A 267,902-nucleotide genomic window follows, 5' to 3' on the forward strand; every position below is an offset into this window, starting at 1 on the left:
TAAACCTTGGGAACCGAGCAGTATCTAGCTAAGAGGGAATTAGGAGGGGCTTATATTAGGATTAGGACTTCTGTTAGATAATATGGGGGATGGTTCAGTAGAGGGAAGATTGCTCTGGATTTGGTGCTGTCAGAAAGTGGGGGTTCTTTGGTGATTGAGTATCTTGATTTTTATCGAGGAGGTGGCAGGGGTCGGATCAGGCTAACATTGTCTCGTTGATAAAGAAGTAGCAGTTGCATATATTGGCCAGGAGAGGGAGCAGCTTAGTCGTTTCTGAGGTTCACACCAGGATCTTGCTTTTGTGCCAAAGGCATGATTACCGAGCGTGCTCTTTTTTGTCTCAATTCATGGCAGTCACAGAGGGACCTTACTAGACAGGCTGCTGTACGAAATGGTTTGGGTTTGCTAAGTGTTAAACCAGTTCCCACCTGTTAATGCCAGTCCAGTTCCCAACTTACTGGGACTCGTTTATCTTTTCACATGCTTCCTATCCACAGATAGGAAGGCGCAAGCACCAGAAGGAGCTGCGGCCTGGAGCTATCCCTGAGGAAAGCCCAAGGCATGGGGGCTAAATTCCAAGCGGTAGCCTTGGACGGACCGGACTGTGTCCCAGCTCTGCCACTCACTGGCTGTGTAAGCTTGAGTAGGTTATTTAACAGTTCTCTGCCTGTTTCCACTTTTGTAAAGCTGAACTAAAAATAATACCTAGCTCTTACGGAATTTGGGAGAATTAAATGAGATAATACATATAAGCACTTAAAACAGTGCTCAGTACATGACAAGCATTTAACTTATTTACCCTTTCCATCATTTGCCAGAGTCACCTTCTCTTGGTAAGCCGCAGTCGTGCTGGAAATCCATTCAGGGGGCGAAAGAATCAAAGAATATTCGGTTTCTATAAACTTCTATAGATAGAAGGAGCTCAGAAAAGGAGCTGATGGGTTGTCTTCCATTTCTGATTTGACAAAAAAAAAAAAAAGTCCAGACTTAGTAGAGACTTGTATTTAAAACGATTATTCCAAGAGGGGAGGGGAGCAGGGACTATTGCAGTAAGAGAATTCTATGGCCTTAAGGTCTGCAAGGAGTATAAGGGTCAGGTAAAAGGAGTTTTTCTGTTACAGAGAAGAGTGAACAAGTCTAGAAAGATGGGGACAGGGGATGAAACAGTGGCGAGGAAAGGGGATGAAAGAGACTGGATAGGTCAGAGAACTTTGAGCCTGAGGCCTGCCCACTCTCACCAGGGGCTACAAGCCGGCCTCAAGGGTGGGCCAAAGTTCAAAGACTTGGAGGTAGAGAAGTTTAAGCAAAATTTGGTTAACAGCATTTTGTTGCAATCGGGTCGATGGGGACCAGCAGTTCAGCTAATCATTTATGAAGCAAACAAAGGGAATTTTGAGTTTGTGTCCAGCCTGGACACAGGTAAACAAGGGGACATAAGTTAGTCTTATGTAAATCCTTTGGGGAAGGGTGGTTCTTTGCCGTAAGCCCTTTTCCAGAACACAAAGCATTCAGAATTTCTTAATCCCTGTTACTCTTTTCCAGGAACTCAGCGCTCAGATCAAATTCAACATGTTTTCAGTTTCTCTAATTGTTCTATTTCAGATAAAGGACAAAATTGGGGCTTTCGTATGACCTGAGAGAATCTAGATCCTTCCCCAGAGGCACAGGTCCCTACGGGAGAGGGTTGGGGAGAGGGCCTGATAATTTGTAATGCCCTTGGCAAACCAACTGTTCAGAACATTCTCATTTGCAGCACAGTTTGTGTGGCTCTTGAATGTCTTCTGATCAAGAGGATGAATGAGAAATAAAACTTAAAATGAGGCAACATCCTCAAATGCTGAAACTGCACTTTAGTTCAACCCATACTGAAGGAACAGCTCTCTCTCCGGGCGCTTTGGCCGGGCTCTGCCTTCAGCTCAGCATTGACAAGAGGCTCACCGGCCTGGTGGCTCACTTACCCTGCAGAGCTCCCCCTGCCTCTGATGGCTGAAGCGTCCCTGTGCCGCCTACTTCGCTTCCCTTGGAGGAAGGCAAACATTTCACTTTACAACATCTCCCCTCTCCTTCCCTTTTCATGGGCTTTTGTTTGCCGTGAGGTGGCTTGAGGGCTGATCTTCCGTTCCACTGAGGAGCTGGGCCATCTTACAATTTCTACAACTTGCTGTGTGTTTGGGGAAGCCCGCCTGGACAGGAAGGAGCCCCTGAGAGATGGCTGGGGACCCTCAAGCCCGCCCCCAGCCCCAATAAACATCTTTATTAAGTGTTCCTGCCAGGTTCTGAGCAGTCAAGCCCTGATTTACTTTAAGAGCCAAGGGAATAAAGCTGCTAAGCACCAGCTGACGATGTGAACTAATTTCGAGGGTTTGTGGAAATGCTCCCAGTCCATGCAGGAGCGAGGAGCAGCAGCCTGACACCGACAACGGGAAGGGGGCAGTGGGGGCGGAGGGCAGTGTGCCTCTCTGCCTCCACTCACCCTTCTCTTCCTGCCCCTCCCATCTTTGCTGAAGACACTCCCTCCACCCCACCAGCGAGCTTCAGGAGCCAATGCCCTCTTCTCCTTCTTAAAAAGTGCCTCAACTGCCTGTTCTGGAAGAAAGGCCTGAATCATAGACTCCTATACTGAGAAGGAACTAACTCCGGGGAGAGGTCTAACCCAACTCCATCCTTTTGTATAAACACTTGTCACTCCACATTCGGAAAGCTAGCTCCACTCTCTTCCCTCACATCTTGGAAAATTCTAATTATGCATTTTCCTAGGAGCAGAAGGAAAGAAGTAGCCTTTCATCTGCTGGCTTCTTTCCTTCCCCGGAGGCTGCTTCTCCTAAGAAAGAAGGGTATTTTGTAGCACCTCAAAGGAGAAATGACTAAACGTTCAGAAATATCCTTGCATCCAGTGCACTAAAACAAAGCTGAGGCGGAGAGAACCGCGGGTGCAGAGATGACACTCCTAGAAAGGGGCACTGATTAAATAGGGGGGAGGGGGGAGCCCCAAATTTAGTCAAACACGGTTGTGAACTACTACTCTCCGTGACACCATGCCGGCTGCAGAAAATTCCTGCATGGGAGTGGAGACAGCCGGATGTTCGCAGCGGTATCTGGGACAGCATCTGCCTACTCCCCTCTCCCCGGCTCTCAGGACCTAGGCTCTGGAAGAGGCGGACTCAGCGCCAGGATGGAACACAGGGTCCAGCCTCAGCCAATTGGTGCATCCTCCCCTCCCCCCCCCACCTGCCCCAGGCCATTGTGGCTGCTTCAGGAAGGGGCACGAGGTCTGAGATGTTACAATCCTTGAATGCCAAGGCTTGTGCCCAGCACCACGGAAGAATCTCTCTCTTTCATTGAACTGGAACCCGAGAGGCTGTGAGCCTGGCGCTGCTGCTTCCAACTACTCAGAGCCTGAGAAAAGAGCCAGCAAGCCGAGGGGAGCAGAGTCAGCCAAGAAACGGTGAAATCCCTTCCTGCTTCATATTGTTTGAGCCCTGGGCAGGCTTCACCTGAAACCCATCCCCAATTCCACGTGCCAGTGAATTCCCTTTCCCCCAATCTGATTTCAGTGAGTTTCTACCACTAGATACTCAGAGTCCTACCTAAGAGAATCCATATGCTTAACACATAGTAGGGGCTCCAGAAGGTTTTGGAATGAATTTGTGAATCAAGCCTATGTTTATCTTTACCAGACAGGTAGCCACACACACTTCAGCCCTTCTTAGTTCCTTTTGTGGAGGAATTTCACATTGCTTCATATGTTTTAGTTCAAAGCAAGTGAATGGCAGGTATTATTTTTGTTTGAGGATGACCAGAACTTAAAATTGCTGGTGGGGGGGGGGGGGGACCAGAAGGAAGAAAGACATAAACCAGAGATGGTGAGGGTGAGAAAAGTGGAGGACTTCCCAAGTGAGAACAGAATCAAAGCAAAATTGAAATCCCCTCCAAAGAGCTGGATGCTGTTGCTCTCCCTTAAATGAAGTAATTCAGAAACAGTACAGACAACAAAATCCTTCTAAACCTTGTACCTCGAAAAGCATAGACTTTTAAAGGCACTGCAAGTTGTACAAACTGGTCCAGTCGTGTTAGAAATGCTTTGCCAGCATTTGAGAAAAAAATTTTTAATCTTTTGACCCATGTCAGAAAGAATTTCCTCTGCCCTTCAGGGCCCTTCTAGCTGGACTAAGAATTAAATTGATGTGAAACAGGGGAGCCTGGGTGGCTCAGTTGTTTGAGTCTGCCTTTGGCCAAGTCCTACATTGGGCTCTGGGGCTCCCGCCACTCATGCGGAACTGCTCTCTCTCTCTCTCTCAAATAAATAAATAAAATCTTTTTTAAAAATTGACATGAGACAGATTAATGGGGAAAAAAATAAAATTTCATTTCATGTGTAGGAGGAATCCACCCAGAAGACAGGCAAAATTAGGTCAGCAAGTCATTCTGAACTAAGGACAAGTGGGTAGCAGTCTGGGACTGCAAAGGGAAGGAATACAATTCAAGGGAAAGTAGAAACAGAGTAAATGTTTGGCAAACAAATATTTACTGGCCCCAAAAGACACAGTGGGATATAAGGGGCTTTGATCAAACTGGCCTTGCTAGGTTCCTCCCAGTCTACCATACCTAGGTCCTCTCAAAATGTAGTTATCTATGGTGATAGCTCTCTTCCTAGACCGGGTTGCCTCTCTCAATTCTTTTAAGGAAATTGAAGGGAAGGTAAAGAGTTCTCCTGATTCTGCTGGATTTCGATTGCTTTTTAACTCAAAATAATCACACCAAAGTGGTCCGTCTTAGGACAGCCTGCCTTTGGTCCCTACACTCATGTCTCAAATACCTATGACTAGGTAGCCATCACCAAACTTAGTGGCTTAATACAACCGTTTATTTTGCATGCAGTTCTGTTGGAAGGGCTCTGCTGGGCAGTTTCTCTGCCTGGCTTCATATCAGATTGCAAGGTCTAGATGATATGTTTCCAAGGTGGTGTCTTTGTTCACATTTCCTATATCTCGCTGCCGCTGTGCCTTTCTTGTTGTCCACTTGGCATCTCAGACCCCAGGGCTTCTTCATGGGGCTTGGGCCTCTCACATGGTGGTAATCTCAGGATAGCTGCACTTTCTAAAAGCAGGAAACAGATGTTATCAGGCCAATTAAGAGCTACACTTGAAACAAGTGTAGTGTCCCTATTGCCACTTTCTGTAGGTCAAAACAGTCACAGAGCTCACCCAGGTTCAAGGGGGAGTATCAAGGTCACACTGCAGAAGAGCGGTGGGTTTGGGAGGTATTATTGTGGCCATCATTAGAACATACACTCTGCCACAACTCATAATCTTAGGAATTTATCACATGGAAATTATTCCAAAGAGGTTATAAAAACAGAGATGTTCATTACGACTTTTGTAGCCAAAGAAAAGAAAAAATGGAAACAACCTTCATGTCTACTAAAAGACAAATGACTAGTTACCACACACCAACTGATAGGAATATGAAGCTATAATAATTAAGAGGATTATGAAACACCATGAACGAATATTGTTTGTGATTTTTTAAAGCTTTTATTTATTATTTATTTATTTATTTATTTAATAGCGAGAGAGCACAAGCAGGGGAGCAGCAAGCAAAGAGAGAAGCAGGCTCCCACTGAGCAGAGAGACCAGGACCCTGGGATCGTGACCTGAGCTGAATGGGCTGGAGGCAGACGCTTACCACCCAAGAGCTCCTAAACAACATGAATAAAATGTTGCTATAAAAGGTGAAAAGTGAAATTGAAAAGCATGTGCACTGTGATGCTAATTATATAAAAACCTGCATACATCTGGACAAAGTCTGGAAGAAAATATGTAGGAATGAAGATAATTGCATTGAGGTGGTAAGATTATACATGCCTTCCATTTTCCCCCTTTATTGTTATTAGTGGCACAAAAAAATGAAATTAGAAGAAGAGAGAAGGAAAGCTTTGTTAGTGCTCAGTATTTGGCAGGTACATGTATAGAAGAGGGACAGAGAAGACAATGGGAACCCACTGACTCCCTATAATTCATTCAGATTCAGACAAACTGCCAGTCCAGAGGATCCACACATATTCTTATTTATAATTAACCTTCCGTACTGACTGCCCCCCTCATCTTTGGAATGTTGATTGTCATGCAAGCAATAATTATTATATTAATCTTGTTATGTTTCTGAAGCTGTTCATGATATAAGACTGAAAACACCTAAGGGACACCTGGGTGGCTTGGTCAGTTGAGTGACTGACTCTTGATTTCAGCTCAGGTTGTGATCCTCCAGTGGTGAGATAGAGCCTGGGGTGGGGCTTCCTCTTCAGAGCAGAGTCCGCTAGAGGTTCTCCCTCTCCCCCTGCCCCTCCCCTTGCCTTTTCTCTCTCTTCCTCAAATAAAGAAATAAATCTTAAAAAAAAAAAAAAGGGGGGGTGGCGCCTGTGTGGCTCAGTGGGTTAAAGCCTCTGCCTTCAGCTCAGGTCATGATCCCAGGGTCTGGGATCGAGCCCTGCATCAGGCTCTCTGCTCAGCAGGGAGCCTGCTTCTCTCCCGGCCTCTCTGCCTGCTTGTGATCTCTGTCTGTCAAATAAATAAATAAAATCTTTAAAAAAAAAAAAAAAAGACAAAACCCTTTAAAAAGCCACTATGACACACAAACATAGGTGATATTTCATTTTCTTCACAAGGAATCCATCTTACCCAGGTTTTCTAAAATTGTCAGTGGCAACTTGGCCTGCAAATTTACCCTGGAATGCCCCGGGGAGAACTAGATTAACTCTAGTCCCTCTTTTTACAGCTTTTGTTTACCTGGGGACTCCAAGTTTTGTAGAGGAAGAGGCTTCAGGAGTCTGGAGTAGTCTAGTGCTAATGAAGCTGTGAGAGAACTTCCTGGAGTGGTGGTGAGTTCACCTGCGTCTCAGAGACCAGGGACCAGCCCTCTGGGGACTATGACACTCACAGCTGTGAGTGACCTCCAACCCTTCACCGTCAAACCCAACCTTTGAACAAGAATTGCTTTCTAATATTACTTTAACTTGCCAGTCATTATTGTGTCTTTTTTTGAAGGCTTTTCAAGGGAGCTATTAAGAAAGGTGAAAGAAAATGCAATAAAGGTCAAAGTCTTAAAGTCAGATGAAGTAATTGCAAAAACACATTTTAAAAAACCCTATCTGATTAGCTGGCATGACCACTAGTTGTGTTTGTATAGTTAATGATTGGAGAAAACTTGGAGGATGGGGTGCCTGGGTGGCTCAGTTGTTAAGCATCTGCCTTTGGCTCAGGTCATGGGATTGAGTCCTGCACTGGGCTCCCTGCTCAGTGGGGAGCCTGCTTCTCCCTCTCCCACTCCCCTTGCTGGTGTTGCCTCTCTCACTGTCTCTCTCTGTCAAATAAATAAATAAAATCTTAAAAAAAAAAACAACAACAACTTGGAGGAGGGTAGGGTTTAGATTACATCCTGGTAAATTATTTTGATTTGGTTCAATTAACTTTTTGCAAGTTTAAAAAAAAAAGGGGTTACCTACTGTTTGAGAAATGTAACTACTGACGTTGTTTGAATTAATGTTTCAGTATTTTTTCCTGAAATTTGTGCTTCATTTAACAAATGTTTACATACCAGTCACTATGTGGCATTATCCTGTACTTGATAGATACTAACCAAGTTAATTCTCAAAAACCCACAATGTAGTTACCATTATTGCCCTTCTCATTTTACAGATGAGGAGACTGAAGTATGAAGAGGTTAAGCAACTCATACAAGATCACCAGCTAGTAAGCTGTCTAACCAGGACTCAAACCCAGGCCATCAGGCTCCAGAGTCCTGTGCTGTAACTATTATGCTATGCTGCCTGGGTAAGGTTTCCATCAGAATTTCATTTTAACAAATGTAGCTATAGAAATTCTCTAATAAAACATGCCCATCTCCAGGCATATGCTTTCTGATCAAGTTGCACTAAAGACTCCTATACTCAATCAGATTTCTCTTATTCTTGCTCGTACAGCTCTGCATTAAGAAAGAGGCTCCAATGTGCAGTACAGCTGCTCTTTGAGGAATTTCCTTCTCCAGCTACCAGATAATTTTAATAACAATGAGTAACATATACCAAGCCTTTGCATGGCGTGCTTGCCAATTTCATTGGTTACCACTCCCCCCACCCCCACCACCCCACCCTACCCCCCACCCCCGGCGCCTAACCATCCCTATGACACACTCCTGGTACTCATGTCCCTGTGGAGTCCCTTGAATCTTGGCCGGCCTTGTTGACTCTGTTAACCAACAGACGATGGCAGAAAGGATGCTGTGATAGTTTCAGGCTTAAGTCTTAAAAGGACCGCAGTTTCCACCTTTTCCCTCTTGGGAACCCTGAACTCCTGTGTAAGAAATCCAACTACCTTGCTGTAGAGATCATACGCAGAGGCCATGTGGTGAGGAAGGGGTAAGTCCCACGGAGGCCAGCCTCCATCACAAGGGACACCTGGCAAGACCAACAGAAAAATCACCCACCTGAGCCTTGCCTAAACCGTTGTTGCAAATCACTATGTTTGGGGATAGTTTGTAGTGCAGTGATCACCCTGTGCCTTTTATTGCACTCATACCAAAATATTTATTGAATCTCTAGGAACTTGATGTAATGGCGGAAATTAACATAATGGCGGACATTAACAGTTAAGCAGATAAGTAAAAAAGCAAGTACTCAATAAAATAGAGTCAGATAAAGGGATAAAGGGTGATTGGTGTGGATTGTTATTTTAGATGGGGAGGCCAAGGAAGGCTGTTCTGAGGACGTTACTTTCAAGTAGAGATCTGAATGTAAATTAGAAGGGCCAAGGGCACAAAGATTAGTAGGAAGCAAGTTCCAGATGAAGGGGATAAATTAAAAGGCACTGCGGTGGGAGAGGCTTGGCGTGTTTGAAAAGCAGAAGTCCTGGGACTGGCCCACAGTGAGTGAGGGTGGAGTGGTGAGGATAGGTAGTCAAAGAGGTAAGGAGGGACTCGATCATGTTCGAACCCTGGTGGAGTTTGGATTTTATTCTATGTGTGATGGAAGGCCATTGGAGACTTTTACACAGTAAGGTGATGTGCTCTAATGTGAATTCTTAGAAAAATGGCAGTGGTAGTTGTATAGAATGAAAGCTTCAAGGGCACCAGGGTGGAACCAGGGAAGTCAGTTAGGTAAGTCTTGCAATAGGAGAGTGGCTTAGACTAGGGAAGTGGTTCTCAAAATGTGCTCTCTCCATTTTGGTAGTTCCTCAAAGTTAGGTGTCCAGTTGCGATATGACCTAGCAGCTCTGCCCCTCAGTACGTACCCAAGAGAATTGAAAACCTGTCCACGCAAACAGTTGTACACCGGCGTTCATAGTGACATTACTGAGGATAGCCAAAAAGCAGAAGCTATCCAAGTGTCCATTAACTGATGAATAATTAAAATGTGATCCATCCACAGAATGGAATATTACTCAGCCTCAAAAAGAAATGAAGTATGATACATACTACAACATGAACGAGATTTGAAAATATTATGCTAAGTAAAAGAAGCCAGAAAGAAAAGATCGCATAGTATATGGATTCACAACTTTCATGAAGTGTCTAGAATTAGCAAATTCAGAGGAAAAGAAAGATTAGTGAAGTACATATAAAAATCCACACTTTTTTTTTAAGCCAGACATTAAAGAGATTGGCAAAAAACCTAAATCAATGCCATTCTTCTCACTAACTTTTTTTGGAACATATAGGTACTTTAAATATACATACGTATATGTGTATATGTGTGGATATATGTATATATATTTTTTATACTAATATGGTATGGACTTAATTTTTTTGGACTTAATATTTTTTAATGAATACATATTTTACACTTATTTCAGGCTTGAGTTCTAATAAAGATGACAAATATTAATATAACCCATATAAATAAAGGCTTTCGGAGTCCACAATAGTTTCCAAGAGTTGAAAGGGATTCTGAGACAGAAAAGTTTGAGGATTACTGAAGTTAGGATGATAGCAATGTAGGTCATACAAAATGCTCAGATTTAAGATATATTTGAAGGTACACCCCAATACTGTGAGGATGTTAGTGGTGAGGGAAAAAAAGAATTGAGAACGGCTTCAGGTTTGGGGCCTAAGCAAATGTGGATGGTGGTGTCATGAGCTGAAGTGGGACAAACTCTCTGAGGAGCTTTGGTAGAAAAATAAAGTTGTGTATCGGAAATTTACACGTTCGGACCTTGAAGGATGATCTTACTTAATCCTACCACCAATCTGATGAGTTAGATATTATTATTATCTCCATTTTGTAGATGCGAACATTGTGACTCAGAGTTTGCCTAGAACACAGGTGATGGATTCTGATCTGAAGCAGGTCTGACTCAGAAATCCACACCAATCTCAGTTGCCCTAATTAAATTCATCTAAACTCCCAAACAAGAGAAAATAATAAAGGGATTTAGATAAAAGTGATACTTCAGATATGTAATAACCAGCGTGATACCCTGAAGTTTGAAACAGAAGGTTTACCTGTGAGATGGAAGGTTGGCAAACCAGGGTGGATGGGACCAAATGGGCACCAAAGATGGCCTGCTCAAGTCACTCTCCAGAGCCCAGACCTGCTCTAGCTCCAAGCCAGAAAACCAGGGGTTGAATAGGAGAGAGAAGGAGGGTGAAAGTGGGTAGTAGTACCCACTTTTTCAGAGGAATTTTCGTGTTGTAAAACTGAGTGCAACGCAGTAGTGTAAACAAGCTGAAAGTTAGCTATAGCATGAAAGAGGATATCTGAGTGGCTCAGTTGGTTAAGCGTCTGCTTTAGGCCCTGGTCAAGATCCCAGGGTGCAGGGATCAAGCTCTGCATCTGCCTCTTTGCTCAGCAGGGAGCCTGCTTCTCCCTCTCCTCCCTCTCCTTCTCCCTCGGCTGCTCCCCCTGCTTGTGCTCTCTCTGTCTGTCAAATAAAGAAGACCTTTCAAAAAAATAATGATCAACTTGCTCCATGTCTAGTCCTTAGATAAAATAAATCAACCAAATGACCTATTAAATATAGGAATGTGATTTGTAAGATGAATTCATTTTAACATAATTTCAACACAACAAAACAGTACAAGTATTGCATAAAAATACTTTAACTCAAAAATTCAGATTCCTGTAAAGTTTAATCTGAAAAAAAATGTATCACTACTAAATATTATCTAAACTAGATGGCTATAAGTAGGACTTTTAATGTTACTGACTGTATATGATTTATATTAGGTGTTCATTTTTTTAAGTTTGAAAGTGGCCTCATGACTATACTTAAAAAAAAGTCTTAATCTCCTAGATATACAGACCACAGTATTTTCTGGTGAAACAATACGATATCTGACAGTTTGTTTCATTTTATTGTTGAGGGTTTTTTAAATTCATTTTTTATTTAAATTCAATTAATTAACATATAGTATATTAATTAACAGAGGTAGAGTTCAGTGATTCATCAGTCTGATATAACACCTCATTTCATCGTGTACCCTCTTTAATGCCTGTCACCCAGTTATCCCATCCTCTTACCCCCAGAGAGTTTTGTTTTTTTTTTAATTGAAATATAGTTGGCACACAATGTTACATTAACTTCAGGTCTGACAGCTTGTTTTAGATGATCTAGTATGGTTGGGGTCAGGAGACAGTAAGGTTGTAAACAAGACTGGTCATATGTTGGTAAATGTTGAATGCAGGTAATAGATACATGAGGACTCATTATTCTATTCTTTCTACTCTGTGTATGTTTGGAAATTTCCATAACAAAAAGTTTAAGAAAAGAGTTCAATATTTATCCAATGTTTGGAGACTATGGCTGCTGTTCAAAAAAACACACAGGATCCAAGACTGTAAATTGTTCTATATTTTACTCACTTTAGGTTTTTTTTCTTGAAAGGATTTTGTGCAATTGTACATTTCAAGATGAATATAAAAAGTAGTATGTATTTATCCATAACCTCCTTTATAGTAGCTTCTGGGTACCTCCTATACACTTCCAATCATAGCAATGAGAGTAAATAATTCCCCCTAATTTGGTCTTAACGTTCAACTGCTGTCACATTAATTGCTACTTTTGTGTAGCTACTGCCTGCCTGTAGCCAGTGATAACATTTTAAAATACATCACTAGACAAGACAGACATTTTACTGTCTAAATTCAGATGTTAACTTTGCAAGCTTTCCATTTTTCAGTAATTTTTTTTAGGTTAGAATTTTTAATTTGTCCTTGACTTATTTATTATAATCCAACCATAATTTTGCCTTAGAGGAGTCTCCAAACTCACTTTTTACCTAACAATGCTGAAAAGGTCATCCAAAATATTTTTTTTTAATTTTTTTATTTTAATAAACATATAATGTATTTTTATCCCCAGGGGTACAGGTCTGTGAATCGTCTGGTTTACACATTTCACAGCACTCATCATAGCACATACCCTCCCCAATGTCCATTTCCCCACCACCCTCTCCCATCCCCCTTCCCCCCCGCAACCCTCAGTCTGTTTCTTGAGATTGAGTCTTTTATGGTTTGTCTCCCTCCCAATCCCATCTTTTCATTTTTTCTTTTCCTACCTCCCCCCAAACCCCCCCACCTTGCATCTCCACTTCCTCATATCAAAGAGATCATATGATAGTTATATTTCTCCGATTGACTTATTTCGCTAAGCATGATACCCTCTAGTTCCATCCACGTCGTCGCAAATGGCAAGATTTCATGTCTTTTGATGGCTGCATAGTATTCCATTGTGTATATATACCACATCTTCTTTATCCATTCATCTGTTGATGGACATCTAGGCGCTTTCCACAGTTTGGCTATTGTGGACATTGCTGCTATAAACATTCGGGTGCACGTGCCCCTTCGGAGCACCACGTTTGTATCTTTAGGATATATACCCAGGAGTGCAATTGCTGGGTCGTAGGGTAGCTCTATTTTCAGTTTTTTGAGGAACCTCCACACTGTTTTCCAGAGTGGTTGCACCAGCTTGCATTCCCACCAACAGTGTAGGAGGGTTCCCCTCTCTCCGCATCCTCGCCAGCATCTGTCATTTCTTGACTTGTTAATTTTAGCCATTCTGACTGGTGTGAGGTGGTATCTCATTGTGGTTTTGATTTGTATTTCCCTGATGCCGAGTGATGTGGAGCATTTTTTCATGTGTCTGTTGGCCATCTGGATGTCTTCCTTGCAGAAATGTCTGTTCATGTCCTCTGCCCATTTCTTGACTGGATTATTTGTTCTTTGGGTATTGAGTTTGATAAGCTCTTTATAGATTTTGGATACGAGCCCTTTATCTGATATGTCGTTTGCAAATATCTTCTCCCATTCTGTCAGTTGTCTTTTGGTTTTGTTAACTGTTTCCTTTGCTGTGCAAAAGCTTTTGATCTTGATGAAATCCCAATAGTTCATTTTTGCCCTTGCTTCTGTTGCCTTTGGCGATGTTCCTAGGAAGAAGTTGCTGCGGTGGAGGTCAAAGAGGTTGCTGCCTGCATTCTCCTCAAGGATTTTGATAGATTCCTTTCGCACATTGAGGTCCTTCATCCACTTTGAGTCTATTTTCGTGTGTGGTGTAAGGAAATAGTCCAATTTCATTTTTCTGCATGTGGCTGTCCAATTTTCCCAGCACCATTTGTTGAAGAGGCTGTCTTTTTTCCATTGGATATTCTTTCCTGCTTTGTCGAAGATTAGTTGACCATAGAGTTGAGGGTCTATTTCTGGGCTCTCTATTCTGTTCCATTGGTCTATATGTCTGTTTTTGTGCCAGTACCATACTGTCTTGATGATGACAGCTTTGTAATAGAGCTTGAAGTCTGGAATTGTGATACCACCGACTTTGGCTTTCTTTTTCAATATTCCTTTGGCTATTCGAGGTCTTTTCTGGTTCCATATAAATTTTAGGATTATTTGTTCTATTTCTTTAAAAAAAATGGATGGGATTTTGATAGGGATTGCATTAAATGTGTAGATTGCTTTAGGTAAAATAGACATTTTCACAATATTTGTTCTTCCAATCCATGAGCATGGAATATTTTTCCATTTCTTTGTGTCTTCCTCAATTTCTTTCATGAGTACTTTATAGTTTTCTGAGTATAGATTCTTTGCCTCTTTGGTTAGATTTATTCCTAGGTATCTTATGGTTTTGGGTACGATTGTAAATGGGACTGACTCCTCAATTTCTCTTTCTTCTGTCTTGTTGTTAGTGTAAAGAAATGCGACTGATTTCTGTGCATTGACTTTATATCCTGACACTTTACTGAATTCCTGTATAAGTTCTAGCAGTTTTGGAGTGGAGCCTTTTGGGTTTTCCACATATAGTATCATATCATCTGCAAAGAGTGATAGTTTGACTTCTTCTTTGCCGATTTGGATGCCTTTAATTTCTTTTTGTTGTCTGATTGCTGAGGCTAGGACTTCTAGTACTATGTTGAACAGCAGTGGTGATAACGGACATCCCTGCCGTGTTCCTGACCTTAGCGGAAAAGCTTTCAGTTTTTCTCCATTGAGAATGATATTTGCGGTGGGTTTTTCATAGATGGCTTTGATAATATTGAGGTATGTGCCTTCTATCCCTACACTTTGAAGAGTTTTAATCAGGAAGGGATGCTGCACTTTGTCAAATGCTTTTTCAGCATCTATTGAGAGTATCATATGGTTCTTACTCTTTCTTTTATTAATGTATTGTATCACATTGATGGATTTGCGGATGTTGAACCAACCTTGCAGCCCTGGAATAAATCCCACTTGGTCGTGGTGAATAATCCTTTTAATGTACTGTTGGATCCTATTGGCCAGTATTTTGGTGAGAATTTTCGCATCTGTGTTCATCAAGGATATTGGTCTGTAATTCTCTTTTTTGGTGGGATCCTTGTCTGGTTTTGGGATCAAGGTGATGCTGGCCTCATAGAATGAGTTTGGAAGTTTTCCTTCCATTTCTATTTTTTGGAACAGTTTCAGGAGAATAGGAATTAATTCTTCTTTAAATGTTTGGTAGAATTCCCCTGGGAAGCCGTCTGGTCCTGGACTTTTGTTTGTTTGGAGATTTTTGATGACTGTTTCAATCTCCTTACTGGTTATGGGTCTGTTCAGGTTATCTATTTCTTCCTGGTTCAGTTGTGGTAGTTTATACATCTCTAGAAATGTATCCATTTCTTCCAGGTTGTCAAATTTGTTGCCATAGAGTTGCTCGTAGTATGTTCTTATAATTGTTTGTATTTCTTTGGTGTTGGTTGTGATCTCTCCTCTTTCATTCATGATTTTATTTATTTGCGTCCTTTCTCTTTTCTTTTTGATAAGTCTGGCCAGGGGCTTATCAATCTTATTAATTCTTTCAAAGAACCAGCTCCTAGTTTTGTTGATTTGTTCTATTGTTTTTTTAGTTTCTATTTCATTGATTTCTGCTCTGATCTTTATGATTTCTCTTCTCCTGCTGGGTTTAGGCTTTCTTTGTTGTTCTCTCTCCAGCTCCTTTAGGTGTAGGGTTAGGTTGTGTATTTGAGACCTTTCTTGTTTCTTGGTCATCCAAAATATTTTAACATTTCTAGCTATAAACTATATAATATTCACAGATATCAGTCACTAAATAAGGTATTCTGAACCCTTTTCACTGCTTCTCCAACTACTTTTGAGGACATACTGCAAAGATGGCTACCTATACACCCGGAAGAGGGCTCTTTCCAGACATCCAATCTGCTGGCGTTAATCTTAGGGCTCCCAGACTTCAGAACTGTGAGAAATAAATTTCTATTGTGTAAGCTACCCCGTCTATGGTAATTTGTTGTAGCAGCCTGAGCTAAAACAAAGAGTTTGTGTTCTGATAATCTTGATAGTCAACAGTTTTGTGTAGTGATAAAGGGGTGAGCAAACTGAACCAAATTTAAGGATAGACCAGCTAAATACCAGGAGTTGAAGTTATTTAATTCGACTCAAACCTTGAAGAAATGAGAATATAAGTTTTCAAAGGTTGTTTCAAACTCCTGGCTCTTCACTACTAAATAATGCTCTTTCCTACTCTTAGTTAATAACATGCATGTCTAAAATTAAGTCTCTTGTGTTGCCTTGGATTCTGTTACTTTAAATAGTCACCCACCAGATTATAATTTTTACTCATTTGGAGATTGTGGGAGTCTAATATTAATTTTTTTCCTGCCAAAAAAAAAATCACAATGGGCAAGCTGGAAGTCAGAAACAATTATTCAGGCTAGAACAATTAAATTGGCTTTTCTCCCAGCATCTTTCTTGCTACCTTTAATTATTGTTTGAGTCTGCAGTTCAAGGAAATCGTCATAGCAGAAGAATTCTTTAAAAAAAAAAAGAGAGAGAGAAAGAGAGAGTCCATAGTCTTCCTAAAACAAGATAGGTAATTTCCACAGTGTGTTCCAAAAACTATTATGTAAACTAAAATTGCTCCCTAGAAATGATGCCTAACAAGGGGGCTATAAGTTTGAGGGATAATAGTTGCTTAGGAGCAAGCTAAAGTGAATAAACATCCTGAAATTTGTCTCTATGATCTGAAGCCTAATTCAATGATGGGATTAGGTCTAAATTGCTAAGCTTAAAATAATTACCTCATGAATAGTCATATTGATTATGACTGAAAACCACAGAGGATCTGCCTTCTATTTTTAGTTTAAATGTACGTTCTTTGTTGAGGAAGCTGAAGGATGCATTTAGTCAATCAAATTTCTGAAAGCATAAACTGTGATGTATGATTGTGATGAAAGAGAAAACAGTTCCTGACCTCCAGAAGCTCTCAGCTGCAAAAGTTGAAAAGAAAAGATTTATATATTTGAATTAATTAATATTGCAATACTCAGGGCACCTGGGTGGCTCAGTCAGTTAAGTATCTGACTCTTGATCTCAGCTCATGTGTCAATTTCAGGGTTGTGATTTCAAGCCCCAAGTTGGGCTCCATGCTGGGCATATGAGCCTACTTAAAAAAAAGAAAAAGAAAAAGAAATTGTATGTCAAGTCTGGAACTGAGAACTAAAGTTTAAATTCTGGCATATGGTAAGGGTCTAAAGATGTTGCACCCAAAATATACTTATTGGGCTATCCAGTTCAGGGCTTTCAACTGTGAAGTTTATAAATGAAATTGGGAAAGGTTACCAATTTATAACACGAAGTCCAGTTCATCACTGATTAACCAAATTAAATGTTTTTGATGATTGAAAATTATACATATACAAACATATGTATTTTTTGCTTCATGATAATATTCACTTCATTCTTAGTGTCTGACTCTTGATTTCTGCTCAGATCATGATCTCAGGGTCATAAGATGGAGCCCTGCACTGGGCTCTGCACTGGGCATGGAGCCTACTAAAGATTCTCTCTCTCCCTCTCCCTCTGCCCAAGCCCCCTACCGCAACCTGCTCCCACATTCTCGCACTCTCTCTCTCTCAAAAAAAAAAAATTTACTTACATTCTTGAGACTATTTTGGATCTATATATGTGCAGTACACTATATCTCTAGGACTTTTACTCATTGACATATCCCTAGAACACTGCCTGATTAATAATAAGCACACAATAAGAATTGTTGAATAATGAATAATCATGTGTATATATGCATACATTAATATATGTACAGTCATTTGAATTAGTCTCAATAAGTCAATAAAATAGTTACAAATTTATTTACATAATCTTAACCATGCCATGAGTCACAATGTTGATAATCTTTTCTCACAGAAAGATACATATCCACACTTAAAAAAGAAAGGTTTTAAATTACAAAAGCAATAGATGCCTATTGTTCTATTTTTAACATTATAGAAATATGAAAAATAAAAGATAGAAGCCTTTCATTTTTTTTAAGCACAAACATGTATAGAGTTTATGTTGGACACAATATGAGCATACCATATATTTTTATTTCTTGATTTTTCCATCCAATTATATGTTAGATAATTGTTTCTTACGAGTGCAACCTCATTCTTCGCATTGCATTGTATAGCTATACCAGAATTTATACAATCATTTCCTCCTGGGGGAAATAAGATTGCCTCCCCTTTTTAATATCATGAATAATGTTTCAGGGAACATCATTGCACATATATCCTTTGCTTGTGTGTTTTTTTTTAATACAATTTTTTTAAAGATTTTATTTGACAGACAGAGATCACAAGTAGGCAGAGAAGCAGGCAGAGAGAGAGAAGGAAGCAGGCTCCCTGCTGAGCAGAGAGCCCCATGTGGAGCTCGATCCCAGGATCCTGAGATCATGACCTGAGCCGAAGGCAGAGGCTTTAACCCACTGAGCCACCCAGGCGCCCCTGCTTGTGTGTTTTTATAGAAGAGATTCTGAGAAGCAGAACTGAATCAAAGGGTATGAGTGTTCTAAATTTTGTTAGAAAGTACACATTTTAATTAATATTCTTGTATTCTCGACCTTGGTTTGGTAAGAAGGAACCCAGCCAACCAAGGAAAATGTTTTCTATAGAATATCTTACTTATCCTGTGGGTCCTTAGCTGCCTGAGGCTTTAGTGACATAATATTGTCACCTCCTTAAGAAGAGATGGCCCATGGGGCGCCTGGGTGGCTCAGTGGGTTAAGCCTCTGCGTTTGGCTCAGGTCATGATCTCAGGAGTCCTGGGATCAAGCCCCACGTTGGGCTTTCTGTTTAGCAGGAAGCCTGCTTCCCCCTCTCTCTCTCTGCCTGCCTCTGCTTACTTGTGATCTCTGTCAAATAAATCAATAAAATTTAAAAAAAAATTTTTAATTTAAAAAAAAAGAAGAAGAAATGGCCCTGGGATTTTTTTCCCCAGAATATGGAATTATATATTTCTTTCCTATAAAATTTAGGATATAATTTTTTTAAATGAAAGGGAACTTAAAGATCAACCCCTTTATTTTGGGTGGGGAGGGGCATACTTTTTTTTTTTTTTAAAGATTTTTATTTATTTGCCAGAGAGAGAGAGAGTACACACAAGCAGGCAGAGAGGCAGGCAGAAGCAGTGAGAGAAGCAGGCTCCCCGCTCAGGAAGGAGCCCGATGCGGGACTCAATCCCAGGACCCAAGGATCATGACCTGAGCCAAAGGCAGCGGCTCAACCAACTGAGCCACCCAGGTGTCCCGGAAGGGGTATACTTTTACTTCCAAGTAAAAGAACCAAGTCCTACTGGCTGAAATGATAGAAGGAATGTATTGGCTTACATTAACTGACAAATGATAGATATTGGGCAGGCTTCCTGTGTGATTTGATCCAGAGTTCATGATATACTCTGCTATGTGTTGATTTGTTTATTTATGATTTTGTTTATTTATTGGAGAGAGAGAGCATGCACGGGGAGGGGGCTACGCAGAGGGAGAAGCAGGCTCCCCACTGAGTAGGAAGCTGGATGCAGGGCCTGGAGATCATGACCTGAGCTGAAGGCAGCCGCTTATCTGACTGAGCCACCCAGGTGCACCATATACTCTGCTTTTTAGAGTTTCTCTTGGCTCTGCCCTGTTCTGTATGTTGGCTTCATCCTTGGCCTGGCTTTCCTTATAGGGCTACGGGCAATTCTAGGGACTGAATACTTCCTTTTTATATCCAAGGCGAAAAGAGGGTGTTCCTTCCTCCAGCTATCAAACAGAAGTCTGGAACCTCATACTAATTAGACCAACCTAGGATAATTGTCCATTCCTGAATCAATTCCTCTTATAAGTGACATAAGTTCACAAAGTATCAGCCTAGAGCTAAGAATAAGGCCAATCCCAACCAAACAATATGAATGCTACACAGTGAGGGAGATGGGGAATGGATTCTGATTAAACAACCACCTCTTAGAGAGGAACTTCCTTTCTCTGGCCTCCTGTTTCCATAGGGAGGGACTTCTAAAGAAGTAACCCCCTACTTCCTCCTCTCCTGACTGGTGGATTCCAAACTCTGACATTCATGCTCATTTCTCCACTGGATGGAGCTAATCTAATTAAAGGTTGCAAGCCCTGGAAATTTCGCTATTTTCTTTCTGCCTGGAGATTAAATGGAACAGCAAAACTAGGATAAATATAGATATTCTGTAGGTTCAAATATTCCCTATTGTGTGCCGTGCAAGGGTCTGGCCTAAGGGAAGAGGAGGTTGGAGGGACAAGGAGTAATACAACAAGTATTTCTTTTTTAAAAATTTTATTTATTTGAGAAAGCGAGAGCAAAGCAGCGGTAGGGAAGGAGGAGAGAGAGAGAGAAGCAGACTCCACACTGGGCAGGGAGCCAATGCAGGGCTGCATCTCAGACCCTGGGATCATGACCTGAGCTGAAGGCAGACACCAACTGACTGAGACACGCAGGCTCATTTTCATTAGAATTTGTCCCTGCATTTTCTATTTCGAATTTGTTATTGTGCTTATGTTATTAGAATTAGACTCCTATCTTACATGCAAAGTCAGTCTCCCTTGATGAGCCCCCAGTCGGATGTAGCTTGCATCCAACTTTGGTAACCTAGGTCCCCAGTTCCTTTTTCAGACTCGGCCTTTGCCAGTTTCCTTCTGTGTTGATTTCCTAGGGCTGCTGCAACAAGTTACCACAAACTTGGGGGCCTGAAAAAACAGAAATAGATGTCCTCAGTTCTGGAGGCCAGAAGATCAAAATTAAGGTACTGGCAGTGTTGGTTCCTTCTGGAGACTGTGAGGGGGAATTCGTTCCATGGCTCTCTCTCCTAGCTTCAGGGGTCTCCAGGCAAAACTCTGCATTCTTTGGCTGGTGGCAACATCACTTCAACTTCTGCCTTTGTCTTCACATAGCCTCCCCCTTTATGTGTCTCTATGTCCTACATCTTCCTTTCTCTTCTAAGGACATCAGAATTCAGTTAAGGACCCACCTTAAATCCAGAGGTCCTCATCCTGAGATCTTTAACTTAATTGTACCAGCAGTGACCCTATCTCCAAATAAGGTTGCATTCACAAGTAATAGGGATCAAGACTTGGACATATCTTTGGGGAAGACACAGTTCAACCCATATACACTCTTCACTTCTTGCTTAGTCCAACTGTAGATACTGTGACTCATATGACTTCTTGAGGCTCACTGCTTGCCCAGACTTTGGAATGCTACCTGCATTGGAGCCTCCCTTCTGTCCCCCTTTTCAACACCTAAATCTTATGACCCCTTTTGTTTATTGTCTAGACACCATCTAGATGTGTGGCCCACCTTGGATCCCAAGTTTGCTGTTATCTGAGCAGGGACTCAGGGTCCTCCAAGTGTCCTTGCTCTCCATTGTTCATTGGACATCACTGAGTGAGGCCAGGTCTAGGGTCTGATGTCCCCACTGGCTGTGTGTGACTACAATTGGTCATGCCCTGCTATATTCTGGGGTGCCACCTAAGAACCACTGGACCACCTAGGATTTTCATTAAGAATTTCAAATATTTAGGGGCACCTGGGTGGCTCAGGGGGTTAAAGCCTCTGCCTTCGGCTCAGGTCATGATCCCAGGGTCCTGGGATCGAGCCCCGCATCAGGCTCTCTGCTCAGCAGGGAGCCTGCTTCCTCCTCTCTCTCTGCCTGCCTCTCTGCGTACTTGTGATCTCTGTCAAATAAATAAATAAAATCTTAAAAAAAAAAAAAGAATTTCAAATATTTATGGGCGCCTGGGTGGTTCAGTCAGTTAAGTGTCTGACTCTTGATTTTGGCTCAGGTCATTATCTCAGGGTTATGAGATGGAGCCTATGTTGGGCTCCAGGCTGGGGGTGTGGAACCTGCTTAAGATTTTCCCTCTGACTCTCAATCGGAGAAAGACAACTATCATATGATCTCTTTGATATGAGGAAGTGGAGATGCAAGGCGGGGGTGGGGGGTTGGGGGGAGGTAGGAAAAGAAAAAATGAAAAGATGGGATTGGGAGGGAGACAAACCATAAAAGACTCAATCTCAAGAAACAGACTGAGGGTTGCTGGGGGGAAGGGGGACGGGAGAGGGTGGTGGGGAAATGGACATTGGGGAGGGTATGTGCTATGATGAGTGCTGTGAAATGTGTAAACCTGGCGATTCACAGACCTGTACCCCTGGGGATAAAAATACATTATATGTTTATTAAAATAAAAAAATTAAAAAAAAAAGATTTTCCCTCTGACTCTTAATCTCACAAAACAAACTGAGGGTTGCGGGGGGTGGGGGGGGTAGGAAGAGTGTGGTGGGGTTATGGACATTGGGGAAGGTATGTGCTATGGTGAGTGCTGTGAAGTGTGTAAAACTGGCGATTCACAGACCTGTACCCCTGGGGCTAATAATACATTATATGTTAATTAAAAAATTAAAAAAAAATTTTTTAAAGCCATTTGCTGCCCCCCCCAAAAAAGATTCTCCCTCTGCCTCTCTCTCTGCCTCTCTCTCTCCACCCCTTCCCCTTTTTAAAAAAGAAAAAGAAAGAAAGAAAGAAAGAACAGATTTTCAAATATTGGGGCACCTGGGTGACTCAGTGGGTTAAGCTTCTGCCTTCAGCTCAGGTCATGGTCTTGGGATCCTGGGATTGAGCCCCGCATTGGGCTCTCTGCTCAGCCGGAGCCTGCTTCCCCCTCTCTCTCTGCCTGCCTCTCTGCCTACTTGTGATCTCTTTCTGTCAAATAAAGAAATAAAAATTAAAAAAAAAAAAAGAATTTCAAATATTTACAATAATATCCAAACACTGGTTTTCTGATGCCATAACTCCTGTTTTATTTTTTTCATAACTCCTGTTAACAGTCAAATAATGAGATATTGTATGTTAAAATATTTACCTCAATGCCTGGCATATAGAAACAATATGTTCCATGTACTTTATACTTTCTGTGTACCAGGAACTAGACTAAGCACTCTATATATATTACCTCCTTTGGACTTTATACCAACCCTGTGTTGTTGTTTTTTAAGATTTTATTTATTTATTTGACAGAGAGAGAGAGATCACAAGTAGGCAGGACCCTGGGTTCATGACCTGAGCTGAAGGCAGATGCCCAATGATAGAGCCACCCAGGCACCCCTATACCAACCCTGTTTTGATCCCTATTGTACAAATAAGGAAATTAAAGCTTAATAACCTTAAACAATTTGTCTTATAGGTAAGGAAGAAGTGAGATCTAAGCACAGGCAGTGTGCCTCTGGAGGCCATCCCCTTCACCAGCATACCTAACTACCTAAAAAAATGCTAGCTGGACATGAAAATTGAACAAGACTTTTGTAAGAATTTAAATCAGTTCTTGTCAATCAACTAAAATAATTGAAACTTTGGAACTGCAAAGTTTTGAAATATAGAATGCAATTAAAAATCACCACACATCTTTTGGCTTTTTTTTTCTTTTTAAATAGATTTTATTGAAGTATAATTTATATATATTAAAATGCATCCATTTTGAGAGGACAATTCAATGGGTTTTGACAAATGTATGTACCTGTGACATGACCACCATAATCAAGATATCAGATTTTTTTTCATACTCCAGAAACTTCCCTTGTGCTCTTTTGTGGTCAGTTCCCTATCCCACCCAACCCCTGGCCCCAGGCTGCCATTGATCTGCTTTCTGCCATTTTAGAACATCATGTAAATGCACTAATACACCATGGACTCTTCTGCCTGTGGCGCATTTTGTTCAGCATATTTCTGACAGTCATCACCTGGTTGCATAGGTCAGTAGTTCATTCCTCTTTACTACTAATGAGTAGTAGCTCGTGGAATAAGTATACCAATCCACTTATGCAGTCATCTGATGATGGCCATCTGGGTTGTACCTCTGTCAAAAGACAGGAACCCGGGGCACCTGGGAGGCTCCGTCGTTAAGCGTCTGCCTTCCGCTCAGGTCATGATCTCAGGGTCCCCTGATCAGAGTCCCACGTCAGGCTCCCTGCTCAGCGGGGAGCCTGCTTCTCCCTCTGCCTCTGCCTGCCACTCCCCCTGCTTGTGCTCTCTCTCTCTCTTTCTGCCAAATAAGTAAATAAAATCTTTAAAAGAAAACAAAGGACAGAAACCACTCATTTGAACAGGAGAATTTAATATAATTGTTAACTAGTAAAAGGTTGTTAATGACTTAAAGGGGTACAAGAGGAACTAGAAATAGTAAGCAGGGTGAAGGGGAGCAAACTCAGGAGGAAAGAAGGACTTAGAAAAGGATTCCTTGCCCCCCACAAGGCTTTGATGCTGACCTCTTTTTTTTTCCTTTTTAAGATTTTATTTATTAGAGAGAGAGGGAGCACAAGCAGGGGGAGTGGCAGGCAGAGGGAGAAGCAGGCTCCCCACTGAGCAAGAAGCCTGATGTGGGACTGGATCCCGGGACCCTGGGATCATAACCTGAGCTGAACGCAGACACTTAACTGACTGAGCCACCCAGGTATCCCTGATTCTGACCTCTTTGAAAAGAGTGTGGCCATCATAGGAATGGACAGCCTGCTTGTCAGTTGTGAAGAAACTTGCCAAGGGACATGGGCTGGAGCTGCCCTCCTCGGTGGGCTGCAGATACAAGATGGCACAGGTGGCCAGCAGCGGGTCTGTAATAGCAGTCTGAGAAGGCAAAGAACAGGACCTGAGATTGTGGCTAGAAATAGGACTCAGAGGTGAGTGCTACCAAGCATTAGCACCTATTCTAAGTAAAAATATGGAAAAAAAGGAACCACAAACCAGAAGTTAAGTGCCTTCCTGCAGATATATTTCTTGTGGAGTCCCTCCAGTGCCCTCAATTTGACAAAGGCTGCCAGCTGGCAGAGGACAAATGCTTATAAGTTCCTGCTCTAATATCACAAAGCAGGGTGAAGAAAGATGGATTCAACCCTGAGAGACAATAAATTGATAGTTAGCATAGTTTTTTTTTTTTTTTTCTAGTTTGGGACTAATATGAATAACGCTGCCATGGACATTTGTAAGAACCAACCTTTGTGATCATATGTTTTCATTTCTTTTGGGAAGTCCATAGGAATGAATTTTTCCTGGACATATGCTAACTGTTTGCTTAACTTGATAAGAAGTGTTTGTTTAACTTGATAAGAAGCTACCACATGACAGCATTTTGCACACCCACTAACAATACCCACATCTTTCCCAGCACTTGGTATTGTCAGTCTTTTAAATTTTAGCCATTCTAGTGCATATGAAGGGGTATCTTTTTGTGGTTTTGTCATCCCTGATGTAACCGAGTCATTCTTTTCATCTCTACATGTTGAAATAGGGATGTTGGGCCTTCTCTCCCTGTGCTTATGGGTCATTTGCATATTTTCTGTTGTGAAATGTTTGTTCAAATATTTTGCCAGCTTGAAGAATGGCCTTTTCTTACTTTTGAGTTGTAAGAATGCTTTAAACATTCTGAATAGAAGTTCTTTGTCAGATAAATGCACTGCAAACATTGTAATATTGAGATTTTTGGTCACAAAATATGATGTACCAAAAAGAGGAAAAAATAAGCTTATAGTATTTTTTTTTTTTAAGATTATTTATTTGACAGACAGAGATCACAAGTAGGCAGAGAGGCAGGCAGAGAGAGAGGAGAAAGCAGGCTCTCCACAGAGTAGAGAGCCCGATGCGGGGCTCGATCCCAGGACCCTGGGATCATGACCTGAGCCGAAGGCAGAGGCTTTAACCCACTGAGCCACCCAGGCGCCCCAAGCTTATAGTATTTTTAACATAAGTTTGCTATCATTTCAATAAATAGATAAGGTACCATTAGTTTTTATAAGTTTATGTACTTAAATTCATAGAAAGACCTTGAAAACATAGTACAGTAATTACAGCTTCTCTTTAAGTTTTTTGAATTTGGGTGGGGTGAATGTTTAGAGTGGTCTTATACATTTTAACAGGGGGTAGCCTGAAGGTTTTGCCTGATTCTTCCAATTGATAACGTTCAAATCACACTTACATATGTGCTCTTTTGGCTGCAAGTGCCAGAATTCCAATTTAAATTGGCTTAGGCAAAAAAGTTAAATTCATGATCACAGTACAGGATGCTTGCTCTGTTTGTCTCTCTGTTCTGACCATCAGCCTCATTCTTCCCTCTCACTCTTTCTCTGTATATTAGAAGTGTGACTACTGATACCTCCTAAGCTTTTCAGCTTGCATCGTTGGCTACCTGCAGAGAGACCATCTCAACTCTTGAGCCCTAAGTCCAAGACCAATGGGAAAGGGCTCATTGGCTCAGCCTGGGTCATAAGCCTTCTTCTAGATCAGTCAACTGAATAGAGAGGAGGGAGAAATAGGTGTGAAGTTGTATCATATCATTGTAGCTCCTGAGAGAACAATTTAGATGGAATGAAGGAAAGGGGTTCTCCGAAGAAGGAGGGAGTCCTGAGAAAAGAATGGAATCTACGATAGTATTATTGGGGGAAAAAATATGAGACTAGGACTAGATGATGAATGAAGACTAATGCTTGACGTTTTATGTGAAGTAAAGAGAGAAAAGGAGGTCTAGGGATTTCATTGAGAAAGTAAGGAGACATTCAGATGAAACTTCAGATAAACAGGCATAATCAAAATGTCAACAAATATTATGCCTCACTTTCAAATACTTCAGTAAAAAAACAAATAGATGAAACAAAAATGGCACAATGTAAAATATTAAAACTAGGTAATGGGTATATAGAGGTTCAGTATTCTAGTCTTTAATTTGAAAACTTTTCATCATAAAATGAAAAAATAATAATCAAATTCCAGAGTGGATTACTAAAAAGAAGTAAGCAGCATATAGGAGAAAGATTGGTCAACTCAGATAAAGAGATTTCATAGACTTACAGATATTAGAAATGAAAAGGCCTTTAATATTGATCTGACAACGCTCCTTCCCCCTTACCTCTGCCTACTTGTGATCTCTCTCTGTCAACTAAATAAATAAAATCTTAAAAAAAAAAAGATCCTACAATGCTCACTACAATGCAATCTTTTAAACTTTGCTCCTGGTTCTGCCACTAAACAATGTGTATTTGGGTAAATCACCAAAATTCTGTGAAACTTAGATATTTTTATGCGTAAAATGAGAAGACTGGTTTAGCTGATCTCAAATATTTTGTGTCAAACTTATTCAAAGCTAGCATTCAGGCATCAAATCCCTCAAGTGAGAAAGAGTATAAAAAGATGAGTCAGCCCTACTTGCCTGCCATTCAAGACTCTTTCTGCTCTGGCTCCAACGGAATTACTGTCCTCTACACACTTTTTTTTATCTCCCTCTACACACTTTTCACCCCAGTCACTTCTTCTGTGCCTGGAATACCTCTCCTCCCATCTCTAACTCATGAAATCCTATTGCACTTGTAAAGGTCCATTCCCAAAAGTTATCACTTTCATACTATCTTACTGAATTCCATAGGAAGATTTGACATCTCTCCTCACTAAATCCTATATTGCTTTTTTAACTTGTTATTATCTCTTTTTGGTCTTTTAATTATCTTTGAAAAATATTTGCCTTTCTACTAGGCTATAAACTCCTGAAGAGATGGGATCATGTCTTTTTAAATTTCATATTCTCAAGGCATTAGCACAATAACTTACATAAAGGAGAGTCTTAATAATATTGGATTCATTGTCAAAGGTAGGAACAAGTTTAGGCAAAACTGTGAGTCAGCTATTTTGCTACCAAATTCTTACTGGCATAAATTAACCTTTCTTCCTGAAACTATGATGAGAGAATATGATAATCAATTCTCCAAATAAACTTTTGTTGTGATAAGATTTTTCCCAGAAAGCTAAAACCCTGGCAGAAGAGAATGTCCCTCAGGATTTCCTTTTGTTGGAATTGTGATTATTTGGCATGTTTTGTGATGTTTAGAAGTTAAAGTTAGGATTAGTGCCTTCTCTGCAGGTTCTCAATTCAGGCAGCAAACATACGAGGAACAATAGCAGAATGGAAGGCAATGCTCTAAGTATCTGAGCAGTGATTTGCTACCTCTGAAGGACTCTGGTCAGTCCTCAAATGGAGGGCATGATTTAAGCTTGGAGTAGCTGAGCCTCTCTAGGGTCTGCTGTCTGAGGGAAGCTGAAGAATGAGTCCTTGACTGAGCAATGCTCACCTAATGGCATATAGTGATCTGACTGTTAGTGAAGTGTGGTCCAATGAATGTCTGGGAATCCGAAGTTACTTTAGCAATTCCTTCGCTCTGGGTTTTGTGTATGTGTGGGTGGCCTGGTGGAGGTGAAGAATGGTATTGACAAGGGTTTGTCTTAGCATGGGAAGAGGCATATGATCTCTCTCCTCCTTGACACAATTTAAATATTTTGGACAATTTATTTCAAGTTATTTTTTGTTTGCTTAGCTAAATTATTTCTATGTCATTATTTTAGAGGGAAACATTTATGCGATGTTATATAGTTAATTCTTGATTATCCTTTTATTTCACTGCAATTTAATGCAGAATATACCTATACAGCATCATTCTGAAGTGATCATTAGGAATGTACCCAGGTATTTTCAAGTTAAGTTTAATTTTATAATGTGTAACTATTCTCTTGGAAGCTTTAGGAAAGATTTTGGAGCTTTTCTCTATTTTGACGAGATTTATACTCATAATTGAATGTATTCTGTTTGGGTTTCTTTCAATTTTTTCAGCTTAACATTAATATAGGGGTTACAAACTTATAAATCAGTTGTTTTCTTTTTTTTTTTTTAAGATTTTATTCATTTATTTAAGGGGGGGGCAAGACCACAAGCAGGGGCAGAGGTGGAGGGAAAAGCAAACTCCCCACTGAGCACGGAAGCCTGACTTGGGGCTCAATCCCAGAACCCTGAGTTCATGATCTGAGCTATAGGCAGACTGAGCCAACTAGGCACCCCTCAGTTGCTTTTCAAGTGAACAAGTGAACAAAAAAATGACGTCTCATGGTTAGTTCAGAGGTAAATTCATTTTCCTTTGTTTGTTAGTCTAGAATCTAACAAACATTTTGTAAGAAGCAATCACCAAAAATAGGAGAAACACATACTCATCCCAGTCACTCCCTCTCCTCCTTATCAGTGAAATTGTGGTATGTATTTCAGTACCCTCTACAGGAGGAAAAACAATACTTGTACAACACCAAGTTAGCATATGTTCATGTTCATTAATACAGATATTAAAGTTTGTATATTTCCTAGAAGCATCAACAACTTTTTACTACCTGGATAACCTTTCCTTCATTCAATAAAAATAAATTGAAGGGCTCAGTGGGACCAGGGTTCTGCTAGATACTAGAAATGAGACACAGAGCATGACTTCTGCTCTGTGGAGCTTACAATCCAGCTAAGACAAACAGAAAAAGTCATTACAAGTGCTTTGAAGAAAGAGGGCGGGGTGCAGTAGGAGCAAAAGGTCAATTACCCAGGCTGTCCTTCACCCTGATTTCTTGATTCTTCTTACATTTCAAAATTGAGGAAAGAGAGAAAGGATAGAAGGTACAGTAAATGATGGTATGCACGCATACCTATCTTCCAGGAGGAACATTATTCAGTCAGAATAATAATTTATTTCTCAGTCCACATGCCTGGGAGGTTTGTGTGACTACCGGTGGTATTTGTGACGCCCCCCACCTACCCATCCACCCACATTGTACCCAAATCCAAAATGAGTAGGGAGTGGTGCTGAAGGCATGACAATGTGGAAATTGATCTATTCGGTTTTTCACCTTTCAAAGAAATAAAACCTGGTTGGTGAACTCCTGTAGAATGGAATTTCAGAGGGAAGAGCAGGGTAAGAAAGCCATGGCTTTGTGAGGAGCAGAGTTCAGGGTTTAATTCCTGTTGCCTTATCAGCCTCCAATTGTACCTGTAGGGAGAGCTGATAATATCAACTGAGTACAGAGCTGGGGAACTGGAGTGCCTTGGCTACTTTACACTGACCTGAAAAGTGTCAGGATAAATTACAGAAAGGGGCGGGGGCCAGGGGGTAGGCAATTGTCCTTTTAGAAGTCTCAACCCTTTGTGGTCATTGAGTTGACACGAATTCACTGAGTAAGAATGGCTCGTAGATGGGGGTGAGGGCTGAGGGAAAGATTCAAGGACTAAGATCTTAAAACGAGACAGGCATTTGCACATGTCACGGTTCATAAGATGTTGATGGTCCAGGCCGTGATGGTAAACGATCTCAGACTTCTCCAAAGATGCATTTTTTTTTTTTTAAAATGAGGATAGGTACCATCTCCTTTGGAAGCCAGAATCCTGCGTTGCGGCTAACCGTCTCGGCTGGCAGAGGCCAGCAGGCGTGTGTGCGACCGCCCCCTGCGCCGCGGCCCCGGCTGGCGAGCACTAATCCTGCCCGCGCTAGGCGCTCCCTCGCAGCCGGCGGGGCGCGCGCGCGCACACGCCCGGAGAGCGCGCTCCCGCCCCTCGCGAGCGCGCCCTCCTTTCCGCCCCCTCCCACCCCACGCGCTGGTCCTCAGCGCCCCCGCCCTCCCAGAGCTCCCACAGCCCGAGCGCCGCTCAGCTGACCGGCGGGCGCCAGACGCCGCGGCTTCCAGTTCGCGAGCGCAGCTGCGGCGGCGCGAGTCTCTCACGCCGACACTCCCCCTGCGCGCCCCTCCCCCACCCCGGGACCGGGATTGGGACCGACTGGGCGCGAGCTCGCGGCCGCTTCTCCGGCGCCGAGCGGGGAGCGAGGCTGCGGTGACGAGCGGCGGCTGCGCGGCCATGGGCGCGCCGGTGTCGCCCTAGGACAGGCGCGCGGGGACCGCAGGCGTAGCGGCGAGCCTTCCCGAGAGGCGGCGGCGGCAGGAGCAGCGCGGCCGGGATGAGCGGGAGCGGCGCGGCGCCCGGCCCGGGCTCGGGCTCCTCCCCGGCCGCCTGCCGCTTCGCGCACTACTTCGTGCTGTGCGGGATCGACGCAGACAGCGGGCTGGAGCCCGACGAGCTGGCGGGTAAGGCCGGGCCCCGGCGGTGCGGGGGGTCCCTTCAGGGACGCGAGGGACGCTGCGGGGACGCGCGGGAGGCGGGTTCTAGACAAAGTCGGCTCCCGGTGGCGCCCGCTCTCCATCCGGACCGGCGCCCGGGCGGCGATTTAATGACATTGTTATTTATTCCGCGTGCAGGGTGCGCTGCTGAGCCCGCGGGCGTCGCGCCGCTGAGGGCGCCCGCCTCAGGCTTTTGCCTCCCAGGCGCGGGGTTATTAATAACGGGGACGGGGGCGGCCTCGAGGGCACGGCCTGCACACGGCATGCTGGCCTTCTCGCCCGCAGCTGCACGCGGAGGCGTCCGGTGAGTCACCGGGCGCGCTAACTCCCCGGCCTTGCCGCGATCCCGTGCATCCCACCCCCCGCTCCCCGCCCGACTGCGAAGTTTCAGCCCTGGCACGTGACTCGGCGCTCTGGCCCCCTCGGGCGAGGCGGCGACAGACCCCGCTGGGCGGCAGGGGTGGCGTCCACCGCGGCGGTGACCGCCTGCAGGGCGAGTGAAGGCGGGAGGCTGGTCGGACTTCATCCTTGACTGTTCCGGGTCTGCACGGCTTCCCGCCTCGCGTTCGGCGATGACGGTCGTCACCTTTTGAAATCCTGTCTATTTGGCGGTGTCACGGGACTGGGGAGGACCTTTGATCGCTTGGGACTCGGCACGACGCTTTATTGGCACTACCTACACTGTTTCTGAGTTTAATTGTTGGACGTTCTCCCCTCACTTGGGTGCACCGTGTGTTACTGCCGGGCTTTTCCTGGAGGGGCACCGGTCCCTCCTCTTCACCGATTTGATGGCGCACTGCAGGGCCGAGCCGGGAACCGATGCTGGCAAAACGGGCGGTTGAAGGATGATGCGGGGGGGGGGGGCGGTACTGAGTGCGCAGCGCCGGGAGGAGGCCGGAGAGAAACGACCGATTTCATTTATTCACGCCTCTTTCTTTCTGCTTACCTTCTCGGGATCTGAATCTTTATTTTTGTTGTTGTTGTTAATGGGTGAGACAAGTGACATCTATCGCCTGAACTTTATCTGTGTCAGTGTTGAACACTTAGGTCATAGCTTTCCAGAACAGCTTGCTTTGGACATAGCATGCCTGATTGCTTGCACCAATGTGTATTTTTGTTTTCTCTTTTACTCTTTTGGGGGGTAATAGAGGGGGCTCGGAACGATGTATTAAATAATAAACAATAGGAAAAAAATGTGTTCGACTGTAAGATACAGTACTGATCCACCCGTGTCTTAGCTAAGCATCTTTTTAAGCCAGGTTCACAGCAGAACATTTTCAACAAAAACTGTAAGTCTAGTTTTAGTTAAAGGTTTTTAGAAAAGAAGGATGAGTACCAGATTTTTCTGTATGTGTAGTTATATAGCCATGTTATTTCTTCAGTTAAGATTTCCTGTACATACTAAGAATCGCTTTGTTGGGGCGCCTGGGTGGCTCAGTGGGTTAAGCCTTCGGCTCAGGTCATGATCTCCGGGTCCTGGGATGGAGCCCCATGTCCGGCTGTGTGCTTGGCAGGGAGCCTGCTTCTCCCTCTCACTCTGCCTGCCTCTTTGCCTACTTGTGGTCTCTCTCTCTCTCAAAGAAATAAATAAAATCTTAAAAAAAAAAAAAAAAGAATTGCTTTGTTAAGGGATATGAAGTTAGAAAACATGTCTGCGGAGAGATCTGGAGAGATTCCTCTTTGGGGATTGAAGGGATTATTTTTATTTTTCTAGAGTCCTTTCTCCCCTGAACATCCTAATCATTTGTAGTAAGGGGTCACTTTGAGGCCTTTTGTCAGTAGTGACTGATGAAAGAAAAAAGCCTGTATTTTTTTCCATCTGAAGTCTGTATGCTTAGTAAAACTAAAACAACACCGGTAGGTGTGGCCTGGGACTCTTAAGGCAAGTGCAGATGGCTTTAACAAAAGTAAGCAGTAAAAAATTAATTTCTAATTCATTTTTTAAACACTAACTGGCTTCTCCTTTTGGAACACTATGCATGAGTGTGGATGTTTGGGAGTTCTGCTTATAATTGGTGTTTTGAAGTGATATTTTTGTCTGATGATATTTAAGTATCAGTGAATCATTCAACGAATAGTTTTGAAAACCTTAAGGTGTAGATTATGTTCCAGGCACTGGGGACAGCTGTGAACAAAGCAGTCAAAAATCCCTGCCATCATAGTGCTTACATTTTAGAGTGAACAAAATGAAAACACATAGTTTGTTACATGTCAGTAAGCGCTATGAAGGAAAATAAAGCAGGGAAATGAGACTGCGGTAGTGCTGGAAGAATGGTGGGATGGTGGGGTTGCAGATTTTAAATGAGATGGCTAGGGAAGGCTTCACAGAAAAGGAGACCTTAGACTAGAACCTTGATGGAGGTGAGGAAGCAAGCCACGTGGATTGCCTTGGGGAACATCATTGCAGGCAGGGGAGACAGTGCACAGGGAGACTGAGTTTGAAGAGTGCCTAGTTTGTGCAGGTAACAGTAAGGAGGCCAAGGTAGTTGGAGCTGAGGGAGGAAGAAAGTAGTAGATATGAGCATAGAGAAAGGGGAGGGAAGATTGTGTAGGGCCTGATAGATAATTGTTGAGCTTTTACTCTAAAGTGGGAAGCTGCTGTAAAGTTTTGAGCAGCGCAATGAGACTTGATGTACTCTCTAAAAGGATTGCTGGGCTGCCTTGTTGATTAGACTGTGTTAGGGGCAAGGTTGGAAGCAGACCAGTTAAGAGGAGGTTCTTTTTGGTATGTGAGGTGGGAGGTGTTTGTGGCTTAGACCAAAGCAGTAGCAGTGAAGTGGTGAGAAGCTGGATTATTTTGGCGGTAGAGCCAGCAGGACTTGCTGATAAGTTGGATATGGCATTCATATTCAAAGAAAGTGATCAAAGATAACTGTAAGATTTTTGGCCTAAACAATTATAAGCACCTCTATTTACTGAAATAAGACTGAGAGAAGCAGGTGGGAAAGATGAGTTCAGTTTTGGACATGTTAAGTTTGAGATATCCATTAGACATTCAGATGGAGATGTCATGTAGGCAAGGCATCTCTCAGGGATCAAAATTTTTATATAGACATAAGTTGAAAGCCATGAAATTGGATGACAATACCTAGGGAGTGAATATAGATAGAAAAGAGAAGAGGCTCAAGGGTTGAATCCTAGAGACAGTCCAACATTCGAGGTGAGGAGGATGAAGAGGAAACAACTGAAGAGATTAAGAAGTATGGCCAGTTAAGATCAGAGGAAAACAAGAGAATGTAGCATTACGTTACCAACTAACCAACCATCTTCTTGACTGGTTTCCACAGAGCTTCATTGGAGAGGAGGAAACAAGGCCAGTGAGTTAGGCAAATTAGTCAGGAGGTTGTTTCTGTTTTGCTGCATTAATTTCAAAGTTAAATATAGTTAAGTTTCTATTTTACTTTTATGGAACTGATCTATTTTTATCGCACTGTTTCTTAGCAAGTTGTCACCCTGCCTGTAGAAGGTCTAAGTTCACTTCTGTTAAATATAAGTTCTACTGATTGCTTTATAGACTTTTTCTTAGCATAGGCATCCTCCTGGAATTCACACTTCACAGGTGGTGAGGCATTGAAATAAAATTAAGGACACAAGACTTATGATGAAGTAACAGTTAAATAGACTAAAACCTTATAATAAAGTTATCAGGACTGTAGATTGTTTTTTAGACATTCCTCCTAGTAAAGCCTAGTTTTACCAACAGTGGAAAAAACTTTTTTGGTGTGTGTATATATATATATATGTATATGTGTGTGTATATATATATATATACACACATACACACACCCCTTGATATACTGATATTTCCTATTATCCTTTCTTTAGTTCATCTTAACTGTTGTGCTTCTCCTACTCACTGTATATTTTTAAAATGCACTTTATCCATAAATAATGTTCCTTTAGATATTAAAGTAGAAACATTTACATTTTCTCTAAGTGTTAAATATATGAAAAAGTTTTTAAATTGATTATTGCATAAAGAAGAAAGGAAGTATAAATAGAAGTTGTTGGAATTAGTTGACATGTAGGAAGGTAGTCATCATATGAAATTTTCTTTTATGCTTCTCATTTCCTCCAGGACCTAGCTGTAGGAATTTACATGGTTTGGTTTACAGCACAAATCTTCTAGACAATAGAGAAATTAAGGACCTTTATTTAAGTAATATAAATGTGCAAGTCCCCATAGTACCTTATACTTATTGTTTAATCAATGAATGAGTATGAGTATAGGAGTCCACAAATTGTGTGGTGGCCAGAATATTCTTAAAGCATTGCAGTGGTAGTTTGGATTTAGTTCTGCTGAAGAGTGCTAAAGTATGATGGGTGCAATCCCCACAACAGGCCTTTTTGAAATCTCTTCCTTGGTGCCTCTATTTATTTTTAGCTTTGGTTTTCTTGGGTGTGGTTTCCAGAAGAGCTTTGGGGCAGTGAAGACCATGGTCTAAATTCAAATACAGTTAACCCTTGAACAGAGATGGAGGTTAGGAGTGCTGACCTGTCCAATACAGTTGAAAATCTGCATATAACTTTGGCTCCCCCAAAACTTTAACTACTAGCCTACTGTTGACTAGAAGCCTTACCGATAACATAAACAGTCAAATAATACATGTAGTATATGTTATGTATATGCTGTATTCTTAAAATAAGCTAAAAGAAACTTTTTTTTTGAAGATTTATTTATTAGAGAGGGAGTGCGGGCAAGTGGGGGGGGGGGCAGAAAGGAGGCAAGCAGACTCCTCCACTAAGCAGGAGCCTGACTTGAGGCTCGATTCCAGGACCCCGAGATCATGACCTGAGCCAAAATGAGAAGTCTGATGCTTAACTGACTGAGCCACCCAGGTGTCCCAGAAAAAAATATTTTCTTTAAAGATTTATTTATTTATTTTAGAGAGAGAGGCATGCGCACGTGTCTTTGGGGCAGAGGAAGAGAATCTGAAGCAGACTTCCCCACTAAGCAGGGAGACTGACCTCTCACCACTGTGAAATCATGACCTGAGTGGAAAGGAAGAGTCAAGAGGCTTAACTGACTGAGCCACCCAGGCACCCTGAAAAGAAAGCGTCATTAAGAAAACCATAAGGAAGAGAAAGTACATTTACAGAACTGTACTGTATTTAGTTTTTAAAATCTGTATGTAAGGGGACCTGTGTAGGTTTGAACTATGTTGTTCAAAGGTTACCTGTACAAAATTTGGTTGACACTGACAGTATCATGCCATAATAGTTCTGAAAGGGACCTTAGACATCATTTACAATGAAGAGACCAAGGCTGAGAGATTAAGGATCCTCTCAGAGAACACATATGACAAGCAGCAGACAGCAGACTAGTTGTTCCAGTATACTATGCTCTGTAGTTATTTTATTTAAACTTAGAATTGAGATGAGTTTGACTTGAGTTTAACAAGCATTTCGGGCTTGTCTTTATTCCAGACTGCATGTCCTAGTTAAGACTGCTAAAGTATGCCTTTTAAAAACTGGCCTGCTGGGGCACTTGGGTGGCTCAGTGGGTTAAAGCCTCTGCCTTCGGCTCAGGTCGTGATCCCAGGATTTTGGGATCGAGCCCCAGATCGGGCTCTCTGCTCAGCGGGGAGCCTGCTTCCCTTCCTCACTCTCTGCCTGCCTCTCTGCCTACTTGTGATCTCTGTCAAATAAATAAAATCTTTAAAGGAAAAATAAAGTATTAAAAAAAAACAAACTGGCCGGCTGTACAGGCTTCATGGGTTAGAGCTGCCCTGATCTGACCACCATTGATAGTATCTTAGTTGTTAGTTATCTTGTCATCATTAATCTTAAAAATAAAACTGCCATGTTATTTTACCAGGAAAAGTGGATTTATTCAAGAATAGCAAAGAATTGCGATTCAGGACATGCAAACTACAGCAAAATCATAGGCAAGTCTGGAGAAGAAAGTAGAGTACCCCTCTTTTGTAGAGGAAAGAGGAGAGTCAGGAGGGGCTCTTATAAACAAAAAGTCCATTGGGGTAAACTGGGAGTTCAAAATGTAGTGGCTTTTCAGTGTCACTGAGTTGTGACAGTCTCTTATTGGCTGGACTATTGCCAGGTTAGGAGAAAATCTTTATTTCTCCTGCTGAGGTGGTAGTTGGATTTGCAAGGTCTTTCTCTGTTGGTTCTGCAAATGAAGGCATTGGTGGGGTATGAGAGCTCCCTCTCCTGGCCTTTGGCCTCCAATTTAGTGAGGTTTCCCTTCATACATTTCACACCGCTGTTGGTCAACAGTGGATTATGTTTGGGAGTTTAAAATGTTTGGCTTGGTACCTAGAAGGCTGGGGAAGGAGAGGTACAAGGATCAGCCTCCATTCTAATGAGACCAAAGAAGATTCAAGGTCTAGTTATTATGATACGATATGGTGCTAACTTGGTTTTAAAAATCCGCTGGAAAGAAAACTGTTTATCATGAAATTGGGCCAGTAGTGAATGCAGCTAAACTTTCAGTAATAACCCAGGGGCTCAGGCTTCTGTCCCATTGGTTAATGCAGGACCAGCCATCGTAGGGAGCTCAGAATATGAGATGATGAGATGGGAAGAGAAAGGGGATGAGAGGAGGATGTAAGTATCTTTGGAGAAGAATAAAATAGTAAGAGAAAGGGAAAGAAAAGGGATTGGGAGAGACAGAAGAGTCTGGAGGAGTACTAGTAATATCTGCTGAGGTGTTAAGACAGACTTTTCTAAAAGTTCCTAAGTATATCCTTTTGCTTGTACTAATTCCACTGCTGGTCACAGATACGTTTGGAGTAATAAAAGTGTCTAGAATACAGTGCATTATTAGTCATAATTTTCACGAGACTTCTTAGAGAAGAAAACATTTTCTTCTGAAATTCATTGGAGGGTAGAGACAGTTTTCCTGTGTAAGATATTTTAGGAAACAAGTGCCGTTATATCCAAACCCATTTCTAATGGTTATATCCAAACCCATTTCTGATCCATCCATTTCTGATGGATAACATAAATTTTGTTTTTAGGAAAGCCATAACTAGCCAGTACACTTTGGATTAATCATTCAGTGTTAGTTGTTTACAGTGTCAGGTTGTATGTAGGTGACAGTCACCATTTTGTAAGAATCTACAATGAAATAGCAATGATAACTAATATTTACTGCCTGCTTTCCACTTGGCAAGCACTGATAAATGCTTCATAGTTGTTGCTTCATTTAATCCTGACAGCCACCTTAGGAGGTGGCATTATTTTCTGTTTTACAGGTGAGGAAATGGAAACTAGGGAGTTGAAGTGCTTCACCCAGGTTCATATATTAAGTGATTATATGGGAGGAGGGATGGACATAAGTGTCTTCTTCTCATATTCTGAGCTTCTGTGCTGGTGTGTCCTGTATTATTATAACTGTGGGTTATAAAATCTACCAGTGTAGGGACCACATGGATAACCTTATAATCAAATGAGATTATCTTTTTTTTAAGATTTTATTTATTTATTTGACAGAGAGAGATCACAAGTAGGCAGAGAGGCAGGCAGAGAGAGTGAAAGGGAAGCAGGCTCCCTGCCAAGCAGAGAGCCTGATGCGGGACTCGATCCCAGCACCCTGAGATCATGACCTGAGCTGAAGGCAGCGGCTTAAACCACTGAGCCACCCAGGCGCCCCGAGATTATCTTTTTTATAGGGAAGTTATTAAGAAGGAGACTAGTGGTCTTTATGACTTTATGAACTGACCTACATTGTCTCTTGTGGTGAGCACTGATAATGTCTCTTGCATGAATGAATTCCTTTATTCATTCATCAGAAAATTAGAAGAGTATATATATGATGTTACTTTTGTTTTTATTAATGAATATATATATATAAAGTAAGATTTTACCATATAAATACAAGGCATTTACTACATAAATAAATCTTTAATCTTTTTAAAAATCTCTTTGCTCTTTTTACTGGGATTTATCATCCGTCTTTTCTTAGCATAAATTGTTATTTGTCCTTAGATGAATTTATAGTTTTTAAAAGGAATGAGTGATTGCTTGTGAAACCATAATTAGAGCTGGATGCACATTTAGAAGCCAGGAGTCCAATCCTGGCATGTGACTTAGGTCTGTGGGCTCAGTGTTTTCATCCCTTTGGAAGGGATTAAGTGAAGCGACTGATTTCTGAAAATACTACTCCTCTCTTCCGTGAGTCTGAACTTGTTTTTGAGTGAAAAAACGAAATGTATCAATTTTTTAAAAAATTAATCCTAAATGACATAGTGTATAAGGACTGATACATATCACATATGCCACATGAGGATTAGTTGAGTAATTATAATTTCAGCCACAAGGAAAGGAAAAAAAAATCAATTAGTCTTTGCAGTTCCCTTTGCAGAAAAGGTGCAGTTTTTAATAAGCTTTTTGAAATATTAATATCAATTCACGGACTCTGATTATTATCTACATTGGCCCTTAGGGAACCAGGGACCCCTCTTTGGAATCACTGTATTAGCTAATCTTTTGAAGTCTATACTAGCAGTATGAATGATATGGCCAACTATCCACAAATGGGATAGGTGGTGGGAACTTAGAATAATTTTTTCCACATAAAATTTTTTAGTAGCTTCCCTTGTATTTGGATTAAGATTCAACCTCTTTACCCTGTATCTTAGTTTGTTCAGGCTATTATAATAGAATACCGTAGACTGGGTGGCTTATAAATAACAGAAATTTATTTCTCACAGTTCTAGAGGCTGGAAGTCAAGTTCAAGGTGCAAGCAGATGCCATGTCTAGGGAGGGCCCTCTTCCTGCCTGGTTCATAGATGGCCCTCTTGTGTGGAAGGGGTGAGGGAGCGCTCTAGGATCTTTTTTAACCCCACTGAGCCACCCAGGCGCCCTATCTAGGATCTCTTTTATAAGGGCATGAATCCCATTCATGAGGGCTCTACACTTCCCAAGGGGCCCACCTCCAAATACCATCACATTGGAGATTAAACTTCAACATAATGAATTTTGAGAGGGACACGTATTTAGTTTATAGCCCCCTGGTTTGCAGAGTTGTTCATGATCCGGTCTTTGCCTACTTTTCCAGCCTTTTGTGATTGGATCACTCTTTCCTGCTATGTTGATTTTCTTAAAGGTCCTTAAAAACAGGAAGCTGTTTCTTGTCTCTGGTGTGTTCATCTTCTCTTCTCTCCCTGGAATCCTCTTTCTAGACCAGCATTGTCCGTTATAAATATAATATGAGACACATACTTGGTTTTTAATTTTCTAGTAGCCACATTCAAAAAGATAAAAAGAAATAGGTGATACTAATTTTAATGATACATTTTATTTATGTATCTAGGATATTATTTCAGCATATAATCTACATGAAAATTATTAATGAGATATATATATATATTTTTAAAGATTTTATTTATTTATTTGACAGAGATCACAGGTAGGCAGAGAGGCAGTCAGAGAGAGGAAGGGAAGCAGACTCCCTGCTGAGCAGAGAGCCTGATGCAGCTCGATCCTAGGACCCTGGAATCATGACCTGAGCCGAAGGCAGAGGCCTTAACCCATTGAGCCACCCAGGTGCCCCATATTAATGAGATATTTAACACTCTTTTTTCTTACTAAATCTTCAAAGTCTAGTGTGTCTTTTACACTTACCTCACATCTCGTTTTGGACTAGCCACGTTTCAAGTGTTTAATAGCCACATGTGACTAGTGGCTGCCCTCTTAGATAGCACAGCCCCACATCTTTGCAAGATTGGCCTCTTCTCATCATTTAGATCTCTGCACAAGTGTTATCTCCTCAGATTGGCCTGTTTAAAATGGTATTCTTTCTCCCCTTGCCTGCCCCACTCTTGCCAGTAATCCTACTTTATTTTCCTTATAGCACTTCAGGGCACCTGACGGTATACTATATAAATGCACTTGTTTACTTTTACTTTTTAATGTCAGTCTTCCCTATTAGATTGTTGGTTTCTAAAGGGCAAGACCTTTGTCCTTCTTGTTTATCATTGTATACACAGTGACCAAAACAGTGGACTCAAATAGATTGTTTGAATAAATGAATGAGATAATTTTGAGATAATTTGAGATGGACAAAAAAAAAACTTTTCATTGCTGACAATAAAAGTCAGTATATTTGATTTATGTGTGTGTGTGTGTGTTTAAGATTTTTATTTATTTATTTGACAGACAGAGATCACAATTACACAGAGAGGCAGGCAGAGAGAGAGGGGAAGCAGGCTCCCTGCTGAGCAGAGAGCCCACCAGCCCTCTGTGGGGCTGGATCCCAGGACCCTGAGATCATGACCTGAGCCGCAGGCAGAGGCTTAACTTAACCACTGAGCCACCCAGGTGCCCCAGATTTATGTGTGTTTTTTAACCTCTAAAATGGAAACTAGAGGGTTTTTTTTTTTTTTAATGAGAAACTGGAGATCGATGAAAAAGCAAGAGAGTAGTAGATGAATGATAAATTTTTTTGAAAGGTATAGATCAGCTTTCTAATGAGCTACTATAATTTGTTATTAGCCTATTCCCTCTTGAAAGAAACTATGACAAATTAATCTTTTTTTAAAAAAAAACTTCATGCAAGCACGTATGCAGGTAACAGCAAGGTTTTATTTGTTTTTTGTTTTTTGGTTTTTTTTAAAGATTTTATTTATTTTTTGACAGACAGAGATCACAAGTAGGCAGAGAGGCAGGCAGAGAGGAGGGGGGAAGCAGGCTCCCTGCTGAGCAGAAAGCCTGATGCGGGGCTTGATCCCAGGGCTTGATCCCAGGACCCTGGGATCCTGACCTGAGCCGAAGGCAGAGGCTTTAACCCACTGAGCCACCCAGGAGCCCCTGTTTTTGTTTTTTAAGCATGTAACATACTTATTTATAAAGTAATGCTAGGTGATAGCACATAAATGATGGCTAGTGTGTATAAAACTTCAGAAAATGTTGTACTAAAGATTCCCTGTAGCTTCTGTTGTGATTTTAGAGGAATATCTTAGGAAACTGCATTCATAGTTTCCTTCTTCATGGGCATCCCTCATCAGCTTTGGACTTGGTCAGCCAGGACAGTTCCTCTATTATTTTTTTCCATGCATATTTTGTCTTTATTGTACCTTGTATAATATTGTGTTCTGCCTCAGGCTTGTCTAATTAAAATGGTACCATGTAGAGGTTACTGGGTGGCTCAGTTGGGCAAATGTTGGACTCTTGATTTCTGCTCAGGTGGTGATCTCAGGGCTGTGAGATTGAGCTCCACATCAGGCTCTGTGCTAGGGATGGAGTCTGATTGATTCTGTCTCTGTTTCCCTCTATCTCCCTCCCCTTGCCCCCTGCTCCTACTCTTCCTCTCAAAAAATAGTAAAATAAAACACCACTATCTAATGACCTTTTAGCTGGAGATTCCAAAAATTTTTAATATGAAATTATCTTTTTCACATTACTTTTCAAACAACAAGTTTAAGAAGCTAAGAAGTGAGAATTCTAGAAAAAAAGTGGAGGTATTTTGTATGCTGCTGAGATAGTACATCATGATGATAACTTGCTTTCTCAGATCCCTGCACCTTTTCCAAGAATCTGTGACTTATACTAATTTTATTCTAAATTAAATATTATAACTTTTAACTAACATGAACTTTTTGAATTAATACCTTTCATTTTTCTTTTGTAAACTTGTGTACATCACTGGTACAAAGTTATTTTTGACTTAATGCTTTCTTTTTTTTTTTTTTTAAAGATTTTATTTATTTATTTGACAGAGAGAGAGATCACAAGTAGGCAAAGAGGCATGCAGAGAGAGAGGGGGAAGCAGGCTCCCTGCTGAGCAGAGAGCCCGATGTGGGGCTCGATCCCAGGACCTGAGATCATGACCCGAGCTGAAGGCAGAGGCTTTAACCCACTGAGCCACCCAGGCGCCCGACTTAATGCTTTCTTTAGGTGACTTTCAAGGATAACTACTAGCACTGTTAAGTCCGAAGTAGCTCTAGAAGTCACCTTTATACAATGAAGCTATGAAAATAGCTAACATTTATGGAGTCATGAATTGTGGTTGGTGATTTATAAACATTATTTTTAGTCTTCACAATAACTTGGAGGTGTTATTTTCCTCATTTTATGTGAGGTGTTCCCCAAACTCGCAGTTATTAAAAGCTGGGATTACCTCCTAGGCTCTCTGGCTCCAACATCGTCCTCATCACTGCGCCTCGCTGCCCCTCCAGATCCTCTAGACCAGCTGTCCTCAACTCGTGGGTGGTGACACATTAGTGGGCCAGCTGCTTCCGAGCTGACTCAGAGTAATTATTAACAATAGTTGAAATACTAGGTTGTAAATGATATAAGTTTTAAAATAAGTGGAATGGAATCAAGGTCTTTCCTCTGTGATGCTGTTCTCACTCAGTTCCATTCTCATGTGCTTTTATTGGGTATAAGAGAAAGAGGCAACATTATATGTACCACTGTAGTAATTGTGGACAGCTGATACATAATGGGAAATTTATCTAGTTAATGCTACTGCTAAGCGACTGTTGCAGATGAGCTGTGAATGGTTTTCACATATCCATACTCTCAGGAATGCCACTGCAAAAGTAGTCCATTTGCTTCTCTTCCGTGGTTTTTCTTTTTTTTAAATTTGTTCATAATCTGAGGACACACAGGGAGTATGTTTTTTCAATGCTTATGCTGATCTAGACAACTAGATACTTTTCTAGATACTTTTCTCAATTATAAAATATGGCAGTGTCTTGGAATGAACTTTAAAGTATGGAGTGTAATAAAAATAGTTGAAAGTACAATTTTAGAGTTGTAGAATCTTTCACCTGCAACCCTGCTGTGAGGACAGGCATGTTGAATGCTTAGATATAGGTTCTAAACTTTGAAACCCAGTTTAAAGATTTTTTTTTTTTTTTTTTTTTTTAAATCACAGGTAGGCAGAGAGGCAGGCAGAGAGAGCGAGAGGAGGAAGCAGGCTCCCTGCCAAGCAGAGAGCCCGATGCGGGACTTGATCCCAGGACTCCGAGATCATGACCTGAGCCGAAGGCAGAGGCTTAACCCACTGAGCCACCCAGGCGCCCCTAAAGATATTTTTAAGTAGTCTGTTTTCTAGATCCCAAAGGCCTTTCGATGTAAATCCACCTGTTTTACATAATTTTCTCCTGCCCAAGCCTGGAGAATCTAGGTTTCTGCTTTGAATGAAGACCATGTTTCCTTGCCCTTTCTTCTTGTCCTCTTTTCCAGCCTAGCACTTTCTTACAGTCATTTATTTAACACAGGGACTTACTCTCTAGTTTGAGGAAACAGTATAGAAGTGATACATAAATTAAGATTTTAATGATCTTTTTTTTAAAGATTTTATTTGACAGAGAGAGTGTGTACGTGCACATGCGTGCAGTGGGGAGGGGCAGAGGGAAAGGGAGAAGCCGGCTCCCTGCTGAGCAGGGAGCTGGATGCCAGGCTTAACCGACTGAGCCACCCAGGCACCCACTTTTTGACAGTCTTAATTCTTCTGTGCAGTTTGGCACAAATTCGCTCAGACCAGGCTTTTTGAACATTTTTTTACCCCAATCCTTTCTTCAAGGATCATCTTTACGTTTACCTTAGTCCTCATGAAGCCACTTCCTATTGCCCTGTCAGTTGTCTCTTTATTCTATAAAGAAGAAATACTCTTTTTATAAAAATTTCCAGTGTCATAGGTAGTGAAGAGTTTTTAATGTCTAACTGACTCCTCCAGTTACCTTCCTCCCCAGCAGAAACTGGGCAGAGTTTCTTACTTTCCATGACTTTTCAGGTTTAATACTTTGTGTTTCTAGTATACTTTCAGGTTTTTTTCTTTTCTTGTAGTTGTTTGAGAAAACAGGGACAATTTGCTAGATCAACAATATTCTTTCTATGTAATAAATTTACATTCTTTTTTTTTTTCTTTTTGCTATAGATTGGGATTAAAATAGCAAGGAAGAATTGTTTCCTTCTAGGTAGATGAGACAGGGATTGTTTTGAAGGGGAGTGACCATCTCGGACTCTTTTATGATTCCCTGATTATAAGAATCGGCATCAGCATATCAGATGGAATTCCATGAGTATCCGCTACAGACTTGCATAGTAATAGTTTGAGCAACAGAAATTTAGGGCTGATAATAGGTTTAAAGATTACGGATGATTCACTTCCAGGACCACAGTGTTTTGTTTTATTTTCTAGGTTAATTTCTCTTCACTTCAACTTTAACCCTAACCTTTAAGGAAATTTAAATGGTTGGGGTAACAAGATAACAGATTGTTTAAGAATGTTTTCTATCTCTTGTGTCAAGTGTGTTCTTTTTTCTTAATAAATAAACTTTTGTTTGGATTTCAGAATATTCTGGCTCAGCTCCAGGGAAATGAACTTTCCAGCTTGACTTCATTTGCTTTGTGCCATTGTTCATGAGAACAATGACTGTGATTTCACAGTTTATTAAAACACAAGCATTGGTACCACTGAGGTGATTATGCCAAAATAAGGTTATTTTGTTTAGTTGTTCTCACTCCTGTCTGGCAGTGCTTATTTTTCCATTGGCAGCCCTAGCTACCATTTTAAATAAATATGTGAAAGCTGTGTGTGCTTAAATGTAAAATTTTGTGTATTCCTTGCAGTGAAGAATGGACAGACCTTGTTACTATGAACCATGTGTAACCTGTCTTATTCCTGGTGGAAGGGGCCAGTGGGGAGAGTGTAAAATATGGGTGTATGGAGGGTGGAAGGCAGTAGAAAGTGACACATCTTGTTCCAAAAATCCTCTTTTCCTGATCTTACTAATCTTTCTCTCACCCTCTCTTCTACTTGGAATACAGATTTTACGGTTAGAGTGTGAGAAGTTGTACAGAAATGTACAGACGAGTGTCCAAGACCCTAGAGGTGGAGGAGTCGTTATAAAGTCTCCCGCACAAATGTTGCACCTACTAAGGTTTAACAAAATCACATTCATTCTTCCCTAGAATGAAATTTCCTCTTAGCAGGAGTAAAAATTTAGCTTTTTCTGAATGTGGCCAAGAAGTAGACCTACTTTGTTGAATCATTAGGGGGCAAAGGCCTTGATGTGAAATGTCTGTTGACATGTATGCACATTAGGTATTTATTTCTCTGCCCCATTGAACTCTGTTGAATAGATCAGGTGACAGCTTTTATCTATCTGAAGGTCAGTCTTGGAGGGACAGCTGAAGCATTGGTGTATGTGTGAGAGAGATTGGTGTGTTTTTTTTAAATGTAAGAGAAATAGCTTCTTACATTCCTTGCTTTTAAAAATGAGAAACTCTTATATAAAATTCAGATTTTCTTTGGGACTTAAAGGAGAGTGTAAATGGTTTTATTACTTCAGTAAATACAACTGAGTAGTTTTTGAGTGTCCTCTGAAATGAGATCTAGTTTCCTCTCAAGTGTGGGAACTGTTTTATTCCCTGTTCCCCTGTTTCCTGACCTCTGCCTTTTGACCCTGCTGCTTTGTGATGAGATTATGGGCCTTCGAGCTTTTCCCCAATGTACCCAAGGTTTCCTTACACAGCAGCATAAAACTTTGTGCTTCCTTAAATGATATTCTTAGAATTAACGAAAACATTCGGATTTAAATGTGGAAATACATTTTATAAATATTTTTTTTCTTTAAGAAGTCTATTTTTTCTTAACACTTTCCGGAGTATCTGTGTATTTTCTAATAGGAACTTTAAAGTTCTGTGGGTATTTGTATGACTAAATATGTTTTTTCTTTGGAGTACAACTTTGTAATGTTGCTTATTTAGGGAGAGACTAAAAATTAGAGCTTTCCGAGATAAGGGAACCCAAGTGAGACGCAACTGTTTACTCCCCATTGTTGTCTATTAGGTATGAAAATTTAAAATTTGGATTTAGAGGGTGACATGTAAGAGCAATGAATTGAATATTTTCAGAGGAAGTCAGTGCATTAAGTGCTTGTTTTATAACAAATGCTTTTTATACACCTTATTAGATTCTTAAAATAGAATAGGAAGAGAATCAGGGACAAACAAAAGGCGATGAGCCCATTTGGTTTTGCTGCTTGTTGGTAGTGCATGCTTATAAGAGGTTTTTTTGTGGGTTTTTTTCCCCCAGACATTTTAGTAGGACTTTCTGAGGAATGTCTGTTTTACACACTGAAATATTCCACCAGGAGTGAGGTAAATAAAATAATTGGTTTGAAATAATAAAAGGCAGTAAGTACTTTTTAAAAAATTGTGGCTTTTAAATTATAAAAGTAATGTATGCTCATTTTGAAAACTGGAGAATACAGGATTGCATTAAAGAAAACAATGATCAGGACGCCTGGGTGGCTCAGTTGGTTAAGCAGCTGCCTTCGGCTCAGGTCATGATCCTAGCATCCTGGGATCGAGCCCCACATCGGGCTCCTTGCTCAGCGGGGAGCCTGCTTCTCCCTCTGCCTCTGTCTGCCAGTGCTCACTCTCTCTCTCTCTCTCTCTCTCTCTCTCTCTGACAAATAAATAAATAAATAAATCTTAAAAAAAAAAAACAATGATCACCTGTTATCCCAGAGGGGTAGAATTTAAAATAAAAATAGAAGTTCTGATTTCTAGTCACTAATTAGAAGCCAGAGTGACCATTTTACTGAAGTTGTGTGGTTAAATGAGCTGAGCAGTAATCTGAGAAACACAGTAGCATTTTTTTATGCCGAAGTCATTGCCTCTGATTTAGTATATGACATCTTTAAAGATTTCTGTAAATAATTATTGATTGAAAGACTGAATAAATAAATGAAATGGAGTTGTCCACCTCAAGTGTTTAATTTGAGGAATAAAAAATAAATTCTTAGTACTTGCAACAACTTTTTTTTTAACCCAAAATCCTTTATACTACCAGTAATTAAGGTGAAATGGGAAAAGAAAGAATAGCTTTGAAACTGAGGAGTTTAATGCTAAAATAATCTATTACAATTTTTTTTCCCATTATGGAAAAGAAGGGAAAGCACTGGTGACAAATGAGATGGGCAGACAGAGGAAAGAAGCTAGTAAGCAAAAGAGGCATTTCAGTGACAAGATAAACTCTTGATCTCTGTCTTAGTGAGAATCTGATTTATTTGTAGTCACATAGCAGAGTGGAAATTTATTTAGATGTTGGTATAAAATACCTCTGATGGCAAATCCGATTGTCTCTCTTCAGGTTGCTGGAAGCGGATAATATTTTAGGAAGGCTGAATCTAAAAGCAGCAGTAGATTTGACACTTGTCCCTTACAGCTCCTTTCCTGTCTCCCATTGTAGGGCGCTATGTAAACATTTCATGGTCAGTGCTGGCAGTAACTGTAAAGAACATAGAGAAGGTCTGCAGTTTTTCTTTTCGTGTAATGGAGTAATAAGAACAAGTACAGTTTTTTATTGTCTTGCAATCTTTTGGCTGTTTGTTGGTGCTTTTAGATCCTTTCTGTAAATGACTTTACTCCTAAAACATACTTATCATGAGTTTCATATGTTTAAACCAAATGAAGACTTTAATTTGTCGTAGTAATTGGAAAAACTTATACAAGGGAGATGTGCTTATCTCATTTTCTTTAAATCTGTCAGTTTATTGACATGAATAGGACTTTTGTTAGTAATGACAGTGCTTTCTAAAAATTTTTTGAGTAAATGAAACCTTCCAAAAAAGAAAAAAGTACTTAAAGCACAAAAAGAAGGAGTGAGAGACAGAACCTAGTTAGTTTTTATCTGGAGAGATATTATTTGCATTTTTGTTTCTATTATTTTTTAGGCTGGGCTGAATTAAGGTGAACTTTAGTTGCTCTAAGTACTGTGACTGGCATTAGTTCTTAAAGCATTTTTTGGAGCGTATAATGCAATAAAGAAGATAGAGGAGCAAACTGTGGGGAAGAGGGGGCTTGTTTTTTCCCACATCTATGCTCACATTTTTTTTCTAGAACCAAGTGTATAACACACTTAAAAGATATGTAGACTAGCTTGCTTTAAGTATTGCATGGAATGGGAGATGAATTGGGAAGAGAAATTGAATCTAGCTTTTGGAATATTTTTCTGTCACAATGCTTGTGATTATAGGTTAGAAAGGACCTAAGAAATAAAGGAATTTGACTGGTTCACATAAGTTTTTTTAGGGGTAGGATGTTCAGGTATAATTGGAGCAGAGCTCTAACTCTGTTTCATTACAGTTCTTTATGCTCTGTTTGTCCTTGGTGTTGACTTCCTTTTCAATGTGGCTTCCTTCCTTCAAGGTAATAAAATGATGGCCTTATTAAGGCTTCACATTTGCATATCACACCTTCCCTAGAAGAGATTTAACTTTCCTCCTCTATTCCCTATTCATATCACGAAACACAAATCTGGGTCTTTGCTGTGATCAGACCACTTAAGGTCACACTTCCCAAAGGACCATCTTTAATACATCAGTCTATCAAGGAAGATGGGATTAATTTAGAGACCAGACCCCCGGGTGGCTCCTTTGGTTGAAGGTCTGACTCTTGATTTTCAGCTCTGGTTCTGATCTTGGAGTTGTGTGATTGAACCCTGCATGAGGCTCCGTGTCCAGTGCAGAGTCTTCTTGTCTGTGTCCCTCTGCCCCTCCCCCTACTTGTGCTCTCTCTCTCTCTTAAATAAATGAATAAAATATTTTTTTAAAGATTTTATTTATTTATTTATAGACAGATCACAAGTAGGCAGAGAGGCAGGCGGGGGCGGGGGGAAGCAGGCTCCCCGCTGAGCACAGAGCCCGATGCGGGATTTGATCCCAGGACCCCGAGATCATGACCTGAGCCGAAAGCAGAGGCTTTCCACTGAGCCACCCAGGCACCCCTAAAATTTTTTTCTTTTTTAAGATTTACTTATTTATTTGACAGTGCACAAGCAGGGGGAGTGGGAGAGGGAGAAGCAGGCTCCCCACAGAGCATGGATGCGGGGCTGCATCCCAGGACCCTGGGATCATGATCCAAGCCAATGGCAGATGTTTAAGTGACTGAGCCACCCAGGTGTCCTGAAATAAAATCTTTAAAAAAAAAACAAATAGACTGACTAGAGACAGTTTGGGATGAAACTAGGGCAGCTGCACAATGGAAGGGGAAAGGAAATGGCTGTTGGAAAGCAACCTAACTGAATGCCAGACTACGATGAAGGCCCTTTGAGAGGCAGAAAAGAGCCCCTCAAAAGTTTTGAACAAGAGAATGTCATGTTCAAAGCTATGCTTTAGGAGTATTACTCTGGATGAGGGGTGTAGAACAGAATTATACTGGGAAGGAACTAAAAGTGGCAAAACCAATTAGGAAACCATTATTCTGCAACTTTACTGAATTCATTTAGCCTAATAGTTTTTTGTTGGACTCTTTAGGATTTTCTGTGTATAATATCATGCCTTCTGCAAATATTGACAGTTTAACTTCTTCCTTACTGATTTGGATGCTTTTTATTTCTTTTTCTTGTCTAATTGCTGTGGCTAGGACTTTCAGTATTGTGCCAAATAAAAGTGGGAGAGTCGGCATCCTTGTTTTGTTCCTGATCCTAGAGGAAAAGCTCTTTTGTTTTTCACTGTTAAGTGTGATACTGGCTGTGAGTTCTCCATTTATGGTAGGCTTTAATTATGTTGAGGAATGTTTCCTCTGAATGCAGTTGTTTAGTTTCTATCATGAACAGATGCAGAATTTTGTCAAATATAGAAAACTCTTCTATAAAACAAACTAGAGGGGAAAGGCCTGAATTAGGATGGTGGCAGTGGGAGTAAAGAAGAGAGGATGGATATGAGAGATAGGACAGACATTAGATGAATTGATTTGACAGCTTTATTGTACATGACACATTGGACTGAGATTTTGGGCCCAGGCAACAGGGATATGGTAGTGTCATTCATAGAAGAAAGAAACACAGGAGGAAATAAGTTTTAGAGGATGTTTAGGTTAATTTTCAATTTGCGGTAGTGACAGTGCTGGTGTAACTTTATTTTCCTTTACAGCAAGGAGGATTAAAACTACTTTCATCAGATCTTACTATTATGGAACTGTTTATGTTAAAGGGTGTGTATACAAATAAGTGGTGGAACTAGAACTTGAATTCAAGTCTTCAGACCCGGAGTTCTGTGTTTTTTCCATAATGTCACACTTACCTCTGTTTGACTCATGAATTCTTTCCCTCCTTCCTTCCTTCCCTCCTTTCCTTCCTTCCTTCGATTGAGGAACCAAGAATAGGTGCATGTTAATTTGAATCTGTGTTTTTAAACACAAAGTATAAAAATTCTATAATTAAGGAAAAGACAGAACCAGCCAGATACACACTGAGACTTATTTTTGAATTAGGATAGTTTGCTGGGCATGAATCAGTAAAAAATTTACCTTTTTTTTGCAATGCTTCAGTTTGTAGCTAAAATACAGTTGTTTTTGTGACAGGCTTTAGTAGTGCATTTAGAATTCATCTGTATTCCTCAGCTATGAGGCAGGCAGTGAACCATATGCCTGCCCTTTGATGTTTTGGACTTTGTATAGCAAAAAACTGTCTAACCAGTTTGAATGTCTGCAGGTGCTTGCAGTAGGTTCTAGGCATTCCCATCTAAAATGTTCAGGCCATCTGGTACTACTCTAGAATTATGTGTACCAGTTGCTGATAATGCATATATGGTGCTTACTTTAGAGCCTGGCAGGATGTAACTGCTTGGTAGACTTTAGCTATTATTGTCATTAACATAATTGATTGGAGTAGCTTCAGACACTTTGATGAGATTTAAGGTGTTGATGGAACTCTCCTTCAATTCCAAGGCAATCCTTGAGGTTGTGTCCTTTTCTCCCCGCGAGGGGATAATTTTATCTGTTAAAAAAAATAGATAATATGTTCATATTGTATCATTTTTCAGAAGATAGAAAAAATTATGTCTGACTCATCCTTTTCTCTAGCTTTCCAGTTCCTTTCCCCAGACATGATCATGTTACCACTTTCTTGTGTATGCTTCTAGAGGTATTCTCTGCATTACATGAGATGTGTTTTAATTAATCTTAGATTATACTCTTACCTTTGGACTTTTATATATTTCTCTAGCCCATGTTATTGCCTTTTTACCTCACTTTATTTGATAACAATGATAAAGGTATTGCTCAAATTCTGTTTTCTATTGTTTCAATCAGGTGAGATACAGTCCCTAGTTTGCAGTTGGCATTCGTGTTAGAATGTTAAATGAATTGCCTAAGTTTACATTGCTAGTGGCAGAATTAGAACCAGAGGGAAGGTTCTTCTGAGTCCAGATCCAGGCTCCTTTCATTACAGAGGAACTTAGCCATTCTCTTTGGCTCTTTGGGCTCTTTGACATTCTCTTGTGTCAAAGAGCCCACCTCCCTAATTTTATGGAGAGCAATGCACTTACACCTAAAAAGATAGTGCCTGTCAACTAATTATCGCCTGATCACCAGTATTATTTCATCTTTACCCTCCTACCCTCTTCTGCCCACCTGAGTGGCTACAACATTATTCTGTAACAAATTCCAGGTTTTATGTCATTTCATCCATAATATTTTAGAATGTGTCTCTAAAGATAAGGACTCTCTTATATCCGCCTTAATAAAACAAATTTTGATTTTCTATTTAATCTTCAGATCTCAGTTACAATTCATGTATTGAGTAAGTACTATGAAATGCCTTAGTCTTATTACCCAAATGCAATAATTAAATCAAGAAGTAAATTTTATGTGTGTTTTTTAACATTTTAAAGTAATATTGGCAGAGGTGTTGAGGAAGTAACTACTAAAAGTTATTCTAGCTCAGAAATGTTAGGAATCTTAAAAAGGCTCTTTTAACACCATTGTTATAAATATGGCTGTTTTGTTATATTAGTTAACTATTGTTGAGAGACAAGATTATCCTAAAATACAGTGCTCAAAACATGTTTATTATCTTGCATACTTTCTGAGGATCAGGAATCCAGGAGCAGCTTTGCTGGGTGCTGCTGGCTCAGTTTTTCTTAAAAGGTTGCAGTCAAGCTGTTGGCAGGAGCTGTAGTCATCTCAGGGCCTGGTCCAACTGTGCCTCAAGAAGCCACTTCTAAACTCCCTGTGTGATTGTTAGAGGCCTCTCCGTTCCTCTCACTTGGGCCTCCATAGGCTGCCTGTGTGTCCTCATGATGTGGCTGCTGGTTTCCTTCAGAACAAGTGGTGACAGAGGGAGAGAGACTGTGATAGAAGTTGAAAATTTTTACAGCCTGCTTTCAGAGGCGATGTACCATCATTTTTGCCCTATGCTTTTGGTCACACAGACTAACCCTGTGTGATACACTGTGAGAGGGCATTCCATAAGGCTGTGAGTGCTGGAGGCAGGGTCATTGAGAGCCATCTTGGAGGCTAGGTACCACACTGACTTGAGCAGTGTTAAAGCTTTTAAACCTCTGATTTAGGACTTACAGACTTCTAGAACAGTTTTACATAGAGTATACCAAAGGGGTAGTAGTGTGCAGGATTTTAAAGTAGTCTGTATTTGAAAGAAATAATACAGATCTACTGTTTTAGAGAAGCAATGTTGTAGAGTTTGAGCATGGGCCAGGAAGCTGGACTGCTTTGGGCAAGTTACTTTAATTCTCTTTACCTAATAGTAATAGTACTCTTAAGTCCTCTTGGGATGTGTTCGTCAAATGCATAGGAGGTACTCAAATGTTATTATTTTTATTGTTGAAAGAACTTGAGAATACAAGTGAACTCAACTGCTTCTGTATCTGGAATATCCAGTAGAATGTTGAAAGTTGAGTCTGGAGAGAGATGGACAGGACAGTGTTCTCTGGGAAAGATGAGCCTTCACCTCTGATGGCTATGCAGAGTTGATTAGTATTTGTGCTGTTGCTAACCCTTAGCAATTAGTGTTTATTTTAAACTACTTTCTTTAAAAAAAGAGTGGTTAGCTTTTGGAGCACTTCTTTGTCCGTTTTTGCTTTTTGCTTCTGTGGTAACACCTGCATTTATGCTTCAGACTCAGCAGTACATGGCACACAGGTGTTCTTTTCTCTTCTTAAACTTTTATGTAATAGTCCTAATTTGAAAGGGAAGTAATGGTGGTATTGCTTTTTAAAAACAGAAAAGAAAAAAAGAATGAATAGGGTTGTACTGGAGGGGAACTGAAAAGTGCTTGATAAATTATGTAAGGAAGCATTTGGCTTTGGTCAGAAATTTAGTTGTTAGCCAGCTGCAAGCAGACCCATCTGGCACACTTTTTCATTATTCTTCTGAAATATTCATGGACTCCAACAGCCCCTGCCTTGTTTCCATTAGATCCTCACATACTCTCATCTTCCGGTGGCCAATCTGGAGTTGCAGTGAGTTGTTTTGTTTCCTTAGTGCTGTGGATGTAATCAATAAAGAATAGACACTCAAAGAAAAGTTTGTATATACTCAGATCTCTTAAAAAATAAACTGTGGGACAAATGAAATAATGTAGGATTGAGAATAGACTGGCTAAAGTAATCACTACAGTTTATTGTGCTTAAACATCTCTGAATTATGAATCTCTTCTGATTATTAAGCAGTGGCCTTCATTTTTATTAAAGAAATTTTATTTTGATTTAGAGAGCATGTGATTAGTAAACTTAAATTTTTTTTATTTATAAAAGACATTTGCATGTTTCTTTTTAATATCCTGGAGATCTCTTGGAATCATATAGGATGCAGATCATGGGAGATCATAAATAATTCTTTTATATTTTAAAATTTACTTATTTTACTTCAGATCATTTATAATAAGAATTATTATTTAGCATTCAAAAGTTCTGAAAATTGGTCTTATAAATCCCTCTCAAAGCTCATGAGACTGCTTTTTTACTCAATAGTAACTTACATGAGATTCACCTGGTTATTTCTGCTTCTTTTTTTAAGAAAAAACTTTGCCACTATTTAGGAATGTCTTCGATGTACAAATATGATTTTTTGCTGTTAGCTCCCTGTTTTACATGGGAAGAGAGCCCTCTTTTTTTTTTTTCTTTAAAGGAGAGTTGGCAGTTTCTGTTCATACCATCTGCTGAGATTTTACCTAGTTGACTGATAAATTAAGATTTTGAAAACAGAGTGGGGTCAGTCTTCATTTTTGTAGGTTAACATTGTGACAGCAGTGTTGAAAAATAGGGGCTGTTTGTGTCAAATTTGCACAGCATGGATTTTAATGTTTAAATCTACTCTTACTTTGGTTTCTCTTTTTGTTTTGGCTCTTTTGTCTGCTCTGGCTTTGCAAGATGAAGAAACATAATGTCTTTATTGGGGTCAGGGCTTCCCAGAAACCTGGCTGACTTTAATGGTCAATAGGACCCATTTGCCACCTTTTAAACAAAAGGATGTGAAGGCCTTGCAGGCTGCCCATCTGTCTTGGGAAGCTTTGTGCAGCCAGTGTGCAAAAAGTAGTTTTACTTGGCAGAAGGAAGTCTTTTCTACATAAGTACATAGAATCCATAAGAAACAGTTTCTGGTGTATACTTAAAAGTGTATTTGGTTTTGTGCTGTATTACAAGTCATCTGATTTTGTCCCAGTGTTTATTAGAAAGAGACGATTTGGGCAGAATTAGAATTTTTACCACTGAAGTAATTGAAGCTATTATGCAGCAGTTTTTGAGTAGAAAGAAGCTGAAAATTAGTTGCTTTTATCACCTATTATTTAATTTATTTTATTTTTCTTGTAAAACTGTCATTTCCCAGATCATATACAACTACAAGCCATTTATTTACTAAAAATTTAATTTGTTCTGGGGCGCCTGGGTGGCTCAGTTGGTTAAGCGTCTGCCTTCAGCTCAGGTCATGATCTCAGGGTCCTGGGATCAAGCCTCGAATCCGGCTCCCTTGCTCGGTGGAGAACCTGCTTCCCTTCTCTGGCTCTCCCTGCTTGTGCTCTCTCTTTCAAGTAAATAAATAAAATCTTTTTAAAAAAAATAATATTAAATGTGTTCTTTGGGGAGTAATTCTGTAGTATAAAATGTGTTTACTCTTTACCCATGAGTACTTAATTTGCTATTTTTGTTAGGAAGACTTTGGGCACTAATGAGGTAGAGCTGGTTAGGTTTATTAATATTATTTCTAAGCATATCTTTCTGCCCTCTAGACTTGAAGCTACTTGAGGGAAACAGGTTAGCATGGTAGTTAAGAGCATGGGTTCTAGAGTTTAAAGGACCTGAGATTGAATCTCAGTTCAGCTACTTGCTTGTTTTGCCTCTTAAGCTTTCTAGACTTAGGGCACCTGGGTGGCTCAGTGGGTTAAGCCTCTGCCCTTGGCTCAGGTCATGATCTCAGGGTCCTGGGATCCAGCCCTGCATGGGCTCTCTGCTCAGCAGGGAGTCTGCTTCCCCCAACCCTTCTGCCTGCCTCTCTGCCTGCTTGTGATCTCTCTCTCTCTGTCAAATAAATAAATAAAATCTTAAAAAAAAAACTTTCTAGAACTTATAGTTTATTATTTCTAAAACAGGTATGTATTTAACTCATAAAGTTGGTGGGTTGATTAGTAAGGTAGTGCACTGTGTGTGGGATACACAGGAAACAATAAATATAACCTATTATTCATCTTTATAACCTCTTAGCATCTAGTACAGTGCCATGCACATAATAGGGGTGTTCACTACATTTGTTGAAATGGAAAACTTCCAGAATATGTAGCCAACATAAATATATTTGATAAATTTATTGAAAAGGGAAAAAATGCTGATGTGTTTGGTATTTATACCTCATTTCCACTGTAGTCGCTGGGCTTGATGCCGCATCAGCTCCTATCAAAGGCCTAACATTAGGTGCTCAGTATGTGTTTGAATAAATTATTGACTTTGCATTTCCCCATTGAAATGCATTTTTTTCTGTCACTTTATTTTAAGCTAAGCTGGAGTTTCAGGTATGTTTTTTGAAAACCAAAACTATGAATTCAGGAAGTTAGATGCTGGCTAATCAGATTTAAATGATGAAATTCTTGGGGCGCCTGGGTGGCTCAGTGGGTTAAAGCCTCTGCCTTCGGCTCAGGTCATGATTCCAGGGTCCTGGGATTGGGTCCTGCATCCGGCTCTCTGCTTGGCGGGGAGTCTGCTTCCCTTCCTCTCTCTCTCTGGGAGCCTACTTCCCTTCCTCTCTCTCTCTGCTTGCCTCCCTGCCTATTTGTGATTTCTGTCAAATAAATAAATAAAATCTTTTTAAAAAAATTTGATGAAATTCTTTTTTCTTTTTTCATTTTCTTTTCCTTTTCCTTTTTTTTTTTTTTTTTTAAGAAATAAGCCTCTTAGGGACAAGTTGTTATGGTTATATGAAGCAGAAATTATTATTTATTTGCATATGCCTGGAATTGGAGTATATTTTCTTGTTGTTTCTGTATCCCATGTGTGGGTAAGGAAATGCTTTGCTGTGTGCTTAATTGTGTTTTGTTTTTTCCCCGTGACGCTATTAACGTTAGTGTGTAGCAGCTGTATGTTTATGACTCAGATAGGGCCTCTGAATATATACGGATTCTTTTTTGGTAACTGACCTTTTTTCTTCATCCTTTGTATTGTGGAGTTATCTTTTCAAGTCCCTAAACATGAGTGCAATCTTGACAAAAAGCTCTGGCTAATCCCTTACTCCATTTTCTCATGCAAATACTTTTGTAATTCTAGTATTATTTCTGTAGTCTTTGCTAGGTGAGATGAGTTCACTAAGGCTAAATCACCCCCAACACACACACTTTTTTTGTTGTTGGGAGGGAACTGGTTGCAACAGCGTGGACAGGGTAAGCCTCACTGAGAAGTGGTCTTTGAACAAATACTTGAGGGAAGTAAGGGAGTTAGCCAAGTGGATATTTGAGATAAATCCCTTTCAGGCTGAGGTAACAGGAAGAGCAGAGACCTTCAAAGGGGCCATGATGATTGTGGTCTGGTGACTTCAAGGAATCTTTAGGAGGCTGGGAGAATGAACAAGAGAGGTAGAATAACAGGGCAGAGGGTTGCAGGAGGCCAGAAAGGCCTTGTATTACTGAAAGGGCATTGCTTTTAACTCTAAGGGCGATCTGGAGCCATTACAGGATTTGAACACAGTAGAGACCCCTGACTTAGTTTTAAAAAGATAAATCTGACAGTTGTATAAAGACTAAATTTAGGGGTATAGGGAGATGTGTTAGGAAGCTTGCAGTAATGTAGATAAGATATTATGGCAGCTCAGAACAGATGGTGGGATATGATCAGTTTCTGGATATATTTGGAAGATTAAAGCAATAGGATTTCATTACCAAGTGGGTATGAGAGAAGGGGAGCAATCAAGGGCGGCTCCAAAGATTTTGACTTGACCAACTTGAGAAATGGAGCTGCCATCAACTTAAATGGGGAAGACTGGGTTGCTCGGGTTAGAAAAGGAAGGGGTGGTACAAATTAGGGATTCAGTTTTAAACATGCTGAGTTTGAGATGCCTGTTAGATATGTTGGTCTAGTATGCAGTAAGATGTGTAAGTTTGGAGTTAGAAAAGACCGAGCTGGAATTGTAAATTACGCATGTATTTAAATGCTTGAGATTAGGTAAGATCACAAAGGGAGACACTTTAGATAAGAGGAGAAGGGCCAAAGACAGTTCTTGGACAATCTAATATTAAGACTGTATTAGTAAGCGCACTTAAAGCATTTAGGTACAAAATTAAGAGTATTTTTTAATGGATAGTAAAGAAGATGGCAGCAGCCCTCAGAGTATCTTTTTTCTTCCCCCTTTTCCCTCTCTTACAAATTTCTTAAATTTTTATTTAGTAGTAAGCTCAAGGTCACAGTAAACACACAGCCGACTCTTCTTGATAGATTAACATCGTTTGATTTTGTTCCTTTCACTCTTGATATTCTTAAATTTTTTAAATTAAACTTCAAGTATTTAATTGCTAAACAGATATAAATAAATGCTGTCAGATTCTTATATTTCCGTTACACTTTCATTAAAGCTGGACAATGAAACAAAATACAGGCAGAGTATCCTTACTGCTAATAATTTATTCATCTATAAATTCTGAAAATGACCAGCTATTGGACATAGTAGGTTTAAATTTTTTTTCCTTGTTTTTACTTCTTGTCAGATAATTCCAAAATATTTTGGAATTATGTTTTGGCAACTTTATGTGCTAAGCAGTGCATCATAATGAATGATAGAAGGTAGCTGATCTAGCTGATGGAAAATTCTTGCTGATACTTTCAATTAGATTAATGGAGCAGATTCTGAACTATAATATTGCTTAGGAGAACGTGTCCTCCTTCTCTCTTCTTCTTTTGTTCTTAAGTTGTCTTTGAATTTGAGTTGTTAAGGAAAAGTACCTTAATGGAGAGTAGCTTGATTTGCCATTTCCTCTACTAATGGAAGGGTTCAAGTAAAATCGGTTGGAGAACTGATTATTTTCGATTTCCTTGGTAATAAGGATTACCTGTCAATACTAGGAAGGTAGAAAGTTTGCTTTTTGTTTTTCGCCTGTGATTAAAATGTTTGTTCCAAATGATGTATGTACCATTGAATTAAAGTGTGTTTGGTGATTGATATTGGAAGAGACAAGTTTATACTTTTTTCCCCCTCCATATAAATAATGCTTGAACAATGCTGAATAAGTGGCAGTCAAAAAACTTAAATCAGTCCTAGTGAGGGATGAAATGGTGTTAGTTGCATTTGTTAATAAAAATCAGTATCAGACTATATTCATGAGGTTTCTAGTTTGAAGAACCATGGAGTTTCAAATACTAAAGTAAACTTTCAATTGCTAAATGGACACATAATCAATTCTTATTCATTAGATTGATTTGTGTCTGGGTTTTACTCTGTAATTAAGCCAGTCCTTTTTAAGAGGGAAGTAAATGGGAGTTGATTTAGAGCATTGTGCAAAATGTTTTTATCTTCAGTTTGGGTATTTTTCTTGTTTTGTTCATGGAGTATGGGTTCAGAGAACTGTTAATACAATACCCAGTTTTATTTACAGGGTCAAAATAAACCTTGCAAATAAAAGTTTGTGACTCCTGGGTACTAAAAGACTAGGAGTCAAGTTATTTGGATCTTGCATCTAAATTTTAGGAGTTGCAAGAAAAAACTTTTAAACCCAGGAGGTCTACAAGTTTCCATAGATCAAAGAACTGTGGTTCACTTTTTTGCCATTCTTTTGCCATTCTTTTGGTTTCACTGGAATAATCTTTGATGGGAGAACTGAGAACTCATGTCAGTGTGAAGTGTCACCAGTGCAATTGCCGTTTCCTCCCAGACCCAGAAAAAGAGAAAAAAGAGGAGCAGTAAAGCTCTGATCTGTATTGGTACATCACAAAGAAGGAAATGTAGAATTACTCTATGAGGAATTACTGAGAAGAACAGTGAAACTCTGTGGTGTGTGATGTACTTCCATGTTACTTTACACAGGGCTCACTGAGAATAGTTAGAGCTAAGTGATCATGATAGTGAGCTCCAAAACTAGAGTCTATGGTTGGTTTTGGGGATGGTAGACTTAAGTGCAGCTTTTCCTTGCACTGTTCTTGATGTGGCAAAAGTGGTGAGCATCTCTGGTTTTAACAGGTTGCCCGTTGTTCCCACCCTTTCATCTTTTTCTTATTTCTGCCTTTTCCCTACTCCAAAAAACCTGAAGTGGTAGTAGTCAGGTGGGTAAGGTTTTTGCTTTTGTTTTTTTCCATTGCTAAACTTCCTTATTCACCCCAAGCCTTGAATGTGTACATCTACTTTCAGTTTTTTTCTTTTTAAAGAATATAATTTTAATTTTAAAACTGATTGTAAATATACACCATTTTGTAGAAAATTCAAGCTAACTATGACATTATATGGAAAGTAAGAATGAGTGGCAACCCAGCTGTCTCTATGGAGAGATAACTGATGGTATGTTTTAGTGGACATCGTAGTTCTACCTACTCTATACATGAATATACATTTATTTACATTTGTTTAATATGTAATAGTAATATATAATACATGATTTAAGTATTTTTATTTAATATATTTTAATAATATTTAATAATGATATAATTTCACAGTATACAAACACTGTCTTAACTCTTTACCTTTTAAAATTCAGTGATATGGGGCGCCTGGGTGGCTCAGTGGGTTAAGCTGCTGCCTTCAGCTCAGGTCATGATCTCAGGGTCCTGGGATTGAGTCCCGCATTGGGCTCTCTGCTCAGCAGGGAGCCTGCTTCCCTTCCTCTCTCTCTGCCTGCCTCTCTGTCTACTCGTCATCTCTTTCTGTCAAATAAATAAATAAAATCTTTAAAAAAAAAATTCAGTGATATGTTTTGGAGGTGATTTCATTTTATTTTATTTTTATCTTTAAAAACTTATTTATTATTTTAGAGAGAGTATGCAGTGTGTGTGTGTGGGGGGGGGTGTTGGCAGAGGGGAAGAAGGAAAGGGAGAGTCTCCAGCAGACTCCCTGCCAAGCATGGAGCCTGACATGGGGGCTAGATTTCAGCCCCACGTCATAAACTGAGCCAAAATCAAGTTTTGGACACTTAACTGACTAAGCCACCCAGAGGCAGGAAGATGATTCCATTTCAGATCTACATTATCCTTTTTTTTTTTTTTTAAGATTTTATTTATTTATTTGACAGAGAGAGGGATCATAAGTAGGCAGAGCAGCAGGCAGAGAGAGAGAGGGAAAAGCAGGCTCTCTGCTGAGCAGAGGGCCCCATGCGGGGCTCTATCTTAGTACTCTGAGATCATGAACCAAGCTGAAGGCAGAGGCTTAACGCACTGAGCCACCCAGGAGCCCCTACATTATCCTTTTAATGGTAAAACACCATATACTTTATAATGCACTTTTATTTATATATTACTTTCCTGTAGGTTCTTAGCTCGTTTCACATTTCTTAAAAAAGATTTATTTATTTGTGAGAGAGAGAGTGAGAGAGAGTCCGAGCACGAGCAGGGAGAGGGGCACAGGGAGCAGAAGGCTCCCCACTGAGCAGGGAGCCTGATGTGGGGCTCAGAGCTTGATCACCCAGGACCCCCAGGATCATGACCTGAGCTGAAGGCAGACACTTAACTGGATAAACCACGCAGGCACCCCTCACATTTTTTTTTATTATACTCAGTATTGCACAGACCCTCCAGTAGGAAGATCTTTGCACACAGTTTTAATTATTTCTTTAGGTCACATTTCTGAGGGAAACTAGAGTCAAGTGGTGTGCATAATTTATTTTTTTAATGCATATTACCAAACTGTGCTCTGTAAAGGCTGTATCAATTGACTCTTCTTCCAGTATTTTTGAAGGAATAGTACTGGTTTTGACAATTTTTTACCCTCCAGTGTTTATTTTGTTAAGAAAACACACCCCACTGAAAGATTCAGGAGCTCTTTATTTTATAAACAATAGGCATTTTAATATTGTTCTACAGAAACCTCTGGAATTCCTAAGTGTCATAAAATTCTCTTCTGATAATTAGTAACACCTCTTATGAAAGCCTGTATGGCTTTTAAATAATACATAGATACCATAATTAATATCTGCTTTTAAAATAATTTTAATCTGAGGCCTTATTCATAGTCTTCCTTGATAAAATCATAACTTCTTAGCATTAAGGAAAAAAGGCAATGCCTTTTCAGTGTAACAAGATGACTTGGTTATCATTGCTATGGGGGTAGATGGTAACATTTTAATGCATTTCTGAACTTTCCTACTGAAGCCACATTTAGAAAATGAGCCTAGGTTTCAGTATTGTGTTTATTGATCGTATGCTAAAAGACCCAAGTCTTCAGCTACACTTGATAATATATTCTCTGCATAAGGAAACTATAGTACTGACCTTTGAAAAAATACATAGCCATTAATTAATTAAATTGGTCTTCTCGAAGGCACTCTTGCTGAAAAGATCTGTCCTTTTACCCAAAGAAGGAAGAAGTTTGATTAATTTACAGATTCTGCTCCTGTATATAATACAGTATTTGGGAAAATGTCAGGTTCTCATGAATTTTAAAAAATATATGGGAAATTCACTTGTTAATTGAATTCATTTCCAGAAAGATGTGGTGGAAATCAGGCTTGTTCAGCGACAGTATGTCATGTAAGGAAAAAACCCAAACACACACCTGGTGTCAGAATCAGATATTCAGCTCTTGTTGGGAGAGTCACTTATCCTCTCTAGGCCTCTGTTTTCTCAAATGAGTGCAGTAGATTCAGCTGCCCTTCAAAAAGTTTAATGAGCATGCCACTCCTAAAGATCTTGTTAAAATGCAGAGTCTGGTTAAGTAGGTCTGGGCCCCGGCCCGAGGTCCTGCATGCCTAAAATCTCATGGGTATGCCAGTCCTATTGGCTCGAGTATCACAATTTGAAGAGCAAAAAATTATATGATTTCTAGGTTTCCTTCTAGTTCTAAAGTCTGTTTCTAACTTAAGCTGTTGTAGGCATTAAGTTTAGTATCTTAACATTTTAGATATTTTTAATATGGTCAGGTTTAAGTGAAGACAATTTTTACAACTTCTAAGTTTGCTAGGAAGAATTTTTTTCTGGTCATGTCCAAGATTTGTTTTAAAATGCTTCAGCACTCACTTCTCCCCTTAAGTTGGGAGAGGAATAGATAAAACAAAAATAACAAAAATACTAATATTGTCGAAGCTGGGTGACAAGTACATGGGGTTTCATTATACTTTTCCTTGTTCTCTGTCCCTAGGTATGTTTGACAATGTATTTAACAAAAAAGAAAAAGTAAAATACAAAAAAATAAATAAATAAATGTGAATCTACCAGGATTATAGAGTGAGGTATGTATATGTATATATATATACACACGTATATACATACACACCCATGTGTATGTGTAGCTTCGGGCACCCAGTACTGTCTTGTGTAATAGGAAGCAACATGGCAATGACCTGAGAGAAACTTTTTTTTTTTTTTTTACATTTGAAAATGTAGCTTTTCTTTTCTTTTTTTTTTTAATTTTTTTATTTTAATAAACATATAATGTATTTTTATCCCCAGGGGTACAGGTCTGTGAATCGTCAGGTTTACACATTTCACAGCACTCATCATAGCCCATACCCTCCCCAATGTCCATTTCCCCACCACCCTCTCCCGTCCCCCCTCCCCCCTCCCCCCCAACCCTCAGTCTGTTTCTTGAGATTGAGTCTTTTATGGTTTGTCTCCCTCCCAATCCCATCTTTTCATTTTTTCTTTTCCTACCTCCCCCCAACCCCCCCCCCCCCGCCTTGCATGAGAGAAACTTTTTGAAGGAAAAAAATATAATGGCTAATGAAGCACATTTGCTGCAAACAGAGAAAGTCAGAACTGCTCTTCTCCATGTGCGTGTCTTAGACTGTTTTGTTTCTGTTAAACATTGCAAATGTGTCTATGCCAACTAAATTTGAATCTGTTAGGGTGATATTTTTGGAAATTCACTTTGAAAACTGTAAACTCAACATAGATTTTGGTTGCTGTTGTTGAATATCAATCAAATATTACTGTATTTTTATAGGACGGAGATCCTTAAAATAGGATACAGGAAGTGCACATTAAGCAAATGTTTTCTACTATTCAGAGGGTCTCTCAGATGTAGGGTTATAATGTTGCTTTTAAATCCAGAGTAAGTTTACACTCTGCCATAAAATGTTGATTGCTACTAAATAGGTATTTTTGAGGGAGGAGTTGAAAACAAGTAAAATGGAGACAGAATGCAAGTTGAGATTTTTAAACATTTAGGGGAATGATGAGAAAATGGTTATATAGAATGACAGCTCTTTAGGAAATAACATTTTGATATGAGATAAACAGGTATTTAATATAAAGCTAACTTATCTTGGTTAGTTATTATAGGTCATATATATAGTTTATGATTTGAAATTAATATTTAAAAAACATGAATTATGCAGGCTATTAAAGAGAACTAGAAAATAAAGTAAAAATTTTAGAAATGTAAACCCCAGCTATAACCATTGTTAATGTTCTACTGTATTTCCTTTCATTTTCTAATGTGATCTTTTGTAGTTTTTCTTCTACCTTATATATCCTTTTACCATATTTTTTCATTGAACATTATAAAATATGCACTTTTCATTATTCATTCTTCTGTAAACATTACATGAGTGAATAATTTATCTGTCAAGTCTGGGTGAAGACCTTCATGGCCCCAAGTGGGAAGTCTAGAAATATCTTTTTTTTTTTTTTAAGATTTTTTTTTATTTATTTGACACAGAGAGAGAGAGAGAGAGATCACAACCAGGCAGAGAGGCAGGCAGAGAGAGAGAGAGAGGGAAGCAGGCTCCCTGCCAAGCAGAGAGCCCGATGCGGGACTCCATCCCAGGACCCTGAGATCATGACCTGAGCCGAAGGCAGAGGCTTTAACCCACTGAGCCACCCAGGCGCCCCTAGAAATATCTTTCTACTTTGACTTATTTTAGGCTAGTACAGGTTGTCTATTATGGTTGAGTAGAATGGATATAGGAAGTCATTTTCTGCTGAAGAGATCAAGGTAGTTGCATGGTCCACCTGATACTTGAGTGACTTTTGAACTGAATAAGATGCTTCTGTGCGTTCTGAAAAGGAATATAGTCCCTGGTTGAACAGAGCCACAATAGGACCTTTAGTCTAGACCTGTGATAGCTCTGATGCTGGGATTCAGGACTTCAAAGACTCTTAAGAAAATCATACTTCTGAATCAAACCCCGAAGTGAACCTTCTGGAATAATTGGGATTTTATACTGGTAATTCTTATCAGTCCAGGGAATTTCTCAGCAAAAATCAGGTTGCCATTGGCCTTCAGGACAAAACAAAACAAATATGTTCATACATACACATGTGGATTAAGTGAGCTAATACAAATAAAGTGCTAAGAACAGTTCTTACCACATAATAAGAATATAAATGTTTGGTATTGTATATAGAACTGAAGAGACTTTAAGTCAGCTTTTATGTATAATGTTAAATGTATGAGGAGCTTTTTGATTCAGGAAAGTGTGAATTTCTTTCAATACTGAGTAAATTGAACCAGTTTGAAAGTAATGATTAAACTTGTTTCTGCCTCTCCTTCCCTTTCATGTTTTACGCATTTAACCAAGGACCTTTCTCAGTTTTATCCATTTCTCTAATTTAAGGGCCTTTTTTCAGATGCCTGGAGTAAAATAGCAGATGAATGGCGACTAATTATAAGAAGCAGGAAGAACTAGTTAATAACCTCATTGGTGACAGACAGCAACAACTTGAATTTAAGGTCCTAGGTTTGTGTTCTCTAAGGTTTAAAGCTTTCAGAAGTATAAATGTGCTGCTTCTTTTAAGGAAATTCTTTGGAGCTTGTTCTCAGAGAATTTTCATCATGTCTGAATGTAGCTTGAATTTGACAAATTTCTATTCTTATATAATCAGTGTAATTAATTTTGTTTTTGATTGATTGATTTATTTTAAATATTTGTGTGTGAGAGACAGGTAGAGACAGGGAGCACAAGCAGAGGGAGCGGCAGGCAGAGGGAGAAGCAGGCTCCCTATTGACCTAGCCTGAAGTAGGACTCGATTCCAGGACCCTGGGATCATGACCTGAGTGGAAGGCAGAGGCTTTGACTGGCTGAGCCACCCAGCCACCCCTCTAAGTTTATTTTTTGATGGGTCAAGTGACACTCTCCTCTGCTTATCTTAAGTTGGCATTGCTCAAATTTCAAGGATATTCTTTATTTTGTAAATGTCAGAAAGTGTTTTAGTAGTTCATTGGATTGATTCATTCAACCCTAAATAAAGAATTATTGAGAGTCTGCTTCATTGCAAGTGTTCTAAGCCCCCGAAGGGAGGAGGGGTAAATCAGTGAAAATAGACAAGGTTCTTGGTTTTCGTGGAGCTTCTTTTCGAGTGGGGATGATTTTGTACCAATAAAAAACTCTTCTTAGAGTCTGCCTTTATCCCAGCATTTCAGGGTTTGGTAGACAAATCCAGGTCTGCTTTGTTCATGCTGTTGCAGATTTTGTTTAACTTGGGTCCCAGCTTCTTTCAGCTTTCATCTTTTCAGACTTAGGTTTTAATCTTTAACCACCCTTTACACGGCAGCATCCTGAAATCCCTTTTAGCATCCTTGTTTCTTTTTTGGGGACTGTTGCAGCCCAAGTCCTTTTTTTCTACTGTAATTGGTACCAATTAATCAAAAAGTCTGATAAACTATAAAGAAAAGTTGCATGCATATTTTAAACCTTTTCTCTTAAAACCTGCATATGTATGTTTCATCAATCTGTTTTAGGACCAAGGCTTTTCCTTTGAAGAAGGATCTTCTGACTATAATTTTTTGATGATATTTCTTATATAAACCCCACATATAATGAATCATGGATGATTCTTAGTTTCTTTAAAGGGGAATGAGAATTTAAAGCCATTTCAAAAAAATCTGAGTGCAAAATCCTTCTAAAGTTTTATGACTTTCTGCCCTAATCTTTGGTCTTCCTAATCTAATTAGACAGCAGTTTTGTGTTTAGCAACTTGGCTAAATGTCTATTCAGCATCAGAATCTTGTTTCATAGGTTTGCAAATAATCAAATTTTGAATTCACTATCATGTTATACCAGTATAAAGAGGTTGGAAGCGGGTGTGGTGAGCAAATTCAAGTAGAGGAAGCACAAGTGCTACTGGCCATGAGCATTTTTGGTCTTCTGGGGAAACAACCAGTTCAGTCCAGGTTATTAGTTAGGAAAGCTTCTACAGTATATTACGTACTCTTCCACTTTGTTCTCCTAGCCCTCTGTAGATACCCCTTATAATACTTATCTCACTGCTCTATAGCTTTCTACTTGTTTGTCTTCCTTATGGGATATCATATTCTTTGAAGGCAGGAGTATACTCTTATTATATTCATAGTTCCTAGTATATACTTGGCATATAATTATATACTTATTTTTTAAAAAAGATTTTATCTATTTGGGAGAGAGTGTGTGTGTGTATGAGCAGGGGGTTGGCAGAGGGAGAAGCAGACTCCCTGCTGACCAGGGAGCCTAACGCAGAACTCAGTCCCACAATCCCAGAATTATGTGAGCTGAAGGCAGGTGCTTGAAACTGCCTGAGCCACCCAGGCACTCCTGTGTATTCATTTTAAAAAAATGAATTGACTATAGACTCAGTATAACTCAACAAAATGACTATAAAAGTAAGTTTAATGTGACTTCTCAGTTGCATTTTTTTTTTTAAAGATTTTATTTATTTATTTGACAGACAGAGATCACAGCAGGCAGAGAGGCAGGCAGGAGAGAGAGGAGGAAGCGGGCTCCCTGCTGAGCAGAGAGCCCGATGCGGGGCTCGATCCCAGGACCCTGGGATCACGGCCTGAGCCGAAGGCAGAGGCTTCAACCCACTGAGCCACCCAGGCGCCCCTCAGTTGCATTATTATATTATTAATGTTTAGAATAATTCCTCATACTGTGTTAATAGTAGATTTCAAGATACACATTGATTAACTGGAGCATATGCCCTAAAATGTTAATTTTATGACATTAGGACTATGTGTTAGTCATTGCCATATCTCTAGTACCTACAATATGGAATATTAATGCCTGTCAGACAATATGTGCTCAGTGCATTAAAAAGAAAAATTACAGAACCCACAGGTAATAGAGAATAGGATGGGGAAGTTTCTTTACTATTTGTTCAGAAATGGTAAAATGAATACAGGGTGTGCTTCATTAGAAGAGGAAATTAATGAATGTGTCAGTCAGTTTTGAAAATTGAGTCCTGGTCATATAGAGGAAAATGTAGACCTCATTAGGTCTGGAGAGCCAAACTGGGACTGGAAAGTTATAGGACAGTAGATTGCATCTTAAATTTTTTTTTCTGATTTATTAAGACTTTTAAAAAAAATAGGATATATTACTTCATGAGTTCATTTGAACAGAAGTTTAATGACTTACATCAGGGATGTAAAAAAAAATAAAGTTTTGTATGAGATGTCGGATTGGTCTAGATAAACTCTAAGTTCATCTTTTAGGCTCTGTGAATAGTAATATCTTGCTTCAGTCTTCTGTTATGTTAATATTCTTTATCAGAATATTATATTTGTTACATAAGTTATATAGGTCTTATAGCATTAAGAAGAAATAATGATTCCTTATCTACATTTAATTTTTCTTTTTTTAATTTAAAAAACTTTTTAAAGATTTTATTTATTCATTTGTTAGAGGGAGAGAGAGCAGAAGCAGGGTCAACAGCAGGCAGAGAAAGAAACAGGCTCCCCGCTGAGCAAGGAGCCCAATGTGGGACTTGATCCCAGGACCCTGGGATTATGACTTAAGCCAAAGGGAGATGTTTAACCAACTGAGCCACCCAGGCATCCCATCTGTTTAATTCTTTTTGGTGGAAAGCAGATATTGTATAATATTACAGAACAAAACAGTTTTTAATGGCATTCTTATGGTTCAGAAATCTTGATGAATTGGCATTTGATGAATTAGATAGATTTTGAAAAATCCCAGTAGTCTGCTTCATTCGTTAGTTGTACAGATGATTGTATATATTAATCTGGCATCAGATTGCTGATAGTACAGTTAACATTTGTTGAATTTGCTGAGTGTAGTAGTCATTATATTCCTGCAAATGATATATAATGAATCTGAATATTATAATGAATAAGTTCTGTTCTATAATAAGTCTCCTATTACTAGGAGATAGTACTGTAGAATTCTGGATCTTTATATCTTTGCTGCCTCCTATTTCTCACAGCACATTGCATGTCTTATTCATATAAGTATCCTATTCATATAAGCTATTCAGTAGCTTCAAAGGTGGAAAAATCTCTTGAGTCTTTAAAAAAACCAGTCACCCTTATGAGGAATTATTTTTTGTTACACAAAAAGTTGATAAACCAGAAGTGCTTTGGTTCAGATATCGAGGTTATTAAATTACCTTGTTAATTTACTGTTGTTGTATGAGTAAAGCTTATTTAATGACGTTTTATTCATTTACCCCAAACTTTTTTTGAGAGAGAGAGAGAGTGTGCATGCATGCAGGGTGGGGAGGGAAGAGCACAGGGAGATGGGGAGAGAGAATCTTAAGCAAGTTCTATGCTCATTGTGGAGCCCTCATGAGGCTGGAACTCAGGTCCCTGAGATCATGACCTTAGCTAAAATGAAGAGTTGGTTGCTTAATGGACTGAACCCTCCAGGCGCCCCCACCCCAAACTTTAATGATACATAACTATAAAAATAATTTTCCTCTTTGCATAACTGCCAAAAAACTTACTTGCTTATGTGCTTCCTTTGCTTTCTTCAGATCAACTTTTTCCAGTTTTGACATGTTAACATTTGTGGGGCATTTCTTTTTGAATAGTGCCCATTCCCTTCATATCTACAATATTACCATTCTTGTAGACTCATGTGTATGTCACCAAAAGAACAATTCTGTGTTTTCTAAAAGGACTAGAGGACATATAGCTGGTACCTTTCTTGTTTCCCTTTGTGTTGATCATTTTGACTTGGATGGGGCTTCCAGCTGATAGGATCATGTATTAGTTCTTAAATGTCATAGGGAATCTTTTGTCTGGCTTCTTCCACTCAACAAAATGTCACTAAGATTCATCCACATTATTGCATGCACTAGTAGTTTATCCTTTTTATTACTGACTTAATAAATTGACATTCAATTGACATTGAATGAATATATTACAATTGGTATATCTGTTTGCTTGTTGGTGAGCATTTGAGTTCACTTTCTAGTTCTTTTGCATTATGAGTAAAGTTGCCGTTTTTTACACAGCGTCTTGTGGGTATATGTTTTCCTAGTAGAACTGTAGGCAAATAGATAGGGCATATGTTCAATTTTATAAGATAAATTGCCCAGCAGTTTTTTTTTTTTTAAGATTTTATTTATCTATTTGAGAGAGAGAGTGTGTGAGAGAGAATGAGCATGAGAAGTGGGAGGGTCAGAGGGAGAAGCAGACTCCTTGCCGAACAGGGAGCCCGATATGGGACTCGATCCCAGAACTCCAGGATCATGACTGGAGACGAAGGCAGTCGGTTAACCCACTGAGCCACCCAGGCGTCCCTGTCTAGCAGTTTTCTAACATGGTTTTATCATTTTTATTTTATTTAAAAATTTTTAAAAAGTTTTTTTTCTGGGGCGCCTGGGTGGCTCAGTGGGTTAAGCCTCTGCCTTCGGCTCAGGTCATGATCCCAGGGTCCTGGGATCAAGCCCCGCATCGGGCTCTCTGCTCAGCCCCGCCTCTCTCTCTCTGCCTGACTCTCTGCCTACTTGCGATCTCTGTCTGTCAAATAAATAAAATCTTTAAAAAAATAATAAAATAAAAAAAATAATTTTTTTTCTAATTATTGTGGGAAATCTCTCAAGGGCTGGAATTTTTCTTGGCCATTTTTTGGTGACATTTTACCACAGGGGAATAGATGCTTAGAATTTACTAATAAAAAATAATTTCATTTAATATATGATAATTTATGTTATTCCTATGCTTACTGCTAAGTGTCCTTCCAATTCTTTTTTTATTCCATGCATTTGTTTATCAGAGCTCACTGAGCTATTACAGATGTTAATTAGGATTCATTTCCTTTAATATGCTAGAAAGAATGTTATGATTCCACTTTACTGATGAACAAAATGAGCTTAATCACATCCTAAGAGCTAAGTATTCTGACATTATAATCTCTTCTCTTAGAGCAGCACATCACAGCAGTCTTGGGATTCAAGATCTATTTCCGGACAACACTATAGAACCCAGTGTGTTGTGTATACATATTGAAGGAATTTGTGAAAGCTCTGGTAGTCCTGCACTATTCTTTTTTTTTTTTTTTTAAAGATTTTATTTATTTATTTGACAGACAGAGATCACAAGTAGGCAGAGAGGCAGGCAGAGAGAGAGGAGAAAGCAGGCTCTCCACAGAGCAGAGAGCCCGATGCGGGGCTCGATCCCAGGACGCTGGGATCATGACCCGAGCCGAAGGCAGAGGCTTTAACCCACTGAGCCACCCGGGCGTCCAATCCTGCACTATTCTTTTCATCATATACTTTTCATTTTTAAAAGTTGATGTAAAAATTTGCATAACATAAAGTTAACCATTGATCATTTTAAAGTACATAATTTAGTGGCATGTAGTACATTTACAGTGTTGTACAATTCTTCATATACTTTTTAAAGGAAGAGTTTAGGGACAGCCGACTGGCTCAGTTGGTAGAGCATGCGACTCTTGATCTCAGGGTCATGAGTTCCAGCCCCATGTTGGGTGTGCAATATACTTTAAAAAATAAAAAAATAAGAGGCACCCAGGGGTGCCTGGGTGGCTCAGTGGGTTAAGCCTCTGCCTTCAGCTCAGGTCATGATCTCAGGGTCCTGGGATTGAGCCCTACATCAGGCTCTCTGCCTGCCTCTCTGCCTACCCGTGATCTCTCTCTCTCTCTCTGTCAAATAAATAAATAAAATTCTAAAAAAGAAAAAGAAAAAAAAAAAAAAGAGGCACCTGCCTGGCTCAGTCATTTGGGCATCTGATGGGATGATTCTAGGTTACGTCATGATCTAGTGAGTCATGATCTCATGGGTCAATCTCCTGGGTGGTGGAATTGAGCCCCACATTGAGCTCTGCACTCAGCTGGGAGTCTTCTTCTCCCTCTCCTCCTCTTCCCCTTTCTCATCTGTGCTTTCTCTTTCTCTCTCTCTCATAAATAAATAAATAGAGGTTATGATAATAAAATAAAGGAAGAGTTTATTTTCAGGGAAATAAAACCAATAAAATTATGGCAAAATTTGCAACAACATGGATGGAGCTAGAGTGTATTATGCTAAGTGAAGTATGTCAATCAGAAAGACAATTACCATATGATCTCTCTGATATGAGGAGTTTGAGAGGCAGGGTGGGGGATGTGGGGGGTTGGGAGGAAAAAAAAGAAACAAGATGGGACTGGGGAGAGAGACAAACCATAAGAGACTTTTTTTTTAATGTCTTTTTTTTTTTAAGATTTTATTTATTAATTTGACTGACAGAGATCACAAGTAGGCAGAGAGGCAGGCAGAGAGAGAGGGGGAAGCAGGCTCCCTGCTGAGCAGAGAGCCCAATGGGGGGCTCGATCCCAGGACTCTGGGATCATGACCTGTGCTAAAGGCAGAGGCTTTAACCCACTGAGCCACCCAGGCGCCCCAAGGTAACAGACTCTTAATTGCGGGAAACAAACTGAGGGTTGCTGGGGGGTGGGGCGGGGGAGGGGACGGGGTGGCTGGGTGATGGACATTGGGGAGGGTATGTGCTATGGTGAATGATGTGAATTGTGTAAGACTGATGAATCACAGACCTGTACCCCTGAAACAAATAATATATTATGTGTTAATAAAAAAAATATGGCAAAACAGACTAATATGTCCAAACATCAACTCAAAAATAATGTTTCTTTGGTGGAATGCTGTAAGAGATATGCCAACTTACACTGGGGCCACCACATTCCCACTTAAGTGCCAGTGTCTGGTCAGGAACCAGGATGGCCTAAGCAATCAGTCCTCTTCTTTCCTGGTGCCAGCCTTCTGAATTCTCCCAAATTGCAAGAATAGATCAGTTTTATCTTAACTTCCCTCTTCTTTTAGGGATGATAAGCATGCTCAGGGAATCCACCAAACTGGCCAGCTGTACCCTAAGGCTTTGGGAGTTTCACAAAGACAGTCCAGACCTGGGAAAAGCCCTTTCCCCGGGAGTAGGGAATTCGTGCATTCCTTAACTTCTCCTGTAGAATGACACACAACTTGTCCTGAGGGCTAAAGCCATGTCCAGTCAAGTGAAATTTCAGGGTGCCTATTAGCCCTGCTCCCTCCCTCCTAAAAATGGAGAAGTATTTAGTTATTTTTGTCATTGATGATTTACTGGGATCAGGTAAGAAGTTATGAGAGATTTAAAATTTTTTTTTTTTTAATTTTGCTGTAGTCTTCCTACACCGTCTTTCTTGACCTAAAAAGGAATGAAGGAATAGGAGGAGGGAGACATCTGTGGGAAAAAAAATACTCTGCCCAGAAAAAATGATCATTTCAACATCCATCTTAATGATAAGAATGAGAAAGAATAAAAGCAAGAAGTTGAAACTGAAAAATAACCTCCTTAGATAGTAGTATCCCAGTGATTTTTTTTTTTTAAAGCAAGTTTTGGAAGAGCAGTGCTGATGATTATGGGTATACTAAAGATAATGTTAGCAACCTTACTATTTGAACCATCGTACCAGCAATAAGCTCTTTGATACTTCCTTATCTGTGGAGTAGAGATCTGCCCCATTCCCAGAGGAGGGTGCATTTAGGACTGCAGAATATAGCAAATTTCAGTTCCTACTATGGCCATGCTTTCCTAAGAAATTTCTAAAGGTAATTTGACTCTGATTTTAGCTTTCCAGGATCCTATTAGAGTGAGAACCTTATAAAATCTGACTCCAGTGCACATTGTGACAGATGCTGTAAAAGGGAGTTTAGAGCATTACATCTTTAACTTTCCCTAGTGGCTAAAGGGGGGAGATTTTCACTGAGAATGTAACACTGAACTAGGAGCAGATGTTTGTTAAATGTGCAAGGATTGAGGTGAGGATGTCTTAAATTTAGGGAGAACATTTAAAGGCATGAAGGAGAATATGACAGCAAGAAATTTACTATAGCCAACATGGGAGAGAAGAAGAGTGGTAGTAAGTAGAACTGGAAAGGTAGTCAGGGCCAAAATAAGTTCTATATTACAAGCTAAGGAATTTAGATTTTTATCCAGCCATAAAGAACAACTGAAGGATTTTATGCAGGGCATTGTAATGATAGACTATCATATTAACATATTAAGAAGATCATTTTTGGCAGCAGTATAGAGGCTAGATTGACAAAGAGAGCTATTAGGAGTCTACTGGAATAATTTAGGCAAGAGATGATGAGTACTTAAGCTAAGGCAATCCCTTTCAGTGAATTCAAACAATAATTTCTACTATAAACCACTGAGTTGTGTGTCTTTTTTTCAAGAGGTTAGTAAATCATTTATTTTACACATGATAATGGATGATACACAAGCTTTAATCCCATCTTTAATTTTATCTGATACCATAATTCAATTTAGATATATTGCATAAGATGTGGCAATAGTCCTCTTAATAATCAAATAAACTGCATGATTTTGCTTGTGTGACCCTTTTAATGGTGAACTCTAGGTCACAACACGTTAACTGTCAGTTCATCTACATCAAGACAGTGATTTCTTTGCCCTACGCGTTGCAGATAAATTTCAAATGGAATCTGACATCCCCCTGAAGGAATTCTAACTTCACACTGTTGGGGTAGTTCACTGAGATGGCTTCAGAGTAGACTAACTTTAAACAGCACATTTTTAAAAAGACACATTTTTTTCACTGCCGTGATCATGCTATTACACTTAGCAGTTAAGAGCATGAGTGCAAAAAAATCTGCATTAAAACCCTTTGTTGGAATGCTTTACACTTTCCATAGAACGGAAACTAAAATAACCTGTTACACAATTAGTCGCAAATACAGTCCTCGAGTTTTTTGCCCTGCATCTGAGTATAGTCCCTGCCTCCAGTGTGCTTGGCTGAGTTCACAAATCTGTTGTAACCTATAGCTTGCCTGTCACTTCTCTGGCTCTCCTCTCCTGCTAAGCTCTCTTTCCTGGCAGTAATTAAAACCTTCTGCCACTGTCGTAGCTACTGCTGCTGCTGGAACCACCATAGGGACCTTGGTTTCATGGTTTGGCAAAGTATTGGCATCTACCGCCATAGGGGTCAGAGCTCTGCCTCCAAAATTTCCTCCTTTCATGGATCCAAAATTTAAAGATTGGTTGTTGGGACACCTGCGTGGCTCAGTGGGTTAAAAACCTCTCCCTTTGGCTCAGGTCATGATCTCAGGGTCCTGGGATTGAACCTGGCATCACCCTCTCTGCTCAGCAGGGAACCTGCTTACCCCTCTCTCTTTGCCTGCCTCTCTACCTAGTTGTGATCTCTTTCTCTCTGTCAAATAAATAAATAAAATCTTTTAAAAAACTAAAAAAAAAATAAAGATTGTTGTAATTTCCAAAATCATCATAGCTCTACTTCCTCCAGAATGGCTTCCATCATTACCAAATCCATTATAACCATCCTCACTGCCACCATATCCACCACCATCTCGACTGCCACTAAAGCCACCTCACCCACTGAAGTTCCCTCCATGACCAAAGTTGTCATTCCCACCAAAACCATCTCCACGACCACCACCAGTTTCCAGAACCACTTGGACCTCATTGGCTGGATGAAGCCCTAGCCATCTCTTGCTTCAGTGGGACTTCCCTTATTTCACAGAATGGTATTTTTGAATGACAATCTTGTCGTGGTCCTGAGATGTTAATAAAAAGCAAGGCCTCTCTTTCTGTCACTGCCTGGATAAGTCAGTCATGGTTTCAATCACTTTAATGTTCCCTTAATGTTCAAAATAATCTCTTAGATGATATTCTTCAGTATGTTATTTAATGCCAGCAACAAAAAACTTTTTAAGTTACGTGAGCATCAGGTCTTTGAAAATCTTCTCCTGAGAGTTGGTTCCATAACTCTTCCATCCACCCTGTGTGGCCTTGCATTCATGGCAGCATCTCCTCCTCCACAGTGGGATATGTGACAAACCTAAAGCCTCTGGAACACTTGGTGTTTGGATTTCTCATTACCACACAGTCTGTGAGCATTCTCCATTGCTCAGAATGGATCCTTAGACTCTTAACGGGTTTCAAAGCTCAAACCTCCAATGACGAGCTTCTGCTGATGTTCAGACTCTTTGGGAGACTCTGTCTTAGACATGGTAGTGGCAGGAGGGAAGTCTTTAACAATAATTACTCAGTGACATCCATGGGCAGAAAAGGTGAATTGTGTACTTCAAGAGGGTGAATGTTAGGGTATATGAAATCTATTTCAGTAAAGCTATTTTAAAAAAAAACTCTTACAGTTACTGACTTACCGGCCGTTTAAGGAGAATTTTATGAGGAGAGAAGCAAAAAGCAATCTAAAAATGGTCTACGCTTTTTTGGCTTCTTACCAGCCCCACAGAGTTGGTGGTAAATATTTAGGAAAGCCCAGTGGCCTATTAAATATGTGTGTAGATAACAGGATTGAAAGGCTGACTGAGTATACTTCATTCTCATTTAAATTCTAGTACAAAATGAATCTGGTTCTCTGAATCCCACAAGTGAGTTGAAAAAATACTCCCAATATTTGATCATTTGATGTTGATGTATTTATTCCTTAACAAATTTTTTTAGTCAGATTTAGATTTGTGTCTACTCTGAATCTTATTAGGTATATCCCCTAATACAAACCTATTTTTCTTGCACGTCAGGTTCATCCTGTAGAAAACCACTTACTAGATACCCAAACTTACTAGATACCCAAAGAAAAGCAATGCAGTGTTTTCAACTAAGAGTGACAAAAGATGCATTTCTTTCTTTTCCTTTTGCTACCATCTGAAGTAAGGAACATTTCCTGGCTAGCTACCGAGCACCCATCATCCCAGAAAGCTAGCAAGCAAGCAAGCAAATTTGGTGGATCTCTCTTCTCCTCGTATTCTCTTTCTATGTCATTTCCACGTCATTTCCACATCATTTCCGCAGAAACATGGAAAGGAAGTTGGGTCCCAATTTTACTGTCATGACCAAAACTCTCCACATAGATTTTTCCACAGTTGCTGCATTTGTCCTCATCCCTTTCCTGAACAGTCTTATTACTGCCGCCTTGCTCTAGGGCTTCTTTCAGTAACCTTTCTGACACAGGTTTAATGTTGATTAGTCCCCAAAAAATTCTAGGGCAAGGCTCCCTGCCAGGATAAAGACTGAACAAAATTGGTTTGCACACAGGCCAGCTGCAGTTGGTGCAGCTAGAGCCTGTCAAATGCGGACCATTTTCTTGTTTACCAAGATGAGGTTAAATTAGCACAGCATGAAGCAAAGGGATTTAAAAAAAAAAACAAAATGAGCTATGCTAGTTAAATATGATGCAGTGAGTATGGAATTGAGGTGATTTTAAATGTGTTTGAGAAGAGAAGGTAATATACAGCACTAAGAGTTTCATTAAAAGCTGCTTGGGGGAAAAAAAAAAAAAGCTGCTTGGAAGATTTGCTTGCTCCAAATGGGGGAGAGGGTAGATGGACTGCATAATCTCTTAGATTATTCGAGTCTGGCATGCTATGAATTATTCATTTATGCACTATTATTTTCTAAAATATTTAAATTAGCATGTATATGTTTATAGAGCCATCTTTGGTAGAGAGACTTCCAGTCTGTACGGGGAGGTAAGATGAACCATGGAAGGAGAGAGACCAAACCCAAGAGGTTTCTGACTTTCAAGCTTCAGTTTACCAGGCTCTCTTTCCCTGCCGTCCATCTCTCTGTACTGCTCTCATTGCAGAGCCTGCCAACTGGGAACCTAGGCTTCTTGCAAGGCTGAGTTGTGGAACGAAGCACCCCCTTGGAGCCTGCCAGGGCAGAGCAAATAGCAGAGGTTAAAGAAGATGAGGTATAGGAAGGGGGAAAGGCAAAGAAAAGGCAAATACAGAGGAGAAAAGAGTGAAACAGGTGCTGTGAAGGATGAAGTCCATGTGATGATGTTCTGCAGTTTGCTCAGATTCCCAGGGCCTCTGTGCTTCACCTCCTAGCCCTTCCACAGCCGTGCATTCAAGAACTTCCCGGACTCTTACCTGTGCCCCGCTCTCCCTCTGACCCTCCCAGATCCCTGTCCTGGGTTCTTAGAAGTACCCCTGTTTTAGGGCTAGGGAGATAGACTTAATCACATTGACCACTTATAACACTTACAACAATGTTCCTGTGGGGAATGAATTCTCTTATAGACCAACCTCTACTACAACTATCAGTGAAACTAAGGGTATTAACTTAAACTGCAGTTTGGATAGTTAGAGAGGGATCCTTCTTTTTTTTCACTGTGCACTTTTCATTCAGTGTGGTGCTGTACTTTTCACTGCCCTTCACCTTAGCTGAGATGGTTTTTACCTTATGTCTCAAGACCAAGGCAGTAAAAACAGAACCGAATCAGGACACAGAGAGTGTAGTTAGGGTGTAAATTAACTCACAGGCCTACTAGAGAAAAAAATAAAGACCTACCTATATTAGATATAAAGTGGTTGGGGTTTAGAGAAAAGAGGAGTCACTGTGGCAATGGTGGGATAGTTTATACAAGTAGGATAAAAGCTCTGAAAGATAGGATGGACAGAGATGAGGACAGGCTGGTGTTCTGAGCGCCAAGCCTAAAGGATTCATTGAAGGGTACAAAGAGAATTTTTATTATATCTCTAAAGTTTTATTTCTGTTTTAAAAAATTGTAAAGCAAATATAGCATATTAACATAACATGCAAATATAGCATGTTAACATAAATTGAATTTGGGTGGAAGATACTTATATTCATTATTTCTGTTCTACTTTTCTGTATGATTGAAATTTTTTTTTAAGATTTTATTTATTTATTTGAGACAGAGAGCACTCAGGAGCAGGGGGAGGGGCAGAAGGAGGAGCAGGCTCCACGGTGAGCAGGGAACCAGATGCGGAACTCTGTCCCAGGACTCTGGAGTCATGACCTAAGCCAAAGGCAGACTCCTAAACTGACTGAGCCACCCAGACACCCCTATTTTAAAAAGATATTTTTTAAATTACAAACAGGGAAAATGGCCTTAAAGCTGAGCAGCACAAGAGAAAAAGGAGAGAATTTAAATAATATACAAATTGATAGCCAGCCCTTAAGTCGACAAATGATAATGGTAGTCACTTATTTTAATCAGGGTCTTGAAGGAACACAAAAATAGTATATTTTTATGCAATGAAAGAACTGAAAAGTGACTAAGATCATACATAGTGAACGAATAAATTAATGGGAGAAGTGTAAAAAATAAGTAACAGGACAAAACTTCCTCTTGGGTTGGGGTTAACCTCTTTTAGGTGTGAGATGTACTAATACAGAAAACAGGTTGTACATCACTAGAAAAATTTTAATGTAAATAAATGACTTATTTTAGTCATTAACACCAAAAGGAGCAAGTTCAGGAATATTGCATAAGAAATAAGGGTAATCTGTACACCTAGTTTTCACACCCTGTATCTACATGAAAAATGTAAACACTTTTCTGAAAGAGTGGCTTTAATGCATATATTTAAGTTTTTATAAAATATACTATTACAGTCTCTCTTTTGATGTAATTGTGTTCACCAGCTTGAATTATTGCCTTCCCAAGAATTTCTTCTTATAAGCATTGAGGGAAGAACCATTGTTAATAATTTTTTATATTCCTAGAATGCTTGGTTAACCTTATAGCAAGAACTGAATATATTTGTTGATTGGCAGTATAGAATTTTGAACAGACTGTTCACATCCAGTAAAATTGTGTTCCTAGTGAATAAATTTAATCTCAGTGCAAAAAGTATTTCTATATGACATAGTTTTTATAAACCACAGCCATTAATTATTTATATGTAATTGAAGTTCAGGTTTGTTGAGTTCTTTCATTCATTCATACAAAATAGAAAGGCCTTTAAAACTCATCCTATGGGGCGCCTGGGTGGCTCAGTGGGTTAAAACCTCTGCCTTCGGCTTGGGTCATGGTCCCGGGGTCCTGGGATCGAGCCCTGCATCAGGCTCTCTGCTCAGCCAGGAGCCTGCTTCCTCCTCTCTGCCTGTCATCTCTGTCTGTCAAATAAATAAATAAAATCTTAAAAAAAAAAAAAAACTTATCCTAAAAGAATTTAACTTACTATATTCGCTCACAGAAGTATAATTTAACAGACTTATGGCAGTAACATTATCTACCATGTAAGTGTATTTGCAGAATTGTAAGTATCTAGAATGGTCTTACAGGGGCACAAAGTCCATAATGCAGCTTTCCTGTTATTTCTCAGCTCTTTTTACATCATTTGTTTAAAAAAAAACCCATATTTTTACAATAATAGTAGTGATAATTTTAAAAAATTTATTTATAGTGTTATATTAGTTTTAGGTATACAGTATAGTGATTCAGCAGATCTATATTACTCAGTTATTACTCAGTGCTCATCATGGTAAGTGTACTTTTAACCCCCTTCACTTCTTTCACCCATTCCCCCTCCTCTCCTCTGATAACCATCACTTTGTTCTCTGCTGTGTTGTTGTTGTTCTCCATATTTAAGAGTGTGTTTTTTAGGGGCGCCTGGGTGGCTCAGTGGGTTAAGCCGCTGCCTTCGGCTCAGGTCATGATCTCAGGGTCCTGGGATCGAGTCCCGCATCAGGCTCTCTGCTCAGCAGGGAGCCTGCTTCCCTCTCTCTCTCTCTGCCTGCCTCTCTGCCTACTTGTGATCTCTCTCTGTCAAATAAATAAATAAAATCTTTAAAAAAAAAAAAAAAAGTGTGTTTTTTGGTTTGTCTTTTTTCCTCTCCCCATTGTTTGTTTGTTTTCTTTATTAAATTCCATATTATCAGTGAAATCATATGGTATATTTCTTCTTTGATGCATTTTACTTAGCATTATACTGTCTGGCTCCATCCATGTTGTTGCAAATGGCAGGATTTCATTCTTTTTTATTGAATAATCCAGTGTGTGTGTGTGTGTGTGTGTGCACGCACGCGCGCGTTTGCATGTGTGTGTGTATTTCATCTTCTTTACCCATTCATCTGTTGGTAGACACTTGGGTTGCTTCCATAATTTAGCTGTTGTAAATACTGCTGCAGTAGACATAGGGGTGTGTATATCCTTTTGAATTAGTGTTTTTGTATTCTTTGAGTAAATATCCAGTAGTGCAAACAGTGCATCATAGGTTAGTTCTGTTTTTAATATTTTGAGGAACCTCCTGTTTTCCACAGTGGCTGCACCATTTTGCATTCCTACCAATATTGTATGAGGGTTCCTTTTTCTTCACATCCTTGTCAACACTTGTTTCTTTTGTGTTTGATTTTAGCCATTCTGACAGGTGTAGGTTGGTATCTCATTGTAGTTTTGATTGGCATTTCCCTGATGATGAGTGATACTGAGCATCTGTCCATTTGTCTGTTGGACATCTGTCTGTTGTCTTCAGAGAAATGTCTGTTCATGTCTTGTACCCTTTTTAAATAGGATTTTTTTTGGTGGTGAGTTGTATAAGTTCTTTATATATTTTGGAGTCTAGCCCCTTAGCAGATATGTCATTTGCAAGTATCTTTTCCCATTCAGTAGGTTGTCTTGTAGTTTTGGTGATTATTTCTTTTGTTGTGCAGAAACTTTTTATTTTGATCTAATCCCAAGAGTTTATTTTTGCTTTTGTTTCCCTTGCCTTAAGAGACATTTCTAGAAAAATACTGTTATGGGTGATGTCAAGAGAAATTACTGCCTGTGCTCTGTTCTAGGATTTTTATGGTTTCACGCCTCACATTTAGGTCCTTAATCCATTCTGAGTTAATTTTTATGTTTGGTGTAAGGAAGTGGTCCAGTTTCATTCTTTTGCATGTGGCTGTCCAGTTTTCCCTACATCATTTGTTGAAGAGACAGTCTTCTCCCATTGCATATTTTTTGCCTCATTTGTCAAAGACTAATTGACCATATAATCTTGGCTTTGTTTTTGGGCTTTCTGTCCTGTTCCATTGATCTATGTGTCAGTTATATGCTGGTACCATACCATTGTAATTACTACAGCTTTGTAGTATAACTTGAAATAGGAATTGTGATTTCTTCACCTTTATTTTTCAAGATGGATTTGGCTGCATGGGGCCTTTCGTGGTTCCCTACAAATCTCAGGATTATTTGTTCTAGTTCTCTGAGAAATGCTGTTGGTATTTTGATAGGGATTACATTAAATTACTAGATTGCTTTGATTAATATGGACATTTTAAACAGTATTTGTTCTTCCAATCCATGAGGATATCTTTCTGTTTGTTTATGTCATCTTTTTCATCAAAGTTTTATACTTTTCAGAGTACAGGTCTTTCAGCTCCTCAGTTAAGTTTACTTCTAGGTTTTTTATTATTTTTGGTACAATTATAAATGGGATTGTTTTCTTAGCTTCTCTTTCTGCTGTTTCATTGTTAGTGTATAGAAATGCAGTGGATATCTGTACATTGGTTTTGTATCCTGCAACCTTACTAAATTCATTTATCAGTTCTAGTAGTTTTTTGGTGATGTCTTTTGACTTTTCTATGTATAGTATCATGTTATCTGCAAACAGTGAAAGTTTTACTTCTTAACAATTTGGATGCCTTTTATTCCTTTTTCTTGTCTAATAGCTCTGGCTAAGACTTCCAGTACTGTGTTGAATAAAAGTGGTGAAAGTGGACATCCTTGTCTTGTTCCTGACCTTAGGGGAAAAGCTCTCAGTTTTTCACCATTGAATATCATGTTAGCTGTGGGTTTTTCATATATGGCCTTTATTGTGTGGAGGTATATCCTTCTAAACCTACTTTGTTGAGGGTTTTTATCATGAGTGGATGTTGCACTTTGTCACATGCTTTTTCTGCATTTATTGAAATGACCATTTGGTTTTTAATCCTCTTATTGATGCCATGTATCACATTGATTTGTGCATATTGAACCACTCTTGCATCTTGAGAATAAATTCCACTTGATCATGATTAATCATTTTCTTAAATGTATTTTGGATTCAGTTTGCTAATACTATATTGAGGACTGTTGCATTTGTGTTCCTCAGAGATACTGGCCTTTGTTCTCTCTTTTTTTTTTAGTGTCTTTATCTAATTTTGCTATTTGCATAATCCTGGTCATATAGGCTGAATTTGAAAGTTTTCCTCCCTCTTTTGTTTTTTTCGAATAGTTTAAGAAGAATAGTTTGAGAAGAACATTCTTTAAATGTTTGGTAGAATTTGCCTGTAAAGCCATTTGGTCGTGGACATTTTTGTTGGGACTTTGATTACTGATTCAATTTCATTGCTGGTAATGTGTCTGTTCAAATTTCCAATTTCTTCCTGCTTCAGTTTTGGTTGGTTATATGTTTCTAAGAATTCACCCATTCCTTCTAAGTTGTCCAGTTTTTTGGCATGTAGTTTTTCATAATATATTTCTATATTTATATTCCTTTGGTGTTTATTGTTATTACCCCTTTCATTTTTAATTTTTAGTCCTCTCTCTCTCTCTTTCTTTTTCTCTCTCTCTCTCTCTCTCTTTTTTTTTTTTTTTTTTTGGTCTGGCTAAAGGTTTATCAATTTATCAATTTTGTTGACATTTTCAAACAACCAGCTCCTGTTCTGTTGTTTTTTAAGTTTCTATTTCATTTTTTTTCCTGCTCTAATCTTTCTTTATTTCCTTCCCTCTACTGGTTTTGCATTTTGTTTGTTCTTTTTACTAGCTCCTTTAGGTATAAGGTTAGATTGTTTATTTAAGATTTTTCTTTTTTGAAGTAAGCCTATATTGCTATAAACTTATGTTTTAGAACAGCCTTTGCTACGTCTCAAAGATTTTGGACTGTTGTGTTTTCATTTTCATTTATCTCCATATAAATTTTGACTTCCCCTTTGATTTTCTAGTTGACCCATTTATTGTTTAGTAGCATGTCATTTAACTTCCATGTATTTGTGCTCTGTCCAGAGTTCTTGTGGTTGATTTCTGGTTTCATGACGTTGTAGTCAGAAAAGATGCATGGTATCACTTCAGTCATTTTGAATTTGTTGAGACTTGTTTTGTGTCCTAATATTTGATATCTTGTGGAGAATGCTCCATGTGCACTTGAAAAGAATGTGTAGTCTGCTGTTTTAGGGTGGAATGTTCTGATTATATATGTTAAATCCATCTGGTCCAGTGTGTCATTCAAAGCCTTTGTTTCCTTGTTGATTTTCTGTTTGGATGATTTGTCCATTGATGTATGTAGGGTGTTAAAGTCCCCTACTATTATTATATTACTCTTTATATTACTTCCTTTATGTTTGTTATTAACTGTTTTATGTATTTGGGTACTCCCATGTTGGGGTGTAAATATTTACGATTATTATATCTTCTTGTTGGATTGTTCCATTTATGATTGTATAGTGTCCTTCTTTGTCTCTTGCTACAGTTTTGTTTTAAAGTCTATTTTGTCTAAAGTAAGTATTGCTACCCAGCTTTCTTTTCACTTCCATTTTCATAAGTGCTTCTACATCCATTCACTTTTAGTCTCTGTGTGTCTTTAGGTCTGAAATGAGTTTCTTGTAGGCAGCATATAAATGGCTCTCGTTTTTTTTGTTTGGTTGGTTTTTTTAAAACACTCTGTCACTCTGTGTCTTTGGTTGGAGCATTTAGACCATTATGTTCAAAGTAGTTACTGGTAGGTATATATTTATTGACATTCTGTTACTTGTTTTATGGTTGTTTTTGTAGTTCTTCCCTGTTCCTGTCTTCCCTTATTCTCTTCTTTCATGATTATTTGGCTCTCTATAGTGATATACTTGGATTCCTTTCTCTTTATTTTTTGCTTTATTTTTCTCTTCATTTTTTTGTATATTTATTAATGGTCTTTGATTTATGTTTAGCATTAGGTTTGTGTATGACATCTTTTTTTTTCTTTTTATTAACATGTAATGTATTATTTGTTTCAGGGGTACAGGTCTGTGAATCATCAGTCTTACACAATTCACAGCACATGCAAATGACATCTTCTGCATAAAGCAGTCCATACTAAGTTAATGGCCACTTCAGTTTGAACCTATTCTTTACTCTTCTCCCACATTTTTGGTACATAGGTATATTTTACATCCTTTATTTTGTGAGTCCCTTGACTGATTTTTAGATTTTTACTGCTTTTTGCTTCCTCCTTGTTTTACTCTTACTTTTGGTCTTCCCTTTCCACTCAGAGTCCCCTTTAACATTTCTCACCATGTCCTCCACTCTTTCCTCAAGTCCAGTGAGTATCTTTATGATCATTACTTTAAATTCTCTGTCAGTCATATTATATCTTTCTGTTTGCTTAGGTCTCTTGCTGTGATTTTATTGTGTTATTTCATTTGGGATATGTCCCTCTGTGTCTTCATTTTTTCTACCTCTGTGTCTGTTTCTGTGTGTTAGGAAAGTCAGCTGTGCCCCTGCTCCTGAAAGTATGGCCTTATGAAGCAGAGGTCCTGTAGCCCTGCAGTGCAGTATTCCCTGTTTACCAGAACCTGGTGCTTAAGGAGTGTCTCCTATGTGTGTTGTGTGAGTGCTGTTACTGTAGCTGAGCCACTTTTTCCTTCAGTCCAGTTGTCTGCAGTGGTTCTCTTTGCCTGTTATAGGCAGTGTTTGGTCTCTGTGCTGCTAGTGGGCAAGTCCGGGACTGCCGTGGCTTGAGTTGAATTTGTCGAGATGACAGTAGCACCAGCTGCAGGACACTTTCCCTGTCTTGTCCCCTGAGAAACTTGTGTTGGTGGGTGGAGCCTACAGTCAGACTAGATGTCTGCCTCCCGTCCACTGCTAGAGCTGTAGTCTGACTGTTCATAGTTACCTTTTTCTCTCAACTGGGGCAGGAGTCACTTTGGAGTGTGGCTGGCCCCTGTCTGGCCTGCTGCACACTGCCAGGCCTGTGGTGTGGCCCTGTATGGGCTCCGTCCAAGAGCATATTAGGGGAGAGGGGAAGGATCCACAAGGTGCAGTGGGGGAGGGTGGTGATTGGTATAAGCAAGTTAGGTAGGAAGTGGCACTGAGCTGGTTCCTATAGGTGGCCATATGTTTATATTGGGGAGTGTGGGCAGGAAATGGCACCTGCCAGCTCCTCTGTTCCTGAAGGAATCTCTCAAGGATCTCTGCCCCTTCAGGACACCTGTGAGATGAGTAAACTACTCTTCCTCCTGTATGCCTCAGGGATTTTTCAAACTGCTGCTTCTGTGCTATATCCTCAGGGGCTGTTGTGCTATGTCCTTAAGTCTGGGACTCAATATCCTTTCACCCTCCAGGCTCTCCCAGAGCTGAACCTGCCAATTTTTTCTAAAATTCCAGGTTTTAAGTCCCACTGGTTATAAGAACCCAACATTCAGCCCCTCTGATTTTCAAATCCTTATGGGGTTTATTTTCCCCATACAGGATCCCCTATATGCGGGTCTGTTTTTGTCCCCTCTCCATGCCCTAAGCTCCCTCCCTACCACGACTAGCCCTGCAGGTCCCATTAGCTCCCAACTGACTGTTTCCACCCTACCTACCCTCTTAAGTGTGGCCTCTTCTCTGCATTTAGTTATGGAATCTCTTAGGCAGTGTTCAGGTCATTTTCTGGGTTATTTACGCTGATATGAATGTTATCTAGTTGTATCTGTACGATGGGGTGAACTTAGGGTCATCGTGCTCCACCATCTTCTGGTAATAATAATTTGAATTTATAATTTCAGTACGATTATAATGACAAATCTTCAATTCTTACTAAATGAACTTTATTCTACGATAAAACTATTCTTCTAGAATTTGTGCAAACAAGATAAAAATCTTCACACAAAGTCAGTAGCACAGTATCCTCCCACGTTCACTCAACTAGCACATATTCTTAATTATTCATTTACTTAGCAAATGGTCCTTGGATTTGTATCACATAGACACTGTGTAGGCCCTAAGTAGTGAACAGGATACAGCTCTTATACTCAAAGATAGAGGTAAAGGCTTTTCCAGAAGCAGTGCCTATAAGCTTAGAACTGAAGGGAGACCAAGAATTGATGGAGTGCAGGGGTGGGTTGATGGGGGCAATACTGGAGGAAATACTTGTGTCGGAACAACATAAGTCAAAGTTAGCTAATTTGAGAGAATACTGTGCATATGGTGAGCAGCTAGTAACTTCTGCATGGTTGGAATGCAGAATACAAAGGATATAGAAAATCCTGTGGGAAGGGTTAAGACATAAGCAGTCAGGTTGCGAAAGAGTTTGAAGCTATGTTAAGGAATTTGAGATTTTGAAAAATTTTGAAGGAGAACAACATCACATTTGTATTTAGAAAGATTTCTTGGCAGCATTATGGAGTAAGAGTTGGTAGGAAGTAAGCTTGGGGGCAGTTAGAACAGTGATGACGTGTAATAATTCAGATGAAAGATGAAATTGGATCAGACTACAGCAGTGGCAGTGGGGGTAGAAAGGGATAGATTTAAGAAAAATAGGAGGTTAAATCGGTAGGATGAAGTATTGGATTAGATGTGAAGAATAAGAGGGAAAGAGGAGTCAAGGATAATCAGCTGTCTGGCTTGAGCCATGGGGTCAGTGGTTATTACTCATTGAGCTGGAGAAGTTTCTAGGTAGGGTTTTGGAAGTGATTCCCTCTTTGGTCTATAAAAACTCTTATTAGACCATTTTTACTGCCATTTACTTAAAAGTGGAAAGAAAGTAAACATGTCATTCCCAAGATGTCCATATCCCTGGCTACTCAGAGACATCAAAATAATAGTTAAGATTCATTGTTAGAGTTCACTGGTTTATATGTTAGAGAGAATCCTGTTTTCTCTAGGCAGTGTATACTTTTGTCTAGTTACATATGTAATTTCATTATATGTAATCCTTTATAGTCAATATAGTCTTGTGTTAAATGACTCACAAAGTAGCTATAATGATGACAGAGCTGTTGTTGTCCAGGCAGACAACATAAATATAATATCTAATCAAATTAATACATGTTAAAAGAAAACACTTAATTTATTGCCAGTGGGAACACAAAATGGTACAACCACTTTGGAAAACAGTTTGACAGCTGCTTACAGAAGTAAACACACTTAACCATAGGATACAGAAATCGTACTCCTTGATATTTACCCAAAGGAGTTGAAAACCTGTACTACATAAAAACCTCACATTTATAGCTCTGTTCATAATGGCCCAAACTTGAAAGCCTGAAAGGGTTGCTTCCAAGATACCCTTTAGTAAGTGAATGGATAAGTAGACTTTAGTAGGTGAATGGATAAATAGATACGGTATATCCATACAGTGGACTACTAGTCAGTGCAAAGAGAAATGAGCTACCAAGACATGAAAAGACATGGAGTAACCTTAAATGTGTATTACTAAGTGAAAAAAGCCAATCTGGAAAGGCTATATATATATATTATATGATTCCAACTATATGACTTTATGGAAAAGGCAGAAGGATGGAGACAGCAGAAAGTAGGTGGTTGTCTCAGGCTGCGGGGAGAAAGGCAGAGCGCAGAGGATTTTTAGGACAGAGAAACTCTTCTGTACAATACTATAAAGATAGATACCTGTCATTGCAAGTTTGTTAAAACCCTGAGAATGTATATCACCAAGAGTGAACCCTAGTATAAATGGTGGACTTTAGATAATGATGTGTGGATCTTCCTTTATTCAGGGTTACCTTTTATTCAGAAACACACAGACACACATACATAAAATTTTTTCTTGGCTTTTACAATATTTGTTGGAAATGCTGCTTACATCATTTTACATTAGTAACTGTAGGGTATTTCTTCCAACTAGAAATCAGTACTTAATAATAGATTCATTTTATTGAAGGGTTTGGGTGGTTGGTTTTTTTTTGTTTGTTTGTTTTGTTTTGTTTTGTTTTTTTTAAATGAAAAACTGATGCAAGCAAATGGAGAACTAACTCTGTGAGTCTAAAATGCTGTTAGGCATGCTGCTGTTATGCTTACTTTTCCTAATATTTGAAAGAGGATTTTGGAAATAGCCTTGATGATTGGTACAGCCACTGTAAAAAAAAAACCAGTATGGAAAAAAAAAAAAAACCCGTATGGAGTTTCCTCAAAAATAGAAACACCATTTGTTTGGGTTATTTTTTTTTTAATTTTATTATTTTTGTGAGAGAGCATGAGCATGAGTTGGGGGTGGGGCGGCAGAGGGAGAAGCAGGCTCCCCCCTGAGCAGAGAACTGATACAGAACTCAATTCCAGGACCTTGGATCATGACCTGAGCCGAAGGTGGACACTTAACCAACTGAGCCACCCAAGTGCCCTAGGTATTTACCTAAGGAAAACAAAAACACTAATTCAAAAAAAATATATGTATCCCTATGTTTATTACAGCATTACTTAAAGAAGCCAAGATAATGGAAGCAACCTAGGTATCTGTCAATAGACAAATGGATAAGGAAGATGTGGGGTGTCTATATGATGGAGTATTACACAACCATAAAAAAGAATGAGAATATGCCATTTGCAACAATATGGATGGACCTATGGGTATTATGTTAGATGAAATAAGTCAGAGAAAGAGAAACGCCATAGGATTTTACTCATGTGGAATCTAAAAAACAAATGAATAAACCAACAAAAGGTAGAATCAGACCTATAAATATAAAGAACAGAGTTATGGTTTCCAGAGTGAGAGGATATGGGAATGAAGGGTATTGGGAGACGCAACCTTCCAATTATGGAATGAATAAGTCACAGGAATAAAAGGCACATAGGGAATACAGTCAATGATACTGTAATAGTGTTACATGGTGATGATGGTGGCTACACTTGTGCTGAGCATAAGTTAGCCTATGAAGTTGTCCAATCGATATGTTGTATACCCGAAACCAATATACCATTGTCAGCTATGCTCAAAATTATTTTCTTACTTAAAAAAGAATCTTTATGATAGTTAATGTTTTTATAACATAACTTCACTTATCATTGCCATTCTCCTTCCCAGAAAACAGACTAAGCAGTTTACTGAAGGTCACATGTAGCTTGGTTTATATTTTATAAACTAAATATTTATATCCTATATTTATGCTCCAGAAACAGAACAGCTAAAGATTCTCCATGTTATGAGGATATTGAAGCCTCTTTATTACAGAAGAAACTTTGTACGCTAAAAGGAATTTCTTTCATTCCATTTTATTTTCCGCAGCCTTTTTTAGAGAGAAGGAGTCAGTCCCAGGTTTTGACTTGGGTGAGTCTTGGTATCATTTTTTTTTTTTTAAGATTTTATTTATTTGAGAAAGAGCATGCATGAGTTGGGGGGTGTAGAAGGAGAGGGAGAAGCAGACTCCCCAATGAGCAGGGAGCCTGATGTAGGGCTTGATCTGAGGACTCGGAAATCACGACCCAAGCCGAAGTCAGACACCCAAATGACTGAGCCACCCAGGTACTCTGAATCTTGGTATCATTAATTGACAGAAGGAATGGAGGAAGAAGAGATAGTCTGGAAGACATTTAAGGAGTGCAAGTTAGAATACATTGAATTTTAACAGCTTGTGGTAAAGATTTCCTATAGGCACTTGAAAATGTTGACCTGGATGATTAGACTAGAGATACATATTTGGAAGTCATTTAATATAGGTGGTAGTATGAGCTGTGGAGAATAGTATGTAGAGGAAGAAAAAATGAGCAAAGATAGAACCTGGTGGAACACATGGTATGGGGAATAGCAGAAGAGAAACCCATGGAGGTAACTGATAGTAAGTTCCCTTAGTAACTGCCCAGTCCATAAGAATTGGTAGAGAAGAAAGAATACGACCTTGGATATGAGCCGCTGAACTTTCCAACCCCAAATCTTTTGGGGGATCTCACCAGTCATTGCTGCTATTACTATTCTGGTCTTATGGAGTATAGTTTTCTCTTTACTGCCCTGGTCTCTCATTTCTTACAGCTGAAAACTACTTGTCAGCTATAAATATTTTAACGGCAGGTGCCTTTCTTTTGTTCCTGAAGGCAAAGGGTAGCTCTCTTGTTGTCATTTTAGCAGAGACTAAGTTTTTAACAATAGGGAAGATTTGTCTTATACTGTATAACATGCAGCATCAAATAATAACATTAATATGCTTTCCCAGAAATACATTGCATAAATGATCCTCATGTAAGATAGGCAAGAGAATGAGGTAAAGTGAATAACTGCTCAAGTAATATTTACTTTGAGTGTTCTGAAAGAACACAGTGAAAAGAGACTTCCTAGGAATAGGAAATATTTTCTTTCTTTAAAATAACCTCTTATTAATAAAACATAAATTTTTAGTATTTGAAAGATTTCAAACCATCCAAAATTTTAAAAATTTTGAAAAATACAAGAATTCCCCAGAAATATGTACTTAGTTCTTGTCTCCTTTTTCTGGGATGGATGAGATACATGGAGTCTTACTTACCACATGAGTGCAGTGTAGGGTAAAGTTTTTTGTGTTTGAGAGTTGTACCTATTTTGCAACTACATTTGTACACAGAACTTAAAAAATCAGCAGATAATAAATCTCTAAAAATATACTTGGCATATGTTCTCCAAAGATCTAAACAAAAATGCTGAAAACTGTATTTCCCATTACCCTTCTAGGTTGAGAGTTGAGGTATAGAGGTAGGCTGGTAGAATGGAGGGGAAAAGCAAAGTCATAATATGAGGCAACTACTAAAAATATTTTTTTTAGAAGCCAAAAATACCTAACAAAATATTGTTACAAAGAGGTTTAAAATTTGTTTATAAGCTAGTATTAGCAACTTTCCTTTATTTCTGAATCTTTAAGTAGAAAGTAAAAATAAGTTAACCTCTAAGGCCCCTAGAAACAGTGATATCTCAGTAGAAATGAGCACACCTGGAACCCAGATATTGGTTTCTAAATCCATTCTCCATTTAAAGCATTGAGGAATCCTTGGAGAAATGGTTGATTCTAGAAGGGGGCAGGAAATATATAAGATGAACCTAGAGCATATTACAGTGCTGGAAAGTAAGGAAGTGCTAAATACAAAAACAATACGTAGATAGGGGTATGTCATAGAGACACAGGAGCCAAATGAAAGAGTTCCCAGATTTTAAAAATGGAATGATTTGAGCAACAAGATATAAGTATATTGGACTATGACCCAAAATACAAAATAAATATCCATAAGTCCATAATGATGTAAATAAATTGTTAAATAACATAGTAAGGGGGGAAGAGAATCGAATCTTCCTGAGAGAAGAATTCCAAATAATTTATGTAAATTCTCCACCCCAGTTCTGCCTTTTTAAGTGTAGGCTGGGTATAGTGATTTTCTTTTTAAAATTATAGTATGGAAAAGGAGAGAAGAAGAGGAACTTTACAGTGGAGAAACATGACAAGCACTATCTCAGCCAGGTGATCAAGGTGAACATCAATAATGTTGATAGTATGTAACTTGACATGATGTGTTAAAAATGGCACCTTACCTCTATGATCTTCCTCCCCCGAGCCTAATTCTTAGAGAAACATCAGACAAATTGCATTTGAGGGACTTCCTATAAAATAGCTGACCAGTACTCTTTAAAACTGCCAATGTCCTCTTTTTCGTGGCACCTCAGAGGTGGTAGGCTGCTTTAGAATGAAGCTACTGGCTCCCAGAAACTTACTGAAGTGGACATTGAATACAGACTTCATACCCTTTATGAGAAGCATATGGCCACAGAAGTTGCTGCTGTTGCTCTGAGTGAAGAATTGGAAGGGTTATGTGGTCCACATAACTGGTGGCAATGACGAATAAGGCTTCCACATGAAGCAGGATGTCTTTACCAATGACCATGTCCACCGCTGCTGAGTGAGGGGCATTTCTGCTACAGACCAAGGAGGATAGAGAAAGAAAGCCACGAATCTGTTCGGGGTTGCATTGTGGATGCGAGTCTCAGTGTTCTCAGCTTGGTCATTTTTAAAAAAGGGGAGAAGGATATTTCTGGACTCACTGATACTACTGTACCTTGTCACCTCAGGCCCAAAAGAGCTAGCAGAGTCTGCAAACTTTTCTAAAGAAGATTATGTCTACCAATATGTTGTGAGAAAGTCCCTAACAAAGAAGGAAAGAAACCTATAACCGAAGCACCCAAGATTCAGTGTCTTGTTACTCCACATATCCTCCAACACAAACGTCAGCATATTGTTCTGAAGAAACAGTATACTAAGAAAAATAAGGAAGAGGCTGCAGAATAGGCTAAACTTTCGCCAAGAGAATGAAGGAGGCCTAAGAAAAATGCCAGGAACCGATGGCCAAGAGATGGAGGCTGTCCTCTCTGAAGGCTTCTACCTCTAAGTAAGTCCAGTCAAAAATGAGATTTTTGGGGCGCCTGGGTGGCTCAGTGGGTTAAGCCTCTGCCTTCGGCTCAGGTCATGATCTCAGGGTCCTGGGATCAAGTCCCGCATCGGGCTCTCTGCTTGGCAGGGAGCCTGCTTCCTCCTCTCTCTTTCTCTGCCTGCTTGTGGTCTCTCTCTGTCAGAAAAATAAATAAAATCTTAAAAAAAAAAAAAGATTTTCTAAGAAGAAATAAATAAGGCCAGACATTAGAAAACAAAACCAAAAACTGTCAAGTGTCATCTAAAACAAGGAAAGTCAGAGAAACTGTCACAGCCAGGAAGAGCTTAGGGAGACATCACGGCTGAATAGAACGTGGTGTTTTGTATGGGATTCCGGAATGAAAAAAGGACCTGAGGTAAAAACTCAGGAAATCTGACTAAAGTATATACTTTAGTTAATAATAATGTAATAAATACTGTTTCATTAATTGTAACAGATGTACTGTTCTTTTTTTGTTTTGTTTTAAGTAGGCTCTACACCCAGCATGGAGCCCAACTTGGGGCTTGACCTCATGACTCTGAGATCAAGACCTGAGCTGAAATCAAGAGTCAGACACTTAACCTGACTGAGCCACCCAGGCACCCTAAAAATGTATTTCTAATACATCTAATACAATGTATTTCTATTCTAATGTGGTATGTTACTAGTAGAGAGTACTGCTTGGTGGGGATATAGAAACACTCTCAACTGTCGTTTCCAGTTTTTCTGTAAGTCCTAAAACCATTCTTTTTTTTTTAATTATTTTTATAAACATATAATGTATTATGGTCTTAAAACCATTCTAAAAACTAAAGTTTACTTTTTAAAAAGTTAGCCATGAAATCTAAGATTCAAAGAGAATAATAAAATCCTGATCAAGTGATATCACAGCAGACAGTCATACAATAATCATGTTTTTATGTTCTTTTCTTTGAAATAAGGTAGGTATCAGGTTCTAATTTACAAGTGATATGAATTGAAAAAGAAATAAAATAGTCTAAAGAAATTGGGCTAATTTTGTTTCTTAAATTGCATTTCAGTTTTCATAAAGTGCAATATAAAATGTTAAATCGTTTTCACAGGTACTGGTACTTTAAGTCTTACAAACTCTGGAACATATGATTTGGACCAGAGAGTACAGTTCACATTCATTTGTCCACTTATTTAACAAACTTTATTGAACATGTGTAAGAATGTAAGGATGAAGAATATGTTGAAGAGCTTAAAATCTAAAGGAGGAGATAGAATTTAACAGTTTTAATATGATATGATAAGTAGATAGCAATATATATAGGAATTATGAGAACACAGTTCCAAAAACTTAACAGTACTATTTCCTTTTTCAAAAATGTGGAGGGGAGAACATTATATTCATTCATTCATGTATGCTAACCAAGAAAAGGAGAAGTGCTTTGTCCTGATCTTTACCATCAAGGAATATTTTTATTTTAACACATCAGCTTATAAATATTTAATACAGTGTTTGTACAGCAGTGGTTCATTTAAAAATTAAGCTCATGGAATTTTAAAATGTCAGGCCATAAAAATTATCATTCTAATTTGTGGATTTTAAGTTGTGTTATAGAAGAAACTCCTTACTTTTCCTTGTACATGTCAAGAAAGTTTTCCCAAACAAAGTTTCCTCTAAGAAGAATCTTAAAGACGTGTAGGAGCCTAGCAGGCAGACAAGGAGGGAGCTGTGTAGTAGGCAGAATTCTAAAAATGTTCCCCCAAGATTCCTGTCTCCTGTTTATCTATTCAAACCAATATAGGTACTGCTGTGAAGGAGATTCATAGATGTAATTAAAGTTACTAATTAGCCGACCATGAAGTAGAGTAGGTTGGATTATCCAGGTTTCCCCAGTGTGATCCCATGAATCCTTACAAGAGAAACTCAGATTTGGCAGAAGAGATTTGGCAGAAAGGCACTCAGAGGATTCCAAGGATGAAAAAAGTTCATTGTGCCCTTGCCAGTTCTGAGATGTCAGGCTACTCCCTGAGAGTAGGTGCAAGGGGCAGCTTTGCTGATAGCTAGCAAGGGAATAAGGACCCTAGTCCTGTAACTTCAGGGAACTGAATTCTGCCTACAACCTGGGTGAAGTTGGAAAGAATTCTTCCCCAGAGCCTCCAGAAAGGAAGGAAGTCCTAACAACAGGATGGTTTCAGTTCTGTGAGACCTGGAACAAAGGAACCAGCAGAGCCACTCTATGCCCAGACTTCTAACCCACAGAAACTATGAGATAATAAATGTAGGAGTTATTTTAAAGTCACCAAGTTTGTCAGAATTTATTAAGGGAATAGTAGAAAATTATTATTTCTTTAAAAGGTGGGGGGGCTGTGTGGCACAGTTGGTTGAGCATCTGACTCTTGGTTTTAGGTCAGGTCGTGATCTTGGGGTCATGAGATCAAGCCCCATGTTGGGCTCCACGCTCAGATTGGGATTCTCTCTCCCTCTACCCCTCCCACTCGTGTATTCACACAACGCACACTCTCTCCCTCTCTCTCTCAAACAAATAAATCTTTAAAAAAGAAAAAAACTATTATTTTTATCTAGGAAAGAATACATTCTGGATATAGGAGGCTTTGCAAAGACCCAGAGAGCACAGTACTTAAAAAGGAGCTGTAGGTTATCTGGCATGGCTCAAGTACAGGGTGTGTAGAGAGCAGAGGAGTCTCAGAGATTGGAGCTGGAAATGGAGGGCTGGATCATGGTGTGGTCCTCAAGTGCTGTTTCAGAAAACTGGACTCTAGGTGACAGGGGACTAAATTTTAAGATTGGTGCCTTAGTTCACTTTGATTTTCTGAGGAGATAAGGTAAATTCCCCGATCTCTTTCAAATTTTTGCTCAGACATCACTTTCTCATTGAGAGACCCACTCTGACCTCCCTATGTAATATTGCAACCTATGCTTTGTACTGCTGACCTTCCTCACTCTGTTCTTATTTTTTAACTTTCCATTGCACTTTTTATCTTCCAAAATACTATATAATTTATATTTGTTATATTTGTTATTTGTCTCCTCTGAGGTAAACTCCATGAAGGCAAGGATTTTTTGCCTTTCTGTTCCACTGTTTGTTCCAGTTATTTATTGTTGCATACCAAACTACCTCAGAATTACCAGGTTAAAGCATAGTCATTTATTTAGCTCACAGTTCTGCAATTTGGGCAGAGTGTGGTGAGACCAGTTTGTCTCTGCGTTGTTGACATAAGGTGAGTAGTTTGACAGAGGTCCAGAGGACCAACTTCAGTGTGGCTTACTCCCTGGCTGGCAGGCAGGCTGTACTGCTTACTGTTGGCTGGGACCTCAGTCTGCCTTGTGGGCTGAGACCCTCAGTTTCTGCCCTTATGGGCTTCTCCAGAGGGTGGATGGGCTTTCTGACAGCACTGTAGCTATGTTCTAAGGGCCTTTGTTCCAAGAGAGCAAGGTGGAAATATGTGGCACTATTTATGACAGAGCCATAGAAGCCATCTGCTCAAGGCCTTTCCAGGTTTAAGGACCCAGGACAGGGACTATACTTTCTTTTTTTTTTTAAAGATTTTTATTTATTTATTTGACAGAGATCACAAGTAGACACAGAGGCAGGCAGTTGGGGGTGTGTGGAGCAGGCTCCCCACTGAGCGGAGAGCCCAATGCAGGGCTCCATCCCAGGACCCTGAGATCATGACCTGAGGCGAAGGCAGAGGCCTTAACCCACTGAGCCACCCAGACACCCTGGAACTGTTCTTTCTGATGGAATTTCAAAAGCTCATGTAGGACAGGAGATGTTGTGGCTATTTTTGAAGAATGCAGTCTGCTATTCTATCTCAAGAGCCTAGAATAGTGCCTTGGCTCATAGAGCTTCAAAAATACTTGAGTGAAAGAAAAAGAGGGGCAGAGAGAAAAGAGACAATGAGATATGAATTAGAAGGTGAGTTTAATGTACAGTGTATGGCAGGGAAACAAGTTAGGAAGCTGGAGCAATATTCTGAGTCTGGCTTGAGGCTCAGTTAACAGTGTAGCAATTAAAATAGAAAGGAAAGGCTGATTTGGAGGGATATTAAGGAAGTATAAATTGTGAAATATAGTGACTATCTGAATATGGAAGGAAAGGAGATGGATTCAGGTGGGGGGAGGGGAGAAGTCTAGAATCTAAAATCTAGAAATCTAGCATGACTTCTAATCAAAGATCCTGGCCAAGTACCAGATAATACTCCGAGCACTAGAGTGAAAACAGTAAATTTGAATCCCTTTTGATGGGATTACTTTTAATGTTAACCCTTCTTTTAAAAAAATAAAATTAAAAAAATAACTCAGGGCTTTGAAATCATCTTGAGGGTTTTCTTCTGTGTTTGTCTTATGGCGGGAGGAAGAAAGACTTTTTTTTTCCTACAAGGAAGAGAGAAATTCTACACTCTCCTCCCATTTTTAATCCTTGGTTTTTTGTTTTCTGTTAATTTTGAAAACTTCAGAAAGTGGTTAAAATGTTTTTTCCCCCTACCATAGGTGACTTGACTTTTTTCTTAACTTTTTAAAATATGCTAGACAGTAACTCTGGGAATCACAGCCTCGTGTGGAACTGGGAAGTTCCTCATCATCTGACAGGTCCCATTGTCTTCCTCCGAGGATACATGAACCAATATTTTATAGGTCTGTGCTATCCCCCAATTCCATTTAAGAACTGGAATCCATGCAGTTCATTTTAAAGCCTGAATGTTCTAGCTAACAGTCAGCATGTTAGGGGAGGGCCTTCGGATAAAAACGCATACTGATGAAGCAACTCAGAGGCCACTTTTGCTTAGCAACAGTTACATCAGCTGCAGAAAACTTCAGGTGATTGTTGGAATAATAATGCCTCTGTTTGACTCTTAAAGGAAGAGTTTCTGAAAAACAACCTGAGGGTTTTGAAGGGGTTGGGGGTGGGGGTGGGGGGGAGTGGGAGGTTGGGGGAACCAGGTGGTGGGTATTAGGGAGGGCACGTATTGCATGGAGCACTGGGTGTGGTGCAAAAACAATGAATACTGTTACGCTGAAAATAAAAAAAAAAATTAAAAAAAGAGAAAGGAAGTTTCTTTCTTGGTGAATCTTATTAACATTTTTTTTGCTCATATTATGATAATTCCATAGGCCAGAGGTAGGGGAGCATTAGTAAAACACATGTATCCCTTTTCCTACGTTGTGATTTATATCTTTTATTTAGAGAACTTCCTTGATTTCTTACGCAGGTTTTTTGTTTTATTTTGTTGAAGAGGGTAAGAGGGAAAAAGTGGTATTCTTGTATATGTTCCTTGGTATCCCTGTGTAAACTAAACTGAGTTACTTGTTTCTGACTCCTTAAAAATTTTTTTTGTTTTGTTTTTTGTTTTGTATTTTTTTTGGTGAGAGTATTGGCAGTAAAAAGTAATGAAGGGAAAAGTCTGTGTTAGCTCTGAGCAAATAACTGCTGCTTTGAGTCATACAGCAGAACTGTTTCAGTTTGAATCATCTTAGAAATCTAGCGCTATAGTGTTACTTGTCAGCTATAAATATTTTAATGGCAGGTCCTTTTCTTTTGTTCCTGAAGGCAAAGGGTAGCTCTCTTGTCATTTTAGCAGAGACTAAGTTTTTAGCAATAGGGAAGATTTGTGTTATACTGTATAACATGCAGCATCAAATAATAACCTTAATATGCTTTCCCAGAAATACATTGCATAAATGATCCTCATATAAGATAGATCTCTAATAATACTAACATGTTATTATATAATCTGTATTTTATGTATGAGGAAACCTTTGCTCAAAGAATGTATGATTTGCCCTAAGCTACTAGAGAACCCAGGGTATTTCAACTAGAACTAGAACCTTGTTTTCTTGGCTATGCTTATTTTTTGAAAATTGCTGTTACATTTTTCAGAAAACTAAAATCATTTATTAAGCACTGATAAACACATGGTACTTACTATTTACCGAAAAATTATAGACCCTTTCCTCTTAGAGGGTTTTATAAAATCAGTTACAATACTTCAATGACTTTTTAAAAGTTTTTCTTGTTTCACGTTTTATTAGAAAAGGGATAGGATGTAAAGCATGGCTTAGAAGCCAAGTGCTTTATTTATTTCTCATTATCAGAGGACTGTTCATCTTGAATTCATTGCTAAGGTTATTTTTGCAAGTAAATAATCTGGTACTATGTTCTGTTCTTGGTGGTAGAATGCATAGTGCCTGATAAGAATTTATGTGGTCTCTGTCCCAGTCGTGGCACAGAACTTCTAGAACCGTGGTGATTTCTTAAGTAATAGGAGTGTTACCCTATTGTAGTAAAGATGAGCCCCTAGATAGCTTCAGGATAGGGGCTGGTTACCAGAGGGTCAGCCAGGCCTCTAGGGAAGGGAAGAGGTTATAGAGATTTGAGTTCAGTCAGATGGCCAGTGATCAAATCAGTCCTGCGTATGTAGTGAACCCCATTAAAAACTTTACATATCAGAGACTCCTGGGTGGCGCAGTCATTTAAGCCTCTGACTTTTGGTTTCGGCTCAGGTCATGATCTCGGGGTCATGAGATGGATCCCTAAGTCAGACTCTGCACTGACTGCTTGGGGCTCTTTCTCTCCCTCACCACTTCCCCACCGAAAGTAAATAAATAGATCTTTAAAACAAAAAACAGCTCTAGATACCAAAGGTTAGTGGAGCTTCTTGGTTGATAAACACATTGTATATGTGTGTGGTGGTGGCAAGTGACACACCCTGATTCCACAGGAGAGAGCGAGAAAGCACTACATTCCCTCCCAGACCTCACCCTGTGTGTGTCTTTTGCTTGGTCCTCCTGATCTGTAGCTCTCATAATGAAACCGCAGTCAGAAGTAATAGTGCTTTCCTGAGTTCCATGAGCTGTTCTAGTAAATTATCAAACCTGATAGTCATGGAAGCTCCCAAATGTATAGCCAGCATGTCAGAAGAGCTGATGGGCTGGGGAGCTCTGAAGTCAGGGCAGTCCTATTGGGGTCCGTGCCCTTTAACGAGTGACATCTGTCCCACCTCCAGGTGATGAATGACAGAGTTAAATGCAGGTACCTCCACTTGGGGTTGAAACAATAACTGTGTTGTATACGCTTGGTTTCCAGTGAATAAACTTCAGTAATTAAAGTATATTTTAGTGTTAGCTAAATACAGTATGGCTCTTTAATTTTAGTATGATCAAGAATGAAATATATTGTGAATTTCTTAGAAATTCAAAACTTACTAGATTGATGTTGATGTACTTTTATTAATATCTTAAAACAGACTTTTAAGATTACCAGGGTTCACAGTTTTGTTTTTTTTTTAAATAAATTTATTTATTTATTTTAAAGATTTTATTTATTTATTTGACAGACAGAAATCACAAGTAGGCCGAGGCAGGCAGAGAGAGAGAAGGAAGCAAGCTCTCTGCCGAGCAGAGAGCCTGATGCGGGGCCCAATTCCAGGACCCTGGGATCACGACCCAAGCCGAAGGCAGAGGCTTTAACCCACTGAGCCACCCAGGTGCCCCGGGTTCACAGTTTCTTATTGATGATTCCTTTTCAGTAGGGTCTATGAATTTTCAGAGATCCCAGCTTCTTTTGCTTTATTCCATTTATGACCAGCCACTTAGACCTGTAAGATTGCTAACTGGATTTAGAAGTTGTGTTTTTGGAAAGCCTAACAGGCCCATCATGGGTTAAAACCTATAGCCTTAATTAACAGCCTAGTAGTGGGTATACAGCAGCTTTTATGAAGGGTAGAGAGCATCCATTTAAAAAGTGGTCAAATTCTGTCCCATATTTAAAGAACTACATTTATTTATTTATAGGAGCACAGTAAAAAGCAATCTAGAAAGTTACCAAGGAATAGAAGGCAAAATACAGTCAGGGACTAGTGTCATGGTGAGAAGGTCAAGAAAAGAGTTAGAACACAAATAAAAAGTAGGGTAATCAGAAACACATAAATAGTTAACTGCTCTAACAATAACCCAAACTATCAGTGGCTTGAGATGGTAGAATTTTATTTCTCATCTGTTGTTTAATCTAATATAGGCCAGGGTGGGAGGGGCTCTATTTTGAGGCAGTGGGTGACCCACGTTTTCTTCCATTGTCTGACCTTCCTGTCTTTTTAAGGTCCCATTCCATTTGCATTTAGTTGATGGATGGCAGAGGACAGACAGATATGTGCCTCAGCCTGGAAGTGACACACATCACTTCGGCTCATATTTCATTGGCAAGAACTGGTGCTTTGGCCCTCACCCAGATGCAAGGATATTGGGAAGGAGAGAACATGGATGTTGGTAAGCACCTGCAATCTGTCACAAATCCAGAATCAGTTATAGCTGAACAGTGGTGCTGAGATGATTGGAGTGGCTTATCCAAATGAGAATGGTTTGGGACCATTTCTAGGAGTACCAGAGGAGGGGAGAATGTAATGGAGAGAATATAGTTTCTGGTGGGTTCAGTGTCATGCATACAAGGATAAAGTAGGTAAACTGTGTGCTAGGGATAGAAAGAGTGGTTACCTGGGGAGTACAATCTGTATCAGCCATGCGTAGCATATGGAATGGGCAAAGTCAGTTCTCTGTGGAAGCACTGGGAAGGCAGAAGAGGAGAATGTGAAATCCTCAGAGGGACTAGACTGCACTAATCCTAGTCACAGCATTAGTCACTGTGCCTGGTACAATGTAGGCATTCTGGATATATTATTTGAATGAGTTAATACCTCTTTTCTTTAAAAAACAAAACAAAAACCTTTCCCTTCCATATTCTCCTCCAATATAATCCATTTCTCGTCTTTCCAGCAAAACTGTTCCAAAGGGTTATTTATACTCTCTGCCTTACTTTCTCTCTTTGCATTCTTTCTTGGAACAATTCCAGACAGCTTTTCACCCCTACCACTCCATAGACATCTCTTCAAGGTCACCAGCGACTTCCATGTTGTCAACTCTCCTTGTTAAAAACATTTTCTTTACTTGGCTTCCATGCTGCCCATGCTTCTGGTCTTTCTCTTTCCTCACTGATTGCACTTTTCATTTACTTTTTTGCCTGTTTCTCTTTCTCTTCCTATCCTCTTAATGTTTATACTTGAGCCTCCCAGGAACCTGACCCAGGCCTTTCTCTCTTCATCTACATTCATTTCCTCAGTGATCTTATCCAGCCCTGTGATGTTAAATACAATCTATTTGATGCTGAATTTTCTAACTTCCCTGAATTTTATTTTTTAATGATGTATTCCTTTTTTCTTTTTATTGTTATTTTTTTTAAGATTTTATTTATCTATTAGAGAGAGAGAGCGTGCAAGCAAAGGGAGCAGTAGGCAGAAGGAGAAGCAGGCTCCCAGCTGAGCAGGAAGCCGGATGCAGGCTCCATCCCAGGACCCTGGATCATGACCTGAGCTTAAGGCTGACCCTTAACCAACTGAGCCACCCAGGCACCCCACCCCCCAATTTTTAAATTCATATTTCTAAACGCTTGCTGAAAAATTTCACATGGATATCCAATACGCATCACAGACTTAATGTATCCCAAAGTGAATTTTTTTATTCCAGCTTCCCAGCCCTCCAGCAAAAACCCTCTCCTTGTGCCTTGTTCCTCATTTCAGTAAGTAACTACACTACTCATCCAGGTGCTCAGACTAGAAACTGTAGTACCATGATCTCCTTCTTGACTACTCCTTTCTCTCACATCTAATTTGTTAGCAAATATCTCTTATATCTTCAAAATATATTTAGAATCTTACCACTTCTCACTACCCTGACACTGTTTCCCTGATCCATACCATGATCATCTCTTGCCTAGATTATTACAGAAGCCTCCTTACTGGTCTCTCCATTTCCTCTCTTACCCTCTACAGTCTGTTCTTGCAGCTGCCAGAGTAAGATTGTTCAAGCTTGTTCAAGTGTTTAAAACACTTCGGTTACTTCCCTTGAAGAAAGAGCTTACCATGGTCTACAAGGCTCTGTCTTATGAAGCCTCTCTGACTTCATTTTCTACCACCTCACTTAAATACACTGTACTGGCTTCCTTGTGGCTTCTCTGTGGTGACAAGTTCATGGATGCCTCAGGGATTCTGCACTTGCTGTTTCCCCATCCCCAAATACTCTTTTCTGAGATGACCTCTTATGTGGAATTGAGAGCATACTCTGGAGCCAAACTGTGTAAGTTTGAATTTTAGAATTCCTTGGGCAAGCTATTTAACTTTTTTATGCCTCAGTTTCTACATCTGGAAAATGATAAAATAGTAACTACTTTATAGAGTAATTGTGATGATGAAATGATTTAATATATGTAGAACACTTAGAATAACACCTGCTGTATAGTTAGCACCATGTGTTATCTGTGAGGATTATTGTTACTTCATCAGGTCTCACCTTAAATGTCACCTGCTTAGAGATTATTTAAATCATGGTAGAATCCTTAGAATGAATCATGAATATGTAGCCTCCTGGGGGATCTGTTTTGAAGAGGACAGCTCACTGTGATGTAGAGACAACTCGTGTAGGAAATGTATTTCTGTGAGTGTCACAGGAAGTACACCTTCATTTTTTTTTTTAAACCAACATGTGGGGTCCCCCTGCCCCAGGCTCCCTTTCCCTAGTCAGTCTCCCTTATAGGATCCACTGTTTTCCGGTATTCCTTCTACGACTCTAGCTCATGTCAATTCAGACAGGGGTCTTTGGAGACAGACAGTTGGGGACCTATAGTGATAGACATAGGAGGGAGAAAAATTACCTCACCACCACATCCTCCCTTCTTCTTTGCCTCAGCATGGATTTCATAGGGAGCATTTATAGTTCTTCATTTCCTCCTCTCGCCTTTATCAAAATACTGAGAAAAATTTATTGATTCTAAGTTTTCTGTCCACCATTATCTCTGTGCGTGCACGTGTGTGTGTGTGTGTGTGTGTGTGTATGAACTTTCCCTTTAGAGGGAAAAGGAACAAAATTTAAAAAGAACAGGACAAAAGAGATTACCTTTTAACTTCCCATCTGTTTTCATTATTCCTATCAGCAGGCTTTCTTTAAAACATCTAGACTTCGGGGCGCCTGGGTGGCTCAGTGGGTTGAGCCTCTGCCTTCGGCTCGGGTCATGATCTCAGGGTCCTGGGGTCGGGTCCCGCATCGGGCTTTCTGCTCAGCGGAGAGCCTGCTTCCTCCTCTCTCTCTCTCTGCCTGCCTCTCTGCCTACTTGTGATCTCTCTCTGTCAAATAAAATCTTTAAAAAAGAAAAAAAAAAAAAAAACATCTAGACTTCGGTGGTATCCTTCCGGGACAGGAAGATAGGGAAGTGTTGTGAGCCCTGCCCTTGTTTTGTGGAGAAAATACCCGGGTCAGACACAGTCTACAATGGAAATGGATAATGAGGGAGGAAACTCATTGGATCCCTAGGAGCAAGTAGGTTTAGAGAAAAGGAGTAATGGGCCCACTCAGGCTGAGAAATAGCTGCAAGGTTCACACATCTCACAAATCTTTCTCCACTTGGAACCCCACTCACATGCTATTGAAATTCTCACCAGTGGCTTGGAGCTTGAGGGTACCAACTCCCAGTGCCAACTGAGAGGAAACATGGAGTCACCAAAAAGCCAGATCTTATGCTCCCGGCCACGGTGAGAACTGGTATGTTCTTGGTATTCTAACATCCTCTATAAACATAGTAGCAGACTCTATATTATAACATATTTTAGATGCTTTATGGGAGTTAAATTTTTGGAGCTCAGTCCTTCTAGAACTACCTAGTATATTAGGTAAAAATATCTGTCACATTTCTTTTTTAGTTATACATTATGTTTTTAAATATATGTGCTATAAAGTGGGCTTTGAAATCCAAATTTGACCTAATGGTGACTCACATTATAACTTTACGTGAAGTAGATGCACTTATTTCACTGGAAATTCTCTGAAATATTTAGATATTATTTATTGGACTTTGGTAATCTGGAGGCAAGGATAAAATAATTGAATATCTAAATCTACTAAAAAGATCTTTGCTTATATATAATTCTGTGTAAGTTGACCTGAAGTAGCTTTCGTATTTTTTCCTTTTTTTTCCTTTTTCTCTGGTAAAACAAGAAACAGGAGCTATGTGAAGTAATTGAAGTATTGGTAAATATTCCTAGTGATACCCTAAATGCATCCAGGAGTTTCTACCTTAATCAGGGCAAAATGCCTTTAGATGAGAGCTAGATAGGATTGTTAGACCAGATAATGGATTAGTTCCTCTACTTTGTATCTCATTTTTGTGAGAGTGATATTCATTGTCAGTTGTAAAGTTGATACTTGCTTTTTTCCAGATGGGGAGATTTTTGTGTCATGGCCTAATACTTCTCCGCTCTGCTACTTCTGTACTCTAATGAGTAGTTATTCCTATAAACTAGAAAGGTAAAAAATATATATAGTATATATTGAATGAGTGAGGTCTGCTTCTCAAATTCTTCCTTGCTAGTCCCAGTCATAGCAATTTTTTGCATCCCGGAAGTGTTCAGTATGCTAGAGGGGAGTATACTGACTTGAGTGCCCACTGGGGCACTCAGGCAGTGACCTTGCACACTGCTTGGGTGTATGTGTGGGGGCTATTCCAGGGTCTGTTTTGGGCCATCTAAACCTGATGATAAATGTGAGTATACCATCTGGCTGTCTGGAAAGATCCAAATAACCTCCTTGGTGATTTCAGGGTGTCTTTGGCCTTTTATAGTGAAAGTTCCTTTTTTCCTTTCAATCCAGGAGTTCCATAGGCTAACCCAGTTCTTTGTCTTTGTTGTTGTTCTGTGAAGGGAGAGTGTACATAGGTTCTGCAAACCCTGATTGGGATATAGAACTCTTAGAATATCTGTGGGCACATATCCCCCCAGAGTAGAAGTTTAGCCTTTGTCCTGAGATCATTCAGACCTTCGAGGTATAGAAAGGAAGATTCCCTGGCTATTAGGACCCTACATCATCATTATTTAGCTCTTTAAAGAGAAGATTGGATGTCTAAAAGTTGTAGACGTTTGGGTAACCTATTCGGAAGTTTTTATACTCTTCAAAACTTCAGAGTTGTAGAGAACTAGTGTGAATTTCCTAACAGCCTGTGTCCTTACTGTGGTAAACTTCCCTCCAAGAGTTGATACTTCCTACTTAATAACACATGAAGGAATTAAGTTGATTAAATGGGATCTCAGTACAGAGCCTATTTCAGTTTGTGTTTGCATACAATGATTTCTAAGAGGTAGATTACTTACAAGATTGGATATAATATGATTTTGTCCTTATCTTACATATTGGAACGGTTTTTATTTTTTATTTATTTATTTTTTTTAAAAGATTTTATTTATTTATTTGACAGCGAGGGAGAGATCACAAGTAGGGAGAGAGGCAGGCAGAGAGGGGGGGAAGCAGGCTCCTTGCTGAGCAGAGAGCCCGATGTGGGCCTCGATCCCAGGACCTTGAGACCATGACCCAAGCTGAAGGCAGAGGCTTAACCCACTGAGCCACTCAGGCGCCCTGGAATGCTTTTTAAAACAGAATTGATTGGGGCACCTCGGTGGCTCAGTGGGTTAAGGCCTCTGCCTTCGGCTCAGGTCATGATCCCAGGGTCCTGGGATTGGGCCCCACATCGGGCTATCTGCTCAGCGGGGAGCCTGCTTCCTCCTCTCTCTCTCTCTCTCTCTGCCTGCCTCTCTGCCTACTTGTGATCTCTGTCTGTCAAATAAATAAATAAAATCTTAAAAAAAAAAAAAAACAGAATTGATTTTTAGAGGAGTTTCAGATTTTAGAAAAATTGAGAAGATAATAGCGTTCCCGTATACCTAATACGCCCCCATCCACACAAACACAGTTTTTCCTATCATTAACATCTTACCATAGTATATTTGTTAGAGTTAACAAATCAGTTGATACATAATTGTTAACTAAAGTCTGTATATATCCTATTCAGATTTCCTAAGTGTTTACTTGTAGTCCTTTTTTCTGTTGGTGGCTCTCATCCAGTATACCACATTATATTCTGATATCATATCTCTTTAGGCCCCTCTTGGCTGTGACTGCTTCTCAGACTTCCCTTCTTTTTGATGTCCGTGATAGTCTGGCAAGTATTCACCAGGTATATTGTAGGTTGCTTCTCTTGGGATTTCTCTGATGTTTTCCCCCAGATTACAGTAGAGCTATGGGATCCTGTGGTAAGACTGTGCTTAGCTTTGTAAGAAACTGCCAAGCTGTCTTTCAAAGTGGCTGTACCAATTTGGATTCCTTGTGTTGAATGAATGAATGAATGAGAGTTACTGTCACTTCATGTACTTGTCAGCATTTGGTATAGTCCATTTTTTTGGACTAAAGCCATTCTGATAGGTGTGTGGAAGTTGGGATATAATTTTTAAAATTGATCCTTTTGTCTTACTATCTTATTTTATCTGACTATGGAAACATTAGCTTTCTCCTGATACGTCTCTTCAAATCATCATTGAGAAGAATATATGTGCTTTTTTCCCATATGAATAACTGGTACAGATGTTTAAGTAGTATTTCACTTCTTATATTAAAATACAATTACTTATTCTCTGTGCCTTCTTATTACTAATAGCTTATAAGCTGCATACTGTTGGTGTTAAGCTACATTCCATTGATGTTAATGTCTCATGTTTATTGCTTTTGTTTAATTTGTTATTCTCATTTTCCATTCTTCAAATTCATTTTGCTTTTGTGTTTGTGTTTCATTGTTTATAAAGTTTTTTGTTTCTATTACATTATGTAGTTTTGTACCAATGGCTAGAAGCAGATCGTCATGGCAGGAGCCAAGATGCTACAAATACGACTTCAGGTAAAAATAAAAATAAAATAAAAATTGAGGTGTAGAAATCATTATTTTAAATCACCCCAAGCCCATCATAATTGGTTTTTCCCCCCAATTTTGTTTGGGCAAAAATAGGTATTACTTTATATTTCTTTTCTCTCATCTGCATCTTAATTTTTGTAAAGACCTCATTTGCTTCAAGCCTTGAAAAAATTATTCACTAGTTTTAAGCTCTCTTGGCAGATATATCCTATTTTCTTCGAAGGAAAGGCTGAATTGCAGCTTAAATTTAGTAGCAGGTTACTTGGCAGTATTACCTGGAATTAAGTTTATATGTATTTGTAGTGGGGGATATTAATATTTGCCCAAGTTTATAATCTTTGTTCATTTCAGGATAGTGTTTAAGATTTTAAGTTGATTTTAAGTTGAGTAAAGAATGCTTATGTATCATTTCAGTTTCCTGGGAACCCAAATTCTTAGACTGATTTCATTTCTCCTGCTAAATCCTAGCAGTAAATTCTAAATTAGAAATTCATTTATAACATGGGTTCAAGAAGGAGAAGACTGGGTTTTTCCCCTCACCTCTCATCTTCAAAAGGCATCATCAGGATTCTCTTCTTTGGTAATAGTAATGATAACTATATCCACTCATGTCTAAATCATTAACAGTGTTATCAAAATTTCTACATAATTGGTTCTTCCATGAATTTACATCAAAATAGTATTTGCCAAGACAGCTATATATACAGCAATGACCTTTCCTCTTGCCCCCCTTTCTTGGCAGTCTAGTAGGTGGTGTGTTGGCAGCAGTGGTGGTGGTTCTGTTTTTCTTAGATTCGTGTTTCTGTTTCATGAGTCTTTCCATTTTCTTGTTTTTATAAAAAATTTTTCTCTCTTTGAAAAGAGTGGTTTTCCTTCTCTATCTTCTGGGTGGTTCCATTGTGCTTCAAGAGGGTGTGGTGTTCTTTAGTTAACAGAATGTTATATTGAAAATGGTACTGTCATGGCTTTTCTGATTTATCCTCTGTCCCATTAATAACTTGATATATGAATGAAGATAATGTTACTATTTTAACCAAACTCAGGCAGGAAGTCATTAAAAAAAGGTAAGTGTTGCAAGGAGTTATATCTTGCATCTTGGATTATGTGCTGTTTCTTCTGCCATGATAGTATTTCACATTTTATTTATACTTAGATAAAAATAAACATTTCTGGTATATGTTGGTGGGTGGAGAGGCATTATTGTTTGTTGTGTATTGTCTGAGGGTGTCCTGTTCCTGTGTCAGTAGCAGAGTCAGCAGCATAGACCTTTAGAACCAAGTTTTGTGTTTTCTGTGACTTAAAGTAAAGTGAAAAGTAGTCTTTTTTTTTTTTTTAAGATTTTATTTATCCATTTGAGAGAGAGTGAGAGCAGGAGAGATCACTGAGGGAGAGGGAGAGGGAGTAGCAGACTCCCTGCTGAGCAGGGAGCCCAACACAGGGCTAGATCCCAGGACCCTGAGATCATGACCTGAGCTGAAGGCAGACGCTTAACCAACTGAGCTACCCAGGTGCCCCTAGTCTTTTTCTTTTCTTTTCTTTTTTTAATGAAGAAATGAATAATCTAAAAATTCTTAGTGTTTCCCTGAGAATCTAGTGTCAGCTTAAAGAATGTCATTTGCCCTTCCTGAAGTCAGGCATTCTGAACCCTGACTCTTTCTTCAGGCACACTGACTCATGGGCAGTTCCACATTTTTCCATCAGCTTTGTAAGCTTACTCAAGAGGCATATTGCCAAAACTTATAAATTATCCTCAGGGATGCTTTTGACAGTTTTTCTTCTAGAAGTGAAAGCTCTCTATCTATCTCTTAGAAGATAGAAAGATGGAGTAGAAAGATAGAGATGAAACATTTGCCTAGGTAAGTAAGAAATATCCAAAGGAAAATGATCATTAGCCAGGGCTTAAATTAGAAACAGTACATTAGTTGCTGCAGCAAATCTATTTAAACTATGTGCTTTTATTCAGAAAAGCTTCTGTGTATTTTATATTGCAGTTTCCAACAAGATTTTAGAGTGTAACTTTCCCTCCTTTTGTGATCTGTTAAGTTTCACACTAAAAGGTGTTTTATATCCATCTTTTCATATTTTTACCAAAAATGGAAACTGAGTCTAACTAGATGCCCAATTATGATTTATAAATTACTTGGTATTTTTACTTCTACAAATAGTGGTAAGTAGCGTTTATCTCTTGATATTAATAGTTTGTGTTTTACACTTAATTAGAACTTAAATAGAAAAAAACACGAAACAGAATGATATTCCAGCATCTTCTAATTCTTCATTCTCAATTTTTTGGCATTGAGAATTTAAGAGCCATCCATTTTAACATATTTTATGGAATTAAGGCATTTGGGGGAAACAGGTTTCATGGGAATTAATTTGGTCAAGGAGATAAAGAACTGAGCTGACAACTATAATTGAGGGTTTTTTATATGTAATAATCAAAGTATAGCCTGCCTTTGTCTTTCCCAAATTTTGACAGGTGAGGAATTTGGCTTAGAATAGCTTGTTTCTTTCCATAGGTTTGGTGTTGTCTACTAAACTAGACAACTCAGTAATGATGTTTCTGATTCTGTTAATTCTGTTACTTGTAAAAGCCTGGATGGAGTTACATTTGTTAGATTTCTGTGGAAGCTTAAGCAGAATTGCCTCATGTGAGCACAGCAGCATTGTGTCTGTCCAGATACAGAATCTCAGGATTAGAAGTATGATTCAGGATGCTCAATTCAGGATGTTCTGTTAATAAATTAGATGTTTCCAAATAGGTTTTTTTTTTTATCACCACATACTGAAATGAGGACAGTAATTAGGTTACAGCAAAGATTATTTGAATAGATCTTTATTTTTAGTATAGTTGTCTGGCCAAGATGTTGAAATTCAGATTCTAAAGTTTTAAATGCAGATCTTTTATTAACAGTTCCTTTTCAGTTGTCCACTGAGAATTTTTACAACTCAGATTGTTAGAGGTAGAAATTGAATCCAATTTCAACATTATCAGTCAGTATATCTACAAAATAAAAATAAAACTACTACATGCTTTTGAAAAAATTCTAGATATCAACTAATTAATTATTTGTTTTAGGTGAAAATTTTGACCAGAGTCCTTTGAGAAGAACATTCAAATCCAAAGTGCTGGCTCACTATCCTGAGAATATAGAATGGAACCCTTTTGATCAAGATGCAGTGAACATGGTATGTATTTTTTTTTTTAATCTTTAACCTTCTTTTTATTTTGTTAAGAATGACAGTGTTGGGTGCCTGGGTGGCTCAGGGGGTTAAGCCTCTGCCTTCAGCTTAGGTCATGATCTCAGGGTCCTGGGATCAAGGCCCACATCGGGCTCTCTGCTTGGTGGAGAGCCTGCTTCCTCCCCCCCTCTCTGCCTGTCTCTCTGCCTGCTTGTGATTGCTCTCTGTCAAATAAATAAATAAAATCTTTATATTTATTTATTTATTTATTTATTTGAGAGAGAGAGAGAGATCACAAGTAGGCGGAGAGGCAGGCAGAGAGAGGGGGGAAGCAGGCTCCCCACAGAACAGAGAGCCCGATGCAGGGCTCAATCCCAGGACCCCAAGATCACGACCTGGGCCGAAGGCAGAGGCCCAACCTACTGAGCCACCCAGGCACCCCAAATAAATAAAATCTTAAAAAAAAAAAAAAAGAATGACAGTGTTTACCTTATTTCATTTAATGTTTTAAATAAACAATTCTTTAAGATCAGTAATATTGTCCTCGTTTTATAGATGTGGAAAATGAAGCTCATAGAACTTAAGTTACTTTTCCCTCAGTCCCCAGGGCAGATAAGTGTGTATAATGGAATCTCAAAGCCCATTTTCTTTTTTTAAAGTTTTTATTTAAATTCCGGTTAGTTAACATACAGTGTAATATTGGTTTCAAGTGTACAATATAGTGATTGTACACTTGAAATTGTACACAAAAATATAGTGATTCAGTACTTAAATACATCACCCAGTGCTCATGACAAGTGCACTGCACTCCTTAATCCCCTTCACGTATTTCACCCACCTCCCCTCTGGTAACCATCAGTTGGCTCTCTATAGTTAAGAGTCTGTTTCTTGGTTTATCTCTCTTTTTTTTCCCCCTATGCATGTTTATTTTGTTTCTTAATTCCACAAATGGGTAAAATTACATGGTTTTTGTCTTTCTCTGACTGACTTATTGCACTTAGCATAATGCTCTCTAGCTCCATCCATGTTGTTGCAAATGGCAAGATCTCAATTCTTTCTTAAGGCTGAGTAGTATTCCATTGTGTGTATATGTAACACTTCCTTATCCATTCGTTAGTTGATGAACACGTGGGCTGTTTCCATCATCTGGCTGTTGTAGATAGTGCTGCTATGAACATCTGGGTGCATGTATTCCTCAAAGCCCATTTTCTTTTCCTACTATTAAGCTGTGTTTGTGTTCGTATTAATTCATACATAGATGATTTGATAAATGGTAATATTTGTTTGCCTGGAGAGTTGCCAGATAGAAGGAACACAGATCCAGTTTTCTTATTTCAAGGAATGTTGTATGTTGGGCCTTAAATGTGTCATATTCACAAAATAAGGAGGAAAAGGAACTTGAATTCATCATTTAGACATTAGTAGGAATTTGTTTATAAGGAGTTTGAATTAATGCAGTGAGTTACCATTGGTGGTTATAAGTCTTTTTAGAGAATCTTAAAAATAGTCATAGTTTTCAGATTATTTAAGAAGGGTCCCAGTTAGACGCCTGGGTAATATTTTGGGATTCCATGAATGGAATTCTGTGATTATAAAAATCAGGGTGCTCCAAAGTGAGCAAATCAGAGATCAGGCATAATAGGCACTGAAATAATTTAAAGTGGACTGAGACACTGGTAGGTATAGTTCTTTTTTAGTATTTTAAAGGTAGAGCTAAAAGACGCCATTATGATATGATACTATAAGGGAAGGAAATTAATATATAGTAGATACCTGCTAGTTATCTCAAGTACGTTACTTCACATACATGCTGACATGTCCCCTGTAAGAGTTCTTACTCATATTTTACAGAGATTACTAACCCAGAGTTATAAAGGGAGTCTCAGGTTAAATCCAGATAATTTTTACTCTGTAGCTCACTTTTCCCCATCTACATGCTGCCTCCCTCAAAGAAAAATGATATAACTTAGTTTTGACCTATACCAAAATGACGTGGGTCGCATTAGACCTTTTGTGGTATTTCTCTATCACAGTAAATTCATTCCAGTCTGAGTTTGCTACAAAGAGGGAGTAGTGTGGTACTTTTTCTAATAAGTACAAATGCACTCTGACTTTGATTCTTCACAGAGCATAGTGTAGTTATTTCTTTAATTAGAGATGCCATTTTTCTGGAAGTTAATACTGTGGGGCCTAGCCTCATCTTTGGTGAAGACCGTACCATAAATATTAAGTGGAACACAACTGTTTGTCATATTTATGACACCTGGAGGAGCACAGGGAAGCTTCTGACTAAAATAGTCAACAAACAGCAATGACGAAAAATAATTTATCAGCTGCTATGCCAGCAAATTAATAGAAAAATATTTTTAAAAAGAGTGAATGAAGCAATGGAAACCTAGATAAGAATTTAAATAGATTACAACACTTGACTTCTTAAATTAGAAGATATTTCAAAGTATAAATTCACCTGTGACAAATTAGAATGATTTTTACTACAGTATAAATCCATAGTCGTTTGGAACAAAATGCCACACTTGGGGTGTTTTCTTTTTGTTAATCATTTGAATGCATTAGTAGTGAGACATCCATGATAGTTTTAGCCTTGGTCTGTAAAGCATTCATCTTTAAAGCAGTTACCAGCTTCCTTAATCTGTTTTTGTTATTTTCTTTCTTCTTGCCTCTGGGATTATTTTATGTAGGCAGCCAGAGTCTCCTATGAAGAATAAACACATAGGCTTGTGTTTTGACAGTTAAGCATCACATAGTATCTTGGTTATTGCTGCAGATATAAAAGGATTTGCTGACATTCCATGAAAATCTTTGAAAAACATCCCATTAAACTAGTCTGCATTTGGGTCATAGATTTACTGCCCTTAATTTTCTCTGATTTTTTAGCAAGTACACTTGTATGAAGCTATAATTTATTCCCATCTAAAGGTATAAAGCTTTCTTCTTGCCTTTAGCAAAATCCTACTCCAATGAGTCATCACCTTCTATAATATCAATCATTTCTTTAACAAGCAACAGTGGTGCTTTGAAAAAGGGTCATTAATTTCATACAGAAATTAAATCCTCCAAAGCAGTGAACTTTGTTAAATTTAAAAAAAAAAATTCCGTGAGTGCCGTGCAAATATAATAGAAAATAAATGTAAATGACAGGTGAAATTGTTTTGAATTAATTGCTTCTTTATGTCTCTTTTGATTACTGATTGAGAGATTTTCATGAAAAAAAAGGGGAAGTATCATAAAACAAAACAATACAGCAATCCTATACCTAGAACTAACACATTTCAACATTAACAAATTTGCTTCAGATCAGTTCTTTTTCTCTTAAATGAAGCAGAGAATTGCAAGTAGAACTGAAGTTCCCCTGCCTCCCCCTACCCCATTTCAGATATCTTTGAGATAATCTGCAAATTGGCATTCATGACTATTTAATGTTCTGGTCAGTAGGTTTTATCCTTAAGAATGTAGTGAACCTAGGGATTGTTAGGAAGAAAATATGTTCAATACCTTTTTAAGCAACTTATATGAAATATAAAGATTCTGTTTCATTAGTCAATTCTAAATGAAACATCTGATCTATGATATTTAAAGTAACTAAAAGACTCATAACTGTTAAAAAGCTTTTTATAATCTATAAAGCTCTAAGTTTATAATTTACTGTTTACTTTGATCACAAGGGTAGGGTGGAATGTCGAGTAAAGGGTAAAGGATGGACTGAAAAAAAGCCATTCAGACGCTCATCTTGTAAGATTCAAAGGAAAAAGAGCTATATATACTTTTTTTTTTTTTAAGGATTTTATTTATTTGAGAGAGTGAGAAATAAAGAGGGCATGAGCAGGGTGGAGGAGCAGGGGAAGAGGGAGAAGCAGATTCTTCGTTGAGCAGGAACATACTCAGCAAGTACTTGAATTTTAGATGGATAACCCTTAATTAGATTAATAGGTTTGACATTAGAATGAAATAAGACCTCGTTTTATCCAAGTTTAATTTCTTGTCCCACAATGAAACCATAGGAATGGAGCTTTAATCCAGCCATTACCAGGGGAGCCCACTTGTTTTCTTATCTTTGCAGCTAGAATAGTTTACAGACATCTCAAACATAGCATGTCCAAAACTGAACTCATAGTCTTCCCACTAGCCTTGGTCAGTGAATGGTACAGCCATCCACCTAGTTGCCTAAGCTGAAAATCTGGCATTATCGTTGAAAGTTCTCACTTTCCTGCCTTCTCCTATGTGCAATCAGTTATCTATCTACTTCTCTCTGTTTTTATACACCCATCTTAGTCCGAACCCTCGAAGTCTCTTACCTGGACTTCTGCTCCTATCCTTTCCATTCTTTACACTAAAGCTGCTTCTTCTGTGGCCACTTCTCTTGGGAAGCCTCTTCTACTTCTCTTTCCCCTGCTGAATTCTTACTGACCCTTCAGGTTTCATTTTAAACACAATTTTTTCAGAGAGCCATCCCTGACCACCTTTCTACCATTGTCAGTTCCCTTCAGGTTCTCTTAGGACCTGTTAGCTCCTTGTACCTTTTTGTAGTACCCATCATGGTTGCAAGTAAATGATTATGTAGGTAGTTATCAGCTCTGTGTCTCCTGCTGTAACGTAAGCATGGTGAAGACAGGCACACTTTCTCTTATTCGTTGCTGTATCCCTAGTTTTACACACGGTAGAGGCTGAAGTCACTGAATAAATGAAAGAATGTTTGCTTACTTACAATACTTCCCTTTCCTGTCTTTGTCTTTTCAGGTGTTACCTCCCCTGCAAAACCATCTTAAGCAGGAGCAGTTAGGTGCTCTCTCTTCTCTATTTCTATAATGTCTTGAACATACCCTGCAGCAGCATTGATCACATTATTTTAGAACCGTTGGTTTCTGTGTTTGTCTTTTTTACCAGACTGTGAACTTTCTAAAGAGATTATTTCCATATTTGTCTTTTGAATTACCAAGATCTAATGTAATATATGACATAAATATTTATTAAATGAAAAAGGAGAAAGAGAGGGAATGAAGGGAGGAGAAAGGAGGAGCAAACAGACCTATAATTTATCTTTCATTTGTATAATAAGGGAAGGCATAGAAGTCATAACACTATAGGAGATGGAAAAAGGAATTGTAATAATTCTAGCCAAACCACCTGAAATAGTCCAGAGTGATAATAAGGACATGTAGTCGGTTGCTCAAAGACAGGGATACACAGCACTGTGAGCTTACTTTGGCTAAAATAATCGGATTACAAGTGGCAGTCAGGTAAACAATGACAACCCTAAATGTTCAGTTGTTTTATTGTAGGAGAGCGGGTTGGAGAGGGGATATTGTTAGTAAAAGACAGTATTAGGGATAAAAAGATATTGTTGAATACCCTAGTGAATGAATCTTGATTTATGTCTCAGGTTTTCTGAAAAATAAACCTGACAATTCATACAAGAATTCCTACTTTTAAAAATGAAAAGGCAGTAGCATTTTCCAAGTCATGGTTCCCAGATTAGAAATTTAATTCTTACTTTTTTGGATTTGTAGGAAGAGAATTTAAGAATTCTTACATCTGTTATCTGTAGCATAGAAAGTCATTCTTTACTTTGAGCACAACTTTTGGCAAGCTTTTCCTGTAAATGTTTGAATGCATGCTCAAGAAAGCTACAAAACCTTAAGGGAATATTTGGCAGCTGTGCAAAAGCAGTTGAAGCTGTAATTTTGTGGTTTATGATGTCAGGAAAGCCTATCAATTAAATTAAATCTTTATTTTGACTTTGGAGGTCACATTTCTGTATTGCCTACTACATGTAAGAAGAAAACTATAGACCTAACCAAGAGAGGAGCTAAATCTGATCCTACACCCCTAGCTGTTGTTTTTGTTTGTTTTCTTGTTCATTTGTTTATTTATTCATTCAACAAATACATATATGGCATGCAGTATCCCAAATAAATATTTGAGCACAGCCTGGAGCAAGAGGGATTCATATCTTCTTCCTACAATCTTTATTGGCTATAGTAGATGTGTTAGATGAGTTTTTAGTCCTAAATCATCAGAAGTTTTCCTCCTGTTCTAATGAAAGCAGTTTTAATGTGAAGATATGACTATGAAAATGTCCTGCCATGGCCTTTCCTTACACAGCTATTCCCAAGATTAGGAATAACAATTTTCCTCTAACAAATTCAGGTATTTGTGTGTTTTACCTAACTGTGTGTCTTATTCTAGCCAAATATACATAGTAGTTTAATTCTTTTCAGCATATATAAAAATAATTATGTAAAGCTACCTTAGTTATTTCTAGGTCTCATATTCAGTGATATGAAATACAAAGACATTTTCACTAACCTAATAATAGTAACCTTCATGGTTTTTGTTTTTTTTTTTTTAATATTTTATTTATTTGACAGAGAGAAATCACAACTAGGCAGAGGCAGGCGGAGAGAGAGGAGGAAGCAGGCTCTCCGCAGAGCAGAGAGCCCGATGCGGGGCTTGATCCCAGGACACTGGGATCATGACCTGAGCCGAAGGCAGAGGCTTTAACCCACTGAGCCACCCAGGCGCCCCTGGTTTTTGCTTTTTATATCTATTATCAGTCACCATTTATGGCCCCAAATAGTGTATTGTTCTGTATTTGGTACTCTTAATATGTTTACAGTCATAGCAATATAACACCAGTCCTTGAGTCATTTACAATCTAGAGATCCAGACAAAATAGAGAAACTAGTAATGTGTACCAGTTTATAATGTAGCATTTGTATACAGCAATCCAAGACTTTCATTTCTTCCCCCTTCACTAAAGACTTTCTAGAGGAAAAGTGACATTTTAATGGCATTTATAGGATGAAAACAGTATTTTTTATGGAATGATAAAGGAAGGTTCTTTAAGATAGTATTTATGTGCAAACTTAAAGTAAGGGAGTGTCTCCATTACCTATTGCTATATAGCAGACCACCCTAGTACTTACTATTTAAGAGGCTTAAAACATGGGTTGTGGGTTAGCAATTTTTTTTTTTTCTTTTTTAAATAAAAGGCCAGGTAATAGAGTGCCTGGGTGGCTCAGTGGGGTAAGCCCTCTGCCTTCATGGTATCAGAGTCATGGTATCAGAGTCCTGGGATCCAGCCCTGCATCGGGCTCTCTGCTCAGCAGGGAATCTGCTTCTCCCCTCCCCCCCCACCCCCACCCCCCCACATGCCTCTCTGCCTTCTTGTGATCTCTCTGTCAAATAAATAAAAATAAAATCTTAAAAAAAAAAGGCCAGGTAATAAATAGTTGAGGCATTTTTTAGGCCATACCATTTCTGTCAGTTACTCATTCATCTCTGCTGCTGTAGTGCAAAAGTAGACACAGACAGTGCTTAAATGGATGAGCACTATTGTGTTCCAATAAAATTTTATTTACAAAAAAGGTGGCAGACTGGATTTGACCTAACCACTAAAGTTTTTTGACTCTTTCTTTTAAAAAATTATTTATTTATTTATTTATTTGAGAGAGAGAGAGAGAGACTGCACAGGCAGGCAGAGTGGCAGACATAGGCAGAGGGAGAACCAAGCTCCTCGCTGAGCAAGGAGCCCGATGTCAGGACTTGATCCCAGGACGCTGGGATCATGACCTGAGCCGAAGGCAGCCACTTAACTGACTGAGTCACCCAGGTGTTCCAAGTTTGTTGACTCTGGATTTAAAATAACAAAATTGTTAACTTGGCTTACAAATCTGCAGTTTGGGTAGGGTTTAGCAAGGTAACCCCTCTGCTCTACTGAGTATCAGTTAAGAGTGGTTCAAAGGGTAAAGACTGGAGTCATCTGAAGGTTCACTCAGTCATAGGTATATCTCCAGGGCTAGGAACATCATTAGGGAATCCTGTCTCTGTGTGATCTAGAGACCATGTGGTCTCTAGCTTGGTAGCTTCAGGTTAGTTACATTTCTTACATGTTGGCTCAGAGGTCCCAGTGTCTGTGACCAGAGAGAGAAAGAGGGAAGTTGTATTGCCTTTTCAGCCTGAAAAGTCACTCATTTGTTACTTGTTACCTTCATTACATTTTACTTGACTAGACCAGGAGTGGACAAACTAGCCCTTAGGCCAAATCCAACTGGCTACCTATTTATAAATAAAGTTTTGCTGGAACAAAGTCATGCCCATTCCTTTATGTATTGTCAGTGGCTGCTTTTACACTACAGTGGTAGTGCTGAGGAGCTGTGACTAACATTTTAAGGCCTGCAGAGACTAAAATATTTATTAGCTGGCTTTTTACAGAACAAGTTTTCAGGTCCTGGGTGTAGGCACTTCCAGTGAGCCATCCATGGTCTTAATGCTGTTGTAGACATTGCTGCTTCAAACATTGGGGTGCACGTGCCCCTTTGGATCACTACATTTGTATCTTTGGGGTAAATTCCCAGTAGTGCGATTGCTGGGTCATAGGGTAGCTCTATTTTCAACTTTCTGAAGAACCTCCATACTGTTTTCCAGAGTGGCTGCACCAGCTTGCATCCCTACCAACAGTGTAGGATAACCTCCCCCCATCTTGCATTCTGTTCCCACCCACAGGAAACATGTGTCACTTCCTCAGACCTTCATGTTCTGTCTTGTGGGCTTTTGCACATGTGTCCTCTCTGCCTTCTCTTCATCTCACTAACACCTATACTCATCTTCAGGTTTCCACTTAGACTTTTATTTTTTTCTGGTAGCTCCTTCTTTTTTAATTGATGTCATCCTGTGATGTTTTTCCCATGGCAGTCTGCATTTACGCTATCATAGCACTTCCCATACTTTATTTACAGTTCATGATTTTTTTAGTCATCTGCTGTCCTTACTGGACTGGAAGCTCCATAGGAACAGGAACATGTCTGTCTTTCTAACCTGTACCACCATCATAAGGTCTGGCTCATAAAGACACTTAGTAAGTGTTGACAGTTTGAATGATGGACATGTAACTTTAAGGTGAATTGCGTTTTCTTAGTAACATGGGGAGAACAACTAAATTTCACATCAGATTCATTGTTAAGTCTGAACAAGAAAAATGTAATAACTGTGGTAAAATTATTTCTATGCAGAAAGCATATTGCACTACAAAAATAGAAATATAAAAATTAATAATGATCATTATGTTAGTATAGTTAAATTACAAGTTTTTTTCCTTTAGGATATTTCAGATTTTCTGTAATTTGTTTTATTTCTTTTATTTAAAATGTTTTAAAAAATGAATTCAAATTGCATTTTAAGAATCTTAAAGATAGCATCTTCAGCGCCTCAGGTTATTTTGTTCCCAAGTTTGACTGAATCTGGGTTATTACCAAGACCTAAAGCATAATACCTACTGGAGCCAATCTAAAATGTCTTTGTTTATACTCTTCTTCTTCAGTAAATCAAAAAATCATTCCATTTTTAAAGTTTCTGTTTCTAAGATCAAGTTTCATATTGTTCAAAATAGTGAAAATGAGCGGCACCTGAGTGGCTCAGTTGTTAAGCGTCTGCCTTCGGCTGCGTCCTGGGATCGAGCCCTGCGTCAGGCTCCCTGCTTGGTGGGAAGCCTGTTTCTCCCTCTTCCCACTCCCCCTGCTTGTGTTCCTCTCTCACTGTCTCTCCCTCTCTGACAAATAAATAAATAAAATCTTCAAAAAAAAAAAAGTGAAAATGATACTCTTGTTTTTATTCTTTTTTTCAATTTATCAAATGAGCCTTCGTGTACTTCCACATTTCTCTGAAATATTACCATCATTGCTCCAAAAATGGTACTTATATTTAAGAATTTGTAAAGTGTCTTGGAATATTTTGCCTTCAAGTCATTGATAAAGTCAGGCTCAGAGAAGTCACATGCGGTGCTAAAGGTCAGAGGCTTGAGTAAGAGGTTTACTGGGAACACGTTAAAGATCTTTCCATTCTTAGTCAGACCTCCTGAATGTAATACACAGTAAAGATGGTTCTCCTTGTATACATTTATTTTAAAAAATAGTTTTATCAGTGTGTCAATGAGGAACTTAAAATGTATTTCTAACTGAAGGCTGCTGCTAATAATATTAAATATGGATAAAACCTCTGTGTCCTTTGGAGTCCTGTTGTGTTAAAAACAACAAACATTTTTTTCTAGTTTGAAGTTATTTGTGTACTGCATTCTGATCCTTTTCCCTCTTTCCTCCACAGTTGTGCATGCCTAAAGGGCTGTCTTTCAGAACTCAGACTGACAATAAAGACCCTCAGTTCCACTCATTTATAATTACCCGGGAGGATGGCTCTCGTACCTATGGTTTTGTTCTGACTTTTTACGAAGAAGTTACCAGTAAGCAGATCTGCACAGCCATGCAGACGCTCTACCAGATGCACAACGCCGAGCATTACAGCAGTGTGTACGCTTCATCCTCCTGCAGCATGGATTCGCTGGCCAGCAGTATTGATGAAGGAGACACCACTTCCCTTTTGAAACTCCAGCGGTACAACTCCTATGACATCAGCAGAGACACGCTGTATGTTTCAAAAAGTATATGTTTGATCACACCGCTGCCTTTCATGCAGGCGTGCAAGAAGTTCCTCATCCAGCTTTATAAGGCAGTAACCTCCCAGCAGCCGCCGCCCTTGCCACTTGAGAGCTACATCCATAACATTCTCTACGAGGTACCCCTTCCACCTCCAGGGAGATCACTGAAATTTTATGGGGTTTATGAACCCGTCATCTGCCAGAGACCTGGGCCCAGTGAACTCCCCCTTTCTGATTACCCTCTTCGAGAGGTCTTCGAGCTTCTGGGATTGGAGAACCTGGTGCAGGTGTTTACCTGTGTTCTTTTAGAGATGCAGATCCTTCTCTACTCACAAGGTAGGTCTTCCCTGGATTTTAAGTCTCCCCCAGAAAAGTGCATATGAATCCCAACTATTGCATTTCCATGGGGTATATTACTAGAACCAAATAATTAATGGTCAGAGGTCTTCTGTTTTGTGTGAAAGGAGCACCTGTTTTAGGTGGTACCAGAGGCTAAGATATTACTTCTCTTTGAGGTGTCAGTGGCTGTGAAGAAAAACAGGAAAGCATACAAAAGCCTGAATCTGGCTGACTTGAGTGTATTTATTTTTTAATGAAAATAGGCTCTTTTTTCCAGATAGTACATAATCATAATAAAAGAAACATACTTGTTTTCATAATGGAAGTGAGAGAATGATGTTAGTACCAAGAACATGCAGCTGTCTTATTTTTTGCAGATGAGTAAAGGTTCCCATCAAAACTCAGTTGACATTGGAAAGGCATAAATGAAATTGTTGACTCTGAAGCTTCCTAAGGCAATCAACTTTGGACCTTTGCCTGTGGGAGATAACACTAGTTGTGGCTCTCTTGAGTCTAACAGTTCTAGTAGAGTTATTTGGGGTGTTTTTGTTTTATTTTGCTTTTATTCCCAAAAGGAAGTTATCTTTGTAATGTTTCTCATTCAATGTTCTCCCAGCACATACTTAAGAAACTTAACAGAATTTGGGTTTTATTTGATGAATGCATTTATGATGGCTAATGTTGAGCTTAAACTTAGAGCACTGGCTCCAACCTGAACATGATTTTGCAGAGAAAATAGAGGTGCTTTGTCTTAACAGATAGCGAGTTGAAGGAAAATATAAAATGGTTGCTGCACATCGATGGGTTCTTTGAAAAATGTGTCACAAATATTTGGGTTAGCTTTTTAACTTGTATTTAGGCTAGCAGAATTGTAGTGCAGTCTCCTGATGGCTGCCATCAAGCTTATTTTACCACTTCCTTTTTTTTTTTCTTTTCTGTTTTAAATTAGAAGTGAGGCTGAGCCAAGTAGGCTATATTTGTACTTCCCCATCTTGTGTGTATGTTGACACTATTTGTGTGTTGACAGCCCTTCACGAGGTTGTATTTTCTTCAGTTTATCCTACATAATGTTCTTTGATAATGTGTTCTGATGTCTCTATTTTTGTTGTCAGGAAGTTCTCTAATGACCAATCGAAATTCTCTCTTTTCCTCTTCCTCTTACTCTCTCAGGGTTTATCATTACCTGCAGGTCACTTGTTTGTATCTAAAACGTGTAACTTAGTAATTCTGTCTTCCTTTCTGTTTCTTTCTTTCTTGCTTTTTTCCCTGAAAACAGCGGACGGGGTGGGGGTTAGAGAATTGCTGGAAGGGGACAGGGCATGGAACTAGATACCCTCAGGTATATTAACCTATGAGAAAAAATAATTTCAGTCCTAGATTAACAAGGGATCTTCAAGGTCATTTGGTTCAGTTTTAGCTCTGCCTAGAGAAGCAGTTTGGACCAGAAAGAATATTGGTTTTTAAGTCATAACAATCCTAGATTCAGATCTCTGTTGCATTACTAACTGTAACCATAGACAGGTTATGTAATCTTCCTGAGTGTCAGTTAATTCATCTTTATGGGGATAACAGGATTTTTTCCTTCTCTCTCACTGATTTATTGTGAAGATTAACTAAGAAAACTACATACTACTTTGGGTATAATTGGCACTTAATGATAGCTGATATTATTGTAATTATTATTCATTTTCTTAGTCCTACACAATCCTCTATAAATTATGTATATTTTAAGTTGCATGGGTCCACCATATTACTGCATTTAAAGTATAGCTTTGTTAGATTGAATAATCAAGGCATTTGTTTCAGGGTTGAGAGCCTAATAAATGTTCTTTTATACTGAATGTTAGGGCTTTTTTTTTTTTTTTTTTCTTGAAAAAAAAAAACCCTTTCATCGTCACATTTTCTCTTTTATTTTTTTTTTTAAAGATTTTATTTATTTATTTGGCAGACAGAGATCACAAGTAGGCAGAGAGGCAGGCAGAGAGAGAGGAGGAAGCAGGCTCCCCACTGAGCAGAGAGCCCGATGTGGGGCTTGATCCCAGGACCCCAAGATCATGACCTGAGCCGAAGGCAGAGGCTTTAACCCACTGAGCCACCCAGGCGCCCCCACATTTTCTCTTTTAAAAAGCACTGTATGTCTCACTGCATGTGGTCTGTCCTGAGCTCTCATCTTTCCGCTGTTGGATTAGCTTATCCCAGGTGGTTCATGGAAGCTGTTAAAAAGTTATAGTTGATTAATATCTACCAGTTTAATTCAGTTTCAAATGAAGAAGTATGAACATGTTTTTGTACTAAATGAGGTGTTTTTTGTGGGGTTTTGTGCGATTTCTTGGTAATTTCGTTTTATCCCGGGGCACCTGGGTGGCTCAGTGGGTTGGAGCCTCTGCCTTCGGCTCAGGTCATGATTCCAGGGTCCTGGGATCGAGCCCCACATTGGGCTCTCTGCTCTGAGCCTGCTTCCTCCTGTTTCTCTGCCTGCCTCTCTGCCTACTTGTGATCTCTGTCTGTCCAATAAATTAAAAAAAAAAAATTAAAAAAATTTTGGTTTTATCCCGAGAACGACAGATGAATCCTGAAGTTATAGGACTCTCTCTCTCTCTCTCTCTGCACACACACACACACACACACATACACATTTACACACATTTTAAGTGTCCTACAAAAGAAAGCTTCATATGGTAATTTTATAACCATTCACTGAAATCACTCTGTGTTAGGAATTGGCTATGCTTCTCTCTTCAACAATGAGTTACTGCTCTTATCTGTATTTTATTAAAGGGAAGTTGAGGTTCAGGGAAGCCAAATAACCACCTTGAGATCACACAGGTATTAGGTAGTGTTGTAGAGCTAAGAATGGGGCTTGGATCTGTCTTTCTCCAGAGCACTTAATCGCCATGTTAACTGTATTGGGCACTGCACTTCACCTTTCCTTATCTGTCTCAATATTTATTTTTAAATTATTAACTCACTCTACCAATCTGTTACAAAGGGATCATGCTAAATAACTGTAGAGTATAAAATGAAAGCTCTTTATAAATGCAGATTTTAATACCGCAATGTCTTTCCCATTAGAGAAAAAGATTTCATTTAAATGAATTAAATAAGAGTCATTATGTTGATTTGTACTCTGATGCCCTCTTTCATTCTTACCGTGTTAAGGGGGTTTTAATAACACCCAATACTCCAATTCTTATTTACTAATACAGCTATGCCATAAAATTTAAAAACATTGTTAAGTGCTAAACAATTACCGTGAAAACCCAAAGTGAATCAGAATAGAAGGGTTTTAGTGATGAAAACTCTCCTTCTAGACTGATTTGAAATTCTGGTCCATAGCCCATTTAAACAGATTCAATCTGCTATTTAGAGAGTGTGTATATCACACTCACTTTGTGGTGATAACTAGCTAGAAATTTTAAGTAGAGAATGCACCCAGGAGATACAGGCTCTTTTCCAGGACCCCAAATCAGAAAAGATCACTTTCTTCTGCACCCTGGAGGTACATGGAACAGGATGGGGGAAGTTTAGAGTATGATCCTCTTTTCAAAGGAATAGTGACAGAATAAAAGGGGAACTTAAATATGAGTGCCTAATTTTTGATACCAATAATTAAAGTCTCAGGAACAATTTTGGGGCCTTGCTTACCTTCTTTGACTCCACAGCTCACACTGGACTGCCATGTCAGCCTGTGTGCCTTCACAGTGCCCCTCTCCCCTCCTTTCTTCCCTTCCCTCTAGTAAGTTGTGCATCAGTTAACCTAATCAGAAAGTAGAAGCCACTTAAAGCTTTCTTGAAAAAGTTGGAAGTCTCCTAATCACAGATTGCTGCTTGTGCTCAACTGAACACCATAGCTTATTGGTTATAGGGTTTTTAAATCATAAAAGCTAACTTCGATATTTTGATGGAAGAAAGTGCGTTCCCATGACCTATACCTAAAAGCAGTAGAACTTAACTAACTTTGGCCAGTATCTTTATATTAGCTTTATTTGGGGATAAATAGAATTTTAATATTAGGACTTTTTCTTGTTGATGTTTTGTTTCATATTCAAGAAATTAATCCTTTGTCAGTTACTTGTATAGCACATATCTTCATCTATTTTGTGTCTCGTAATTTTAGTGATCTTTGATGAATTAAGATACTCTTAATAATCATGAATTTGCGGGGCGCCTGGGTGGCTCAGTGGGTTAAGCCTCTGCCTTCACCTCAGGTCATGGTCTCAGGGTCCTGCGATCCAGTCCCATATTGGGCTCTCTGCTCAGCAGGGAGCCTGCTCCCTCCATCCTCTGCCTGCCTCTGCCTACTTCTGATCTCTCTCTCTGTCAAATAAATAAATAAAATCTTAAAAAATAAAAAATAGGGGTGCCTGGGTGGCTCAGTGGGTTAAAGCCTCTGCCTTCGGCTCAGGTCATTATCTCAGGTCCTGGGATCGAGCCCCCACGTCGGGCTCTCTACTCAACGGGGAGCCTGCTTCCTCCTCTCTCTCTGCCTGCCTCTCTGCCTGCTTGTGATCGATCGATCTCTCTCTCTCTCTCCCTCTCTCTCTCTGTCAAATAAATAAATAAATAAATAAATAAAATCTTTAAAAAAAATTCATGAATTTGAATTTATCGGTCTTTTAACTTACAACTTAACTTTCTGTTTCAGAAATTCTCTATTCAGAGATCATAAAAATAGACATTTTTTTCTAAATATTTTAAAGTTATATTTAGCATTTAAGGCCTTAGTCTTAAATTGATTTTTTTTTTAAAATTGATTTTTCCTTGTTGTAAGGAAGAGATCAAATTTAATATTTTAGGAATATCTCCAACTAGTTATCCTAGTCATTGAATAGACCTCTTTTTTCTTCTTCTGAGCAGGAGTACCATTAATGTCATATAGAAGTTCCTGTGTGTGAGGGTATATTTCTGGTGTACTTCAGTTTATTCTGCCAGTATTTTTGTCCCTCTGCTAAATTACTGTAGCCTTAAAGTAAGTCTTGGCATCTGGTAGGATGGTTCCCTCATTACCTTTTTTTTTACCCAAGAAGTAGACTATTTTACTCAATATACATTTTTCATGTGTCTAACATGTACATTACAATACAAAATAATGACATCATTTTAGCACTTAGCTGAAAGAGAGCCTTCAGAATCATGAATCCTTCAAAGCCATACCATCATTAGAACTTTATAACATAGATAATGCTGTGCTACAGATAATAACCACTACCTTCTTTTTATTGGAATTGTGTCAAATCTAATATGAGGACAATGACATATTTAAAATACTGACTTTTCCCTTCCGTGAAAATGCTGTATCTCTCTGTTTTGAAGGGTCTTGTTTAATGTCTCTCAGTAAAGTTTTACAATAGTAGATAATTACAAATAATGACAGTTTTGTTTCTTCTATTCCAGTATTTCTCACCTTTATTTCTTTTTCTTGCCTTACTGTACTAGGCTCTCCAGTACAATATAGAATAGAATTTATAGTAGCAGGCATCCTTCCTTATCTTTTTCCTGATTTTTAAAAGAACACATTTGTTTGTTTGTTTGTTTATATTTTGTTTATTGAGAGAGAATGCATGGGAGGAGGGGCAGAGGAAGAGGGGAAAAAGAACCTCAAGCAGGTTCCATGTCCAGCACGAGCATGAGGTGAGGGGTTGGCCTCAGTCTCATAACCCAGAGATTATGACCTGAGCAGAAACCAAGAGGTGGATGTGTAACCAACCTAGGTGCGGCTGAAGAGAACACTTAATGTTTCACTATAAAGTATAACATTTTCTGTAGTGTTTTTGGTAACTACCTTACTAGGTTAAAGAAGTTCTTTTTTTTAAAGATTTTTTTTTTTTTTTTTAGGGTGCCTGGGTGGCTCAGTGGGTTAAAACTTCTGCCTTTGGCTCAGGTCATGATCTCAGGGTCCTGGGATCGAGTCCCACATCAGGCTCTCTGCCCAGCAGGGAGCCTGCTTCCCCCTCTCTCTCTGCCTGCCTTTCTGCCTACTTGTGATCTTTGTCTGTCAAATAAATAAATAAAATCTAAAAAAAAAAAATTTTTTTTTAAATTTATTTATTTGACAGAGAGAGATCACAAGTAGGCAGAGAGGCAGGCAAAGAGAGAAGAGGAAGCAGGCTCCCCGCTGAGCAGAGAGCCCAGTACAGGGCTCAATCCCAGGACCCTGAGATCATGACCTGAGCCGAAGGCAGAGGCTTATCCCACTGCACCACCACCCAGGTGCCCTAAAGAAGTTCCTTTTATTCCTGGTTTGTTCAAGTTTTTAAAAATCATGAATTCATATTATATTTTATTGGATGCTCTTTCTACGTCAAGTAAGATGATCATGTTTTTCTTCTTTTGATCACTGAAGGTGAAAATCCATCCCTGTATTCCTGAGATAAACCTTACTTGGTTATGATGCATTATTATTTTTTAAATATGACTTGATTTGGTTGGCTAGTATTTTTTTTTTAAGATTTTATTTATTTATTTGACAGACAGAGATCACAAGTAGGCAGAGAGGCAGGCAGAGAGAGAGAGGAGGGAAGCAGGCTCCCCGCTGAGCAGAGAGCCCGATGCAGGGCTCGATCCCAGGACCCTGAGATCATGACCTGAGCCGAAGGCAGAGGCTTTAACCCACTGAGCCACCCAGGCACCCCGGTTGGCTGGTATTTTTATTAGAATTTTTTTTTTGCATCTATGTGGTTTTTGTTTTAAAGATTTTATTTATTTATTTGACAGAGATCACAAGTAGGCAGAGAGGCAGGCAGAGAGAGGGGGAAGCAGGCTCCCCGCTGAGCAGAGAGCCCATTGTGGGGCTCCATCCCAGGACCCTGGGATCATGACCTGAGCCGAAGGCAGAGGCTTAACCCACTGAGCCACCCAGGTGCCCCTGCATCTATGTGTTTTAGTGATTGGCTTATAATGTTCATTTCTTGTACTATCTTTTCTGTTTTTAGTATTAAGGCTATTCTAGCTTTATAAATTGTATTGGAAAATGTTCTGTTTTTTTCTGGGAGATAGAGATAACTTCATTTAAGGTTGTAAATATATGTTCCATGACTGTTTGAGAGAACTTGTCTGTAAACTGTTTGGTCTTGTTGGGAAGATGTAAGGTACCAGATCAGTCTCTTTAATAGTTTATTTAGGTTTTTTATTTCTCCTTCCATTCCTGCCCCCCACCTCTACGTTTTCTCCTCTTCCTCCTCCTCCTCCTTCATCATCACCATCATCATTTTTGTCACCTATGATGTTTTACTATACCACAGGCTAGCCCGTGGTATTTGACCGTGGATCCCATATAGCAAAAGAATCCTGGTAGTTAAAAGATTCTGGCACATTACTAGTCCCATTCAGTCATTAATAGTTCCGTCCATCATCCTTATTGAATGAAAATATTTCCTACGCTAAGGTCACTCAGGTTTGCGGACTTCCATTTGGTCTTGTCAGGTTCCAAAAGCAGTAGTGGTCTAAGCAATACATGGTTTCACCTTTGAAGGCATCTGGTATAATTGAGGTAAGAGAAAATATTATCTCTTACTCTAAGCCTCTTTTGAGGTGTTAATGTATATTGTATTTCCCTTACTGCATAACTCATTTATTCTTTCCTTTACCCTCAGCTACTAGTCCTCCTTCTTTTTATTTAAACTCAGATGCTTCTACCTTTGGAAGGGCACACCTTAGGTTCCTGCTTAGATTCAGCTACAGTAAAGGTAGATTTCAGGATTCTACAAGTGATAATAGAATCTAGCAGCCTCTTATACATTCCAGAGTCAGTCCTATGGGAAAAGAGGCAACAGTCTCCATTTGATTTTGGAATTCATCTAAATAATTCCTTCTCCATTAGAGTGTTTCTCCAACATTACCTAGGACATCATGAGTATTTCAAGATTATTTCTTGTCTTTCATTAATAAGAACAGTTTAATGTCCAGTAAGCAAGCTAGTAATTGCCTCTCATGGAAGTTCTCTAGTCCAGCATCCTAATACTCATCACTGGGAGGTGCTCACAGATTTTTTTTTTTTCTTAAAGATTTTATTTATTTATTTGACAGAGATCACAAGTAGGCAGAGAGGCAGGCAGAGAGAGAGGAGGAAGCAGGCTCCCCGCGGAGCAGAGGCCCGATCCCAGGACCTTGAGATCATGACCTGAGCCGAAGGCAGAGACTTAACCCACTGAGCCACCCAGGCGCCCCGGTCACAGATTTTTGCCATAGCCTCAGTGCTATGCATAGCCTCTGTGCTGTGCATATAGGGCTATGGTGGGGAATTTGTCCATACCAGGACTCCTGCTACTTTTCTACGCTGAGTAGGCTCAGGCAGTCTTATTCCCATGTGGCATGTCCAGTTAATATTGTTTGAAGGGCAATTTATGTGCTTTCTGTTTTACTTCTAAGGGAAGTGTTCTACAGTCATACAAAATACCCATTCCCATAAAACATTCAGGTAAAGCCCATTTATTTACTTATTTTTTATTTATAATTTAGTTCATTTACATATTCTAGAGTAGAATTCAGTGATTCATCACTTATGTACAACACTCAGTGCTCAACAAGTGCCCTCTTTAATACCCATGACCCATCTAGCCCATGCCCCACCTACCTCCCTCCATCAACCCTCAGTGTGTTCTCTATTGTTAAGAGTCTCTTACGGTTTGTTTCCCTCTCCCCTTTATTTCTCCCCTTCTGGTAAACTCACCTGTTTTCTTTCTTAAATTTCACATATGAGTGAGATCGTATGGTATTTGTCTGTTCTGACTGACTTATTTCATTTAGCATAATACACTTTAGCTCTATCCACGTTGTTGCAAATGGCAAATTTCACTTTCTTGATGGCTGAGTAATATTCCATGGTGTGTGTGTGTGTGTGTGTGTGTACACACCACATCCTCTTTGTCCATTTGTCAGTCAATGGACATTAGAGCTCCCTCCATAGTTTGGCTGTTGTTGATAACGCTTCTGTAAACATCATGGTGTATGTACCCATTCAGATTTGTATTTTTGTATCCTTTGGGTAAATACCTAGTAGAGCAATTGCTGGGTTGTAGGGTAGTTTTATTTTTAACTTTTTTTGAGGAACCTCCATACTGTTTTCCACAGTTGTTGCACCAGTTTGCACTCCCACTAACAGTGCAAGAGGGTTCCCCTTTCTCCGCTTCCTCGTCAACCCCTCTTTTTTCTTGTGTTGTTAATTTTAGCCATTCTGACTGGTGTGAGGTGATATCTCGTGGTGGTTTCAATTTGTATTTCTCCGATGATGAGTGAAGTTGAGCATCTTGTCATGTGTCTGTTAGCCATCTGGATGTCCTCTTTGGAAAGGTATCTAGTTGTGTCTTCTGCCCATTTTTTCTTTTTTTTTTTTAAAGATTTTATTTATTTATTTGACAGGCAGAGATCACAAGTAGACAGAGGCAGGCAGATAGAGAGAGAGAGGTGAAAGCAGGCTCCCTGCTGAGCAGAGAGACCATGCAGCGCTCGATCCCAGGACCCTGGGATCGTGACCTGAGCCAAAAGCAGAGGCTTTAACCCACTGAGCCACCCAGGTGCCCCCTTCTTCTGCCCATTTTTAAACTGGATTATTTGTTTTTTGGTTGTTGGGTTTGATAAGTTTTTTTTTTTTTTAAGATTTTATTTATTTATTTGTCAGAGAGAGTGAGCACAGGCAGACAGAGAGGCAGGTAGAGGCAGAGGGAGAAGCAGGCTCCCTGCTGAGCAAGGAGCCCGATATGGGACTCGATCCCAGGACGCTGGGATCATGACCTGAGCCAAAGGCAGCCGCTTAACCAACTGAGCCACCCAGGCATCCCAAGGGTTTGGTAAGTTCTTTATAGATTTTGGATACTAAACCTTTATCAGATATATCATTGGCAAATATCTTCTCCCGTTCCATAGGCATCCTTTGCTGTGCAGAAGTTATTTATCTTGAGGAAGTCCCAATAGTTCATTTTTGCTTATTTCCCTTGCCTCCAGTAAAAAGTTGCTGTGGCCAAGGTCACAGAGGTTGCTGCCTGTGTTCTCCTCTAGGATTTTGATGATTTCCTATCTCACATTTAGGTCTTTAATCCATTTTGAATTTATTTTTGTGTATGGTATAAGAAAGTGGTCAGTTTCATTTTTCTGCATGTTACTAGAATGTTACTAAACGTTCATTCTTCTGCATGTTACTAGTAAGAAGAGTATCTAGTGGAAAAAAGACAGTCTCTCCAACAAATGGTGTTGGGAAAACTAGACTGCTATCTAGTTTTCTTGCTTTATCGAAGATTAGTACTTGGTTTTCTATTCTGTTCCATTGATGTGTTTGTCTTTTTTTCTGCCAAAACCATGCTGTCTTGATGACTATAGCTTTATAATACAGCTTAAAATTTGGAATCATGATGCCTCCAGTTTTGTTTTTCCGAACTGCTTTGGCTATTTGTAGTCTTTTGTAGCTCTATAAAAGCTGTAGGATTGTTCGTTCCATCTCTCTGAAAAAATGCTAGTGGTGTTTTGATAGGGATTGCATTAAATATGTAGTTTGAGGTAAAGCCTATTTAAACATTGTAATTTTTACCCAAACTTAAACTTTAATGCTTTCAACCTTAAAACTCTTACGTTCTTTCAGTCTAATTATAGCCCACATTACGATTTCACTAAAGGGTCTTGGTACCACAGTACATGAGGCTCCTGTGTAAGGGAGTTTCAGAAACTTCTCTTTTCTCACTGACCATTTTCCCCACTCTTGTGCGTTAGGTTTTGGGTCTCCACAAGGGAGTGAGCCAAGAGACCTTGGCCCTTTTGTCAGTCTTCAGATTTTTTTTTTAAGATCTGTTTATTTATTTTAGTGATAGTGAGCACTTGCATGCAAGTGGGGGAGGGTCAGAGGAAGAGAGAGAGAACACCTACAAGCAGACTCCCTAGCTGAGCACGGAGCCCCACAGGCCTTAATCCCAGGACCCCTGAGATCATGACCCGAGCCACAGCCAAGAGTCCGACTCTGAACTGATTGAGCCACCCAGGTGCCCCTGTTGATCTTTGTCTTGATTACTCTACCCAACAGTTGCCCTGGATGATTGCAGGTCTGGTTTCTCATTATAATCTTTCCCTTTCCCACATTTTAAATTTCTCCAAACAGGAGTAAATAGACCCAACTTGTTTGGCATCTTTTAATGTAAGGGTACCAACAAGGGGTTCCTTTGGTCTATCTAGCCTTAGAGAGTGTTGTTATTACGACTTTGTTTCAGCCCCATCAATGTCTGTATTATTCATCCCATTTTTCAATAACCATCTAAAGATTTACACCCCGCTAGAATGAGTCACTTGACACTCATTTTCCTTTTCCTCTTTGTTTCACTCCTATCAATATTTGCTTTATTCACCCTATTTCTTAATAACTTACAAGATTTCCACCCTGCTGGGAGAAGTCCCTTGACTCCCCCCTGCCACTCCACATATTCTTGTTAATTTAATACTTTTATTAGCACCCTTAGGATTCATGAGGACCAAATTCATTCAAGATTGCAAATTTGAGAAGGCTTCTCTCACTGATTTTGTGGCAGTAAGGTTACATGAGGTATTTATGCAGAAGGGGCCCCCAGCATTTACCATGACCTGGGTAATGGGCATATTTGGTGGGTGAGTATCCCAGTTACTATAAAGCCGATCCTACAGAGCTTGCATATGATGCCTATTAACTGCTTCATCTAGGATGTTCCAGTTGGTATTTAAGAGGGAGTCAGGCAGTCCCCTTTCCTCAGGATAAACAGACTTTACAAAAACTTTTATCCAGTCCACCAGACTATCTGTTCCTTCAGGAGTAACCTGCTATGTGTGTGGATCATGGATAGCTACCTGTGATCCTCTCATTGTTAGCTGTGGATCTTAAATCAACCCAAACATGCTCTTCTACCCTGTAGCGTTTCAAAACAAAGATACCATTCCAGAATTACTCTCTCAATCTATTTTAAAAAGGGTTCTTTAAGAAGTTGATACTAATCTACAAAATGAGATAGCTCCTTCACATTATACCCTCTGGTTTGAATAGCTTCTTGGTTTTGCCCCACTCTGCAGTATAAACTTGAGTGACCAAAAGTCTCTTAGAAGTGCTATTTGTTGGCCTCACATAATTTTTCCCTTTTGGGACAGCCTTAAGGCTACTTAGCAGAAGTTCAGCTTGGTATAATGTCAAGTGTGACCCAGCACTCTCTTAATTTTATTTTTGTTATTATAGATAACAGTAATGAAGGGATTGTATATTGCATTTTTTTCTTACTGGTTTGCATTTCCTCAGGCATCTCATGAACCAGTTTCCCAGGAGTTGGATTCATCTATAAATTCCATTGGTACCTCTTACCTTCCGTAACTTACCTCAGCTGCTGTTCCATACCTTTGGTGACCATCAGGCCACCTCGGAATCAAAGTTTTCTCATCCCCCACACTTCCTTCCTTTCTCTTCCCAAACCACATATTTCTGTGAATCTGGGCCTTTCTAGTGAATCCCACATTTTCTGAAACCAAATGATAGGTGTTTCCTGACACTAAACAAGAGTTTCTTTCTTTTCTACCACCAGTCAGTTCGACAGCAACTGAGTACGCAACAGTTCAGTTCAATTCTGATACTAATTACCTGGAGTTAACACCAGACTCCACAGGTTTAGGGGTTTGGTCTTCACTTCAGGCACTAGCTACAAATGGGGTGTCCAGGCAACCCTCATTGCTGCCTAGACAACTCCACATTCAGGAGTTTACACAGCCTACCACTCAGACTCAGTAACTTGCTTAGAAAAATTCACAGAACTCTGGAAAGCATTTTCCTTACCGTCACTGGTTTATTATAAAACCTAAAACTCAGGAACATGCAAATAGAGGAGATTTGTAGGAAATGCCCTGGGGGTGGGGGAGGGTGCTACAGAGTTTTCATACTGCTCTTGGGACACAACACCTCAGTATCTCTCCAACCTAGAAGAAGCTCCTCTGTCTCTTCTTGAATCTATTTATTTAATTTTTTTTCTTGAATCAATTTTTGCTCATTTATATTTTCTCTAGGAACAAGTTTCTAAAACTTTCAGCTTATTTGCCTAAAACTTTGAACTTATTGCCTAAGGTCTTAATATTTCCTTTTCTTCATAGTCTCTGCTTTATCTGTAGTTTTGTCTCCCTTTTTATTCCGAATACTGTTTATTTGTGCCCTTTCTCTTTTCTCCTTGCTTATTTTTACTTGAAGTGTGTTGATTATGTTACTCTTTTTACCCTTGTTAATATTCATGAAGAATATTTAGATAAAGATGTAATAAATACATCTTTTTTTGTTTAGTTTCTAGTTCCATTATTGTTCTTTTCTTTCTACTGTTTCCTTTGGACTTAATTTTTTTTTTTTAAGATTTTTTATTTTTTAATCTGACAGTGGTCACAAGTAGGCAGAGACAGGCAGGGGGGTGGAAACAGGCTCCCCGGTGTGCAGAGAGTCTGATGTGGGGCTGCATCTCGGGACCCCAAGATCATGACCTGGGCTGAAGGCAGAGGCTTAACCCACTGAGCTACCCAGGCACCCCCAGACTTAATTATTTTAAATCTTCCTTTTACTCCTCTCCCTAGATATTAACATTTGAGTCTTTGAGTGTTTGGATCTTGTGTTGGCTACATCCCACAAGTCTTAGTGTCTAGTGTTTTGATTATTTTATTCTAAGAATTTTTAAATTTTTTTATTTTGACCATTTATCTGGCTTTTCTTCCTTTTTTGCCTTTTTTTAAAAAATAACTGAAATGGCTTTTTTTTCTCATTGCAGTTTTTTTTCTGTGTTATCAGCTCTGTTTCCCTTTCTTAATGGTAGATTTTGGAATTTTAACATAAACACTTAGTCTTATGTTAGTGAGAATCTTTAAAATATTAATACTGTAGGGCGCATAGTGGCTCAGTCATTAGGCATCGCCCTTCAGCTCAGGTCATGATCCCAGAGTCCTGGGATTGATCCCTGCATCGGGTTCCCTGCTCAGTAGGAAGCCTGCTTTTCCCTCTCCCACTCCCCCTGCTTATATTCCCTCTCTCGCTGTGCCTCTCTGTCAAATAAATAAAATCTTAAAAAATACGTATTAATATTGTAAAATGCTTTAATAGCAGTCACCCCCATCATAGCTTATTCGATAGTTATTCAGAATTTTGTTAATCCTTCATATAGGACATTTTTACTTTATACACTTGATTTTGTTTAACTTTACCAACTATTAAATAACAAATTCAACCAAGTAAATTATAAAAATGTAATTGTTTTTATTAATTCATGTATTGGGCAGTATCCCATCTAGCAAATACAGGAGTGCTCCAAAGGTCTATAGAAAGGGAAAGTTTTTTCTTTTGCTTTGTTTTTTAAAGATTTTATTTATTTATTTGAGAGAGATAATGACAGTAGTGAGAGAGAGCACAACTGGGGAGGAGAGGGAGAAGCAGGCTTCCTCCTAGAAAGGAGCCCAACATGGGGCTTGATCCCAGAACTCCAGAATCATGACCCGAACTGAAGGCAAACCCCTAATTCAGTAAGCCACCCAGGTGCCCCTAGAAAGGGAAAGGTTTTTAAATGCAGGACAAGGAAGTCATAAACAGAAGAAAGGATTATTTGGGGTGAGGTCACCTTCCTGTGGGGACAAAAGGGTCTTACTAGGTGGATTACCTCACCAGTGCTGACCAGGAAATTCCAGACTGACCAGTTAAGACTGCTTTTCTGGGGAAGGTTGAAACTGTAATTAGATTAGGTACTAAGTCCTGGGCTTGGTAACATGGCCTAGTATAAGTAACTCCATTTTAGATGTGTGGTTTTCTTTTTCTTTTCTTTTTTAAAATTTTTTTATTTTTTTAAAGGTTGTATTTATTTATTTTCCCTAAAGAGAGCAAGAGAGCACAAGTGGGGTGGGGGGTGGGAGGTAGGGAAGGGACAGAAGGAGAGAGAGAAGCAAACTCCCCGCTGAGCAGGGAGCCCAATGCAGGACTTGATCCCAGGACTTTGGGCAGATGCTTAAGCAACTGAGCCACCAGGCTCCTGTGTGGTTTTCTTTTTAATACTACAATTGCCGTTTCTTGAAAATTCACATTCTATTTTGTATCTTAAATAGTTCTTGGTTCAGTCTTCTTCCTAAAGTATATCCTTAGACATTCCCCAAATGAGGTGACATTTGCAATGAGATTTTGTTCATCTGAAACTGTTTTCCCTTTGCCTGTGTTTTTGAATGATTTTATTAGATATTAAATACTAGGTTAAAACTGGTTTTTTATTTTCCTTCTCTTAGCACTTTGAGAGTAAGATGCTACCATCTTCTGGTTTCCAGTGTAACTGTTGAGAAGTAATTTATCACAGTCACCCTAATTGTCATTCCATGGCCAGAAATCTGTCTTTTCACTGTGGCTGTATATAAGATTTTCTTTTTGCCTTTGATGACCTATATTTTGACTGCAGTTTATCTAGATGAGTGTCTTTTTGTTTGTTCTTCTTGTGACTCATTGTGAAATCTAAGGTTAATGTATTTCAGTAGTTTTTGGAAAAATTTCAACCATCTTTCTAAATATTGCTTCCATCCACCTTTTTTCTATTTTTCCTCCTGATACTTTAATTAAACCTGTTAACCTGTTTCACTCCATTTTTCATATCTCTCAACCTCTCTTTTTGTCTTTTTGATGCATTCTGGGTGATTTCTCCATATCTGTTTCCCAGCTTACTAATTCTCTTTTTACCTGTGTTTAGTCTGTAGTTAATCCTTCCTTTGACATTTTACTTTCAGTGGCCCTAAAACAGTTTTGCTCCTTAATTCTTTCTTTAATTTCCATAAACATATTAAACATACATATTTCATATTATTTGTCAGATAAATTCAGTATCTGATAGGTTAAAGATTGAGAGCTTCTTCCTCTAGGAATGATTTATATTTTCTTTCACCAAGCATCTGAGTTCATTGGCAACACAGGTCTACTTTATTAGTATTTTTTTAAGTAGGCTTCACACCCAGCATGGAGCCTAACGTATATCTACTTCATTTTTTAAAATATAAATTTAATTAATTAACATGTATTGGATTGTCAGTTTCAGAGGTAGAATTCAGTGACTCATCAGTCTTATATAATACCTAGTACTCATTACATCACCTAGTTACCCCATCCCCCTGACCCCCGACCCTCCAGCAAAATTCTCACCTTTGTGTTTCTTTGGGCCATACAGATAGCATGAGTTTGGGCCCTAAACTTACCCAAAAGCTGACAGTAGATAGGAATTCTCAAGAGGCTTTCCCCCCACCCCCTTCCAGAGTTAGGGGCAGGTCAGACAACTTTCCTGGCAGTACATTGTTTCTTTTATCATTCCTGTTTTGTTTTTCCTTTCTTGATCCCTTCTCCATGAGGTTTCTCCCATGTAGGTCCTAGCTTTATGCAAGAGGATCTACTGTCTGAATCCCAGTCCTTCTTGGACTTTGTTCTTTAACATGCATAGAAATAAAACTGAAAGTGTAGGCGTACCTTGGATCAGTACATGCCTCAAAGACCCCTGAATACTTCAGCTTTACCATACTGGACTCTTGTTCCCATTTCTTTTTTCCTGGCCTCTAATGACTTCTTCCCTTTTTGCAAATCCATTCATTTATGAGTTTGGTGTTTTGAAATTATTTTATTTAGCATTTTTTAGTTTAGGCTCTAGTTTTTAGTTCTAGTCCATCATACTGCCATTAATACTGCCATAATAGAAATACTTGAAAAAGATCACGGAACTAAAATTAAAATGAACAGATTGTTTGTGTCAACTATTACAGAATATAACAACTGCTAGGCATAATTTAACTATTAATAATATAAAATGGGAAAATAATCCATGTCTCTTTTCTCTTTTGCCAACAGTTACCCATTATATTTAATCTACTTTAAACAATTTAAGTACATAGTTATATACATAGATACTTTGTTTTTTCTCTTAACTTCTGTTGAAATAATGAGATACCACTTTAGTAATGGATATTAGAAAATTATATTCTTATGAATAAATAGAGAGGCATATTTTCGTGTTAAGTAATTTGCTTTAAAAATGCCTGATGTTAGGGGCACCTGGGTGGCTCAGTGGGTTAAAGCCTCTGCCTCCAGCTCAAGTCATGATCCCAGGATCCTGGGATCGAGCCCCACATCGGGCTCTCTGCTCAGCAGGGAGCCTGCTTCCCTTCCCCTCTCTCTGTCTCCTTGTGATCTCTGTCTGTCAAATAAATAAATAAAATCTTAAAAAAAAAAAAAATGCCTGAGGTTAGTACATTCCCAATGATTTTTGGAGGTTCTACAGAGTGTCATGGCTAACTTGTGATTAATGTACTTTTTGTACTTTTTGCTCTTAAAATTGTGAATTAGGTAAGAATTTTTAGGGGCGCCTGAGTGGATCAGTCAGTTAAGTGTCTGCCTTCAGCTCAGGTCATGATCTCAGGGTCCTGGGATCAAGCCCCACTTCGGGCTCCCCACTCAGTGGGGAGTTTGCTTGAGATTCTTTCCTTCTCCCTCTGCCCCTCCCCTACCATCCTCCCTCCCTCCCTCTCTCTCCCAAATAAATAAATAAATAAAATCTTTTCTAAAAAAGAATTTGAATAAAAAGCAATTCTCAATAAATACTTTGTTCATTACCTATTTTTGAGAATCCTATTTGAATTTGAAACACATGTATATTTTTTTAAAGTCATCTAACATCAAATAAAACATCCTTTTTAAGTTAAATTCAAATTATTTATTCTCATAAATTATGCATTTTTTGTGGGTTCTTTTGCCCACAGGTTATTTTCATACAGCTTAGGGTTTAAAAAGTTGTTAAAGATTTATGTATTTATTTGAGAGAGAGAGGGAAAGTGGAGTGGGAGGGAGGGGCAGAGTTAGAGAGAGACTCTCAAGCCACCTCCCCACTGAGCATGGAGCCCCACATGGGGCTTAATCACAGGACCCTGTGATCATGACCTGAGCCAAAATCAAGAGTCAGGATGCTTAACTGACTGAGTCACTGAGGAGCTGACCCCTAGTTAAGCAAGTTTTTAAAAAATTATGTTTAAAGAAGTACATACTGGGGTACCTGGGTGGCTTAGTTGGTTGAGCATCTGACTTTTAATTTCAGCTCATGTCGTGATCTCAGGGTAATGAGATAGAGCCCGAGGTTGGGCTCTATGCTCAGCAGGGAGTCTGCTTGAGATTTTCTCTCTCCCTTTCCCTCTCCCTGACCCCCAATGCACGCTTGCTGGCTCTCTCTAAAATAAATAAATAAATCTTTTAAAAAAGAAATACATACCATTCACCATCTTAATTATTCCTTAGTGAACAGTTCAGTAGGATTAAGTATATTCACATTGTTATGCAGTCAGTCTCTAGAATTTTTCATCTTGTAACACTGGAAGTCTCTACCTGTTGGACACTACCCCATGTCCCCCTCCTTCCAGGACCTAGCAACTACCATTCTACTTTCTATTTCTATGATTGACTGCTTTAGATACCTCATATAAGTAGATCACACAAGATTTGTCTTTTTGAGACTGGCTTATCATTTCACGCAACATAGGTGAACCTCAGTGAACCAACGTGGTTCATCCGTGTTGTACCATGTGTCAGAATTTCCTTCCTTTTTAGGGTTAATATTCCAGTGTGTATATACCGCATTTTGTTTATCCATTCATCCATTGATGGACACTTGAGTTACTTTAACCTCTTAGCTACTGTGAGTAACGCTACTAAAAACGTGGATATGCAAATATCTTTTCAAATCTCTTCTTTCAGTTCCTTTGGGCATATACCCAGAAATGGAATTTTAGCAAATTCTTAATACCTATTTGCTGACAAAGACACTCTGGTTTTCTCTGTTAATAATATAGATGTGCTTTTAATCACTCCAGTATATCCCATTATAGAACTAGCCATAACTGTAGTAATCATCCCTCTTATTAGGTGTTTGGGATATTACAAATAGTTTACTGTTATAAATGACACTTTATATGTAACATATCATGTACTTATGTTTTTTATACTTAGATGATGAATTCCTAGAATCGGAATTTCTGGGTCAAAAATTCTATATATTTTTAAGCTTTTGATAGATACTGCCAAATAGAAACCTCTAGCAACTTATGAAAACACTTTTTTCTCCACACCTTTGCTGTGATTTTCTTTTTAAATCTTTGTGAACATGATAAGCAAAATGTGGCTCATTATGCTTGGGATTTTTGAGGTTGAATTTTTTTTATGTTGATTTGGATTTGTATTCTGTCTTTTGTGATGTCTTTGTGAGCTTTGTGCAATTTCCGTTGCTGTTACGGTAGTTTATTAAGGAAACAGGTCAGTGTGGGGACGAGAGGACAAACAAGTACATTTAGGTTGGCTCAAGTGAAGTGTACTACAGCTTCTTCACATCATTGCCATACTTGCTGAGATCAGAGGTCAAGTTCTCTGCCATTAGAAAACTGGTTAAAAAAGAAAGAAAGAAAACTGGTAATCCTGGCTCTTACTTTGGGAGCTTCCACAGGCTGTGCCCTTCATTTTGAAGTGCTGTAGGACGTTGTTGGCAATATCTGAGATGAATTTCTGGAGCCAGAGAGATGAGCCGAATGATGCATGCACTGGAGGATTCAAAGCCAGCATCAGGGGATGACCAGTCACAGCACCCAGGACTGTAGGTGTGTAATCCAGCCGTATCATGATGTTCATCAGAGGTATGCTGGGCACCACCAGCCTCACACCTCCATCTGTAGCACCTTGCAATATGCAAATCCCACTCAACATGGCCTCCTCCTCCTCAGATACTGAGCTGCTGGCCAACACTGGAGCTGCCTTATGCCACTGCTGGTCCTGTGCTCCCTACCTCAGGTGTAGCTGCAGGGCCATCAGCTGTCCTGGTGGGGCTGACCTTGTTCTCCACAATGATGCTGGTGAGACAGGGCCTGAGATGGTGGAGGCAGGGCCCTCCCAGGGTCTGCATACAAGCCACTGATAGGCAAATTTTTGACAGTATAATCTGTATAATGTGGTAAAGCATAATTTTTTAATGTCTAAATAGTTTTATTTTAATGTCTTAGATATTAACATAGTAATTTCTTAACACACACTTAGTGACCACTTACTATGTATAAGCTGATATTTAAAATACTTAAAAATAGTTATTATATTTATTAATAATAATATTGTGATATTATAATATTAATAATGTATTAATATTGATATTATTATTAAAATATAATATATTAAGATATAAAATATTTAAAATATTAAGTATTTTAAAAATATATATTATATAGATGTATTTGTATATATTAGATATTAAATATTTATATTAAATAAAATATTAACTATTTTAAATTTAAATATATAAAATATTTTAAAGATTAAAATATAAAAATATAAAATATTAATATTATTAATATTAAAAATATAGTCATTGCTCTCTAACAGATGATGATACAGTAAGGAAAAAGTGGAACTCAGCCAAGCCCTGAAAGGGGAAGGGACTTTCTAGACAGAGAAAAAGTATATACAAAGGCATGGAAACCTGTGAAAACATGTTAGATTCAGTGAATTAATTACAGGCAAATGACTTGACTGTGTATAGGGTGGTGGTAAGAAATGAGGCAGGAAAGGACCAAGTCAGGAGGAGCCTCATATGCCATGCTGAAGCATGTCTTAAATATGAAAATAATGTCTTTCACACATTCTTCACTTTGCGTATCAAACAAAAATAATTTTCCTTAAATTTTTCAAAACATACTTAAAGAAGAAAGCTCTCTTATTTCTTGGTTCAGTTAAAAAGAATTGTCTTGTTTCTGCTAAAAAATTGCATTATAAAAAAGGATGTGGCATTTCAACGAGTCTTGAAGAGAACACAGAACTGGCAAGAGTAGACGTAGAATACCCAAGCAAGTGCCTGGTCCAGAGCTGATCCTTAGTCGCTGGGCAAAGGGAAACAAACCTCTGAGGTACAACTGAGCTGTGGCTGGTGAGTGGGCATACAGGATCTGTCAGAACACCACTGTCAGTGTGAGATCTGAGTGTATAATATCCATGTTAGGGGGGCCATGAGACGGTGACCACTGGCCCAGTCACTGAGGCTGCTCCCACTGGGCATATGGCTGGGGAAGTGTACCTACCAGACGTCTTCATACAACCACACCACTGATCAACCATGCAACAGGAGTATGAACAAACAAAACACTGCCTTTGTGCACTGGAACTGAGAAGAGAAACTCCTTCTTCCCGCAGTGTCTCTGCATTGCCTTCTCCTGGCAGAGCTTAGCATTGTGCTCACTGTAAAAAGAAAATGCTTAGTTTAGTCCATTATCATAGACCAGTGCTGAGTGAATTTGGAGCTGAGGGGTGATAAATATGTAACTGGCACAGGATCAGACTGCATATAGTCTTGAGCCTTTCACCTCTGTCTGACTTACAATTGAGAAAGAAATATTAAAGTAGCCCCTGATACCCAGAAACTGATCTAGTTCTCAAGCTAGGGCTCACTGTTACTGCATACTGATCTGATGCTCACAACTGAGCCATGTTGTTCTATAGAATATAAATAGTCCAACAGGAACATCCAGTTCAAGCAACATCACTGTGCACCTCACGGAATACCAGAAATCTTCTTCTCTCACTGAATACTAACTGCTGTTTCACTTCTTACCAAATACAGTTCTAACCCCATATTAATCTGCCTTCCTTGTAGATCAGATTTATTGAGATACCCTGTCATAGAATTGCCTTGATTTGTGACAGTATCTAATCCAGAGCAAGTCTCTACTTCCTTATACCCTCCCTAAAATTATCCAAACCCAGCCCAGATGCTGTAATAGGTTATCTCTAAACCCTCTTATGAAGACACTCCACAGATCCCCAAGGTGTGTGTGCTCCCTGTCCATAAGGAGTAGTAAACCCACCTTGTTCAAACACAGGGGTGTTCCTGGGGCTTTTGAATGAAGAGCTTTGTTAGAATAAATGATTACTATTTCTTAACCAAATGGATTTTCTCATTCCTCCTTTTCCTTAAAAACATTATTTTTTTTAAAATGTGTTTATTTTTAGGGAGAGAGAGTATGTGTGTTTGTACGTACAAGTGTGAGCGGGGAAAGGGTTTGGGACTGCGGGCAAAGAGAGAAAATCTTTCAAGCGGACTCCCTGCTGAGCGAGGAGTCCATGACCCATGAGATCAAACCAAGAATCGGACCTTAACTAATGGAGCCACCCAGGCACCCCTTAAAAACATTATTCTTGGGGCAACTGAGTGGCTTGCAGTCAGTTAAACATCTGCCTTCAGCTCAGGTCATAATCTCAGTGTCCTGGGATTAAATCCCACATGGGTCTTGCTACTCCGCTCAGCGAGGAGTCAGCTTCTCTGCCTCTGCCCCTGATTCATTCTCTCTCACTCAAATAAATAAATATATATATTTTTAATTATTCTGGGGGCATCTGGGTGGCTCAGTGGATTAAAGCCTCTGCTTTCAGCTCAGGTCATGATCTCAGGGTCCTGGTATCGTGCCCTGCATCAGGCTCTCTGCTCAGCGGGGAGCCTGCTTCCCCCGCTCTCTCTCTGCTTCCCTCTCTGCCTACTTGTGATCTCTGTCAAATAAATGAGTAAAATCTTTTTAAAAAAAAATTATTCCGTTGGTTAAGCTACTGCCATTGGCTCAGGTCATGATCTCAGCCCCCCTCAGGCTCCCTGCTCAGTAGGGAGCCTGCTTCTCCCTCTCACCACTCCACCACCCCCTTGTGTGTTCCAGGTGCGCGCGCTCTCTCTCACTCAAATAAATAGGTAGAAATCTTCAAACAAAGAAACAAACATTATTCTTAAGTAAGTTATTCATAAGCTGGAAATGTGTAAGGGATTGGAGGAAGAATATCCTCCTACATTAAATTACTTAAAGACATCTAAGCAGTTTTTTCTCCCATTTAATGTTATGTAAAAACTGTAGTTCTTTTTTAAAACTTTGATTTTAGTGTTATTCTTTTTTTTCTCCCTAAAGAAACTAGTTAAATTAGAAACATTGACTTTTTTTAAGGAAGTGATTGTCTTAGAAAACTGATCTTTAACAATACCAAAAAAACCCTGATAATAGTTTATTTTTATAACTTTTACAACAATAAAACTCTGTAGAGCCCACAATAAAACTAAAGCAACTTTTATTTATTTTGTTTTTTTTTTAAGTTTTTATTACATAATCTCTATACCCAGCGTGAGTCTCAAACTCACCATCCCAAGATGAAGATTTGTTATGCCCTTCCGACTAAGCCAGACAGGCACCCTGACTAATAGCAGTTTTTAAAAGTTAGCAAATAAATACCAGAACAATCAAGTTATTTTTCTATTAGTCCATCTACATAGTACATACTGTACATTTTGAATACAGTCAAATTGTAAAATATGTAAATGAGGTGACTGAAGTTAATTTTTTCTTACCCTTAATTTTTCTCTTCCTTCTTCCTTTTTTTCCCCCTTTCTCTTAATTTTTCAATGAGCTCTGGTTTCCTCAGACTTCAGGAGTGACATTGGGAATACATCTTCCTGGTAGAGCAACAATGTGCTTGATTTTTTTTTTTTTTAAGATTTTATTTATTTATTTGGCAGGCAGAGATTACACGTAGGCAGAGAGGCAGGCAGAGAGAGAGGAGGAAGCAGGCTCCCCGCCGAGCAGAGAGCCTGACATGGGGCTCAATCCCAGGACCCTGGGATCATGACCCAAGCTAAAGGCAGAGGCCTCAACCCACTGAGCCACCCAGGTGCCCCAACAATGTGCTTTAATTCTTTGGTCACTTCCAAAAGGCTGTGGAGGTTTCCTGAGAGTCCTTTTTTCTACTCTGAACAGCCTTGGGAAACCTGCATTATATTTCACTATTAAAATCTTCACATTTTTAATATAAAGGAGAAAAAAGATGTTTAAATCTGGTAATTGTTTCTAGGGATCAGTAGTTCTGATCCCTACATGGTCTACTTAAACATAGTTAGAATGAGTCACTTGGTAAAAATTCTCTGTGTAATGAACAGTATCCATGGCTTAGTAAATGGATATTTGAATTTTCTTTTTTAGATTTTATTTATTTATTTGACAGACAGAGATCACAAGTAGGCAGAGAGGCAGGCAGAGAGAGAGGGGAGGAAGCAGGCTCCCTGCAGAACATAGAGCCTGATGTGGGGCTCGATCCCAGGACCCTGAGATCATGACCTGAGCCGACAGCAGAGGCTTTAACCCACTGAGCCACCCAGATGCCCCTTGAATTTTCTTTATAAGTGGGCATGCAGATAATTAACTGAATTATATGAACATCCAGGAAATACCATTTTTGAGTACACAGTTTCTCGTCAGAGTAATTACCATTTTCTCCTACTGAAAAATTAGTTCTTTAGTCTCTTGTGGGTAACATCTAATCTATTGTCTATTTAAGTTGTGGCTATCCAGCAAAATTATGTAGTCTGATCCCACTAATTCATTTATTTGTTTAAAAAGTATTTTTATAGGGTCGCCTAAGTGGCTCATTTGGTTAAGTGTCTGCCTTCAGCTCAGGTCATGATCTTGGGGTCCTGGCTCAGCAAGGAGCCTGCTTCCCCTCTGCCTTTGACCCTCCCCCTTGTTTGCCCCCCCAAATAAATAAATAAAATCTTAAAAAAATACATTTTTTGAACATATCTTATATGTCAGATACTGGGATAAGGTGCCAAAGTTACAAAAATAAAAAAGACTCCAATCCTTGGTTGAATTGGGTGACCAACAAAAGAGAATCTTAAAGACAGTTCCCTGAATTTGGCCTTTTTGTAGTTTATCTGCATGCCTTCTTACCCCTTATTTTTTTGTGTTTTGTTTGGACTTTTACAAGAAGAGGAGAAAATTATAACATTTGATAGCACATTAAATTTGGGCAGTAGGTGCGCTTGGATGGCTCAGTTGGTTAAGCATCCAACTCTTGATTTCGGCTTAGGTCATGATCTCAGGGTTGTGAGATCGAGCCCCCCACGTCAGGCTGCATGCTCAGCGTGGAGTCTGCTTGAGATTCTCTGTCTCCCTCTGCCCCTTCCCTCGTGCATGTGCTTGTGTATTCCCGCTCACTCTAAAAAAAGAAATTTGGGGGCAGGGGGATGGTCAGTAAGTTTTGATCAGCTGATCAGCACTGCAATAAACTGGGCCCTGTGCTTTATGGGCAAAACAGGATAAAATGGGTACCACTCTGTCCTTACTGAACCCACAGTGGAGGAAAAAAGCCCACAGGGCAAGTGCCATTATAGAGTGCTGTCATAGTTCAGAGCTACAGTTAGTAGGGACATTCAACAGATTCAGGGGTTTCAGGTCAGCTGTGCACCCATACCCGTGTGATGAAGACCCCCATCTCCTATGGCTCAGACATCTACCTGTTGACTAGCAAAGTGGTAGGTAGCTGATTATCTGATCTTCTTTGACTACCCCATCTCCACTGAGTACCAGCAGTTTCAGCCCAGCTTCTCTGGACCTCAACTTGTGTGTGTGTGTGTGTGTGTGTGTGTGTGTGTGTGTGTGTTTTCATGTGAGTCCATTGGTGTGTGTGTGTGTTCATGTGAGACCTCAACTTGTGTGTGTGTGTGTGTGTGTTTTCATGTGAGTCCATTGGTGTGTGTGTGTGTGTGTGTTCATGTGAGTCCTTTGGGGTGTGTGTGTGTGTGCGCACGCGTGTGAGTCCATGTCCCCTCCCCACCTGAGGTAATTTGGTCAGCTCTTCATGTTCCTATGTCAGGTCACCTGGTATTTGTGTTTTGAAAGTATTCCTATAAATAGGTTTCACTTTTAAGAATTTTTTAAGTAATCTCTGCACCCAACATGGGACTCAAATCTAGAACTCCAGGATCAAGAGTCACATGCTCTACCCACTGAGCCAGCCAGGTACCCCATGAAATTTAAGTCTTCATAGTGAATCACGTAAGGAGACTTCTAAAGTATACTTGGTATGGATAGCTGATGATTCATTACCAAAATCCTACTTTAGACTACTAAAGGTAGTTGTTTACAAAGTATAAAACAACACGAGAAAGATTTTTAAGCAGAAAACATCCTGTTTGTGTTTGGTCAGGTGTTCTTTGGGTTGATACGAACCAAATAGCATCTGATCATTTTTTTTAACCTTTTTAAAAAGACGTCCCCAAAATCTTACTGCCCCAGATTTTACTGTTTTTGTGCATAGTGAGTTCTGTGAGAGCAAAATTACAAGTCCATAATATCCTTCCTCTTCAATTTTTAAATCCAAAAAATTGCAGAAAATCAAAGATTCTTTTTGTAACTCGTTTATTGAAAAAGCAGACCTGAACCAGAGTGACCCTATTTAAATTTTTTATCTGTCCTATTGGGACACTCAAAGTTTGCCACAGAAATATTAATGTGTTTTATTACAGGGTGCTAACCTAGATGTTTCATGTATATGGTATATGCACAGTATTACCTTTTTTTTTTTAAAGATTTATTTATTTATTTACTTGTTTATTTATTTGAGGGAGAGAGTGAGAAAGAGAGCATGAGCGGGGGAAGGAGCAGGAGAGGGAGAAGCAGACTGTCTGTGAGGAGGGAGCCCTACTTGAGGCTCAGGGCTTGATCCTGGAACTTCAGGATCATGACCTGAGTTGAAGCAGATGCATGCTTAACTGAGAGAGACACCAGGCACCCCACAATACTACCTTTATAAAAAAAAATAATGAATTCTAAACATATCTCTCTCTAAAGGCTTAAATAAGGATTATAGACAATGGACATATAAAGCACCCCCATGGCAGAGTAGTTTAAGAGGGTCACCTCTTTGTAACTGTGTGAGGTAATGGATGTTAACCAAACTTACTGTGGTAATCATTTCACGGTATATACATGTATCATTGTGTCATATACCTAAAACTAATACAGTGTTAATATGTCAATTATATCTCAATAAAATCGGGAGGGCACTTTAATATTATAAGCAGTTTGTAGTTTTGATTAATTCGTGTGAAGAAAACATAAGCAAAAATCAACCTTTAATTTTCAGGTAACTTTCACTTTGTTTCTAGATTTGATAGTTATGTAGTTGGGGTTAAATATAGGAAGGATGATTATGAATCCATGTATCTTTGATTTCTTATACCCACAAAATGAAGGCTATAATAAATACAATCAGGATAACCATAGGCCATAACCTTGATCATATATACAAGAAAAAAAGAGCCTCTGAATTGGGGATTATATTGATACGCATGTATACAAAAAGTGATCAGTAGCAGTATCCTGGTACATTTTCAGTGGGAGACATACCAAGAGCAGTTTTATTAGTTCTTCTTTCCTCCACATTTTAAGGGAATGTAAACTTACATACCGGTGATTTCAGAAGCAAGAATAAGATAATGTTTCCCACCTACTCAAACCCCCTTAGTACCATTCAAGTGAAACCATTGAACTCTTTAATTGTGTTGGGAAAGAATTTAGTGCATGATCACAAAGAAACATTTTATTTATTATAATAAGATTTTTTTCCTGAAAATTATTATTTTCAAGCTTAATGCAGTGATTATGTTTTTATTTGGAATCTTCCCCTCCTTTTTTCCTTGTTCTGTACAGATTATCAACGCTTGATGACTGTGGCGGAAGGCATCACCACACTTTTGTTCCCATTTCAGTGGCAGCATGTTTATGTGCCCATCCTCCCTGCTTCTCTGCTACATTTTCTTGATGCTCCTGTCCCTTATCTGATGGGCCTTCAGTCAAAAGAAGGAACTGACCGTTCTAAACTAGAACTTCCTCAAGAGGTAAAACTTATAATGAGTGATAAAGCATTTGCTATTTGTTGATTCAGGTCAAGGCCACTTTATTGTTAGACAGCATTGTCTTCGTCTAAACTGTGTCTCTGACGGTCCTGAATCTTGGAAGTAGAGCTAGGTTAGAGCCTGAGTCATAGAGCACAAATCCTGACTTCTGAGGGTTACCATGACTAGTTATTAATTCAGCATGGTTCAAACAGAACAGTAGCAAATGTTCACAGCTATAAATTTGTGAAGATGGAACAAAAGTAGCATGATCTAGTTGCTTCATTATTCTAATAACATTTAATTTCTTTTCCCCATTCATGTTATAAATTCTCCTTTTTAAACAATATAGCCCAGGTTTTCACATGATTAGAATCTTTAAAGTCATTGTATTAATTGAGATGAATTTGATTCTTGACTTCCGTCAAAGAAAAGTAACATCTCTCAGCAAGCTGTGGTAATGAAGATATCAAATACTTCAGCATTCTTTGTTTTCAGACCTAAAGCTAGTTACCAACTTTTTCTAAATGTCAGCTTGACTAGGTGATTGAGATAAAAATTCTAACCTCTAGCTTTAAGACCTCCTTAAGGTTACTATGCTTTCTGTGGGTTGTGTTTTCAGATGTTGTTTAAGAAGAATATGGGAGTTCTTGGAAGCATTTTGAATCTAGTTTTTGGCTGTCCTTAATGGTTCTCAGAATTGGAATGTAAAACCTTTGAAATGAAGTATTGAGACGCCTGGGTGGCTTAGTCGGTTAAGCATCTGCCTTCCGCTCAGGTCATGATCCCAGGTTCTGGCATCAAGCCACGTGTCAGGCTCCTCGCTCAGTGGGGCGCCTGCTTCTCTTTCTCCCTCTGCCTGCTACTCCCCCTGTTTGTGCTCTCTGTCAAATAAATAAATAAAATTTTTTAAAAAATAAGAAATACTGATGAGAGTGGCATGGCCTATTACAAAACATTAAGTAGTTAACTACTTTATATTATTAGCTCTTTAATTAGCACCTTTCCTCAATAAAATCTTTCATGCTGTGCTTTGCTTTTATTTGTTCTTATTTCCCATAGAGATTCTCATTTTAATAAGTGAATTTAAAATAACACACTAAGCCACAGCCATTATACCCGGCAATGATTCCTGTAATCATTCATTGCTTACTTTATTCCAGTGAATGTTTCCCTACCAAAATTAACATTTTTGTTTAGGGGAAAATAGCTTGATTCAGATCATATAAAATACATATGTAGTCTGTCTTGTTCTTTTTGAGCTTATGCATGTTCTCTGCTTTTGCCTCCCCATTATATCTCTTTTCTCTGTTACCTGAACTCTCTTGTTTTCTCTTTGATCTAAGTATCTTGTTGGTTCAAAGAAGTAATCCTTTAAATTTTCAAGGAAAAAGGAATAAAATAGCCATATCTATTTTAAATGCAACTTAAGTTTAAGGACTTAAATAGTGATGTGTTTTAGTTTCCTGTTGAGTATCTGGTCTATTTATATATTAACCAAATGATACTTTTATAAGATAATATGTTTAGGTGTACAAATATTCTTTCCATTTTTATATGAGTTCTAATTGTTGAGAGTTTTTAAATGCCCGCTTGATATTTTTGTAGTTGGGAAATCTTTTTCTCTCCATACCTGCATGTATTCTCTGACTCTAAAGATAAACTTAAAAATTCTGAATGCTCTTATAGCAATGTCTGTGATTTTCTAATTTTTTACTCATTAAATCACACTCTTTAATAAATGTACATGCCCATCTATTCAGAGAGTAGAATAACAGGACATAACCTGGGTCAGCTCTGAAAAAGCAGTGCTTCTGTATATATGTTAGTACATCATTATTTTAGAAGGAAATGCTAACAGCTGACTCTCTGAATAGATGAGCATGTACATTTCTTGACGTGTTGATTTAATGTGTAAAAAATTGGAAAATCACAGACATTCCTGCAAGAGCATTCAGAATTTTTAAGTTTGTTTATCTTCAGAATGCACACATACCACTTTGTGCTTGTAACATTTTACAATGAGATGAAGTAATCTACTTCACATAATTTTGCAGAAGAAGTAAGTATAAAAATAGCCATTTAAAAAAGTGATTTAAATATACTCACTCATAATATTCACCTCCTCTCTCCTTTCCCTGAAAACTGTAAAATAAAATAATAAGTAAAAATAGTGACAGGCCAAAAAAAAAAAAAATAGTGACAGGGTTTCTTAGAATAGTTATGAAAATGATAAGTTTACAAATGATTATTTTAAGAAGGCATGATTTTAGTTGCTAGATAACTAAGTACATAGACTTATAATTAACCACCCACTTACTTTCCCCATAATTCTAAAATGATAGGCACAGGTAGCCATTTTGTTATATTGTTTTTTGGGGGGTTAGGGTGGGGAGAGTGATGGTAAAAGATATAGTACTGTAGATGAATTGAGGAGAACTGTACCTCACTTTCTCCCATTCTTATCTTTACAGTAAATCGTGGGCAAAAAAATAAAAAAACTAGGGGCACCTGAGTGGCTCAGTGGGTTAAAGCCTCTGCCTTCAGCTCAGGTCATGATCCCAGGGTCCTGGGGTCAAGCCCTGCGTCAGGCTATCCGCTAAGCAGGGAGTCTGCTTCCTCCTCTCTCTCTCTCCTCTGCCTGCCTCTCTGCTTACTTGTGATCTGTGTCTGTCAAATAAGTAAATAAAACCTTTTAAAAAAATCAAAAAACTAAATTAGAACGCTTTTCCACTTTTCTTTTTGTTGTATCTTACCCTGAGATTCTAGAGGACTATTTTATTTTATTTTATTTTATTTTATTGGAGAAGCATTCTTTATTTATTTTTTAAATTATTTTTATTAACATATATTGTATTATTTGCCCCAGGGGTACAGGTCTGTGAATCTTCAGGTTTACACATTTCACAGCACTCACTCTATCACATACTCTATCACATACGCTCCCCAGTGTCCATAACCCAACCACCCTGGCCCTACTATCCCAACCCCCCACAACCCTCAGTTTTTTTTGTGAGAATAAGAGTCTTTTATGTCTGTGGGAATATTTTACATACTCTCTTCTGCCTTACCCTTTGCCAGTTTAACTTCAGCCATTGAAAAACTATATCCTTACTAAGCGTGGAAAGAGCTGCCCTGGCCTCACATGCCTGGATACCTCCTCCTCCTGTGTACATTTTTGGGGTACCACAAAATGACCATCTCCTTGAGCCTTATTCATTCATTCACCATACAGTTGTCTCATATACTACCAGTGTAGGAGACAGTAAATAAGATAAAATTTCTGCTTTCCAAAATAAGTCATTTATAAATATTAATAACAGATTAAAAGAGAAAATAAGAGGAATGAATGAACTAAATATATATGCAGAGGAAATCAGAATGCCTTTAGGGTAGGGACATAGGAAAGCTTCATGGCAGAAGAAATGATTGAACTTCAAGTCTTTGTTGCCTTTCTATTAAGGGAATGTTTTTCTTTTTTTTTTTTTTTTTTTAATTTGACAGAGGGAGAGCACAAATGGGGGGAGCAGAGGCAGAGGGAGAAGCAGGCTTCCCCACTGAGCATGAAGCGTGATGTGGGGTTCGATCTCAGGACCCTGAGCCAAAGGCAGCCACTTAACCATCTGAGCCACCCATGCACCCATGTTTTCCATTTTTTTTTTTAAGATTTTATTTATTTATTAACAGACAGAGAGCACAAGTAGGCAGAGAGGCAGGCAGAGAGAGAGGAGGAAGCAGGCTCCCCGCTAAGCAGAGAGCCCTATGTGGGGCTCGATCCCAGGACCCTGGGATCATGACCCAAGCCAAAGGCAGAGGCTTTAACCCACTGAGCCACCCAAGCGCCCCATGTTTTCCATTTTTAACTAGAAGTGATAACTTACCATGAATGTGTGAGCAGCTTCGATCAGTTAAGATACAGAAATAGGAAAAAAAAAAAAAAGATACAGAAATAGTCCTAAAACAATGTAAAACTGAGAGTCAGGTATATTTTTTATTGTGTATATAAAATTTCTTGAGCTCTTCTGATAATAATTTTTTAGTTTAATGGTATTAAAATTTAAAAAGTGACTTATCCGAATGCCCGATTGTATGGACTTCTTCGTTTTAGGAAAAAAGGCTTTTTGGGTTTTCTTCATTAAGTCTTCATAACACAAGTTAACCCTGTTTTCATTTTGTGATAATCAAGGCCCCAACGGGCCCATCTACGCAGTCATGGGGAGGTATCAGAGACTCATGGGAACATTGAAGCCAGGTCAGTAGTGTGGTACTGGAACATCCACCTTGCTCTACCCTTTCAGCTCAGCAGTAATTGTATGAGCATAACAAGCTTTAAAATTTCCCAGATGTAGTGTTTTTTCATAGAAGAAGGATAGAAAAGGATAGCAGGAAGGCATTAATGAAGGAGACAGTACAAAATGTAAGTGGTGGGAGGTTGGTTGGCTAACATTTAGATTAGCAAGTTGGTGAATTTTTTTCTTCCATTTTTAAAGATACTGAATCATCCATTTGAATTGTAGTGACCTACTTTCTCCCCTAAGCCTTTCAGCAACACATCCTGCTTTCTAGAGACTAGAGTTACGTATATAAAGATATGGATTTAAAGAAAGCTGTAGGCAGCAGTACTGTCTTCAGAAAGATTTGACTTCATCTCTTATTTTATTTAGAGGAAACTACTGATCTTGGAGATGAAGAAAATGGGAGAAAAACATCTTTTAAGCCACCAGTCTGTTTGAGGGTGCTTACCTGGAACAGGTGTCAGGAAATCACCTAACTTCTTGGGCCTCAATTTCTTCATCTGCATAATTAAAGAGTTGGATTCAGAAATCACTTCAGGCTTGAGAAGAAGCATTGTTGATTCTCTGTTTTTAGATGGGGGGAAATCTGGCGTTTTGATTGAGCTGAATAACAGAAATTTGTACTTCCTGTGCGTTAGCATCTGACATAAAGAGCAGGGATCAAAAGAGAAAAATAAAAACCCAACAGTTTGCTCTCCTCTTTTCATCTTATGTTGCCACACAGGATCAAAGGGCAGTGTGAGTTGTCTCCTGGCTGACCTGGGTGGCAGGGTTGTGGGAGAGAAGGGGAAACTTGAAGTGAAACTTCGAATTCTATTGGTTAACTTCCACCCTTTGCCCTGTGTCCAGCCACTAATGTAGTCAGGGTCAATTTTATGTGATGGGCTATACCTTTGGCTTCCCACCCTCCCACAGTCCATGAGCACAGTCTTCCTTTACACTGACAGCCTTGTTCTGATTAAGAGAGTATGAACAGGAAAAGTAAAATGTTGTTTTGGAGTCTACTATAATCACATACCTGATAGATAATGAGAATTTCATACATGTACTTGGCCCCTTGAATTGTCCATAACTACTTAGAAAATATTTAAGTCTTTTTATTCTATATAAATTCACAATCTATAGTGTAAGCAAACTCAAAAAAAATTTTCCTCTGATTTCTGCTTTGTCTTTTTTTCAACTCAAAAATATCTCCAGAATCAACTCTTAATTATTTAAGGAGTAATCATTTGTAATTGTCTAAGCACTTACCTCTATCACTCTTTGCCTCCTGCTGTTTGTCTAATAACTTCTGAAATGGTTTTGCTAAGAGGTTGAAGCTAATTTTGGATAGGGTGAAAATTTGTGGATATTCTTTGAATTGGATTGTTCTTTGCCAGTTTCATCCCATTTGAGGGGACTACAACTGCTAAAATTTAGCAGTTATTGTTAATTCTAAATTACAAATGGTGTCAGAGCAGTGGAATGGCATAGAAAGTTCCGACTGGATTCAGCCAGTGCTCATTTTACCCAGTGCCTTCTATTTCTAAGTTATTACAACTCTGTGCACCTTACTCATTTAGGAATGCCAAAGAGATGTCATATATTACAGAATCATGTCCAGATGTTAACATATTGCTAAGACCCAGAGAAAATTATCCATTTTTATTAATTATAGTATGGAATACTCACGTAGGGAAAAAATGCTGGAAAAAAGAATTTATTTTTAAAGAATAAAAATTCTTAACCTTCAGAAAGTTAACATAAAAGGCATTGTAAGGTCTTAAAAGTTCTTGTCATAAAAAAATAATTGTAATTATGTGTGGTGGTGGATGTTAACTAGACTTACTGTGGTGATCATTTCATAATATATATTGAATCACATACCTGAAGCAAAATGTTATATATCAGTTATATCTCAATTTAAAAAAAGATAACGTGTAATCTATGATTTTGTTTCTCATAGTTGGCAAGAATATTTTAGAATATAAAAATGTTATTTTAAAACCTTTGTATTACTTTTTTCTTTCAGGCTAATTTGTGTTTTGTGGATATTGACAACCATTTTATTGAACTGCCTGAAGAATTTCCACAATTCCCCAATAAGATGGATTTTATCCAGGAACTCTCTGAAGTGCTTCTTCAATTTGGGATCCCTCCTGAGGGCAGCCTCCATTGCAGTGAGAGTGCCACAAAACTGAAGAATCTGGTTCTGAAGGACTTGGTTAATGACAAGAAGAATGGTAACGTCTCCACTAACAACATCAGCATGTATGAGTTACTGAAGGGCAATGAAACCATAGCCCGCCTCCAAGCTCTGGCCAAGCGGACCGGTGTGACTGTGGAAAAAATGGACCTCTCTGCCACACTGAGTGAAAAAGAAAAGGATTTAAAACTGCAGTGTGAAGAGGCAGAACTAAGGGACTACCAGCTCAACGTGCAGCTCCGTGAGGTCTTTGCTAACCGCTTTACACAGATGTTTGCAGATTATGAAGCGTTTGTGATTCAGACTGCCCAGGACATGGAATCCTGGCTGACCAACCGAGAACAAATGCAGAACTTTGACAAAGTAAAAAAAAAAACCACTTCCTTTCCCTTTTTATGGCTCTTAGTGGGCTGTCTTACTGATTTTGTTAATTTTTTTAACCACAGATTTTTCCTCTCTCCCTTCCCATTAAGAACTTATTCTTACATTTTGTCTTCATCCTATGATGACATCTCAGCTTGTCCATGTAAAGATAACACTTTAGTTTCAGAAGACAGTTTTACCTCGTCTTAGGATCAAAAGAGAGAAAAAGTGAATGAATTAGGTTTTATGACTTTAAGTCTAAGGTTCTGTTCCAAAGTTTGTGGGAAAGGGAGACAGAAAATGACACTGGCTTCCCATTGTCCTGCTGAAGTTGAAGCTTCTTTCTAAGGTTTACTATAGAGTCGTCTTCTGGCAGATTCTCTGATCATATCCACCAGTTTTTTGGCTTGTGTTTGTTTTTGTTTTCCAGACAAAAGACTTAGAGGTGTGCATTAACTCTTCAGTTCAGGGTGTATTGCAGTGCTTTCCTCTGTGAGTGACAGGGCATCATCATACTGCTATTAGAATGCCTTACAGGTTTTTGCTGGATGGTAACTTTGTGTCATGAAAGACCTCTCAGAGGGGCTAATGTATTCTAAGAGGCTAATCTACAATTATGGAGTCTCTGACAAGTAAATATTCATAAACTTTTTTTGTAAAGGTGGGTAGTATCAAAGATTATTTTCTGATTGCATCAGACATTTTTTCAGTTGAAGTTTCTACATTCAAAGTAAGTTCTGATGCATTTTATGTTTGAGAAAACTTTAATTAAGAAGGCTTCACTTCTCTAAATGTATTCCTGCTTTTAGGTTTTCCTTTCTTATTAAGCTTAACCGTTCTTTTCCTACCTTACTCAGAACTAATCTGTGTATACTCATGATTTATCCTTGGGGCAATTCAAATTCTTATCTAAATTGAGCACTGGTACTCTTCCTTCTTAATCTTTATGTAGCTTCAGACTATAAATGGAATTCTTTTTATATAACCACTAGAGAAATGAAAATTTCATGTGGATTCCAGAAGGCTTGTAATCATTTCATTTTTCACTAGGAAAATATATAGGACTATCACATACTAGTCCTCCAAGCCAAGTCTTTGCTGACTGAAGTGTTGTAGTCCATGAGGGTCTGAATATCAAAAGTCAGATATTTGGCCCATTTAAGGGGAAGGTGGAAGGTATTTGCTCTAGAAAAAGTAAAATTGATATTTATCTATAAAATACCTTTTGAAGAGGTGAATTGATTTTTAGAGACTACTGTGAACATTTAGCTGACTATTTGGATTTATGTAAATACATCTGAACTGTGGAGACAGATTAAATAAGTGGGTTTCTATAAGGAACTTTTTTAAAGGCTTCCTACGTTTTAGAATGAAAAATACATATGCTGGCCCAATGAGTATTAAGGAGACTAATCTTATGTCAGAACTTACCCTTCTGTCTTTCGCCTTCTAGTTTCTGCCACACTGCACCTACTCAAAAGAGTGAAGAGCAGAATCAACCCACCAGCTGAAATAGTAATTCACTTCCAAATTTCAGCTAATATCAGACTGTGACTAGAATTCCTATAACATGTGGACCTGAAGAACCACAGAAAAACAAACACTTTGAATTAGGAACTGATCACTATTTACTGAACCATTCCATGCACCGGACAAGCTGGTAACAGGAACGTGCAGCTGGTTGTACATGTTTTCCAAAGGCTAAGCTTGCTTTGGATGGTTTTTCAGGCAATACCTTTTTTTAGTTGTTAAGGCCCAGACTCTTTAATCAGCACAGGTCTGGAAGGAGTTTGATCTTGAATTAGCACTTACCATCAGTCTCAAACAGTGTTGGGGACCTAGAAAAACATCTAATTGACAAACAAAGATTTCACTCATAAGTACAAATTCCATGATTTTTGTAAGGTTATTGCTTATATATCTCAGTTGTATCCATTGATCACATCAGTGCCTTATGACTTAAAGGTATATTGCATAGGCTAGGAATATAGAGCAGAAAAAAAAATCACAGTTCACTGGGAAAGGGGTCAAAAATTCCTGGTAAGTGAAGAGGATGATTGATGATATTGCAGTAACTGATCCACCATCTTTCATTAGTGATGCCCTCTTTTCTACCTAATGATCATGAGTAATGTAAATCAGTTTTTACTGATTTACTGAATGTAAATCAGTTTTGAAAGGATCAAGCTAAAGGCCTAAGTGACTTAAATTCCATGAATTTAGAAGGGATTTTTTTTTTGAGATTTTTAAATATCTAGCATCAGTTTTGCATGTTACACAATTTTTTAAAAAATGACATCACCAGCAAATTTTCAGATTTATCACAAAGTACTAAGATAGTCACTTTGCACTAATAATTTCTAATTATCTCATTACAGGCTTCCTTTCTCTCTGACCAGCCTGAGCCTTACCTGCCATTTCTTTCACGCTTCATTGAAACACAGATGTTTGCCACCTTTATTGATAATAAAATTATGTCTCAGTGGGAAGAGAAGGATTCTTTGCTTCGGGTCTTTGACTCTCGGATTGAGAAGATGAGACTGTATAATGTAAGGGCACCCACCTTGAGGACATCTATTTATCAGAAATGCAGCACTTTAAAAGAAGCAGGTACATTTGTCATGCCTTTTAAAATTAAAATCCGTGATTGTCTCTTTTTACACATTGTTGGCCTTATAAACCAAAAATTAATTTTCAGTTTTAGACTTCATAGCTAATCCTTTATACTGTATCAGGTGCTTTCTTTAGTTTTGTTTCCTTCTGTTTCTGTGAGTTAATATCCATTCCATTCCTATATGACATTCCTCTGCCCTTAGCAGAGAAAAAACAGGGATGCCTAGATGGCTTAGATAGGCATTCAACTCTTGATTTCAGCTTAGGTCATGATCTTAGGTTCTTGAGATCGAACCTCGTGTCTGGCTCCATGCTGGGCATGGAGATTTTTTCCTTCAAGATTCTTTCTCTCTTCCTCTGCGCTTTACCCTCCAAAAAAGAAAGAAAGAAGGGGGAGAAACAGTAACAAATTGAATGGAATATAGCCATAAGGTTGCTGTGAATTTTGTCTTATTCTCTTTTATTGCCTTAATTGAAAAAATATAAAATTTTCTTGCTGCTTATGTTGCCTTTTTACTTCTCACTTCTTTTCTCTTCATTAAAGGAAAGATAAGTATTAATTTAAAGTAATAAATCTGAGATGTTGCCTAATTTACTTGACAGTATATTTGCTTTTTTTTTTTAATAGTTTCACTTACTGAAATTAAATCTCTGGATTCCTGTATTCAAATTAGAGTTTTTCCAACTGTGACATAGTTTTTCCCTTAAAGGATCGTGAGTCTTGACCAGTCTTGTCTGGCAGTAATATATATAGTTCATTAAATAAATAATCATATTAATAGCCAGTATTTACCGAGTACTTACTATGTGCCAAACATCGTATCACATGTTTTACATGCATTTTGCATTTTATCTTAACAATGGGGGAGTATAGGCACATGTACTTCCTGTCTTACTTGTGTCCTCATTTTACAGTTGAAAAAGCTGAGAGGTTAAGTAACATGCTTATGATTGCATAGCTAGTGATTGATGGAGCATGATTTGAACTTAGACTTGACCAACTCTAGCACCTAAAGCCTTAATACCACATTAAACATTAAATTAAATGTATTTAGTAAAGAAACATTTGAAGTAGGATGCCTGGGTGGCTCAGTCGGTTAAGTGTCTGCCTTCAGCTCAGATCATAATGCCAGGGTCCTGGGATCGAGTCCCACATTGGGCTCCTTGCTCAGCGGGGAGCCTGCTTCTCCCTCTGCCTGCCGCTCCCCCTGCTTGTGCTCTAACAAGTAAGTAAATAAATAAAATCTTTTTCAAAAAATGTGAAGTGTACCAATCCACCCAATTTTATATGTTTATACCTTGTTCCTAACACTTTCTTTGCCAGAAAAACTGATACCAATCACCTGAGTGCCACCCCCCCCCTTTTTTTTTTTTTTTTTTTCATTTTTTTCACCTTTCTAATACAGAAGCTATTTGAGCAAGTTTTCCTCTGGAGGAAAAAAGAGGCAGGAAAGAGTTTCTTGCTCTGTTTCCATGCTTGCCTTTCTCACTTTATTTAAATAGATCGGTCACAGGAGTGGTGATGCTGTAGTTATAACATATTCAAAGAAAGAAATATGTAAATGATGTCTTTATATAGTCTTAAAAGGTCTCTTTGATAACTCACTGAAACGTCATACTGTTGTATTCCCACATATGAGGGTAGATCTTGGAGCCCCTTCAGGAAATGGCAGTTACCTCTGTGTTTCTGGAAAGTGAGGGAGTGGAATGAATGAAATTGTCTATGCCTATTCAGAGAATAGTATGACTTTCAGTGTTTTAATAGCCATGTGAATAAGATAATGCTTTGTTAAGAAAATTTCATTCCTCCCTTTCTGACAATTTTTTTAATGGAGCTAAGCACTGATTCCTTTATTTGTGTGCTTCCCGCAAATCTTTTCAGTTAAAATAGATTTTCTGTCAGCCTCTCAAAAAGTTTGACATTCCCACTGTCATCACAGAAATTATATAATACTCTTGAAAATATACCATTATAGGTTTAACATATGAAAATGAGATTAAGCTAAAGCTTAGTCTCCCAGGAACCTAATTTATCAAAGACTTTTTTTTTTTTTTTTTTTTTTTTTTTTTTTTTTTTTAAGTAAAAGGCAGCTGGCTATCCCCCATAAATGGTGCAGTTATTTCTCTCATTAGGTAAAATTATCCTCTTCCCACCCACCCCCCCGAAAAAACTATAGAGATTGGCATTTTATTGTTTTGTATCGATTTTTATTGGTTTTTTGTCCTTTGTTATTTTGCTTTTATTTTTGTTTTGCCTCTAACTAAAAAGAATTTTGATTTACAGGTGAACTCTTTAGGCAGAGGCTATCTGCTGTTGATACTCTGGCACCAGAACCTCATGATTTCTGTGCAGAAAGACAAGTTGATAGTAATGCAGAGTTTTTCTTTTTTTCTTACCAATCACATAAAATGAGTATTGGCACAAACCCTTGAAAATCTAACAGGCCCATGACCTCTCAAAGCAGGCATTTAATAATTTCTGAATGTTCAGTATTCACTGGTGGTATAATTACTGAAAGGTAACATTGCATTATGCTCCCTATGGCAATCTTCAGTATAAACCCCAGAGTAACTTATTGTGAATCATGCTTTTTGTTTTTAAAAAGCTTCCTGACTAAAGAAGAATAATTCAATATCAGATGGATTTCTCTATCATTTTAAATCCAGCAGAAAAAACTGAAGCTACTTTTTTTTCCCCTTTCATAAGAATAGAAGCATTCATTGGCAGAGATGGAATTTTGTAGTATTTCATGGAACATAAAATTGGCAGGGACTTCAGACAATTCCGTGCCATGAATCTAAGCTTTATTTTGCCTGAACCATCTGTTAATTAAGTGTTTTATAAATATTAGGAAGCACGGAGACTATAGATAGGGTTGTGGAGAGCCAGAGGGCATCATTGAAAATTAAATACCATTTCACATTAAAACATGGCATTCTTTCACCCAACATAGACCATATGGGCTATGTTTTAAGAGAAGTTGCAAGTTACACATTAAAAATAAAATGAAATTGAAGAAGTTTTTGAATAAATTCTTGTGAATTATAAAGGAAAAAGTAGAAAAGTTTGAAGTAGGTATCTAATATTGTGAAGTTTAAGCCATAGAGGGTAATAGTGACATCTGCAAAAACATCCCTTAATGCTGTCATCAAGCACAAGGAACTGGCATAGGTGAAGCATGAATCTCACAGAAGATGGTATTAAGCATGTTCATTTGACAGGTGTGGAATATGTCATGGACAGACCCCTCTCCACTCAAAAAGAAGGTTTTTAAGACTATGTATAGGAAATAACCAGCAGCACTCAATCTGCTGATATTGAAGTGGGCAAAATAAACTGGCTCCATGAAATACTTATAAAAATACCTCTTTACCTTCTTTTAAATCCCAACATTAGCAGTTCCCAGAGTGTGTTCTGTTTCTGACACCACGACAATTACTGCTTGTTCTCCCCTTTTAGTAATCTGTAGGCAAAGGATTAAAGACCTAGTCTTGCTTCATAAATATGTTTTCTCTTGAAAACTCAATTCATAAAAACATTTAAGATCAGATTTTTCTACCACAGAAATAGTTTGCTCTTTCTTGGGTCTTTGAGATATCCTCCTAACTTTAAATGGTTTTAAATAGAAATGTTAGTAATTCCTATCTTTTAACTTCAGCCTAATTTATTCTTCAAAAGTCAGTTTCTTATCCTCTGGACATTTTCTAAATGCCTGCTTATTTTACAGTTCTCTGCATTACCCCTCTTGATCTAATAAACACTCCTAAATGACTCCTACTAATGAGAATGTGACTATTGCTAAAAGTGAAGTAATAAACTTTACACCATTTCTTATGTTTACAAATGGAGAACTATGGATATTTAATGGGCTTTGTACAAAGAAGTAAAGTAATATAAGGCTACTGTGCTTGCTTTTCCTTCCCTGTCTTTCAGTTCAAGGCCAACATTTTGTTTGCCATCATTTTCTTAAATGTACTTAGAACTATATTTTCATTAAGAAAATATTTTTCTTAAATATTTGCCATTGAAATATTGAAGTATTAAAATACTGAATATCCCACTTAAGGGAAACTTGTTTCAGTCTATAGATTTTTAACCCTGCTGCCCTGCTTTTGACAGAGGTAGCACGTACCATGAAAATTAGTCATCTAGTAGTCACTTAAAATTAGCCTTTTTATACTTAACATTACACTGATTTCTCAAGAGCTTTTATAAAAATCTATTTTAGAATGTCAGAAAGATTGAATTCCTTGGTGCATGACTGGAGGAAGCATTGTTTTAAGGTTTAGCCAATGAAATGCCTCTAATTTGTTATAAATTTAATTTATAGCCCAATCAATTGAGCAGCGACTAATGAAAATGGATCACACTGCAATCCACCCACATCTGCTTGATATGAAAATTGGTCAAGGCAAATATGAGCAAGGGTTCTTTCCAAAGTTACAGTCTGATGTCTTGGCAACAGGACCAGCTAATAACAAGTAAGCAAGCACTTTCTTCACTTGAGCAGTGGGTTGAAGGGATAAGTGAAGGGTGCAGTGCTGTGCAGCTCTAATAGGGCATTTTAATCATTAAATATCTTATCAGTCTGGTCACTTTCTTCAAAGGCCAAATCAATCCATTTGGAATATGAGTATTTGACTTTTAATTCCATCATGTAAAAAATCCAAAGACTAGAGATTTTTTTCCTTTTTAACGTAATGTACACTTGGGGATAGTTTCACTTTAAATGACTATTTAAATATAATGCTAATATTGTCTAATAGAATTTTAAAAATTATATTTTCACTTCCTGTATTAGTTTTCTAGGACTGCTATACAAAGTACTACAAATATGGTGGCTTTTAAAACAACAGAAATTTATTCTTTCACAATTCTAGAAGCTGGAAGTCCAAAATTGAGATGTTGGCCGGGCCATTCTCCCTCCGGGACCTCTAAAGGAGGAGCCTTACTTGCTGCTTCAACTTGTGCTGGCCTCAGGGATTTCTTGACTCCTAGTAGTGCTGATTCCAGTCTCTGTCTCTATCTTCATATCCCTCTATATCTAAGACCAAATTTCCTTTTTCTTACAATGACACCAGTCCTATTGGCTTAGGGCCCACCCTAGTAACCTCATCTTAACTTGATTACATGTGCAAAGACCCTGTTACCAAATAAGGTAACGTTCATAGGTATTGAGTTTAAGACTTCAACATATCATGGAGGGGAGAGTGTGTGAGGGGGTACACATTTCAACCCATAACACCACCTTTGTACTTTTTAAGTATCAAGTTCAAAAATTACAAAACAATCAAAAATAAAGATAAATCCTATCATTCTTTATGGTAGATGATTCCATTCAGAAAATATCTGAATATGATTAGAATTGAAAAGAGTTCTTTGGGTTTAAGGGAATTCTTGATTTTGAGTGAATACAGTGTTTTATTAATGAGGAATAAAAGAGGATTTTACAAGAAAGGACACGAAGGTATTAAAGGGAAATACAGTTAAGTTGCAAAGAAAGAGCTTAGAATCGGAAATCAATTATTGTGGAATTTAGTTCATTCTTAACCACTAACCAGGAACCTTGGACAGGTTGGAATCATTTGCCCCTTTCTCACCTGAAAATATTCTTTTAATATTCTGTAACACCTATCACCTTACAAAAGTGGCTCAGAGGTGGAAAGGAAAAAGCCAGGCTATGGCAAAGAAGACTGAGGTAAAAGACTGGGTGCACAAGATGAAAGTGGCATTGAGGTACCTGAATTTTCAGAAAGTAACTAGACAATCAGTGAGGGAAATAAAAAGGAGGTAGAATGATATCTTGACCTAAAAGGCCCATACTAAATAAGTAATGGGAAGTTTCTCGAAAGATGGTTTAAAAGTATGATGTTTCTATTTTCTAGATGAACTGCTAAACTTGCAAATTTTTGGTACTTGCCTCTTTATTTCCTAAGGTGTTTGTCAGGTGTTTTCCTGTTAGTCAGGAAAAAGGAAAACATAGTAAATTATCTATATAATAAGTGATGGTAAGAGTTGGTTTAATTTTATAAACACTGTTCTGAGGTAGGTAGTATGGTATTTGGAATTTCTTGGGGTACATGTATGTGTGGCAATATTTGTGTATTCTTGTGTTTGTACTGCTAATACCCTATTTTTAATAATCTGAAAGGAATGAACCCCTTACCATTTTCCAGCTGAAGGTGATCCTTTAAATGTTTCTTAAATGTGTTAGAATAATTGATTCGTTTAGTTCCAAATGTGAGAAAGCTACAGTGATACCAAACACATCAAAAGGGAGTAAGTGGTGTGTATGGATTAAGGAAAACAGTTACAGTACCATTTACATTGCTGCTGCTTTTCCTTTCAGTCTAATATTTATCATCATAAATATATACCCCTTAACAGATGTCAGTCAGAAAACTTAGAAATTGGGGCACCTGGGTGGCTCAGTCATTAAGCCTCTGCCTTCTGCTCAGGTAATGATCTCAGCATTGTGGGATCAGAGCCCTCCATCCGGCTCCCTGCTCAGCTGGAGGCCTGCTTCTCCCTCTCCCAACCCCCCTGCTTCTGTTCCTTCTCTCACTGTCTCTCTCTCTCTGTCAAATACATAAATATTATTTAAAAAAAAAAAACTTAGAAATTTTCATCAGTGCATCAAAGTAATTATTCTTCTTTCCTTTTTTCTGCTTCCAAGTATACCTTTCCTGCCAATGCGGGCTTTTCCACGCCAAGAGGAGGGTGGTTATGGAGTTGATCTGCTGATAATAATAGCTAATATTAAGCTGGTTCTATACTGGCTTCTCTCCTGACTGCTCTGAGTACATTAGCTCCTTTTACAAACCTGTCCCTATATATAAAACCTATATTGTTTTACCCATTTTATAAATGAGGTTCAGGGAGATTCAGCAACTTGCTTCAAGATCACTAAAATAGCTAGGAAGTGTTGAAACTAAGATTTGAAACTAAGTCTGCTGATTCGGGGGCTCAAGCTCATAACTGTTAAACCTTGTATACATACTGTCTGGCCCAGTTACTTCAAAACGGGTGACAGATGCCTTTTGTTACTTTTGAAGTTGGAAACTGTGTTTTGGTAGCCCCCAAGAAATTTCAAATGACCTAAAATATTGAACATAAATGTGTACTATGGGAAAGAGAGGTAAGTACCAAAAATTTTGTAATATATAGTTTTACAAGTGATCTGAAAGAAACATCATACATTTAAGCCACCTTTCAAGAACCGTAATATGACTTATTTAGTTTGGGCCATTTAGGTCAAAAGGCATAATTCTAATTCTTTTTTATTGCCTTCATTGATCTCTTAAGTGCTTTCTGAAAATTCAGGGCTCAATGCCACTTCCGTTCTGTGTATTCAATGTAACAAGATCTTCCACAATGAAAGAGCCCTCACATACCTCACTTTCTGCCTTAATCTGGACTCTCTTAAAAGGGTTGGTCCCCAAGAAGATAGAACAATTCTCTTAGAAGCAAGAGATTTGTAGGCACCATCTTCCCCAGTGAAGAACTACATGAAGCAGTGGTTGAGGTCAAATAGCCTAACCCTGAAGACAGTGGCATTATTATGTGTTGGTAGGAGTCTGAGCCTGGGTTACTGGCAAAGGTAGCAGTGGAACTCAGTCTCCTTACTCCAGGTACCGTGTTCATGATTTCTCATTCATAAAGCCCGGAGGTCTGGGAAATTTTCACTCAGTATCCGTTTACATATTTGGAAAAGGAGTGCTATGAATTACATCCGTGGAGCTTACGACTCTTGGAGAGATGTTGAACATTATGGGGTTCAAACTTTCCAGGTGATGGTACTGGATATAATGTTCTATTTTTCAAAAATGAGAATTTTCCATCAGAATAAACTAATCTCAGTTCACTTATTTTTCCTGCGTTTGTAAAATACCCTAATTGTTTGAATTATTTCATATTAGTATTTAAGTAGTTTTTATTTCCTTTTAATAGTATTATATTACTCATTCGTTCATTTGACAAAAATTTATGGAACCCTGACTGTATGTGAGGCAGTGTCCTATTCAGTGGGAGTTTAGCAATGAACAAAACAACAAAAATCCCTGCTTTTAAGGAGGAGGAAACAAACTTAATATGTAAAATAAGTAACTTAATAGTGATAAGATTTGTGAAGAAAAATGAAGCAGAAACGGGAAGTAAGGAGCATTAAGGAGGGAAGATTTCAACTTTATATTTTACTGCCTTGTTTTCTTGCTTTTAATCTTGTATATAACCCCAAGGGGTCTCATTTCTAGACTGAGACCCAAGTATTACATTTTCAGGTAGATTTTAGTCTGAAAGAAAAAAGATCTAAGAACTCATTGCACAATAAGGAGATGTATAACCATGCTTCTGCAAATGGCTGATCAACTATTAGAATTTCATATGCTGCTTACAAATCCAAAGCAAATAAGCAGTCATTTGTATTTTAGCAAATGTGATCCTCTTTGATAAAAATAGAGATTTTGATAAAAATGAGATTTAATAATGAAAAGAAAAAAGTAATTCCTTAACAAGACCAGGAATGTGTAGACTTCATAGTAACTTTCTTTTTTTTTATTCTTTTTTATTCATAGTAATTATCTTAAGCAGATGATAATATCCCTGTTTTGAAAATAAAATAGGGCATTTTGTCCCACAGCATGTATAGTGAGATGCTAAGTGTATCATGTAAGTTAGTATTTATCCTTTCCTTTACCTAAAGCCTTTTCCACTTTTACCTGCCAAGGGAATTGTTCTGCCATTTGTATTCTACTCCTTTTCTTTATTCATTATATAAGTTCATTAGCTGGTATTTCCTGTTTTTACTATTTATTTGAACTACCCTGTCCAATAACCCTAATTTACTGTCTCTCACTGACCTTTTTTGCTACATAGCTATTTCTAAGGCCTCCAGGTCTTTGTACATTTTATTTGTTACTTATATTTCCCCTTTGTTTATTATATGAATTTATCAGCTTGTATTTATAATCTGCTTCAAAGTTGTTTAAAAAAGAATTCATTAAAAAAAAATTTTAAAAAAAGAATTCATGACACTGTTGAAGATGGTAAGAAAGACTTCATTCAAGGTGGGGCATGTAGGGACCATCGCAGTGGGAGAAAGATTGAACTCTATTCCATACACAATGTGGATAAGTAGCAATTTATAATCAAGTAGCAGAGTGGAGAGAAAATGACGAAGAGGAAAACATCAGAGGTAAGGGGGAGGATTTTGACTAAACCAACGTAGTAAGATTCTTGCTGAAGATAGGCCTGGGTGATAAAGGGTGATAGATGATGGAGAAGCTGATTAGATATGGAGAACGATCATATGTGGAGGTTGGTGGGGTGGGGTGAGGGGGTGGTTCCTCCTGAACTGACTTAGCAAGGTTCTTGTTAAAACTGGATTTTATGGGGCGCCTGGGTGGCTCAGTGGGTTAAAGCCTCTGCCTTCAGCTCAGGTCATGATCCCAGGGTCCTGGGATCGAGCCCGCATCAGGCTCTCTGCTCAGCAGGGAGCTTGCTTCCTCCTCTCTCTTTGCCTGCCTCTCTGCCTACTTGAGATCTCTGTCTGTCAAATAAATAAATAAAATCTTTAAAAAAAAAAACAAAATGGATTTTATAAGGAAGTGCACAGATGGACCTGGGACAAGGTTCAGGAGCCTAACTAGAGTTCGGTCAAGCAAAGAATCTTTGCCAGTGTCCTAATAGGCTTTTTTCTGGATCTTCTTTCTCAGTCACCCTAGTTTTCTTTGTATCTATTTTACAGTCTTACTTTGATCCTATACTGTTGGGACAGTTCCAGGGTTTCTGTTTCAAAGATCTATCACTAGGACTTTGTACTTTTTGTCCCAATATAAGCCTATTTTTCTTAACTATTTTAGGAGGGACTACCTTTATTGCTATCATTTTTATCATAATTATTCAGCGTTCCTCTAAGTAGCAGACTGAAATGAGATGATTCAGAAACTTGAAACCAAAAGCATGCATAAATTATTTTAAGCAACAAAAGAACCCACATTCTCATTTCAGGCTTTTTGTAAATTACTTACTTTATTAAATAAAAAATTAAAAATAATGAACTGTGGCAGTAATACAGTATGACTTTTTCTGAGTGGCAAAAGCATAAATTCATTTTTTAAGTTGTATATAGCTCTGTGCTGGCAAGGATATATTCAAGAATGGATATTCTTAGAAAAGTGTGATGAATACATAGTCACAGGGATAATAAGTCAAGATTTGAAAATTTTTTTGAAATAATTTGATATAAAATAATATATGCTCATTAGAAAATTTAGAATATTTGAAAGTGTTAGGGTAAATTTTAAAACACTCGTAATGCCATCACCATGAAATGTTAACATTTGCTGTTAGACCTTCCATTGCATGGATCCTAGTGTTCATGTCCACACATTTTTTTTTTTAAGATTTTATTTATTTGCCAGAGAGAGAGAGAGAGAGTACACACAAGCAGGCAAAGAGGCAGGCAGAGGCAGCAAGAGAAGCAGGCTCCCTGCCAAGCAAGGAACCCGAAGCGGGACTCGATCCCAGGACTCTGGGATCCTGACCCGAGCCGAAGGCAGTGGCCTAACCAACTGAGCCACCCAGGCATCCCATGTCTACACTTTTTTTAAACAAAATGAATATGTTATTTATACAGGTTTATCTTGTTTTCTCATTCATTAGTATACCATGAATGTTCTCCCAAATTAATATTCCTAGCAACTTAATTTTTTTAATGACTGTGTGATATTTCATAATGTAAAGTGCACTCTCTACTCTTGAACATGTAGGTTGTTTTGAGCATATTTACTTGATTCTGAGTAACTCTTGGTTGTGAGATCTGTTGCTCACTCAAAAGCTTTTTGGAAATATTATACTTTAAACATGCATAGACACATCCTAATATCAGGAATATTTAGAGGCCAAAATGTGAGTCTTAGAATAAAGGAAACGCAATTTGTTATTACATACATGCTGTGAGGAATGTTTGTAATCTTAAATCTTGGTCTGCATCTCTGATTATTTATTTGGAGTATATTTATAGAAGGGCCAGGTCATGTACAGACAGCCAGTAAAACAGCTTACAGGGGCTCCTGGGTGGCTCAGTCGGTTAAGCATCCAACTGTTGGTTTTGGCTCAGGTCTTGATCTCAGGGTCCTGAGATCTAGCCCCACAATGGGCTCCTTACTCAGCGCAGAGTCTGCTTGAAATTCTCTCTCTCCCTCTGCCCATCCCGCTCGTGCTCTCTCCCTCTCCCTCTTTCTCTAAAGTAAATAAATAAATAAATCTTATAAAAAAAAAAAAAAAACAGCTGACAGACAAGATACCAGCCCTTCAAGAGTTTATAGTAGAATTTTGTAGAAAATAGAGGTAAGTGCTTATAATACACTGTGACGGGTAATAAAATTAAGGAGTTTAAGAGGGATAGACAGTTTAGATTTGGAGGAATCAATGAACACTTTCTGTGTGGCATTGAAGCTATCTGAAAGACGAACAGAAGTCAGGGGGAAACTTCATGAAGTTTCAGAAAAACTAAAAATCCAAACGTAAATAGTGGAGGCCTTACATGTCATGTTTTCATAAGAAGAGTGAAGAAAGAAACTTAGTGATAACTGTAGAGGGTCGAGAGAGAGCAGCGTGCTTGTAAGCTGAAGGGAAATACTCAGTTGAGAGAGAAAAATTGGAGATACAGAAAAAGAGATTACTTAGTGCAGCAGGTTGAAGAAGTCAAGAGAGAATTGGTCAGGGAGTTTCTTCTAGGTGACAGAATTAGTTTTGAGCCATAGCCGATATATTTTGTACTTTGGGATTAAAAGAAAGATGAGAGGTCTGTGTATACATCATGTCAGTAGAGGGCAGAAAGAAGGCATCAAGGGTGGGTTATCAGTTGAGGGGAGGCACTTGAGGATAAAGCAAAAGGTTTGAAATTGTTTTTGAGGGGAGTGGGAGAGAGTTGAAGGGCAGGTAAAGTGATTCATGAGGAGTCATGACAGAAATCAAGAACTAATCCACTTAAATAGAATAGAGAAGTAAGAGGATGGTATTCACCCAGGATTTGGGGCTCTGTTGGACAGTAAAGTAGGAAGGAGAGGAGGAGATAGTGTGTATTTTTTTAACCTCAGTTTTTAAAAAGTATTGATTGTAGTGATGGTTGCATGTCTCGAAATATAATAAAAACCACTAAATTATATGCTTTAAATGGGTGAACTATATGGTATTCAATTGTATCACAATAAACCTTTCTGTATTTAAAGAATTGATTGAAAAATAAGTAGTCTTTTGTCTTAAAGAGTAGATTCTTTCTATTTTAAAAATAAGTTACCACATTTTTGTATGTTTGTTTCGGTTTTTGTTATAACCTGTACCTTCTTGGGTGTGGCTCTTTTTCCAGTCGCTGGGTAAGTCGGAGTGCCACTGCACAGCGCAGGAAAGACCGCCTTCGCCAACACTCGGAGCACATTGGATTGGACAACGACCTGCGGGAGGTATGTGGGCTGCCTTCCCAGGATGCCTTATTCAGTCCAGCAGTTGTCACTGTGCAGGTTCTTCCTCATTCTTTTGCAAAATGGCTCAGTTTTATTTTAATATAGTAATCCTTTTGTACTGACATACAGCAGAAGACACCTCTTTTTTCCCCATTTTTGTAATTTTAATACACCTAAAACCAGGCTTTAAAACAAATATCCCTGTATACCACATCAAGTAAAAGCTAAGTTTAAGAGAAATTTTTGGTCAGTATGTCTCCTCTAGAGAAAAAAATATACAAGAAACAGATTTTTTTAAGTTTCAAGCATAATTGAAACTTAGTATAATTAAAGATGTATTTGTGCTTTATCCTTGGCTTGCTGACACCATTTTTTAAAGTGTTTAGAAATATTTTTGAACTAAGATCCTTATGCTTTATTTGTACTACTTGAAAATAAAACCATAATTATACATTTGAATAATTTTAAGTATGTTTTGACTATTGTGATCAAAGAAAAATGCAATTAGAAGATCTGTTAACTATATTCTAAATTCAGGTGTGGAGAAATAAAGCAGAAAACATCATTCCAAATATATATTGCTTTTTTGCTGAAATGTTCATACATTTATGATTTTAAACATTTTCTTAAAAACCGAAGCATAATTTGTCTAGTGCTTTTCTTTGTGCTACCATATTTTTTTCTCTCCCCTTTTGCTGTGACTTTTTCATATGCATGCATGTTTTGCTTGTCTCTTTCTCTCTATCCTTTTCTTTTTTGCTTTTCTGTCATTGGCACTTCTCCATCCTCTTAGCCTTCCGGGGAACTTTTGGTCTGTCAGAACTCCATGGCATTCTGGGAGTGGGATCAGGGTCCACCTCCTCCTGCACGACTTCCTAAAAAATCCTTCTCTGAGTGCTGCCTGGTATGTTCTTTGCCTGAAAGTGCTCTGCAGATGTTCCTGAATCTTGTCTTTGGTGTTCCTTGAATTATCCACATGCGTGTGTGCACATAGCTGTAGAATGCCTCACATCACCTTGTGGCGTGAACAGTCAGCCTCTCCATTTTGCTCTCTACTTCCTCTTGTGTTTGTTAACTGTTACTGGTGGTGTGTGCTAACAGGAGTACTTCTATACTGTTGGCAGGTAAAACTGATCACTTGAATTCCTAACTGGTGGTATTTTGAAAGGGGGGGGGGTGTAGGGGGGCCAGAGATGCAGCACATTGTTGTTCCTCCAAAGGAGAAATATATTAAATGATCAGACTCCCTTTTATTTAACCATTTTGCAGAAAGAAATAATTCATTTGAACAGCTTTTCTTTTCTTTTCTTGCTGGGTTTTATCTCCATGTTTCAGTAAACCCTTCCTGATCTGTTCTTTGGGGGGGTTTTGTTGTTGTTTTGTTTTGGGGGTTTTTTATTGCTTTTGGTTTGAAATTTATTTCCTTTGTTCATGGTGTGTATTTTATGTGGTCAGAAAATCAGGTCATCAGTATAGGATCTTAGTTCTAAGAGAAACCTTTGCGGTCATCTTGTCTAACATGACATGAAGTCCGAGAGACTTGCCCAAAGTCAAATGGACACACAAAGGCAGAGCTGGGCCTATAGCCCAGGACTGCTGATAGCCAGAATGGTACTCTTCCCAGTACCTGTGTATACCAGATTACACACAACAGCTACTCACCTGAGGGCAAGAGTAACTTAAGACTCCTGATATGTTGTTTTTGACTTTAACAGAAATGAAAAAGAGCATGGTAGAAATCTCAGGAATCTGGGGTCACTTCCTTCTAGTAGAGATGGAATTTCTTACAAAAACATTCCCTGTGAAAGGTTTCTCTTTCTTCTCCATTTTTTACCTTAAAATACACCTTTTCCTCCTGCTGTCTCAAAGAAAATTACATTTTTATCATCACTTGTTTACTGTAAAGGCAAGTGTTCTATTTTTGCAATATACAGAGGCAACATCACTTCTTAATGTGAGGAAGGGGCTCATATCCTTTGTGTGTATATGCAAAGAATGTTGCTCATTCCATGGCTTCAGCAGAGCTGCTCTCAGGAGGAGATGTGGCCCTGTGGAGTTCGCTGTTGGCTAATAATTATATGTGATCTGCTATGTGCTTAGTAAATATGGCCAGTCAGAGGATAGCCCTATTCTGGCTTGTTTTCATTTATAAAATAGAACCATAAACTTTAACAGTGCTTAAATTACTTATTTAGTTATGGACTTAAACGTCTAATTATTCATGTATTTCAGAAAAAAGAGAATTAACAACACCTGTTCCTAGCCTCTTGCCTGTGTTTCTTACTCTTCTTCTAGCCAGTGTGTTTCTTCCTCAGCTAAATTGGATCCTTACCTCTTCTTGAGATCTGAGTCCTAGTAGTTCTCTGCCTTTGCACAAGTCCGAAGGACTTGAGAAACTAAGGCAGGGGAGAAATAACCCTTGCACAAGTCCAAAGGACTTGAGGAACTAAGGCAGGGGAGAAATAACCCCTTCAACATTTGAAAGTTAACATTTGTTTTTAATATTTGTACCACCTTAAATGTTAGGAAATGTAGGTGTTACAGTTCTCAAATAGGATCTCTGCCTCATATCTCAAGTTGGTTTTTCTGAAACTTTTCATTCCTTGCTTTTTATTTATTAAAAAACTAACTTTCAGGATGTTTTGATAAACCTTATGTAATAAGGTAATAAACTTAATTTCCCCAGGGTGATAGTTGTCTTTCATTCTCAATTTTCCCTGTTTATTGGACCCTGTAAAAGAGATTTAAGCAGAAAGATGTATACACAAATATTATGGAAACTAAATTCTTAAAGCTTTCCTTTTTTAAAACTCTGTCCTTAAAATGATTGCATTGGAAAGGAAACAGATTATTTTGTTTATGTAGTAGCAGGTAAACTGATCAGTTGAATCCCTAATCGGTGGGATTTTTTAGAAATTTGTACAAGATTTAGCAGATTATTTTTCTCCCAAAGAGGAAATATTGTAAATGCACAAACTCCCTTTTATATAAAGAATGTAAAGGATTTTACACATTTCCCTTGTAATATCAAATTCTTCCCTTAAGATAGTAAAGATAGATTTCACATATGTGCCTGTGGGAGGATGTGCTGGCTCACAATCTCTCTCTCCCCTCAACAAACTGCTAGTTTTACTATATAACTTAGAGTAGTTATTCTCTAACTATGGCCCTAAGACACTTGGGCTCCTTGGAGATTCTGCCTTCTGGTCCTGATGCAAACATAAAGCATCTGGATGAGCTTTGCAGGTAGCACAGAAAGAAGAGATATAACAGGTGTCCTGTGGTAATCACCTGTAGTGATTTTTTTTCGTGGACATTCACTAACTAAAGCTCAAGAGCAGTGGACTGGGTTTCTGAGTTTCTGGGTTTCTCTCTGAGCCATCACTATCTCTGAAAGTAATATAATGTCCCCACTTTCTCTCGATTGTGAAACAAGGCAAGGGAGGGAATGTAGCAAACATGTTCAGAGTGAGTTCACAGTCTTTGTTGTGAGGTAGGGGGGGCGTGTTCTATGCCCATTTTACAAATAAACAAATATGCCTGAGTTTATAAGATTAGTTGCAGCCAGATTCTAGAGCTCCTGATTTTACTGTTGTGACTTGACTAAAGCAGAGGGTTGGTTCAGAGAGTGTTGTCTAAGAGGCTGGAAGTATGCTAAGTCTCTTTATCTGTGGGGAGAGGAGGAAATCACTGATCTGAGAATCACTGGGTTCTTAAAGAAACTTCGGTAATCCAGAAACCTAAATTTTTTTCATCCCTATTATGATCCTGACTAATCACACCTTGGGTACTCCCAATAAAATTATTAAACTAGGTGAGCTCTATCTTGTTATGAATGTTTTAACCTGACACGGTTTCTGTTGCCCTCATTTTCACAGGAGTTAACAATGGTGGGGGCTGGGAGGGCGGGGAGGGAGCTGGTACGAATGTCCTCTGCCTATTGGTGGCGCTAAAACTTGAATTGCTATTGCATGAGTACATTTACAGCCTTTTCCGCATCTTGTTTTTCCTCACTTTTTTGTGTAATGTTAAGAAAGAAAACTATCTGATGTTTATATATTAAAAATGCTCTTTAATTTTTAGAAGTATATGCAAGAGGCACGAAGTTTAGGAAAAAACCTGAGGCAACCCAAATTGTCAGACCTCTCCCCTGCAGTGATTGCACAAACCAACTGCAAATTTGTAGAAGGCTTATTAAAAGAATGTAGAATGAAGGTACGTATTATTCACTGATGTGAGACAGTATGCAGTCAACTTCCACTTGGGCTGGTAGATTTCCTAGAAGAAATTGCTGTCTTCCTCTAAAACATGAACAGATATTAAGCCAGTCAAAAGTTGTAGGGCACTGGCTGGCTGAGTTGGTAGAGCATGCAACTCTTTGGGGTTTTTTTGTTTTTTTGTTTGTTTTGTTTTGTTATTTAGAGAGAGAGAGTGAGGGGAGGGGCAGAGGGAAAGAATCTTCCAGCAGCCTTCTCACTGAGCGCAGAGCGCGGTGCGGGACTCGATTTCATGACCCTGAGATCATGACCTAAGCTGAAATCAAGAGTTGGACACTTAACTGACTGAGCCACCCAGGCACCTGGCACATATGACTCTTAATCTCAGTGTCATGTGCTTGAGCCCCATGTTGGATTTGGAGGCTACTTTTAAAAGTGTGCAGGAATGTGGTTGTTTTATATGAAAGGCAACACATTTTTTTGTATAGAACCTTGTCCATGCCCATACATGTATGTATAACCATAAGGAAGAAGACCTTAGCTGTGTTGTAGGTTTGTGTATATTACACAGTAGTCTCTTCTTAGATACCATGTTTATCAAAGGTAGTAATACAGATTGACAAAATTCAGGACAGCATTTTAGCCAGTAATTTCATTCTTTTATTTGAAGGTCATTTCTTGAGTACCTTCTGTGTATTCAAAAAATGCACTGTTTTCAGCATCAGCATACAGTGTGGAGTCAGAGAGACGAGGTCCCCCACCTAAAGGAACTAGATTCTCTCTCACTTTGCATTTTATAAGTGCAGCTGAGACTGCTGTAAATTACTTACTTGAAACTGATTTCCATTTCCCTTCCATTTTCTGGTGCATACTCATGAGCAGAGACGAGATAAAAAGAGGGAAACAGGAAGGAAATAGAGGCCCGGTTCACTCACAATTTAGGGAGTTCAGAAAAAATTTAGAGCTACCTGTTTGTGTTGTGGTTTTTGCCTAAGTGCAATCAAAACTAACTGCGGATATCTTCTGTATGACTAGATACAGGGGCAGTGGAGGGTTAGTTGTGGCAGGGTGGGATTCCGATTCTCAGTACATTTTCTGGGTCTGGTGTAATTCCCCAGTGTTTACTCAAGTTAGTAAACTGAAAATTATCAATCATAAGTGTTTACATGGGGATACTTTAAAATGGTGTTGTGGGGAGGCAAAATATAAATAGGTAGGTAGGCAGATAGATAAAATAGTATCATAATCTCCCCCTAGTGACCCCCTATTTATCTGACAAAATACTAGAAGTACATGTGATATTACTGCAGTTAGTTGACCACTGAGATTAAAATGCTTTTCCAAAAGTGATTAAAAGTCTACAATTAGAAGTATATGAAGGGAGGCACCTGGCTGGCTCAGTTGGTAGAATGTGTGATATTTGATCTTGGGGTTGTGGGTTCAAGCCCCACGTTAGGTATAGAGATTACTTAAAAATAACATCTTCTAAAAAAAAAAAAAAAGTACAATGGAGGGAAGCCTCTGATCTAGTGGTTGAATTGTTGGTCTTTGGCTTCATTGCGGGGATAACACTTGTGACCACACATGATGCTTTCAGACAAAGCGCATGTTGGTGGAGAAGATGGGACACGAAGCAGTGGAACTGGGCCATGGAGAAGCAAACATAACCGGCTTGGAAGAGAACACCTTGATCGCCAGCCTCTGTGACCTACTGGAAAGGATATGGAGCCACGGCTTGCAGATCAAGCAGGTAATGGTCTCAGGAGGCCCTGGTGATGTGGCTGGTTAGGGACCCTGTCAGGAAATGTAAGGAGGGGCACCTGGGTGGTTCAGTCAGTTGAGCTTCTGACTTTTCAGCTCAGGTCATGATGTCAGGGTCATGAGATCAAGCCTTGTGTTGGACTCCATGCTCAGTATGGGGTCTGCTTGAGTTTCTCTCTCCGTCTCCTGCCCCTCTATCCCATCTGTCTGTCTCTCTCTCTCAAATAAATAAATCTTTAAAAGAAAGAAACAAAGAAAGAAGGAAATGAACAAGGAGAAAAAGATATAAAAATTAAAGGATATGCTCCTTTGTCACAGGATGACTAGAAATGCATCACAGGCTTTTTAATTCCAGAAAAAGAAAATAAAACCCATGATTAAGAGGTGGTTTGGGGCTCTTTCCTGGTAAACAGGAAAGGATAAAACAGCACATTTACTGCAGAGGGTATATCCCGTTGAGTCCATTAAGTGTCTGCTTTTGTCGCTGTCCACAAAAAAAAATCTGTTAGCCAAAATTAACAGTTCTTTACCATTTTAAGTTATGTAGTTATTCAAGGTGGAAAAAAATCAAATGGTTTCTTTGCTTTTGTCCCTCTTACGTCCTGTTCTGATTTTTTTTTTCTCTTGTGGGCATGTTCTTTCTTCCTCCCCTTTTCTCTTTCTTCTCTGGCTCTAGTTTTCTCCCCTCACTGCCATTCCATACATCCAAGCATATTTTGCCTATAGATGTATCCAAATACATTTTGTACTACTAGAGCCTTTTAATTCTGTGGTTATTAGTGTGGCCAGTGTAGATAGTCCTAATTATATACAACTAAGTAACAGCCCAACTGAAGTCAGAAATCTCCATGCCTGTACTTCTGGCCTTTTGTTCTGCTGCCCTTCCCCAGGCTATTGCTCATCTTTTTGGTGAGGCAAAGGATGACTCATTTCACATGGAGTGAGTTGCTCTGAATATTACACAGCTAAGAATGGATGATCTCCAAACTTCAGAATGACCATTTTGATGTGAATGGTTTTGATGAGAAATTATTTTTTGATTATTGCTTATAAAATGAAAAACTTTTTTATACCTTGTAATTTCAGGGGAAGTCAGCTTTGTGGTCACATTTAATTCAGTTTCAGGACAGAGAAGAGAAGCAAGAGCACCTTGCAGAATCTCCAGGTGAGAGTTTGTTAGATTATTTCTACAGAACTGGCAGCATTAGACCACGTGAAGAAACAGTACCTTTAAATCTCTCTCAGGCTGAAACTTACCCACCTTGCCAGTAATGGGATAAAGTAGAAGAAGCAAAATAAATTACTAGCTGTGAGATGTGAGAAAAGTCGCTCGACCTTTCTGACTCTCAGCTTCCTCGTCCATAAGACAGGGAAAATAATGTTAAGCTATGTAAAACTATAATGTTGACTAAGTAAGATAACATGTGGAAACCCCTAATGAATTGTAAAGGATCGTACAGGTATACCTTACTCTTGCCAGTGTTAGAGTGTAGTGTATACTGGGGTTTTTTTCTTAAAGAAGTTGTACAACCATCATTAATAATACACATATATGTCTCAAAAGTCTTCAGGAGTCAGATTTCTTCAGTTTATAGCAAGACATCACATAATAGAAGTGTTATTATACTTCAGCTTATTAGAGTTATGGGGGGTTCCTAGATGTTCTGCCTTCCATGTATTTTTCTTTATATAAAATAACTATCTATTTCACAAAAAGTAGTAGTAATGGTGGAAAGCTAGTAGATAAAAAAATGCTTTATACTGAATCAGCAATTTGGGAACCCTTTCTAAAATTGTGGATAATTTTAGACATTCAGAAATGTAAAAAAAATAATACTTAAAAGCCAACCACCAGCTTAAGAAAGCATTGCAAATATGATTGAAGCATACCCTATTTCCATTCCCCTCATTGCAGTACTACCCTAAATGTGGTGTTGATTGTTGGAAACCTAGTTTTTAAAGGTATTTACTGGGACAGCTAGGAATATGAACTTGATACTGCATTAACCTGAAGTTCACTAAATAGAATGTCAAGGTTCTGATGTCCCAAGATATAACTATATTTGTAAAAATTGAAATCAAGTTTAAAATCACTCTGTAGTAACCATCTCCTTTGCCCCTTTTTCTGTTGAAAAAAGTAAAAATGCATTGTTGTATGCCCTGAAACGATCTCTAACACTTAGCTGTGTTCATAGAAAATTTAGCTCTTCAGATCATAAGACCATAACCCAGATAGCTTACCCTAATTAGAAAAAATAAATTTCTAGGAAGAAGTAGCTATTTGTAGGGATGAAACATTGGAAAACCAAGCTCACTTAAGTAAGGCAGGGAGATGGAAGTATTTGGCTCTTTCACCAAAGATGGCATGCAGAATGTCCAGCTATTAAGGCGAGCAGCTGCCAGGCAACACCAGCAGCTTCATGGCTCTGGCTAGTCAAATGTTGGGTGGTTGAGGTGGCGACCAGAGACTCAGCTGTTTGCAGTTCCCTTTTATTAGTCAGTAGGGGGATCAGCAAAACTGAAGTCAAGGCTAAGAAGTATCAAATATGTCAAAGCCTCATGCAGTCACTTATTTGTGCTGCACTAGCAAGTGTTGATGAAGGGCTAGTGAGAATACAGTGAACACACGAAGTATGAACAACAGGCTGATTTTTTTTTTTAAGATTTTATTTATTTATTTGTCAGAGAGAGAGAGAGAGAGAGAGTGAGCACTGGCAGATGGAGGCAGAGGGATAAGCAGGCTCCTTGCTGAGCAAGGAGCCCAATGTGGGACTCGATCCCACAATGCTGGGATCATGATCTGAGCCGAAGGCAGCTGCTCAACCAACAGAGCCACCCAGGCATCCCAACAGGCTGAATATTTTACTGATCCTAAGTAGGATTAATGTAAGCCATGTAGCTTTTGAGATCAAATTTACTGTCTGTTAGGAAGAGTGGATTTTATTATAAATATTGCCCTAACACTTCTGATGATTCAGCCCACAAAGTTAGGATTTTTTAAATATGACAGTATGAAATATAAAAACATTAGCTTAAAAATAAAATACTTCATTATTGAGAAGCAGTGTGACTGATTATATAGAAATTAGCAGTTTATTGATTTTTCTGCTTTTAAATCTGGATGGGTTTTTTTTTTTTCCAAAAAATACTTCTGTTTACCAACTGTTAAGCATCCTAATTAATGGTAATAAACAGTCTGCATTTTCATATCAAGGAGAGATCCTCTGTGTGCTTAGAAATTCACAGTAGGTTTGAACACTGCTGTTACTAACATTGAGCCAGGATGAGATTTGGGGATAGATCATTACTCTTCCTTCCGAAGGAACACAAAACAGGAGTCAGAGATGTTTTAAGGGTTGTAGAAGAAAGGAAAAAGTCTGTCTTAACAAGAAGAACATAGTGGGTAGATTACCTTAATTTCTTTTAATGGACTTTATTTTTTAGAGCAGTTTTACGTTCGTGGCAAGATTGAGCAGACAGTACAGAGGTTTCCCATATACTTCCCCATATATGCAGAGCCTCCCTCATATCAAAGTGGTGTACCAAAGTGGTACGTTTCTTATAGTTGATGAACATTGACACATCATCACCCAGAGCCCATAGTGTACATTAGGGTTCACTCTTGGTATTGTACCTTCTGTGGATTTAAACAAATGTATAGTGGTGTGGATTCACCATTATAGTATCAGTGTAGTTTTGCCACCCTAATAATACTCTCTGTGCTCCACTTATTTATCCATGTCTTTCCCCTAATTGTTGGCAACCACTGGCCTTTTTACTCTCTCCATAGTTTTGCTATTTCCAGAATGTCGTATAGTTAGGAATCATGTAGTATGTAGCCTTTTCAGATTGGCTTATTTCACTTAGTAACACGGATTTAAGTTTTCTCCATGTCTTTCAGACTGTCTTAATTTTGACCCAGTCAAATTTTGACTAAGTCACTGCATCTAGAAGTTCACAGTCCTATTGCAGAGACAGGATCTCAGAATGCAGTTGATCCTAGAGAGAAGACTGTTCTTGGGACGCCTGGGTGGCTCAGTGGGTTAAGCCTCTGCCTTTGGCTCAGGTCATGATCTCAGGGTCCTGGGATTGAGCCCCGCATCGGGTTCTCTGCTCAGCAGGGAGCCTGCTTCCTCCTCTCTGTCTCTGCCTGCCTCTCTGCATACTTGTGATCTCTATCTGTCAAATAAATAAATAAAATCTTTAAAAAAAAAAAAAAAGTCTGTTAGAAGACTGTTCTTGACATATTACCCAGAAGTTTCTGCCTTAAAAGTGTTGGCCAGCTTAGACATAGGTGGTGTTCTTAAACCTTGCATCTTTGGACAAGGTTCCACTAAACTTTAAATGGGTTTTTAAATCAGTTGGCAGGGAGTGGAGTAGGATGCAGGAGGGGGTGGAAATACTGCTTTTAAATGTTATTCTGGGTCTAGCCCAAGAATCTGAGATATTCTTCAATTATCGTCCTCAAAATTTTTCTGTTAGAGGGGTGCCTGGCTGGCTCAGTCAGTTAAGCATCTGCCTTCGACTCAGGTCATGATCTCAGGGTCCTGGAATTGAGCTCCTAGTCTAGCAGTCTCCCTGCTCAGTGGGGAGTGTGCATCTCCCTCTGGAACCGCCCCCCCCAGTCGGCTCGCTTGCACACTCTTTCTCCCTCTCAAATAAAATTTTTTTTCTGTTGGGGTGCCTAGCATTCAGTAGAGTGTGCAGCTCTTGATCTCAGGGTCCTGAGTTCAAGCCCCACATCGGACGTAGAACTCACTTTACAAAAAGTTTTTCTTTACTTACCAGCCTATATACTGTAGATGATTCTATAAAAACAATACATACAGTGTCTGTGCTCTGCAAACTTGCTGCCTCTGTAGCAGCTTTGATTCATGCAGACACACAAAAAGAATTCCTGTGGCTAAATATTAAATCCACAAGTGTTTATATTGAAGGAGAAAGTGGCCTATTACATTTAAGTTTGTTGAAATAAGAAGTAGGAATATATGTATACATTTAAATAGTGTATAGATTTCTCTTCTGGAGTAGACTTCATATAAATTTCTCTTCTGGAGTAGACTTCATGGAAACCTTAGAATTTAGATCTCTAAGTGAAATGTATGGCTTCCCTCACTTCAACTGCTTTGGGCTCACAGACTTCTGAATTGTTCCCTCCAGAGTCACTAATAAATTACTGTATTGGTTTCCTGGGGCTGCCATAATAAAGTACCATAAACTGGGTGGCTTACACAACAGAAATTTATTGTCTCACAGTTCCAGAGGCTAGAAGTCTAAAATCAAGGTGTCAGCAAGGGTGGTCCCTTCTGAGGGTTGTGAAGGAGAATCTGTCCCATGCTCCCCTCCTAGCTTCTGGTCATCTCAGAAATTCCTTGGCCCTTAAATGTCATATTCCAAGTATCTTTACATCATCTTTTCTCTACTTGTGTCTGTCTTTGTATCCACATTTCCCTTTTATAAGATCATCTTCCAGTCATACTGGATTAAGGCACACCCTAATGACCTCATCTTAACTTGATCATCTGCAGAGACCCTGTTTCCGAATAAAGTCAAATTCACGGGTCCTGAGAGATGGAACTTCTCTGTCTTCTTGAGGGGCATAATTCAAACCATAATATGACTACTATTGCCTACCTCCCATGTCATCCTCCAACTTTCTGGTTAGCAAATTATTCACAAATCTCTTTCTCCAGCCCTAGTTCCTACACATCCATTTGTGATGTCCAGTGGGATGTCAAACTCAACAAATTTGAAAACAAACTAATTATCTTATTACCTCTCCCTCTGTCCCTCTTAGGCTTTCTTCCTTCTCTCCACATTATTTAATGGCATCAGTACTCTTCTCTCAATCAAGCTTCGAAGCTAGAAAGTCATTTGTAATATAACAGAAAGCCCAGTGGACTTGACATCAGAACACTCTGTCCCTTTTGATGAACGTGTACAACTGGGTGGGTTTCTTGACCTCTTTGAGGCTTGGTTTTTTCATTTGCAACATTAAGATGAACAGATCCAAAGGAAAGTAATAATTCAATGAAATAATTTTTATTAAATCATTTTATATTCATACTTAATTATTTTTGACTCTTGAGTCTTGCTCACTTTCTACATCAAGTCATTAAGTTCTGGGGGTTTTTTCCACTGCAGATTTTTCCTCTTTGTTCTCCCTGGCTGCCATGGTCTTAGTTCATCCATAAGCTGGCCTGTGAAATAACTTCTAGCTCATCTCCCTTATTTCTTTAGTTAACTAATTTCTTTAGTTAACTAACTTAAAAAGCACTCAGGAGCATAGCATTCCTTTCAGAATCCTTCCTGCCATCCTAGGAGTACTGCAGATTCCTAATTTGTCATTTAAGGCTCCGCCATCTGGCCCTGAATAATCTTATCTTCCTCCGTGAGTGTTTGTTGAGCACATATGTAGTGTGTGGTCTCCACCAGGCACTGTAGGTATTCTTTTTTTTTTTTTTCCCTGTAGGTATTCTAAGAAAAGGATATGACTGAGCCTCAAGAGACATACAGTTTAGTAGTAACAGAAATGTTAAATTATGCTAAGGTTATATTATGTGTTCAGTTTCACAGGTCCTATTAGAGGGAACAACATCTAACAGTGTACCTTGGGAAGGGAGAATATTTAGGAAAGATTACAGAAAGAGGCAAAACTAAAGCTAAGTTTCATTTTATTTTATTTATTGACAACTTACTTGGAGCCAGGCAGTATTCTTAAGTGCTTTGCATCTATTTGAATAAGGTAGGTATTGCTACTGACCCCAATTTGCAGATGAGAAAACAGACCCTGGAGAGGTTAAATTACTCACCCAAAGTTGTTGAGCTGTTAAGTTCTCTGTAGGGTTTGAGAAAGCCATGTTCTTAACTATTAAGCTAAAGTGCTCTCAATCTAAAATTGCTAAATAGGCTGTAAACAAGGAGAAAGATACAGAAGTGTTAAAGGATGAGCTAAAGACTTCAACCAATCACATGGAGACATAAAAAGTATATCATATGGGGGCGCCTAGGTGGCTCAGGTGGTTAAGGGGCTGCCTTCAGCTCAGACCTGGGATCAAGTTACCCATCATAGGACTCCTTGCTCAGCAGGGAGCCTGCTTCTCCTGTCGGCCTGCCTCTCTGGCAAGTAAATAAATAAAATCTTTTAAAAAAGGTTTTTAAAGAAGTACATCATATGTTTAAGAAACATTGATCAGCAAAGAGTGGAGAAAATAGGGTTCCAAAATAGAATGCCCGGAAGATGCTTGGGCCTGTGAGTGCTCTTACTGTGGGTGCTGCTGCTCTTTAAATGACAGGCCCCTCTTTTATTAAGCCTCTTGCCTGCTCTCTGCTTCCAGAGGCATGATTGCTTCTTGTTGTCATGTCTCCCTCTAGCCACATTGCTGATTATGGTTTCAGTTCCTTTCACCTGCCTTATGATTTTTTTTTTCTCTTTTCCACCTATTTCTTACCACTGGTGTGGCCCTCTTTTATGCTATCTAGTCATCTGGAATGTCAAAGCGTTCTCTACTATTTCACTTTCTCCTCAGAAAGAGAGGTGTGCTTTCATTAACAACACACTTCAATGGTGAGAGTCTCAAACAGGAAGACTAACATAGCGCATTCCCCACAAGCCACTGAACAGTTTCCTTGGTGTCTGTTACCTCCTGGGTATCAAGATAATCAAGATAAAGCCGTGTTTTTGGTGACCCATTGAAAACTCCATGGCCTATTTATCACCCACCTGGTGTGGAAGGCCCTCAAAAGAACTGCCTCTAGGTTGGCCTGGCCACAGTCTCTTTGTCCTGGCAGCCCTATCAGTGCTCATTCATACTGGCTAAGTATCAGCCCAGCCACTTTCACCAGGTACTAAAACACAGGAAACATGTAGATCCTAAGACCCCAGAATGTTCTGTGCCAGCTTCACATACCTGTGTGTTTCCGCAGTGGACCATAGCCTCTCCAAAGCTGAATGGATCTAAAAACTGAGAAAATGTATGTTTACCATACAGTAAAGCCCACATCTTAAATTCTAATGTTATCAGTGTATTTGCAAAGTGTGATGTTGCAATTTCCTTTTCGTTCACAGATAGGAAAATGGAGATAAAGGGCACAGGACTCCACAGTGTCCCATTTAAAGTGAGATGGAGCACTCCCAACTGCAATACATTAGCCAACAAATGATTGCTTAGCTATGGCTGTATAAGAGAACCATCTTTTCTTCTTTTATAAATATTAACCATTCAAGCTCCAAAGAGAATGACTCACAGACATTATACTTCTTAATGTCCCTTTAGATTACTCACTTTGCATGATACACTGTACTCTGGATTCTGAACTTTGAAGTAGAAACTTACCAGACCAAAGAGTACCAGACTCTTAGATTTTCCATTTTAAACAGTCTTTCACAGTGAAGGAAATTATGTGATTGCAGTTCATGAGCCCAGAGATAATTGACATACTTAGTAACTTAATTTATAGACATTGCTTTCTTATAGTTACCCGGAGCTATTAGAATGAGTAAGTTTAGAAAATGACTGGTCTTCATGGCCAGACTTTGCACACATTGCATTATTTGCTAAATGGGCTTTTTTGACTCATTTTAAATTTGCAAATGCAGCCTCAGATTAATTAGAAAGAAAATAGCTTTTACTCTATTAATAAAGGAGCACCATTCAGATGGGAAAAATTGAGCTTAGTTCTTATCAAAGTAAATTGAAAATATAAAATAAATTTATTTATAGAATGTGAACCATATAGCTTTTTTTGTCCTTGCTATTATTTTTCTAATACTTTGCTGATTTTTTTTTTTACATAGTTGCCCTTGGACCAGAACGAAGAAAATCTGACTCAGGAGTTATGTTGCCAACACTCAGGGTCTCTCTTATCCAAGACATGAGGTATATATGCTAGCATTTGATGATAACTGTCAAATATATATGGTTTTCATTACATTACTCAAATGATTATGGCTATGTGTATTTTTTGCTTATGTATTCTGAGGAAAACATTTTTTATAAACTTGCTTATTTTACTTTTATACTATTATTTTTCTCCTGACATTAAATTCAAAGGGAAAATGAACTGAGAAGAGTTTTAAAGTAGCTCAATTATTTTCTAAGTTCTTTGTTCAGTTTTTAAAACCTCCTTAAATACCTGCTGCCACAGACACAGACCAAAAAAATAATGACAAGGTACTTGGCAGAGAAACTGCTCTTAAGTAGGTTTAATTTGAAGCAAATGCAAATCTGAGAATTATCAGTTGCAACTACTGGTCTTAGAAATCATTAGAAAGCATTGAGATACCTAAAATAGATTTATTTGGGGCACCTGGGTGGCTCAGTGGGTTAAAGCCTCTGCCTTCAGCTCAGGTCATGATCCCAGGGTCCTGGGATCGAGCCCCAGATCGGGCTCTCCGCTCAGTGAGGAGTCCGCTTCCTCCTCTCTCTGCCTGCCTCTCCACCTACTTGTGATCTCTGTCTGTCAAATAAATAAATAAAATCTTTTAAAAAAATAAAATAGATTTATTGAATGAGGAAGACAGAGGCTTTTTTCTTTTAAATATTTTAGGTACAACACTTAGCTCTTAAAATATGTAGGTTTAGAGTCAATGTTATAACATTAGAACACTTAACTTTCCTTTTATGGTTTATTGCTTTCTTAATATTAATTATTGATGTCTATTTGATTTGTCAGATACTTGCAACTGGAAAGCACAGCTCTTTAGAGTGGTAGCTTAGTGCAGTGGTTATATATCCTGGCTTTCCTGCTTGAACTGTGTGACTTTAGGCAACTTTTATAACTTCTCTGTGCCTCAGTTTTCCCATCTCTGAAATAGAGATAAAAACTGTTCTCTTAAAAAAAAAAAAAAAACTGTTCTCTATTTTATAGGATTGTTATGAGAATTAAATGAGTTAGTCCACTACTATAAAAAGTTTTAAGAAGTACTTGGCTCATAATAAGTTTCAGTGAATGTTAGGGGCACCTGCGTGGCTCAGCCGTTAAGTGTCTGCCTTTAGCTTGGGTCGTGATCCCAGGGTCCTGGGATAGAGCCCCACATCAGGCTCCCTGCTTGACGAGAAGCCTGCTTCTCCCTTTCCCTCTCTCCCTGCTTGTCTTTCTGCTCTCACTGTCTCTCTCTGTCAAATAAATAAATAAAATCGTTAAAACAAACAAAAAATAAATAAATGTTAGTTTTTGTTGTCTTAATTAATTTATATATTTATATCTTCAGTGTCCTTTTTCCTTGCTAGACAAAATATAGTTGCTCTCAAGGAATCCTGTGATTCCTTTTGATGGCCAGCATGAGAAGAATAGTTGTAACTATGAGAGGAAAATGATCTCTAGATCTCTTAATGGAAAAATGAAACAATGTGTATTCTACAGTGATTTCATAGTAGATCCAGACTTCTAAAACTTAATTAGATGGTCACATCACATAAGGCTGTCCTGCTCCTCCTGGTTTCCTGCTTATTTACCTTTATCTCTTTCATGATGTTGTTCTTCAGGGAGGGGCTGTCCTACTTAGATATACTCCTTTACTTCATAAGAGACAGTATAGCTTCCTGGTTAAGACCTCAGGCTCTGGAACCAGCCTACAGAGGTTGCTGTTTGAGCTCTGTCATGCAGTAGCTCCATATCCTCAATTACTTATACTCCCAGTTTTCTCACCTATAAAATGGAATAGTAACAGTCTTTCTCTCAAAAGGTTGGTGTAAAGATTCAATGAGGGACACTGGGTGGCTCACTTAAGCTAACACAGTTAAGTGTCTGACACTTGGTTTCACCTCAGGCCATGATCTCAGGGTTGTGAGATTGAGCCTCCTGTTGGGGCCCAGTGTGCAGTCTGCTTGTCCCTCTTCCTCCCCCTTTGCTGCTCTCCTGACCTGTGCAAGCACGCTCTCTCTCTCTCTCTCTCTCTTTCAGTCTCTCTTTCTAAAATAAATTTTAAAATCTTAAAAAAAAAGGTAAAATAATATTTAGTGAGGTAGTAAATGTAAAGAACCCAAAATAGACCTAGAAACAAATGTGTGTATACTTACACATGTATGTGTGTGTGTGTGTTTATATTTATTGTTTCTAACTTTGTTATATATTTTCTATATACCACACAGACCATTTTTTTTATTTTATTATTTTTTTAAGATTTTATTTTTTTGTTTATGAGAGAGCAAGTGGGAAAGAGCATGAACAGAGGGGAGAGGGAGAAGCAGGATCCCCACAGAGCAAGGAGCCCAACACAGGCTCAACCACAGGACCCTGAGATCATGACCTGAGCCTAAGGCAGACACTTAACCAACTGAGCCACACAGGCACCCCAGATAATTCTTTTTAAACCATGAATTCATAGTGATATCTAGGATTCCAATTCAATACCACAGGAACCATTCAGGCCTTCTTACTTGTTTTTTGTTTTTTTTTTTAAGATTTTATTTATTTATTTGACAGAGACACAGTGAGAGGGAACATAAGCAGGGGGTGTGGGAGAGGGAGAAGCAGGTTTCCCAAGCCTGGGAGCCCCAGTGGGGGGCTTGGTCCCAGAACCCTAGGATCATTACCTGAGCCAAAGGCAGATGCTTAAGGACTGAGCCACCCACGTGCCCCTAGCCTTCTTATTTGTAATTTCTTTCTCCCATTATGAGAAACTTGGCTTTCATTATCTAGGCTACACTATATTTACTTATTTGTGCAATCCTAGTATATCCGTAAGAGTTTCAGAATTACTAACCTATACCCCTGTAAGAAGCAGAAACAAGTTTACTAAATAAGTATAGTGCTTGTATACTGTTCTAGTTTTCTGTGTTTAACTTTTCAGCATTCAGTCGAAATACTGATTTCCAAAATTCAGATTTTTTTTTCTCCTCTATCTTCAGCGTGGTTATATTACTCATTTGTAATACAGTTAGATTCATTTGTTAATCTGTATTCCCTTTTTGTTCTCCTTATATTCTGGTTGTTTTTGTTTTTAATGTAGGTGCAGTAAAATTCATACTTTCTTAGTGTGTAGTTCTGTGCATTTTCACAAACACACAGTCATGATACAGAATAGTTCCATCACCCCAGAATTCCCTTGTGCTACTTCTTGAGTCATTCCTTCCCCCCAGTTTCCTACCCCTGTCAATCACTGATACATGTCCAAGCTCTTTCCACCTAGAAGGCCTAAAAGTAGTAATGCCCTAAAATAGCAGTGAGTATACCTAGCACCCACATACTGGTTTCTAAATATCATCCTCCAATGAAGGACATCAGGGATCCCCAGAGCAGTGACTGATTCTAGGACTGGGGAATGGAAAATACTGGATGAGCCTAGTGAAATTCAGTGTCAAAAAGTAAGAAAGTGCTCAGAAAGAAGGGCATCATATATTAAAGACACAGGAGCCAGCCTAAAAGAGCTCCCAGTGGCTAAAGCTAAAGCAGTTCGAGCAACATAGTAACTAACAGTACTGGCACATATTTCACAGAGTAAAATAAATATCCATGAGTCTATTATGATATAAAGAACTAAGTGAAAAAAACAAGAGCAACAAGATAGTTGTTTTTTTTTTTTTAAGATTTTATTTATTTATTTGACAGAGAGAGAGAGCAAGAGAGGGAATACAAGCAGGGGGAGTGGGAGGGGGAGAAGTAGGCTTCCCAAGGAGCCTGATTCCCAGGATACTGGGATCGTGACCTGAGCCAAAGGCAGACATTTAACGACTGAGCAACCCAGGTGCCCCAGGATAGCTCTTTCATACAGAAACCTCCAATTAATAAATGTAGGAGAATGAAGTGGAAAAATTTATGGTTGAAAGCTTATGGTGAAACCAGGATGTTTGCATAATCTCAAAGTATCTCTGCCAAGAATTTAATAATTAAAAGGAAAAAATAATCTTACAGTAGAAACCCAGCAGGCTCCACCTTAACCAAGTGATCAAGATTAACGTCACTAGTAATAAGACATAACATCATGTACCCCCTGCTGTGATACACTGAGAAGAGTATATCACTTCTGTAGTATTCTTGTCATAAATGTAAGTCTGCATAAATAACTGCAGTCTAACCATAGGAATACATGAGAAATATCCAAACTGAGGAATACTCCACCTAATAATTGACCAATACTCTTCAAAAATGCCAATGTCATGAAAAATGGGGAAAGGCTAAGAACTGTCATAGACTGGAGAAGACTAAAATGACAACCAGATGCAGTATGGAATCCTGGATTAGATCCTGGAAGAGAAAAAGGACATAAGGGGGAAAACTGGTGAAATCAGTCTGTAGTTCAGTTAATAGTATTGTACCAATATTCATGTCTTAGTTTGGTTATATATGATGTTAGCATTAGGGGAAGCTGTGAATAGGGGAACTCTCTGTATTATTTTTACAACATTTTTGTGAGACTAATTATTTAAAAATGAAGCATAAACTCTATGTAGTGTGTGTGTTTCAACCAGGTCCTACAAAGGAGATGTATAGGGACCGTTTTTAATAGATAGCATATCATTACCTAAGGGTACAGTTCTTGGTACACCTGCTGCTCATCTATTCACTGAATGTTTGATCAATGAACTGTCACGTCTCTAGTCTAAGCCCTATAATTTCTCACCTGGATTATGTCACAGTTCCCAGTTGCTTGCCTTACTGTAATTCATCCTCCCTATAGGTAGTATGGTAATCTTAGAATAAAATCCAAATCCCTTGGGCTGCCTGTGTAGCTCAGCTGTTGAAGCGTCTGCCTTCAGCTCAGATCATGATCTCAGGGTCCTGGGATAGAGCCCCGCATCAGGCTCCCTGCTCAGTGGGGAGCCTGCTTCTCTCTCCCCCTTTGCCCCTTCCCCTCCTTGTGCTCGCTCACTCGCTCTCTCTCACAGTCTCTCAAATAAGTAAAATCTTAAAAAAAACAAAAACAAAAAAAAACACCCAACTCCAAATCCCTTGCCCTGGTTGGCAGAGCCTACTTGATTTGATAGTGATATCTTCTACCATCCTCCCTCATACCACTTCTTTGGTTCCTCCAGCATACCTTCCTTGCTTCCTAGTGTGGAGCTTTTTTCCACCTATTCCCTTCACCTGATAGCTTTCCTCTGACACCTGCCCCAGAAAAATTTCCACAGGCCACCCTCCTTTTTGTCATTTGCATCTTAGTTCAAATGTTGCTTCCTCCAAGAAGCCTTCCAGGTCACCTGTACAAAGCAGCCACCCAGTCACTCTCGTTCACACCCCTATTTTAATCCTCTCCATAGCAGTTAGTTATTTGTTCTTCTCACACTATTTGTAAACTTCATGAGAGAGGCAACTATCTGACATTGAATTGCTAGTAGTGCTCATGGAGTCCAACACATAATTGGTGCTCAATTATGTGTTAAATGAAGGATTTGCCTATTTTAAATTCTGTGAGTATGCATGAGGGTGTGTTTGGCGTGGGGGTGGGGGCGCCTTATCTAACATTTTTGCATATATCCTTATACCTTTACCTGATTCAACTGGCCAAACTGCTATTCAGTTATTTTGGTTACAGTTGCAAAGCCTTAAAAAGGTAGTGATTGCTAAGATACTTTTTACTAATTGATCTAAATTTTAGAATATAGAAGGAACTTAAGAAGTCCTATTGCGTAGCTGCTTTTTACAGATAGAGAAGCTCAGGCCCAGGCTGGTTAAGTCTAAGACCATATCACCAATCCTTTTTTCAAGATTTTATTTATTTATTTATTTGACAGAGATAGCACAAGCAGGGGGAGCTGCAGGCAGAGGGAGAAGCTGACTCCCCACTAAGCAAGGAGCCCCATGTGAGGCTCAATCCCAGGACCTTGGGATCATGACCTTAGCCGAAGACAGACGCTTAACCGACTGAGCCACCGAGGCATCCCGACCATATTGCCAATCAATAGCAGAAATGGAACTAGAACTAAGGTTTCCTGACCATACGTCAGGTCTCTTTCTAACTAGATGCAAGCTGTCAGCCTTTGTCAACATTGCAAGGAAAATACCAGCTGTGACTAGACACAGATAAGTCAGCAGTAGTGTAAGGTGCACATCAGCTTAAATATAATTTACTATAACCTGGACTAAATCTCTATTTGTTCAGGATACTCAACTGCAAAATTGATGTCCTGTGACTTAACACATAAGGATTACTTTGGCTTTCAATTTTCAGTCTTTGTCTTCTAAAACCCACTGAGCCACCCAGGTGTCCCCAAACAATTTCTTTTGTGGCCACACAATTTTCAAAGTCTTTTAAAAACTTGAGAATTTTGAATTTATAAGTTAAAAAAAAAAGGTGTCTTAAAGTGCCATGGAAAGTAAGATTTCATATTTTCCATATGTTGTCCGGAAACTACTTGAAAAACAATTCAGTGGATTAAAGTTGTGACAGATAGTCAAACTAGACCAATTAATTTGAATAAAATCTTTAATATTCAGCATGTTTTATTACTTTTATTTTCTTGATGGTCAGGAATAACCAGCTGCCAGGTTACAGGTAACCATGAGGTTGAAACAAGAACATAATAAAATCTGAAAGAAGAAAGGAGTGTTAACTGCTTTATCTGAGGGCATTGCCCATGTGCATGTGTTGTAGTGGTGATTCTGATGTGGGGCTGAATTCATGATTCAAATGGAATCTTTGAGCAGTTTAATCAACATAAAGTGCGTATCACCCGTTCACACTTCTGCTAAGTATGAAAGAATTATTCTGTGCAAAGGTGCTGTAATGCTTTAGTTCTTTTCCAGCTCAAGGTTATTCTTAGGATCTACATCTTTACTGTTGCTCCTGTTCTGTAGGCATATTCAGAATATGAGTGAGATCAAGACAGATGTCGGACGAGCTCGGGCATGGATAAGACTATCTCTAGAAAAGAAGCTCTTGTCCCAGCACCTGAAGCAGTTGCTCTCCAACCAGCCACTCACCAAGTAAGAGACAGCCTCTTAGACATTTCTGCTTCTGTGACCTGTGTGTCTGCAAAGCAGATTGCATAAGCTGGCAGACTGACTTCTTCAGCACAAATTGCTGATTCCTGTGCACACGTGTTCTTCCTTTCTAACAGGCATGTGCTTTGGAAACTCCATGGTTTGACATAGTATTTGATTTTACCTGGGAGGACACACACCAGACTTGACAGCCAAAGGCCAGATTGCTCTGTTCTTAACCAGAAAAAAACCTAACTAATTCTCACAGGCTGACAGTAACATCCAAAAGATAGGTTGAATTTATATAAACCTTATATTGTAAAGATCACAACAAAACCTGAAGTAGCAAAAAAAAAAAAAAAAAAAAAAAAAAAGTCCACATTAAGAGGTTTCTTCTGAGAGTCTTGGCAAATGCTTACATTCAATAGTTTAGAGCCAGGAAAGCAATCAGTTGCATGTTACTTAATTGTTAACTGTTTAAATAGGTCTCCCTTTACTCCCTCAGGAAACCCTCTTAGATAAAATGCATCATCTGCATAATATATGTTAGAGCTAATTTGAAGCCTGAGGACTTAGGTCTCTAGAACAAAGCTACACAAAAAACTCAACAAAGTTCTCAGACTTGACCTTGCGTTGAAATCTCATCATGGTAACAATTCTTTTTATAGTTTTGTATTTGTACACATCATCACTGGGCTGCTTACTGCTCCCCCCAAGCCCCGGAGCATTTTAAGATGAGTCTTAATGTCCAAAGAGTAGGTTTGATAAAGAATACAAAGTTAGATACAGGCTGTGAACCTGATCTTGTTCTCTGAAACTAGTTACTCCCCTTACCCATCCCTGCCCATTATAAATCATTCATGTCCACTGTGTCCAAAGTACATAAAGTGCTACGTAAAGGTGTGTGCCTTGGGGTGCCTGGCTGGCTTAGTAAGTAGAGCTGTGCAACTCTTGATATCAGGGTCATGGGTTCAAGCCCCACATATGGTGCAGAGTTTTATAAATACATACTTACATATAGTTGCACACCTGGGTGGCTCAGTTGGTAGAACATGCAACTCTTGATCTTGGGTCATGAGTTCAAGCCCCATGTTGGGTGTACAGCTACTTGAAAAAGAAGAAAATCCCACTACATAAAGGTAAATACCAAGTATTTCGCATGTTTTCTTCTGTACTTTCTTCTATGCATGCTCTCTTAGTTAAGATTATACTGTATTCACAATTCAGTATCATTTTTTTTAAGATTTTATTTATTTATTTGACAGAAGGAGAGAAATCACAAGTAGGCAGAGAGACAGGCAGAGAGAGAGGGGGAAGCAGGCTCCCCACTGAGCAGAGAGCGCGATGCGGGGTTTGATCTCAGGACCCTGAGATCATGACCTGGGCTGGAGGCAGAGGCATAACCCACTGAGCCACCCAGGCACCCCTTCAATATCATTTTTTTAAGATTTTATTTTTAAGTAATCTCTGCACCCAACCTAGGGCTCAGACTCACAACCCCAATAATCAAGAATTACATGGTCTTCTGACTTTTAGCCAGCCAGGAGCCCCGGTATCATCCTTTTTTTAGCTTGGTGTGTTATAAACATTTCACTGTAAGAATTTAAGCTCAGAAGACTGAATGCCCTTGTTCAGACACCGCCTTTACTATTTACTATTTGAATGACTTTGGACAAGATACTTTTTTGTATGTCTGTTTTCCTAACTTATAAAATGAGAGTGCTAGTAGACTTACTTCATAGGGTAATCATGAGGATTAATATATTAATATAATACACTTGGAAAAGTGCTTTAATGTAAGTGCTTAATTAAAATTACTTATTTTTAGTAGTAGTTTTGTTTTTGTTGCTAAAACACTTTAGGGGCGCCTGGGTGGTTCATGGGTTAAGCAGCTGCCTTCAGCTCAGGTCATGATCCCATGGTCCTGGATTGAGTCCCATATGGGGCTCCCTGCTCAGCAGAGAACCTTATTCTCCCTCTCGCTCTGCCTGCCACTCTGCCTACTTGTGCACTCTCTCACTCTCTCTCTGTCAAATAAATAAATAAAATCTTAAAAAAAACACTTCATAAACTTTATTTTCAATGCTCAGACAGTATTCCAGTGTATGCATATACCATGATACATTTTTCCTTTTACAAATAACATTTTAGTGGACATCTGTGAGTAAGCCTTGCCCGTATTTCATATTATACTCTTAGGACTGAGTCCTAAAAGTAAAACAAATGCATTTGACTTTGACTAAATGAATGTGTTTATTTTTAGTACAAGACATAATGAAAAGCATGAAAAATAAACTGTTATTTTGTGCTTGTCTTACCCATTCCTAGGAAACTTTATAAGCGTTATGCTTTTCTACGCTGTGAAGAAGAAAGAGAGCAGTTTCTTTACCATCTTCTTTCCCTCAATGCAGTTGACTACTTCTGCTTCACCAGCGTGTTCACCACTATCAGTAAGTCTGGAGAATTGGCTAATAAGTGAAGAGTTGCTCAGGCGACTAATGGAATAAGAGTCTATATTTTTACAAGTGACATATATGACAGTACAGTGAAATGGACACTGTTTGTGAGGCGGGCCCCAGACCTCTATTTAGGAATGAAGCCCCAGCAGCTGGGACTGCTTTGGGAAGGCAGTCCTCAGCTGCCAGCCTCTGTGGGGAGTGCCTCACCAGAACAAACTACCTTCCCAACCTCCCAAGATGATCCCTCCTTAGCAGGGCCAGCCAGCATCCTAAGACTATCATAGGGCTGTTCTAGAACTTAACTGTGGCATCAGCTGAGGACTTCACTGCACTGTATCACAGCTCAGCTTCTCTCAGCCACATGGTGATCCCAGGAGCAACATCTTGCATGCTGACTTCTGACTTCATCTGCTTTCCAGGAACCCCAGTCTACAGTAGAAAATGGGCTGGATGTTAAAAAGGAATGTTTGATTAGGGACCCCTGACTGGCTCAGTCCGTGGAGCATGCAATTCTTGATCTCAGGGTCATGAGTTCAAGCCCCATGTTGGGCCTAAAGCTTACTTCAAAAAAAAAAGTTTTATTAAACAAGTCATCCAGTATCTTACATAAAACACATAAAATTTTAAAAATCAGCATACCATAATAAACGTATGGAACTGTGAACATTAAACTTTGATGATTCAGAAAGACTTTAAGACCTTACTGAATAATGTAGGGTTGTAGAGGGAGGAAATGCTGACTGGAGATGTGTTTTTGATGGAAAGTCAAATTAATCACATTTATTCATGAGTACTAATTCTTCTGTGCAGTGGCTCCCCTTACCCACTTTGGAGAATTTTTACTTGTATCAGAAATTCTGTTTAGCTGCAAGAATCAGAAACTTGGAAAACAGTGCTTTAAACAAATGGGTGATTTCATATTTCTTATATAATGAGAAGTTTCAAAATAGTCTATAGTACATTCAGGGACCCAGAGTCTTTGTCCTTCTCTTCTAGACAGTCTTCAGTGTGTGCTAATCATCTCATGGTCATAAGATGGCTGTTCTCATTCCACCTTCTAGCAGGGAAGAAGGAAAGAGTGCCAAGGAGTAAAGGGCAGAACCTGTGCTAGAAAAACAGGATTTTCTAAGAAATTCCGATAAATGCAACATGTCACTGGCCAAAAATTAGTAGGTTTTGGCTTTTTAGTCTCTGATAGAAGCAGACAAGGAAACATTGAGCTGAACTGAGTATTGGGCCAACCAGTAGTATCTGCCAACTATTCATTAGTATCTAAACTATCAGTTTAAAGATTTTATTTATTTATTTAACACAGAGATTACAAGTAGGCAGAGAGACAGGCAGAGAGAGGGGAAAGCAGGCTTCTTGCTGAGCAGAAAGCCTGATGTGGGGCTTGATCCCAGGACCCTGAGATCATGACCTGAGCCGAAGGCAGAGGCCCAACCCACTGAGCCACCCAGGCACCCCAAAACTATCAGTTTAGTACATTACTGCTTGTGTAAGAAGCTAAGATGTTAGGAGTGCTCAGGTGGCTTAGTGGGTTAAGCGCCCGACTGGATTTCAGCTCAGGTTATGACCTCAGGGTTGTGACCTCAAGCCCTGTGTTGGGCTCCCTGCCCAGTGGGGAGTCTGCTTGAGATTCTCTCCCTCTCCCTCTGCCCCTCCCTTACCATCCCCCCCTTTCTCTCAAATAATAGATAAATAAATCTTTTTTTTTAAAAAAAGAGCCTAAAATGTTATGTAGAGTGTTAAAAGAAATAGCCCAGGTAGTTAGGACTCCTAAGATCCTACTTGTATCTATAGATTCCATGTAAGTAACTCCAAAGAATTGAGATCTTCATGAAAGAAATAATTTTAAGTTTAATAATATTACTCCTTTTATACTTTATGTAATCACAGTTGTGCATCTGACCCTAAACCCATTTTTTTTGTAGTTTTTCTAATCCTCTCAGTGAAAGAACTGAGAGAAGCCTCTGGCACCTAAAATAAAGTCTTGTACTAACCTCTTCTGCTTTCAGTTTCAAAACCCATTTGATTCTGATGATTACTAAACCATGAAAGTATGGCCTTTCCTCTGACATTTTCCTTTCCTTCAGCCAAAATGAAAAGACGGAAAGGGAGGTTATTCACCTAACATAAAGAAAGTCGTTTATGTAAAATTAGGGAAATGAACCGTTAATCCCATTCACTTTCCTTATCTAAGAGTGCATTGAACCATGATCTCATTTTCTGAGGCTGTCTCTGGGCACTTTGTCCAATAAATGTGTATCATCGTATGTGTAGATCTTTCAAGGGGGGCTTCTGAGACCCTTTCTTTTGACTAAAGGAGCAGAAATTCCAAGGATACAAAAAAAAAAATTTGATTCTACCCTGCTTTTAAAAAAAAAACAACAAGTATGACTCTGAGGGATAAAAATACGCCAGTGTTTGAACCATCCCCATTTTTAAAAGAGAATGGAGGGAGCGCAATGTCTTTATTGTGCTACCCTGTTTGAGCAAAAGACAGTGATAGGACAGTGACATCTAGTGGTGTGCCTTCTAAAGAGCCTTTTTTTTTTCTTTTTTTTCTTTTTTTTAAGATCTTTTATTTATTTATTTGACAGACAGAGATCACAAGTAGGCAGAGGCAGGCAGAGAGAGGAAGGGAACCAGGCTCCCTGCTGAGCAGAGAGCCCGATGTGGGGCTCGATCCCAGGACACTGGGATCATGACCTGAGCTGAAGGCAGAGGCTTAAACCCACTGAGCCACCCAGGCGCCCCGAGATCTCTAAAGAGCCTTTCTGAAGGAAAAGGTTGTACACAGATTGCTTTCTACATCTTGATTCTTCCCCAGGGCTCCTCTTGTACCTGAGTGGCCTCAATAGCTTTGTTATATCCAGAATGGCACTGTTTATTACTCTTGGCTTTGCATAGCGAGCTGTACAGTTGGGATGGGAACGTTCTGAAACATTGCCTTGAGGAAATTAGCAATAAGGCGATAGTGTCCAAGAAGCCATTCACCCCCTTTTACATATGAACCCACATCAGGAACCATGCTCCTTAGTATACTTGATTTTAGAACAGAATTTAAAATATTAAAGCAATGAAAATTTGTATAGAAGTCAGTTCTGGTGTTAATGCCTGGGATTGCTTTTTGTAAATGTAGAGGTTACGTATGGTGATACTCTGCATGCCATGCATACCTGGTGATATATATGCCATGGAAACCATCACAAGCTTGGACTTGTGATTTATAAACTGGACCTCATCTTTATAGACTGGAAGAGGTGATCTCATCTTCTGTGTAAGCACGTCTTGAAAGATCATAACAAGCAAACTGTCTGTGAAAGCCAACAGAGTCATTAATATATATTTCCCTTATTATCAGGAGAATTTTATTGTGATTTTTAATTTCAACATTGTTCTTCCAGTGATTCCGTATAGGTCCGTGATCATCCCCATCAAAAAGCTGAGCAATGCGATCATCACATCGAACCCTTGGATCTGTGTATCAGGAGAGCTAGGAGACACAGGAGTAATGCAGATTCCCAAAAACCTCCTTGAAATGACTTTTGAGGTAGGTTCAGCTAATACCTTTCTTAGCAGAAAATGTCTTACGTAGTCCTACACAAGGATTCCAGTTTTACTTCTTCATGTGTCCTCAAATCAAATAATACAAAGGAGTACTCAAGCATGCAGCATCATTTTTGTGAGTGTACACCTAAAGTTGTCTTAAACACAGCTATTTGTTTTATATTTTTATTGCTATGATTTTAGTTATTAAGCTCTATTTTTCTATTTGTAATGGAATACTTTGGGGCTTTGCTAGGTTCTATTCCATGATTGCTGGTGCTTTGCACAGAAGCGGGCAAGTAAGGAACATTCAAGTAAATGCTTTTCCCACAGTGGTTCTCTTTCTTACTGTAAAATGCTCTCTGCCACCTGGACAGAGGGACAGGAGAGCTGACACCCATGCTTATGGCTTGTAAACCACATGGTGACATTTGTAGAGTGATCTATAAAGATACCTTTTGATATTGTAGTCAGTTTTCAGGTCTCACCTGCTGAAGCATTCCCCTGTCTTTGAGCCCCCCTGCAGGCTGATCCTGGAATGCAGGAGGAAGACAAACACCTGCTCTTGTTTCAGGAGAGAAGTAATACGACTGAATATCCTGTTTCCATATTCCTTGGGGTCTAGGAATAGCAGTTTCCACTTAGTCATAACACACCCAAGAGCCCCTTTTAGCCCTATTTATCTAAAATAGACTCACTATACACGAAAGATTAAAATGCTTGGCTTTTCTTTGACTAGCAAGTATGGAACATAAACTCTATTATAAGTTCCATCATTACTGTTTCCAGACTCTCATTTCTGCCTACTTCGTTCCATCTTTCCTGCCACAGCTAATTCAAGGCGCCATCCTCCCTCACGTGAATGACTGTGATGTCTTCTCACCTTGATACAAAGTCAAGGGCTTTAAGAATTCATAGCTGTGATGCCCAACCATATATAGTCATTTGGGGGTTCTGTGATATTTTATCAGAATTTAAAAGTCAGAATTTAATTGACATTTATTTTTACTATTCCTTTTATCATTGCTTTCTTTTGTACTTGTCCACCAATGGCCAGGAAGGACGTTGATAATTGTAATTTTTTTGATAGCTTCAAAGACTTCTAGTAGGTGAGATTTCAGGTCAGTTCTGCCTTAGCATTTTATTAGAAACAGAAAAACACCTATGTCAGTGATTATTTATTTATTTATTTATTTTCCTGGCTTCACTGTAACTGAATCTAAATAGCATCCTTTTGCCACTTCTTGAAATTATTCTCACCATTAAGGCACAAATTCTGGGTTCCCCAGTTAGAAATAATTTTTCCTTTTCTAGTGTTTATCTAGAACTTGTTTACATCTCTAGCACCTTGTATAGTCCCCTCATTTGGTAGTTACTGTCCATATGTGTCCTAGCTCATTAGATGGGATATATTGGATGTGAATATGTTTCTCTACTACAAAGCAGAGCACATTATGCAGGATGAGTCTTCTGCAGTTGTTAAATTAGATGAAACCAAAGTGCCACCACTAAAGCTAAGCAGTAGTGGGAGTGGGATCAAGCTATGAATAACCTGTGGTCCTGTCCCTCCAGTGCCAGAACTTGGGGAAGCTGACCACTGTTCAGATTGGTCACGATAACTCAGGACTGTTAGCCAAATGGCTAGTGGATTGTGTCATGGTCAGAAATGAGATCACAGGACATACATACAGGTAAGTAAATGTCCTTGGGAGCTCAGAATTCTTTCTTTGAGACTCTTTAGACAAGAAAAGGTTTAAGAATTGTTTCCTTCTGGGGTGCCTGTCTGGCTCAGTCAGAAGAGTGTGACTCTCGATCTCAGGGTACTGAGTTTGAGCCCCATGTTGGATGTAGAGATTACTAAAACAAACTTTAAAAAAAAAGAATTACTTTCTTTCTAAAGCTTTCTCACTGCCTTCTCAATCTTAGTTTAGGTTGTTGTGTTGTTTAGTCTTACTTTTTTTTTTTTTTTTTTAAGATTTTCTACATATTTGAGAGAGTGAGAGCAGAGTCAACAAGAGACAACAAGAGTGGAGGGGGTAGCTGCAGGGGAAGAAGGAGAAGCAGGCCCCCTGCTGAGCAGGGAGTTTGGGGGTGGGTACCTGACCCCAGGACTCTGGGATCATGACCTGAGCTGAAAGCAGACACTTAACTGACTGAGCCACCTAGGTGCCCCTTAGTTTGACTTTTTATGTAATACAAAATTGCCCCCAGAAAACTTCTAAAAAATTATTTGTGTGGGGGCGCCTGGGTGGCTCAGTGGGTTAAACCTCTGCCTTCAGCTCAGGTCATGATCTCAAGGTCCTGGGATCGAGCCCCGCATTGGGCTCTCTGCTCGGCGGAGAGCCTGCTTCCTCCTCTCTCTTTCTGCCTACCTCTCTGCCTGCTTGTGATCTCTGTCTGTCAAATAAATAAATAAAATCTTTAAAAAGAAAAAAATTATTTGTGTGTGTTATCAATGCCTAGTCTGCAAGTATTGGAAAAGATTGATAGAACTCTGATTTTTAAAAAAAATTTAAAAGGGCAGCTTGAAGTAATTAATTTAGTAGGAGGAAAGGATCTTTTGGACTCTACTGGTTATAGCTGGTACTCCTCTTTGGAAACACTGTCCTCTTTTCTCCTATAACTCAACTTCCATATTAGCTTCTAGTTTGAAAATATTCTTGTCAGAACTAACCACAGTATTTTAATATAGGTGAGGTATGAGAAAATAGTGAATCATTTTAATTTGTTTGAATGTGGTAGCAATTTCTGGCTATATAAGAGAGAATGTCTTTATTTTTCAGAGATTCATACTGAAGTGTTTTTAGGGGTAAAATGTCCTGATGTGTGCAATGTACTGTAAAATACTTCCAGCATAAAATAAAAACAAAGCACATGGCAAAACATAAAGAATATGGGTGTCTGTGGTACAATTTTCTCTACTTTTCTGTATGTTTGAAATTTTTAAATTAACTTTAGAAAACAACCCATAGGCACTAAAATGATGGGCTTCACCCATGGTGCCATTTTAAAAATTCTGATTAAAACTAGTGAAGTACTGGTGATGGAGAAGTTCTTTTTCTGACCTATAAGGTTCCCATGCGGGCGGTGGTTGGGGAAAGGCATTGATGATGGAAGCCTGGAGAGAATCCTTATTGGGGAATTGATGACCTCGGTGGCAGATGAGGATCTGGTAAAGCAGTGTCGGACTCCACCCCAGCAGAAATCCCCCACCTCGGCTCGGAGACTGAGCATCACTTCACTGACAGGAAAAACCACCAGTAAGTACCATCACTGATTGTTAAATTTGCAGTATGCCTCAGATGTTGCAGGCATCATGGGGCCATTTCACAGGGAACATACATTAATGAAATGTGGCAAGATTAAAAAGAAGAAAGTGGAGGAAAATTAATTTGGGCAAACAGAATTTGAAAGAGGGAGGAGAGAGGAAAGGGAAAAATAAGGTAAGAATTAACAAATAATTAAAAGCCTGAAGAATTTAGATATTAAAATCAAATAAAAACTGCATGTTCTGTTTTAATTAAGCTATGGAAATGTGACTAAGTAATATTTTGACTGAAACTTAAAGGAGGAAGTGTACCTGGCTGGCTCAGTTAGTAGAGCATGAGACTCTCGATCTTGGGGTTGTGCGTTCAGGCCCCATGTTGTGGGGTAGATTGTACTTCTAAAACAAAAAAAACAAAAAACAAAAAAACGGGTGTTTGGGTGGCTCAGTGGGTTAATAAGCCTCTGCCTTCGGCTCATGTCATGATCTCAGAGTCCTGGGATGGAGCCCCACATCGGGCTCTCTGCTCAGCAGGGAGCCTGCTTCCCCCTCTCTCTCTGCCTGCCTCTGCCTACTTGTGATCTCTCTGTCAAATAAATAAATAAAATCTTTAAAAAAATAAAAAATAAAATAAAATAAAATTCTCTCCAGGAGCACCTGGGTGGCTCAGTTGGTTAAGCAACTGCCTTCAGCTCAGGTCATGATCCTGGAGTCCCAGGATTGAGTCCCACATCAGGCTTCCTGCACAGCGGGGAGTCTCCTTCTCCCTCTGACCTCTCTCCTCTCATGCTCTCTCTCTCTCTCAAATAAATAGAAAATCTAAAAATTCCTCTCCCTACGCCTGTGTTCCTACGGGAGTAATAAAATACTATAGAGGAGTGACTTCTGTGGATAGGATGCTGTATTTACATGCCATTTTTAATACTACCATAAACTTCCAATTTATGTTAATGTGGTCTTTAGTAGGCTGAATAATGTCTCCCAAGAGTATTAGATCCTAATCCCAGAATCAGTAAATGTTACTTTATTTGGAAAAAAGATCTTTGTACATGTGATTAACTTAAGGATTTGGGGATGGGCAGATTACCCTGGATTATCTAGGTGGGCCCTAAATGCAGTCACACATATTCTTAAAAGAGGGAGGCAGAAATTGGAGTGATGCAGCCATAAGCCAGAGAATGCCAGCAGCTGGCAGAAGCTTGAAGAGGTGAGGAGTGTGTTCTTCCTTTGAGCCTCAGAGCTGCCCTGATTTCTGCCCGGCAATAATTTCTGATTCCTGGCACTCCGGAGCAATTAGTGAATAGATGTGTGTTGTTTTAAGTGATCAACTTTGTGATAATCTATTACAGGAGACACAGAAAACTAAAACAGAGGCAGTATGATTTAGTGAAAAATTACAGAAGTTTATCAGGGAAGTGGTTTTATTTCAGCCATAGATAATAAAGCTATAAGTAGACTATAACAGAACCTGAGAGGTCTTCAATTTACCAACAAAGAGGTTTCCTTAAATATTTTTAGTCCCCATCCATTTATTAGCACATGGCAGTATATTAACTATTAGATATAGCCTAAAAATCCTCCTTACTCTTTTTTTTTAAAGATTTTATTTATTTATTTGATAGAGAGCACAAGTAGGCAGAGCAATAGGCAGAGGGAGGGGGAGAAGCAGGCTCCCCGCTGAGCAGCGAGTCCTGGGATCATGACCTGAGCTGAAAGCAGACGTTTAACCAACTGAAGCACCCGACCCACCCAGGCACCCCCCCCCATTCTTTCTCAAAATATTCCCCTGATTCACAATTCCTTGTTGCCTTCAGAAGTAAACTTCACACACTCACTAGATAAACTAAAATTATAAAGACTGATAATACCAAATGTTGGTGAGAATGGAGAGCAGTGGAATGCTCAGAGGAATGTTAGTAGGAATGACGAAGGAAAAACAGTTTGGTACTTTATTCTAAAGACATGCACACCCTTAGCATACACTTGACACAGAATCCAAATCCTCAGTATTTACTCAAGAGAAATGAACCTGTGGAGCTACACTAATACTTGCAGTCCTATGTTCATAGGAACTTCATTCATAATAGTCAAAATAGAAGTAATCCAGTATCTACCAGCTGGTAATCGGATAAGGAGAATGTGCTGTATCTATTCAGTGGCATAGTACTCAGCAGTATCTAAAAATGAACAAACTACTGATGTATCTAACAATATGGGTGACTCTCAGAAGCATTATGCTAAGTAAAAGAGAACAGCCACAAAAGACTAGATGTTCTATGATTCCATCTAGACTGAATTCTAGAAAAGGCAGTATAATAATGATAGAAAGCAAAGCATCAGTTGCCAGGAGTTGAGAGTTAGGGAAGGGGATTGACTCAGAAGTGACCCAGGGGAACTTTTGGGGTTGATAGGAATTTTCTGCATTAAGATTGTGGTAGTTTCACGACTATTCATCTGTCAGAGCTCATCACATTGTAAACTTAAAATTGGTGAACTTGTATGTAATCCTTAGAAGACTGACTTAAGGGGGCACCTGGGTGGCTCAGTTGGTTAAGCATCTGTGTTCCACTCACGTCATGATCCCAGAGCCCTGGGATCAAGCCCTGCATCAGGCTCCCTGCTCAGCTAGGAGCCAGCGTCTCTCTCTCCTTCTGCCACTCCTTCTGCTTGTGCTCTCTCACTCTCTGTGTCATCAAATGAATAAAAAATTTTTTTAAAAAGACATAAAAGATTTTAGCCCAATCCATCCAAATTATTAGAACTTCTAAAACAGTCCCAGTTTATTTGGATATTACTGTTTTAGGAGGCCTAACTCCCTACTTTGGTCATATTTTCTTTCCTTACTCAATAGGTAGAAATTTTTAAATAACCTGACATTCAGAGATGGGTGATTGGCATTTTCTCACAGTGTGTGCAAGGTGATATTTAGAGAACTAAAAGTTTTAAATCAGTTTTAAAATACTTCTGATTAGAGGCTCCTGGCTAGCTCAGTTGGTAAAGCATGAGACTCTTGATCTTGGGGTTGTAAGTTTGAGCCCAATGTTGGGTGTAGAGATTACTTAATCTTTTTTTTTTTTTTAAGAGTTTATTTGACAGACAGAGATCGCAAGTATAGATATTACTTAAAAAAATAAAATCTTTAAAAATAAATAAGATGGGGCACCTGGGTGGCTCAGTGAACCTCTGCCTTCAGCTCAGGTCATGATCTCAGGGTCCTGGAATCGAGTCCCGCATCAGGCTCTCTGCTCTCTCTCTCTCTCTCTCTGCCTGCCTCTCTGCCTACTTGTGATCTCTCTCTGTCAAATAAATAAAATCTTTTTAAAAATTAAAAAATAAAAAATTTAAAAAAATTAATAAAAATAAAAAATTAAAAAATAAATAAAATACAACTGATTAGTACAGTGCTATTTTAGAATGAATAAAAGTTTTCAAAATAAGTCTGCATATTTACTTTTTTTAAAATATTGTATTTTTTCATTTGAGACAGAGAAATACAGAGAGAGAAAGCGCGCGCATAAGCGGGGCAGACAGAGAAACAGACTGTCCACTGAGCAGGGAGCCTGATGTGGGACTTGATCCCAGAACCATGGGATCATGACCTGAGCTGAAGGCAGGCACTTAACCAACTGAGCGACCCAGGTGTCCCAAGATCTTCATGTTTAAAAAAATTAAATATTCAGGGGTGCCTGACTGGCTTAGTCGGTAGAGCATATGACTCTTGATCTCAGGGTCATGAGTTTGAACCCCACATTGGACATAGGGATTACTGAAAAAAAAATGAATATTTAAAAAATATATTCAGGGCGCCTGGGTGGCTCAGTGGGTTAAAGCCGCTGCCTTCAGCTCAGGTCATGATCCCAGCGTCCTGGGATCGAGCCCCGCATCGGGCTTTCTGCTCCGCAGGGAGCCTGCTTCCTGCTTCCTCCCTTCTCTCTCTGCCTGCCTCTCTGCCTACTTGTGATCTGTCTGTCAAATAAATAAATAAAAATCTTTAAAAAAAAAAAAAAATATATTCAGAGAAAGGAAAAAAATAACTAGCAGCTGAAGAAGCCACAGTATCAGTCCTTCAATCATTAGAGGTTCCCATTTTAACAATTTTTATGCATTGGTGTGGAAAAAAACTTACTTGAGTTTTACCTGGAGAATGTTTTATGCAAGAAATCCTCCAGCAGTACGAATTCAAAGATTCTAAAACACTAGAATGTGTAGCTTGTCCTTTACAGTATGACATGTAAATTAAATTTAATAGTTAATCACCATAAGACATTACCAAAAATTAGATTTTTCTCTTATTACCTACCTACTTCTATCCCTAGAATCTGTTTACCATCTTTTTTTTTTTTTTTTTTAACCAGTTTTGGGAGGCAAAGGCAGTTTAGATGCCAATCAAGGAATCCACCACGGTCTCCCCCAAGAATGAGGCCCTAGGCATGTGGGGGGGTCATGCAAATGAAGCAATGCCCAGATGGACTGAGTATCAGAAAAGGAAGCAGTTCTGGGCTTTGGCTGCTGCAGCGTACCAGGCATCATCCCTTTATTTTCAACACAAGAGCAAAAACACAGATTTCAGGTTAGCCCTTCAGAACTTCACAAACCTGGGTGTGTGCCCACTAAGGGACTCAGAGGTAGGTAGGATAAGGGGGTACCTGTGAGTGATACTGTGGGTCTTTCCCACCTCACTCCTCAGATCCAGGGGTTTGCTAGCTCTTTGTGACAGGTACCATGCCAGGTGATTTACACCTGTAATAATCTCATTCACCTTTCCCAGTGACCCATGAGGTGTATATTTTCCCTGTTTTAAGGCTGAGGAAATTCAAACTCAGAGGAAGTTAGACATCTAGCCAAGGTTATAGATTGCAAGTGGTAAGGTTGGAATTTGAATCTAAGGATCTCTTGGATTCTTTTCCTTTGTGCCAAGATGCCTCCCACTTAGCTGAACTGGCCTGAGGCAAATTTCACAGGGGCCCTGACAAGCCAGCCTGCTGTGCTGAAGTGTTTTCCTGCCTGGTGGACACAAGCAATACCCCAAAGTACTTTAGTTTATTTCCCTTGCTTGAGAATTCAGCCACTGTTCATTATTTTTTCAGAACCCAATGCTGGACAGATCCAAGAAGGAATTGGAGAAGCTGTGAATAATATTGTGAAACATTTTCACAAACCTGAAAAAGAGGTATGATCTATAAAACTTAATATGTAGGATTTTAAAGCCATTTTTATACATGATACATAAGGCAGTAGAGGGTATGTTAATTTTTATTTGTAAGCTTTCTAACAGCTACAAAAACGTGCTTCATAGCTGTCCTCAGTACCTATTTCTCTAGCATTTTCTTAAACATAGAAGCAGCAGATTATTCTTTGGCACTGCGTGTTTTGCTCCACAGAGAGGAAGCCTCACGGTGTTGCTGTGTGGAGAAAATGGACTGGTTGTGGCACTTGAACAAGTCTTCCATCATGGATTCAAATCTGCCCGCATCTTCCACAAGAATGTCTTCATCTGGGACTTCATAGGTAAGTTAAAGCAGGTATATGTTATTATAAGGTCACTGAAATGTTTCTTACAAAACTCGAAGACCCCAGAGTTTAAGCAAATAAGGGGTAGTAATAAGGGAGTACATTTTTTAAAATAAATATCAAATTAACACTATCTTTTCATTCATCCAACAAGTATTTATGGTGTCCATAATATTCCAGACACTATTCTAGATGCTCAAGATCTACATCAAGGGGCACCTGGCTGTCTCAGTTGGTAGAGCATGGGACTCTTGATCTCAGGATCATGAGTTCAAGCCCCACATTGGGCATAGAGCTTACGTTTAAAAAAAAAAAAAAAAAGATATACATCCAGAGATAAGTAAAACACAAAAATTCCTAGGGTTGACATACTTAGATTCTGGTGGGGGCAGGAACCCAGACAATACACAAAAACATAACAAGTATGCAGCTTATCTAGTATGTTATAATGCTATGTTTGATGTGGAAAAAAATAGAGCAGAGTGACAGGACATGGAGTGGAGAGTGCTCTTTTAAGTGGGGTGGTTCTACGCTTTGTGGACAAGGTGATATTTAATCAAAGACTAAGGAAGTGAGGAATCGAGCCATGTGACTGTCTGGGAGAAGAATACTGCTGGCTGAGAGGATTGCCAGGGAGAGGCCCCAAGCTCGGAGTACACTTGGCCTTTTCATAGAATGGCAAGATTAATGTGACTGGGCCAGAGTGAGGGAGACAGAAAGTAAGAGGATACTGGGGAGAGAGGGCTGTTTATTGCCAGAGTCAGGTGCTTCAGGGCCATCTAGGCCATTGGAACAACTTTGGTCTTTATCATGATTGAAATAGGAAGTCATTGGAAGGCTTTGAGCCAAGGAGTGGGTGACATAATATACCTTCTGCTTTAGAAGGATTACTCTAGCTTTATGCTGTCCAGTATGGTAACCACTAGCTACTTGTGGCTATTTAAATTCAAACCGATTTAATGTAAATTAAATTTAAAATTTACTTCCTTAGTCACACGTGCCTTACCTAGGAGCTACTAAGTTGAACCTACAGATACAGAACATTTCGTTCATCACAGAAAATTCTGTTGGGAGTGTGCTGCTTTAGCTTGCTAAATAAGCTTTGTAATCTTTATTTTGGTATGTAGTTCTTCTAGAATTCCCAGTTTTTTTTAAAGGGATGATTAATCATTTTGTGTCTTGTAAATATAGTCTAGATGAAGTAGTTGATTTTATCCAACTTAGAATTTTTAGACAAAGAAGAGGTTAACAGAGCTAGGCCTCCAGGAGTGATTTTTTTTTTTCTTTTGGAATGCCTAGAATCTTAAGCTCCTATTTCTGATATGTGTATACATATCCCTTCCTTGGAGTTCCTGAATCAGTTCTATTTCAAGGATTTTGTTGTGAAGTGTTAACCAGCCATTTTGTAACAGAACAGAGGGTACCATTTCAATGGCTCCTGAATATTTACTGTTTACTCATAGAAGGTTCTAGCCTTGTCGGAGGAGTCTGGTTTTTTGTTTGTTTGTTTGTTTGTTTCCAATTTTCATTGCTTGAAGGTATTCTAAAGAGAGTAAACTTTCTACCCTTCTGGAGTACAGTCTAGATTAGAAAATAAACTGCTGGGAGCATATTGTTCCACTGTGAAACATGGACTTCTGAAATTCATCTTGAAACCAGTGATAAAATAATGATTTTGGTTTCTGGACTGGCTATAATACAAAGCATCATTAGTGTTTCCAGAATAAACTAAGTGATAATCTTTCTGTACATGAAGTATTAATATGTATTGTGATATGATTCTGACTTCCTTCCCCAGAGAAAGCAGTTGCTTATTTTGAAACCACTGACCAGATTCTAGACAATGAAGATGATGTCCTTATTCAGAAATCATCCTGCAAAACCTTTTGCCACTACGTAAATGCTATTAATACTGCACCCAGGAACATTGGGAAGGACGGCAAATTCCAGATTTTAGTTTGCCTTGGAACACGGTAAAAAGCCAATTCTTAACTTTCACGGTCTTTGTTACATGTTGAACAAGACTCCAGAAGCAATTATACCAGATCATGCCCCTTCCAGGGCTCTCCCATGGGCCTCTTTCATTCCTGATTTTATTATGAGACTATCTTTATTGGGTACTTGATATATGTTGGCATGATGCAAAGTACATTACATTCATTATCTCATTTAATCCTCCTGTCACTTCACTACTACACTACATGAAGTAGCAGCTGGTACCCTCATTGTGTAGATGAGAAAACAGAAAATAGATGAGGCATAACTAAGTTAACCAACTTTCCCAAGGTCACACAGTTAGAAAAAAGCAGAGCCAAGATTCATACCCAGTCTCATTCAAGAGCCCAAACTTTCAACCATTACACTACACGGGCTCCAAAGGTGGGCAGGTAGGTAAAAGGTAGTTTGATAGGGAATTTGACACACACCACCACATATATGCACATATATTTACAATATACCACCATATTGCTTTAAATTTGATAACATTGTAGAATTCATACTATATAAATAATTCTTTTTTCTATATAAATAATTCTTAACTATATAAAGTCTTCTCTCTTTTTTTTTTTTTTTTAGATTTTTACTTATTTATTTGACAGACAGAGATCACAAGTAGGCAGAGAGGCAGGCAGAGAGAGAGAGGGGAGGAGCAGGCTCCCTGTGGAGCAGAGAGCCCGAAGTGAAGCTCGATCCCAGGACCCTGGGATCATGACCCGAGCCAAAGGCAGAGGCCTTAACCCACTGAGCCACCCAGGTGCCCCATAAAGTCTTCTCTTTTTTTTTTTTTTTAATTTTTTTTTTTAAGATTTTATTTATTTATTTGTCAGAGAGAGTGAGCACAGGCAGACAGAGAGGCAGGCAGAGGCAGAGGGAGAAGCAGGCTCCCCGCTGAGCAAGGAGCCCGATGTGGGACTCGATCCCAGGACCCTGAGCTCATGACCTGAGCCAAAGGCAGCTGCTTAACCAACTGAGCCACCCAGGTGTCCCTAAAATCTTCTCTTTAAGACAGTTTCCTACCCTGGTATTTTTTTAAAATGACACATAAGAGCTGTACAATCCATTAATTTTAAAACAGCTATAAGAATTATAAGAAATAAAACACATATAGACCTTTAGAATAAGCTTTTTTTTTTTTTTTTTTTTTTTTACGATTTCTTTAAGAGAGTACAGGGGAGGGGCAGAGGGTGAAGGAGAGAGAATCTCAAACAGACTACCCCCTGAGTGCAAAGCCTAACACAGGGCTAAGTCTCACAACCCTGAGATCATGACCTGAGCCAAGATCAAGAGTCAGACGCTCAATGAACTGAGCCACCCAGGCGCCCCAAGAATAAGATTTTTTTTTAAGTTACTTGTGCAGTGTTTGTTATTTTCTACCACCCCAACAAGAGATTCAGCATTCCTAGTTATGGCTGCTCTTGTCAGGAAAGGCATATTGTGGGGTGCCTGGCTGGCTCAGAAGAGCATGTGACTCTTGATCTCAGGGTTTGTAAGTTCAAGCCCCACGTTGGGTATAGAGATTATTACAGAAAATTAACTTTAAAAAAAAAAGAAGGGCACCTGGGTGGCTCAGTGGGTTAAAGCCTCTGCCTTCAGCTCAGGTCATGATCTCAGGATCCTGGGATCAAGCCCCACATCAGGCTCTCTGCTCAGCAGGGAGCCTGCTTCCCCCTTTCCTCTCTGCCTGCCTCTCTGCCTACTTGCAATCTCTGTCAAATAAATAAATATCTTAAATATCTTAATATTTAATATCTTAATATTTATTATTATTATTATTTAATATCTTAAATAAATATCTTTAAAAAAAAAGAGGAGGGGCTCCTGAGTGGCTCAGTCAGTTAAGCGTTTGCCTTTGGCTAGGGCAAACCTAGCCTGGGATCAAGCTCCAAGTTGGGCTCCCTGCACAGCAGGAAGTTTGCTTCTCTCTCTCTCTCTCTCCTTCTCCCCCTGCTCGTGTTCTTTCTCTCTTTCTCTCTCTCTCTCAAAGAAATGAATAAAATCTTATAAATTAATTAATTAAAGGAAGAGGAAAGAAAGGCATATTGAGAGATGCTTACTAAGAACATCTTAGATACTTAGTGACAGATAACTAATGTCTAAGTTTAATCAGTACACACTGAACACTGAAGGTTGGGCCCCTGGGTGGCTCAGTCAGTTAAGCATCTGCCTTTGGCTCAGGTCATGATCCTGGAGTCCCAACCCTGCATTGGGCTCCCTGCTCAGCGGGGAGTCTGCTGCTCCCTCTGACCCTCCCTCCTCTCTTCTGCTTTCTCTCATTCTCTCTCTCTCAAAGAAAAAAAAAAACACCTCAAGGTTGAGATGTCCTCCTGAAACAACTGCTTCACAGAACTAAGTTCTGTATTCTTAATAAGAGGGGCCAGTTTCACCTATACTTTTAAAATTCCTTTTGAGCATGATCCTTATCTTCTTTTATATCTGAACTGTTTTGATTAATTAGACCAGTGCCCCCCTGCTTTTAGTTTATAAAATCTACTTAACGTTTTTCTGCTTTGATTTTATTCCTTACCTTGTTATGTTGTGTTAGTTTTTTTTAAATGTTAGTCCCAACTATTTAATATAGTCTTTGTTCCCAAAGGGTCAGTATACTTTGGCATGCCTTGCCACAGATGTCTGAGTAACAACCCTGTAAAAAAAAAAGATACAAAATGACATTCTGCCTCTTTTTAAAAGTGTTCATTCAGAGTACAGAATCCCTTTAATGTGGGTAAGTCCTTAAGGCCAATTTGTCCAGACTTACTTTTACAATCTCACGTTTTCACTTTAGCTGACACTGTCTCATTACTGTATCTTTTTAACCAGCAAATTCCCGACTTTAGTTTCCTCTCTAAGGTCTGGTTTCCTCTTTGCTGACCTCAGAACATGGCTCGTTTTGCTCTGTCCAGCCCCACACCTTCCCGCTGAAAACTCTTAACATCTGTATTGTTCTGTAGCAAGGTCAGCAGGGCTCAGGACTTCTTTCTCTTTGAATCTGTAGGGATCGCCTGCTCCCACAGTGGATCCCACTCTTAGCCGAGTGTCCTGCCATTACCCGAATGTACGAGGAGAGCGCCCTCCTGCGCGACCGCATGACTGTCAACTCTCTCATCCGCATTCTGCAGACCATTCAGGACTTCACCATAGTCTTGGAAGGATCACTCATCAAAGGAGTGGATGTGTAACCCACGTGACTAGAAACTCTCAGTCCAGACCCCTTATTCCCGAACCTTCCCCAGCTATGGGGACTGATTTGGACTTGTCTGACAAGGTAGTGAGTCACTGCAGGGGCAACACACTGTATTCCCCAATTTGAACAATCCTCACACTACAGACAAGGCAAAATGCTGTATTGTAGTTCATTTGAACCTGGAATTTAGTATAAAATAGAGTATTTTCATGTGCTAGATGTGTGTAAATATGCTATCTTCTTTAAGAAATTATATTACTCTAATAAGATACTTTTCTTAGATTAAATATTCCTGTGATTTAAAATAAGTCGCTTAACCGCATTGGGACTTGGGGAGGGGAAGAGTGGTGCTAGCCAGGAAGAAGCCAGTAAACATGTAATTACAGTGCAACCGAGTTGGGCTTTTTTTTTCCCTCCAGGTATCACAAAGGATCCCAGAATGCATTGTTATGTCGTAGCCATCCGTCCTGGTGTGTCCAAGTCTTTGTATTGTGAAAGTGAACATTACCTACTGTACGTGACGGTCCACACTTAAATGTTTGTTTTAAGTTACAAATGGTTTCATACATTTGAATTGAGTCACTTTTCCAGTCTTCTGGAAAAATTTTTCCGTCCGCACAAGCTAAAGATATGATTCAAATATTTTAAATACTGGACCCCAGGAGCTTGGCTGAACTGGAAAGAGAACACACAAAGCCCTGAGAAGTATGTTAAATTGTAGGATTATAACTTCTTTACACTTTGGAAAGATTAGCCTAGACTAACTTCATTCTTCACATTTTTATTCTTGTTATGTGAGGTACTTTGCAGAGATGTGAATTTCAAAGTGTTCGTCTCAAAGTTCTAAGAACTGCAAACTGGCAGTTTGATTCTGTACTTAAAATTTGGCCATCTAACCCCTGCAGCAGTTCCTTACCTCAAGGATAATCTCAAACCCTCTCTTTGTTAGGTTCCAGTCCCCACTCCCCTCCCCTCTTCCTGTGCCCATCCCCCTCTCAGGAAATGGAAGGAATGTCTAAGAAGGAGGAGGGCTCTGTGTAACTTGGAATGTTTTTGTGAAAGTATTTGTTGACCAAGATAATGCAAATAACAGAGGGAAAGAGCAAGAATGAACCCTTTCTGGGTGTTTCAGGGCAAGTTTTTATGTTCCTCTTTTAAGAAAGGGTAATAATATAAAACAACTGGCCTGGAGAAGGTAAAAGCCAGGGCCGCACAGACTGACAAAAATGGAAGCAGAATGAGAGGCAACAGTTTTGAAAGACCAAACATTGTGAGTAGCTTTCCAGCTTGGTATTTTATAAGGACGTTAAATAAATGTGGTGGTAGCTAGTTACCTTGAATCTTCACTTATGGTAGGTCCTGTAACTAATTAGGCATTTGCACACTGTTAGCAGTGAAATTGCCTCGCAGAGCTCTGGATTTTATTCCCAGTTGTGGCTGAGAAGCAAAGCCATGGCCTCTCAGGACCCTTGTACAATCTTGAGGGTCCTGGGCTTTAGCCAACAGTATTGTTTCCCTTATTTCCTGGAGGAAGAAATTAAACAAACAAGTGCCTCACTCCCTTTATCAAACACTGTATTCAGCCAGGATGACTAAGGCACATCCCCTTTTAATCTGTGACTTAGTACTTGAGGAGCACCAGGGGAGCTGAAGGCAGCATTTAGAAACCCAGGGAAGGGCTTTAGAAAGATGATTCTGGGTGACCTGGGTACACAGGAGATGTGTTCGCCTGAGGCTAAGGGCTGTCTGCCTTGGTGTAGCTCTTCTGTTCGCCTGAGGCTAAGGGCTGTCTGCCTTGGTGTAGCTCTTCCAAAGACCTGGAAGGTCTTTCATGGGAGGCATCCAGAACCTACTTCACACGGGGTTCTTGTGTTGCAGTGATTAGAAACCACAGAATGATCAGTGCAGGGTTTTATTCTTGTACCTTTCTTAGAAGGCCATGATTCTGGCACACTCTGGGCAGCTGAGAGATGACTTATGTGAGCATGCTAGCATTGAGCCATCATTTTATAGATGGGAACACTTGAGGATCAGAGGGTTTAAATACTTACCCCACAGTTGGTCAGTGACAAAACAGAGTCTAGAGCTAATGTCTTTTATTACACCAAGGCTGCGTGAGACTGAGCGCCAAGGAGGCATTCATATTAATAGTCTTTCTACCCCTGGATCTTTATCCATCCACCTAAACAGGTAGGAAATAACTGTTAACATTCGTTTATAATATCATTTATAAGGATTAATTTAACATTCATTTTAACAAATGGTTCTCAAGAATTATATCCATTACAAAAACCGGGAGCAAAATTGGATTTGGGGCCTGTGAATAAAGCTATTACTTTAAAAAGTAGTACACCCCAAAGGAGCTATACCTAAAGTTTTATCCCACTTTGTGTAGTATGACCACAACAGTGGAAGTGACCAATTTCAAAAGAGATAATCACACCAGAACTGACCCCTCCTCTAGAATGCTGGAGCCTTTAAATTGATCACCTGGGGAGCCCATATAGTTATTCCAGTGACAACAGCCATGTCTCCATACATGTAGGGACCTCCTTGCAAGCTGCTTGAATGGCCTACAGCCCATTCTTCTGACTATTGCCAGTTATGGTAAATCTTGACGTTTTATTATTTTTTTTAATCTTGGCATTTTAGAAGAAATTTAATATTTGCAAACAAAAAGTCCTTAGGATCCAGGTTGATGAATAAAAATGATGTTTAAGCAGAGTTTGAGGTCACAAAAGAAACAGTTCTAAAGAAATAAGACTTATAGTTCTTACGTGGCTTATAGCTGCCAATACTAGAATATTTTGAGCAGGACGGTAGCAGAACCCTTAGAATAAGTGTCTATAGCTGGCTTTTGGAAGGACCATACCCAGTGAGAGGTATCCTTTTTGCTGTATTAATTTTTTTAATTAGTATATTGCTTCATAATCACACCTCAGAGTTAAAGTAAGTAAAAATCAATTTTGTGATTGACTTTTTTTCTTCAAAATAAACTAAAAATAATGCCTGGAATTACAATTAGTATTTTCAAATAACAATAGCTTGAGAAGAAATTGTTTTAAAATGAAATTGCCAAAAATATTACCTCTTGAAACATCTAATTTCCGAGTGTTTTTCAAATGTCCGGAAACTCTGAATCTCAGCCTTTCTGACACTGTTGTTGGTACTGTGTGTGAGCCCAGTTAGCAGTGCCCTGGGTCGGGCTCATTAGCTCCTTAAAACTGCCTGAGGCTTGGTGTGGGGTGTGGAGTAGCTTAAAGTGGGAGGGTAGGGTGTGGAATTGCTTAAAGTGGGATTCTAGTTGGTGTGAAATAGGGCTACAGAGAACAAAAGTTCCTCCTCTTCCCCTATTCCACTGGAAGCAAGAGTTTGATATAAGAAACCTGAAACATGCAAAAGTTTGCAGTTTCCCTCTAAAATTTATTTTCAGTGTTTCACACATTTTTGAACCTTTGTAACCCTGTGGTATTTACTTTAACTTGCCTTTTTAAAAAATCATTTTCATGAACCTCTGTCACACTACATGAATGATATAGGAGAAATTACTGAATTGCTTGTATTTCCTTTTTTTTGAATAAACACCATTATATGTAAATGTAATGAAAGAGAGGTAGAGATGATACTTAACAGTTTGTGTGTAGTATATGTTGACACCTCTAAGATATTTTGGAACATGAGGCAACAGATGAGGATCTCAGATCCCCAGGGAAATATTTATTAGACATCACTGAGAATGTAGCTCTTAATTGAAATACATTCTTTCTGCTAAGAATTAAGATTTTTCAGTGGGTTTTCATTTTGAGAATTTTATTTTTCTCTGTGAGGTTTACAGAAACTACTCTATCCTTTTCACCATGTTGAAAGGACAGTTTGAACCTTTGCTATTTATATTTCAGTATTAACACACCTTCGTTGATTGGGAATGGAGTCTCGAGCTCCTCTCTACTTTAGTGAATCCTGTTTCCAAGTCATCAGTTTCTTTTGAAGCCCCTGTTCCTTACATAAGTATTTACTTATTTAGCTTAAAAGGAGACAGAAATGAATAATAAACTTCTAGGTCCCTTATTTCTATTTAAATACATTTATAAATCTGTTGAATTTCCAAGCTTTTTTGAAGAGTGCTGATGATGTGATCAGAGGAATGCAAGAAACTCATCCTCCCAGATCTTCCCTGAGCTGATCATCCTCTCAAGGACAGAAACAAGATTAGCTCCAGAAATGTATCACATTGAGCAGTTGACAGCAGAGTGAAAAAAATACATATTGAAAAGTTTCTCTCCATTTGAAGGAACCCAGGGCATCCTTGGGTTATGTAGGAGAGAATCACACTTCATCCAGTTTCCTGAATGGATTTGTGTGTAGCTCCAGTCTATTCCAAACCAAATCTTGTTGACAGTAGAGAGGAGTTTCTGTTGTCAATCAAATGAGGGTGTTAAACATAGACAAAGTCTTCAGTGTTACACTTGAACCTTGAACCTGTATAAATGTACCCAGTGTATCTTTTTAAACAATGAACATTTCTGCATTTAAATTATATTGTGTTTCTTTATATTGTTGACAGTGCATCAGAACTGGATTTTTTTTTCCTCATCTGAACATAATATAAAATTTAAAGAGTATTGTGATATCAAGCACTTTAACATACATATCAGAGAAACTGACATGGGTTTTTCAGGTTTTGGAGTACATTTAAATATGACTTTTCATGCTTTGTTCTTTACAAATAAAACTGTGGGGTTGATACTTTGTTTTGCTTGGTTATTACAGAATCTTAATACTGAGTGGCAAGGGACTTCAGAAAGTAGAGAGATAAACCAAAACCATTATGTAGTAAAAATACAGCCTGCCCAGCACCTGGCTATCCAGAAGAGGTTTAAAAAATATTTTTTTGAACCTACCTCACATCATACAGAAAAATCAATTATTGATCTAATAGCCTGACTAAAAAAGGAAAAACAAGTTTTAGAAGGAAATACAGAATGTATTTATGAACTTGGGAAAGGAAAGTATTTCTTACAACACTCAAAAATAACTAGCATTATAGTCTACAGTAAAAATAGAAAACAAAGATTCATTGACTACCCACTATAGGCATTACCTAAATTGTTGCATTGTTATGGGCACATAGCATTTTATTTTATTTTATTTTTGCAAATAGCATTTTAAACACACACATCAAATTCCTGCTGTAACAGAATTTATATTCCTCTTTAAAAAATTTATATTCTAATGGAGGAGTTACACAGTAAACAGAAGTAATACACATTGTAGTTAGATAATAAGATAACAAGCAAAGAAGAGATGGAAAGTGTGATTGAGGCCACTTGGAGGGGGACTGCAGTTGTAAATGGCTTAGCCAGAGAAGGCCTCACTGAAAATGGAGTTGCCGTTAACTGAGATTGGAAAAAGTGTAGGAGAAACAAGTTTGGAGGATCAACATCAAGAGCTTACTTTTGGGGGCACCTGGGTGGCTCAGTTGGTTAAACATCCAACTATTGATTTCTCCTCAGGTCATGATCTTGGGTGGTGAGATCAAAGCTCTGTGCCCCTCCCCATGTGCTGTCTCCTCTCTCTCAAATAAATCTTTTGGGGGGGGGGGTAAGATTTTATTTATTTGAGAGAGAGAGAGCAAACAGGTTGGTGGGAGGAAGTGTGTGCAAAAGGAGAAGCAGACTCCCTTCTGAACAGGGAGCCCAATGCAGGGCTCGATCACAGGACCCCAGAATCATGACTTGAGCTGAAGGCAGATGCTTAGCCAACTGAGCCACCCAGGCACCCCTATAAATAAATAAATCTTAAAAAAATAAAAAGCTTACTTTTGGACCTAAGTTTATAATACCTGTTAAACATCCAAGTAGAAAAGCTTAGTAGATACTTGCACATATGGATTAGGAATTCAGGGCAGAACAATGGTGTATTTTTCAGGGTTCAATCAAAAGTCAGAAACCACACAGCTATTTGAAGAGGGATGATTGATTGATTTTTGAGTAAGCTCTGTGCTCACTGTGGGGTTTGAACTTGTGACCCTGAGATGGAGAGTTTTATTCTCTACCAGCTGAGCCAGGCAGGTGCCCCAAAAGGGGTGGTTTAATGTAAAATATGAGAGTTCTCTAGAGAAATAGAACCAAGAGGTCCTGTGTGTGTGTGTGTGTGTATACATAGATTTTAAGGAAGGAGTTGGCTCATGTAATTGCAGAGACTTGGTAAATCCAAAATCTGCAGGGTAGGCTGGCAAGCTAGACGCCCTGGGAAGAGTTGTAGTTTAAGTCCAAAGGCAGTCTGCTGGCAGAATTCTTTCTTGCTCAGAGGAGGTCAATCTATATTCTATTCAGGCCTTCAACTGATTTGATGAGGCCCACCCACATTATGAAGAGTAACCTGCTTTACTTGAAGGCCACCAATATAAAGCTTAATTTCATCCAAAAAACATTTTCACAAACATTTTTTTTTTATTTTCTTAAAAGATTTTGTTTATCTTTGTGACAGAGAAAGAGAGTGCGCAAGTAGAGGGAGAGGGAGAATCAGGTTTCCTGCTGAGCGAGGAACCTGATGCAGGGCTTGATCCCAGGACCCTGGGATCACAACCGGAGCCGAAGACAGACATTTCACCAACCGAGCCACCCAGGCTTCCCTCACAGAAACATTTAGAAAAAGGTTTGATTAAATACCTGACCACCATGGACCAGCCAGATTGATACATAACTAATTTAATAATCACAAACTATAACAAGAAATTAGAACAATGGAGAATTTGATGCTAAGCACTAAAAAGAACTCAAAAATACAAGAATTAAAAAAAAAAAAAAAAAACACAAGAATAGCGTCTATATGAGCGCCACTAACACTAAGCCTGAGGCCAGACAAAACTAAAATACCACCTTTCTGTCAGGCTGAGAGCCAGATTTTGTTGGGGCACAACCATAGCCCATCAGATGTCAAAAAGGTTTACTAAAATGCCGTACCAGTAGCACTTACGAATCTACCCTAGGTTCCAGGGAAGCATGCATGGGGAGGTATCATATCCCAGAACTCGCTAGGAGGCCGTCCATGGAGAAGTGCTGTACCAGTAAGACTCATTGGAGAGCCACCCAAGGGAATGCCATATGAGGTTAGCTGCTGAGCACTTGAGAGCCAGGAGCTTCCTGCTGTAGGAGCTTGCAGAAGGGAGCACAGCAGAACCAGAAAGAGAAGCTCTTTCCTCCAGTGCATTCTGCTGACAAAGGTGAACAGTGTGCCAGCTGGCAAAGGAGAAATGTTTACAAAAGGGTCTAGCTTCATTATTGCAGAACAGGCAATAAAGGGTAGATTTGGAGCTGAGAGGCAATAAACTGATAACTGCCCCAGTTCCTGATACTCACTTACAGAGGAAACAAAGGAGGGGACCAGGAAAATGCAGAAGGAAAGATGAGACAATAAAGCAAGTATCTCCAAACTTTATGGTGCAATGTTTTAAAGCAGATATTGTCTGCCATGTCTATTTGAACTTGATCCAGATATTTCTTTGCAATTTTCATCACTATCCTTTAAAATAATAACTTTTAAAAATACTGATTAACTGCAGTTAAAAAGGTTAGGAGGCCTTTGCTGTCTAAGGGAAAGAAGACCGCAGGGGTAAGAATGAAGGTGATGAGAAGTGTTGGGTACTGGGTAAATCTTGAAACTAAAGCCAATAACCTCCTGATGGATTGAATGCGGGGGATGAGCAAAAGAAAAGTCAGGAATGACTTTTGATCTTGGCCTGAACAACTGGAAGGATGAAGCTAGAATTTCTGTTAACCTAGATGAGTACGGATCGGGGGGAACAGGCTTTGGAGACAAGTCAGAAGTTCAAGTTTGGACATAAAAAATTTCAAATATTGATTAGATATCCAGGTGAAAATGGTGAGCAGGAAATTGAATGTCTGAGTCTCGATTTTGTGAACAATTGGACTTCAGGTATAAATTTGGGTGTTGCCAGCATACATAGATGGAATTTAATGTCCTAAAACTGGATGAGAACATAAAGGGAATGAGTTATTAAATAATCTCCCAAAACATCCCTTTTAATTCCATGATATGGATATGGCATGACATTGTGTGACATTTAGATTTACCTCCCAATTTTTCACTATTCTGAAAAATGCTATGATGAACACCTGTATTTCCCAATGTTTCACTATTCTGAATATTACCATAATGAACAAAATCCTTGCTTTATGAAAAATTACCATTTTTGTAGGTCAAAGGCAAATGTAGACAACTTTATATGATTCAACCTAATATTCGTGATACTTCTTTTGGTTCTTTTTCCTGATGTGTTATAATTTGATTAAAATAGATACTGTAACCTAGATGGAGCAATTAATCTCTGGGCTGCAAAATCTAAAAATAAATCACTCTAGTTTGAGCTACCATGTGGGGCCAGATGTTTCCTAAACTCCGGTAAAACATAATCCTGAGGTTTCTCCTTTACCTATGCATAACTTGTGTTCTTGAATGACCCCAAAACTTTTCCTGGGTTCCTCACATTAACATCCTATTCAAAAATAACAGAGTTTTAAAATACATGAAATAAAAAGTGATGGACTCAATGAGAAAGAGACAAAGTCCCAAGTGTAATAAGAAAAGCACTCCTTGGGTGCCTGGGTGGCTCAGTGGGTTAAGCCTCTGCCTTTGGCTCAGGTCGTGATCTCAGGGTCCTGGGATCAAACCCCGCATCGGGCTCTCTGCTTGGCATGGAGCCTGCTTCCTCCTCTCTCTCTGCCTGCCTCTCTGCCTACTTGTGATCTCTGTCAAATAAATAAATAAAATCTTTAAAAAAAAAAAGTTAAAAAAAAAAAAAGCATTCCTTTCTCAATAATTGAAAGAGCAAATAAATAGGAAGTCAGTAGAGACATTGAGGACTTGGATAATACTGTCAGCCAACTTAACCAGATTGACATTTATTGAATATTTTCACCAACAGCAAGATACAAATTCCCTCCAAGTACACAAAGAACACTTAACCAAAACTGACAATATTTGGGGCCATAAAACATGTATCAATAAATTTAACAAGACTCAAATTGTGTATAGTATGTTTCTGGCCACAAGGGTCAAAAAAATGAATCAAAAGTAAAAGCAAAAAGAGCATCTAAAACAGATTTTAAAGAGAGATTAATAGCACTGAACACCTACTTAGAAAAAGTGTTTTGGGCTCAGTAGGTCGAGTGTCTTGATTTTGGCCCAGGTCATGATCTCAGGATTTTGAGATCAAGTCCCAAATTGGGCTCCTCACTGGGTGTGGAGCCTGCTTAAGATCCTCTCCCTCGGCCTCTGCCCCTTCCTTCTCCATTTCTCTTTCACTCTCTCTCAAAAGAAAAAGGAAAGTTTTTCTATGATACATATGTAACATATGTTAACTAACCTATGTTAATTAGAAACTGCTTAGAAACTAAAAAACTTAACAAAAAAGACAAATTAATAATACAGATTAGAGCAGAAATCAATGAATTAGAAAACAGGAAAAGAAAAATCAATGAAGCCAGAAGGTGATTGAGAAAACAATAAAATTGATAAACCTGTAACCAGACTGATTAGAGAAAAAAGAAAAAGGACACAAATTGCCAATATCAGGAATGATAGACTTGACATAAATACAGATCCTACAGATATTTAAAAAATCACAAGGGATTAACATGAACAACTTTTTGGCTATAAATTCTACAATTTATATGAAATGGAAGTTTCTTAAAGACATCAACTACCAAAGTTCACTTGAGAAGAAATAGATAACCTGAATAGCCCATGTCTATTAAAGAAATTGAATTTGTTATTCCATTTGAATTGAATAGTTAACCTTCTCACCAAGATGATCCCAGGCCTAGATAACTTCAGTGGTGAACTCTATTAAAAATTTAAGAAAAATGGCGTGCCTGGGTGGCTCAGTGGGTTAAAGCCTCTGCCTTCAGCTGGGGTCATGATCCCAGAGTCCTGGGATCGAGCCCCGCATTGGGCTCTCTGCTTGGCAGGGAGCCTGCTTCCCCTCCTCTCTCTGCCTGCCTCTCTGCCTACTTGTGATCTCTGTCTGTCAAATAAATAAATAAAATCTTTTTTTAAAAATTTAAGAAAAAAATAATGAGAATACTACACAAACTCTTCCAGAAAATTGGTGAAATATGTGTTAATTTGCTAAAGTTTCTGTAATAAAGTACCACAGACTAGGTGGCTTAAACAACAGAAATTTATTTTCTCACAATTCTGGAGGCTACAAATCTGAGATCAGTGTGTTAACAGTGGTTTTTTCTGAAGTCTCTCTCCTTAGCTTATAGATGATCCTCTTCTGTGTCTTCACATTGTCTTCTTTCTTCTGTGCATGTCTGTTACCTAATTTCCTCTTATAAGGACACCAGTTAATATTAGATTGCAGCCCACCCTCATGATCTCATTTTAACTTAATTACCTCTTTAAAGACCTTATCTCCAAATACAGTCACATTCCTAGGCACTAGGGGTCAGGGCTTCAATATATAAAATTTGAGAGGACACAATTCAGCCCATAACAAGGTAATAACTTCCCAACTAATTTCATGAGCCAGCATTATCCTAATACTTTTATCAAACAAAGAAATTACAAGAAGAGAAAAATACAGACCAACAACTGTCATGAACATAGATGTAAAAATTCTTAACAAAATGTTATCAATTCAAATCTGGTGATAAAAATATGTCTTAACTAATTGGGCTGTATCAAGGAAAGTAAGGTATTTGATATTCAAAAATTAAGAATCAAGCAATGTAATTCACCACATTTACAGACCAAAAAATAAAAGCAAATTATATGCTCATCCTCACAGATGTGAAAAAATTTTTTGACAAATTCTAGCATTTATTCATGATTTAGGAAAAAAAAAACTCAGCAAATTTCTTCACCTCAGATGTACTATGTTCATGGGTCAGAAAATGCTAATGGGCATCTATAAAACACCTATAGCTAAACATCATACTTCAGTGGAGAGAGGCTGAGCACTTTCCACCTAGGATTAAAAACAAGGCAAAGATGGGGCACCTGGGTGGCTCAGTCGTTCAGTGTCTGCCTTCGGCTGGGGTCATGGTCCCGGGGTCTTGGGATTGAATCCTGTATTGGGCTCTCTGCTCTGCGGGAAGCCTGCTTCTCCCTCTCCCACTTCCTCTGCTGTGTCTCTCTCTGTCAAATAAATAAGTAAAATCTTAAAAAAAAAAAAAAAAGGCAAAGATCTCCAGTCTTAACACTTCAACACTGTACTAGTTTCTAGCCAGTGCAATAAGATGAGAAAAAGAAAAAGCTTCAACTTTGGAAAGGAAGAAGTAAAACCGTCTATTTACAGATGACATGATTGCCCAGGTAGAAAATCCTATGGAACTTACTAGAAAGTTACTAAAACTAAATGAGTTCAGCAAGGTTGCAGGACACAACTTTAATGTACAAAAATCAGTTGTACTTCTATATGCAATAGTGTTACAAATCTGAAATACTTGGGAGTAAGTCTGACCAAAAAATGTGTAAGACCTACTCACTGAAAACTACTCAGGGAAATTAAAGAGGCCCTAAATACATGGAAAGATATGGGTGAAGGAAAAAAAAAAAGGTAATGGTGTGTTCATAGGTTAGAACAGTCAATATTATTAAGAAGTCAGTTCTCGTGAAACTGATCTATAGCGTCAAAGCAATCCCATCCAAAATCCTAAGTCTTTTTTGTGGAAATTAACAAATTAATTCTAAAATTTAGAATGAAAATGCAAAGAATCTAGAAGATCCAAAATTACTTTGAAGAAGAGAGACAAATTTGGAAGACTATATTAACTGATTTCAATACTTATAATCAAACAGTAATTAATTCAGTGTGGGGAAAAATTGAGGTAGATAAATAGATCAATTGAACAGAACAGAAGGTTTGGTAACAGACACACACATATATGGTCAATTGCTTCAGTGAAGTTGCAAGGGCAATTAAATGGCAAAAAGAATAGCCTTTTCAGTGAATGTTCATACGCAACAGAAATGAAGTTCAATCCCCAATTACACCATATACAAAAATTAACTCAAAATGCATCACAGAGGGTTCACAGCTCTTTGCTTTCCTGCTAGTGTGCTCCTTCAGAGTCATTGCTGATTCATAGAGCTTGAAGGATACATTGGCTTTTTGTTTCAACAAAACTTAAAACTTGGAAACAAAACAAACAATGCAACAGTATGGTTAAAGGTTATTTTGAAGAAGTTCTCAGCAAGGAGGTGACTGAGTTCAACCAGGCACAGAACAAACAGAGATACTACTTTGTTAAACAGTTAATGGATTGGGTACCCGGGTGGCTCAGTGGGTTAAGCCTCTGCCCTCGGCTGAGGTCAGGATCCCAGGGTCCTGAGATCAAGTCCCAAGTCTCTGCTCAGCAGGGAGCCTGCTTCCCCCTCTCCCTCTGCCTGCCTTTCTGCCTACTTGTGATCTCTCTCTCTGTCAAATAAATAAAATCTTTAAAAAAAAAAAAAAAAGGAAACACACGTGACTGCAGTCACAGTCACACACTCCTTCAAAGAAAGCCAAATGACATTTTAGCTTCTAGGTTTCCACACGTCATGCTGTTAGGACTCTTGAAACACCTCCCCTTAATATTCCTGCCCTGTTCTGTTTCTCAATTCTAATGTATTTTATCAGAATCCCCCACCCCCACTGAAAGATCCACCTTAGACCAGGCTTCAAAAGCTCAGTAAATACCTAGACTTTGCACTTTGCCCTCTGCCCTCTGATAGGCTGCGCAGGCTAGTCAAGGTAAGACTTCCTCACTGTGCAAGCAATAAACAGATTTTCTTAATGATAATGCAGGAAGCCAGGATTCAACATTATTGATCACTCGTATTTTCTCTTCCAAATTATTTTAGTGAACTTTGCCCATTTCTTCATTTTAAATGTAGACTTTTGGTTTCGATTTGTAGTTTGAAAACTTTTGAAAGCTGTCCTTTGCACTCTCCCGTGTAAATATTTTCTCACTTTCCTTTTATCTTTTTGGTGGCCTGTTGTTGCTGTTGCACAGAAATTTTTAGTTTTCAAATGTTTAGAGTCATTATAAAAATAAATAAGTAAAACAGCTTCCGGTGCTATACTGCCTAGGTTCAAATGTCTACCGCTTACTAGCTGAGGACCCTTGTGTAACTCTCTGTGAACCCAGGTTCCTCATCCGCCTCCCACAGGAATGTAAACTCTGAAAGGAGGTATTTTTGGCTGTTTTGTTAACTGCTGTGTCCCCACCTCTGGGCACAGTGCCTGATACATAATAAATGCTCAATAAGTGTTTACTAAATGAGTGAATCTATGAAGTCAGAACCTTATTTACCGCATGGGATTGTTACAAGAATTAATTCTCATGAATTTTAGTCTAAAACAGTGACCCGCACACAGTAAGAGTAGACGCAATGTTCCCCTCCATCCCCCATCCCCCAAGTCCTGCCTCTCAGAGAAGTTTCACCTGATCATCTTCCCTCCTGCCCCCCACCTGCCCCCAGTTAAGTCTCTCCCTTTCCTGCTCCCTCTCCTCCTCCCACAGGATTTGCACCATTGTCCCCCTTCAGTGTGGCTCACTTGTCACTGAAAGTTCTTAACCTTTGGGCAGCTGGGAGCCCCTCTGAGAAACCAAGGAAAGTTATGAACACTCTCCGCAGAAAAATGTACCTCTGCACATACACACACACCTCTCCGTACAATAGGACGGAGCTCACAGAATCCTGCCACTAAACTTCCATTTTAGATCCCCCGAATTCAGTGGACAGGAACGTCAAAGACTCCCTCCTGGGGGCGAGCAGCAAACAGGTCACAGGAAATTCCCAAAGCAGATCTTTAGTACAGGGGTCAGAGTCCAAACCGGGAGTCCGGGTCTGAGCTCCTCTGAGATGCAAATCGCTATCCGCCTTTCGGGGAAGGGCGCCTATTGTTCCTCGCTGACTGCACTTCAGAGCGGACCCCTCACCCTGGCGGGGGAGGGGCGCTGTGGGGGACCCGGGCCGGGAGAAAGGGAGTTTCTGAATGGAAGCAGGGGGGCTCCAGTAGAGTCTAAGGTCACGTATAAACTGTGGCGACCGTCCCCCAGTTGGGAGGCAACAAACCCTCAGCACCATAATGACACCGTTCCTGTCTTCCGCGATAGTGGGAGCCCGTCCCACTGCCTTTTCCGGAAGCGAGGAAGACGGTCCTGTGAGAAGGTGAAGAGCCGGGGCCCAGGGCGAGCCACGTGACTTCGTGTAACTGCTGTAACCGTCCGGAGCCCGGCGAGCAGCCGCGCAGACCTGCTTCGCTGGCGAGAAAGGGAGCCGACTCGGTCGCCCGCACCGTGCGTGGCGCCGAGAAGCGCCCACAGTTGGGAGCCGTTATGCATTAATATTGAGGAGCACCTCAGAGCGCGGAGGTCGCGCGGGTCTGGCGTCGGCGGCGGGGGGGAGGGGAGAATGGGGCGCGTGGAGCCGAGCCCCGACCCCCGCGCCCCCCGCAGGCCCGGCTGTCTGCTCGCCGTCTGGGTGGTCCCTCGCCTTCTTTGTGTTCTGGAGCTCTCCCAAACAGACACGCACACACCCTCCGGGAGGCCACAGCCTCCCCTCCCCCCGCCCTCCAACGCGGGCTCGGCCTCCCTCACAGACGGAGGGCGCCGTCCCAAATGTGAGTGCACTCCAAGAACCTGGAGGCTGCGTGCAGCCCTTTCTTTCACTCTTCTGATTAGAAACAGTCCCAGGGGCGATGGGATTTGCCCCAAGTCGGCAACTTCCTGGAACTGGAAACCAATCGGAAGACTTCCGCGTCGCGGCTCTTTCCGCTGTGATCAGGTTACTCAGCGCCTCGGGACCCGCTTTTGAAAAGGAAAGGAGAGGTCGACCCGGGAGCGCACCTGAGGGGAATGTCCTTCGGTCTCGGTAACTGCTCTTGGCAGGCGGTGAGAGGGGGGGTGATACATTGTGTAACCTGCTTCCCCCCAAAACAGAACGTCCGCAGTTTCAAATGGTTTTCTGAGAGCCTGAATTTTCGTGGGTGCATCTAACAGGGGGCTGAGAGCATCCCCGTCTTGTTTACCCGACCGAATGCCTAATGCAGAGTGGGCGCCTAATAAATATTTGCGGAGCGGAGGGAGGACCGCACGGCTGCAGGCGCCCGGTTGCATCAGAGGGATGTGAGGGTTTGCGGAGCCCAGCCCCACCTGGGAGGCACGTCAGCCCTCGCCAGTTTTTCTCAATTATGGCTCTGCAACGAATATCCTCTGTGCATAAATCCTTGACTGCATCTCTTGATTATTTCCTTAGGATATTTTCCTCGAAGAGGGATTACTGGGTTGAAGGGTAAGCGCATAGTTAAGTCTCTTGATTCAGAGTCCCTCCAGCAGCGCCAGAGTGACTCAGCTTACCAGCAAGCTGGCCAAAACTCGGTGTAACCAGGCTTCATTTTTATTTCTTGTTTGGTATTTTTTGCCATCTTGATAGAACGAAAATGATAGCCCATTTTGTTTGCCTCTCTTTGTGGGCTGATTAGGTGGAGATTGGACTGATTTTAAAGACATACTCCAAGGAGCCCAGAGAAATCCAGTGTGGTTTGAAAGGAGACCATTGACACCAGGCACACTGCCCAGCAAGGTGAAGCCAAAGGGCGCCGAATGTCTGGTTTGATTTGACCTGAAGATGTAAACATCTGAGCCTTCCTTGTTCCAGAGGCTTCCCCTGAGCAAGGGAGGGGGAGCTGAGACTTCCTTGCTTCCCTGTGGTTTTTATTTTCATTTCCTGAGAAGGGGAGAATGTTGTACAGCAAATGAAAAGGCTGTATGCTTAATCTTTAAGGACAGCAAGAAAAAGTAGAAATGGGTTAAGGATTTCAACTTAAGGTCATGGGAAGGCAGGGGTGAGTGGTGAAGTTTGAAGGCTGTGTGAAGGAGGTGGGAGGTAAGTCCCTGAAGGTCTGAAGCCAGCCGGGTGGGGAGGGAGGGGGCTAGAGGCCTCGCAGGGCTCTGGAGACTCCCTGCTGGAAAGGCTGCTATGTGTTTACTGCACTTACAAGGCCTGGGGTCTCTGGGGACCTGGAAGGGCTTTTAATGGACTTGTAAGGATCAAACTTAAACTGCCAGGGACGAGGGAAAGTGGTGAGGAAGTGGAGGCTGAGGAGCAGCTCAGGCTGTGCTCTGGGAATAGGGAGGAGGTAACTGGCATTTTCCAAAGCGGGGTGGTGGTGGTTCCGCGAGCTTTGGGTGCTAGGAAACCGTGGGGACTTCTAGCCCAGAGCCACACGAGGCTCCCCAGCCCTTCAGATAACCACTGGGTTCTTTTGCAAACCACACCCAAGAGGATAACCGATTTACCAATGTTTACAGGCAGTTTTATTTATTAATCTAGCTCTCAGTTACTCTACTAAATTTATAGCCCTAATGACAGTCATCAGCATTTTCCTGATAATAAACATAGGGATGTGTTTTATGGTTTTTGTTTTGTTTTGTTTTAACTTTGTGGGGGAGTTTTTCTTGACTACTTTAAATTTCCTATTAAGCGTTTTTGGTTTTTTTGTTGTTGTTGTTTTTGTTTGTTTTAGAGACGAGAGAGGTAGGAGGAGCAAAGCGGGAGAGAGAGACTCCTAAGTAGGCTCCACACACACTGCAGAGCCAGATGTGGGGCTCGAACTCATGACCCTGAGATGATGACCTGAGCTGAAATCAAGAATTCAGTCCCTTAACCAACTGACCACGTAGGCACCCCCCTTTTATTTTTATATTTAAGTTCTTTTTTTTTTTTTTAAGATTTTATTTATTTATTTGAAAGAGATCACAAGTAAGCAGAGAGGCAGGCAAAGAGAGACGGGGAAGCAGGCTCCCTGCTGAGCAGAAAGCCTGATGCGGGGCTCTATCCCAGGACCCTGAGATCATGACGTCAGCCAAAGGCAGAGGCTTAACCCACTGAGCCACCCAGGTGCCCCTATATTTAAAGCCTTAAATTTAACCACCAGCTTCTAACAGCTTAGCATTCTGAATTTTTTTTTTAGTTTCTATTTTTTTTTAAGATTTTCTTTACTTATTTGAGAAAGATTGCGTAGGAGACCACAGCAGGGAGGAGAGGGAGAAGCAGGTTGTCTGTTGAACAGGGAGTCCCATGTGGGGCTCAGTCCCAGGACCCTGAGATCATGACCCGAGCCTAAGGCCGCTGCTCAATGGACTGAGCCACCCAGGCGCCCCTCTATGAATTTTTCTGCCACTTAAATTTTTCTTTTTTTTTTTTTTAATAATTTTATTTATTTATTTGACAGAGGAAAGATCACAAGTAGGCAGAGAGGCAGGCAGAGAGAGAGGAGGAAGCAGGTTCCCTGCTGAGCAGAGAGCCCAACGTGGGGCTCGATCCCAGGACCCTGAGATCATGACCTGAGCCGAAGGCAGAGGCTTTAACCCACTGAGCCACCCAGGCACCCCCCACTTGAATTTTTCTAAAAGGGCTCAAGCCAAATGTGAACCAGGAGTTCTTAGAGATTTCATTGCATGATTTCAAAACCTTGTCACACTTTAAAATTACTTGGTGGCTTTAAAAAAATTACACTTTTCCCTCTCTCCCTCTTAGGAGACTAATTTTTTAGGACTGGTATCTGAAGCTGGTATTTTTGAAAAGTCTCCCCAGTGATTCTGAGTTACTGCTATAAAGGGGACTGATGTCCAAATGCTTATCTATTTTGTTTGTCTTTTTTTTTTTGGTCTTTTAATGAAATGATGAAATTTGGAAATGGCAGGGGTTTTTTTGTTTTGTGTTGGTTTTTTTAAGATTTTATTTATTTGGGGTACCTGGGTGGCTCAGTGGGTTAAAGCCTCTGCCTTCGGCTCGGGTCATGATCCCGGGGTCCTGGGATCAAGCCCTGCATCGGGCTCTCTGCTTGGTGGGGAGCCTGCTTCCCCCTCTCTCTCTGCCTGCCTCTCTGCCTACTTGTGATCTCTGTCTGTCAAAAAAATAAAATCTTTAAAAAAAAAAAAAAAAGATTTTATTTGACAGAGATAGCAAAAGAGGAAATACAAGCAGGGGTAGTAGGAGAGGGAGAAGCAGGCTTCCCACTGAGCAGAGAGCTTGATGTGGGGCTCCATCCCAGGACCCTGGGACCACGACCCAAGCTGGAGGCAGATAACTGATGACTGAGCCACCCAGGCACCCCTGGAAATGGCAGGTTTGTTTTTTTTTTGTTTGTTTTTTTAAGATTTTATTTATTTATTCGACACACAGATCACAAGTAGGCAGAGAGGCAAGCAGAGAGAGAGAGGGGGGGAAGCAGGCTCCCCACCGAGCAGAGAGCCTGATGTGGGGCTTGATCCCAGGACCCCGAGATCATGACCTGAGTTGAAAGCAGAGGCTTAACCCACTGAGCCACCCAGGCACCCCATGGCAGTTTTAACTTCTAAAATGTTAAATTAAAAAAAAAAAAAATGTTAAATAAAGCTTTGCATTTCTCGAAACATTCTTTTTGCCTCCCTCCCAACCCACTGGGGACTTGAGCTTCCTGAGCTCTTCAGTCCTTCTTACCTAATACTCCTGCTGGATGATGCCATTGCTGTCACCACCCTGTGTCCTCTCTGGTTTTCCAAGATTCCTATTTTTCTCCCTTTGGCAGCATGTTTTGGGCTTTCTTGCTATGCTGTCTTTCGAAACCCTCTGCTATATAGGGCCCTGGAAACTGGAGGTATCAGCCCCTGGGCCATACTGTCCACTCCCACAGCTCGCCTTAGGCGCTGTGACTCTCAGATCCTCAGCACTCACTGTTTCTCCAGGAAGCCTCCAGATGTCCACATTTCAACTGCCTACTGGGCATTTTTACTCTTAGGTATCCAATAAAGCACCTCAGACTCAGTGTTTCTCAAATATTACATTCCTAGCCACGTTCGTTCTTTGTGGGTTTGTGTTTTGTTTATTTTTAGTAACCTCTACACTCAACGAAAACATGGGGCTCAAACCCACAACCCCAAGATCAAGAGTCGCATGCTCTTCCTACTGAGCCGGCCGGGCATCCCTGTTCTTTGTGTTTTGTATCTCAGAGAAAGGCTCTATCTACTATGTTAGTCCAGCCAGAAATTTGGGGGTAACCCCATTATTCATTTAAAGTCACTATTCTGGGAACTGGGAATACCAGAGACTACAAAAATCCCTGCCCTCTGACAACTCACATTGTAGAAGGGGAAAACAGACAATAAATAATCAGTCCCCAGTTCTAACAGATCTCAACTTCTAATATCTCTAAACAACACTTAGAATGTGGCAGAAGCTGCCATGTTGCACACTATGCTGTGAAAAGGTGAGGGCCCTGTGACAAGGAACAGAGGGAGGCCTCCAGCCAAAAACCTGTGGGGGAACCGAATCCTGTCAACAACCACATGAGTGAGCTTGGCGTTGGCTCCTCCCCCAGCTGAGCCTTCAGATGAGCTGGTGGCCCAGGGGTCTGAGTTACCTGAGGAGTTACCTGAGACCTCCTCGAAGACCTTCAGCCCTGAGGCAGCCAGTTAAGCCACGCCTGGATTCCTAACCCAGAGAAACCGTGAGATAATAAACGTTTGTTGTTTTAAGCAGCTACACTTTTGTTAATTCGTTACTCAGAAATAGATAACAAATACCATCTCTGGACCCCTGCCCCCCCCCACACACCAAATCCAGTGCCCTTCTGAGTTGTAAAGCGAATGGTATTTCCACCTGTCATCCCCAGTACTTGGCTCTTAGTATTGATTAATTAAGAATTTATCCATAGCTATACCCCTCTAGGGGCTCAATAAGGAAAAGGAGGAAGAGAGGGAAGAAAGTCACCATTTTCCTTCTCAAGACTGAATACCAGCTCTGCCTCGGCCCCACCTTTGTGCAGCCACAGTGTCCACGAGTGATTGCCCCTGAGTGCAGCTGCAGCCGCAGTCTGAGGAAGAGGCTTCTGCCAGCTGTCTTTACCTTCCTGAGACACCCCCCCCAACACACACACACGTGCGCCGCACAGAAAGAAGCATGCACACTCACACTTGGGCATGCTGCCCTTCACTCAGGAGGAGAGTGGGCGGAGTCTCTGCTTGCTCCTTCCACACACACCCTGAGGCTACACTTTGTGGGTTTTCTCAATGAAAGGTGGGAGGGAGAGCTGCCTTCTGCCTTTGAACTGCCCGGTTCCTCCACCTTTATTTGCAGCCAACTGAACTGTTCCAGGAAGACTGTTTTGAGTCTCTTGAGGGAAACAAACAAACAAACAAACAAAAACAGAAAAAGAGGCCACATACTTGTTGCTGCTTTTATTTTCTGGTATCTCAACCCACAGGCCACTCACTGTCTCTGACCTAACCCTGAGATCTGAACAAGGGGCCGGCCATCTCTCTGGGTTCCCAGCGTCCTTGGTGGCACCTCCCTTGAGGCTGATAACAGCACTGTCCTCTTGGCTCTGGTTCACTCTCCTGCCCTTTGTTAGACAGAGGGCAGTACACTTGGCCTCCTGATGGCCCTCTGTTACCTGGTGCTGGTTTACACCACAAGCGCGGCAACTTCCCCAGTGCCCCCCGCAAACCACCCCCACACTTCCTACTACCCTCCACCCACCCCCATCCCCTCAGCTAGTCTGCTAATGTGTCTGTTGTGTCCAAGCAGGATGAATGAATGAGTGGCATGCCTGGCTATGAACACACCTCTGTCTAGTTAAAAAAAAGAAGCTTCTAATGACACTGCATCTATGGCGTGTGCATCTGTCCCATAGGCCCTACTCCCGCATTCAGGGGCAGACTTCCTCGTGGCCTTCCTTCTGTGATTGCCTTCTGCTCAGCTGCTCACTGTTGCTGAGAAGGTTATACCCATGAGCTGTGCTCTAGATGTGTCGTAGTGTGACAACAGGAAGGACATGGATTTGGGGGCGGCAGATCTGCCACTGACCATATTTGATCCTGCCTGTGTCACCTGGCCCTCCTAGGCCTCATCCTCCAGTGGGGTCTGCTAATATGCTGTTTCCCCCATTCTGAGATTACATTAAATAAACCATATACATGACTGCACATTGTGAGTAGTAGAAGCAGTCAGTGTTCAGTAATTATCCTTGTGTGTTCTAAAAAGCCCTTAACCATCTTTTAAGTTTTCCTCAGAAATGCAAAAAGCAAGAGATTGTTGACATCTAGTTGAGAAAGTGCTGCTTGGTTTTGTTTTTTTTTGGCAGGAGACGGAGTAGGAGAAGGTTGAGGGTGATATTAGGGGACTGCTGATCTACTGGTTTTTAATCTCACTCTTTCATTTCTGCTGTTCCGGAGTCATGCTGTGGAAACCAGCTGCTCAAATGCCCGGAGGAAGGGATGTGCCTGGACCTGCCACTGACTCCCAGGTGGTAAGGTGTTTTTCATGCTCATGTTCCAGTCTCTGGGCCTCTGCTCTGGCCCTGTCACAGTGGAGAGGGAAGCACCCCCATTGCTGAGAGCCTGCCAGATGTGGTAGCCAATGTGCTGCTCAGTGTGGCCCCCCACATGCCACCCTATCAGTGTGGCTCAGACTCTTAGGACCCACAAACACCATTCAGTTTCCAGATCAACGAACACTTGTCTTCAAAATCAGATGTATCCAACTTTTCTTTCCATCACCCAGAGTACACAGTGGGTAGGATATCAAGTCATGCATTTCAGTGTTCTTTTCTTTCTTTTTTTTTTTTAATTAATTTATTTATTTTTAAAGATTTTATTTATCTATTTGACAGAGAGAGATCACAAGTAGGCAGAGAGGCAGGCAGAGAGAGAGGGGAAAGCAGGCTCCCCGCTGAGCAGAGAGCCAAATGAGGGCCTCGATCCCAGGACCCTGAGATCATGACCCTAGCCGAAGGCAGAGGCTTAACCCACTGAGCCACCCAGGCGCCCTCTTTTCTTTTTCTTGTTTGTTTAAAGATTTTGTGTACTGATTTGAGAAAGAGAGAGCATGAAGCAGGAGTAGGGTGAGGGGCAACAGGAGAAGCAGACTCCCCACCGAGCATAGAGCCCGATTGAGGCTCTATCCGAGGACCCTGAGATCACGACCTGAACCAAATGAAGATGCCTAACCAACTGAGCCACCCAGGAACCATTCAGTGCTCTTTTAAAATCAGTTTATGATGTAGTGTGTACTAGAGCTGGACTTTAAAAGTTAACAGAAGAGAGCCAAACACCTTGTTGTGAGATATTTCAATATTTAAGTCAAGAATAGAAGGTTTTTCTTTCTTTTAAAGATTTTATTTTTAATTAACCTCTATACCCAATATGGGGCTCAAACTCACAATCCTGAGATCAGGAGTCCCATGCCCAACTAACTGAGCCAGTAATAACAGAAGGTGCCCCCAAAATAGAAGTTTCTATACCCACAGAACCTGCATCATTGTAACATTTCAACTTTTTCTCAAATGGAAAATTACCATAGTTTGGTAAACCAAGGTAGTCAAAAGCAGATCAAAATTTGAATTCTGAAGTGTACATATATCTTCCTTGCTAAGATAAATAGAAGTATAAAAAGGTAGTTTGATAGTGGGAGGGGTAATTTGGCATTTTGTATGACTAAAGTCAGCATTTCAAATACTACTCCAAAGGGACATTTACTTTTTTTTTTTTTTAATTAAAAAATGTTTTTAGAGTTTTGTGTTTTTTTTTAAGATTTTATTTACTTATTTGACAGACAGAGATCACAAGTAGACAAAGAGGTGGGCAGAGAGAGAGAGAGAGGAGGAAGCAGCCTCTCTGCTGAGCAGAGAGCCTGATGCGGGGCTCAATTCCAGGACCCCGGGCCGAAGGCAGAGGCTTTAACCCACTGAGCCACCCAGGCGCCCCCTAGGGACATTTACTTTCAACCAGTTTCTTCCAGCAACAATATCTGAATTTGCCCTCCACCAGAGTCTCTCAGAGTTGTTTGCTATTTTAAATAAGAAATACTACTCATCAAGTATGATAATTAGTTAAAGGCTTAAAGTAAAAATAGGGGCACCCAGGGGTGCCTGACTGGCTCAGTCAGAAGAGCGTGTCAGTCCGAGCCCCACATTGGGTGTAGAGATTACTTAAAAATTAAAAAGGAAGGGAGGAAGGGAGGGAGGGAGGAGGCAGGGAGGGAGAGAAGGAGGAAGGAAGGAAGAAAAGACGTAGGGAAAGAGATTGACAGGGTTTGGTTGTTCAGATAGGACTGTGGTATGTTATTAAGGTCATAATGCCCAAGGTTCTCAGCTCTGAATGTCCCCAAGACCCCTATTTTGCTATTTTGGAGGTGACTACTCAGGCTCACAGTGGGAGCTACTGGTAACCAAACTCCTAAAAGACTGATGTGCCAGCCAGCTGTCAATTTGTAGTTTCTCAGTAAGAAATATAATGCCAAGACCAGGTGGTCAGCAGAGTCTCCCTTAGGGGAAGAGCTATGAAGTGGTGGGAAGCACAAGTTAAACTAGGATAATAGAAGACAAGAGACCAAGAGTTCTGAGGTGAGAATCTTAGAAGTTGAGAAGCCCTTCATTATTGTGATAAAGTGAAAATTCAGGTTATAAAACAGTATATACAATATAACCCCAGCTTTGTTTAAGGATAAAATTAAACATGGAAAAACATATCATAATGATGCCTGCAGTTACAATCTCTGGGTAATGGTATTATGATGAACTTTTATTCTTATTTCCACTTTAAGATTTTCCACAAAATAATTGTGAGTTCCTTTTGAGGAAAGAAAATAAAGGATAAATTAATATTCACCATTAGAGACTTTGTTAAATAAATCATGATAATCCATATGGAATGGTATGCACTCATTAAAACCATGTTATAGAAAAGTTTTCAATGCTCGGAGAAGGAATAGTTAATATTTATGAGGTGCCTACTGTGTGGGAGGCACCATTTTAAGTGTTTTCTGTGTCTGAATTCATTTAATCTTGTACCAAGTCTGCAAGGTAGATGAGAAACCTAAGGTGGAGAAACGATAAGAAATTTGCCCAAGGTCACACAACTGATTCCAAGGTCAGTTTCATTTTCTGTAAAGTGAGTTCCCTTCTTGACATATCATCAGGTTGATATGTGAATTAAAGGAGATAATGAATATAAAGAAAATAATCCAGTGTCCAGAACAGGGGTCAGCAAACTTCATTTGGCCCCCATGCCAAATCCAGCCCTGCCACCTATTTTGTTTTGTTTTTAATTATTTTTCAATTGAAGTATAATTAACATACTGTGTTTTATTAGTTTCAGGTGATTGAACAATTCTGTACATTACTCAGTGCTCATGGCAGTATGTGTACTCTTAATTCTCTTTATCTATTTCACCCCTGCCCCCACCAGCCTCCCCCTGCCACTTGTTTTTGTGTGATCCATGAGCTAAGAAATGTTTTCACATTTTTAAATAGTTAAAAAATTTTTAGGGGCGCCTGGGTGGCTCAGTGGGTTAAAGCCTCTGCCTTCGGCTCAGGTCATGATCTCAGGGTCCTGGGATCGAGCCCCGCATCGGGCTCTCTGCTCAGCAGGAAGCCTGCTTCCTCCTCTCTCTCTCTCTGACTACCTCTCTGCCTACTTGTGATCTGTCTGTCAAAAAAAAAAAAAAAATTTTTTTTGAAAGGAAGGAAGCCTGAGTGGCTCAGTCTGTTAAGCGTTGGACTCTTGGTTTCGGCTCAGGTCATGATCTCAGTGTCAAGAGATTGAGCCCAAGTCGGGCTCTGCGGTCAGCTCCCCAGAGTCTGCTTGAGATTCTTTCCCACTCCCCCCCTGCTTCTCCTACTCCCCCACTCCCGTGTAAGCTGTCTCTCTCTCTAAAATAATAAATAAAAATCTTTAAAAAATATTTTTGACAGGAGAATAATATTTCATGAACCATTGAAAATTATACGATATTCAAATGTAAGTGTCCAAAAAAAAGTTTTACTGGAACACTGTCAAGCTTATTTATTTACTGTCCATGAATGCTTTTATGTTTTTCTGGCATGAGTAATTGCAACAGGATATGAATTGCAAAGTTTAAAATATTTACTATCTGACCCTTTACAGAAAAAGTTTACCAAAAGCCCCAGTCGAGGTCCAGCAGTGATTATAACAGTTATATGAAGAAAGGCTTTTATTACTCAGTTCACATATCAGTCTCCAATTTTGGCCACACCTCAGAACCTTCCTTAGGTGCCCCACTGCCCTTCCTAACGGGTTTCCCTTCACACCTGCAGCTTAGCCTGTAGCAAAGCAGGTATGAGGTTTATATTTTCTAGTACACACTGTGTCTCAAATATTCCATTTTACATATATCTTATTTAATTTCCGCTGCAGTCCTATGACGGTGGTATTATGGCCCTCGTTTTACAGATGAGGAAACCAAGGCCCATAAAATGTAGGTAATTTGCAGAAAAAAAAAAGTAGGTAATTTGCTAAAAAATTATATAACTTAGGAAGCGGCAGTAATAACAGTTTTCTGAAGCAGGTTCAATAACTAACCTCGCCATACATGCTGCCTCTCTGTGACTCTCTTGCTTTGTTTATTCTACTCTATGTGACTCTTGGTCATTTCCTGTTTGGGGTGTACACCTCAGTCCCACACAGAACTCAAACATCAGTCCCACATCCACCAAGATGAATGGCTAATTCTCTGGTCAACCACAGTTCACTAAGCTCACCTCAGTGACTCCTCCTACTCCTCGGTAACATTTTAATCCCAGTATATTTCAACACCATTCTTCTGGAACCTACACTGCTGTCTTTTGTGAAGGATCTCTGTTGGTGGACATTCTCTGTGGGAAGAGAGCACAATGGCAGGTTGATGGGAATTTATATTTGGACAGGTGTGACTCCATCAGAATCACACTACGCAGACTTTCACCTTTTCACAGGGCCCTTGTGGTAATTGTGTGTGTTCATTTTTATGAAATAAAAAATGTTTCTTCCTTTGTACTTCTGCATTTGGGTGCTTCGTGCTGGCCAGTAATGCCAACTTGTAGCGAGTGAAAGACCCATAGGTGATGTGAAATTCAATGGTACGGTGTTTACTTTACACCAAGCTTATTAGTAAACATTGGTGCTATTTTTTTTTCTTTCTTCTAGCATCTAGACTTATTTTGTCTCTATTTTCGAAGTCCTTTTTTTAAAAAAAGATTTTATTTATTTATTTGACAGAGATCACAAGTAGGTAGAGAGGCAGGCAGAGAGAGAGGAGGACGCAGGCTCCCTGCTGAGCAGAGAGCCTGATTCAGGGCTTGATCCCAGGACCCTGAGATCATGACCTAAGCCAAAGGTGAGGCTTAACCCACTGAGCCACGCAGGTGCCCCTTGAAGTCCTTTTTAGACTATTACTTCAATTCCATCTTTTCCCTTCTGGGCCCATTAATTTCTCCTCCATTGAGCCCATCCCTGTGTGGCCAGTCAGAAGCCAGGGCAGGCCAAGGAGAGAAGAGCCTTGGGCTCCTCTGCTGCATGGGTTTTGAACCAAAGACTTGCAGTGACTATAACTTTCAGGAAGGATGCTGTGATTCCTCGGGGCCCCAGATCCAGTCCAAGAGCCTGGGAGACCCAGTGGAAGGTGTCTTGCTAAGTTTCTGCTCTCCTGGAATAGCAAGTTTTAAATAGTAAATAATTTGAAAGAACCTCATTAGGCAAGGCGTATTTTACCTCCTTTTCTGTCATCGTTCTAATAGAGGATTCAGTCAGGTTTAATTTATTCAGCCAGGTGCCTATGGAAGCTGCCTCGCTTGTTTGGCTTTGTTTTCACGAAATCCCTTGTCAGCTGTGTTCCCAGCGTCAGCGAGCTAATCCTGCCCCTCTGTCAGATCCGAGGTAGACAAAGGCCACTAACACAAAGTCTCCACAATGAGAACGGCAGAGGATCTATTAATGTGTCAGTTGCCTGTGAATTATGGCCAAGATATTTGCCCAACATATGGCACAAGGTTATCACATTGTAAAAGCAACTCATTTGAAGCCAAACATCCATGCACGCACACAGACGCTCACAACTACTTAAGGGTATAAAAACATTATGCTCAAGGACAAGTATTCGTGGGGATTTGAAGCAACCCCTGAATAACAGTAGAGTTGATCTATCGGGAGTATTTTATACATAGGATAAAAATAAAGTAGAGATAAAATAAAATCAGGGCAGCTTCTGGGGATAAAGTAGAAAAACCACCGCATTTAGTTCTAATCCTCAGGACTGAGGGGCGTGGCGCATGGGCAGGAAAGAGTTCTTTATAACTGGAGTCCATTTTACCCATGAGGACACTTCAATGGAAAGGAACAATGTGAGGCCCTGGAGGAGTGTCACCTGGCCTTCTGTCAGACGGGGTCCAGGAAGTTTGGGTCTCACCTTTGCAGATTCAGAATCTTAAATTATTCAGTAGCCCGAACAGGACCCAAAGACTAACTCCCTAACAAAGCTCAAAGACAGGAATGTAAAAAACAGAATGCCAAATTGTTCGTTTCCCATGAAAAATAGAACGGCCCAACGTCCAGGGTACGGAGACAGCCTAATCCAAGAGCTCCCGCCCCGCCCCCCGCCCCCTAGCCAGTAGAAGGAGCCCGGAGCCTTGAGCGAGGCTTGAGCCCGGACTCACACGGCCCGAACCTGAGCCCCCCCCCCACCCCGAGCCTGAGGGGACCATGGTTGCTGGGCAGCCCCCCCCCCCCCGAGCCTGAGGGGACCATGGTTGCTGGGCAGAGAGGAGAGACGTGGGCACAGTGGAGTGGGTGCAACGCCAATGGCGTCCGTGTCTCCTTCCGGACTCCTGGACTAGGTTTTGAACGCCCACAGGGAGTCAGGTATGGTCCAAAGCCAGTCAAAAGGTATAGGGAGGTTTTGTGAGAAAGTCCGTGTGATTCTGATGAAATCCTGTGTTAGTTCCCAGGGCTGTTGTAACAAAGTCCCTCAAACTGGGTGGCTGACCGTAACAGAAAGTTATTCTCTCGTGATTCTGGAGGCCAAAACTTCCAACTCAAGGCCTCGGCGAGGTGGGTTCCTTCCCGGGGCGCGGGGGAACCACCTGTTCCGTGCCTCCGTCCTCGCTGCTGTGGACAACTGGCAATCCTTGGCGTCCCTCGGCTTACAGATGTGTCGCTCTCATCAATCTCCTTAGCGCGGTGTCCTCCCTGGGAAAGATTCTCCCCCGACCACCTCCAGTCAGGCTCTGAACTCTCCTCTCAACGAGGCCACGACGTTCCCGGGTACTTCTGCGCATCACCCAGTTTTAGCCACAGTCCCCCATCCTCCACATCTGACTGGGTCCGTCATCCTCCACCACCCCCAAGGTGACATCTGCTCACCCCGGCCTGCCTGTGGCAAGAATCTCCTTACGTGAGCCTGGCAAAAAATCCCTCCTTACCTCTGATGTTCCCTCTGAGTAACTGGCTATCTCCTGACTCCCACCCTGCTCTGCTATACCCTGACTATACATTCTCAATTTCCCTTATTGTGTGTTTGACGTCCAGCTTAACCTCTCTCCCCCAACAATCACATTGCAGTGGTCTCTACAGCTATTGCCATAGTACTCCTAAATGAAATATGCCTTACTGTTGTTTAGCAAGTAGCACAAATAATATTTTCTTTTCCTTTTTTTCTTTTTTAAAGATTTTATTTATTAGAGAGAGAGAGAGAATACAAGCAGGGGGAGAGGGAGAGGGAGAGGCAGGCTTCCTACTGAACAGGCAGCTGGATGCAGGGCTCCATCCCAGGACCCCAGGGATCATGACCTGAGTTGAAGGCAGACACTTAACCGACTGAGACACCCAGGTAGCCCACAAATAATACTTTCTTACAAAGTCAACAGGTTAGATTAGTGGCTCCCACTATTCCACTGTGACCCCATCTTAACTAAGAACATCTGCAGTGCTTTTATTCCCAAGTAAGATTGCATTCTGAGGTACTGGGGGGTGAAGACTTCAATGTACCTTTTTCCTTTTTTTTTTTTTTTTTTTTTAGGATTTTTATTTATTTGACACAGAGAGACAGTGAGAGAGGGAACACAAGCAGGGGGAGTGGGAGAGGGAGAAGCAGGCTTCCCACCAAGCAGGGAGCCCAATGTGGGGCTCGATCCCAGGACCCGGGACCATGACCTGAGCTGAAGGCAGATGCCCAATGACTGAGCCACCCAGGCACCGCCCACAATGTATCTTTTTCAATTCAACCCGTAACAGGCAGCCTCACTGCTGCACATGAAACATAGTGTAGTAGACATTCTAATGTCACCTCATACATTTTTATCCCTTTTCTGGTAGTGCTCCTTGTTCTTTTCCTCCTATGGAAGAGTATTCCCCCGCATTCCAAACCCAGGACTTCATACCTCTAACCACACAGGACTTAGATGTCACTCAAGTGGGGCATATGGCTGGTCAACTAATACCCTTCCCTCAGATATTTCTAAGGAGAGCTAATAGCTAAAGAGAGCTAATAGGGGAAAGCTCTCCCTCTCTGGAATGGGGGGCTTGGGCACAGAACCCTGCACCTGCTACACCTATTTCCCCAAATCCATAGAAAGAACTTGTCTGCATAAAGAGGAAATGAAGCCAGCAAGAGAGGAGCTGAGATGAGAGGCAGAGAACCAGAGCCACATAGCTTAGGGGTTCCTGCTTCCAGCTCTCCCCTTCACTCAGCCCCGGCTCTTCCAGGCTCACAGAACCGATGAGGCCCCCTTTGTGCTCGGACTGGTTTGAGTTCGGTTCTGTGACTTGGAAGGAAAGGAGTCCTAGGAGATACATGCAGCATAGCACAAACAAAAGAGAAAGAGCATTATTAAGGTGACCCTTGAGGGTTTTACTATGTGGGAACCTCCTGAGGAGAACCCCCAAAGAGGATGATGTCTTCCCAGAGGACTAGAGGGACTGAGTGGAGAAGAGAGGTAGATTCTGAGAAATACTTGTTGGCACTTTGGGGGGCTGAGGTGTGTGTCTCTACAAGGGGAGCCACCAAATCAGGTTTTTTGGTGTTAAAGCTCAACTGGACTTCATTATGCCCCCATGGGACCCCAAGATATTTGAATTAGAAATGAGGACTACCAGGGGCGCCTGGGTGGCTCAGTAGGTTAAAGCCTCTGCCTTCGGCTCAGGTCATGATCCCAGGATCCTGGGATCAAGCCCCACATCGGGCTCTCTGCTCAGCAGGGAGCCTGCTTCCTCCTCTCTCTCTGCCTGCCTCTCTGCCTACTTGTGATCTCTGTCTGTCAAATTAATAAATAAAATCTTTAAAAAAAAATAAGAAATGAGGAGTACCAAAAGACTGGTTGGCGAGTCTAGAATCCTAGCAGGGGGGAATCTACACAAGCTGTATGATGTAAATATTTACTGATATCAGACACTGATGTCTGTTTTCACAGTGTAACATGCCTGTCAGGAGGATATTAATTTATTCATCATTCAACAAATATTTATTAAAGGCCTATTACATCTCAGGTGCACTGGTAAGGATGGGTCTACAGTGGTACACTGAAGACCCATGGTTTCTGCTCCCATGGAGCTTTCAGTCCATAGGGGGAAAGATAGTCAACAAATAAATATACTAGTAAATATATAATTACAAATTATAGTAAGTGTTATGAAGGAAAGTTATGAGAAGAAATTATGGGAGCCCTACTTTATTTTTTTAAGATTTTATTTATTTACTTGACAGAGAGAGAGAGAGATCACAAGTAGGCAGAGAGGCAGGCAGAGTGAGAGGGGGGAAGCAGGCTCCCCACTATGCAGAGAGTCTGATGCGGGGCTCGATCCTAGGACCCCAAGATCATGACCTGGGCTGGAGGCAGAGGCTTAACCCACGAGCCACCCAGGTACCCCAAGATTTTATTTTTAAGTAACCTCTACACCCAACATGGGGCTCAAACTCAAAACCCTGAGATCGAGAGTTGCGTGCTCTACTGACTGAGCCAGCCAGACACCCCCAGAAATTCTACTTCAGATTGGAAGATTTAGAAAGGCCTCTCTGAGGAGGGAACATTGAGATTTGCAGGTGAGTAGAAATTAGTCAGGCAACGAATGTATGGGGGATAATTGAAAGTCATGGCAAGAGAAGGAAAAAGAATTCCATGCAAGGGAAATAGTGTATGCCAAGGTCCTATGGCTAGAAAGAGCTTGACTAGAAAGGAGGGTGAGGCAGGGGAGTAAGGGAGGGAAGAGAGAGGCTTGAAAAGAGCCCAGACAGATAGACAATGGCCCTATGTGAGGATTCCAGATTCTGTCCTAACTGCCACTACAGAACTTTCCATAGTACAAAGCCACTAAATAATTTTTTTAAGAACTTAAATTAATGGCTCAGTGGGTTAAGCCTCTGCCTTCGGCTCAGGTCATGATCTCAGGGTACTGGGATCGAGTCCCACATCAGGCTCTCTGCTCAGCAGGGAGCCTGCTTCCCCTTCGTTCTCTGCCTGCCTCTCTGCCTACTTGTGATCTCTCTCTCTCTCAGTCAAATTAATAAAATATTTTAAAAAAAAGAACTTTAATTAATGTTCCAAATTACCTCAAGAAGAAAAAGAATTAATTGAATCAGGACAAGAGAGAAAAGAGAGACCAGTTAGGAGGTGATTTGCAATAGTTCAGAGGAGAGAAGATGGAGCTTGGACTAGGTGGTGGCAGAGAAGTCTGGATTTGAGCTACATGTGGGAGGTATCGCTGATGGTGCCAGGCCTGGTATGGGTAAAGTAGGTGATGGAGAGGGAGCCATCAAGAATAACTTTCAGGTTACTGGCTTGAGCTTCTGGCAGTTGGGACTGCCATTAACTGAATTGAGAAATAATGAAGAAGAATGTTGCAAGGAGAAGGGCAAGGAAGATCAAAGAGTGATTTTGGTTTTAACATGTTAGGTAGAAGATGCCTGTAGCACTTCCAAGTGGAGATATTAAATACCAGTTGGATATGTGAGTCTCCTGTGCTCTATGAAAGATCTGAGCTGGTGATACAAATCTGTGAACCACCTGAAAAAAACAATAGGAATGGGTGAGACTGCCTAAGAAAGGGACGTGGGGGCTGAGATCAGAGGAACTCGTTACACTTCGTTGTTGGTTACAAGTCAATGTGTTAACAGTGGAAATTGAAAATGTACCACCAGGCAGTGGCAGAAAAAACAAGAGAGCAGTGTCACAGAGTCCAAAAAGCGAGTGTTAGAAGGAGCCACCCACCATATCTGTCAGTGACTGAGAAGTCTAGTACGATGGGGATGAAAATGTTTACTGGACTTAGCAAACAGAAGGGCTACTGATGACCTCATCAAGAGTTTCCCCAATGGGGCGCCTGGGTGGCTCAGTGGGTTAAGACGCTGCCTTCGGCTCGGGTCATGATCTCAGGGTCCTGGGATCGAGTCCCAGATCGGGCTCTCTGCTCAGCGGGGAGCCTGCTTCCCTCCCTCTCTCTGTCTACTTGTGATCTCTCTCTGTCAAATAAATAAATAAAAATATTAAAAAAAAAAAAAAGAGTTTCCCCAGTGGACCTTGAGGGCATCAGCTAGAGTGGCTGGGTTGAAGGGTGAATAGGAGGTAGGCATTGGAGTCAGGATGGGCCCACAAGGCTTTCAAAATCTATATTTACAGGGCACCTGGGTGGCTCAGTTGGTTGGGTGTCTGCCTTCGGCTCAGGTCATGATCTCAGGGACCAGAGATTGACTCCCAAATCAAGCTCCCTGCTCAGCGGGGGTCTGTTTTTCCCTCTCCGTCTGCCCCCCTCTCTCCCACTTATCACTTTCTCTCTCCCTCAGGTAAATAAATAAAATCTTAGAAAAATCTGTATTTACTATGGGGAGCAGAGCAATGGGACAGTAACTCCAAAGGAAATGTGAGGTCGAGAAGGGCAGGATTTAAAGATGGGAGATACAGCCATATGTATGACTGCAAATGGAAATAATTCCAACTGAGCAAGGGGATAAAGATACGAGAGACTGAAGAGGACACACTCTCCCCTGCACGAGGCTCAGGTGAGCAACGTCTGCCTCCAGTTTCACTCTGCTTTTCTTGCTGATCCACAACCTTCCCTCCTCACTGACTCCTTCAGCTTGATTTCAGAAAGCTTCACTCACATTAACATTTTTCATTTTCTTCATCTAAACTGTGAGCCAGGATCTTTATGGAGGGCAGCATATCTTTGCGTTCATTCCACTGCATTTTGATTTCACAGTTTAGCTCTTTGGAAAATATGTCCATCTTTCTTAGGCACTATACAGATGAGAAATCTTCTGTCCCAATGTACCAACTCTATTCCATAGGCAATTGCCTAAGTGGCATGATTGGAGTGACCTCCTAAAACTTATCCTTGCCCCAAAGTATCATTTAGTAAGAAATAATAATAATTAAAGTATAAGAGTTACCTTTACTATGCATCTTAAGTTCACAGTTTTTACCTCATTTAATCTTCCTAAGAGTTCTGTAATGTAGGTTTTGTTATCTACATTTATTTTTTTATTTGAGAGAGAGAAAGAGATAGAGAGCATGAGCGGGGGAGCAGGTGGAGAGGGAGAGAGAACCCCAAGCCAACTCTCCCCTGAGTACAGAGCTGGATGTGGGGCTGATCTCACAACCCTGAGATGAGGACTCTAAGATCATGACCTGAGCTGAAACCAAGAGTTGGATGCTCAACCGACCGCACTGCCCGGGTGCTCCTTGTTACCTTGGTTTAGAAATGAAGAAACAGACACCAGGAGATGTTAAGTGATTCACAAGGTTTCATGGTTAATAAATGACGGATCTTGGGTAGTCTACATCCAAAGTTTTAAGAAAAGCTCTAGTTGGAGCTTTGTGTATGTAGTTTCATGGACCTTGAGATTGATGTAGAAGATGAGATAATCACAGATGTTCTGACCACATTCCTCAGCCTTGAGCCCTAGGAACAGGAATAGGGAGTGAGAGTGGAAGCAAAGAAGCACAAATACAAAGTTCAGCTCCAGGGGCACCTGGCTGGCTCAGTTGGAAGAAGCAACATAACTCTTGATCTCGGGGTCATGAGTTCAAGCGCCATGTAAGATGTAGAGATTACTTAAGTAAATATTAAAAGAAAAAAAAAAAAAGTCCGCTCTGAAAGACACTCTCAAGGGCCCAGAATTCATCATTTGAGCATTTTTCATAGATTGTCATTTCACATAATTCAGCTCATGTCCTCACAAGTCAAATGAGATTGAGAAACAACCTGTTTCCTGTGGACAACCAGACTGAAATCATGCATTTATTAACTGCAATTAACCACGAACAGGCTTATGTTATTCCTCTTCTTGTTCCAGCACACAGACTGGAGGGTAGAATAAGAATTTCCTGCAACTTAATTTTCTGAGAATGGTGTTTGAAGTTGGGATGAGATCGTGAATATGAAATCCCCTTGAAAATAGTACTGCTGGGGCACCTAGCTGGCTCAGTGGATTAAGCCTGTGCCTTTGGCTCAGGTCATGATCTCAGGGTCCTGGGATAGAGCCCAAATCGGGCTCTCTGCTCGGTGGGGATCCTGTTTCCCTCTCCCCCTCTGCCTGCCTCTCTGCCTACTTGTGATCTCTCTCTCTCTCTCTCTCTCTCTGTGTCAAATAAATAAATAAAATCTTTAAAAAAAGAAAAAGAAAAAGAAAAATGGTACTGCTGGGGCACCTAGGTGGTTAAGCATCTGGCTTTGGCTCGGGTCATGAGTTCAGGGTTCTGGGATCCGAGCCCTGCATGGGGCTCCCCCCTCAGCAGGGAGTCTGCTTGTCCCTCTCCCTCTGCCCCTACTCCTCCCCCTGCTTATGATCTCTCTCTCTCTCAAACAAATAAATAAAATCTTAAAAAGAAAGAAAGAAAGAAAGAGAAAATGGTACTGCCACTTTACTGTATGATGTATTCTTGGTTGTGTTGGAAGAGAACTGGCAGCTCATTCTATTATCTCAGAGCTCAGGACCTTGTGAACCAGTGACTCGGCCTCCTACAGAAGGTGACGGCCGCGTGGCTCCTGTGTCCCCCAGCAGCAGTGCCCCGCTTGCTGAATAGCCCCTTCCTCTTCCATCACACTAAGAAGATTCAAACAGAAGATGGACCATGTCCTTTGGAAGCGGTAAAAACAGTTCAGGGGCCTAAATTGATTCTTCCTTGTTTGTACCAAGTAAACAGATGTTTGGGGGAATGTCTCCTGGGTAGGTAAGCTGTAGGACTACTCCACATACACTTAGTGATAGATAAATGGAGAAGAGGCATCCCTTTCTCAGGAAATTATCCTGATAAACTAAGTAGGCAAAATGACAGTTTGTAATGCAGCTCGATCAAAGGATCAATATTTGGAATCAAAACGACCAGGGTACAATCCCATTTCCAATACTTATTAGCTGTGAGATTTCATTTTTCTCAAGTTCATTTTGCTCACTGATAAGATGGGTATGATAATAATAATGCTTAGCTCACAGGGATACGTAAAGAGATAAAGCAGATAAAATGGATAATGTAGATAAAAGGTACGTGGAGTCTTCCATCACAGGGGCCCATATCAAACGTTAATTCCCTCCCTCCTTGGCCCCTGGCTTAGCCGTTGGTCTGCAGGTGCAATTTAGACATCCCCGAGGAAATTAGGAATCAGGCAAGGTGTTGAAAACGTTTCTCCAGAGTGAATGAAGCACGATTCTGGAGAACTGAGGAGTTGTACATGTAGTGGAGAGGGGTGCGGGGGGTGGGGGTAGACTTGATGTCCTTGGGGCTGTAGAAAGCTGGCATAGTAAGAATTTGGACTGGAGGCTATGAAGCTTGTGTCACCGATCATTTCCAACACATTAAATCAAATCTGTCATACTAGTTTCTAAGTTCAAGGTTTTAATTCACCTTGGAAGGCAAAGTGTTTTGCAGCTAGATTCACTGCTTGGTTGTATTCTCTTTCGGGAGCTCCTATGCTTTTCATTTCTCAGAACCAGTTTATCAAGACTATAGACTGATGCCTGTGCTGTTAGCTTGTCTGGAGAAAACAAAGCCATTAACGATACTTAACATATTAATTGCAGAAAGTGCTTCTTTAAGTTTCTGTTGGCAACAAGTTACCAGTCTAACAGAGTAAGTGAAGTGCATCCAAGACTCACTTGAAAACCTGGCCAGGCAGGATTTTTAATCTTCATACTTCAGGTTTTCTTTATTACAGTTGCCAAAACGCCAAGCTTATAATTTACAAGTAGTACCCATGTGTCACTGGGAAAGAAACCCAAACCTAAAAATAGAAATGAAACTCAGGAAAACACCAACCCAGATAAATAAATCTTATGTCGAATGTAGAAAGCTCGTAAACCTGTGCTCAAGGTTACACCAATTGTTTAAATTTCAATGGACTGAAGCAAGTGCATTTACCAGTCAGCATGTCAATGCCCAGGGGAAGTGACAGTTTTTTTCACATTTCAGAAAATCTTTTCACATCATTTCTTTTTTTCTTCTTCCTTCTGACTGATTATTCAATTCTTAGGTAACAGACTGCTTTTTCTATAACAGGTTAGTATTTCCATTGGGATTACTTTTACCTAAAGCATCACACCTATAGGGCCAAGGCCATTGGTCATCGCTGTGCAGACCTCTGTTACATTGCCCTGCACTGCATCCTGAACCCCATCCAGTCCTTGGAAACTTGTGTGCCATTGTTAAGGGTAGGACAGATGTGATATTCGTAGTTGCAAATCGTTGACTCCAAGCCTAAAACTTTGGACCTCCTTTTCGCTTTTCCCCATACCCCAGACAACCACCAAATCCTGCTAATATTTCCTTAATTTTTTTTTTCTTACATTATCCATCCTTTCTCTCTCTGGTGTGATGTTTAGTTTTATGTGTGACCTGGGCTAGGCTATAGTATGCAGTTATTTAATCAAACAATCTGTGTTGCTGTGAAGATATTTCATAGATGTGGTTAGCATCTACAATCAGTAGACTTTAAGAAGATTATCTTTGATAATGTGGGTAGACTTCATCCAATCAGTTTAAGGTATAGCAGAGGAAAAATTTTTCCCTACCATCTGAAGTTAAGTGCACAGGAGCTGCAAATTAAACTGACAAAGGACAGATTAACAGGAGGGGGAAAATGGAATTTATTTACCCACACACTGTGTGTATAGCAGGAGACCCCAGTGATAAGTGGTTAGAATTTGGGGCTTATATACCATCTTAATGAATGAAGGAGTTGGGGAGAAAGGCATTTATGGGAAACCAAAGACTTTTGGAAAGATAAATGAGTTTTCAGGAGAATAAACAGCGGATAAGAAAGTTTGTGATAATGTTTGTCTCTACAGGTACGAGTAGTCTCTCTGTCTCCTTCAGGGCCATAGAAAACCTCCCTTGTACAAGAGATTTGGGGTAAGTTTTTATTTACTTTCTCCCTTCTGGGAATAGATCTGCCGTGAAGAGGAATTTATGGCAGCTTCATTTTCCCGGAAGTTGCTGTTCTTAGTCAGATAAGGGGAACTCTGAGAAAGCCTTTTTCTCTATCTGTTGAATCTCAAATATCTTCAGCTCATGATCACCTTTATACCAACTCTGAGGTTCCAAATGGGTCTCCACAGAAGACTGTTAGAGCAAAAACTTAAGTTTCCCAGAGAGGAAGTAATTCTCCCTCAAGACTGCAGGGTCAGTTTCTTAAGTTCTGAGTCTCCAGCATGCAGTACCAACTTCGAAATTGTCAGCCCCAGCAAGCATCTGAGCCAATTCCCTGAAATAATCTCTGTCTGTCTCTGTCTTTCTCTGTAGGTACATAGGTGATAGATAGATTGATTGGTATATAGATAGTTTTCTATCTCATCTATCTACCTATCTATCTTATCTATCTATCATCTATCTCTTATTCCTTCTGTTTCTATGGAGAAGAACATTGAAAGATGCACAGTGCCACTATCCTTAGTCAAAGATCATTGGAAACTTAACTAGTCTTTGTATTTGAAGTGTTTATCTGTTCCAAATCTTATAAATCAATTTTTAAAAAAAGATTTCATTTATTTATTTGACAAATAGAGAGATACAGTGAGAGAGGGAACACAAGCAGGGGGAGTGGGAGAGGGAGAAGCAGGGTTCCTGCTAAGCGGGGACCCCAGTGACTTGGGGCTGGATTCCAGGACCCTGGGATCATTACCTGAGCCGAAGGCAGATGCTTAATGACTGAGCCACTCAGGCGCTCCTTATAAGTTAATTTTAAATTCATCTTCCTTTAGCTCCTCCCCAAAACCTGAAGCGGGACACAGCCTTAATCATTAAGGAGGCTATCCAGACCCTCAGCATTTTGGCACTCCCTACCAATCCAGCCTCGTTTCCCAGCACTATCTTGTGTTCTCGAAAGCAGGTTTCCTGGTTCCCAAGTATGCTGTGGACATTGTCATCTGCTGCCTATCTGCATTTTTCATCGCCGATATTCTGATCCCCTCATCTTTGTTTATACATATCCTACCATTCTTCCAAGGTCCAGATTTTCTAACAAGTCTTCTTTCACTCCTTATATTACTTTCCAATTGCTGCTGTAACAAATTACCACCAACAGAGCAGCTTAAAAGAACACAAATTTGTTCTGTTACAATTCTGGAAGTCAAAGTGAAAAACCCATTTCACTGGGCTAGGATCCAGTTGTCAGGAAGGTGTATTCTTTCTGGAGGCTGAAGGGGAATCTATTAACTTGTGTTTTTTCAGCTTTTAGTGACACCTATATTCCTTGGCTTGCAGCCCCTTCTTCCATCTCCAAAGTGCTTCACTCAGTGCTCTGCTTCTGTTGTTGTCAAATGGCCTTCTCCATTGTCAAGAGGCCTTCTCCCTCTCTATCTAAGAGTAAAATCTCCCTCTGCCTCCCTCTTGTAAGGACACATGCGATATGGAGGGCCCACCAAGATAACCAGAATAATCTCTCTCTCTTTCTTTTTTAAGTAAGCTCTATGCCTACTGTAGGGCTTGAACTCATGACCCCAAGATCAAGGGCCGCATGCTCTACTGATTGAACCAGTCAGGTTCCTAAACCTCCATCTTAAAGTCCTTAATGTAATCTCATCCATAAAGTTCCTTTTGTCCTGTAAGGGAACATTCACAGGTTCTGTGATTAGGATATCTTTGAGGGTCATGATTCAGCCTATCATATTGCTTATCTTTTCTACCTCCTTAACTTCAACCAGCATGGTTGATTATTTAAACCACTCTCTCCAACATCCTCCCCACTTCTTTGTACCATGTCTTCCCTCTCCCATCTAGCCCAGTAACTTATCATCTCTAGAACTCCTGAGTCCTCCTAGGGAGGAAAAATTAGGCAACCACAGATTATCACCACTGCAAATTTATGATGTCTAATCTCAGCTGAATCCTCAAACCCCTCAACAATCCTTTGAAAGCCCTCTATCCCACTCCACTCAGCAATGGTTCCTTCACAATTCTGCTCAATCTACTCAAGCACAGGACTTTGACTCTTAAACAGAGTAACTGGCTTCCATTTCATAGAGAAAAATCAAGGTCATTAAGCAACAGATAACTGATCTCTCCCATTCCTAAAAATGTGACTTCATTTTCCACCATGGCTATAACCTTCCCACAAATCTTAGAGGATGAGATAATCATTCTACTGTTTCAGACTCACTCATCCACCTTCGCTCCTGATTCTCCTCTGTTGTTTCCCCCAGGACCTTATTTCATCAGACACGCTCTCTCTTTATCTCCAATTTCTTCCTCTCAGCTCACTCATCCTTGGGCCTCAGCCTAGGAGCATGATCAAGTTATTCACACACCAATACAAGACAAAACAAAACAAAACAAAGCATATAAACAAAACACTTCCCTCAACCTTTCATTCCCCTCTAGCTTCTACTCTTTCTCTTTCCCCTTCTTAAATCAGATGGGATTATTTTCTGCTCTAGTTTTCTTAATCTCAGTTCTTGTGACCACCATCCAAATAAGAAGCAAGGGACTTATTCTAGACTTTGTGTTCTCCTTCATATACATCCGGTCAATAACAAAGTACTTGTTGTTTTCCCTCCTTGAAATCTCCCAAATATGTCCTGCTTTGTTCATTGCCTTCCAATTATGGTCCTTACTGATATTTTGCCTAAATTATAGCATCATAATCTTAAGTGATCAGCCTGCCTCTGGTCTTATTTCTCTTATTTTTTTTTTAAAGATTTTTATTTATTTATTTAACAGACAGAGATCACAAGTAGGCAGAGAGAGAGAGAGAGAGAGAGGAGGAAGCAGGCTCCCTGCTGAGCAGAGAGCCCGATGCGGGCCTCGATCCCAGGACCCTGAGATCATGACCTGAGCTGAAGGGAGAGGCTCTAACCCACTGAGCCACCCAGGCGCCCTCTCTTATTTCTTTTAATCCTTCTACCACACTACACCTAGAATTGGACACTTGAAAACATTAAATCTAATCATGTCACTCCTCTGTTTAAATGCTTTTAATGGCTCCCATTGCCTAGAGCCTAAGTCCAAACTCTTTATTAACAGGGCTCACGGCCCTCAGTAACCTGACCAGACTTATTCCCCATAAATCCCAATCATGCACTTGACACTGTAATAATTCTGCATGTTCCTTCACCATGGCATGCTTTTTCCCACTTATGGGCTCTTGCTTGTGCTGTTTCTACGGGATGCAAAGCCCTGCCCATGTTTGCTCACCTGTCAACCTCATATCCATCCTCCCAGATCCACTCAAGCAACATTTTCTGCAAGCATTCTCTGAACACCAGATGGGACTAAATACTCCAACTTTGTGTGCCCTTAGTACCTTGCACATACTTTATTATGTTATGCTGAAATTATCTATTTGTCTATCTGGTTTCCTTACAAACTCCTTAACTTAAGGGCACAGACCATCTGAACTCACATAGGAATAATGGTGAATTTATTTCATTTAATACAGAACTTGTTTTATTTACATTTTATTTTGAGTGTTTGGGTATTTAATTTTTATGTCACTGTTATGTCTCCCTCATGGGTCTGGAAGCCCATTAAGTAGGGTGTATAGGGTACCTGGGTGGCTCAGTTGGTTAAGCAATTGCCTTCAGCTCAGGTAGTGATCCTGGAGCCCCAGGACCAAGTCCCACATTGGGCTCCCTGCACAGCAGGGAGTCTGCTTCTCCCTCTGACCTTCTCCCCCTCATGCTCTCTCTCTCTCTCTCTCTCTCACATAAATAAATAAGATCTTTAAAAATAAAAAAATAGCAGAGATTATATTTTATGACATATCCTTATCATATAGCAGGTTATGTACATAAAGATATTTATTAATGACTGTTATTGTGAACACTATGAAAAACAACTCAGGCATATACTTTACTAATAGCTCTATATCATTCCTGTATAATAATAGCAGCCCATTTCTGGTCAAAGCTAATTACAACAAATTACAACAAGATCTCTAAATTCTTATACTGATAGTTAATATAATACGACAGATTTTTTGTTGTTGTTTTTATTGTAAAAATATCTGGCTAACAGATAGATATATTAACAAAAATAGTTTCCCTTAATAGGCAATACCTCAGGTAAGGAACAGTATATTTTATGAGGCATAGGTAGTAAGTCCTGTTTGACCACATTCCTGCTGTAGTCCCCTTAAGTACTCTTCCCCATCCCAGATAAATGCATCCTTTTTCAAAGCACTTCCAGCACTAGCCAGTCCTCTTTTGCTATCTCATAAATTCAAGGGAGTTTGGGGGGAGCCAAGGCAAACTCTTTTAATATTTCCACTATAGCACAATCATTTTTATTCAAGTGTGATATGGATAAAATAAGGTTGCTTTTCAAAGGAAAAGAAAGAGCAGAGCCATCATTAAAGGCAGTGTATAACCTGAGGGAATGACCTAAAAATCCTGTTCTCCTCACTCCTTCCGACTGTTTTTATGTTAACATCTGAGGTGTGTTTGAGCATACCTTTGTACCCCAATTGTTTTACCTGTTATCCACACGTCACACTACTTCCTTTGAGCTTGTGCCCAGCTGATCCTTACAGTGTTCCCCCCATCATCACCCAACCTCTCCAACTTTTCTTCCTGTAAAGGTAGCTCTGATTTACATTTGGATTTACAAAAATCATGAATGATTATTTGTACTTTGACAAATAGTTATTGGACATCTGTTTTTCACATGAGGCACTATGAACACTCAAAGGTGAATCAGGTGTGGATAAGCTGAACAGTCCTCAATGCTTGGTGTGAACCAAAATGACCTCTGCAGGTTTTTAAATATTTGGTTAATCAGGCATTGACTACAGAAATTCCAATTCCATCAGTTGATGGTATGAACATTTTTTAAAAGTTCACAGGTATGTTGATACCAAAGTCAGGCAAAGGCACTATAAGTAAAGAAAACTATAGCCCAGTATCCCTTATGAACATTGTTGCAAAAATCCTCAACAAGGGGAGCCTGGGTGACTAAGTGGGTTAATAAGCCTCTGCCTTCGGCTCAGGTCATGATTCCAGGGTCCTGGGATTGAGCCCCACATTGGGCTCTCTGCTCAGCAGGGAGCCTGCCTCCCCCTCCCCTGCCTGCCTCTCTGCCTCCTTGTGATCTCTGTCTGTCAAATAAATAAATAAATAAATAAATCTTAAAAAAATAAAAAATAAAAATAAATAAAAAATCCTCAACAAAATTATAGAAAACCAAATTTAGCAGCATATTAAAAAGTATTACACACCATGACCCAGGGGGAGTTATTCCTGGAATTCAAAGATAGTTCAACATTTTAAAAAACAAAACAATATACATGATTATCTCAATTGATGCACCAAAAGCATCTGATAAAATTCAACACTTTTTTATGATAAAAACAATCAATAAACTAGGAATAGAAGGAAACTACCTCAACATAATAAAAGTCATATATGAAAAACCCACAGTAAACATCATACTCAATGGTGAAAGACCGAAAGTTTTTCCTCTAAGATCAGGAATAAGGCAAGGATGGCTACTTTGCGATTTCCATTTCAACATAGCACTGGAAGGTCTAACCAGAACAAATGGGCAAGAGAAAGCAATAAAAAGTATCCAAACTGGAAAGGAAGAGGTACAATTATCTCTATCTGCAGATACAGGGGAGAAAAAGATTTCCTTTGGTCCTCTTAGGGTCCCTAGCAGCATCTGAAAATTAAAAGGACAAAGATTAAGGGGAGAAAAGCATACAAATTTATTTAAGTCTTATGTAACATGAGAGTTTCATAAGAAGACTCAAACATTTAAACCTGAGTATTTTTCTGCTAAAAAGTGTGGACAGTCTTGAAGATATAGGGTAGGTCAGAGAGTATGAAATAAGTGTAATAAACTGAGGGAAACTTGTTACGATCTGCTTGTTCAGATCCTTCTTAGCATCTCTTTATCTCTGAAAATAAGGGTGCTCCTTTCCTCTAGGTAAGGAAGGACATCTTTCTTTTTTTTTTTTTTTTTTTTTTTTTTTTTTATTTCTTTATTTGACAGACATAGATCACAAGTAGGCAGAGAGGCAGGCAGAGATAGAGGGGGGAGGAAGCAGGCTCCCGGCTGAGCAGAGAGCCCGATGTGGGGCTCGATCCCAGGACCCTGGGATCATGACCTGAGCCGAAGGCAGAGGCTTTAACCCACTGAGCCACCCAGGCGCCCCAGGAAGGACATCTTTCACATGAGAGTTCTATGAGCTGTTTCAGGGGAGAAGGATGAGAAGATCAGAATAACCTTTCTGTTTCTGCCATTCTGTCAACCTCCTTTACCTTGAAATACTCACTATACCAAAGTGCCATGTTTGGGGTAGTATGCCTTAAATCTCATCATAGATGATATGAACTTTCACGTAGAAAATTCTAAAGATTCCACAAAAAGAATTATTTGTTAGTTAGACTTAGGAAATGAACTTGGCAAAATAGCAGCATACAAAGTCAACCTGCAAAAATCAGTTGCATTTCTATACACTAACAATAAACAATCTGAAAAGGAAATCATGAAAATAATACTGTTTACAATAGCATCAAAAAGATTAAATACTTATAAAGTAAGTTAATCAGTGAAACGAAAAACCTGTACAATAAAAACTGCAAAACATTAGGGAAAAAATTAAGGAAGATATAAATAAATGGAAATACATCCCACGTACATGGATGTACGTTCATGGATGTTCATGGATGGATAGTTGGTTGAGAGTCAAAGCCTTGGGTTTGGGCTCAGGTCATGATCTCATGGGCTGTGAGATCAAGCCCCACCTCTGGTGCTCAGCAGGGAGATTGCTTGAGGATTCTATCCCTCTGCCACACCGCCAACTCGTGTGTGCATGTGTGTGCATGTGCGAGCACACATTCTTTCTCTCTCTCTCTCTCTCAAATAAATAAATCTTAAAAAAAGATGTCAATACTATCCAAAGTGATCTACAAATTCAATAAATCCCTATTAAAATCCCAATTTTTCAGATATAGAAAAACTCATTCTAAAAATCATATGAAATCATAAAGGACACTGAATAGCTAAAATAATCTTGAAACAAAGCTGAAGGACTCACATTCCTTGATTCCAAAATTTACTACAAAGCTCCAGTAATCACAACAGTGCAACACTGGCATAAAGACAGACATATAGACCAGTGAAGTAGAACTGACAGCCCAGAAAATAAACCCTCACATATTTGGTCAAATGATTTTTTACAACAGTGCCAAGACTATTCAATGGGAAAAGGACAATCTTTGTAACAAATGGTGCTTGGAAAACTGTGTATCCTCATGCAAGAGAATAAAGTTGGATCCTTTTCTAACACCATATGCAAAAAGTTAACTCAAAATGAATCAAGGACTTAAATGTAAGACCTACACTTATAGAACTCTTGCAATAAAACCAAGGACAAATCTTCATGACATTTGGTTTAGAAGTGATTTCTTGGATATGACAACAAAGGCATAGGTAACAGAAGAAGACAGGCAAATTGGACTTCATAAAAATTTAAACACTTTCTGTATCAAAAGACAATGGCAACAGTAAAAGGCAACCTAAAGAATGGGAGAAAACATTTGCAAACCATGTATCTAATAAAGGAGTAATATCTATAATATATAAAGAATTTCTAAAACTCAGTAACAAACACCAAACAACCTGATTCAAATATGGGTAAAGAACTTAAATAGATATTTTTCCAAAGAAGTTACACAAATGGCCGATAAGCACATGAAAAGATGCTCAGTCTTACCAATTTTCAGGGAAATGTAAATCAAAACTACAATCAGATACCAGTTCACACCCATTACAATGGCTACTATCAAAAGACAGAAAATAGGGTGCCTGGGTGGCTCAGTTCATTGTCTGCCTTGGGCTCAGGTCATGATCCATGGTCCTGGGATCCAGCCCCAGTTGGGCTCCCTACTCAGTAAGGAGCCTTCTTCTCCCTCTCCTCCTGGCTCATTCTCTCTGTGGCTATCTCTGTCCCTCTCAAATAAATAAATAAAATCTTTAAAAATAAAAAAAAAACTAAAAAAACTGGATAATTAAAAAAGAAAGACAGAAGACAACAAATGTTGGTGAGGATGTAGAGAAATTGGAACCCTTGTGTACTGTTGTTGAGAATGTAAAATAATATAGTTCCTGTGGCTAATAGTATGGTAGTTCCTCAAAAAAATTAAAAATAGAATTACTACATGATCTAGCAATTCTACTTTTGAGTATATACCCCACCCCCAAAATTGAAAACAGTTTTTTTTTTTTTTTTTTAAGATTTATTTATTTAGGGACGCCTGGGTGGCTCAGTTGGTTAAGCGGCTACCTTCGGCTCAGGTCATGATCCCAGCGTCCTGGGATCGAGTGCGGCATCGGGCTCCTTGCTCGGCAGGGAGCCTGCTTTGCCGTCTGCCTCTGCCTGCCACTCTGTCTGCCTGTGCTCGCTTGCTCTCTCTCTCTGACTAATAAATAAATAAAATCTTAAAAAAAAAAGATTTATTTATTTATTTGACATAGAGAGAGAGACAGCGAAAGAGGGAACACAAGCAGGGGGAGTGGGAGAGGGAAAAGCAGGCTTTCTGTTGAGCAGGAAGTTGGATGCAGGGCTGGATCCTAGGACTCTGGGATCATCACCTGAGCCAAAGGCAGATGCTTAATGACTAAGTCACCCAGGCACCCCTGAAAACAGGTTCTTGAAGAGATATTTGTATACCAGGTGTCCATTATTCCCAATTACTAAAACATTGAAGCAATGTGAATGTCAACTGATAAGCTAAATGTGGAATATACTACAATGGAATATTATTTGGCCTTAAAAAGGAAGAAAAATTTCATATATTCTATGACATGAATGAACCATGAGGATATTATGTATGTCAAATAAGCCAGCTGCAAAAAAACAAATACTTCATGATTCCACTTATATGAAGTGGTTAGACTAGTCAATATAATAGAAACAGAAAATAGAATGGTGGTTGCCAAGGGCTGGGAGGAGGGGAGAATAGAATGTTATTTTTTAATGGGTAGAGTGTTAGTTTTACAAGATGAAAAGAATTATTGAGATAGATGGTGATAATTTGCATAACATTATAAATGTATTTAATATCACTGAGTTTTACACTTAAAATCATTAGGATGATACATTTTTTATGTCATATGTATTTTACCACGCTAAAAAAAATTGGAAAAAAGAAGTTCACAGATGATTTTCATGCCCTTCAAGGATTGAAACTATTAGGTTCTCATTGTCATATAGAGATACAAGGCTGCATGTGAATAATTGAAATAAACTGAAACAAAGCAGAAATTGGTGGGTGTCTTAAGATACACTGACAACATGTTAGAAGGGTTTGAGGGGAAGGAAACACTACTTTCTGTTTGAGAAGTCAGTGCAAAGTCCGTGGAAGAGTAAGGAGAATGAATCTGGAATTTGAACTCAAGAGACCTGGTTAAGAGAACTGAAGAGACCTGACACTGATTAAGCTCCATTACGGCTAAGGACTATTATTTCATACGTAAATGAGAAGGACTCACATCTATGTCACAAGATTATCACGAGGATTTTAAACAATGAAGAGAAGAAATAAAACATGCACATAGGATAATGCTATATCCAGAGCTGGAAATCAATAAATGATAATCATGTCTAAATCTGACCTGGTGTTTGAGTCAAGCCTTGAAGCATGAATAGGATTTAAACAGTTGGGGCTGAGGGGTCCCTGGGTGGCTCAATGAGTTAAGCCGCTGTCTTCGGCTCTGGTCATGATCTCAGGGTCCTGGGATCGAGTCCCGCATTGGGCTCTCTGCTCAGCAGGGAGCCTGCTTCTCTCTCTCTCTCTCTGTCTGCCTGTCTGCCTACTTGTGATCTCTGTCAAATAAAATCTTTAAAAATAAATAAATAAACATTCAGGGATGAAGGGAAAGAGAATTCAGGTAGAAAAAAGAAGAGTGTTTATAGGTTGTATGGTTTTATAGCTATTTATATGCACAAATCATACAAAGTATTTTGGAAGCTTTAAAGCCAAATTGGATATAGATCTTGGGTTCAGAAGCTAATAGTTACCTCAGTGATTTGTCAAACTAATACAGACAGTTTTCTTTTTTGTATTCCTAATGTGCTCCATGTGTTTTATTTATTTGTTTTTTAAAAAGATTTTATTCGGGGTGCCTGGGTGGCTCAGTGGGTTAAAGCCTCTGCCTTTGGCTCAGGTCATGATCCCAGTGTCCTGGGATGGAGCCCTGCATCGGGCTCCCTGCTCAGCAGGAAGCCTGCTTCTCCCTCTCCCACTTCTCCTGCTTGTGTTCCCTCTCTCACTGTGTTTTTATCAAATAAATAAAATCTAAAAAAAAAAAAAAAAGAATATTGCAAATAAAAGATGGAATTAAGATGGAATTAAAAATTTATATCAGTGGACGCCTGGGCTCCCTGCGAAGCCTGCTCGCTCTCCCACTCTCCCTGCTTGTATTTCCTCTCTTGCTGTGTCTCTCTCTGACAAACAAACAAAATCTTAAAAAAAAAAAAAAAAGGAAGGAAGAAAGGAAGGAATGAGAGAAGGTAAAATTTTAAAGAATGCATTTTTTCAGAAAAAAAATTTTTTTAAGGTGAGGTCCACCTAGAGCCCAGCATGTGCTTGAACTCACAACCCTGAGATCAAGAACTGGGCTGAAATCAACAGCCGCCCACTTAACCAACTGAGCCACCCAGATCCCCCCAGCAATCACTTTATTTTTTATTTTTTAAAGATTATTATTATTATTATTATTATTATTTTTTAGAGAGAGAGCGGGAGAGCACAAGCAGGGGGAGCTACAAGCTGAGGGAGAAGCATTCTCCCTGCTGAGCAAGGAGCCTGATCTGGGGACTGGACACCAGGACTCCAGGATCATGACCTGAGCGAAGGCCAAAGCTTCACTGACTGAGCCACCCAGGTGTCCCAATGGCTTTAAATATCTTAGAATTCTCTATTCTCCTCCATAAAATCTTATTTTTGTAAATTATTAGTTTAAGTGTAAATTATAATATTGGCATTATATTAGCACTTAAGTTGTCAACAAACTGAGTACCAAAACCCTTCCCTATTTTCAACACACCCAAGGATGTTTCCTAATTTTATTCCTTAAAGAAATTTAAATTATGTTCATATACTAAATTTTGCCTGCTAAGAAGATAGTATGCAGTATGTTTTACTCTCTGATGATACCATCTTCTCTAATCACTGCCATAAGTGGAGTGTGGTACATTAATTACCTATTTCATCTGCTTTGTATTTCCATTTCTGGAACACTACAGCACTACTAAATTAACAGTATATCTAGATAAACTACTTTTTAAGTTTTTTTTTTTTTTTTTGTAATCTCTATACCCAACATGGGGCTTGAACTCACAACCCTGAGATCAAGAGTGATATGCTCTCCCCACTGAGCCAGCCAGGAACCTCTAGATAAACTATTAATGTTTGTACCATCTAAGCTATGAGATTGCATTCTATTTTTTTAATTAATGTATAAGCATTCAAATTCTTAAAAATATGTATTTACACGTTTTTTAAAATAGCTAGAAACAAAATATTAAATTCTTCTATATTCCTGGATATTTTATTCCCAAGGCTCTTAGAAATGGCAACCCAGCATGTTTCTTTGACTTTCTGCACCATGTGTCTGGTTGTTCACTTGTTTATCTGTTGATGATGTGGAATGCTAACCTTCAGGAATGATTTGAATAATTAGAACAAGGATTCTTCCGGGAAATGGACTCTATGCAGGGGGGGATCAATATCTTATTGACATTTAGAAAAATAAATTTTCATAGAAGAAAAATATAGTGATTAAACCAACTGTAATCCAATCATACAGGGTTTGATTCTGGAATACTTTTGCACGTATCGACTTCTGACTCAATGTACGTACTTCCAAATGCAGAGGGCTTAAATCCTGATTTCTCTTGGTCTGCAACACCTGACACCAACTTTTCCCTGAAACAGGATTCATATATGACTTTTATCAATCATAGACATGAGTCTTCTCCTAGTCATATCTTTCCCACCACCCCAAGTACCATGGCTAAGAATTTGTTCTTGATGTGGCCGCTTCAAATTCTCCATCTGCTCCTGCTAATAATTCAACTTTACTTCCTCTAAGATGATTTATCTTACTTCCAATTTATTTTTTATTTTTTTTAAAGATTTTATTTATTTATTTGACAGATAGAGATCACAAGTATGCAGAGAGGCAGGCAGAGACAGAGAGGAGGAAGCAGGCTCCCCTCCGAGCAGAGAACCCGATGCGGGGCTCGATCCCAGGACCCTGAGATCACGACCCGAGCCAAAGGCAGAGGCTTAATCCACTGAGCCACCCAGGCGCCCCTCTTACTTCCAATTTAGATCAGATTCCCTTGCCATACATGATTAGCCTCACAGTACTTTTTTCCCCTCCTATTCTCACAGTTCATAATTATATTTGCATGGTGATTTAGAATGCCTGCATCCCACATTCCTTGAGAGACTGTTTCTGTATTTCATATCATTTTATTGTCAGAGACTGGCAATTAGTAGAAACTCAGGAAGTATTTATTGAATGAATCAGTGAATGAATGAATGAAGTTCAAGCTCAAATCCCATCCTCTCCAAAAAGACATTCCTAACCTCTTCAGCCACAGTGATAAATCCCTCTCTTGAACTTTAGGCACTTATTGATGGTACCACTCATTTATCCCATGGAATCATAGATCCATAGACTTCTATAGGAGTTTAGAGATAGCAGGCTTTATTTTGTAAATAATGTATGTAATTCATTGAGATAAAATTTTTGCTTTTACTTCTGTGAGTACTGTCATTAGTGCTGGGGAGTTAATCTATGAAGTATTTTGAACAATCTTTGGACTATTCGTTTCTGTGGAGATTTTTCTGATGTTTCACAGAAATCTACATTCTTAAGATTTTCAAAACAATTTGGTTCCTGGGCATAAAAGAACAAGCCTATTGGTTCTACTAATGATGGTCCCTCAGATTGTCAGATTATTCTCTTGCACAATCAAAACATAGCCCCTCCTTCAATTACTGCCTTTATGCTGTGGTTTTCAGCTCTTTCATCATCCTAATTCACTCTCCTGTGAACTGACTCAAGTTCGTCAATGTTATTTTTTAAAAAATATTTTATTTATGTATTTGACAAAAAGAGAGGGAGAGCACAAGCAGGGGGGAGCTGGAGAGGGAGAAGCAGGCTCCCCGCTGAGCAGGGAGCCCCACACTTGATCCCAGCATCCTGGGATCATGACCTGAGCCAAAGGCAGATGCTTACTGACTGAGCCACCCAGACACCCCAGTCAATGTCCTTCTTAAAATAAAATTACTTTTGTAACCAGTAATTTTATTTTTTAAATTATGCTATTCAAATGTCACAAGATAGTATAAGACTTAAAATTTCTATAAATTTAGAGGTTCCTCTAAGAATAAATTTGTGACGATTCTTCAAATCTTTAAGTTCAAAAAATTTAAAAAGCTAACTTTAAGTAATAGGTATCTTTTTCTGGTAGCCTGTCAAACCGTTGTTGGAGAATTGCTTAGATTACAAAGCCAATTCTATTCATTATATCTTAAAATTTTCTGGCTTGCTCTGACCACTTGCTATTTGAACTTCAAAAGGATTTGAACAAATAAGTAACAAAATACCATGCTTGTTTTGGTGTGAGGAAAAAGTTTAGTCCTATGGCTATTACCTGCTAGGAACTAAACCAAATGTTTAATAATAATAATCAGCCCTTTCCTGGGCTCAACAAATTGTTTTGATGTGGTTGGTACCAGCGCCTGATGAGAGTATTAGCCTTCACTTAAAAAACGATCACTGGGGCGCCTGGGTGGCTCAGATGGTTAAGCTTCTGCCTTGGACTCAGGTCATGATCCCAGGGTCCTAGGATTGAGCCCTGTGTTGGGCTCCCTGCTCAGTACAGAGGCTGCTTCTCCTTCTCCCTCTGCCATTCCTTCCACTTGTGCTCTCTGGCTCTATCTCTCTGTCAAATAAATAAATAAGATCTTAAGAAATGACAATAATAGGAGCGCCTGGGTGGCTCAGTGGGTTAAAGCCTCTGCCTTAGGCTCAGGTCATGATCCCAGGGTCCAGCAGGGAGCCTGCTTCCTCCTCTCTGTCTGCCTGCCTCTCTGCCTACTTGTTATGTCTGTCAAATAAATAAATAAATAAATAAATAAATAAATAAATCTTTTTAAAAAATCACAATAATAAAATAAAATAAATAAAAATGATCATTAGTTTGAGTTGGTATTACAAACATTACTAAATTGCTAATAATATAATATACTTCATTACCAGGCAAGAATTGTCCTTTTTAGTCCTCTACATATAATTTATCATCCATGCCAAGAATGTTATAAGAAATTGTAAAGTAGCTTAATCATTCAGTCTCAAAAGAAGGCAATGAATGCTACAGAAGAAAAAGTTAACAAATAAAATAGAATTATATAGAAATAAATTAGAAGATGTAAGGAGGGCTTGAGCTCCTCTACTTCTGAAATAGTTTTACTATCTGACACATAGCTATGACCATTAAATATTTGCTAAATGAATAAAAATGTTCAAGCACTAGGGATAATTTTACAGTGGGGACAACAAATTATAAGAAGGTAGTTGGCTTAAAAAAAAAAAAGAAAGAAGGTAGTTGGCTTAACCAGAATATCTTGTAACTTATTTTCAATTTCAATTTCTCTCTTTTTAATTTTTTACTATATTTTTTACTGTATTTTTAATTTCAATATTTTTGAGAACTCAGTATGAGTTCAACATAGCATTATAGTCATTAAAAATACTCAAAAAGTTTTTTTTTTAAGATTTAATTTATTTATTTGACACAGAGAGACACAGTGAGAGAGGGAACACAAGCAAGGGGAGTGAGAGAGGGAGATGCAGGCTTCCCACCAAGCAGGGAGCCAGATGTGGGGCTCCATCCCAAGACCCTGGGATCATGACCGGAGCCGAAGGCAGACACCTAACAACTGAGCCACCCAGACGCCCCAAAATACTCAAATAGTTTAAACATTGTGTAATTCAATCTCCTATTATCCAAATTTATATATTATAAATTACTTCTTTCTTTCCCTTTCTTTTTCTTTCTTTCTCTTTCCCTTTCTCTCTCTCCCTCTCTCTTCTTTTCCTTCCTTCTTCCTTCCTTCCTTTCTCTCTCCCCTCCTCCCTTCTCCTTCCCTCCCTCGTTTCCTTCCTTCCTTCCATGAAAAATTCACTTGGGATATTTAGGTAATAGTATTTTAAAGTAGCCCATAAATGAGCTATTGCACCTAGATAGAGACGCCCATACAACATGTTAAAGAAACAGAATAAACAAAAGAACCTTTGGAATGCATCTGGTTGTTCAAAACTAGGAGGGTTTTTTTGTTGTTGTTTTTTGCTGTTTTTTTTTTTTCTTTTTAGTGACTCTGAGAAACTCAAATTCCTCTTTAAGGATTTTGTTGCTACCTTTCCTACAAAAATTACCCAGATTACTTCTTGACTTCTACTTTGAGAGCACAGGAAGTCTTGCTGTGCAATATTAGGTAACTCAGTAGTTCTGAAGCTTACAGGTACTTTTTTATCTGAACAGTATATCCTAAATACTGCATGTAATTTCTACATAGCTTGTTCGTTGAACCTATTCCATCCCTGGATTACATTATATATATGTTCTTTATATACTTTCTAGAGAAAAGGCATTCAAGGCACATTTTTATATTTTATATAATATATAATATATAGATAGATATATCCTGTAAGCAATAATTGAAGTTTGAAAAATATTATCACACTTGCAACTTTCATATTTGTAAAAGCATATATTAATTTGAAATTATTTTTGGGAGATCTGTCATAAACTAAATAAGTACATGAGACAATCCAGGACAACTTATAAAAATTTTCTTCAAAAAGAAGGTAGGTGTTTATGCTAAGGGTCCAGTTTGTTACCAGTGAAAGCCCAGAAACAGCTAGGAAGCCTACTCCACTCCACTTTATTATAAGAACTGTTTGATCATCATAGGCATCATATTAATTGAGGTGATCACTATAACTTCCAAACTCATTTTAGATTAAATACAAAAATTCTACACTAAAGTAAAGTAAGTCTGATAAATAACTTTTGAAAATGTCCATTAATTTATTATTTTACAAGCAATTTTTCAATTTTTCTGCTATGTACTGTTTTAGGCACTGAAGTACAAAAATGAATACAATATAAAATTCTTGCCCTGAGGGAGTTCACATTTTAGTGAGGGTTGTCTTTTTTTTCTCTTTTTTGCAGGTATTTAATATGTGGTTTTCATATACAGTTAGGGAAACAGTATGTTACAGGACCCAAAGAAAAAAAGAAACATTCCTTGAAAGAAGTTGGAAGTGGGTTTGTCTTGACTGTACTATGAATTGTTTGTTGAATTAAATTAGTGTTTCAGAAGTATCTATTTAATTCCATATTGTTGACATTACAGTGAAAGCAGTGAAACTTGTCAGCAGATGATTAAGTTTTATGGTTGATGTCCACACTTTTGTAGCTTGGGAACAATATCAAGTTTCTGGGAAAAACATCCTTCCTCTCTCCCCACCCTCCCTCTATCATTTCATCAGGGGCTCAATCTGTTGGTGTCAGGTGTGTTCTCCAAATAAAGGTGTATCACAATTCTTCTTTTTTCATTTTTTACTTAACATGAGAAGAGTTACTGCAATTTTTCAGTTGTTTTTTTTTTTCTTTCCTCCTGGGACAGGAAGCTTTTAAATTGTTGGTTTATTATACATTTCATTAGGGAAAGTCTGCACTTGATGGCTATTTTTTCCATTCCCAGGACCACCAGTTAGTGGTATTAGTTCTGGGTGAGTGGAACACCCTTTACAAGCAGCTGGAGGAGGTATGCATGTTTCTAGATTACTGACTTCCACTGACTAGTCGTTTAGGAAAGCTACACTGTTCCCACGGAAGTTAACTATTCAATCAGACAGGCTTGAAATCTTCAGGCCGAAGTGGGGGAAAAATTGGATAGTTATGGGTTGGGTTACTGCTTGAGGAAGGCAGGCGGGAGTTAATGAATGGATAGAATGTCAAAATGGGACTTTATTAAACGACTCATTAAAACTGCACGAAAAACGAAAACGAATCACTCCTGGTTCCAGAGGACTAAAACAAAACAAAACAAAACAAAAAAAAAAC

At 39.4% G+C, this 267,902-nt stretch overlaps 1 protein-coding gene, 2 long non-coding RNA genes and 1 pseudogene across 5 annotated transcripts; 3 read left to right on the forward strand and 1 right to left on the reverse strand.

Annotated features, from left to right (window-relative positions):
• Positions 1-30,449: 30,449 nt before the first annotated feature.
• On the forward strand, positions 30,450-214,042 carry DENND5B (DENN domain containing 5B). Of its 2 annotated transcripts, XM_080809936.1 has the most exons (23): positions 30,450-30,715; positions 108,028-108,093; positions 111,188-111,297; positions 121,408-122,074; positions 149,579-149,766; positions 156,070-156,606; positions 158,985-159,216; positions 161,504-161,587; positions 163,551-163,701; positions 171,591-171,684; positions 175,768-175,899; positions 177,499-177,651; positions 178,749-178,827; positions 186,460-186,541; positions 193,401-193,529; positions 195,855-195,976; positions 199,396-199,541; positions 201,110-201,228; positions 202,610-202,797; positions 207,890-207,972; positions 208,184-208,310; positions 210,112-210,286; positions 213,307-214,042. In XM_080809936.1, exons 1-23 carry the CDS (start codon positions 30,589-30,591, stop codon positions 213,488-213,490), a joined length of 3,975 nt encoding a protein of 1,324 aa, XP_080666062.1. In that variant the 5' UTR covers positions 30,450-30,588; the 3' UTR covers positions 213,491-214,042. The 2 variants fall into 2 exon arrangements, with proteins under 2 accessions (XP_080666062.1, XP_080666061.1); XM_080809935.1 differs by lacking the exon at positions 161,504-161,587.
• LOC308347997 (small ribosomal subunit protein eS6-like) lies at positions 90,717-93,325 on the forward strand (annotated as a pseudogene). The gene is made up of 2 exons: positions 90,717-90,752; positions 92,626-93,325. The product of its transcript is annotated as a small ribosomal subunit protein eS6-like (transcript).
• On the reverse strand, positions 141,184-154,770 carry LOC308346878. Its single transcript, XR_013967208.1, has 4 exons — positions 154,507-154,770; positions 151,873-151,908; positions 143,141-143,297; positions 141,184-142,014 (listed from the first exon to the last, which is right to left on the reverse strand). It is a non-coding gene; the product is annotated as an uncharacterized lncRNA (long non-coding RNA).
• Positions 214,043-246,099: 32,057 nt separating the features above from the next.
• Positions 246,100-267,378, forward strand: LOC308347243. Its single transcript, XR_013967232.1, has 4 exons — positions 246,100-246,315; positions 248,243-248,405; positions 250,600-250,663; positions 267,006-267,378. It is a non-coding gene; the product is annotated as an uncharacterized lncRNA (long non-coding RNA).
• Positions 267,379-267,902: the final 524 nt, after the last annotated feature.

Source organism: Martes martes (assembly GCF_963455335.1).
Source record: "Martes martes genome assembly, chromosome: 8".
Lineage (NCBI taxonomy): Eukaryota > Metazoa > Chordata > Mammalia > Carnivora > Mustelidae > Martes > Martes martes.

Coding starts and splice junctions, on each gene's coding strand:
- DENND5B (XM_080809936.1), top strand. CDS start 30,589: ATGAGCGGGAGCGGCGCGGCGCCCGGCCCGGGCTCGGGCTCCTCCCCG. Junction 161,588..163,550: donor TGCAGAAAGACAAGTTGATA/GTAATGCAGAGT, acceptor TTTAATTTATAG/CCCAATCAATTGAGCAGCGA. Junction 163,702..171,590: donor ACAGGACCAGCTAATAACAA/GTAAGCAAGCAC, acceptor CTCTTTTTCCAG/TCGCTGGGTAAGTCGGAGTG.